General features: G+C 52.5%; 7 protein-coding genes, 1 long non-coding RNA gene and 1 other non-coding gene across 18 annotated transcripts; 4 read left to right on the forward strand and 5 right to left on the reverse strand.

Annotated features, from left to right (window-relative positions):
- Positions 1–8,250: 8,250 nt before the first annotated feature.
- CNGB1 (cyclic nucleotide gated channel subunit beta 1) lies at positions 8,251–78,052 on the reverse strand. The gene is made up of 33 exons (XM_066242773.1): positions 77,985–78,052; positions 75,370–75,551; positions 74,384–74,441; positions 74,014–74,086; positions 72,394–72,511; positions 72,237–72,279; positions 72,006–72,042; positions 69,444–69,519; positions 69,152–69,191; positions 67,756–67,912; positions 65,996–66,071; positions 64,376–64,412; positions 58,401–58,572; positions 56,884–56,973; positions 50,867–50,954; positions 50,280–50,307; positions 42,545–42,707; positions 39,225–39,332; positions 37,596–37,753; positions 35,972–36,127; positions 33,952–34,160; positions 32,881–32,931; positions 32,520–32,606; positions 31,368–31,432; positions 30,445–30,567; positions 26,881–27,022; positions 26,020–26,179; positions 24,244–24,341; positions 24,060–24,143; positions 22,187–22,305; positions 21,761–21,907; positions 13,935–14,151; positions 8,251–11,038 (listed from the first exon to the last, which is right to left on the reverse strand). The coding sequence occupies exons 2-33, from the start codon at positions 75,541–75,543 to the stop codon at positions 10,796–10,798; spliced, it is 3,597 nt and encodes a 1,198-aa protein (XP_066098870.1). The 5' UTR covers positions 75,544–75,551; positions 77,985–78,052; the 3' UTR covers positions 8,251–10,795.
- A 16-nt stretch (positions 78,053–78,068) lies between these two features.
- On the forward strand, positions 78,069–93,924 carry SPMIP8 (sperm microtubule inner protein 8). 2 transcript variants are annotated; one of them, XM_066242775.1, is made up of 8 exons: positions 78,069–78,099; positions 82,768–82,992; positions 86,884–86,945; positions 87,220–87,394; positions 87,818–87,879; positions 88,086–88,150; positions 88,434–88,466; positions 93,780–93,924. In XM_066242775.1, exons 2-8 carry the CDS (start codon positions 82,770–82,772, stop codon positions 93,880–93,882), a joined length of 723 nt encoding a protein of 240 aa, XP_066098872.1. In that variant the 5' UTR covers positions 78,069–78,099; positions 82,768–82,769; the 3' UTR covers positions 93,883–93,924. The 2 variants fall into 2 exon arrangements, with proteins under 2 accessions (XP_066098872.1, XP_066098871.1); XM_066242774.1 differs by lacking the exon at positions 78,069–78,099 and adding an exon at positions 78,381–78,533.
- A 4,517-nt stretch (positions 93,925–98,441) lies between these two features.
- Positions 98,442–104,902, reverse strand: ZNF319 (zinc finger protein 319). Of its 6 annotated transcripts, XM_066243734.1 has the most exons (3): positions 103,944–104,554; positions 102,036–102,181; positions 98,442–101,929 (listed from the first exon to the last, which is right to left on the reverse strand). In XM_066243734.1, exon 3 carries the CDS (start codon positions 101,926–101,928, stop codon positions 100,159–100,161), a length of 1,770 nt encoding a protein of 589 aa, XP_066099831.1. In that variant the 5' UTR covers position 101,929; positions 102,036–102,181; positions 103,944–104,554; the 3' UTR covers positions 98,442–100,158. The 6 variants fall into 6 exon arrangements, with proteins under 6 accessions (XP_066099831.1, XP_066099828.1, XP_066099830.1 ...); XM_066243731.1 differs by lacking the exon at positions 103,944–104,554 and adding an exon at positions 104,806–104,902 and having other exon boundaries at positions 98,442–102,181; XM_066243733.1 differs by lacking the exon at positions 103,944–104,554 and adding an exon at positions 104,568–104,787 and having other exon boundaries at positions 98,442–102,181.
- A 45-nt stretch (positions 104,903–104,947) lies between these two features.
- On the forward strand, positions 104,948–117,424 carry USB1 (U6 snRNA biogenesis phosphodiesterase 1). The gene is made up of 7 exons (XM_066243736.1): positions 104,948–105,134; positions 106,004–106,170; positions 106,756–106,939; positions 111,524–111,577; positions 113,543–113,648; positions 115,239–115,322; positions 116,370–117,424. Exons 1-7 carry the CDS (start codon positions 105,031–105,033, stop codon positions 116,472–116,474), a joined length of 804 nt encoding a protein of 267 aa, XP_066099833.1. The 5' UTR covers positions 104,948–105,030; the 3' UTR covers positions 116,475–117,424.
- Positions 117,425–127,227: 9,803 nt separating this feature from the next.
- Positions 127,228–147,212, forward strand: MMP15 (matrix metallopeptidase 15). Its single transcript, XM_066243728.1, has 10 exons — positions 127,228–127,529; positions 137,499–137,647; positions 138,222–138,350; positions 139,650–139,957; positions 140,313–140,474; positions 141,554–141,807; positions 142,783–142,921; positions 143,531–143,681; positions 143,820–143,935; positions 145,301–147,212. The coding sequence occupies exons 1-10, from the start codon at positions 127,368–127,370 to the stop codon at positions 145,756–145,758; spliced, it is 2,028 nt and encodes a 675-aa protein (XP_066099825.1). The 5' UTR covers positions 127,228–127,367; the 3' UTR covers positions 145,759–147,212.
- A 3,772-nt stretch (positions 147,213–150,984) lies between these two features.
- Positions 150,985–154,910, forward strand: LOC136313419 (uncharacterized). 2 transcript variants are annotated; one of them, XR_010727143.1, is made up of 5 exons: positions 150,985–151,160; positions 152,342–152,411; positions 153,411–153,586; positions 154,236–154,340; positions 154,754–154,910. It is a non-coding gene; the product is annotated as an uncharacterized lncRNA (long non-coding RNA). The 2 variants fall into 2 exon arrangements; XR_010727142.1 differs by having other exon boundaries at positions 154,236–154,910.
- Positions 154,911–184,981: 30,071 nt separating this feature from the next.
- CFAP20 (cilia and flagella associated protein 20) lies at positions 184,982–197,752 on the reverse strand. The gene is made up of 6 exons (XM_066243765.1): positions 197,401–197,752; positions 188,225–188,304; positions 187,061–187,172; positions 186,291–186,479; positions 185,830–185,940; positions 184,982–185,375 (listed from the first exon to the last, which is right to left on the reverse strand). Exons 1-6 carry the CDS (start codon positions 197,482–197,484, stop codon positions 185,370–185,372), a joined length of 582 nt encoding a protein of 193 aa, XP_066099862.1. The 5' UTR covers positions 197,485–197,752; the 3' UTR covers positions 184,982–185,369.
- A 7,768-nt stretch (positions 197,753–205,520) lies between these two features.
- On the reverse strand, positions 205,521–246,457 carry CSNK2A2 (casein kinase 2 alpha 2). Of its 3 annotated transcripts, XM_066244102.1 has the most exons (12): positions 246,013–246,455; positions 245,264–245,375; positions 235,612–235,713; positions 233,470–233,520; positions 222,874–222,933; positions 216,644–216,727; positions 215,769–215,879; positions 215,444–215,545; positions 214,869–214,969; positions 213,159–213,307; positions 211,518–211,611; positions 205,521–205,955 (listed from the first exon to the last, which is right to left on the reverse strand). In XM_066244102.1, exons 1-11 carry the CDS (start codon positions 246,114–246,116, stop codon positions 211,535–211,537), a joined length of 1,053 nt encoding a protein of 350 aa, XP_066100199.1. In that variant the 5' UTR covers positions 246,117–246,455; the 3' UTR covers positions 205,521–205,955; positions 211,518–211,534. The 3 variants fall into 3 exon arrangements, with proteins under 3 accessions (XP_066100199.1, XP_066100198.1, XP_066100200.1); XM_066244101.1 differs by lacking the exon at positions 205,521–205,955 and having other exon boundaries at positions 207,468–211,611; XM_066244103.1 differs by lacking the exons at positions 205,521–205,955; positions 216,644–216,727 and having other exon boundaries at positions 207,468–211,611; positions 246,013–246,457.
- Positions 218,276–218,420, reverse strand: LOC136313781 (small nucleolar RNA SNORA57). Its single transcript, XR_010727218.1, has one exon. It is a non-coding gene; the product is annotated as a small nucleolar RNA SNORA57 (small nucleolar RNA).
- Positions 246,458–250,439: the final 3,982 nt, after the last annotated feature.

Genomic DNA, 250,439 nt, shown 5'->3' on the forward strand with positions numbered 1-250,439 from the left:
AACTGTCTGAGAGACACTAAACTGGCCCCCTGTGTAAAAAGTTTGGGGACCCCTGCGGGAACGAACAAGGGTCCTGGAGAATAGCCCTTAAGCATGAAGCCCCCAGGACAACAAGGTTTGGACCCCCATCAAATACACCTAGGCTTCAGTTGTGTTTCAGCTCCGGGCCCAGAAAAGCAGCAAATCTCGACAAGCAAAGCCACAGCGGCCCTCAGGATCAGTTGCAGTGAGTAATGACCCCCGGTGCCGACCAATCAGAGGAGACCACAACCTGGAAAGCTGATGAATCTTCTGTTGAGATCCTCCGCTGGGACTTCCCCTGAAACCGCCACCACTGAAAGCCCTTAGTATGGAGGCCCCGGGGTGCTCTCCCTCCGGGGAGCAGGCCCATGCCTCCCCTCCCCATCTCCTTCCTCCCAGGAGGCCTCCTTTCCCCTTTTCTCTCTCTGAACTCCGAGGGCTCCTCCTCTCACCTCTGTAACTTGTTTCCTGAGCCCATGCCGCCTACCACTCACTTCTGCTACCTCTGTGACTTTCTGAATAAACTTTCTCATATTGTTTGAATCTTGGCTCTGAGTGGTTTCTGAGCCAGAACTCCAGGAGGTACCAGGGTGGCTGACCTGAGGTCCAGTCTGACTCCACTGGTTCAATGCCTGGTTCCATTCTCGCTGACGACAAGATCACTTTCTTGACAAAGCAAACTTTTCAAAGGGTGGATACTAAAAAGTCACTTAAGTAAATAGGGTCTTTGAGTGGGGAAAGGAGGCAAATCAGTCCTACGGTTACACCATCTCCGAAGGGAGATCCCGTTGTAGGGCTTAATTACATTAGCAAGTAATAACAACATCTATCCGCAGAGAGCATGACCATATAAACCTGTTCTTATACATCGTACCTCCTTGGAGTCTGATGGGATCTTGCTAACTATGTCTTGACTGCTGCCTTACCTATGCAGTCATTGTTACTGCATGACCCCAGGAATGCAGGTAGCATAACACCGAAACAGAACCGTTTCACCATGGTGACCGTGTTTTCCAAACCAAAAATAAGGCCACTTGTATAGACAAGAAGGCTCACAGAGAGACAAAGGGGAAATGGAGACTGCCAATACGTATCACCTCCAGGAGATCTCCTTCTGGGGAAATTTATAATCTAGACGTGTTTGAAAATGGCAGGAACTACAGAAGGCAAAACAAATCGGACTCTTTTTTTTCTTTTTTTTTTTTTTTTGCCCGGAATCAGAATCCAGTGGGCTGGCTTCGGAGATGGCTTTGCAGGAAGAGGATGAGGCTCTGGGCGTTCCAGGCATTATCAACACCAGAGAATGTAGCCAGTTCTGAGAGATGGACTGAGGAGGCGGGTCTGGGCCTGAGTTTTATATTCTACTTGCTATTAAATATATGCCTCAACTTGTAAGCTTACTAAATGTACTGGTTTTATGCCCGATACAGTTACGTAAAGGAGGATCCGTTCTATTTTACCTGACAAAAAATGCAGAAAGAGTTTCCAACACGCTGAGCTGAAAAACAAACTTCTTTTTCATTAAGTTCATTGGGATGACATTGGTGAATAAGATCCGATAGGTGTCAAGTGTACATCTCTACGATACGTGATCTGCATATCGCATTGTGTGCCCACCACCCAGAGGCAAATCATCTTCCATTACCCTATGTTTGGCTGCCTTTTATTTATTGAACAAACTTTAAATAAAAATTTCGAATTCTGATAATGCTTACATAGGTCACCAGAGCACTTGGGGAGAAGGCCCATTAGCCCAGTGCCAGTCATTAGCTTCATAATAAAAGCCAAACAAGGATACCTGCAATTAATTTCATGGTGATTTAAAATGTATTGGGTTATTGTGAAAAATTACCTATAGAATTGGCACCCATTGAAATGTAAATGTATTCTCTTCTTCAAACTCCCCCTCCCCATTTTTTTTTTTTTTTTTTTTTTTTTTTTTTTTTTTGGTCTTGAAATTCCATTTGGAAATTCTGTGTATCCACCAATGTCACAGTCATTACCTCTGTTTGGTTGATAAGTGGGCTCTGCTTAGCGGGTTTTCATAGTTATTTTTCCCGTAATGAATGCTCAGCCAAGGAAGCCTGTCTTTTCGGCCTGCTGGATGTGAGTGTCCCTTGATTAATGGACCTGTCAACTCGATGAGCTGATATCACACAACAAAGGCTCAGCTAAAATATGTCACTTCTTATTCTGGTTGTCCAAGCACTTCTGCTACACGAGCTTTGTGCGCCTACCCACCCGATGTACCTAGTATTTCATTTTGGGTTTGGTTTTAATAAGAAAAGCTACAAGAAAGCAGATAATTGAATTCTTTAATTTAATAGGAATGATTTCTTTTGTTTAAACACTGTGCTTCAGAGGTGGAATTTGTCTCCGGTTTTTTTGTGTTTTTTTTTACTCTGTCAGCTGAACTTCTCCCCTAACCACTGCAATCAATGTATAGATCAATATAAACGACATTAATTTTTTTTCTAAGTTCTTCCTGGAGATAAAAAGCCTGGCAAGAATAGGATTGTTTGAGAGGGAAAGAAAAAAAAAATTCGTAAGTGAAAATATTTTGCTTTAGTAAGTCAAAACACAGGATCCGTTAGATGTGAAGGCTGTACGCTTAGGTAGTCAATCTTGTGTATGTTTTTATGTTGTCAAATTCCATCTCAGTGGAAGAATCCAAATGCTCAGATTATAAATGCACAGTTATGAGCTACTCCCAAGCTTTTAGATAGACAATATTCTTGAAAAATGACATGAGCATTTGGGTAGAATACCTATCAAAGGGATTTGAACACTAGTGCCCCAAAGATCTATAAAACAGTGGACTATCTCAAAAAAGGACGTATTGCAGACTGCGAATAAAGGGACGTATCAAATATTATGCCAGCGCACAAATCAAAGAAGGAAAGCAAAAAATACGTCTTTCAATGCCTGGGGAGATATACATATATATATATATATATGATAGACACCTCAAAAGAAACAAGGGTTAGAGTATGGGTACATGCATACATGATTTCCATAACCATGAAAATGTAAAATGTTATAAAATAATAAGAAAAGGAATGTAAGCCCGCAGCCAAGAGAGCTAGACACAGCATGCAGTGGGAAGGAAACAGAGGACGGGTTTCCCGGGCTGGCGGAGGCCGACCCAGCCGGGAAATCTAGGTCACATACATACGCACCAAATCTGAGCAATAGCAAGACTATAAAGGTCAAACACCCAACAGAACCAACGACAACATGGGGACACTGCGGATGTCACTGGCAAACATTCTCGTGGCACTGAGAACAGCAGTCTCGTGCTAAGAACAGGTCATAAAAACACCCAGTTGCACGCGACCTAAGAAAGTTCACTGAAGATGCCACACGTATGCAGCGTCCTAGCCCACGGAACACGAGATCGAGAAGCAAGCTTTCAGTGGAAGCCAAAGTTTTACGATGAAACAAAACGCGAAAGGAAGGCGCAAAGGCTGTACAGCTGATCGCTTCCTTCTTATATTTTCTTGTTTTAAAAGAGTTTCTTGCCTGACCAGGCGGTGGCGCAGTGGATAGAGCGTCGGACTGGGATGCGGAGGACCCAGGTTCGAGACTCCGAGGTCACGCGCGGGCTCACCTGGTTTGAGCAAAGAGCTCGCCAGCTTGGACCCAAGGTCGCTGGCTCCAGCAAGGGGTTACTCGGTCTGCTGAAGGCCCACGGTCAAGGCACATGTGAGAAAGCAATCAATGAACAACTAAGAAGTCGCAACGCGCAACGAGAAACTGATGATTGATGCTTCTCATCTCTCTCCGTTCCTGTCTGTCTGTCCCTGTCTATCTCTGCCTCTGTTAAAAAAAAAAAAAAAAAAAGAGTTTCTTCTGAGAGAGAGAGTCTACAAACAACAAAAAGAAATTGCTCCGAGTAAGGACAGCTCCGAGTCCCCAAGCAGAGCTTTGCGTGCTGTTTGTTGGTTCTGCCGTTCAACGTCATATCACCTGCTGACAGATGAAGAGAAATCGTCTTATTTTCTTTCCTATTTAGCGCTCTCATGCAGGGTCCTGCTATTAAAGGTGGGTGAGTGCCCTCTGAATTTCTTCTAAGGACATCTGAGAAAATCTGTGATTCAACAACCATTATTCTTTGTTTCCGTCCATTACTCATATTGGGAAGAATCACCCTTGCTCACAACAGATAATTCAAATCTGCATCACGCGAAGTTTCTGATCTCCTTTTCTAGTCTTCGGAATGTCCTTCTCCATAGTCACCATGCAACGTTGCTCAGGGGTAATTCTAAAAAGGACCTACCTACATTCTCAATTCTATCCCTTCAAGTAAACTTAGATTCTGACAGAATGCAAAGTGTTATTCGGGGGACCAACTTTTGTGGCTCGTACTCCTTCCCGGAAGCTTCTTTCCTGGTGGGTGCTATTCACTACAAATTTGCCGAAAACCATCCAATATATTATCCTCCATGGGTCGATCTGATTTTAAAACTGTTTGCTTACATTGGGCTTACATATGGACGTTTTCAGTATTACCTGAGTTATTCTTTTGGTCCTGTCTGGAAACACTTCAAGTCTTTTTTTCCCCTTTCTTTAAGGAGCAGAGCACTTTTGGTTTCAGAAATCCGGGACATGTGGTTAAGCAGCAGTCTGTATGCACATTTTTACAGAGACTCATTACAGGGGGAACACCTGTCCCTGGGTTTCTCAGGGTTCCAGGGGAAAGCCCCGCCTCCTGAGACTCTGCAGGACTGTGATAATTAGATTCGCAGCCATTTGTCTAGTTAATTGCTCTCCTCTGAGAGGCTGATCGAGTTCCTCTGATCTCAGGGAGAGGGCCAAATGGCTGCAGGGGGCGTTGAGAGCAGGTCTCTAGGTGAAGCCCCAAGGTGCCAGAAGACCCCAGCACTATCTTCACTGGTATTTACATCAAAGGGAGACGATGAGACAGTGATAGCCCAGACAACCGGCTGTCTAGCTCCAGGACAGACTATTTACATACCAAAGGGTGGCAGGGAGGTTTCGGGCCCCTTAGGTTTCCAAGGAGAGCCCTTCAAGAGGGAAAGGACATAGCTACCTCTTCCCTCTTTACAAGCAAACTATTTCCCCTCATCACTCACCTGTGGAGCGTTTGGCTGCACGCACAGGACATTTGTCCCTTGGTCTGGGGTTAGACCTCGGGGATATGACAGTGGGGTGATGTACTTATTACTTACATTAAGGTAATTAATAAGAAACCTGTCTCTGATGCAGAACACCTCGTGTATGCATTCAGGATAAAGTTAATAATGAATTTTTTTTTCCATTTTTCCGAAGCTGGAAACGGAGAGGCAGTCAGACAGACTCCCGCATGCGCCAGACTGGGATCCACCCAGCATGCCCACCAGGGGGCGACGCTCTGCCCCTCTGGGGCGTCGCTCTGCCGCATCCAGAGCCATTCTAGTGCCCGAGGCAGAGGCCACAGAGCCATCCCCAGCGCCCGGGCCATCTCTGCTCCAATGGAGCCTCAGCTGTGGGAGGGGAAGAGAGAGACAGAGAGGAAGGAGAGGGGGAGGGGTGGAGAAGCAGATGGGCGCCTCTCCTGTGTGCCCTGGCCGGGAATCGAACCGGGACTCCTGCATGCCAGACCGACGCTCCACTGCCGAGCCAGCCGGCCAGGGCCAATAATGAATATTAAAAACCAAACAACAACCAATAGACTGGGAAGTGTCCTTTCCCTCCTCCTCCACCAATCATAACAAGCTCTGGAGACCGAGAGAGCCAGACCTCCAATCAAAAGCCTTCACAGGCTGGGACGCACCCCAGCCCTGCGGAGGTGCCCACGAGACGCAGAGTTTAGTGTGACTTTTGGATCAATAACAAGTAATTTTTAGCGTAAATATATCCCAAATTGTGAACAGGCCATACTTACGCTTAAAAAGAAAAGCCCTCCATTCACCTGTTTATCTGAAATCGAGGCACACTGCATTTTTGTTTGCTAAATCCAGCATTCCAGCGTGGTGACCAGTGAAGACCGCTTGGAGATGACACACCTCATGCCTATTGAAAAAATAATATAAAAAGGGCACCCAGACCTCCTTTCTCTTTATTTCTGAAAGATCTTGGAGGAGACTGTACTCAGGATACTGAATCCAGAAAACACTGACATCCACAATTGCTGTGGACCGAATGTGTCCTATCCACAAAGAAGTATTTAAATTTGATCTTGGTCAGAACAGCCCCCTCTCTCCTCAGTTCCCTTCTCCCAGGATCTCTTCCTGCTGTTTGAATTTAGAAACCACAAACAAACCTGCACTAGACCAAAACTCACACCCAGAATGACTGGCCTAGATCTTGAATTTTAAATAACCAGGAAACTCCCCAAAGTACCTTTGTTGGCATCGGTGAGGTTTCTATCGTTGTGGGCAACAGAAACCAACTCTGACCCACTTAAGTGGAAAGTGGAGTTTTCCAAAAAACATGAGGTAGCCCATGGAATTAAGGAAGAGCATAAGACCAGATCAAGACGGACAGGAACGTAGGGGGTGATGGGAGTGTGAGCAACGGGAACAGATGATCCTGTAAGGACGCTGATTTCGGGATCCATCTGCTCCTGCTCTCTCCTTCCCTCTCATCCCCTTGCTCCACTACTGCAGGGAACAGAGGCTGTGACTGAGAACAGCTCTTACAAGAAAGGTATTTCACCGTATGTGGAGACGAGTGGCTTTAGGGGTTGCTATGGGAACTCACGCGTGTCTGCATCTCTGATTCTTTGGCTGTTTGGTCACAAGATGGCTGTTGCAGCCCCAAATAAATACATTATCCCACCTGTATTGCAAGCAGGAAAAAAAAGACAGACAGCAGGAATAGGGGGCTTTCCTTTTTTTTAAGAAGGTCTCCCATCATCCTTCCCTTTATAATCATTGGCCAAAGGGCTACCCTTAGCCACAAGGAAGGCTGGGAAAGTGAGTATTGGGCAGAAGGGATCAGACGAGGCATGAATGGCTTTTACACCAGGGCCTCATTTCCGGGGCTGGGCATGTTGCTGCTCAGATTCAGGGTTCCGTTAGCAAGGAGGATGAGGCAGTAACTCTCAGCACTCGGTACCCAGCCCAGAGACCACCTGAAGGGAAGACTGACTGAAAGAGAACCAAGGATTTTAAAGGAAGCAGGATCCTGTGGCTGGAAGACAGGGGACGGAGGCTGAGGATAAGAGACTCAGTTCTACCTCCTTCTCCCACTGGCCTTGGCAGATAGCAGCTAGAGTTCACGGGGCCCAGTGCAGATGAAAACACAAGACCCTGGTGTTCAAAAATTACGAAGAATTTAAAGACAGTGACAGCAGAGCATTCAACAAGCAACAAGCACAGGCCCTTCAGAGCCCAGGACCAAGCGCACCTGCCCGGTGCACACGCCCCCGAAGCCTGCCCTGGCCTCGCTCAGAACAGAGTGACTGTCCCAGGACAGCAAGCCTTGGTGAAGGTGTTTTGGGGTCTGGTTTTGTATGAAACTGGGTTAAGGACATTCATGGATGGTGGGGAAAGCTGTGCTTTGTATTATGATAATTAACATGTGTCCAGGTCTTAGTTCAACACTCAGTTAAAGAGCAAAGAAAGAGGCGGTCACGCCCTTTCTATGCATATAACCCAGGGTGGAGGCAGAATTCAGAGAAGATAGAGGTCTGTAGGTGGGCGTCAGGGGGAGGTGTCAGTTTACTCCAAGAGTAACAGAGGAAGGGGACAGAAGTCGGCTTTTGTCCTCATGCCCACGCAGACTAATGATGTCAGGCTAGAATCTGGTCATCACAGCGGCCCTGTGTGGTGCAATGTATCATATTATCTCCATCTTATAGATGAGGGGCTCCGAGAGGTTCACGGTCATCGCAGGGCATAGTCAAGCTGGGGTTGGAAGCTAGGCAGTCTGAACCCAGAGCCCGTGTTCATCAGCACCCTGCACCGTTGAGTAAGTCCAAGCGGGTTGGGGAAATGAGAAACAATTGTTTTGGTGAGACCAGATGTAAAAGGGCTGGGTTTCTCTTGTGTATGTGTGTGTGTGTGTGGGGGGGGGGCGCCTTAGAATCCCAGGGCCCAGGGAGGATTGATAAGGTAAACCACAGGGATATCACTCAGCCACAGGAATGTGGGCGGGATGACAGCCCCAAAGATGTCAGTGGGAGGAGAGCCAGGGGGCCTGAGCCAGGAAACAAAGGTAGTTTTCTCACAAGAGTTTGTTACACAGGGTGAGTTTCTGAAATGAATCCACAAGCCAGGAACATTTGTCTAAATACTTTTAATTAAAATGCACTACAATAGGGTGGAAGCCAGCGTGTAAAATGAGGTGTGCACGTTTACTACAGTAAGAAAACGTGAAAATGTTCCAGGTAGCTGAAGACACTGTGATAATGAACTTTCAAACCGCTTCTTGGTTTTAATTGCATTTTAAAATGTTTATGGATTTAAAAAAAAATAGCTCGTTCTTCATTTTCTACCAAAATGCAAAAAATGCTGAAACATTTTAAACTAGTAGAGATGCAACACTAGTTGCATCCTGATTCGGCTATAGCATTACAGTATTTGTGGGCTGTACCATCCAGACCTGGGCGGTCAACCCATCCAATTTTATTTGGAGAATAATGCCAGCCTCAAATTCAGTTTATCTAATATCCAAGTTCTGAGAAATCGTCAAGTTTGATGAGATAGCTAAGTGAAATTAAGACACTGTTAATCTCATCTCAAAATCAATTTTCTTTCCAGGATGATTCTTAGGAACCTCAAAAATCTCTTGCTTTATGTAATAAGCAGTATACATTCAAGGGGTTGATCTCTAAAAGAATAAGTACAATCATTTTTTTTTTAAATCCTTATAAAATAGGATCTCACAGTGAGGGTGCCCTTGAAACATTTCGCTATCTACTAAATGGCAATGTGCTTTGTTGCTATATCTGAAAGAGTTGCTAAGGATGAAAGCATTCTCTATGCGTGGGCCTTAGACTAGGTAGTGAAAATAGAATGATCAATGAGGTGGGAAAGGAGAAAAATGAGCCTAAACCTCCAGGCTTCTATTTAAAAACAGTGTCTACCAGTGAAATCATGTCTGCGCGTGATTTTATATTGCAGCGTTCCGTCGGAAACAGCCTACGATTGGAAATCCTGCAAATGCAGGTTGATGGCAGAGCAGGTCAATGTTACGGTACTTTCGTAACGGACTACAGTGCAGTGATGAAAAAAGAAGCACGCCCTGTATGTACGGCAAGGGAAGACACTCCCAAATAAATCAAGTGAAAAATAAGAGTGGCGCTAGAATGTTACCATTTGTGTTAAAAAAAAAAGGGGAGGGGGGTGAGGACAAGAATGAATTTACACATTTCCTTGTGAAAGCTTTGAGTATCTCTGAAAGGATACACCAGAAACATAATAATTCTGGTTGCTTCCAGGAAGGGGACGGGGGAGGTTGGGCGCCAGGGGTATTAGGGAACATTTTTACTGTGTAGCCTTCAGTACCCATATAAATATGTTACTACCTATTAAAAAAAATTAACAAAAGCTTTTTAAAAGGATAATGTCACTCATCATTGCATGCAAAGTAATGACGACTCAGATGGTGGGATATGTCATCAACTAGATAAATCTGTTCATTACCCTGGGACTTAGAGATGCTTAGACCTGCCTATAAATGTTTAATTTTTCCCCCCCACAGGAGGAAGGAAGGCTCTGCTTTTAGTTTGCTGGACAAATACAGACATTTACAAGTCCTCAAAGGCCCCTTCAACCGTTCACAACGTTCCAGTAATTTTCTATAAAATGGACATTACCTACTGGAAATCAGGGGAATGAATTTGTGTTCATTGTCGCTGGTGGAGACAAATGGTCCAATACCAATTTTTTTTTTTTTAAATCACCACTCCCCCAAGAGCCATCAGTATGCAAATCAAATCCTCTCAATAAATATCTACAGATGGACTCATTCCCTCCCCCCTCCTTTTTTTTTTTTTTTTTTTTTTTGAATCATAAAAGCAACATGATGTGATCTGGAGGGACTTCAGGAATTTCAGGGGTATCAGCTGGGAGAGTTTTAGGATTCAATGAAGTTGCTACCATCACCTCTACAAGCAAAGGTGTCAAAAGCAAGTAGATTAATCGCTGCTAATGAGAGTTGGGTGACTGGCGGCAGCGGGGAGGGGGGTTTCTCAGAAACCCTCACAGCGTCTGGCCAGTAAGTCCATTTCTACTTTATCTGATCTGAGATAACGGCATGACAGGGGACTGAATACAGTCTGGGCAGATCAGATAAGTGCTCAGCGCACTAACAGGCACCGTGCTTCTAACGCGAGTGCCCAGCAATGAAGCCAGCGTCCCACCTGGGCTGTGGGTGTCTGCACAGACATGAGCAGCGCAAGCAGAGGGCCCCCTTCCCAGTGAACCAAAGGGACAGCACAACTGCCCGCCCTTCTGCTGGACGTTTTCTGTCCTTGAAGTGTGGGAGACAGGTTCCTGAAGAGAAACCCCAAACATTCAAAACCCCTGCGGTCTCCAACAAAACGTCCCAGCGTGTCAAAGCCCCTTTCTATCCTTTGCCTGTGAACTTCCAAAACAGAAAAAAAAAATGTTCTTAAAAATAATAGTCAAGGAAAGTAGGGTGCTCAAGTGAAGGTGAGAACTTAAGGACACTAGGAAATGTCTTGATTTCAAGACCAGCACGGGGAGAGGCTGATGTCAGAGCAGGAACGCTGGCCAGCAGTTAGCTGATCACGCGGACCAGCGTCTCGGCTGCTGGGCATGCGCAGTGCAGTGCACGCAGGGCGCGGGTTTGCGGGCGCACCTCACTCTGCCTCTTTCTTCTCCTCGGGGATCTCCACCGACAGTATCTGTTCTCCAGGGTCCGGGCCCGGGCTCATGCGGATCCGCACCGACTGCTCCTCGGGACCCGGTGCCCGCGTCTCCTCCTCCCCTGGGGAGGCAGGTGGCGGAGAGCCCGGTGCCGGCTGTTCCTGCTGTTCCGGGGGCGCAGGCTGGTCGGGGGCCGCAGAGCCCGCCTCTCCCGCGGCATCTTCCGAGCTCTTGGCCTGGAATCCCAAAAGGGGGACTGGTGAGGCAGAGAATGCCCAAGGGGTCTTTTGTCCCTCCCTGCTCCCCTTGTGGGACCTCCAGGGAAGAGCATGATGGAAGGAACACTCAGCGAAAGTGGCCTAGGGGACAGAGGCCTGGGCCGAGCGCCTCAGGGTTACTTGTAGAGACAATATATTATGGGGGACAGTTAAAAATGAAGAGTCCTGGTTGGATTGAGTGGAAGGTCCTGGGGAATATTCTAGGTCTCTGTGGAGTCCCAGGGCTGAGCCCCTCTCCCAAGCCATTGAAGGAGGAGAGAGAGGCCCCTGACCTTGAGGGACACCTCCGAGGCCTCTGCAAAGCTGAGCCCGCCTCCCTGCCCCCCAGCTCTCAGGCTGTGTGCTGCTGGGCAAGGGAGGTAAGCTCTAAGCAAACAAGGAGAAGGCTGATGCGAGCTGGAGCTGCTCTGGCCTGCCCATCTTTCTGGAAGGTCTCAGAAGTTGAGATCCCCAGGGAACACGGGCAGGCGCGAGGCTGGGCTGAGCCCCCATGTTTGGGGGACGTGGTGGGTTCCTCCAGCCTCCAGCCTGCAGGCTCCCCGTGGATGCTGGCCATGGTCTGTGTATCAGTGGGAAATGGGATGAAAACCCATGCTTTTATGGGTACCCATGGCCCCTCCATCGCTACCTGGATGGCCATGGGGGAGGGAGCAGCCCTCCGAGCAGGAGGACCCCGGGGTCCATAGATGTCCAAGACCCACTTGAAATGGTGGTGGTGGGTTAAAGTGAGAGCAGTAAGGGCCCTGGCCGGTTGGCTCAGTGGTAGAGCGTCGGCCTGGCGAGCAGGAGTCCTGGGTTCAATTCCCGGCCAGGGCACACAGAAGCTCCCATCTGCTTCTCCACCCCTCCCCCTCTCCTTCCTCTCTGTCTCTCTCTTCTCCTCCTGCAGCCAAGGCTCCATTGGAGCAAAGTTGGCCCAGGTGCTGAGGATGGCTCTATGGCCTGTGCCTCAGGCGCTAGAGTGGCCCTGGTTGCAACAGAGCAACGCCCCAGATGGGCAGAGCATCGCCCCCTGGTGGGCATGCCGGGTGGATCCTGGTTGGGCACATGTGGGAGTGTGTCTGACTGCCTCCCCGTTTCCAACTTCAGAAAAATACAAAAAAATGAGAGCAGTAAGCATGCTTGTGAGGGGCAGAGACCCCAGAAGTTTGCTGGAGTGGAGTCAAAAGGTGTTGAGGAAAGGGAGTGGGGGGTGGAGGACAAGATGCACCTAGAAGCCAAGGCGCCTTGAAGGACTTGCCACTCCCTCTGTCCCAGTGTTTCTGCGTGTTTGTCACACCTATTCTATCCTCCCCTGTCCACTTTAAACTCTGACAACACTCTTCCAAGGCGGGATACCCAGATGGTGCCCACTGTGGGGACTTCCTAAAGCATCCTGCTGTAAATGGAACCAGAAGAATCATGGAAAGGTTGGTCAAGGGTTTCACCATGTTCAAAATGCTTTTATAAAAGGTATCCAAGGTGTCCTGGCTCATCTCTGCCCCCCTGGGTGGTGATCATGAGGCATTAGGGCCTCAGAAGCTTGAGGAGCTGACCAAGTCACGGGTGGTGACAGACCTGGGATTTGGACCTGCGTCTTTGGACGGCTCTCTAAGAGTTCCTTGCCCTCCGCCATTCCGCCCCGGTTCTGAATTGCAGGGGAAACGGCTTTTATCGGAACAGTTGTACAGATTTTAATTCACATCTCCAAACTGCCTCGGTTAAGAGCTAAGATTAGGAGCCCATTTCAGATACAGCCTGTCACTGCGCTGAGAACACTCTTGGAGCTCACGTCTACTCAGCTGGCCCCAAAGACCCCAACTTGCCAGCTTGATGGTGCCCTTGAGAGTTTGTGAGCCAGACAGTCATGTCTGTCCTCAGTCTGGGGCCTTTGGTGACTATATCTGGAGAACTGGAACCCCAGGTGTCACTCCTCGGACTCCTGCTGTCACATGGCTTCTGATGGGTCCCCGGACTCAGCCCAGACTGAGCCTGAGTTCTCTGGGCTCCTCTGAATTGTCTCGCATAGGCTGCCTGCCCCCCCCCCCGCCCCTGAGCTCCTGCCTAAACCCATCCCCCCTTTCCCAGCAGCCTCCCTAAAGGACAGTAATGAGCAGCCATAATTAATGCAATCATTCTAATTGGCATTCTTGGCATTAGTCACAGAAAAATGTCCCAGAACTAATTTTAAAATTCCCCTTAGATTTGTGGGGGTGGAAGCAGTTGGCACTGTGCCTGTCGCCATTGCAAATCTTTTAAATGTTCACAGACACAACATTAACTGTGAGAACATCCCTTTTGTCGGGAGAGGGAGGGACATTCCCTGTCCACCCCAGGACTTCCCTTTGGGGAACCCACCCCAACCCCGGTATAGGGTGGGGTATGTGAGCCAGGCCTCAGCACAGCACCCCATTGAATGGGTCAGGAATTAGCATGTGATCCAGTTCTGTCCAATGACAGGGAGCCCTGGGACTTTGGCTGCAATCACTGGGAAAGAGGTGCTTTTTTTCTGTTGGCGTCAGTAAACCAGGAGGGTGTAATCCTAGAGCGCTTGGGCCCAGCCTGGGAATGGAGTCACCCTCGAAGACAGCAGAGATGAGAGACCAGCACAGCTCGTCCTGTTAGCATCATCTGAGCTTTGGGATCCAGCCTTGCCCAAACTTTTAAATTATTCGACCCAATTAATTCCTTTTCTCAAGTTAATACGAGCTTGCACTGTCCCTTGCGTTTTGGTCACTTGCAACCACACGAGCCCTGACAGATAGATAGAAGGGCAACAATTCCCTAAAATTAAAGGTGTGGTCCACCCTCCGAGGTCCCCTCTTCCCAGCACAGAGCAGAAAGGTGTGGGCAGTTGGACTCCCAGCCGCGGTACCTGTTCCAGCAGCTGCTGCTGCCTCGCAGCCGCCTCCAGCGCAGCCAGTTCTCTGAGCCGAGCCCTGAGGTGGGCCAGCTTGCTGCCCTTGGCCCCCTTGGCGCCCATCTTCCCTGCCGCGGCCAGGGTGGCGTTGAAGAGCTTGGGGGTGCCGGCCCGGGGAGGAAGGATGAGCACGCTCTTCTCCTTGGGCTTGTTGTTACTTTTCAGCATGCGCCTGAAAGAAAGCAGCGTCCACTACTGTCACCGGCACGCTCTGGGACAGAAGGAAGGCTCGTTTGTGTAGGACGGTGTGATGGCGGTTGTGGGGTGGACCATTTTCAAGTGCATTTTCTGAGCCAAGCACAACACTACATGCTTCGTGCATAGCATCTCACTGAACCATTAGAATGACTGTTGTGGGTCTCATTGTCTGTCCCTTATAGATGAGGAAACAAAGGCTCAGAGGGGTTGAGTCGCTTTTCTGAGGTCACACAGGAACTAATGGAGGGTACTTCAGTACATGGACTCAGAAATAAGATGCCCAGATACATAAGGACCCAAAGCTTTTCGCATCTCTTTTTTTAGCTTCATTGTAATTTCACTGTCAGCACCTACTGAGTGTCTATGTGTGTCAGGCCCTGTGCTCAGTACTCCTGGGTGGCCTCTGTGAGTCCCCCCTTCCTGGTGTTCATGCCTCTGTGTGATCCCCCACTCCTTGAGGGTGAGTGGAACATGCGACTTCCTTTCAACTAATAGAATACAGCAAAGGTGATCAAATGTTACATTTGGGACTGTGTCATATAGGATTGTGAGCTCTGTCTGGCCAGGACAAGAAAAGCATTGCTGGCTTTGATGAAGCCAGCGCCCACACTGGGGGAGGTGACGTGCCAGGAACCTGAGGGCAGCCACCAGCCAACAATTAGCCTGGAACGGAGGCCCTGGTCTACAGCCACAGGAACGGAATCGGGCCAACAACCATGTGACCTTGGAAACAAATCCTTCCCCACTTGAACTTGAGACAAAGCCCAGCTCTGGCCAACACCACCCACTAGAACAGCCTTATAGTGGGCCCGCCTCAGCCGTCCCCAGACTTCTGACCCATAGAAACTCTAAGATAATAAATATATGTGATTTTAAGCTACTAAATTTGCGGTAATATTGTTATGCTACAATAGATAACTGATAACACACTGTCAATCAAGTCTCACAGTAACCCTCAGGTAGGTCCTATTATTTTCCCTCATTTCAAATGAGGATATGGAAGACCAGAGACGGTGAGTAACTTTCCCAAGGCCACACAGCTGGGAAGTGGCAGGGCTGGAACTCAAATCCATGCGTCTGACCCCAGATCTCAATGATCACAAAGCAACATCACGGTCACGCTCTTCTTCTTGGATGCTGACAACATTCCTGGGACGTGAAAAGGGCTGGGATTATTGTACCTATGAGAATCGGGAAACAGGCTTAAAGAAGGGGGAGTGACTTGCTTGAGGTTGCTAGGAAGTGTCGGAGACAGAATAGCAACCCAGACTAAATGCAGTATTTCACCCGGCTTCCCCGAATGAGGATGGGATTTTCCATCTAACAGAGCCCCAGCCTCGTATCAAGGATTTTTCACGCATCAAAATTATGATGAGTGGTTTGGCTCAAGAACAAATGAATTTCGCCTGCAATCTAGCAGGGCCTGGACCACTAATTGGCAGATTCATTCATCAGGGTTCCAGCAAAACTTGTTTGTTTAAAAACGTGGCCATTACTGGCTGCTTATCTAATCAGAGGCAATGGATTTAAATTGTGCATATTGATATTAATTGCCCAAGACTTGCATTTTGTAGCTGGGACTCCCTCAGGAGAACGCAAACATGATAATTCATCAGAGGCCTCTGACATGCCTAGCACAGTCTCCTGTGTTATTTGAGTCCATAATTCATAGCACACCAGCCTGCAAGAAGGCTCAGTGTGTTACTTAAATGACACAAAAGAACTATCTATAGGACCTTTGCTGACTGCTGATGGCTGGTTTTGTTTTGGAACACTGAGCGGGCTTCTGGGACATTTCCAGAGTAAGGCAATTGAGCCTCATTTTCAGATGACACGCAGCATTTCACTATAATTAGGATCAAGCATTCACCCCTGAAGTATGGGGCATGCATGAGACATATGTGCCCCATTTCTCGGGAGGGCCAAGTCAAAGAGCTGAGCGCCTCCCTCCTCAGGGCCTCGGGTCTTGCACAGAATCCCACGTGTGGCTCTCACCGACTCAGACATCCCTAGGCCTGTGGTTCTCAGATCGTGTCTCTCTTCTTCATGAGCAGAGCTCCTGCGTGACCCCTGCCTCTCTCCGAGCTCCTGCGTGACCCCTGCCCCTCTCCGAGCTCCTGCGTGGCCCCTGCCCCTCTCCGAGCTCCTGCGTGGCCCCTGCCCCTCTCCGAGCTCCTGCGTGGCCCCTGCCCCTCTCCGAGCTCCTGCGTGGCCCCTGCCCCTCTCCGAGCTCCTGCGTGGCCCCTGCCCCTCTCCGAGCTCCTGCGTGGCCCCTGCCCCTCTCCGAGCTCCTGCGTGGCCCCTGCCCCTCTCCGAGCTCCTGCGTGGCCCCTGCCCCTCTCCGAGCTCCTGCGTGGCCCCTGCCCCTCTCCGAGCTCCTGCGTGGCCCCTGCCTCTCTCCGAGCTCCTGCGTGGCCCCTGCCCCTCTCCGAGCTCCTGCGTGACCCCTGCCCCTCTCCGAGCTCCAAACCTGCCTGCCCAGAAAACCAGGGTCAGCCTGTCCCCCCACCCTGGCCTCCCCATACCAGCACACTGCAGGCAGGTCCGGAGCGAGGCCGCTGTAGGATCTAATTGATTTGGCAAACCCTCACCCAGCCCAGCCAGAGGCATGGGGTGACAGCTTGAGCTTGGCTTTCGCTAGCAGCGAGCCTCTCAGCCCCTCGCAGGAGGGAGAGGGACCTGGAGTCGGTTCTCAGACATAAACAGCCAATTCCCTTATTTGGGTAAGTTCTATCAAGTCCCTGCAAACACTGAATTAGTGACTACCGAACCGTGGCTGCCAAGGGAAATCAGGATGCGGCGTCTGCGTGCCTCTCCACACAACATTTTCATCAGCTGATTAATACAGAACCTACCTGGGATGTGTTCCTCCGCAGAGACATCTCATTTAACATGCTGCTGATTCATTAACAATGAACCCGGGGCCAACAGCTCGAGGCACGCCCCCGCCTTCTTGCCCTTAGGGACACGGGACAGCCCTCCAGCACCACACGTGGGGCCCTTGTAAGTAGCGAAAATCACCAAAATATTTCACAAAAACATAAAAAGCGCAGCACATAACAGACCACAAGACAAGACACTCGTCTACAGCAGGAGCCAGAACACGAGCGCGGAGCACCCCCCCTCCTTGCTCTACCTCAGCTTGGAACGCGCATTCTGGGCGACTCAAATTTTTCACTGCTCTGCACGTGTCTGCGAATGACCGCGAGTCCCCTTGAGTATTGATTTGAGAGTTACAAATAAATTTTAGTGAGCAGGCAAATTGCAAATATAGGATCCATGAATACCGAGTGTTGACCACACTCCCCTGTGTTGTCTCAGGAGAGGAGGGGGGAGGGGGCGAGTTCCTGGGGAAAGTTCGAGTCGATCAGCCTGTGAAGGAGCCCAGGGGCTTCTCTGAGAACAGCCAGGGAAAATGAGTCACAGGGCAGCCTCCTTCCCCAGGGAACCCCAGTGCTTTGGGGGTGTTACGCTCTAATAGCAACACTATCTCCACTCACCTGGGAGCTGCCAAGGGGATCTTGTGAAAACCCAAGTCACAATAAGTCACCTCTCTGTGTAAAGCCCTGCATCCCTCCTCTTCCCCTCAGAGTAAAAGCCAGAGCCGTGATGAGGTTTCACATATCGGCCCTACCCAGTCTCAGCCCCTCGGCTTCTCCCATCTCATATCCATCTATGCTCATTTTCTTGCTGCTCTCCACACACACTGAGCCTGTGCATCCCTGGGGCCTTTGCACATGCTGTTCCCTCTGCCTGGCATGCCCTTCCCTGCAGGCAGTGGCACCAGCTCCCTCCCTTATTCTGTGCAGGTCTCAATTGAAAGGCCGCCTCCTCAGAAGGGCTTTTCTTTACTAACATCTCAAATAGCTCCCTCCATCAACTGGTCCTCTCTTGTGGCTTTATGTTTCCTCACAGTCTGTATCCCCAGCTGACACATCACATAACCATTCATTTCTCCACTGTCCCCCACCAGAGTGCCAGCTTTTGTTTGGTCTCGATGCCCCCAGGGCCTCACACTATATACTTAATAAATGACTGTGCTGTATGAATAGACGTTGGTGAGTCAGTTCCTTTGATCATGACCACTCTCTGTGCGGTTTATGTATGGTGTTCTTTCATAGAATGAAGTGGAAAATAAGAATATGCTAATTAAAAAAGTCTTTATCCAATGGAAAAATTATACAGGGATTTTAATGGATAAAGAGGAATGATTATTATTAACATTTTTATTGGGCTGTCCCATAGGCCAAGCACCCTATGGGAGACATTCACGGACAGCTTTTTATTTACGGTTACTCTTATTTTACAGGGAAGTAAACTGGGAGACCAGAAAAGTTAAGTAACTTTTCTAAGATCAAACAGCCAGTATCACACTCGGATGAAATTTGAGCTCTATCAGCTTCCCAAGCCTACTGTGGGTTTCCTACCAGATCATGTGGCCTCCATTAGGCGATTAAAAACTGGAGCTTAAGGGTCTGAAAGCAAAGATATGCTTTTCTGAGAAGTCACATACTCCCCAACAATTCAAAATACAGATATACAAGATTCTTTAATGCAGCCCTGCCTCTATTACAGAATATTGGAAGTAGCCTGAATGCCCACTCACAGGAATGATTTACAAATGAGCGTATTCTATGGAGAATGCTTTTCAGGATTTATGGCCTTGTGCAAAAAAATTAGCAAAGTGCAAAAGAGAATCTACAGCAAGCTACCTCTTGTGCACGACAGAAACAGAGATCAGAAAACGTTCTTGGGTCTGCCTGGGTTTTGCAAAAGAAAACACAGGCAGAAAAAAGCAGAAACGAATGAGCCTGGGTTCCTATATGGGGGTGTGGCAACAGGTGGAGGAAGCTGGGACCCTTCTCTGAGGATCCCGCTGGGTAGCGGGTTGACTTTCAGTACTGTGGTAATGTTCCATATATTCAAAACCACAATAAGAGGCCCTGGCCGGTTGGCTCAGCGGTAGAGCGTCGGCCTGGCATGCGGGGGACCCGGGTTCGATTCCCGGCCAGGGCACATAGGAGAGGCGCCCATTTGCTTCTCCACCCCCCCCCTCCTTCCTCTCTGTCTCTCTCTTCCCCTCTCAGCCAAGGCTCCATTGGAGCAAAGATGGCCCAGGCGCTGGGGATGGCTCCTTGGCCTCTGCCCCAGGCGCTAGAGTGGCTCTGGTCGCGGCAGAGCGACGCCCTGGAGGGGCAGAGCATCGCCCCCTGGTGGGCGTGCCGGGTGGATCCCGGTCGGGCGCATGCAAGAGTCTGTCTGACTGCCTCCCCGTTTCCAGCTTCAGGAAAATAAAAAAATAAAAAATGTTAAATACAAAAATGATTCGTTTAAGTCAGGCATCCCCAAACTACGGCCCGTGGGCTACATGCGGCCCCCTGAGGCCATCTATCCGCCCCCTCCCCTGCATTCCGGGAAGGGGCACCTCTTTCATTGGTGGTCAGTGAGAGGAGCACTGTATGTGGCGGCCCTCCAACGGTCTGAGGGACAGTGAACTGGCCCCCTGTGTAAAAAGTTTGGGGACCCCTGGTTTAAGTAAACAAGATTTTATTATGTAATTTGTTTATGAATAAATATAAGTACTTTAGTACAACCAATAACAAAAAAACTAATGTGACATGTTGAGGTGCTTTGCATCGCCTATTATTTTTTTTAATATCTGGCTCTATACTTGTAGTAGCTATTCTTAACCCAACCTCCAAATGTAAATCATTCAATCTTGATCTTGTTGTACTTTTATTTAGATTCATTAAAGAAAAAGTTTGTTCACAAATATAAGTTGAGCTGAAGATGACTGAAGATATCGTAGTTTATGTATAACGATTTACAAGTACCACTTATTTCATTTCCACAGTGTGTTGTGCAGAGAATATTAAAAATGTAATCATGGGCTGCATAAACTCATTATGTGGGCCAGAACTGGCCTGCGGGCCATATGTTGGTCATGCCTGGCCCAGGGTGTCTTATATTGTGTGCTTATAAGCAAGAAAGTGCTAAAATACGACAGGGATGTCACAAAGGGTCCCTAATGCCAGTCTGAAGAGGTGCCCATTGGCCAACTCCGGAACAATTGGTGCATCAATATAATGATCGTAACAGGATATTCACGGAATAAAATAAATCCACACTGATGTGAACAGATAGGTACATAAACAATTGAGAGGGAAGAGAAGGCACCTCCCTGTGGTAGAATGCTAGCTAATAAATGTAGAAGGCATGGTGGAGTCAGAAAGGGACTGTTCTGCCGTCATCGCGGTGATCACCGTGAGACACCCTCACTGAGAGCTAAAAGCAGGAGAACTATGGAGCTTCAAAGTGACTCCCCACTAATTAGTTCTTAATTACCAAGAGGAAAACCGTAATGTCAGAGCACAGAAACCTTAACCAAGTCATCAAAGTAGACATTGTCAGTATTGGGAGACACCCGTGCCACGTGCCTCTCCTCACGCGCCCCAAGAAGGACCCGACCTCACTGCCGAATGACGCCTGCCAAACACGTGCGCGAGGAAACGCAGATAAACCCACACTGGGGGGACATCAACAACGTAACTGCCCTGTCCTCTTCAGAGAGGGCAAAGTCATGAAAGATTGGAACTTGGACCCCAGGTCGAAGGAGACAAAAGATATTTGGCAACAGAGCAGTGGGTCCCTGACTTGGTCCAGGAGTAGAAAAGAAGGAAAGCGAAGAAGGGATAGCAGACCCTGTGGTGACAGTGAGCAGGACCCAGATATGGATCAGGGCTGAGATGACAGCATTGTTCCAACATGGATGCTCTTGATTTTGATAAAGGTAGTACAGTTACGTGAACATCTTAGTCTTTTAGAAAGGCACACAAAAGTATTAATGGATTTTTAAAGTAAGAATAAAGCCCTAGCTGGTTGACTCAGTGGTAGAGCATTGGCCTGGTGTGTGAAAAATCCCTGGTTCGATCCCCAGTCAGGGCACACAAGAGAGGCGACCATCTGCTTTTCCACACCTCCCCTTTCTCTTTCTCTCTTTTTCTCTCTCTACCCCTCCCCTCTCACACCCTTGGCTCGAATGGCTCAAGTAAGTTGCCAAGAAATGGAGCAACAGCCCCAGATGGGCAGAGCATCGCCCCCTAGTGGGTTTGCCGGGTGGATCCTGGTTGGGGTGCACACAGGAGTCTGTCTCTCTACCTCCTTGCCTCTTTCTAAAATTAAAAAAGGCCCTGGCCGGTTTGCTCAGTGGTAGAGCATCGGCCTGGCGTGCAGAAGTCCCGGGTTCGATTCCCGGCCAGGGCACACAGGAGAAGCGCCCATCTGCTTCTCCACCCCTCCTCCTCTCCTTCCTCTCTGTCTCTCTCTTCCCCTCCCGCAGCCGAGGCTCCATTGGAGCAAAGATGGCCCGGGCGCTGGGGATGGCTCCTTGGCCTCTGCCCCAGGCGCTAGAGTGGCTCTGGTCGTGGCAGAGCGACGCCCCCTGGTGGGCAGAGCGTCGCCCCTGGTGGGCGTGCCGGGTGGATCCCGGTCGTCTGACTGTCTCTCCCCATTTCTAGCTTCAGAAAAAAAAATAAAAAGAAAAATAAAAAAATAAAAATTAAATTAAATTTAAAAAAAAGTACCTGGCCTTCTTCCGGAGTAACTTCTGAGACTCGGGATAATGCACCAGAATTTCATTGAGGTCCTTCTTATCCAGAATGAAGAGGTTGGTAAACCCGTGGGCCACCACGTTGGCCGTGCGCCGGTTCCCACCGCCCACAGCCAGCAAGCTGGGATGAGAAAGGAGAGGGGTGAGACCCTTTCGGAGCCCGTGACTCTGATCACACGACAGTCTCTGGTTCCGCGCCTGCACGAGCACCATGGCAGCCCACACAGGTGAGAGCGTGTGTCCCCTGTGAATGTCAGTGGGCGCTGGGGCTGCATCCACAGCAGGGCTCTCACTCAGACCCTCCCAGGGCCCTTGGGGATGAGGTCCCGCCCGCTGACCATCCCCCTACCCTCCCCCAGCCTTGCCCAGGTCCCCTCCCTCCTGCCAGCTCCCCTCTGACCTTATTTCTCCAAAGACAGATCCAACTTTCAGCGTGACCAGCACCGACCTCCCGTCAGGGTCGCCCAGGACCTGCACCTGCCCCGCCTGGATGATGTACATCTCGCGGCCTATCTCACCCTGGAAAGAGGAGGGGCGCCGTCAGAAGCAACCACAGAAGCAGCCAGAGGCTGGTGGCACAGTGCGGCGGCGGAACCTGCCCCAGGGTCCAGCCCTGCCACCAACTCGGTGTGTGTTGTTGGACCTCGGTCTCGCCATCCGTGGGTTGGGGAGCATGACCCCCACTCATTTGACAAACACTTCCTGGGTATTTCATACGTGCATGGCCTTCTCAACAAAACAGGAAGAAAGTTTCCTTCCCCTGTTTCTGTGTCCAACTGGACACAGGGCTGAAATGCGAGGGGTTAAAAAAGCTCACCCTCGCCTCAGTAACCAGCCCAGGGTGTCTCAGTAAAATCATCGCAGAGCAAAACCGGACAGCAGAGGGCGCCATTCACACATGCCCACCAAGCGCTCATTTTGCCCTTCCCACTGCAAACTCTCCAACCTGATTTCACTTTTTCTCATCAGAAGCAAGCTGTGCATCACCCACAAGGATGACAGCAGCTACTCCGTGCCGGGCACAGGGCCAAACTCCGTGTGCTGATCGTATGCAATTCACACAACCACCCACGGAGGGGTACTCTCGATATCCCTACTTGACCCATGAGAAGAGAGAAACTCAGAGAGGGCAAGCCACTTCCCCAAGGGTACACAGCTAGGACATAGTGCCAATGTCAGACAATTGCACCCAAACCTTCTAGGTCTCTAAGGCTGCAGCTTTAAGTTCTCAGCCATATATAATGCACGTTCCCCTCCTTCCCCCAGCTCTCTGTTTCCAGAAACTTCACTGAAGCACACAACCTGAAAACAGGGCACTCGTTGGGCTGGGGGTTTCTGAGTCTTATAAGGGCTGCGTGGGCAATATTTTGCCCCCAGATTCGCACGGCAGTATGAACAAGAGGCCTGAAATCTGTTTCCTGTCCCCTCACTGCCGACCATTCACTCACCCAGTGACCTTGGTCTCACCTTGAACCCCAGAGAGTGGGAGCAGAAAGGGCCCTCGACACTGTCTAGCTCTGGGATTCAAACCCAGATGTTTTCCAGGACCAGGCGGGTGATGCAAAGGAGTGAAGTCAGCCTGGTGTGGGGCAGTGGGGAGCGGTGGGGACTGTGGCATCAGGAGAGAGGACGATGTCCCCCTTGTGGGGCAGCCCCTCCTCCACCCCGGCTGACTCGCACTGTTTGGGAATATGGGGTTCAATCAGTGCTAGCAGATAGTCCGTTTTCAGCCAGAAATCTGGGTTTTTATATAAAACTTTTTCATTTTTAAGATTGGGGACTCATTCAAACTTATTTTTTTAAGATTAGGGGAAACCCCCCACAAACATCTAGGCAAGGGCTATCAGTCTGCAGCTCTGGTCCTGTCCTCGCCCTCCCGCCTGCCCCATTTCCCGATAGCAGGACCAGGCCCTGGAAACAGTTCCATCTACACAGCCGAGGCCCTGCCCCTCCATAAGCCCCTCTCTTTCCTTTCCCATGCAGTGGGGCTCCTCACCCTGGCCTCCACGGTCCTGCGTCCAGGGAGCAGGCCTGAGACATGTTTGAGTCCCATGCCCGGAGCTGGACGAAGCCTCCTATGCCAGCCAGCCCAGAGCCGTGGGGCCGGCTGACCGGTGCACGGAGCTCTGGCCGCGCTTCTCCCTCCCTGACAATCTCACTCTCCCTGGGCCTCCGAACCCCGCTGGGCCTCCACAGGAACCCCCTCTGGCCCAGCTCTCGGCAGCTGGGGGGAGTCCAGCCCAGACCGCATCGTGGCCGCGTCAGGCCCTCACCTTCTTGCACACGTAGTCGTTGGGCAGGTAGACGACGGAGCGAAGCCGCTTCAGCATGTCAAAGATCATCTGTCGGTCACAGCCCTGTCCCGGAGAGGAGCAGAAATGAGCCCCCTGTTTAGAGAAGGGCGCGGGCTTGGGGTTTCCAAGAGCCCCGAGGTTGAGGGCATTGGGTGGGTCATACCTGGAAGAGCGCCACTTTGCTGACGATGTTGTAGTTCACGTCGATGGCGAGGTCCAGCCTCATCTTGTCTGGAAGCTGCACCATCAGCTCTGACTCATCTGCAAACGAGACCCTGGCAAGAGTCAGAGGCAGAGCCAGGATCCTCCCCAACACGTGGGCCGGCTCTACACAGCACCTGGCCCCGGCCACACCGCTCCTCTGCCACGCAGTATGGCTGTAGATTGGGACAGTACCCTCTCTTGCCTTTGCAGGTGCCACTCCCTTGCGTGCACTTTCCTGGTTAACTCCTACTCATTCTTCAGAAATCAGCACGAATGTCACCTCCTCCAGGAAGCCTTCCCTTGAGATCCCCCCCAACAGCTATAGGATGTTAACATTCCCGGTGTTGGGGCACTTATCACACCCTTTACCACAATTGTTCCAGGTCTCTCTTCCCTATTCACACTATTACAACACCATTAGCAAGAACGAAAGTACTTTGAGCACTGTCTTACAGAAATCTTTCCAAAGATGATTCTACTCATTCCCTCCAGCAGCCCAGAAGGTGGTGCCGCTACCATAATCCCCACGTTACAGACAAGGAAGGGGGTCTCAGGAAAGCAGTGACTTGCCCGTGGCCATGCGGCCCAGGGGGTGGCCTCAGGATCCCCCCCCAGGCTGTGGGGCTCCAGAGCCTGTCCCAGGACAGGACGGGCCGGGCTGTCTGCCCACCATGAGGCCTGTGGTGCCCAGCAGAGAGGCTGGCATCCGGTGAGTGTTGGCCACCGCAGACAAGAAAGGCACCACCTGTCCCCAACCCTGATGCCCCTCCCGCTGCACCACAATTATTTATGGGTTCAAGGTCTGGTCCTTAATGTGCACCCCTGGGGAAGGGGGTAACAATACAGATGTCCCAAAGCCGTCACTGGGATGGAATGAGGCGATGGAGCTGAACAGGCTTTGTGCACCGGAGAGTCCTATGCACTGGCAACAGATAGGGATGAAGATCCTAGCCCTCACTGTCCACAGACCGGCCAACACCTCCAGCTCAGGACACCTTGGGGATGAGGTGCGGCTTCCTGGAGACCAGAGGGAGCCCCACAGAGGCAAATAAAGCCCTTCTATTGGCTGAGGGAGTCGCGGGGAGGAGCTCTAGGTTCGGTGGGTGGCCTACGGGCTTTCCAGAGCCCTCCAAACTGGCTTCCAGGCTCTGAGAACGAAATGACTAGACCCCTAAGATAGAAAAGAAACCAAAAAGTTTTAAACAATTAACACATGATTAGCATATTCAGATGTCAGTAAGGGTTCAATTTGGAATCTGTGAAAACTTCACTGCAATAGGAAACGATTTTCGGGTGAGACTCCCCCACTCTGTAAGAACTCCCGAGCACACCTCTTCGCGGACAGGAGAGCAGGAACAGCCGTGAGTTCAACACATAACAGCCAGCTGATTCCAGAAGCCGTGCACGGCATCGGCACGTTTACAAAGAACTAGATACATACGACTATGTATGTGGAGAGAGAGAGAGCCTTCCTTTCCTCCTGACTCAGTTGTACTTGCATTTCTGACGGGATCATTTCAAGGTGGGTGAAGTGAGGTGGGGCAGGTGTGCAGAGAAAGCCCTCATGGCTCCAGGGTCTCCTGACGGCCCAGCTCAGGGCACCTCGCGGGCCTTCCTAGGCCCCTCTCACTTACATGCAGGGATCACAGCCAAGAGAGGCCCAGGGCTCCTGCCTCGGGGACACAGGACAAGGGCAGGGCCCGGGAGGGCCGGGCGCCAGCAACAGGAGACTTACCCAGCATGCCTTGGGAGTGCCAGGTGTACTCGTACCAGGTCTTGACGCGGTTCTGCACGGACCTGGGGATCTTGTAGAAGTTCATGTACTTCACGGTGCTGTCCATGCAGCTGCGGTAGTAGGTCTGCCCGGCGGTGGCGGCCCCCACCACGTCCCTCATCTGGGGCACGGAAGGGGTAAAGGAGCCGCTGGCTCAGAAGGGGGCCATCGCATGGGCTTTGGGGACGTGTGTCACGAGCACATTTACTCCGCTCAGACCAGAGGTGTGTGCTCGAGGTGGTGGGGTGATCAGAGAGAGGGAGACCCACGTCCACACACTGAGAAGTCTCTGAGGACAGGGGGAGGTCTACCCTGGGTGAGAAGGGGGTGGGGGAGTGGGGGGCTCTGCTGCTAGCCCCTCGCCTCACTGGGTTGGACTGACTCTGGTACAACACAGCCCCTCGGTGCTGGAGGCCCCTTTGACCTCACGCTGGAGGAAATATGTCCATGTGCTGCTCTGCAGGGTGGGGCCCCTCAAAGGTAATCTGAGGACCGGTCCTGTCACCTCCCGCAGTGACGAGAATAGGAGATACGCCCCCAGCCCATCAGAAAGCCCTGGGGGGTTCTCTCTAAGGGAACACCCCAAATCCTCAGCCTTGACAGAAAGCCATTCAGCCCAGCTCTCCAAGATATCCCCAAGGAAGTGACATTTCAAATGGACACCGCTTCACAGAGGGAATCGGCCCCAGCGCTCCACTGTCCTGACCCGAAGTCCGGGACTCTTGCCTGGGCTTAGTCCAAAAGGCCTGGGCACAGACGAGGACACTGCGGTCAGCAGGGGGAGGGAGAGAGGCCCTGCAGGCAGGAGAGGGACCCAGCTACCTGTCCAATCATCACGGAGAAAGCGAAGACCCCCGTGAAATAGTTCAGCAGCTGGAAGACAATTTCAAAGAGCGTCCTGGGGTCGGGCAGCCCGCCAATGGTGATGAGGGTCTTCACGGCCCAGTAGTAGCAGCGAATGTAACTGGGGAGAGAAGAGGAAGGGAGCTCGGTCACCATGGCCCTGGGTGGCCCGGCTCTGACGATGTGTATCGTGTAAGAATGACAACCCTTTACAGCTTTGAAGTGCGAGAAAGACAACCTCCATGACCACAGAGCTCTCTGCAATCTGCGGGGCCGTTCGCAGATGCTAGCGGTTTGTTGTGGCTCCGCCCCGACCCTACAGAGACATGTGGTCATCCATCCCCACGCACACGTGTGGACACTGAGGCTCCGAGTGATCGCTAGGAAGAGTTGTCAAGGGGACAGAGCAGGGCCCCCGACGCCTGCTGCCTGGCCCCCCCCCCATTTCTCTCTGTTTTCTGTCACGTTCCAGCCTTTCCTTTGCTACCTTCTCACGTTGGTTCATGGAAAGCAGGAGCCTTGTCAAAGTCAGAGTATCTCTTGAGGACCACCTTTCCTGACCCTCTCCCTTGCCCACCTACTTTCCAGATAGTAAAACTGAGGCCCCCAAAGAAAAAGGAACACACATGGTCATCAACTCTCAAGTTCCAGAGCTGGGATTAGAATGCAGGGTGTCATCTGCTTCTCCGAGCTGTCACCCCACCACCAGCAACTGCATGACACACACGTGTGCACCAGTGGGAAGGGGTATGGGTGATGGAGCCCGCTGTGTGATTAAAGGTACAGGCAAAGCCCCGAGCTTGTCTTATTATCACAAAGCAGCCAGAGTCTGAGAATGGCCCGAGCCAGCCCTCCCCACCCCCCCGGGCGCCAGCCACCAGCTTTTTCTGCAGCATCGTGGTCAGAATGTGGGCTCTGGAGCCGGAGGGCCTGGCTGTGAACCCAGCTCCACCACCTTCCAGCGGCACAAACTGGACGATGGCTCAGTCTCCCCAACCCGCAGCCTCCTCCTCCCAAAGTGGGCGCGGCAGTACCCAACATCCTTCACAGGCAGTCATGAGGACAGAATAAGGCGCGAGAACACGTGTCCCAAGCGAAGCACTCAGTAAATGTCAGCCCTCCGAGCCTTCACGGGTGGCTGGTCCCTGTCCCGTGCCTGCAGTGCGAACAATAGACTCCCCTGTGTCCTCAAGAGGCTCACAATCTAATGGGGACAGGCAAGCAAACGTGATAAAGGGAGAAGGGAAGCAGGAGAGGGGCCTCTGTCTCTTGACAAGCTTCATGGCCTGGGGCAGGGCTTTCGGCTGCCCTGCACTCATTACCCTCTGGAGCCCGGAAATCTCAGGACAACGGAGACGGGCCCTGCTAAGTCCTCTGTCATACCAGTCCTGGCCACCAGAGGGCGCACAAAACAGCCTTGAATGGGACTGAAGCTAGATGCTGCCTGGCAACTGCTGGGTCAACAGAAAGAAAACAGGAGTGATGTCCACAAACCTCGGACTTTCCCCCAAACCCTTCCTGACTGGTGGAATCTTCCACTGGCAGGGCACATCTTCGGGGCCTCCCTGAAATCCTTGTCTGCCATGTTGTTGGGTTTGTGGGGACCCCTGCATGCTCCAGGCTAAGCAGAAGCAGGATGAGGACCCAGATAGAGAGGAACTTGGGTCCTCACGCCCCAGCCGATAGCAGGCACTCCACAAATGGTCGCTGTTTTGAAAATTATTATTGCCCATGGTATTGGACTTCTAGAGGAATCCTCCTTCACTACTTGTGCTTTGGGCATATTTTGGGGTTTCCTGTAGGGTTTCATTTGGAAAAGAATAGTGTTGCCAAGAAAGGGTGCCCCTCCACCGCTGAGCGTGGCGAGCTCCCTGCAGAAGGAAGTCCCTGCAGAAGGAAGTCCCAGACAGGACAGCCGTGGCCTGTTCTCCCCTCCCTGCCGGACACTCTTTCCCCGGCCGGCCCATGATGGATGCGCCTGGCCCAGCCCCAGGATGGGGCTCTTAGCTTGTTGGGGCATAGACTCCTTTGAGAAGCTTGGGAGAGCCAGGAACTTCTTTAGAAAGCCAGTCTGTCCCACGCATCTCAGTGCACTTGAATTTCAAGTGCTCGGTAACCTGTGCGGCCAGTGGCTACAGCACTGGCCAGTGAAGGTCTAAGGTGAGGTTGGAACTGCTCAGGTAGGGAGGCTGCTGGGCAAGCTGGCCCCGCCTACCTTCCCGGGTAATACCACACAGGCACACACCCTCCAATACCTAGCTCCTTAACTCTGTTACCTTGCAAACCCCGCCCCTTTCTTCATGCTGCTCCCTCCCCCAGGGGCTTCCTGCCCCTTCTTTCCACCGACCAAGGCCAAGATGAAACTCTCAGAGTTGGCCCTGGCCGGTTGGCTCAGCGGTAGAGCGTCAGCCTGGTATGCAGGGGACCCGGGTTCGATTCCCGGGACCCGGGTTCGATTCCCGGCCAGGGCACATAGGAGAAGCGCCCATTTGCTTCTCCACCCCCCCTCCTTCCTCTCTGTCTCTCTCTTCCCCTCCCGCAACAAGGCTCCATTGGAGCAAAGATGGCCCGGGCGCTGGGGATGGCTCCTTGGCCTCTGCCCCAGGCGCTAGAGTGGCTCTGGTCTCGGCAGAGCGACGCCCCGGAGGGGCAGAGCATTGCCCCCTGGTGGGCAGAGCGTCGCCCCATGCCGGGTGGGGCACATGCGGGAGTCTGTCTGACTGTCTCTCCCGGTTTCCAGCTTCAGAAAAATACAAAAAAAAAAAAAAAAAGAATCAATGAAGTCATAAAAAAAAAAAAAAAAAACCTCTCAGAGTTGACCATCCCGTGCCACCTCTACAGCACCTGGCAGGTGATGCAACACTGAAGACTGTAGTCACGCCACCTGGGTTCAAACCCCAGCTTTCTAACTTAGGAACGGTGTGACCCTGGGAAGTCGCTGCATATGTGTTTACCCTCATCTGTAAAATGGGGGTGATGAAATAACTCTTGTGTCTTTGTTGGGAGGATGGAGTGAATGACTATGTTACGTGCTTAGAACAGGGCAGGTACATTAGAACTGTTCTCCAGTGTCTGCTGCCATCATCACCATCACCATCATCATCATCGTCATCATCATCATCATCACCATCATCATCTGAGCATGTCCCACAGTGTACGTCAGCTCTCTGGATTGGCAGGTAGGTTCCCACGAGCCCAGCGGTGCCCATGAGCTATGCTGAGGCTTTTCTGGCCCCATACCCTCCCAGCCATGCCCTAGGGTGGGTATGTATGCACACGTGCAGTACATCTGACAGCCCTCCTAGACTCTGGGATGCTGAAGGATCGTTCTAGAAGGTCTTGCTCACGTCTGTGCCTCCCTGGCATGCAGCAGGTACTCAGGAAATGTTAGCTTAGGGAGGATTTGGAGACTTGGCCCTTCAACCTAGTCGTGTCAGAGGTGCCGTGGGGTCGAGGAGGCCCCAGCAACATGCATCAACGGGGCTTCTTTATAGGAGTCTCTGTGTGATGAGTTACGGCCCCGGGAGGAAGGCTGCGGCTCACCTGTTTCCCACACCATCATAAACCCAGTGAGTGGAGCCGATGCCCTCATAGTCTGACGCCCAGTAATACAGACACGAGTTCAAGTGTAAACTGTAGAGCAAGTAGGCCGTGGTCCTGATGACCCTGCAGACGAAGGACAGGCGTGAACACAGCGGCAGAAAGAGCGACCGTGACCCCTCACCCAGGGTGGGGACGCAGGGAACAAGTCAGTCCTCGCCTCTCCTGATGCCCACCCCACAGATGCCCTGGTTGGAGCTGCAGGCTTCGCCCAGCTGCCTGGCGGGGTGGACGCTGGCCAATGAGAACAGCAGTGGCCAGACGGAGCCAACCAGATGTTCCTTCCAGACTGCACTGCTTAGGAATGGTGGGGCTTGAACAGTGTTGTCAAGAGCAGGGGTTGGGACTGGCGCAGGGCTGCACCTCACGTGTAGACAGTGCTGGGGCAGTGGATCCGTGGGGAGGGGCAGAAGAGGGACAGGTGTGGGCAGAAGTGCCAATCCAGGAGAGAGGTGGAGGGGAGCTTTGTCCCGCAGCATGGCCCAGCTGGTCCTGCGTTCCATCCTTGGACATCCATCAGATGGCCCGCTGAGTCTGTACAACTGGCTCCCCTGGGTCTGAGAAGCTGGAGCAGGGGTCCGGTCCCCTCAGCTGAGACCAGAACGAGGCTCAGCTACCTGGAAATGCGGCTGAGCCGTGCATGTCGACCTACGTGAGCCCTTACAATTGGGGGAAATGAGACATCCCTGGTTCTCTGAAAAAACAAACATCCCTCAGAGAAGGACCAGGAAGAGGCCTGGCTTCCGGTGAAGCAGGGTCAGGGAGAGCGATGTGGGTGGGGAGTGCTGTGTGTGTGTGTGTGCGTGTGCACGTGTGTGCGTGTGTGCGTGTGTGCACGTGTGTGCGTGTGCGCGCAGGGGCCTCACCTGTAAACGTAGGCTTTGCTGAGGACGGATTCCAGGCGGTTGTTGAACTCGAAGAAGGCCAAGTACTGGGAGGGAGAGCGTGGCATCACCCCCTGTCTGTGGGGTGACACCCCGCCCTCACCAGTGTCAGGCCTGGGCTTGCTCTAACCACCAGAGGGAGGGAGGGCGCTGGAGCGGGAACATTCACGATGAGAGGTCCTTAGCCCTTAGAGGGGGTCAGGGCCAGAAACTCCATTTTCCAGTCTGTTGGAAAGCCTGTGTCTCTCCCTTTGGAATGACATGTAATGATGTCCTTGCAGTTTGCAGACTATCTTGGGGGACTCCTAGACCTACTGAGCCTGATCAGGAAACTAAGGGGCGAACACGTGTCCCAGGTTAAGGACATTGTTTTCAACGTTACCTTAGAAAGAAAACAACTTTATCAGGGGGCAGCCCCCTCACACCTCTCACTTATACCCCTCGTGGCTTCCTTACAATCCTAAAAGCAGCAGAAGAAGAACACCTGCTCTCTACTGAGCGCCTCTGAAGACTCACCTCACAGTTAAATAGTGTGGGAGCTGGGGTCCCAAACCCTGTGCAGTTGAAAATCGACATATAAGTTTTCACTGGCTGAAAACTTAACTACTAATAACCTACTGCTGACCAGAAGCCTTACTGATAACATAGTCAACTACCACTTAATTTGCATGTTTTATGTACCATAGGCTATATTCCTACAATAAAGTAAGCTAGAGAGAAGAAAATGTAAGGAGAAAATACATTTACAGTAGTATTTGTATTGATTGGAAAAAATCTGCATATAAGTGGGCCCTCGCAGTTCAAACCCGTGTTGTTCAAAGCCGGCAGTATGTAAATATACATATCACCTACGTACATTTTTTACACGTGAGGTGAGTACTGTCATTCACCTCTTGCAGAGAGGAGATTGGCACTCAGGGAAGTCCAGTAGCTTCCCCGAAGCACACGGGAGGTCAGTGACAGAGCCAGGGCTCAAACCCGGATTGGACTCGCACTGTAAGCTGCCTCTCCACGGGGGACACCCTTCCCCGGGCCTCCTGGATGGCTCAGGGCAGACTCTAAGGTGCCGGTGCCGGTGCTGGTGCTGGCACTGGAGCAGACGAAGGTCTCGGATGGGGAAGCCGCTGGTCTTACCTTCAGACAGCGGGGCAAACGCAGGAGGGGCTTCACGCCGAGTTTCAAGTAGAGGAAGTCCAAGGGCAGCAAGCAGAGCACGTCCATCTGAAACCCGGGCGGGCGGGACAGCACAGTGTGCACACAGGAAGCCCCAGGGGGGGGGGGATGGGACCTGGGCCTTCCGCGGGCAGCTGAGCTCAGAATGCCCAGGACGGCTTAAGAGACGAGCAGAAGGCAGCCCACCCACAACCTCTGTTTCCCTGCACGGCCTGCGTCAGCCCTGGGGGAACCACGTCACGTCACGCCGTCCCCACAGCACCCAGGGTCCCCGAGATGCCACCCGCCGGGACCCCGCGGACACCTGCCACCTGGCACACACCTTGAATCGGGCGGACTTCAGGTAGTTATGGCGCATCTCCTTCTTGTCCGTCTGGAAGAAAAGGGAGTAACTGCTGTGATATAGCCTGAGAGCTTCACGCCTGACCCCAGGGGAGCAGCGAGGGAAATCCAACAAGACCCTCCGGCTTCCTACTGGACAGTGGCTCCCGGGACCACGAGGAGCTGGAATGGAGCAGCTGAGCTCAGGAGAAACCCTCCCGGTAAACAGGTGGGGAGGTCGAGCCCAGAACCCCCGCAGCCCCAGCCGGGATGGAGGGAGGGAGCTGTCCAAGGTCCCGCAGCAGATTCCGACTCCAGGATGGAAGACAAGGCTACCGAGTTCAGTTTCCCAGCACGTCAGTCTTACCGGGACCATTTGAACCTTATTTACTGAGGAGCTGCCAATGGCTCTGATCAGACGGGGAAAGGGGTGACCCAGGAAATGCTTTTCGTTTTAGAAGCACAGCCTCGACTTGTCAGCACACAGAGGAGCAGTTGCTGTGCAGGGACACAAGGACCCTGCCTCCTGCTTCTGCCCAGTCACTGTCAGGACTCCAGCCCCTCCCTGGGAAGGGGGGAACGCACCACCAGAGCACAGGTTCTCAAACTGGTCTGAGTAGCGTGCTCTTTGCAGGGCCCCCAGGGAAATGTCTGCATACACGACCTCAGTCCGTCCTCACAGCAATGCTATGAGGTGGGGACAATTACTCACCCACGTTACAGGTGAGGAAACTGAGGCTGAGAGAGGTGATACAGCTAGTTGTGGTGGAGCTGGGATTTGAACCGGGTTTACCTGCACTAAAGGCCATTCTCTGGACCACTTCTCCATCTCTAACTCTGTCAGGTGATCCAGAAACTATCTCATTCATGAGCAACATCTGATGTGTGTGATTTGAATATTATCAAAGGTGTGCAACGTAAGCGGCCGTATTGTTGGACAAGCAGGGCCAGACGCTCCCGAGATCCCCTTGTTTGTTTAGCTTGTGGCCTATGGAAGCATCAGGGGCCGGTCCCCCGAGGGCTCTGGCTGCAGTCTGCCCCCAGCCACCCACCCCACCTGCCTGTGACTCACAATGATGTCCCCTCCTTTGACAAACTGCAGGCGCATCTGGAACATGATGATGTCCAGGACGTAGATGAGGTCACACAGGTAGTCTACCAGCAGCCAGAGGTGGATGTTGCCTGGCGTCTGGTAGGGGAAGGCCCAGCGCACGGGGATCAGCCAGCAGTTCCAGTTCCAGGCCAGCACCACGAAGAAGAGCCACAGGATGTACATCAGGTCTGCGGGGCGGGCAGGGAGGAGCGTGCCGAACTTCAGGTGGGGAAGGGCTCCTTGTGGTGGGACCGGGGGTGGGCGGGACTTCTTTTATTCCGCTTGTCTGTCTGTACTTTCCTGTAAGCACTACGTGTGACACTTCTGTAACTTAGAGGGGGTAAAACTATCTTTGAATTAAAAATAAATCACTGCTAGGCCCTAATAAATCAAGCACTCTGAGGAGGGGATATAAGGGCATTGTTGGATAATAGACAGCTAACTAGAAAATATTTTTGCTTTCATCCTTGTTGAAATTTTTCCAAAACTCTATTTTCTGCCTTAGTAAAGACATAATAGTAAATAATGCATAGATGAATAATGGACAGAGGGTTACACAGACAACTGGATGGATGGATGGATGGATGGAAGAAAGGATGGGTGGATGGATGGATGGAAGAAAGGATGAGTGGATGGATGGATGGAAGAAAGGATGAGTGGATGGATGGATGGATGGATGGATGGATGGATGGATGGAAGAAAGGATGGGTGGGTGGATGGATGGAAGAAAGGATGAGTGGATGGATGGATGGATGGATGGAAGAAAGGATGGGTGGGTGGATGGATGGATGGATGGATGGATGGATGGATGGATAGAAGAAAGGATGGGTGGATGGATGGATGGTTGGATGGATGGATAGATGGATGGATGGATGGATGGATGGATGGATGGAAGAAAGGATGAGTGGATGGATGGATGGATGGAAGAAAGGATGGGTGGGTGGGTGGATGGATGGATGGATGGATGGATAGAAGAAAGGATGGGTGGATGGATGGATGGTTGGATGGATGGATAGATGGATGGATGGATGGATGGATGGATGGATGGATGGATGGAAGAAAGGATGAGTGGATGGATGGATGGATGGATGGATGGATGGATGGATGGATGGATGGAAGAAAGGATGGGTGGGTGGATGGATGGAAGAAAGGATGAGTGGATGGATGGATGGATGGAAGAAAGGATGGGTGGGTGGGTGGATGGATGGATGGATGGATGGATAGAAGAAAGGATGGGTGGATGGATGGATGGTTGGATGGATGGATAGATGGATGGATGGATGGATGGATGGATGGATGGATGGAAGAAAGGATGAGTGGATGGATGGATGGATGGATGGATGGATGGATGGATGGATGGATGGAAGAAAGGATGGGTGAATGGATGGATGGACACATAGGTCATCTAGTCATGCAGAGGCCCAGCAGATGCCATGGTTGGAGGTCTGACCCCAAATGACTGCTTGTGTGACCTGGAGAAAGTTTCTCTGTGGCACCTGAAGTCACAAGGGAGGTTAGATAAGAGCAGGGAGGTTCTTTGTGAACCGTGAAGTGCTGTGCCCATGTGAAGGGTGGTTATTCCTGAGGAGTGTGAAATGAGCTAAAAGGGAAATAAAAAGGAATTCACTGTAGATGTTGGAAGAACTTCTTCCCTTTCCCTCTCGGAGCGGCCCCTGGGAAGGAGCCTGGAAGAGCAGAGGAGGAAGATGTGGCCAGGAGTCACAGACCCTGTTTGCCACCAAACTAGTTGTGTGTTTGGTCTGGTTAAGTTCTCTGTGCCTTCGTTTCCTGGTCTGTCAGATGGATGTGATCTTGTGTTTTTGTTCCACGGGGTTGTTTGTTTGTTTGTTTGCTTGCTTGCTTGCTTGCTTTTGGGTCACAAACCTTGGATGTCCAGGGCCTCCCAGACCACTCCTTGTACAGCCTCTGTGTTCCCCGCCCGCTCTCCTCCCCTCTCATGCTACATGCTAGCCACGCCCATGGCCCAGCCGGGACTCACTGGTCAGCGGGTCGATGCTCTCGGGGAACCGGTACGCCTTCCAGGGCCGGCGTCTGAACTTGCAGCAGAGCATGTCGCAGTAGTGCTCCTCCTCCACCGGCCCCACCTCCGTGGGCTTTGTGTCCGGGGCCGGCTCTGGGGCTTTCTTAGCCGGAGCTATGGGATGACACTGGTGACCACCTGACCCGGCCCTGAGGCTCAGGTAGAGGACGCAGAGAGAAGACTCCCAACCGCAGACCCTGGAATGGGAGCTGAGGGCACCCTGGCACCATCCCACACGCTGCTACAAGCTCTGGGCAGAAAGCCAGTGCTGTCCCGGCACAAAGCCCCAGCTCCCGCAGCACAGTGACCTGGGCACCTAGCCAGGAACTCTTACAGCTACCAATAGGAAACTTCCCCAGAGAAGGTATCTCTGGGAAGTTGGATGTGTTTTCAGTTGAGTGTAGGCCTGTGTGTCTGTGTTTGGACTCCTCTGTGTTTGGACCCCTCTGGTTCCCTTTGCCGGACTGTGGGGGTGTCTCGTACCCAGGACTTCCATAACACAGGGTGAGAAATCAGCGCAACATTGCTCTAGGTTTCTCTAAAGCAAGACCCCGAACAGGCCCACAGCCTTCCTGTGCATCTATGGTGACGCTGTTGACCTAGAGACTGGCTCGTAGAGGTGCGATAAGGCTATGTTTCTAGCTTCGGGATGTGAGGTCAGACTCTGCTAGGTTTGTTGTTGGCACCAGGAGTTCGAAGGCACAATCCTCCTTTGGAAAGACCTTGAAACACCTTCCCCCTCCCCGACAACAGAGCCTGTTTCTTATTTCCTCTTGGCACCTTGAAAGCAGAAAGCTTTCAGGCAGCCCCATAGGAATATTACAACTGAGGCAGCTGAAAAATAAGACAGTCTAGTTCCCTAGTGGGTTATGGACACCATCTGAGTGTAAAATCATGAGATACATCCCAGGATGGAACACCTGCCTCCCAGTAAAAAAAATAAAAGGACAAGGGCCCTGGTCAGTTGGCTCAGCGGTAGAGCATCGGTCCAGCGTGTGGAAGTCCTGGGTTCAATTCCAGGCCAGAGTACACAGGGGAAGCGCCCATCTGCTTCTCCACCCTTCTCCCTCTCCTTTCTCTCTGTCTCTCTCTTCCTCTCCCACAGCCAAGGCTCCACTGGAGCAAAGTTGGCCTGGGCGCTGAGGATGGCTCCATAGTCTCCACCTCAGGCACTAGAATAGCTCCAGTTGCAACAGAGCAACTGCCCCAGATGGGCAGAGCATCGCCCCCTGGTGGGCATGCCAGGTGGATCCAGGTTGGGAGCATGCGGGAGTCTGTCTGACTGCCTCGCTGCTTCTAACTTCAGAAAAATACAAAAAGGAAGAAAACAAAAGCCACGAAGGTGAATGAAGATACTTGCCCTGTCAGACAGGGAGCCACGATCAGAACTTTATGTCTCTTTCCTCCCCTGGATATACAACTAAACCTGTAGGTATAGGACCCAAAAATCCAGACTGGAGATCTAGGCTTCTCTCAAACACTCCAATCATCTTAAAGGGCCACCCTCGCCATGAACTGACAGGGGGTTTCAGGGGGCCCCCCAAGCCCTGGCCGAGCCAACCATCCCCAGCTTTGGACTCACAGGGCTTGGGGCTCTCCTCATCGGACGTGACATCGGGGTCGATGAGCTTCTCCTTCACCTTCTCTGCTCGCTCCTTGAAGAGCTTCACCAGCTCCTGGAGCCGCTCGTTGATGATGGTGCTGTTCTGGCTGGCTGCGGAGGACGCACGGTCCTGGCCACTGGGAAACACCACCGGGAGCTGAGCGCAGGCACAGCGGGAGGGGGCCCTGGGCAAGCCCCTGAGTCCCACCTGGCCTGAAGGAGGTGAACCCTGCCCCCATTTCCCTTGGACACCAGAAGCATCAGACAAACTTTAACATCTCCCAGCGGGAAATTTCAGCCTGGGAATAACACTCAGGGACCCAGCTCTTAGAAAACAGACCACGCAAGCTCTGCTTCAGTTGAGCAGTCCTGAAAACACTTTGAGCCCACTTGTGATGTAGGGGGAAGCTCAGCTCAGGACTGTTAGTCCTGGTGTGGGGTTCGTATGGGGTACGTGTCCGGGACAGATCAGAGAGGAGACTGGGCCTAGTTATTTAGGCTTCATGGCTTATGGGGGGGGGAGTACAGATACAGATACATTATGTATCCTTTCAACATACAGGAATTTAAACTATGAACTTGCAGCAAGGGAAAGAGGAGGGAAGGCAAGGGAAGGGAAAGAGGAGGCAAGGGAAGGGAAGGGAAAGAGGAGGGAAGGGAAGGGAAGGGAAGAAAGAAGGGAGGAAAGAAGGAAGGAAGGAAGGAAGGAAGGAAGGAAGGAAGGAAGGAAGGAAGGAAGGAAGGAAGGAAGGGGGGAGGTAAGGAGGGGAGGTGGAAGGGAAGGAGGGGAAGGAAGGAAAGGAAGGAAGAAAGGGAAGGAAGGAAGGAAGGAAGGAAGGAAGGAAGGAAGGAAGGAAGGAAGGAAGGAAGGGGGAGGGAAGGAGGGGAAGGAAGGAAAGGAAGGAAGAAAGGGAAGGAAGGAAGGAAGGAAGGAAGGAAGGAAGGAAGGAAGGAAGGAAGGGAGGGAGGGAGGAAGGGAAGAAGGGAGAGAGGGAGGGAGAAAAGGAAAGGAAAGGGAAGGAGGGAGGGAAGGAAGGAAGGAAGGAAGGAAGGAAGGAAGGAAGGAAGGAAGGAAGGAAGGAAGGAAGGACTCCCTGCCTGACATCCCACCCAGCATGGGAGAGTGCCCTGGGTGAGTTGACAGAGGTCACGTACGTCAGCTCTCCTCTGGCGGCCTCACTGTGTGACCTCACTAAGTCAAGTGTGACACTGGTGTTTTCAGACACCCCCCCCCTTTTATGGAGGCACCAAACTCAAGCCAGCCACCCCTCCTGTGCTCAGTTGGTGCAGCCAGACTGGAGACAGAGCCCCTGCACAGACACACCTCCCTCTCTGCGCTCTGCTGGCCGCGGACCCAGCCGGACCCAGAGTCCAGGCCCAGAGTCCGGGCCCATTCTTCAGATTTTGCTGAACTCCCGGGCCAGCCAGAAGCGGCCTGGGCAGGAGACCCAGCCCACCTCACTTCCTGGAAGTCGCTGGCAGAGTCTGCCTGGTGGTGGGGGGTTCTAAATACATCCCTGGTTCCCCCCACTCCCCTCCTCCTGCCCACCCACCCCACCCAGCCCTTTGACTCTCCTAGACCTCAGATGTGCCCCCCCCCCCGCTCACTCGGTGCTCTGCGGGGTGGGGGTGTCCGACCAGGCGACTACAGGGGTCTCGGCTGGTGACTGCGCCTTGAACTCTTGTGCTTCGTCGTCTTGGGAGGGCAGCCTCTTCCTGCAAGGGCACAGACATGGACGGGGCCCTCAGCGAGGGCAGGGCCCCCGGGCGACGCGAGCCAACTGTGACCCTGGCCGATCACCCAGAGCCAGTGCTTGGTTGGGGTGGGCAGGGGCTGACGACGCCAGAGGAGACGGGAAGGGAGAGGAGAGGGCTGCCGCTCTGCGAAGGTCAGTCTCCACCTCTGTTCAGCGGCCAAGCATAGAAGTTAGAAGAGCCGGGACTGGGTCTCAGGCCAACCTGAGTTTGCTCCAGCCCTGCCTCTTCCCAGTCTGTGACCTTAGCAAGTAATTTAAACTCTCTGAGCCACCTCAGTTTCCCCTTCTGTAAAACGGAACTAAATCTACGCAACTCAGTGAGATACTTATCTGTCCGTCGGGCCTCAGCTTAAACGTCCTTCTCCCCTCCCTGTCTCCTTCTCTGTCATCCCCGCCTCTCAGCTGCCCTGGAGACCCGAGGCCTCCCATTCCGTCTGGTTAACTATCCGGGAAGCTCGCCCCCCTCCCTTTGCAGATGTGCCCCAGCTGGGAAAGCTAAAGCCATGGAGTCCCGTGTGTAGTTTACAGAATGACCTGGGGCAGGCCCCTCCCTGCCGGGAGCTCCAGCTTCCCTGTCTGAAGAATGAAGACTAAATTATCCGCCATCGTTCCGTTCCATTCAGTTCAGTCCAAGCCTGTGGCCTCAGTTTGACTCCACCTGGGACTCTTCTGTCCTCAACCCCAGCACTCTGGATTCCACCAGTGGGGCTTCTGGAAGGACTTTATTCCCAGAGGCTCTGAAACTGTCCTGTTCGCTTCTGCCTACTCGCCTAGGACGGCAAACCTCGGGACTGACCACGTTCACACTCGAATGAGAAGGACGGGCCACACACACAAGGAGACGGAAGTGCCACAGCTGGGACTTGAACTCAGTCCTCCCGCACCTGGAGAGCACGTGCTGCCCCAGAAAACCCCGAGCAGAGCTGAGTCGGGAGCGGGCTCCTCCGGCAACCCCCTCACCCTCGTGCTTGGCTGTGCTCAGCACCCGACACACAGTAGCTGGCTATTTCCACAACAATCCTGGTGGACGTGTGGGGTCTAGGAAGATTCCGTGACTTGTCTAACGCTTCATGTCAGGTAAGTGGGGAGGCGGCCTTCACTCCAAACCATGTCTTTAAGCTGTGAGAAAGGCCTTGCCCAAGTATCCCTCTATCTGAGCCTGTGGTTGGTGGCTTTTCTGCTCCCAGCAGTTGCCCCCAATGCCCTTCCATTCCTGGGCAGCCCCTCTGGCTGCCCCATTGGGCGTCAGAGGCCCAGCTCAGGCAGAGACCCCCACCAAGTTTCTTGCAGCCACACCCTACCTAGCCCTCCCTGGAACAGTCTGGCTTATTTGTTTGATTATGTGCTCATGGTCTAGCTCAGCCCCTCTAAACTGTCAACCCCATGAGGACAGGCCCCTGTGAGGCTTCTCCTTGATGCGTCCCCGGCACCTAGAATAGAGTCTGGTGCACAGAGATGTCCGATAAATGTTTGTGAATGAAAAAATGAATGAATGAATGAATGAATGAATGATGGGGTAAGAGGAGCCTCATGGGCTCAGCTCATAAGCAGAAGGCAGGAGGCTTGGATTCTAGTCTCAAGTGACTTTAGTCCCCACCCTGCCCCTAAATATCTGCCCCAACCCAGGTTATATAATTTCCTTACCCTTAAAGGGAGGTAGACCAGATGTCTAAAGCCATAGTGGCACCATTTCTTGTTACCTGTATTCACTTCATGATTCATTGACTTAAATATAAGGGTTGATGGAATGATGAGCTGTGTTTTTGAGGCGAGGTAAGACTATGGCTCCTCTCCACATTAAAATCTGAGAGCCCTCCATTTTCCATACCTGGCCATCTCTATTCTGACAGGCTCCTGACCTCAGCTGAGAAGTTACTCAAGGGCTTGTGGATAAGAGAAAGATTTATTCAAGAGAGAAGAACCGGCCCTGGCCAACTGGCTCAGTGGTAGAGCATCAGCCCAGTGTGTGGATGTCTCAGGTTCGATTCCTGGTCAGGGCACATAAGAAAAGCAACCATCTGCTTCTCCACCCCTCCCTCTCCCCCTTCTCTCTTTGTCTCTCTCTTCCCCTCCTGCAGCCATGGCTCCATTGGTTCGAGCATTGCCCAGGGCGCTGAGGATGGCTCCATGGAGCTTCTGCCTCAGGCGTTAAAAATAGCTCAGTTGCAAGCATAGCACCAGATGGGTAGAGCACTGGCCCAGATGGAGGTTGCTGGGTGGATCCCGGTCAGGGTGTATGCGGGAGTCTGTCTCTCTATCTCCCCTCCTCTCATTTGGAAAAGAAAAAAGAAAAAAAGAAAAGAAAACAAGAGAGAGAAAAACCATCTCTCATTCCAGCCAGTGCAAGAGAAGCCCTGGCAGCTCCCCTTGAGCTTAAGTATAGTTATTCACAAAGCACTGTACAGCACTTCATAGTTTGCCTGCTGCTGTAGGCAGGACTTCTCTCAGCGAGCGAGCTTTGTTTGTCCAAAACCAACTCTAACCACACAGCCACACATTTATCTCAAGAGGAATACCGTGACCAGGAATCCGCTCTTGAGAAAGGAGCCCAAGAACAGAGAGCAGAAGACTCGCGAGTTCTAAGTGCCACTATGGACAGTACCCAGCAAGAAGGGAGCGAAGTCCACTCTGGCTCACGGAGCTGGGGCAATGTCACGTGGCCATCACAAATGAGTGTCCAGGAGACAGCCTAGCAAAATGCACAGGAGATTCTTAAATGAAACACAATCCAAATAGCTCCTTCAGTGAAAACCGCGCAAAAGCGTGGGCCAACAAACAAGGTGTAGAAGAGAAAAACGGGAAAATAAAACACCATCTACTGTGCTGGGATTATGAATGAGTAGTTTTCTAGAGTTCTTTTGGTATTTTCATTGTATTATTTTATAATAAAATGGGAGGTGGTGGAATTCAGTCTTGTCACTTTTTTTTTTTTTACACCATTCTAACACACAGTTGAGGGTATTTGGGACAGAACTTCCCGGAGAGTTCTTTATAGAGCCCCCGCTGGGACTCGGGAAAACCAGGAAGGGATGGCACGGTCCCAGTTCCAACACCAGCTCGCTCAGTGACCTTGGGCCAGCTGCTTCTCCTCTCTGGCCTCAGTCTCCTCATCTGCCAAATGGACAGGTGGCACAGTGCTGTGAAAAGCCCAAGAGAAGTATAAAAGGTGACCTGTGGGTCCCTGCAGCCGATCCTGGGACTGTGAGGGTGTCGGATTTGGCAGGAGAAGGTGGCAGCTGCTCGGGCGAGGGTGGCCTGTCGTCCACGATGACGGGGTGGCTGTCAGCATCGGTATCCTCCACCTGCACTTCCGGGTACTCTTCTGTGGCAGGTACTTGAGGAGAAGAAGGAGGGGACAGTCAGAGAGAGAGAGAGAGAGAGAGAGAGAGAGAGAAGCCAGGACCCAGGGGCTTGCTATGTTTTCCAAGGATGCGACAGGAAGCAGGTCTGGAGCAGCCCCTCCTGCAGAGGCCCATGCAACCCATGCAGAGTCCAGAAGCCACCAAGGGCCACGCGACCCCAGCCACCAGTCCTGGACCCACAGAAAAAGGCATGATGCCACCAAAGCCACAGGAGCTCTTGGTCCAGCCTGGAGTCCAGGTCCCCAGAGCCACACCTGGTTTCCCTAGGCCTGGGGAAGCATTGGGGGACCTGGGGCCAGGGGTGGGGGGCGTCAGCACTCAGAGAAGCAGGGCGAACCTGGAGCCCAAGTCCTGGAGCCTGGCCTGGCATAGCCCAGTGCAGCTGCTTCCCTTCTCTGGGTCTCAGTTTCCCCATCCCGAAGTAGGGGTGATGATGCCTTCTCAGGCCTAGAGGTGGGGGACAGAAGGCACATGGCTTCACCCTCTTGAAAGGCCTCAAAATGGAGATGTGTGGAAATTTCCTCCTGTCCAGGGTAACAGCTGGTCTTTGTAGTGAGCGTTGCACTGTTTGGGTATCCATTTTGGTCTTTGTTTTTGTACATGCCAGGAACCCCCAAAACTCATCAGCCTAACCCCTCTCCTGATGCCTGAGAGGCCTGATGCCTAGTCCCACACGCTGAGGATCCAGCGCGCCCTGGGGAGCCTGTGCGGGGGGGGGGGGGGGGGGGGGGCTACCTCAGGCGCCCTGGGAAGCCTGGGCGGGGCCCTACCTCAGGCTCCGCCCCCACTCCGGGACTGCGGACCAGGTCTGTGCTGCCTAGTCCCACACCCTGAGGATCCAGCGCGCCCTGGGGAGCCTGTGCGGGACCCTACCTCAGGCGCCCTGGGGAGCGGACCAGGTCTGCGCCAAGGCAGAATCCGGAGGCTGGGCAGCACACCCGGCCAGGAGCTCTCCACAGCAGCCCAGCACAGGCCTGGGCACCAGCCGGGCAGGCAGACACACCCAGAATGGGAAAGGGGGGCATTCTGAAACATTTGGACATGCGGCTTCTTTTTTAATGGCCACCACGGGGAAAGCCAGCGCCTTGCGGAGTTCCGTGGAATAACCTAAGCAGGTCCCAAGACTTCGGGGCACTTGTCAACCCTACGCTCACAGGAGAAAGAGTGAGCAGGAGCTGAGGCTTTTTTAAAATGTAAAAAAGTTTTGCCAGACTGACGAGATAGCCCAGGCTGTGGAAAACAGGAGAGAGCAGAGCAGAGGGGACCTCACCCTCTCACCCCGCTTCCTGACAGGCCTTGAGAAGTGAGCTGGGGAAACGAGGGGGGGACGACATGGAAGCAGCCACAACAAAGGCAGCCTCTTAAAAGTGCTCCTGACCCCAACGTGTCCCCCCAGCATGGCCCAAGCAGCAGAAAGCACCCTGGCGTCCCCATCCAGGAGTCTGCCTCAGGGAGTCCAGGAGGCGCCGGTGCTCCCCACCCCCTGAGCAGGGCCCCCCACCTTGATCGCCCCCGGGAGGGAGGGGCACCCCCAAGCCTCGTGTGTCATTTCTCACCAGCGTGGCCCAGTGGGAATGCAAATAGAATTTATATGAGTTTATATAATATTGATATCTAGAATGAGAATGATGTGATTAAGAATGTAAGGAATAATAGTCATAATTAAATTGGTTTAGAGAGTAATAATATTTACGGTTAAGCACTTCCTATGTGCCTGGCAGGCATTTGTTTTACTGAACGCTAAGTGCTTTGTACATATTCATTCTTTCCCCTCCCCGCCACTCTGCACGGTAGCCGCTACTGTCCTTGTTCTGCGAGAAAGAAAATTGAAGCACAGAGAGGTCAGGGAACCCGCAGCAGAGCCAGGATTTGGGCCCCAGCAGCCTGGCCCCAGAGCGGTCAACTCCTTCCTCGTCCTGAGGCTGGAGACCAGCCCACACAGGAGCTCAGTTTAAACACGACCTCACTGAAGCAGCGTCACTGAAACAGAAATAATGTCCCCCCTCTGCACTCTCACTGACTGGTCTGCCACATCTAAAATCATCATGTGTTGCCTGACCGGGCAGTGGCGCAGTGGATAGAGCATCGAACTGGGATGCGGAAGACCCAGGTTTGAGACCCTGAGGTCGCCAGCTTAAGCACGGGCTCATCTGGTTTGAGCAAAAGCTCACCAGCTTGGACTCAAGGTCGCTGGCTCGAGCAAGGGGTTACTTGGTCTGCTGAAGGCCCACGGTCAAGGCACATATGAGAAAGCAATCAATGAACAACTAAGGTGTCGCGATGCGCAACGAAAAACTAATGATTGATGCTTCTCATCTCTCCGTTCCTGTCTGTCCCTGTCTCTGAGTCTCTCTCTCTCTGTCTCTGTAAAACACACACACACACACACACACGCAAAAAAAAAAAAAAAACTAAACTAAGATCATCATGTGTCACACCACAGCTGGCTCAGTCTACTGTCCCAACGTGTCACTGGGAATAGTTCTCAGAGTGTGGGGCTCCCAGGGACCAGGGAGGGTACAAGGTGGTTTTAGATGGCACAAAGCAGGCCAAGGACAGCAGGGAATGAGTGCACTCCTCTCATTTCAACTGTCCCGAGATCATGAATGCACAGAGAGGAAGTCTCGGGCTAGGGCAACGGTGGCTGTGACACCTCTGTGACCCACTCCGTCCCTTTCTGTGGCTGGGGAACAGGTCTCAACCGTGAGCCTTCAGCCGGTCACTCTATCGCACTAAAAACGATCAACATGACTTTGTCTTCGCTGTGGTTATTTCTGTTTACGGCAAGCCATGCTGGTTTTCATTGTAAAAGCAATGGCAAGTGCCACATGACTTCGTGTCTGTGTGGAATCTAATGAACAAAGTAAACTAACAAAATAGAAACAGACTCATAGATACGGAGAGCAGAGTGACCGCCGTCAAGGGGGGGGGACGAAAGAGGCAAAGGGATGAAGGAAAGGGGGAAAACCTCATAGACACAGACAGCAGTGTGGCGATGACCAGAGGGCAGGGGTGGGGGAGGGGGAAGAGGGGGAAGGGGGGTAAACGGTGATGGACGGAGACCTGACCTGGGGTGGTGAGCACACAGTGCAGTACACAGCTGATGTGTTATAGAATTGTACACCTGGAACCTGTATACTTTTATTAACCAGTGTCACCCCAGTAAATTCAATAATTTTTTTTAAAGGAAAATAATATCCCTGGTCGGTTTGCTCAGTGGTAGAGCGTCGGCCTGGCGTGCAGGAGTCCCGGGTTCGATTCCCGACCAGGGCACACAGGAGAGGCACCCATCTGCTTCTCCACCCCTCCCCCTCTCCTTCCTCTCTGTCTCTCTTCCCCTCCCGCAGCCAAGGCTCCATTGGAGCAAAGTTGGCCCGGGCGCTGGGGATGGCTCTATGGCCTCTGCCTCAGGCGCTAGAATGGCTCTGGTTGCAACAGAGCAACGGCCCAGATGGGCAGAGTATCGCCCCCTGGTGGGCATGCCGGGTGGATCCCAGTTGGGCACATGCGGGAGTCTGACTGCCTCCCTGTTTCCAACTTCAGAAAAATACAAAAAAATAAATAAAAAAATAAAAAAGGAAAATAATAGCCTGACTAGTGGTGGCTCAGTGGATAGAGTGTCAACCTGGGATGCTGAGGGCCCAGGTTCAAAATCCCGAGGTCGCTGACTTGAGCATGGGCTCATCCCACTTGAGCGTAGGACCATTGGCATGATCCCATGGTCTCTGGCTTAAAGCCCAAGGTCGCTGGCTTGAGCAAGGGGTCACTGGCTTGGCTTGAGACCCCCTCCCCTGGTCAAGGCACATATGAGAAGCAATCAATAAGCAACTAAAGTGCCACAGCTACGAGTTGGTGCTTCTCATCTCTTCCTTCCTCTCTCTCTCTCTCTCACTAAAAAAAAATTAAAGTAATAGCAAATTACCTGTTTAAATATACTTCATTAAATAAAAAGGTAAATCCATGGAAAGAAAAAGAGTAAGCAAATAAAAGTCGAGTTGGTAAAAATCCAGGAGTGACACATGGGTGGAGTGAGTGGATTTAGGGTTTGCCCAGAAGACTGAACCTGATGTCGTCCTTGTCATGAGGATGACTGCCACCTCAGCCCACTCCGTGCCCACCCTAAGTTAGAAAAAGGAGAAAAGAACAGCAGTGGGTCTTATCTCATTAAATGTTCCACTCCACCTGCTTACTGAGCTCCAAGGCAACCTCACCCAGTGTCATCCAAAAATAAACAAATCAAAAGGGCAAGTGGGCAGGCCTGGCTTGAGTTAAAGCAGAAAACAAGAGGGTTTAGGCCAGACGTGCCAATATCTCCCTGAGCACTTTGTCATCAGATGGCAAGTAGCAAGCCTGAAAGCCACTGAGGGGATCTTGTCACAATTCAACAGATCCAGCCAGGCCCTCCCTCTGCACTGGCCCCAACAAAGCCTCTCCTCATGCTCTGCCTGTCAGCACCTGGGGGCCTCGCCTTTCCTACAGTGGAATGTGTGGGCCAGATATCAACAGTCCTCAGAAATCCCAGCTCCCGGCAAACTCTCAAGGTCAGAAGATTCTGTCTGCAATGGACCCCACATCCCCCTTGGGCTCCCTTCCCCTCCACTTATTGTCTTCCCCCACCCAGTTCCCTGCCCCAAGCCTCTGGGCCTGGAGGGCTGTGTGACTTGTTTATACTAGAATGTGAATGACTACTTGTATAAAAAAAAATGATTAGCTGCAAAAAGCAATGCTTAACCCAAAGAAATGAATTGCTCATTGTGGAATGTTAGGCACAGAGAGAAGGGGACTAATATCCCTCAAAATCACCACAAAATACAATAAAGGCATTTGGTCAGCAGAGGAAAAGGGGAAGGTTTTCTATGAGCCCAACTAGTGGTCCCACACCCTGACCATGGCACCCATGCTGGGAAACAGCTCTAGCCATGCAGAAGCACACATCATGGCACGGGCATGCTGGGTGGGCTGGACCACGCTACCTAGGCGACGGATGGAGCTCCTGGTCTCCTTGGCGAAGCTGGAGTTGGACAGAGCCGTCTTCCGGGAGATGAGTACAGGGATGCGGGTGATTGGGGGGCGGTAGCTGGGCACATTGGGGAGGTGCTCCACCAGGTTTTGGGGGCCAAGCCCAGGCGCCACCTGGACTGGTGGCTGATCCTGGACCAGGCAATTCAGCTCCATGTCCTGGCCTGGTTTAGCCATGCTGCTGGGGTCAGGGGTTCTCAGGCAGAGGCGGGACCTTGGGGACTGAGATGAGGAGCACAGAGTTGGGGCAAGCAGGGCCGGTGGAGCTCCTCCCCACCAGGGCCAACACATGCCAGACTGGTGCTGGCCTGCGCCTGCGGTAGCTGCTCCCAAAGTCTGGAGCGCCACTCCCGTCCCTGGAGTTCAGTGTCAAGTGCATTCACCACGTCATGTGGCCGGTCCACCCAACAGCTCTGAGGACAGCCCGGAGCCCCACAACTCCTCGCGCTCTCTCTGCTAACCAACCACTGGTCGCATTTCCCACCTTAGACTCAAAAAAGTCAGAATCAAAGAACCTAGAACTCCCCAGACCCTTTGACTCCCAGACTCGAGACTCAAACATTCTTAGCCTGGTAAGAGTTTCCATCCCAAAGAAAGAAACCCTGGAGCTCAACGAATTCCACTTCTAACAGAAGCAGTCACTCTTCCTAGGGCCTCTGTTCTCAACTGGGCTGCACATCAGAACGCCTGGGGCTGCTTGGAAATGCCGAAGGCCCGGGTCCATCCCGGAGAGTCTGACGTAACAGTCTAGGCGCAGGCTGGACACCAGGATTTCTAATCTCCCCAAGTGATTCTGAGGTACAGTCGTGTTTGAGAACCAGGGCTCAAGGCCACTGCGGGTAAATCACCGGGGAGCTTGTTACAATGCAGATTCTGGTTCTGCGGGTCCGGGTTGGACTGGGATTCTGCGTTTTCAACCAGCTCCCGGGAGACACCGAAGCTGTTGGTTCTAGGCCCACACTTTGAGAAGCGGCAGACAAAGGGCTGGGCCTCAGCGTTTCTCAGAGTGCGGGCCCCAGACCGCCTGCCTCCAGATGAGCCGGGGAAGAGGCGGAGGAGGCAGCGCCGTGGAAACCCAAGTCTATACCGGGTGAGCCTGGCCGTATACACCCACGTGGGTGCAGACGTAGCTTTCCTGCGGCTCTGTGTTGAAGTGGATGGAGAACAATTTTTAAAGACCAGGTAGAGAAGCGAGTTCGGGAGACCAGGTTAGGACACTTGACTCTAGCTTCATCTCCAGCGTTGGGTGGCTGGGACACAAGCCTCCTGGTGCCTTGACAGCCTCCTCCCTCAGTGCTGGGCGCCTTAGATGTACTCTCACCCCCGACTGCCCAACCACCCTGTGAGGTTGGTACCATTATTGTCCTGACTGTCTTGATTTGGAAGCCACAGTTAAGTGACGTCATAGAACTGGCTCTGAGTCACACAGCAAGGAAGAAGAAGCCAAGAGTGACACATAGGTCTGTGCCCTTGATCAGTTGGCCAAATCCTGCCCACACGCAGAGCCTCAGTTTTCTCATCTGTAACATGATCTGTCTGCCTCACGGGACTCTGGGGCACCTGTGGCTTGAGCAACATGGAGGCTTGTAAGGCCATAGCTCGGTGCCTAGACATCCTCGGTTCCCCGAGACTCTGTCCCCACAGTCCCTCAAGTCTTAGGATGGGAGGGAGATGGGTTATGACAGCAAAGTGCACGTGCTGGGTCCAGGCTGGAGACCTCAGCGGTGAGCAAAAGTTCATCAAGAGATGTGGAGTTGGCCCTGGCCAGTTGGCTCAGTGGTAGAGCGTCGGCCTGGCGTGCAGGAGTCCCGGGTTCGATTCCCGGCCAGGGCACACAGGAGAGGCGCCCATCGGCTTCTCCACCCCTCCCCCTCTCCTTCCTCTCTGCCTCTCTCTTCCCCTCCCGCAGCCAAGGCTCCATTGGAGCAAAGATGGCCCAGGCGCTGAGGATGGCTCTGTGGCCTCTGCCTCAGGCGCTAGAATGGCTCTGGATGCAACAGATCGACGCCCCAGATGGGCAGAGCCCCCTGGTGGGCATGCCGGGTGGATCCCGGTTGAGCACATGCAGGAGTCTGTCTGACTGCCTTCCCGTTTCCAGCTTCGGAAAAATGCAAAAAAAAAAAAAAAAAGAGAGAGAGATGTGGAGTCTAGGATATGTCCTTAGCAAGCTCCGGTCCCAATTTTCACTGAGATATGTTATGTTTGAGCCCAGCCCGCACGGGGTGGTAGACCAGACAGCTGTGTTCCCATGAGGAGGGTGGCAGGGGTGGGGCTGGCTGGGAGCGGGCTTCCCAGGCCTGCTGCAGTCCTGGGGCCTCAGGGCCATGCCCCTGGGTCCTTTGAAATACATCCTCTGGCTCTGATAATGTGGCCCCAAGATGCAGAGGATGGTTTTGCCTGAGGATAGGGCAGGTGAGGGGTGGTGGCGATGCAGGGAGAGCAGGGGGGTCCCCCCAGTCTGAGAGTATGCTAGACATTCTCTGCAACCCCCCACATTACCCCACCACCACCACACACACACCTACCTTCTGAGCTGGTGGCTGTGGCCTTCTCCTGCAAAAAGTAAAGTGGAAACAGAAGCTGTGACTGCCGCGCTCCCCCCCCCCCGGCCCTGCCCAGCCCACCTTCTAGGGCAGCCAGGGAGGTGGCCTCTGCCTTGTGGAGGACAATGCATATGGAAGCCCCAGGCCCCAACCCTATGCCTGTGAGAACAAAGCCACCAGAGCAGCCACCTCCGCCCTTCCCACTGGGCACTGCACTTCACAGTGTGCAACTGTGGACAGCCCCCAGGGGCAGGGGGCTAGCTCCGTTTACAAAGCTGACCACTGAGGCCCAGAGTGGGCTGGTAACTTGGCCAGGGTCACACAGCCAGGGGAACTAAAATGCAGGTCCAGTAGCTCCCCACCACTGTCACCTAAGGCCCCTCCTAACACCACCTGACCCCTGCCACAGCAGGGCTTTGCAGTCCCTACCACCTGGCTCCCCTCTGTCCACTGGGCACCTACAAGTTGAAAACCCTCTGTCAATGAAGCAAACAAGGTCCCAGCCCTTCCCCCGAAGCCAGGCCGAGCCTCAGAGGGAGCGGGGTGCCAGGCCCGCTACTGCTCCATACCTGGCATGGGGTCCTCTGGGTGACTGTCTCGTCTACTCCACTCGGGTCCTCATAGGCCTCTGCCACCAGACAGCTATCCAGCAGGACACTGTGACCGGGCCGGGGGAGGAAAGGGCTGGGGTTAGGGGTGTTCAACACTTCCTGAACGCTGCTGAGTGCCAGCTCTGTGCCAGGGGCTGGGGCACAAAGATGCCCTAGAATAGGTCCTTGCCGCCATGAGGCTCCCAGCACGGGGAGGGCGACAGACCGCATGTCCTGCTAACAATCTCCCCGTCTGAGACATGTGCTGGAACAAGGGGCCGTGAAAGGCACAGCCACAATCCTGTCTAAAAAGGAAGGCTTCCCAGAGGAGGTGGCCTGTGAGCTGGACCTCAAGGATGATGAACTGACCGTGAGGAATAGGTGGGGAAGGGTGTCCAGGAAGGTGGAAGACATGTGCTAATGAAAGTGTGGAGGATGGTTTGGGGACCTGTCTGTCCTCTGGGGTGTGAGCAAGGGCACTGTATCGTGTTTGAAATACATGCCCAGCATTTCCCCTCCAACAGTCTCCAGGCAATCTTGGTGATGCAGGCAGGGCAGGGAGTACAAGAAAAGTAAGGCCCAGAGAGTTGGACTAACCTGGCCAAAATCACACAGCAAATTGTCACACACCGCACAAACCCTCAAACACAGGTCCTGTGTTTCTTTCCATGCATTAGATCAGGGTCACACTGCCACTGTGAAGCTCCCAGGGGGCCCTGGCCCAGGAAGCAGGCACACATGAGTGATGGGCCAGGGGTGAGGCTATAGGGAGCAGAGAGGACTACGGCAAATCCGAGAACTCACGCTCACCTGAGTCAGCAACCCCATGAACGGGGTCCCAGTGGCCAGATCTTCTGAGTTTCAAGAGGAGCCTACACTACACATGGAAAGGTAGAATGTCCTGATGCTGATAATCCAAATCAATACCCCTCTATTAATATGTAGCTATTCAAAAGAGCCTGTCTCCAGGCTAATTTGGGGCCTTAGATGCCCACATTCTGGGTTACAATGTGACTCGGCACAGGGCTCATGTGAATTTTGTAGTTAAATTAGATCCCGCTTCCTAACGGCCCATCAACCCACAGACCCCTGTCAGCCAGGGGCTCACGGAGGATGATCAGTGATGTCTGCCGCCCGGAGGACCTGGAGTCCCCATCCTCAGCCCTCTCAGGGTTGGGGGGGGTGGCAGGTTGCAGCCCCCTGTCGGTTAGGAGCCAGCCATCTGGCAACGGGATCCAGGGGCAGTCACATTGTCACAGTGACTCTCACAGGTGGTCTGCCTGAATCCTCACTCATACAAATAACCGGGACTATGACTGACCCCATCCCAGTCTAGAACTCAGAGGCTCAGAGAGGGCAGATGGCCTCTCCGTGGTCACACAGCATGGACCAGGCAGGCAGTGTGGAGAAAACACGTGGTCTCTGACCCCAGGGCCACGGACTTAACACCCCACTACCCGACTCTGAGCCTCTACACGACCCCACGTGACAGAGAGGAGTGGGGCAACTGTCCGGGGAACCCAAGGACCCAACCCTATTTCTCTTCGTGTGTGAGTATTTCCATCACGAGGGGCCTGACTTACTGGGGTCCTCCACCCCACTCCACCCAGGAGGGAACAGCTTTCTTTAAATAAGAGATTCAAGTCACAGTAGCAAGAGCCCATGATGCCACTCACGGGATCTGGGCACGTCAGCCTTCACGGGCCACTTCCTCCATAAAAAGACATTAAAAATTATCTTTCGTAGCTCTATTTATATGCACATTCATATGTTAACATATTTAAATCATTCTCTTCTATCTCAAAGTAGGGTGTTTTTTTTTTCGGTCTTTTTAGAAGAAATTAAACGTTCTTGCGAGGCCTCTATAGGTATTGTGGGCACCATGCCCTCCTTGGTCTTCAGAGCACAAAGGCTTGGGAAGTGAGCTCCACACAGTCCAGTCAGAGGCTGTGGAGGGTCTCGGTCATTCCAGATTCAGGCTGGGAAGTCACTGTGAGTCCATGGGCAAGTCACCGGGAAGCCCTCGGGCTGCCTCTGTTTGCGCACCTATCAAATGGGCAGGACTTGCCCAGCCGGTAGAGGCCAACTTATTTGGGTGAGGTCAGAGGGCCACTGAGAACCTCATGGAAAAGTCAAAAAAGACACCCCCACCCACCCATGTCAGGGGTCATCCTCGACCCTCCATCTAATGACTGGTCAGCAGCTCTCCTTGTCTGTGGTACCAAGTTGTCTGCTTGGCAATCGGCCTGACCCGGGGCCGGTGTCCAGCTCGCACTGGCCGGCAGACGCCCCTGTCTCTGAGCCTCAGACCTCTCATCTGTGAGATGGGATTAATAACAGATGCCATAACACAGTGTTGGGCGCAGAAAAGAAGTGCTAATCCAGTGACAGCTATTCCTATGATTGTCCCTGTCATCATTAGCACTCATCCCAGAGGAGGCAGCGTCCTTCAGGGTATGAATCACCCACGTGGATTGGGGAACGTTTTGCACAAACATCTTCAGCTATTGAGACACCTAACTGACCCTACTGTGGCCCAGTCAGCACTGTTTTGGGACCTATGCACCCAAAGTCATGCTGGCCTCTGGTAAGCAGTGTGCCCTGTGCCTGCCAGGAAGCCCTCTTGCCTGGCCCAGAAGCGGCAGGTGATAACTTCTACAAGGTTTCCAAACCCCAGGGAATTCCAAGGGGAGCAGCGCACAGACTGGCTGTGGTGGGCACCCTGGAAGAACCCCCTGCCCCACTCTTGGCTCTCCGAGTAAAGGGTAGAAGGTGCAGGGAGGGGCAGCAGAACCAGCTCGCCAGGACTGGGCAGCCACTCCCCCTCCCTCTAGTCACCCAGCAGGCTGTGCCCCCAAATTAAGGTCCTCACAGTCGCCTTCAGCTCTTCACATGACAGCCCAACCCCAAAAGAAGGAAGGAGGGGAGCCCTGAGGGAGAAGCAGCCACCTACTTGGGTCTTGCTGTCTTTGCCAACAAGGACGACCATGGTGCGGGAGCTCAGCTGGGGGCGATGGCGTTCATCCCAAACCCCGAGGCAGTGCAGCGCATGCCAGGGGGGAATGTGGAGAGTCCACCCAGCCCCGAGCCTGCGAGGCTGGCTCTCGAGCCAGTGTGACTCGGCTGGTGGCGGATGAGCCACCGATTCTTCCTGCTTCTAATCAGATTAAGGGGGTGCGCAGGGCACTCTGCAGAGATGCCCCCAGGGAGGCCAGGTGGGGACCAAAGGCTGTGGTTGCTAGGAAAAGCCGAGCAGTTGCCAGCAGAGACCTGGTCGCTAGGCGACCATCTGCCAGCGTCATCAGTAAACCCGGTGCCTCCACAAAGCTGGCCAAAAGCATCTTTCCCCAGCCAGTGACAGCCCAGCCCCTTGGCCACACTGGACCCTTGTGACCCTGGCTCTGGGGTCACTCACTCTCTCACCACAGAACCCCTATCTTTGCCCGGAACCCTGGGCCCAAACTTCCATGAGTTTGAAACTCTGGGCAAAGCTGTGTGTGTTCCTGTGTATGACTGCAGCATTTGTGGGTAATTATATGCACGTGCTTGTGTCCATAAACATGTGTGCAGGGTGCAGTGTGGATATCTGCAAGTGTGTTCATGTGTGAACATATGTGTGTTTGTTGTGTGTGCTTGTGTATGTTTGCAGACTATGTGTGAGTATAAGTGTGCATAGCCCGACCTACGTGTCTGTCTATGCGCTGGTGTGTGTGACAGTGCAGACACATGCTCTTTGCACTGGGAACGTGTGTAGTCAGTGCATGTGCAAGTGTGTGAGCACACTGATCACTGGGCTTCCAGGGCTGTTCCAGCCCAGGCCCATGCGTTGGGCACACAGGCTGAGTGGGGAACGACCCCCCACTCTACGCTCTGCACCAAGGCGGGTGGGCAGCAGAGGACAAACAAGCCACAGGGAGGCTGCGAGGCAGCAGTGAAGGCCCGCACCTCGGGCAAGAGCAGTCGCCTGCTAGCGAGAGCAGCTGGGCTCTGGGGGCCCAGAGGGCAGAATTAGGACGGAGTTATAGAAATCGTAAGGAAGCTGTTAGTTTTGGTGGAAGAGATAATTTCCTAAGTCAGAGGTGCCTACGGATGGAATGGATGGCCTCTGAGTGGTTGTGAGCCCCCATTGTTGGAGGGAAGCACACAGCTGTGTGGCCTCTTGCCAAGGAAGGAAAGATTTGATGTGACCTGGGCAAGGGTAGACTAAAGGCGGATGACACCGAGCAGGCTTCCAGCCCTGAAATCTTGTGTTGTTGGTCTCATGGTTTAACTCTTTCCTGGAATGGACTAAAAGCGACCTTCCGTGGGGATTCAAACATCAGTTACCTTCAGAGGGGTCTTCGACCGACGGGGCGCAAGTCCCGCCACACCCATTCTCACCGCGGGACCCATGCCCGCTCTGCAGGGGCTGTTGTTGTCCCCTGTCCCTTCACAGGCGTGGGGCAGAAGCTTCAGGCAGGCGTGCCGCTTGCCAGGTGTCTCTGCTAAGAGGAGCAGAGCCCGTGCTCCTACCACTCATGGGGTTACCCTGCCCCGGTTGTGCCCAGAGGGGCCCGTCAGGGAGGAAGGAAGAGAGCCGGGGGTACCACGCAGGGCACAGAGACCAGGGACAATGCAAGGGGGTGGAGCAAAGGGACAGAGCCCATCAGCCTGGGCTGATCCTGGCAACAGCCTCCTCCTGCTCTCCCTGCCTCAGTCTCTCCACAACGCAGCTGCCAGACCCTGCCGCTCCCATTCCTCCCAGAGAACCGAGTTCAAGGCCTTCACGACGTGGCCCCACCGCTGTTGTCCCCGTTCCGGGGATGGGAGGGCTGCTCTCGGGGCTGCAGATCGCTCCCTCCTTCCTGGCCACCCTCTCCCTCCTCCTGGCCCGGCATTCTGCTCTGCCCCTCGCCCCTCACTGAGCCTCCTCCTCCTCGCCTGCCCTCTCCGGTCCCTCCTCAGCTCTCCGGCTCTGATCTGGCCTCGGGGCCTCCCCTCCGCCCACGCCCACTCCCTGGGCGTCTCCTCCTGCCCCCTGGCTTTGGGCTTCCCGGTCCTTCTATCCCCAGACTCCCGACGTCCTGTCTCCAGCCCCACCTCTCACTCCCTTAACTCCACTCGGGCGTCCGTCCGACCGCCTGCTCTTCACAGCCCCCGTGTCTCCACCTCTACGTCCCCTCCTCCGTCCACCCCACCTGCCTGAAAATCTTCTCCCCTCCTCGTGCTTCTTTAAAAGTGAAGTCTGTTTGGCATACGACATTGCGTGCACGTCAGGTTGCCTTGTTAATGTGGCTATAAGCGTTAACGTGACATTTCTACATCGTGGCTGCCCCTGTAGCAGTAACGAGCCTCTCTCGCGTCACCTATTACTCCTTCTTAGTGGTTGGAATAGTTAAGATAACTATTTTGATGAGTCTCACTTTTAGCGGTTTCTGCTCTCCGTTTCGGAACCTTTAACTGACCTCTTCTGTCTGTGCTGAGGTCCGTGTGGCTGTGGGTGGAGCAGCGGCCACTGACGGGCAGTGGGGCAGAGTCCACGCAGCCTTGGTGGGCGGCAGAGGCGACCGCCGGCCCCCTGCTAGGGAGGCCGGGAGGGAGGGAGCCGCTCTGCGCCTCGGCTTTATTAATTCCAGGGGAGAAGTGGGGGCCCGCGGCTTGCGTCCATTCAGGCACTCACCCATGAACTCAGACAACTTTTATTTGGTGCCTACTGTACCAGGCCCTGTTCTAGGCTCTGAGGACATGGCCGTGGACACAACAGACAAGAGTCCCCACCCTCGTGGAGGCTGCATACTAGTGTTCGTTTGCATGTATATCTGTGCAGGTCATTACGAGCACAGTGGGAGACCCCCGGCTTCCCCAGCCTCTCTGGTCTGTGCCCAGCGGCACACAGCACAGAAGGAGGGAAGGCACTCTGGTGAGCAGCAGGGGACACCCCCCCCAGAAGCCTGGTGCCCCTCCCTGTAACCCCACCTCCCCGGGCCACGCCTCTGTCAAGGGCGGAAATGCCTTACTCAAGCTCTTCCTCTTCCTCTTCCTCCTCCTCCTCCTCCTCCTCCCCTTCCTCCTCCTCTTCTTTCTCCTCTTGAATCCAGGAGAGCTGCCTGAAACAAGGTCAGAGGCAAGAGATGAGCCCCCCTACAGGTGCACCCACATCAACCCCTGCCCCATTTTCAGTAAGATGTCCTGTGACCCCAAGACCAGACATGAACCCCTCAACCAAGGATCAACCCGAGGACCCCACCTGAGAAGCTCCAGGCACCCTCTATAAACAAGGATCAACCCGGGGACCCCACCTGAGTAGCTCCAGGCACTCTCTATAAACAAGGATCAACCCGGGGACCCCACCCGAGTAGCTCCAGGCACTCTCTATAAACAAGGATCAACCCGGGGACCCCACCCGAGAAGCTCCAGGCACCCTCTATAAACAAGGATCAACCCGAGGACCCCACCCGAGAAGCTCCAGGCACCCTCTATAAACAAGGATCAACCCGGGGACCCCACCTGAGTAGCTCCGGGCACTCTCTATAAACAAGGATCAACCCGGGGACCCCACCTGAGTAGCTCCGGGCACTCTCTATAAACAAGGATCAACCCGGGGACCCCACCTGAGTAGCTCCGGGCACTCTCTATAAACAAGGATCAACCCGGGGACCCCACCTGAGTAGCTCCGGGCACTCTCTATAAACAAGGATCAACCCGGGGACCCCACCTGAGTAGCTCCGGGCACTCTCTATAAACAAGGATCAACCCGGGGACCCCACCTGAGTAGCTCCGGGCACTCTCTATAAACAAGGATCAACCCGGGGACCCCACCTGAGTAGCTCCGGGCACTCTCTATAAACAAGGATCAACCCGGGGACCCCACCTGAGTAGCTCTGGGCACTCTCTATAAGGGCCTGTCTCAGTCCCCACATCCTGAGGTGACCTGAGGGCAGCCCCTGAGCCTCTCTGGGCCGGTGTCCCCACCTTTGCGACGTAGGTCCCGGGCCTGAGGACCTGAGACCTCCCGCAGATGCACCCCCAGGCATGTGCCGGAGAGTCTGCTGCAGAATTATTTATAATCACAAACTTGTTGAATCGTCCTGAATGCCCATCCATAGCAGACAGGTTAGGTAAATTCTGGCATCTCCATGCAACGGAACAGGATGCAGTTATGAAAGGAAAAGTGAGCAGATGATCTCTATATACGGAGAGTGGAGAAACCTCAAGATATGCTGCTAAGTGAATACAGCAAGGTGCGGACAGGGGGTACATGTGATATGTCATGTTTTGTGCAACAACAACAAAAAAGAAAGAAAACAAATGAAGGGAGTCCATGCTTGTAAGTGCTCCAATGGTCCCAGGAACAGGACAGAAGAACCCGGCAGCCACTGCGCCCGCCCGTGGGAAAAGGGTGGGGGTCTGGGGGAGGGGTGGGAGGGAGAGGCAGGCTTGGCTCACTCCCCACGCCCGTTCATGCCTTTGGGGTTCCGTGCTATGCGCCTGCCCTCTTCCCAGTCCGTGGTTCAGATCCCTCTCTGGCTCCCACCTGGGCATCTCTTCCACGGCCTCACGCTCCTCTTCACCAGCCGGAGTCGCCCCCTCTGAGTCCTGCGGGCTGGCGCTGCCATCCTGATGCTGGTCCCCCTCCCAGTGAGGGTCAACCTCTTCAAGGATGAGCTCGAGATCGGGCCCCTCTTGCCCTCCAGAAAGGATGCTGACTGCAGGGGACACAGGGTGTGGGGGAGCGTGGGCTTGGGGCCCCGAGTCCCAGGGACCACACAGGGAGCCTTGGCTGTCACCAGCCACGCACCAGCCCTCGGCCAAGCAATGGACACAGCCCCGTTATCAGCGGGACCATGAGCAACCGGATCAGCTCTGAGCCAATGGGCTGAAAAGCCCGCGATCGAGCGTTCACCTGTCTCCGTCAGTTCCCCCTTTTCCTCTTGAGACAGAGCTTCCATTACAGTTAGTCTCAGCTTCTCCCGGGGGGGGGTTCCTTCTTGGAGTTTGTGCCGAAGCAGAAACTGCTTCTAACCACAGTATTGCAGGTGATGCCCAAGGACCCAGGCTCGAGGGCCACCTGCCACATGCAGGGGCCGGGTGGCCTGAAAGGTCCCGAGGGGTGCAGAGAGAGCTCACTCGCGCTAGAGGCCACCCCCTGGTGACAGCGTACTACATGCTCATCCTCCCAGCACCTGCTTCTGGGGGTCTTTGTCTCCTTCCTGAACTTAGAAGCACCACCCTTCCTCCGAGAGGGTCAACTTTCCCATGGCGGTGGCCCCACTTTCCGAGGGGAGTCTGAAATTTTCCACCTCTCTCCAGGCACCCTGGCCCCTGCCAAGGAGAACACTGCGGGGCTGTGAGCTTGGCAGAAGTGGGTGCAGGGCAGACTCGTCAGGAGCCTCAGCCCACTCAGGGCAGGAAAAAGGATCAAAGGGGAAGAGTGCCTCGGAGCCAGGTTTCCGGAAGCTCCAGTAGTCTAGGTGGCCCTCACGCCAAGCAGGAATTACTGATGGGGACTTGGAAGCTGGCCTCGAGTCTCATCCTTTGGCTTTGGAAGTTTTTGTTTACAGTGTAGACCAGGGGTAGTCAACCTTTTGATACCTACCGCCCACTTTTGTATCTCTGTCAGTAGTAACATTTTCTAACCGCCCACCGGTTCCACGGTAATGGTGATTTATAAAGTAGGGAAGTAACTTTACATTATAAAATTTATAAAGCAGGGTTACAGCAAATTAAAGCATATAATAATAATTACATACCAAGTACTTTATGTCAGATTTTCGCTAAGTTTGGCAGAATAAATCTTTATAAAACAACTTACTATAGTTAAATCTATTTTTTAATTTATACTTTGGTTGCTCCGCTACCGCCCACCATGAAAGCTGGAACTCTCGCTAGTGGGCGGTAGGGACCAGGTTGACTACCACTGGTGTAGATAATAATAATGATGACAACAGCTACTAGTGCCAGGCCTTGTGCTAAGTGAATTATATGAAGTAATTCGTTTAGTCCTCTCATCAACCTTTGGAAGTAAGAACAATTATTATCCCCATTTTATTTTTCATCTACGACATGTTATTCCCCATTTTATAGATGAGCAAACTGAGGCACAGATTAATACCTTCTTGTATGGGGTGCTTCCCATGTGCCAGGCACAGGGCCAAATACTTTCTAAGAGTTGCATCACTCCTTCATCCCACCTCCTGGCTTCTAGGCGCCTCACAGAGGAGCGCCCGCTGCGCTCCAGGGAAGCCTCCTACGTGCATCCTGAATTAGCCTCTTCCATGGCTGGTCCAGGCCCCTCCAGCCCTACAAGCAGCCCTGAGGTTGGCCCAGGGAGGCTGTCCCCTGCGTGGCCCCGAATCTAGTAATGGGTCGTGTCATATATGTCATTCTATGTTTCTATCTGACAATGGTGTGGCATCTCCACCCCAAGCAGCCGCTGGGTGCAGGTTCCTGCCTGACACAGCAGGGGACCTCCAGGGCTCAGAACGTCCCCTGGCCTGTGAGCTCATTGGCTTCCATGGCAACCCTGCAGGGTGAGAACAGTATTCTCCCATTTTATAGACCCTAGAGAGCCGGCTCAGAGAGGCGGAGTGACGTGTCCAAGGCCACACAGGATGTTGGAGGCAGTGCCAGGTCCCCCGACTCCTGTTCCTCCTGGTGCTCGATCCCAAGTGATAAATGTGCCCCCAACATGGGCAGCCGTCTGTAACGGGCACTGGAGAAGTCTGGCGTCCGGCGTCCTGGAGCGCTGACGCCGAGCACCCTTGCTTTCCTTCCATTAACCCTCTCTTTCAAGGTACCAGTTAGTAAGTGAACGTTTCATAGGCACTTCCTCCTCCTTTCAGGTCTGTGCTGGGCCCACGAGGCATGCCCTAAACTGTCCTCGTTTTACAGCCAAAGATTCTATGGCGGGAAGAGGATGGTGCCCTGGGTACCAGCCTGGTAGGGCAGGCATCAGGTACTCTGCCCTACTGATCCTGGGGCAGTGCCCCGAGCAGGCCAGGAGAAAGACTCACTGTCCCGCCCCTGGAGCTCTGAGCTCCTCTCTGCAGGCAAACGAATCCCAGCTGTCCCGGCTTTTCCAGGGACCCCAGTGCCCGGGTCGCAGTGGGCCACTGTGGGTGCTCAAGCCCACACGGAAACTGCTGCTCCATCCAGGGCTTGCACGTCGCCCCTGCAGTCCCTCCTGGGCATGCCCCTCCTGGCCAGCGTCCTCTCTGCCAGTCTAGAGTGTCGCTCAGGGCCACTGAATGGAGTTCCGACTCCAGCAGTGAGGTTCATCAGCCTCCCCTGGGGAAGGAGCTCCCGGTTCCAGCACCGGCAGACAGGGAGCAGGGGGCACAAATCCTAGGCCAAGGCCCCCACCCAGGCCCTGGCTGCTGGCAAAGCCCAAACCCTGGCTCAAAGCCGCCGTCCTCTCTGGCCGGCTTGGGTCCCAGAGGCTTTGGGTGGGGCCCCAAGCTCAAGAACCCCTGCTTCAATCACTTTCCCTGCCTCCATTGCTTGCTCGGCCTCAGAGTTTTCTTTTCAAAGGCACTCCCCTGCTCAACCACCTTCAGTGGCTCCCCATTGCCACAGCCTAGACCTCCCCAAAAACAGTCCCGAGCTTTTCTAGCTTTGCCTTCTGCGTCAGGGACCCGGGCTGTCTCCTTCTTCCAGGCTCAGCTCACTTCACACCCTGTGCCAGCGCTGCCGTCCCCTCGCTGCCAGTCTGAGACCTCGGGGGTCTCATGCTCAAAGACCCACCCAGCCGGGCGTACGATGTGGATGGGTGAAGTGGGATATATGGTGTGGGCCTATTCTGGCTGGATCTGCTCAGTTTTCAAGAGAAGCCAGACTTCTTCCATATTAAAGCTGCTTGCTTTTTAAATGCTGGAAACTCATTCTGAATTTTGAAATCACTCCTTGCCCCAAACACAGACATCTGTGGGCCAGCTGTGACCCAGGGCACCCAGCTCAGGACTCCTGGCGAACTCCTCCTGCCTGCAACCCCAGACCACAGGCCGCACTCAATCCACCCACTTTTCAAACCCACGTGCCCATTCTAGCCTTGTCTGCAGTAATAATATTATGCAATCACAGGTTTGCTGCATCGGTTTATGCTCTTTAATGTCAACAGAAGTGTCTATTGCTGTCCCCTGGTGGTCTCGAGCCTCTGAGGGAGAGAATGTGGCCAAGCCTAAGAAGAACGTCTTCTGGGAAAAGCTATGTCCCATGGGGACACCGACGATGTGGCAGGCACCATGCTGAGGGCCGTGCAGGTGTCCTCTCAAAGACAGTCCTTCATGGGCTTTCCTAGCCTTCCGGCGGGAAGTCCCCCTGCTGTCTAGCCTCAGTGCCACAGGCTGCCCCTGGATGACCTTCCTCTTGCTCCGGGAGAAAGGGGCTGGCCTTGGTCCCAAGGGGCAGCCGGGACTGGTGGAAGGGACGCTGATTCCGTCACCCTGCCTGGGAGCATGGGCAAGGGGTCACTGTTCAAGGGGGTGGGAGGTTCAAGGGCCACCCCCCCTGCAGGTCTTCTCTTCAGGGCACCCTTCTTTCCTTCCATCCATCTGTCCGTTTGTCCATCTGTGCTCTCCCAGGCTCCCTTCTCCCTTGTTTCAGAGGCTCCCAGCTGCTGCCACCCCTGAAACAAAGGAGAAGACAGAGGGCGGTGGCTGGGTGGACAGGCGGAGGGACTGGACGAGTGAGTGCCTGCGCGAGTGACAGCCAGGGAGGCTCGGGGACAGGGCCCCCAGACAGAGCCCAAGGCCTAACTCCTGTCGCCTATGCATGTGACCTTGTTCGGAAACATGGTCTGTACAGATGTCATTAGTTAAGGATCTCAAGATGAGATCATCCTGGATTTAGGGTGGGCTCTTAATCCAATGACTAGTATCCCTATGAGAGAAAAAGAAGGGAGACTTGACAGACACCGGGGAAGGCAGCAAGGAGCCTGTGGGCACCGAGGATGGGCTGTGGGCACCGAGGATGGGCTGTGGGCACCGAGGATGGGCTGTGGGCACCAGAAGCCAGGAGAGAGGCACAAACAGTGTCTTTGTCGGAACCACAGGTAGAACCACCCTGCCAGCACTCTGATTTTGGACTTCCAGCCCTCTGAACCACAGGAGAATACATTTCTACTGTTTGGAGGCACCCAGTCCGTGGTCCTGTGAAACGGTCCTGTGTAACAGTCCTGTGGCAGTCCTGGGAAACTGACCCCTGGCTCCTGGCGGGGGTGTTGAGTCACCCCATTGCTGCCCCAGTGCCTACCCTGGCCCCTGACCCTTGACCCCCACACTCCTGCACCTCGGGGGGCCCTGTCTGTACCTGGCTGAGAATCCCACCTCCCTCCAGAGGAGGAGAGAGAAGGCTAAGAGGAGCCAGGGGCTCCAACCTCAAAGTTCTCAGGGTGGGGGTCTGTCCTAGGGAACTTCTTCTACTCTGTTAACCTCAGCCTGAGAAGCTGCTGCCTCCACACCATGAGAACTTGCTCTGTGACCTTGGGCATATCACTGCCTTCCCCAACAGCCATGGGGGTCCCTGCGGTGTCCTCCAGGGTGGCCATGAGCTCCACGGGACAGAGCAAGCCCTGCTCTGAGGCCTTCCGCTCACAATGGCATCACGATTACACAGACCCCATGGCCTCCACAGCCCACAGTGGCCATCACCAGCCTCAGAGTTCTCGTAAAGACCACCACCCACCAAGTGGGCTGGGGTTGGACACAGCCTTACAGACAAGTGAGAAGCAGCCCCGGAGCCCTGAGGCCCACAGTGTCCGGACCCACGTCCAGGGTAGAATAGCGTCACTGCCCCCCGCTTGGCCCACGTCGGGCACTCATTGAGGCCTGACCCGGAGCAGGCCCTCTGTGACATTTGTGAATGAATGGGTGACCGCCCTCTCCACCACAGGCCTTTCCAGAGGCCATGAAAGGAAAGAAGAGCAGAGTTTGGATCCTAGCCCACCCCACCCGACCTCAGTCTGTCTCCGGTCCTGAGGCAGGGCTGGGATAAAAGGTAACACACTCCCCGACCTGGCCACAGGTGAGGGGATGCCCTCCCAGCTCCAGGAAGCTGGAGTCTATGGGGTCCAGTTCCCAGTCCGTCTCCCCTCACCCCTCAACCAGGGGCTCGTCTCAGCCAAACCCACTGGCCCTGCTGTGGGGGCAGTGGGAGCTCTCTCTGGCTGCCCAGCAGGGAAGGGGGCCCAGCACCGTGGCCTGAGAGCTGTCTGCTCTGCATGAGAAGCAGGAGGCAGGCTGCCCCTCCCCTCCCCCCACCTCCCCAGGCTCCAGCAGGGGCCTCAGGCCACCATGTGCCTCTGGACAGGGCTCTGGTGACCTGGCCAGGCTGGCCTGGGTGGGGTCTGCAGAGCCCGGGCGCCCTCAGCTCCCAGTCAGGAGCCCTGCCTGTGCCCCACCCCTGCCCCGAGTGAGTCCAGGCCCGGCAGCAGACAGCCCCATTGTCCATGCGTGCTCAGACCAAGCCACCTTCCCAGAGATGCACACCAGGACCCACCAGCGTGTCACTTACTGGTCTGCACGTCACACGTCACAGGGCAGTCAGGCTCCTGCACGGGGAGACGGGGAAAGAACTGCTGTGGCCCCCTCACCGGCTCCCCTGCTTCTTTCGTCCCTCCCGGAACACGCATAAGCAGGAGGGTTTTCCTTCTTCCCTACTAGGACCCCGCAGAAGGTCCTCTCGCCTCGGGCTCTTTTCCCTGCTTCTCCTCTCCTGCCTCGGAGGTCGCCCTCTGCTCCGGTCACCCCCCTGCCTTCCTCTCCTTTGCCTCAGCTCCTTTGCCCAGGCTGGGCCCCCTGCCTACAACGCCCTCTCTTCGGTTCTCTGTGTTTGGAAAACCCTGGAGGGTTGTCTCAAAGCTCCATCTGCACGAAGGTCTCCCCCGCCCCCCGCCGGCCTCACACCTCCCCTGTCCCCTATGTCCATTCTCAGGGGTCCCTCCTCTCTGAAAGAGCAGCTTCATGGACTAATCCCCTGCCCCATCTCCCCAGGCCCCCTTTCCTTCTCTTGGGAAACCCCAAAGTTATGCTTCCTCTGCCGCCCTAGAGCCCACATGAACACGAAGCCTAAGGGCTCAGCCTGCAGGGTGGGGGGGGGCGTGCACCCCCTACTGCTGCAGGGTGGGGATCCACGCCTCACGCCTCCCACCTCCCAGTTCCAGGTGCTTCTAGGAAGATGCCCAATTGTCCCTAAGAAAGAAGGGCCAGGGGTCCGTTTCTTGGAGAGGAAGCTGTGACAGACACGCTGCTCCCTCACGTACCCACGCTGGAGTCCTGGGTTGTCAGGAATGCACATAGACCAGGGGTCGGGAACCTTTTTGGCTGAGAGAACCATGAACGCCACATATTTTAAAATGTAATTCCGTGAGAGCCATACAACGACCTGTGTACGTTACGCATTATCCAATAAAAATTTGGTGTTGTCCCGGAGGACTGTGTTTGGCTCCAGTCACCCGCAACCATGAACATGAGTGGTAGGAAATGAATGGATTGCAATATATAAGAATGTTTTATATTTTTAAAGTTATTATTATTATTATTAAAGATTTGTCTGTGAGCCAGATGCAGCCATCAAAAGAGCCGCATCTGGCTCATGAACCATAAGTTCCCGATCGCTGACATAGAGCCATTGGCTTCCTAGGAGTCCTACTTCTGCCCAGAACATTCCAGTCCTCTTATCTCTGGGTCTTTGCATGTACTAGTCCTCTGTCTGAACGGCCCAAACTACCTGCATTCACTTTCACCCTCCCACTTCCTACTCCTCCTTCAGGTCTCAGCTTGCAGGCCACCTCCCCTGGGAAGCCTTCCTTGATGCTCCCGGCAGTCTCCTCCTCTGCACCCCACATCCAGTCTGCTCCACCGTGGAAGCACCTCCCCCACCGACTGTGACCTCTCGAGGGGCAGGGCTGAGCCAGCATTCTCGGCCCTGTAGCCATGGCCCCACAGAGAACGTGCGGAGTGAGCGAGCGGTGCCGACAGGCGGGCTGGGTGGGCTGAACTCCCCCTGAAGGCTCCTTCTTCCTTCTGTGCGACTGTCCCGCAGAGACACAGGCCAACCACCCCACTCTTGCCTGGGCTCCCAATGCCCCTCCCACCCCACCCAGAGCCCTCCCTCCCTTGGCCCAGAGCCTACCTGCTCTTCAGCCTTCCCGTGGAGCACTGGCTGTGGCAGGGCCTTCTCCAGTCTGTGCAGGAGCCACGCCATCAACCTGCATGTGGGAGAGAGCGGCCATGTCCCAGTGAGAAAGTGACACCGAAGTCTGATCCTCACCCCCCCCCCAAGGCAGACAGTCTACCAGAAGGCAGAACAGAACCCAGGTATCCAAAGGCCACTGTCCCCCCTCCCTGGCCTCTTTAGGCAAGTCTCTGGCTACTGCTCAGACCCCAGCAGGTAGTTCAGTCTCCCCCCACACCCCCACTCCACCCCTAGAAGTGCGTTTCAGGCCCCTCGCCCACCCGTGGCCAGGGTGGGAACTTGTCAGTGCCCATCCCATTTTAAAAGCAACTTTGTTTTTATCCTACAGATTTGCCTGCATGTGGTGAAATGTGCCCATACAAGGCTATTGCTCACACAAAAGAGTGGAAACAGACCTGAATGCCCAGCGCATGATTAAATAAAGGCTGATACATCCACACAGTGGAGCACCCTGCAGCCATGGAAAGGCTGAAGCAGACCTAAGTGTATAAAACCACTTCAAAGAGACACCTTTGGGCCCTGGCCAGTGGCTCAGTGGTAGAGCGTTGGCCCAGCATGGGGAAGTCCCAGGTTTAACTCCTGGCCAGGGCACATAGGAGAAGTGCCCATTTGCCTCTCCCTCCTCCCCCCTCTCCTTCCTCTCTATCTCTCTCTTCCCCTCCTGCTGCCAAGGCTCCCTTTGGAGCAAAGTTGGCCCGGGTGCTGAGGATGGCTCCATGGCCTCTGCCTCAGGCGCTAGAATGGCTTCGGCTGCAACGGAGCAATGGCTCAGATGGGCAGAGCATCACCCCCTAGTGGGCTTGCCAAGTAGATTCCAGTTGGGCGCATGTAGGAGTCTGTCTTTCTGCCTCTCCACTTCCCACTTCTCACTTCAGGAAAATACCAAAAAAGAGAGAGAGAGAGAGAGAGAGAGACCGACCTTTGGATAAAAAAAAAAATAAAAAAAAGCCAGGTGCAGAACAGTTCACTATTGTCAGGTAAGTAGCCCTGGCCTGACAGTTTGGTTGGTTAGAGCATTGTCCCAAAGCCCAGAGGTTGCTGGTTCAATACCTGGTCAGGGCACATACAGGAGCAAGAGCATTCCTGTTTCTCTCTCTCTCTCCCTTCCTCTCTTGCTAAAATCAATTTAAAATTTTAAAAAATTATAAAATAAGCCTGACCAGGCGGTGGCGCAGTGGATAGAGCGTCGGACTGGGATGCGGAAGTACCCAGGTTCGAGACTCCGAGGTCGCGCGCGGGCTCATCTGGCTTGAGCAAAGAGCTCGCCAGCTTGGACCCAAGGTCGCTGGCTCCAGCAAGGGGTTACTCGGTCTGCTGAAGGCCCACGGTCAAGGCACATGTGAGAAAACAATCAATGAACAACTAAGAAGTCGCAACGTGCAACGAGAAACTGATGATTGATGCTTCTCATCTCTCTCTGTTCCTGTCTATCTCTGCCTCTGTAAAAAATAAAAAAAAATAAAAATAAAAAAAAAAATTATAAAATAAAAGTGAAATATACCCATAAGTTTGTGCCTAGAAAGTGTTGAAAGGGCCAAGAAGCCACCTGATGGGGTTGCCCTGGGAAGGGACCCTGGAGACTCCTTTGAATTTTCTCCCAGGGGCATGTGTTGCTTTTATAATTTAAAAAGAAAATGAATGGAATTTGAGTGCTGCACTGCTCCCCGTAAGAGGTGTGGCGTTTGGGGGGGGCTCACCTGACAGCATCCCCGGGGGGCATCAGGGAGGATGCTGGGAAGCCAGGCTGGGGCTCTGGGATCGGCTCCTCGGGCGCCGGGGGGCTGGGGCTGGGCAGGGGGTGACTCTCCGGGGCCTGCAGCATGGGCTCCGTCTCCAAGGGCTGTTCTGGGGGCTCTACGCAGCAGGGAGAGCAGGAGATTAAGATGACAAGGCAGGGCTCCATTGACCCCCTTAAGGCAGTGGTTCTCAACGTGTGCGCCCTAGAAGATTTCCAGGTGCACCCTATGGTATTCCAGAGAAATATGTGCCTGTTGGGGACCAAAAAACCAACAGGGTTTTTGGAGCTTAGATTTTTGGGGGACAGAGGTGTGGGGAATTGGCTGTAAACTGACAGTATGCCCAATCCCCCACCTCACTTGCCTGATTAGGTTTCAAAGGGCTGTTAAGCTGTGGTGCTGGATTGTTTACACTACCCTCCATGTTCTCTGGAAAGACTGGAGGCAAGTTTCTACTATCCTTTGTTTGGTGTCAAGTTAAGATGATATGTATGGTGGGGGTTCTGTGCACTCAACACAATTAAGATAAAAAGAGAGGAACTCTTTAATGTATTGATGAGGAAATGAGAGTTTGCCTTCCAAATATATGCCAAAACATTGAAGAAATCGCTAGGACACATCAGGCTCATGTTTCTCATAAACACAAGAATGAAAAAACTTAACACATTCATGCTGGGACCTGCCGAATTTACTAAATCTTACTAAGAATGTATCTATTTATATAAAAAGATAATTTTTTGTCTTTTTTTTATTTTTAACCCCCTTTTAAGAATTCTAAAAAGCATAACTCAAAAAATGTAACATAAAAATGTTTTTTAATGTCAGAATAAATTTAATTTTGTCATATATACTTCGTTTAATTACCATAAAAGCACATTTGGACTTTAAATTTTTTTCCTTTAATATTTGACTTAATTATTATAACATATTTCTCAGAAATTTGTATATAGGGCGCCTATAGTTATTTGTAGAATTTTAAATGCGCCCCGACTTCAAAAAGTTTGAGAACCACTGTTTGGCTTAAGGGCACAGGGGGCCAGATTTGAGGGGCAAACATGGCTGAGTGGGAGCCCCTCGGGCTCAGCCAGCTGTCCCTGTCATCAGACAGACGGAACTGAGGCCCAGGGAGCAGAAAGAACTTGCCTGGTACCTGACGAGGCTGCCCCTGGCCACTGGCTTTTTAGCCTGGATTGGGGGCAGGGTAGTGTCCACCACGACAGACCTGTCCCAGCAAGCTCTGAACTCCTCCCTAGCCTGGGCGAGGGTAGGGTCCTCTCTCAGACCCTCAGGCCCCGTTCTACCCCCAGCCCAGACTGTGACCATGTCAGACAGCCCTTCCCAGGTCCCCTCCCTGTACCTGGGCCCAAGGCAGCGTCCGCAGGCTCCTCTTGGCAGCCCTGGATCACCGGCAGGGAGAGAGGTCACGGTCATGGAGCAGCAAGCCCTGCGCGCTCCCTCCCTGCCCGCCGAGAGCCGGCCCCTCCTTCCCCTGAGTCCCTTGTCCCTCCTGCAGTCTCTCCTCCCATCAAGGACCCCCCCCAGGCACCCAGGAAAGAGAGTGGGGACAAATGGTCAGAGTAGGCAGGCTTCCTGAGACCCCAGAAACCCTCCAGGGGGTCGGCTTCCTGCTTCCCCTCTGCTCCGCTCACCTCAGAGGTCTTTGGAGGCTGAGGCAGCACTTTCTCCAGGTTCAGCTCAAACCACCTGAGCAGCCAGGGCCCGGCCCTGCAGAGGGGCCGGTGGTCAGCCCAGAGCCTGAGGAGAGGCCAGCTGCGTAGCCTGGACCTCCGGCTGGGGTCCCAGGCCTCGCCCAGCCCTTCCGAGCCCTTGGCCCCCATCCTGCACCGCGGGGCCCGGTACTGGATGGTCTCAGAGGACCTCAGATGGAGGGGGAGACCTGCCAACCTCAGATTCTGACCCCGGGCTGGAGCAGGCTCTGGAACAGCAGAGCCAGCCTGGGCCTCCGGGGCAGCAGTGTGGGGTGGGGGCCGCTCAGGGGCCTAAAGGCAGCAGCGTGGCTCCCTGTGACCCCTCTGCCTTCACGGGGGTGTGAGCAGTGCGGTCACACAGGGCCCCACATCTAGAAGGGCCGTTTCTTATGTAATGCCGTCATCACAGTCTTAAAACTCTTAAGTTTTATTTGTTGATTTTTTTTTTTAGAGAGAGAGGAGTGAGAGAGAGAGACAGAGAGACAGAGAGAGAGAGAGAGAGAGAGAAAGGGGAGGAGCAGGAAGCATCAACTCCCATATGTGCCTTGACAGGCAAGCCCAAGGTTTCGAACCGGCGACCTCAGTGTTCCAGGTCGACGCTTTATCCCACTACGCCACCACAGGTCAGGCCAAAACTCTTAAGTTTTAAAAGAAATCCTGCATTTCCACTTTGCGCTGGGCCCCACAAATTAGCCGTCCTGGGGCAAAGGTCATGGCCTCAGCCTGCCCCTGCAAGCAGCCCCTCTCTTCTTGGGAGGTTCCGGGTTCCCAGGGGAACCATCCCCCCAAGTATGGCCCAAAAGAAAGTTGGCAAGTCCTCTGGGTGCCTTCATTCTAAGTCACTTTACTGATTCCGTGAGTTAGCTGAGTGGCCCTGAGGACCCTGACCTGGGCAGCTTCCAGAGGACAAAGAAGCATATACGTATAGAGAGAGCTGGAGTACTGAATGAATAGATGGAGTGCGTGATTGTAGACATTCGTCAGTTCACCCATTCATTCAGCTTCTCTATGCTGAGTTCCTTCTGTACGGCAAGCACAGTGCTGGGCACCCCAGGGTTCAGCGATGACCAAGACAGAAAGCCCCTGCTCTCAGGGACCCAACAGTCTAAAGAATGAACAAGGGGCCTGACCAGGCAGTGGCGCAGTGGATAGAGCGTCGGACTGGGATGCGGAGGACCCAGGTTCGAGACCCCGGGGTCGCCAGCTTGAGCGCGGGCTCATCTGGTTTGAGCAAAAAGCTCACTAGCTTGGACCCAAGGTCACAGCTCAAGCAAGGGGTTACTTGGTCTGCTGAAGGCCCGCGGTCAAGGCACATATGAGAAAGCAATCAATGAAAAACTAAGGTGTCGCAACGAAAAACTGTTGAAGCTTCTCATCTTTCTCCATTCCTGTCTGTCTGTCCCTGTCTGTCCCTCTCTCTGACTCTCTCTCTATCCCTGTTAAAAGAAAAAAAAAAGAATGGACTGGAGAGATTGTAAACTGGAGGTTCCAGGCTTATTTGGGGAACCCACATTGTTCTGGCAACTTTCCAATTAGTCGGCACTATCTAAGAATTAAAGATTTGGCATAAAAACCTAAATTTCTAGCTTCTCTCTCTTTTTTTCAGTTGACATTCAGTATTACTTTGTAGTAGTGTCAGGTGTGCAGCACAGTGGTTAGACAGTCCTGTACTTTACAGAGTGTTCCCCAGATGTTCCCAGCACCCACCTGGCACTGAGCAGTTACTGTGGTATTATTGACTCTGTTCCCTCTGCTGCACTTCCATCTCCGTGGCTGGTCTGTAATTACCGGTCTGTAGCTCTCCATCATCCCTCCACCTCCGTCCCCCAGCCCCCAGCCTGCCTCTCCTCTGGCACCTTCAGTCTGTCCTCTGTGTCTGGGTCTGTTTCTGTTTGTCTGTTCATTTATAAATGTTATTTAGATTCCACATGTAAGTGAAATCATATATCTGTATTTTCTAGCTTCTCTTGAAAAACGGGAGGCTCTGGCCACCCTGGGTCCACTCCCCTACAGGGCAGAGGCAACTGGAACTGGGCAGGGCCCCTCCCTAGAGAAGGGCATAGGCTCCACCATCGGGCATGGTCCTCACCCAGCCTGCCACCCTTGATGCCGAGGCAGCCACCCACCTCGGTCAGCTCGGAGAACTTCAAAGTTGATGACCACTATGAGGCCAACCTAGGCACTCCAACACCCCCCACACGGCCCAGGCTCTGCCGAAGGGCTCCACACGGCATCCCCACCTTCTCCCATCCTCAGAAGGTGGCCCTACCTGAGAATTCTTAGTAATCAACACCATAAACCATGGGCAGCAAGGACCTATATCCTTGTTTTGTGGATGAGAAAAGAGAGGCCCGGAAGAGATGAAAGGCATGTGCAAAGTCATACGCACTGAGGGTCTCAAATACAAGACCCTGGGCTCTTGCACACACTGCTCCCCCCACCACATACACTACAGATGAGGCTCAGGGGCTCCCAAACCAGCGCTCAGGGACGGGAACTCACCCAGCGTCCTTTGCTCTGGAGTCCCCATTAGGTCCGCCTGCAGAAGAAAGTATGGCGGTCAGCAGCAAGAGGTCTGCCCAGAGCCCTGAGTCAGCTCAACTCAAAACCAGGTTTGAACCCAGGGCCAGTCCAGTGTGAAACTTGGCCCTATTGACCCTCCCCAGGGGCACGGCCCTTGCCAACCTCCCCTCCGCCCCACCTCTGTAAAGCCATCCTACCTCGCGGACTTACCTGAGCACAGAGTGCTGCAGTGCTCGGGGACCTGTGCTCCTGCCTGCCGGGACAGACAGACAGTCAGACAGACAGGTGTGGGCAGGGAGCCCAGGAGCGCTAGCCTCCTACAGCCCCTTCCGCACTGGACCCTCACAGTTCCCAGCCCTGGCCGTACCTGATCTGGGCCCTCCAAGCCAGCCGCAGTGCTCCGGGCCGGCCCGCCGCTGCGGCCAGGCTGTGGGACTACCTTCTCCACGCTCTTCCTGAGCCAGGTCAGCACCCAGGCACTGGGACTGCGGAGGGACAGAGATGCTGTCCACCCTCAACCTCCCCAGCCCCGGATTGGTTTTTTCAACCTAAAGAAATCGGTTGGGGCCTGACCAGGTGGTGGCACAGTGGATAGAGCATCGGACTGGGATGCAGAGGACCCAGGTTCGAGACCCCAAGGTCACCAGCTTGAGCGCGGGCTCATCTGGTTTGAGCAAAAGCTAACCAGCTTGGACCCAAAGTTGCTGGCTCAAGCAAGGGGTTACTTGGTCTGCTGAAGGCCCGCGGTCAAGGCACATATGAGAAAGCAATCAATGAACAATTAAGGTCTCGCAACGAAAAACTGATGATTGATGCCTCTCATCTCTCTTCATTCCTGTCTGTCTGTCCCTGTCTATCCCTCTCTCTGACTCTCTCTGTCTCTGTAAAAAAAAAAAAAAAAGAAATCGGTTGGGCCCTGGTCGGTTGGCTCAGTGGTAGAGTGTCGGCCTGGCGTGCAGGAGTCCCGGGTTCGATTCCCGACCAGGGCACACAGGAGAGGTGCCCATCTGCTTTTCCACCCCTCCCCCTCTCCTTCCTCTCTGTCTCTCTCTTCCCCTCCCGCAGCCAAGGCTCCATTGGAGCAAAGGATGGCCCGGGCGCTGGGGATGGCTCCTTGGCCTCTGCCCCAGGTGCTAGAGTGGCTCTGGTCGCGGCAGAGCGACGCCCCGGAGGGGCAGAGCATCGCCCCCTGGTGGGCATGCCGGGTGGATCGCAGTCAGGCACATGCGGGAGTCTGTCTGACTGCCTCCCCATTTCCAGCTTCAGAAAAAATACAAAAAAAAAAAAAAAATCGGTTGGAATTGCAAACCTTTACCTCTCCACTGTGAGAGTTCAGATATATCATCTCTCCCTGAAGCTTGTGTCCTTCTCTGGAAAGTGGGGGTGCCGACTCTGTGAGGCAGGTATGCCCAGTGGCATCCTGAGCCCATCCCTATGGTGTCTGAGAGCTGCCGGCTCTCCATCATGCTGTCCCCGCCTAGCCTGGCTCCAGGGGTCCTGACCTTAGCACCCGCCTGTGCCCCAGGAGGGCTGAGGGCTTCCTGGGGGTGTTTCCTTGTGGCTGAGGCCGATCACCCTGGATACGAGGGGCACAGGCTCACTGCCTGGGCCAGGCCCCAGCCACAGACGTGCTCGCTTGGATAAGCACCACTGGTCTACAATGTGTGAGCCAACCGGGAAGTTTCACATAAAAGTCTGGATTTCTGGCATCCTGGGAAATAAGAAGCTCTAGCCACTGGGGACCTGCTTTTCACCCAGGCACTGAGAACCTCTGGCCCCACCCTTCACTTCCCATGGTCACATTGCCCATTTGGGAGGCCCCACCCTCTGCCAGAGGCTCCCTTCAGCCAATTGCCAAAATGCCCTCGACTTTGCCTGGGAGTGACGTAGGCCTGAGAGCAATGCCAGTCCCCACCCCCCCCAGTGGCTGCCTAGCTGATGGGGTGGTGGGAGGCTGGCCCTAAGGAGAGGGGAGGTGGAACTGTACCTGTTTACTTGGGGAACCACAGCCACCGGGGCCTGGAGGGATGTGGGCGGAGCAGAGGCCTCCTGCTGGGTCTCTGGAAAAGAGTCCCTCCCCCCGTTAGCTCTGGAGCCTCTGAGAGCCCATTGCTACCCTGTTGGGGAGGTCAAGTCAGAGGCAGGGGAGAGAGGAGAACCCCAAGGTGTGAGAAGGCTGGAATTCCAACTCAGCTCAGCCAAAAATTCTCCAGGAGCCCACCCTTCCTTTCTCTGAGCCTCAGTTTTTTCATCTGTGAAATGGGCCTGCCAGCCTTGTGGTTTCTCCACAGGGCTCTGAGGGGGAACAGAGCCCTGTCCCACCACCGGTCCTGCTGTCCCCGGCCTCCAACACTCACCCTGAGGGATTGGGTCAGCCACTCCGAGTTCCTCCCCTTCTGATGGCTCCTCGGGTGGCTGGAGGGTTCAAACAGGACCACGTAAGCCAGGGGTCCCCAAACTTTTTACACAGGGGGCCAGTTCACTGTCCCTCAGACCATTGGAGGGCCGGACTATAAAAAAAACTATGAACAAATCCCTATGCACACTGCACGTATCTTATTTTAAAGTAAAAAAACAAAACAGGAACAAATATAACATTTAAAATAAAGAACAAGTAAATTTAAATCAACAAACTGACCAGTATTTCAATGGGAACTATGCTCCTCTCACTGACCACCAATGAAAGAGATGCCCCTTCCGGAAGTGCGGTGGGGGCCGGATAAATGGCCTCAGGGGGCCACATGTGGCCCGCGGGCCATAGTTTGGGGGACCCCTGACGTAAGCCCTCAGAAGGCAAGGGCAGCCCCTGACCCACATGTAAGGGACTCTTCCACTCCCCACAGGACCAAACAACACTATTCTCATAATTGTCTCTGTAAATCCTGCTGGCCTCACTTCCACCTCCCAGCCCCAGGGGTCCCTCCTCCAGGGCTGGGCCCCCCCGATGTCCCCCAAAGATGGTCCCCAGGCCTATCACAGCCCCCAGGATGCTGTCCCTTTTCAGTGGCCTGAAAAGTGGAGGGACCGTAATAGAGATTTATATTCTAGCAAGCTCCTCATCTCCTCACGGACGGGCAACAAAGAGTTTATGCTCTGGCTACTGGGAGCAGCTCTGTTCTAGACTCTAGGGATGGCAAACTACGGCCTATGGGCCAAATCCAGCCTGCCGCTCATTTTGTTAAATAAAGTTTTATTGGAACACAGCCATGCTCATTTGGTTATGTATTATATCTGGCTGTTTTCACAAGCCAATGACAGAGTTAGGTATTAACAGAGAGGGCATGACCCACAATGCCTAAAACAGTTCCTCTCCAGCATGCTTTCCTCATCCTCCGCTTCTTACCAGAGACCCGGCTTCCGGTGTGGCCTCCTGGGGGGCTGTTTCAGGCTCCGGCTCCAGCTCCATCACTAGGTCACGCTCCGGCTCTGGGTCTGCCCCCTCTTCCTCCTCCTCCAACTTGGTCTTCTGAGGGGTCCCCGGGGGCTGAGGCAGCACCTTCTGGACCCAGCCCCACATCCTGACACCTGCGGGGAACAGAGCCCTGAGCCTCCCCAGAGCGCTCACAGCTGCTCCCACCATTTAGGGGCCACTTTGGGGATTACACATTTCCCTTTCCTCTCATCTCTTAAAATATTTTTGCAATTATATCTCCAAGTAGAAATACTCGAGCCCACAAACATATGTGTATATAAAGAGGTTAATCACAACAGTGTCATAGCAAAAGAGGAAAAACTTCCAAACATCCATCAGTAGGAGGCTGGTTATTGGAAAGTACCTAAATGTTCACCTGTACGAGGGGTACATATTAAATAAATTATGCTATGCCCAATAATGGAATATTATGGATCTACCTGAACTAATGTGGAAAGATGTTCATGCTCTGGACTCCAGTTGTGAGCAAATCAGTTAAACGCTTAGTACCTCAGTTTGCTTGTCTGTATAATGGGATATTAATAGTACCTACTCTTAGGGGTGATTGTAAGGATGAAATAAACTGGTAAGAACAGTGACTTGCACACACCGAGAGCTTAATAAATGTTGGTTGGGACTATTATTTGGAGTCAAGTAAAAACAGTTGTCGTGGAATATCATGTTCAGCCCAACCCCCTTGCAAACTTTTATAACTACATTATAAGTCATATGTAAGTGGATATGGTTTAAAAATGGAAATAACTGTTTTCATAATTTAATTTTTTTTTTCCTGAAACTGGAAACGGGGAGTCAGACAGACTCCCGCATGTGCCCGACCGGGATCCACCCGGCATGCCCACCAGGGGGCGATGTTCTGCCCATCTGGGGCGTCGCTCTGCCGCAATCAGAGCCATTCTAGCACCTGAGGCAGAGGCCACAGAGCCATCCTCAGCTCCTGGGCAAACTTTGCTCCAATGGAGCCTTGGCTGTGGGAGGGGAAGAGAGAAACAGAGAGGAAGGAGAGGGGGAGGGGTGGAGAAGCAGATGGGCGCTTCTCCTGTGTGCCCTGGCCGGGAATCGAACCCAGGACTCCTACATGCCAGGTCGACGCTCTACCACTGAGCCAACCGGCCAGGGCCCATAATTTAAAATTTTTTAAGATAAAATGACCATTGAACCCCTTTTTCATGTTTACTGTGATATTTCAGCCCTACCTTCTATAGATTCAGTGTCTGGTGTCATCTATATTTGGGGAGCAGGAGCCCCTTTCCTCATAACTAGATCCCTACAGGGTGGCCTGGCCCAGCAGGTGGCACACAGGTCAGTTAGTGCAAACTCCCGGCCCTGAAGGGACCCTTCCATGGCAATACCCGACACGGTGTGCCTGCTCCCCCAGCCAGGGGCAGCCCAGGCGTTGGTAGAGTGTTGCCCTGTCCTCCCTCTGTCAGGGGCCCTGGCCCTGGGCTGGAAAGGGCAGGCTCAGGGCCCAGGATCCCGGCAGCCCCCGGCCATGCTGCCTTCCCTTCTGCCCACATCTCTGACTTCTGTTCCTGCCCTGGCTCAGCCGCCCAGCTTCCCCTGTGAGAGGCTGTGGTGGGGGGTATAGCCTCAGCTCAGTCACCAAACAGGTGAACTTGGGCCAGACGTGACCTCTCTAGTCATCCATTTCCCTGTTTGGGTGGGGGGTAGACACAGTGATGACCTGGGCTGGAAGAGCCCGAAGTCACATGCTAGGATGGTAGATTGCACCGACCCCAGCCAGCCTTAGGCAGCCTCACAAGCCAAAACTGAGCCAAGGGCTCCTGACCCATGGCCACACTCATCTTTGTTCTTACCACCTCCTGCTCAACCCCAGTAAAAATAAATGTCATCACTTTACAGCAAAGGAGGTAGAAGCACAGAGAGGTTAGCAGACTTTCCCAAAGTCACACAGCCAGTAAGTGGCCAAGTCAAGTTTAACTCAAGCCTGCCTGACTCCAGGTGTCCCACATTCACTTCAGGCGGTACCATATTTGCTGCTTCGCAGGCCAGCCTTGCACACCTTCCCAGCAGTCAGCAACTGTGACTTTGTTTCTAAACCTTCTGGTAATGACTAGGGCAGCCGGCCTCACTCCCAATCTTTCTTCTTTCCAAAGACTCAGCCACTTTCTCCTACATGGAAACTTCTGCAGGTCCCTTCTATCTTTTGGCCATGTCCCTGCCCACTCCACTTTGATGGCGGTGGCTCAGGTTGGAAGGGGGAACAGAGAGTGGCAGCCCAGGACAGTGGTGGTGCTTGGACCACCAGCCTGTCAGAATCTGCTGGACAGCTGGTAAAAATACAGAGTCGTGGGCCCTGCAAACCCTGCACGGGACCTAGAATCTGCATTTCACGAGCTGCCTTGGAGACTGTGATGCACACTAAGGTTCAAGCGCATGGGGCGGGAGGGGTGAGGGAAGCCCTAGGTTCTCAGCCTTGCCCTCTTCTCCACGTCTAAACGCCTTGCTAGTAGGAGATCCCATCAGCAGTCCCATGGCCACCAAGCCGCCACCTCAGCCTGCGTTACCTGCTCAGATGCCGACCACCAGCCAGGAAGTACCGTCTCCCTACCACTCACAGCTGGCCTCTCCAACGTGGGAGGATTAAGTGGCAGCACCAGGCCGTGCGCAAAGGATTAGCAGGTGCCAAACAGGGGTGGGGAGGTGGCGGTGGAAGAGAGGAGATCAATGTCCAGGGAGCCAACAACAAGCCCCTAGAGGCCAGCCGGTGTCTGAGGCCCAGGGAAACAACCACAGCTGGCCCAGTTTCAGGTACCATGAGTTGCTGGAGGACCAGTCCCCGGTACCAGGGTCTTGGCCTGCCGCACACCTTGGCCAAACTGCAGAGTAGCTTATGGGAGAATGACAGCTTGGAGTCCCCATGTGACTCTGGGAGACGACTCAAGGGGGCAGGGGCTTGTCAACTGTCAGCCAGCGGCAGCAACACACCCCAGTTCTCCAGCCCCAATGGCGGACCCAGGCAGATTCTCTCTGGTCCGGAGTCCTCAGCAGCAATGGCTGTGGTCCCGGGGATCCAAGGACTGACCGATGATTGACTGCGCGTGAGCAGGCGACTGGTAAATTGCCTGAGCTAGGCAACTAGCGCGGTGTAGTTTTAGAACATTTCCGTCACCCATCACCCAACACGACCGCTTGTGCTCCGTGACAGTCTCTCTTCCTGTCCCATCCTAGCCCCAAGCAACCACTAATCTGCCGTCTGTTCTCTAAGGCTTTGCCTTTTGGGGACATTTTACATAAATGAATCGCACACTATGGGGAGTGTTTTTGCATCTGATTTCTTTCACTTAGAACCCTGGTCAGCAAACCGTGGCTCGCTCTTTGGCCCCTTGAGTGTGTGGCTCTTCCACAAAATACCACGTGCGGGCGCTACCTCGATAAGGAATGTACCTACCTGTATAGTTTAAGTTTAAAAGACTTGGCTCTCAAAAGAAATTTCAATCGTTGTACTGTTGATATTTGGCTCTGTTGACGAATGAGTTTGCAAACCACTGACTTAGAATATTTTTGAGGATCATCCACACGGTCACACATGATCAGTTCTTCGTTTCTTTTTCAATCCCAAGAGTATTCCGTGGTAGAGACATGCCACACACAGTCGATCTGTTCACCAGTTAACGGACACTGGTTCTTTCCACTTTTTGGCCACTAGCTAGAATGCTGTTGTGAACGTTCGTGTGCAAGTCCTCATGTGGACATATATCTTCATTCCTCTTAGGAAGAGTCCTAGAGCTAGAATGCCTGGGTCCTATGGTAGACTTACATTTCACTTTTTTTTTTTTTTTGTATTTTTCTGAAGCTGGAAACGGGGAGAGATAGTCAGACAGACTCCCACATGCGCCCGACCGGGATCCACCCGGCACGCCCACCAGGGGCGACGCTCTGTCCACCAGGGGGCGATGCTCTGCCCCTCCGGGGCGTTGCTTTGCCGCGACCAGAGCCACTCTTAGCGCCTGGGGCAGAGGCCAAGGAGCCATCCCCAGCGCCCGGGCCATCTTTGCTCCAATGGAGCCTTGGCTGCGGGAGGGGAAGAGAGAGACAGAGAGGAAGGAGGGGGTGGGGGTGGAGAAGCAAATGGGCGCTTCTCCTATGTGCCCTGGCCGGGAATCAAACCCGGGTCCCCCGCATGCCAGGCTGACGCTCTACCGCTGAGCCAACCGGCCAGGGCCTTTTTTTTTTTTTTTTAATTTTTATTTATTTATTTTAGGGGGGGAAAGAGAGAGAAAGAGAGAGAGAGAGAAGGGGGAGGAGCAGGAAGCATCAACTCCCATATGTGCCTTGACCAGGCAAGCCAGGGTTTTGAACCGGCAACCTCAGTGTTTCCAGGTTGACCCTTTATCCACTGTGCCACCACAGGTCAGGCTACATTTCACTTTTTAAGAAACTGCTCAACTATTTCTGCCCAAGTCTTGATGTGAGTGGTAATTGCATGGGGGTCTCACTTTATAAATTATTGGTTATAAGGCTCCATTGGAGCAAAGATGGCCCGGGCGCTGGGGATGGCTCTGTGGCCTCTACCTCAGGCGCTAGAGTGGCTCTGGTCGCAACATGGCGACGCCCAGGATGGGCAGAGCATCGCCCCCTGCTGGGCAGAGCGTCGCCCCTGGTGGGCGTGCCGGGTGGATCCCGGTCGGGCGCATGCAGGAGTCTGTCTGACTGTCTCTCCCCGTTTCCAGCTTCAGAAAAATGAAAAAAAAAAAAAAAAAAAAATTTTTTGTTACATTTTTTATGTACCTTCTGGATTTTGTTCTATTTTACAGCTTTAAATGAGTTTTGTTTTGTTTTTTGTTTTTTTGTTGTTGTTGTTTTACAGAGACAGAGAGGAGAGAGTCAGAGAGAGGGATAGATAGGGACAGACAGACAGGAACGGAGAGAGATGAGAAGCATCAATCATTAGTTTTTTGTTGCGACACCTTAGTTGTTCATTGATTGCTTTCTCATATGTGCCTTGACCGTGGGGCTACAGCAGACCGAGTAACCCCTTGCTCGAGCCAGCGACCTTGGGTCCAAGCCGGTGAGCTTTGCTCAAACCAGATGAGCCCGCGCTCAAGCTGGCGACTTCGGGGTCTCGAACCTGGGTCCTCCACATCCCAGTCTGACGCTCTATCCACTGCGCCACTGCCTGGTCAGGCTTAAACGGGTTTTTAAAAAATAAATGGGAGGGGGTGAATGGAGTCCACTCTGGGAGAATTTTCCCAGCATGCCTCCCTGGGGCTGTATGGAGTACTGCAGGAGGAGCAACCAGGAGCCAAATCCCACATTGTGGGAGGCTGCAAGTGGCAAACCTTTGTAAGTTCCAGGCTTAGCAAAAGGCTAAGTTCTCCCCCACACACACACATACACCTCCACATTGGCTATAAAGCTGAGTATTTGCACCCATCCCAACCCCCCACCTCACTTGCTTGGTTATGTTGCTAGAAGCAATTTACATGCCCTTCCTCTCACCCTTTGTTTGTTCAGCTGTTGGTTGATTACAGTAATGCATGGTGGGGGGATTCCTGTTTAAGCCTTAAATGGATTCCTGTTTATTCCTCAGCTATGTGACTTTGTATCAGAGCCTTCCTTATTTGCATATGGCTATATAATAAAGCAAACCTAGGGCTGCTTTGCTCTGTCCTTGCCATCAGCTTGCAGAAGCCTCCTGATCCCATCCTATTTCTCTTTAAGTCTATTTTCTTCATTCCGCATCATTCTCACTCAGGACCTGGAATTATTAGCCGTGCTGATTCACGGCACCACGTGATCTCACAGGCTCCAGCATCTGGGCAGATACATGTAAAGCACGTGCAGATATATGCAAATAAGTTAGGCTCTCCCAGGTGTCCCTCACCTGGAGGGTCTGTCTCTAATGATTGTGACCATGGTGGTGGGCAGGCCCCAAGACTTCAGGCTGGTGGGCTTAGACACTCATGACCTTGCTTTCCTAGGAAGGAGGGAGAGAGGCTGCAGGAGGCTGGAGTTGACGTAGCACCTGCTAATCTCTGTCCTGCTGAGGCCACCACTCTCCCTGATCCCCTAATGCTGACCCTAGATACTGGCCCCCGCTAATCTCCACCACCCCTGGAGCCCCAAGCGCTGGCTGGCAGGGCAGTGCCACTTCCCTGAGGTTTGCAGGGAGGGGAGGGCCTGCCCAGATCATAGTCACCCCTCTTGGCAGGGGCTAAGGCCCTTGGTTAACACAGATGGGAGCCTTGATGCCCAGAGACAGACAGTGATTGGTCCAGGCTCACACAGCCTGCCCTGGGCAGCCCTGGACAGCCCTGCTCCCTGTCTGCCACTTCCCAACGTGCCTGGCTTGTCTGAGGCCTGGGGGACAGCAACCTTCAGGAAGACTGAAATGGGGCTGGGGGTGCACAGGACCCCTGGCAGCAGGCTCCTCTCCCCAGAGCCTGCAGTTTCCATGGTTGCCGAGAAGCGGATGCCCTCACAATCAGGCTGCAACGGGCATTGTCTCTGCAGAACATTCTTTATTCTCCTGCTGTCTCATAAGGCGCAGGGGCCTGGCCCGTCTCCCTGCCTCTTCTCCCCACTGAGCAACCAAAGAGCAGAAATCCTTGGAAGCCTGTGCCCCACAGATCAGGTAGCCCCTGCCCATGTGTCAGGGACAGGCAGGCCTCCTTCCCTCCTCTCCCTGCTCCACTCCCTGTCCCTCCCCCTGCTGGCCCATCCCCCGTGCCCTCCCCTTGCTCCTCCCTGGCCCTAGGGACTCACTTCCTGCCCACCCACCACCCACCCCTGCCTCTTCTCTGAAGGGACTCAGGAAGGAAGTAAATTGAGTCAACATATTCTCACTAAAGTCGAAATGGCTGAATGGCTCCTGGGAATACCTGCTTTCTAAAGGGAGGCGCTGCCTGGCCAGCAGGGTTTTTTCAGTTCGTATCTGTCATGTCTCTCGCCTTCTTCGAGACGTTTTCATCTCCCTGTAGAATTCTGAGTAAATGCCAGAGACCAAAAGTCATAGTTACCCAGAGGCATTCTAAGCTAAATCTGAACCAGCTCGCTGCCGCTACTTCCTGCTGCTTAATAAACATAAATGTCCCTTCTCTTACCATTCCCTGAGTGCTCCACAGACACTCAGCTGTACTGACCCCGGTCAGAGCCCTTAGCACATCCTGTGTGTGTCATATTAGTGTTCCTGCCACCACATAGGGAGCTCCTGAAAAAACAGGATTGGGCATACAGTACGTGCTCAATAAACATCAGACCAGTACTGGCCAAGGTTACACACCCACATAGAAGGGTGTCTGGCTGGCCGGAGACCAGGGTGAGCCCTTTCTACCCTTGGCTCTCCAGCCATGGCCCGCATTGTCGACCTGGTGCCCTGGGATGACGGCTCCACCCACGTGTACGCGTCCCCGGCCATCCTGCTCCCGATAGAGCGGAGGAGAAACCAGCTGGCCGGCGTGAAGCAGCAGCTCTACCACCCGGCCCTGCCCAGCCTGCGCCGCATGGACATGGACTCCGTCAGGGCCTGCCTGCCGGACGAGCACTGTCAGTCCACCACCTACTGCTGCAAAGGTCGGGCATCTCGGGCCTTTGGGGAAGGGGTGGAGGAGAGAGATCCGCAAGCGAGAGGCCATGTGAAAGCGTTCATGGAGCTCATCTCCGCTATGCTACTTCCTACCAGGGAAACCTCACGAGGGCTGAGCCTCTGTCTCCTTATCAGTAAAATGGGGATGATAATAGTGCCCCACAAGCCCAGTGAGAGATTAAAGCGAGATAAGGCAGAGCAAGCACTTAGAGTAGTGCCTGGCGCTAACAGGTGCTCAATGAATTGAGTACATTGTCGCTATTGTTATTAAGAAGAGAGAACTGTGCAGGGGTCTGTTGCAGCAGCAGGAGTAATAATAATTATAGCAATAATAACAACTTCTGCCCAATCATCTCTCCGTCTGGAAAAGGAAGAGGGAGACCCTCCTCACACCTCCCATGAATGCGAGGAGGATGTGGCCCAAGGAAGAACTCTCCATGGATTGGGAGCTTGGGTGTGGAGGTGGAGGTGTGAGGAGGGTCTCTCTCTCTCTCTCTCTCTCTCTCTCTCTCTCACACACACACACACACACACACACACACACACACACACGCTCATTCATCAAGCACCTCTTTCCTGCCTGAGCACAGGGAAACTAAGGGTATTGCAGCTAGAGGGAACAGCATGTGTAGAGGGCTGGAAGGGAAAAGCTACGTAAGGTATTGGGGTGTGGTGGCGCTGGAGGGACAAGTGGGGGCAGCAGAAGCAGGGGCTGGGGTCATGGGCACAGTTCAGGAAGGTCCTGGTGCTGAGCGCAGCGGCCTGGACTTTCTCAGAAGGAAACTAAGAACCACTGAAGACTTTAAGCACAGAAGAGGTCTGAACATTGTCAGGAAGGGGCTGGAGGTGGATAATGGGGAAGGGGTAGTTAGGACATTGGGGGGGACCATAGTCTTTAGAAGGAGGATCTCTTTAGAAGGACAGGGAGAGCTAAGATGGAAAATGGGCACGGTGAAGCCCCCACACCCACCCTTACACAGGGGAGGAGCTCCTGGGCTCCCCCACCCCCACTTCTGTGTGGAAAGGGTCCGCACAGCAGTCAGACTTTCTGATCTCCTGGCTTCTCTTGCAATTTAGGTGTTTAGGGAAAGCCCACTCTTGGTTTAGATATGGATTTTATTGCAAATATATGCTTCACTAAAAGTATAGAGTCACAGTTTTAAAATTCAAAATGCTTCAACACATACATTTGAACAAGTCTCACTTCTCCCCTACCTACTCCCACTTGCAGGTAACCACTTTTGGTTTCTAATGTATCCTTTCATTGTTTACTATTGCAACTACAAACCTGTATTATTTTCCTCTCCAACTTATTTTTTTAGCCAGACAGAGACAGACAAACAGGAACAGATAGAAAGGGAGAGAGATGAGAAGCATCAGTTCTTCATTGCAGCACCTTAGTTGTTCATTTATTGCTTTCTCATATGTGCCTTGACCAGAGGGCTACAGCTGACCCAGTGACTCCTTGCTCAAGCCAGCAACCTTGGGCGTCAAGCCAGTGACCTTTGGGCTTCAAGCCAGTGACCTTTGGGCTTCAAGCCAGCAACCATGAGGTCATGTGTATGATCCCACGCTCAAGCCAGTGACCCTGTGCTCAAGCCGACGACCTTGGGGTTTCAAACCTGGGTCCTCTGCATCCCAGGCTGATGCTCTATCCACTGCACCTCTGCCTGGTCAGGCGCACACCAACTTTTTAATATGAACATATTCAAATATAAAGAAAAGTTAAAAGAGTAATCCTATGAACAACCATTACTTCCCACCTGCTTCAATTGTTTTCCCATATTTGTTCTCTTTCTCTCTCTCTCTCTCTCTCACACACACACACACACACACTAACAAGCAGCTCCCAACAATAAGAATCACCTCCTACATGAAACAATGATCACATCTAGGAAAATTCACAATAATTCTATAACATCTAATATTCAGTCCATATTAAAATGTCTCTAATTACCCTCCCGAGATCTCTTTTATAACTTAAAAAAAAAATGTGGTTTTTAGTTGGAACCGGAATTCAATCTAGGATTGTGGACTGTACATTGCAATTGCTTGTTATGTCTCTTTAGTCTTCGCCTAAAAGTCTCCCCACTTTCCATTTCCTTTCATAATATTGACTTTTTAGAGTCTGAAACAGTTATGTTGTAGACAGTCCCACACTGTGAACTTAAGCAAGCGCCTTCTTACAGTATTGTTTACCTTGATAATCTATTTCCTAGAAACTAGAAACTAGGTGTGATTAGATTAGCCAGATAAAACATTGCTGCCAGACTCTGTCACAGGGGATGGAGACTATGCTTGCCATAATGCTTCAGCAGGAGGCACAGGATGTCATTGTCCCATGATTATTCATGATGCTAAGTTTGGTGACTTGGTTAGGTGGTAACCTCAATGTATTTTCTTTGCTGCCTTCAATTGTCTCAGTTTGGGGCTTTATAGTAAAACGTAGCATGTGATGTATATATACTCTTCTGTACCTTGGAGGTTGTATATTGAGAACTTTCTCTATTTTTGACAGACAGCTGCATAGTAAGGGTGCATCATGGTTTATTTAACCAGTCCTTTCATGGCAGATGTTTGAGTTGATTCCATTCATTTGCTATTGCAAACAACACTGGAGAAGGTAAACCTTCTCCCCATATCATTTCCTGGTCATGCAGCTATAAAGTGGGGAAACTTCCCAGAAGCAGGACTGTGGGGTCAAAAGGTATACATCATAATTCTGATAGATATTGCCCATTGTTTTCCATAGGTTCAAATCAATTTATACCGCCTCTGGCAACGTATAGCAATGCCCCTGTTTCTAATAACTGCACTGGCCCTGGCCGGTTGGCTCAGTGGAAGAGCGTCGGCCTGGCGTGCGGTAGTCCCGGGTTTGATTCCCAGCCATGGCACACAGGAGAAACGCCCATCTGCTTCTTCACCTCTCCCCCTCTCCTTCCTCTCTGTCTCTCTCTTCCCCTCCTGCAGCCAAGGCTCCATTGGAGCAAAGTTGGCCCGGGTACTGAGGATGGCTCCATGGCCTCTGCCTCAGGCGCTAGAATGGCTCTGTTTGCAACAGAGCAAGGCCCCAGATGGGCAGAGCATCGCCCCCTGGTGGGCGTGCCGGGTGGATCCTGGTCGGGCGCATGCAGGAGTCTGTCTGACTGCCTCCCTGTTTCCAACTTCAGAAAAATACAAAAATAAATAAATAAAATAATAATAACTGCACTAAACTTTTGGATTGTTTCCAATCTGATAGGCAAAAATTGGAGTCTCAATGTACTTTGAATATGCATTCATTTTATGATGAATAAAGTTGATTATCTCTTTCTATGTTTAGGGGCCATTTGTATATCTTATGTTTGTGTGTGAACGACCTGTGCACTTTGATTACCCATGTTTACCCATTTTTTTCTTTTGCTTTTTTGGTCTTGATTTCTAGGAGCACTTTCAATAATAGGGAAATTTAAACTCATCTGTACAGTAAGTGGAAATATTCTTCCCATTTGTCTTTTGACTCCTTATGTTGTTTTTGGCAATGCAGAAGTTTATTTTTATATAGCCAAAGTTATTAACGTTTTCTTCAAGCTCCTGGATTTTGAATTAGAGTTGGTGCAGCCTTCCCCACCCCAAAGTTAGAAAGTTTACCTGTATTCTCTTCTAGTACTTCTATGGTTTTAACTTTTTTATATTGAAATGTTTGGTCCATTTGAAGTTTATTCTGTTTTAAGCCATGTTAAGTAAAAGTCTACTTTATCCTAGATTTTTTTCTAAGTTGTCACATTAAAAAAAAAACAAAAAAAACATTTAAAGCAGTGTGGGTCAAAGCTCTCCTGTGTGGACCTTTGACTGCTGGTGCATGAGACATCTCTTCTCCCTTTCTCTTCCTCCTTCAGATGACTTTGACAATGCCTACTTCACACTCCTTGGTGTCCCCAACAAACCCCTGCAGTGCTTGGTGAGTGTCCTTTGCCGCTGCCCTTGGTTTGCTCAGGGGAAAGGGGCGAAGGCCTCGCCTGCACCCAGCCCCAAGCACCTCTGGTCTTGAGGTCTACTCCCTGTACTTCCTCCGCTGCTGCTTTGGGTACCGGTCCCTTCCCATCTCCATCAGGGGCTCCCTGCGCCCTTTGGTCAGATAAGACAAGTATCAGCTCCATCCTCTGGGGTGGTTTGGGTCCGCCTCCCAGCTTCTGCATCTACCTCCGGGGCCCTGACTCCCACGGCTCCGGTAGGACATCACCGCGACCGGCCAGAGGCTCCGCAGCCGGTGCCGCGAGGGAAAACTGGCACCCATCGCGCCGGGCATCAACCGGTTCAACTGGCCCAGCTTCACGCGCGCCATGGACGACTGGTCCCGTTTTGTGTCCTCTGCCGGCGAGATCAAGCTGCCCTGCCTGAGCAAGGGGGGTCAGTCTACTGAGTGCGGAGGATGCCCTGGGGCGGGAGAGGTAGCCCAGCTGCCGGGATGCTGGAGTCGCCCGGGACTGCGAACGGGACACATCAGGGGTGGGCTCCAGCAAGGACGGGGCGGAGAAGCTGAGCAGCAGGGGGGGCACTTAGAGAGGGCAGGGCTTCAAAGGATTGAGGGACATGGAGGCTGGGCTCATCTTGGGGACAGGGTGCAAGCCAAGTCTGTACCAGCAGTCACTGGGGCTAAGGCTGAGCCCAGGGTGGGTTCTCCTGCTGTTCTGTCGCTGGCAGGACAGCTGAGGTGGGACAGATTCCAGGAGCGGGCGTGGGCGGGGCTGGAATGGGGCGGGGCTCAGGTGTAGGAGGGGCGGGGCTTATTCCGGGCGTGCTCGGGGTTGAAGATAGGCGCTCTCTATGCAGTGGAGGGTTTTAGCGGCTATGCAGTGCGATCCTTGAAGCCGGAGGTGACCCAGAACTGGCGGGTAGGAAGAGATGTGCACTGACCCGTCCCTGGGGACCAGCAGGGTGGAAGGGAGCGGCTCACCTGGAATGGGGTGTGGGGAGAGGGAGGGGAGACCGAAAGCAGGATCTCCCACAGAGAGGGCTGTTTGTGATCAGGGTAGTGGGGGGTCCGTGTACCCCCCACCCCCAGCTCACGGACCACCCCCATCCCTCTGCCCTGCCCCAGTACTGTCTCAACCAGAACCCCAGCCTGGACCGCTATGGACAGAAGCCCCTGCCTTTCGATTCCCTGTAAGTGAGCCCACAGACCCCCCTGTGAGACCTGGGGAAAATTGGTCGGCTCCAATATATCACAAGAAAATCACAATTTCAAAATGAATAAATGCTTAACTCCTACCAAACGGAGCACCCTGTGATCCAGTCCCTGAGAACTTCACCCTTTGGGGGTGAAGGCGGTTGTGTGGGACGAAGGTGCAGTGTAACCCTCCCGAGACGGGAGTGAGGTCCCGGAGAGGGAGGTTCAAGATGGGAGTGCACCCCTCACTTCGGGTTCACCCTCCTCCCTCTTTTGCAGGAATACTTTCCGACACTTTGGCTCCCACTACAGGTAGGGGACTGACCACGCCCCTGCCCCACTCCACACCTGATCGCATTCGCCTCAGCCTCGGGCTCCAGGATTCTCAAACTCCTGCTGGGCTTTCCGGGGCCTGGCGAGGGAGGTTCCAAGGGATTGATGCCCCCACCATGTCAAAATGAGAGATGCTTCCCTCCTGAGAAATGGGCCAGGCAAAACAGCAGCCCACCTTGCATGGTAGAAGTGGAGGAAGCCAAGCCACCTCATTTGTCCCTGAGGCGGGAAGGGGGGGAGGGTTGACCCAGGAGGAGAACAAGGGCGAGAAGAGCGAACAGTCATGAGGAACCTTGTGGAAAGCGCCAGGACTGCCTTCCAGGATGCAGAGGGGTGTTGAAGAGCTGGGGCTAGTGTTCTCAGCTGGACTGTGCAAGATATTCAAGCACCTTCCTGATCTGGCCATCTCTCACCTCACCAGCCCCATTCTCTGCACTTGAGCAGTCTCCTGGGAGTGACTCAAACCACAAGCACCATCAAACACTCCATACCTTCGTTTGTGCTATTTCAGTGCCTAGATGACCCTCCTGAGCCTGAAAACTCCTCTTCAGTCTGTAAAGCCCATCCCTGATGTCCTCTCCAACCCTCTGCCTCTCCCCTCCAGCTCAAACCTCCTCCACTTGGTCACCACGGGTGTGTCTCCCTGTCTGGTGGCACACAAATGACTGTGTAGGATTATGGATGGAGAGCTTGCCTTCATGCAGTACCTGGCTAGGGATCAGAGGGAGTAGAGAAGAGGCAGACTGGAAGGGAGGGGGCTTGGAAGTCAAGCAGAGCAGCCGAAAACATACAAAAGGAAATAGGGAATCACTGAAGGTTCTTGAGCCATAGAGAGGGTGGAAACTGTGTTTTCAGAGCTTTGAAGGCAGGAAGGTGGGCTTTGGGGGTTACCTAGAGAAAGACAGCCTGATTTTCCCCCAGGATACCCTGGAGGCCTCTACCTCACCTGATTCTCTCCACAGTCGTGCCAACTACCTAACTCCCTGGCGTTAGTCTGTGAAAAGGCCGATACCCAGGCTGTTGGACCATGCCACCTCAGGTTCAGAACGGTGTGTGGTGGCATCCCCAATCTTTCTAAGAGTTCATTCAGTCTTACTGGAAATAAACCTAATGCTTCCACAGGAAGGTACCAGGCCCATGTTGGGTATGTGTGTGTGTATGTGTGTGTGTGTGTGGGGGGGGGGTGTTGCAGGATCTGGGAGAGTTAGGACCTGACGATGATAATGTCTTTTCCTGCCCCCTACCAACTGCCGGAGGACTGCCCAGAATAACCCCCAGAGGCTAAGGAAGAATGTCTGTCTTCTGCATGGTTAGGGGTTAGAGCATCAACACTTAGCTCCTAGACCTAGATCTTCCAGATAACACACCATCACCCGCCTGGGAGCCGTCTGCAAGGACAGCCCCAGAGCAGGGAAACAGCCACCAAACTAAAGAACTCTTCAAACAGGACTTCTGGTGCCAGGATCTGGGCTTCAGGGATCCATGAACCTTCTGAAATCATGTGGAAAGCCGAGTGACCATCCACATGTGCATTTTCTTTTTTTTTTTCTTCTTCTTTTTTTTTTGTATTTTTCTGAAGCTGGAAACGGGGATAGACAGACAGACTCCGGCATGCGCCCGACCGAGATCCACCCAGCACCCCCACCAGGGGGCGATGCTCTGCCCCTCCAGGGCGTCGCTCTGTCATGACCAGAGCCACTCTAGCGCCTGGGGTAGAGGCCAAGGAGCCATCCCCAGTGCCTGGGCCATCTTTGCTCCAATGGAGCCTTGGCTGCGGGAGGGGAAGAGAGAGACAGAGAGGAAGGAGGGAGGGGGGTGGAGAAGCAGATGGGCGCTTCTCCTGTGTGCTCTGGCCGGGAATCAAACCCGGGACTTCTGCACGCCAGGCCGACACTCTACCACTGAGCCAACCAGCCAGGGTCCACATGTGCATTTTTTATGGGGAGGCTCCTTGTTTTCACCTGATTCTCAGGAGAGTCAATTCCCTCAAAGGTTAGAAAGCCCTGACTTAATACCCTCTTCCTCTCCACCAGTATTTACTGAGGACTTAGTGTATGCAACCCCGGTCACAGGTGGAAGGAATTTAAAGATGAATACCATTAATACTCTCTGGACCCTGTGTTCTACTGTTCAGAACACATTACCATGTGATTCATGATCTCCTCCAAGCATCCCTGTTTTAAAGATGGGAAAACTGAGGCCCACATCAGACCCAGAACTCAAATTGCAGCACTTGACATAGTGTTCACATATAGTTGATGCTCAATGTTTGTAGAGTAGCCCTGGCCGGTTGGCTCAGCGGTAGAGCGTCAGCCTGGCGTGCGGGGGACCCGGGTTCAATTCCTGGCCAGGGCACATAGGAGGAGCGCCCATTTGCTTCTCCACCCCCCCCCTCCTTCCTCTCTGTCTCTCTCTTCCCCTCCCGCAGCCAAGGCTCCATTGGAGCAAAGATGGCCCGGGCGCTGGGGATGGCTCCTTGGCCTGTGCCCCAGGCGTTAGAGTGGCTCTGGTCGCGGCAGAGCGACGCCCCGGAGGGGCAGAGCATCGCCCCCTGGTGGGCGTGCCGGGTGGATCCTGGTCGGGCGCATGCGGGAGCTGTCTGACTGTCTCTCCCTGTTTCCAGCTTCAGAAAAAAAAAAATGTTTGTAGAGTAAATTATTTCCCATAATGGGGGTCTTCCCTTGAACACTGAGTAGTAAACAAGGAGATGAGTCACATTGTTTGATATGCAGACGGAGCCTGCCTTAAAGATTCAAGGCTGATTTTAATTTAGGGGTAGAGCAGATGATCATTACCCCTATACCAAGGTGAGAGACCACAGTGCCCATCTCTTTGTCCTAGAGTATGGGGCTCTGATGACAATAGGGCAGGAGACAGGGGAGCAGGGAGGAGCAGACAGGAAATTGTAAGCAGGTCACAGAGCCCATTCCTCCCCACGTCCTGTCAAGAAGGTAGCCATTTCATGCAGGAAGAAGCCCTTTCCTCCAAGTCCAGCAGACAGTCAATCTGGCTTGACCCTTGGGGTGTCATTGGCAGAGCCCCCTGGCATGTCAAGGGCACATTCTGCAGCCTCCCAACATGCCAGCCCAGAGAAGAGATTTGCCTGACTGCGGCTCACAGCAGGCGTGCTGATGGCCTGGCCTGCAGGAAACGGGACACCCAGGGAGCATGCTGAAGCATGCCAGAGGGAGTCAGGTGCCTGGAAGCGTTTCCTGGCCCTGCTTCCTTAACACTGAGTGACTGGGCAAGTCCTTCCAGGAATCTGACCCAGCAGACGTTTGAGGCCTTGCCAGGTCCTGCGCTGGCTGTTGGAGGGACACAGACCAGATACCATCTCTGCCTTTGAGGCGCTTCCAGTCCAGTGGAAGAGAGGCAGACCCAGCTGGTTCAACCCTGAAAGCAGAACATGGGCATACCTAGGCCATGCTCCTCAAGCCCGAGAGCTGTAAACGGTAAACCACACCAGCAGTTTGAATAGTTCATTGCCCACCAGTTGCACGTGAATCCCGATGCCATAGATATGAAAATGCATGCCCAGGAATAATGGCGATGCAGAGCAGATGAGCATTAACAAGCCTGACTTGGCATGCACTTTCCAGTTTTTAAGTGTGAAGCAATGTAGTAAGCACTTTGCAGACCCCATGAGGTGGGTAATTGTATACCCACTTTACAGATGATGAAGGAGACTTGAGGGTTAGGTGACTGGCCCAAGGTCACACAGCTGGTGATTGGCAGAGCTGGGAACTGAAGCCAGCCTGCCTGACCCCTGAACCTGTGGCCACTACGCTCTACCACTCTTCTGCCTTTCTGTTCTAAGCGACATGCAAGCCAAGCCTGACTTGTTGTAGCGCAGTAGATAAAGTGTTGACCCGGAATGCTGAGGCTCAAAGCCCTGGGCTTGCCCAGTCAAGGCACACACAGAAAGCGTCTACTATGCATTGATGCTTCTCACTTCTTCCCCCTTCTTTCTCTCTCTCTCTAAAAATCAATAAATTTTTTTTTAAAAGAGAGACATGCAAGTCATGAGTGGAGAGGAAACCTGAGGGGACTTCCTGGAGGTGGGGACATTTGACCAGGCCTTAGAATGAGAAGGTGGCCCACCAGAAAGTTCTCTTGCAGTTGCTGGCAGTGGTGGAGTTTACAGGTTAAAAATCCCACCCCGAGGGCAAGAAATGGAAAGCCCTACCCACTGTTTCCTGGCCTGGAAGTCTCCTCAGCCTCAGGGGCTCTTTGCTCATCCTAAATAGGTTACATTAAAGATCTTCCCTGCAGCAACCGCCGTGGAAACAGCCCCGACTCCATGGCCTTCCTGGCCTGACAGCATTCCGCTACCATGGCCCTGGGCCTGGACGTACCACCCCACACCAGCTCCACCTCCGGCCTCCTGGCTGCTCCAAACACCCAGGGTCCTGTCCGCTTCCTAGCCTCTGCTCAGCCTTTCTTCTCCCTGAAATGCTTTCCCCATTTCTTTCTACCCAAGCCCCACCCTTTCTTCCAGGCAGGCCTCTCTCAAGTCCTCTCTTCTCCTCCCAAGTATCCAAGTGTAAAGCCAGTATCCACTGCTACCATCACAGCCGCCCAGCCCATGCAGGTTCGCATTGGATTCGGACAGTTGGTAAAGAAACAACGGAGCCAAGAACTGATGGGCTGTCATCTTTAATTCTAGCTTGCACCCGGCGGGCAAGGAAAAACACACACTGGGCTCCAAAACCCACTCACATTCAGTGCTCACAAAGCTACTGACCTATCCGAGTTTCCTAGAATCAAAGGTTTCTAGCTCACCAGACTTATTCACCTCTGTTCCCCATCTCCTTCCTTCTCCAGCGTCAAACTGCACAAACTGGCCTCTCACTCAATACTCCGCCATCTTGGCTGCTTCTCCTGGCCACATGGCCTCTTTCTGCTCTCCTCTCTGCTCTCTCCTCTAATCATAATCTCAGGAACCAAGAGCGTGCAAGCTCCCGTTCTGCCCCTATTTTATAGTGTAGAAATCCAAACCTTTAATCCAATATACAAAATAGGGAAGTCTCTAATACAAAGTCACTTCTCTGAGGCATGATGGGATTGTACCGTAACCCCACATCAAAAAGGGTGGGAAAGGCTTAATCCCAACACCAAGCCCCAGGCTACAACGATCCTGCCTGCCCCCAACACACATTAATATCACCTGGGCAACGGCCTCCATGTGGGCAGCGTCATCTTTAACAAAGTGAGCATAATACATTTTATCTGCCCAACACCAAGGAAGGGAGCAGAGCTGATAGAGACTAACTCCCAGCCTCTGGCTCTCAGGAAATACTGGATTTGCAGCTTCTCTTATCTCTCCAAGTGGACCTGGGCTCGGGAATGCAGCCTGGGGCCTCCCAGAACCAAGACACAGACCTGGACTAAATGAAACACTACTACGAAGGTACTTGTGTTTATTATAAGGGTAACACACTTATCTCACATCCCCACTGGTCTGGGCTCCCAGTTGGGAGGATCAGGGTCCCAACCAAGGGAGGGCTGGGGTGAGGGCCAAGGAGGACTCTCCCAAATAATATTTTATACTAAATATCAGCCGCTTTGACATTTTTTACTCTACCCTTTGATACATGAAAACCTCTGTTGGGCAGATAAAATATGTTATGCTCACTTTGTTAAAGATGGTGCTGCCCACGTGAGGCCGTTGCCCAGGTGATACTAATGTGTGTCTCTGTGGGCTGTGGTCAGGCAGAATCCTTGTAGCCTGGGGCTTGGTTTTGGGATTAAGCCTTTCCCACCCTTTTTGATGTGGGGCGGTACAATCCCATCATGCCTCACAGAAGTGACTGTATTAGAGACTTCCCTATTTTGTATATTGGATTAAAGGTTTTGAATCTACACTATAAAATAGGGGCAGAACGGGAGCTTGCACGCTCTTGGTTCCTGAGATTATGATTAGAGGAGAGAGCAGAGAGGAGAGCAGAAAGAGGCCATGTGGCCAGGAGAAGCAGCCAAGATGGCGGAGTATTGAGTGAGAGGCCAGTTTGTGCAGTTTGACGCTGGAGAAGGAAGGAGATGGGGAACAGTGGTGAATAAATCTGGTGAGCTAGAAACCTTTGATTCTAGGAAACTCGGATAGGTCAGTAGCTTTGTGAGCACTGAATGTGAGTGGGGTTTGGAGCCCAGTGTGTGTTTTTCCTTGCCCGCCGGGTGCAAGCTAGAATTAAAGATGACAGCCCATCAGTTCTTGGCTCCGTTGTTTCTTTACTGACTGTCCAAATCCAATGCGAACCTGCATGGGCCAGGCAGCTGTGATGGTGGCCCTGGCCGTGCCTCCTGGCTTTACATTTGGCGTAGTCTGTGGCAGGATTCGATACAGATCAGCAAGGAGCCTTTGAGTGGTGGAGTAGAGGACTGGCTAGTGTTAGGGTTCCCCATGGCTGTCCTTTTGGGGATTGTAGGCTGGCTGACTTTTACAGCCATGAGTGAGGAAACTGAGAGCTCTGTGAAGAGGCCGCCCGGGACCTGCAAACCGAGCAGTGGAAGGAGCTGGAGCAAATGCGGGAGAAACAGATGCCGACCCTGGAGCTGGAGGAAGTGCTGGAGGAGGAGGCCGACCAGGTTCACGAGATTCGCCTGGAAATGGAGCAGCTGCTGGAGGAGGATTCACAAATTCGTGAGTTGCAGATTGCCTTGGACATTGTGGAGAGCCAGCAGCGGCGGGAGGCCGGGGCTGAAGCTGAGGCCAAGGCTGGAGCTGCAAGGTCTGCGGAGCAGAAGGCGACAGCAGCCTGGGACTCAAGCCCGGCAGCGGCCCAGGACTCGAGCCTGGCAGTGGGAGCTGGTGTTTTCAGTTCCTCTTTGGAGGATGAGGAGAATCGAGCTGGAGTTGTAATCCGCAGTCTCCAGAAGGTGAAAGCGCAGCTGGAAGGAGCACCTACTATGGCCCTGGTAGGTCTGCGATTTGGGGACATAGGGCTGGACAAGCTTGCCAGAGCAGAGATGGAAATGCTGACTGCCATTGCCATGTGCTCCTCTTTGGGACAGTGTAAGACCTGCCAGGACGGCAGGAATGAGGGGGGTAGCTGACGCCCTGTGTGCATGGACTGATTTCCTGGACTACAACCGGAGTGGGCATTGGCTCCTTTGTTGGATGGACTTAAGGATTACGGATTTTGGACAATGTGAAATACCCTGATGGGGGTGGGGGGTGGCTTTGCTGGAAGCACTCCCCTACCCCGGGAAACTTTTCCCATAGGCCGAGGACATTTTGCGCTTTGGGCAAAGTGCTCAGAGACTGGTGAAGTGTACCTTTGTGATTGTTGAAACTGTATGATTTGTGCTGTTGTAATTTGTGTAATGTGCCTAATTTCCTTGCACAGGGATGCCGGTGATGTAAATTGTGGGTAGTTAAGTGAGCATAGGGGTGGATTGTTGGGCAGATAAAATATGTTATGCTCACTTTGTTAAAGATGGCGCTGCCCACGTGAGGCCATCGCCCAGGTGATATTAATGTGTGTTGGGGGCAGGCGGTGGGCAGGCAGGATCGTTGTAGCCTGGGGCTTGGTTTTGGGATTAAGCCTTTCCCACCCTTTTTGATGTGGGGCGGTACAATCCAATCATGCCTCAGAGAAGTGACTTTGTATTAGAGACTTCCCTATTTTGTATATTGGATTAAAGATTTGGATTTCTACACTATAAAATAGGGGCAGAACGGGAGCTTGCACGCTCTTGGTTCCTGAGATTATGATTAGAGGAGAGAGCAGAGAGGAGAGCAGAAAGAGGCCATGTGGCCAGGAGAAGCAGCCAAGATGGCGGAGTATTGAGTGAGAGGCCAGTTTGTGCAGTTTGACGCTGGAGAAGGAAGGAGATGGGGAACAGTGGTGAATAAGTCTGGTGAGCTAGAAACTTTTGATTCTAGGAAACTCGGATAGGTCAGTAGCTTTGTGAGCACTGAATGTGAGTGGGTTTTGGAGCCCAGTGTGTGTTTTTCCTTGCCCGCCGGGTGCAAGCTAGAATTAAAGATGACAGCCCATCAGTTCTTGGCTCCGTTGTTTCTTTACCGACTGTCCGAATCCAATGTGAACCTGCATGGGCCAGGCAGCTGTGATGGTGGCCCTGGCCGTGCCTCCTGGCTTTACAACCTCAAAACTCTCATCTGAAGCCCTTGCTTCACGGCTGCAGCAGCAGCTCAGGGCCTGGCCAACAGCAGTGCCTGTGGGTGAGCAAAGGCAGGACTGCTTACGGGATGGGGATGGACGCACACAGTGACGGGCGCCACAGGCCCCTTCCCACCTGGGCCCTCCCTCTGACCTTCTCTGTCCCTGAAGACCAGGCGCTCCAGACGGAGTCTGCAAATCTGTGAATTTGCGGAAGGTCAGAGCAGCCCAGGCTTTTCCTGGGGACATGACCTTCAAGGAACAAAGACACCCGCCAGCCTGAGGACGGGAGGCAGAGCTTATCAGAGGGAGCCTGGCCCGGGCCAGGAGGCCCTGGGCAAAGTTCCAAGGCCTGAGCAGTCCCTGGTCCTGGCCGAGGCCGACTCTGGAGGCGGGTTTGGGGAGGAGGTGATGCTGAGAGGTCAGGAGGAAGGGCTGGAGATGAAAGAAAGCCCTCCACAAGGCCGCTGCGGAGGCCTAGGCTCTTTATAAAGCTGCCCCTGCACAGATGGGAAGGTGAGACACAGCGGCTTCGACCCTCAAGGAAGCAGGCCGGGGGGCTGGCCACCCTCTGCCTGCTGGGCAGGAGCTTTCCTGCTCCCCTGGCCAGACCCGGGGCCAGCACCCGCCCGGCCATTGTCCCGGCTTCCCAGTCAGCAAAGAGCGGGTTGGAGCTCGAGCCCCCGGCCTCAGTGACTAGAGCTGGAGGCCCCAGCGGTTCCCAGCCCCACTGCCTGTCCCCCACCGGGCCCACCTGGCCAGCCCCGACAGGCCACTTTCATCACTAACAGCTGGCTTCAGGCAGCCCCTGGCTATCGCATGGGTCGGCACAAGGGAAGGCTCAGCTCTACCTGCCCGTCTCTCAGAGCTGCTGGATGGGAAAGGTCCTGGGAACAGGTGTCAGAGCGGGGTGGGGACAGCCCTGGTATTCAGATGGTAGAGCTAGGCCGGGGTGGGAGGCTGCCGGGGTGGGGACAGCCCTGGTATTCAGATGGTAGAGCTAGGCCGGGGTGGGAGGCTGCCGGGGTGGGGACAGCCCTGGTATTCAGATGGTAGAGCTAGGCCGGGGTGGGAGGCTGCCGGGGTGGGGACAGCCCTGGTATTCAGATGGTAGAGCTAGGCCGGGGTGGGAGGCTGCCGGGGTGGGGGCAGCCCTGGTATTCAGATGGCAGAGCTAGGCCGAGGTGGGAGGCTGCCAGGGTGGGAACAGCCCCGATATTCAGATGGTAGAGCTAGGCCGGGGTGGGAGGCTGCTGGGGTGGGGGCAGCCCTGATATTCAGATGGTAGAGCTAGGCCGGGGTGGGAGGCTGCTGGGGATGGACCGCTGTGCGGCAGGGCAAGCAGAAGTGGGCGAGAGCAGGCCGTGCTCTGTGGCAGGGCCTGGTTTGCCGCTGGCGCTGAGCAAGTTTTCGTGCTTCCCAGCCCGGGTTCCAGCTCCTGACCACCCATGAGCTGCTGGTCCCCACAGCTCAGCTCTCTGCAGGGGCTGCAGTTAAACCCACAGGAGGTCAAGAGGCTGCAGGGCCATTTCCGAGTTGGGACTGTCAGCATCTTCAACAGCTTCCCCACCAGGGCCTCCACACACAATTCCATTTAATTCTCACAATGGCCAAGCAGGGGAAGGGCTAACCTCCCCATGTTACAGATGAGGCAACTGAGTCCCAACAAGGGAGGTCCTACAGTGCCCAAAGTCACACACCAGAACATGCAAAACTCATGATTCAAACACAGCCTCTGTCACAGTCTCAAGCATGCCACCACGGTGTGCACACCCCTCTCCCTCTCCACGTCCCATCACGCCTGTGGAAGAATGACCAGAACACGCAGGGCTTTGGTCTGTGATGGTCAATGTCTTTATTTCTAAAGCATACTTTGGACTCACTATATATTAACATCAAAAGGGGCTATCTAAAATGGAGTTGTCGTTTTCAAAAACCCAAATGCTCACATTTTTATATAAGATCCAAAATGACATGAAATTAAACTATACAATGTTATGAATAGTATAACAACTGCTTTTAGAAAGCAAAATGAAAAGACCGAGTTGGGACTGTTGTCAGCCTGGGTTCAATGTCTTTGAGGCGTTGTGACTGAGAGCCAGCCTGAGGGGAAGGCCCAGCCCTTCCCTGGCACAGGAGGAGAACCCAGGCAGATGGAGGAGGTGGATATGCGCTTTGCAGACTTGTTCAGGGGAGAGTGGGACAAAGTGGGGCTCCCTGCTCCTCGGGGTCTGTGGTGCACGGACTAAAGTTTTTTAAGACCTATGACCAGGGAAGGGGGAGGAAGAGGGCAGGGGCAGAGCTAGGATTCAAATAATCATTTTGATAATAAAGGTCCTCTGGGTTTCCCAAGGGCCCCAGACGTCCAGAGACATCAGTGGACTCCATCTACCTACTGATTCCCTTAACAACCCTCTCCCCCTGCCTGTTCCCTGTGCCCTGACACCCTTGGCCAGAAGGGCCCTGTGGGCAAGCAGAGACAGGGAGGGTGCTAGGAGGACCCAAGGGAGAACTCTCTGACCTTGGAAGTAGCTGGCTGCTGTCCAAGGTGTCTGGGCAATGGCAAGAGTCCAGGCCAGCAGTGAGCCTGATGGGGGAAGGCTCCCAAGGGCTGGGAGGGCTCTGTGCCATGAGTAGCCATTCACAGTCCTTTTCCCTGCCTCACCCTGGGTGCACAGCCTGGGCTTAGCCCTCAAGCACAGCGGGAAGCTGATTGAGGCCACACCCTTGACACTTCAATTTGCACAATTCAAGGGGGAGGACACTTGTTAACAACCACTGGGAAGATCAGGGGCTTGGCCCTGCCCCTCCCTGCACCAGGTCTAATGACCCCCTTCCACCCCAGCGTTCTGTCTGGATGGGCACATTCTCCGCCAGAGAGTGGAACCATGCAGCACAGGTGGGAGGGGCGCTTCCAAAATCTCGGGATTAGACCTCCGTGCAAAGGCTGCCTCTCCTCCTTTCCCCATGGACAGCGCTACCGGGCACTGCTCCCACAGCTGCTGTTCTCCTGGGAGAACTTCTCTACCGCCTGCCTCTGGCTAGGCCTCCGGCTCTCCAGGCAGGCCCTGCCCACAGATATGCAGCCCTCTTATCAGAAACCTGGAGGGTGTGTAGATCCTGGCTGGAGCAGGGTGTGCCCCTCTCCCTTAAACAGCAACTTGCAGGGGGATGCCCTGCGCACCGCCCACCTGGAGTCCAGCCCTTCTCCCAGCCCATTCTCTTTCCTAACCATCGGGTTTCTAATTAGGCTAAAAGGTTCGGGAAGGTTGGGCTGGCAGCAACCCCCCCTTGGGGGGGAGAGAGGCCACTTGGCTTCTAGTCTGCTTTCAGGCCCAAGACCAGGGAGGCTGATAGCACTCAGGAAACAGATCCTGTAAAAGGAAAGAGGTTTGTGGATTCAGGACCAGCCAGAAACCTGGCTCCCTCACCGGCAGGCAGGTCCCAGGGGTGCCAGGCCCCTCTACCTGCCCAGTGCTCTTCTGTCTGCATGCCCACGGCCTCTGAGCACGGAGCTGGGCCTGGCCTGGCGGGGGCACAGGAGGGGCTCAGGGCAGGCAGGCGGCTACCTGGTAGGCCCCCTCAGCAGCGGCGGCAGCGGCACTATGCTGTGCACTGTGCTCCTGCAGAAGGGCCACGTCCAGAAAGCGCTCGCCACACCACACACACTTGAACTGCTGCTCGCGGGCGTGCACACCCTGGTGCTTGTTGAGATGCTCACGCTGCTTGAAGGCTTTATCGCAACTGGGGCACTTATAGGGCTTCTCGCCGGTGTGCACGCGCCGGTGCCGCTGCAGGTCCGATGCGTACTTGAAGCGCTTCTCGCAGTCTGGACACTTGAGCGGCTTCTCACGCGCGGGGTCGCAGCGGTGCTGCACGAACTCGGAGGAGGAGAAGAAGCGGCGCTCACACAGGGTACAGCGCAGGGGCTTCTCGGACGGGGAGCAATGGGCCAGCTGGTGTTTCTGCAGGGCCGACGCCCGCTTGTAGGCCTTGTTGCACACCGGGCACTTGAAGGGCCGCTCAGTGGCACTGGGCAGGCACTTGTGCCGCAGCAGCTCGGCCGACTGGTCGAAGCCCTTCTGGCACACGGGGCACTTGAAGAGGGTCTCGAGGGTGTGCACGTGCTGGTGGTAGAGCAGGTGGCTGGGCTGGCCGAAGCCCTTCTCGCACAGGCCGCACTTGAAGGGCTCCTCGGTTTTGTGCGTGCGCCGGTGCCGCATCAGCGCGTATTGCTGCTTGAAGCCCATGGGACAAAGGTCGCACTTGAAGGGCCGCTCGGCGCTGTGTGTGCGCTCGTGCTGCCGCAGGTCCGACGGCCGCTTGAAGGCCTTCTGGCACTCGCCACAGCGGAACGGCCGCTCGCCGCTAGGCGTGCACGGGTGCTGCAGCAGCTCCGAGGACTCTTTGAAGTGCAGCTCGCACACGTTGCAGCGGAACAGGTGGTGCTCGCCCGAGTGCGCGTACATGTGGCGTACCAGGTGCGAGCGGTGCTTGAAGGTCTTCTCGCAGACTGCGCACTTGTAGGGCCGCTCGGAGCTGTGCGTGCGCTTGTGGTGCACGAGGTGCGACGACTGGCTGAAGCTCTTGTCGCACAGCGTGCACTTGTACGGCTTCTCGCCTGTGTGGATCCGCTCATGCCGGGACAGCTCCGAGAGGTGCTTGAAGGGCTTCTGGCAGATGGGGCAACTGTAGGGCTTGTCAACCTGTTCGGCAGTGGTGACAGCAGGCGCTGAGGGCGCTGGGGGCAGCGAGGGGGCAGCAGTGGCCGCTGGCTCGGCCGCCTCGGCCGGCTTGTAGGTCTTCTCACAGATGGAGCATTTCACGAGGCCTGTGGCGCCCGTGTGCGCGCTGTGGTGCTGGGCCAGCGAGGTGAGCAGTGAGAAGCCCATCTTGCAGACGCCGCAAACAAAAGGCTTCTGCTCGGCCTGCACACACTGGTGCTCCAGCAGGTCAGTGGCCTGGTGGAAGATCTTGAGACACTGTGTGCACTGGAATGAGCGGTCGTGGCCCGCCAGGCACTGGTGCTCGTGCGGGCTGGACAGGTGTGCCAGGTCATGCCCGCACACACCACACTTGGGGCCCGGCTCACCTGCTGCCTGCAGGGGCTCGTGCTGTGGGGGCTGCAGGCCCGGGTCGGGCTGCAGGAGGATGCCATAGACAGCACAGCCCAGGGGGTTCTCAGCCGTGCCCGGGGGCAGCGCGTGCTCGGCCAGGGCTGGTGGTGGTTCTGCGTGGTGCTGAGGCTGCGGCGGCTGAGGCTGCTGCGGCTGCGCCTGTGGCTGCGTCTGTGGCGGCTGCTGCCAGCTTTCCGACATGCTTGGGAAGATGAAACAGGGTTTGGAGAGTAATGGCTTCAGTTTCCCCGATTAAGATGACCCAACCCAGAGAGAGAAGCTGCCCAGGGTCAGGGATGGACAAGGACCTTAGAAAAGGCACAGCAGAGGGACTGGTCAGACGGCCCAAGTCATTAACCAAGACAGACTACAAGGCTCAGCCTACAGGACGGGGGGCTCTTCGAGGCAGGGTGCCACAGTGCCAGGGAGGCTCTGCCTTCCCCGATGACGGGTTCTGTGGAGAAGAGAGAAAGCGTGAGATTGAGGCCGGGACGTGCGGCTGGGCCCTCTCCCTGTTCTGCCTGCACTGGCCACATTGACATCAACCACACCAGGGAAAGGAGAGAGGCTCAGGCCTGGGAGACCTTCTCCCTTCACACGCTACCAACAAAGTCTGCCACCACTCAGCTGCTCCAGCAAAGGGGATGGTGGCTGTCTCCACCCCACCTGGGCCAGGGCATCCCAGCATCCCAGCATGGCCAGCCCTCTTTAATCAGCTGCCTCACAGGTAAGACTCTGGGCTGATCTGTCCACAATGCAAGGAAGTCACAAATTCCGCTCATGCTTCAAGAAAAGACTGACCAGTTCGGGCCACAGTGTATGAAACAATAATTTTGGCAGCATAACTTTTTTCTGCAAGTAAATATTTAAAACAACTACATGGAACAAAGGACCATCTCAAAATCCTTCTCTTGTGAGGGGCTGGCCCACATCCCTCTTAACTATCCCCCAGGCCCTGCACCACGACTATATGCCTGCTCTCTCCACACACAGGTTGGATGGCCTTGCAGGGGCCTGAACCAATGCATGATGGCGGTTAAACAATAGGTTCACAGACCCAACCAACTTCAATGTCTACAGCAAAACTTCCAAACTCTAGTACTCTCCAAGAATACAAAGAAAAACCCCCCCCACAAACCGCTAAATCCTCTGATCTGACTCTGTCAAGGCCTGCAGGAAGTATAAGCAATTGTAACCTCGCCTCTGCAGCATGGGAAGTAACATGCTAACAACCACAGAGCATTTCTGCTCCTCTCCTTTCTGGAAACAATCCGGTTCCCTTCCTCCAAGGCTACAACTTTCTGGGTAATCAGTGGAAGGTAAAGCCCACCCAACCCAAGCAAATCTCTTAACTCACCACTTTGTGGCAGCATAAGGTAATGACAGCGAAAGGGAGGAACTTTTAGAATCAGATGTAATCCACTTACAGGTTCCCAGCTCCTCTGCCTCTAACACTGAAAAGTTTCTAAGTTTTCTTCTGAGGAAAAGAGGAGAAAGAAGGGGATGCCTTCACGGGCCAGCCTGGCCTCTAACTGTTTGCCAAAAAAACGTAAGAGTCAGGCTTACAAGCTGTCATCCTCATCTTCTGGGAAGGAAAGAAGGAGCGGTGGCTTTGGGTGAGGGCAGCAGGTTGCAGGAACAAGCAGGTGCCAAAGCTCCCAGAAAAGAGGGAAGCCAGGCTACTCCAAGGGCGGCGTAGGTTAGGCTGCACCAGCACAACTGTTTTTTCCTGCATAAATGGCTGCCAAACAGAAGGTCCCTGGCCCGGGGCGCCCAGCTCCACTGCCCACCCCCAGGAAGATGCAGCCATGAGGCCTCTCTGAGCACCCTGCAAAGCGAGACTAGGATACGGGAAGCAGGCAGAGGCCCACACCTGCGCCCCACCCCGTTCTTCCTCCTCCCTGGGAAACGGAATGAAAAGCCCATCACCTCGCCGGCACTGCCCGCCCGCCCAGCTCGGCTGCCTCCTGTCAGCCCTCGCCGGGTATGGCCAGGCCGCTGCAGCCCGAGCTGGCCCCGCAGGCGAGTGGGCTCGAGCAAGGCCCCGGGGCCGCAGGCCGGGCCCAAGAAGCAGCTGCGCCTCGATGCCGGCCTGGGCCGCCCAGGAGCTCAGAGGCCGCCAGACCAGGCCGGAGGGTGGGGGCGGCCCGTTGGGGAAGAGGTGCGGCAGACGCGGGAGTGGCCCCGGGATCGGCCCCAGGCGCCCCGCCGCTCACCTGCTCCGGGCCGCCCGCGGCGTCAGGCGCGAGGCGAGTGAAGACCCGCTGCTCTCTCGGCCGCCCCTTTATTCCGGCTCGATCGGCCGCGGCGCGGCCTACGCGCGCTGCCAATCCCCGGCCTCGCGTAGCAGCGGCGGCGGCCGGCCCGGGGGCGCGGGATGGGCTAGCGGCAGCCGGAACCGAGGAAGCGACGGGCGCAGCCGGGATAGCGGTTCGGGGCGGAGGAGCGCCGGGAGGGCGGGCGGACCGACCGATGGCCTTGCAGAGACGGGAGGACAGGCGGGAGCGCGGGGGGGGGGGGGGGGGGGGGGGCGGGGAGGCGGGGCGGGAGGAGGAGCTGTAGCCGGGGCGGCGGCGGCTGCGGGAGGAGCGGACCGCGCGGAGCGAGGCCGCCCCCTGTCGGGGACCGGAGGCCCCGCCGCGCCGGGTCGGACCGCCAGGCGCGCGGGGCGGCTGTCCAGTTCCCCAGCCAGCACGCCTCGGATGACTCCGGGAAGGCATTCAGCCTCCGACCACCCTTGCTCAGCCTAAGGGGAGGGGACTCGCGGGACCAGGCGTCCAGCCCGACCCCTGCACCTGAGAGGAGGGGCCTCCTAGACCCTCTGGTCTTCGGAAACTGACCTGTGTCTGCTCAGCTTGCTCTTAGGGGAGGGACCTGGAGCTCGGACTTCGGGCCAGCTTGAGAAGGGGGCTCCGGGACCACTGGTCCTGCCAGGGCCCCGAGGGCAGGGATCTTCGCTGTGCCTAGTGCATTGCCCGCTGACTTAGGGACCGTCGTAACTAGGGGGTCGGGTCCCGGGTGGCTGCAGACAGAGCCCCAGAGTGACCTGTGAAATGGGCATACAGAGGCTGCGGATACCTGGGAGCTCCGGGTTGCCCTCAACTAGCAGCAAGTGACAGGCACTGTGGGTGGTCCCGGTGGGTAGAGTCTCTGCTGTGTCCTACCCGGCCCCGCCTCCAGACCCCGCCCCGGGGCCGTGCTAACCTAGGTCCCGCCCCCAGGAAGGCACTTCCGGCGCAGCGGAATTCCGGGTGCTGAGGGCGGCTGCTAGTGGGCCTGCGCTGTTGTTGTAGAAGAGGACTTATGAGTGCGGCTCCCCTGGTGGGCTACAGCAGCAGCGGCTCTGAGGATGAGGATGAGGCCGAGGCCGGCGCTCAGGCCGGGCCGGGGGCTGGATGCCGCCCTCGGTGAGGAGCGACGTCTTTCTGGGCAGGGTGCGGGTTCACGCGAAACCCTGCTGAGAGCGGAGTGCAGGGGTGGAGATAGGGAGAGTGCGGGGAGGCTCGGCAGGGAAGGAGAGAGGGCACGGGGGGGGGGGGGTAAGGAGGTTCCAGGGGACACCCGTGCACAAAGCCCCAGAGCGCTCCCCTCCCCCGGCTAGATCAAGGTTAGGAGGCAAGAAACCTGGGTTCGGGTCAGCCTCGGCCACTGGCTGACGCTATCGCCGGTAGCGATGGACCACGCTAGGTCTGTTTCCTCATTTAACACAGTTGCAGTAGTAGAAGCGAAAGCGTTGGAGAGTTTTTTCATTCACTCAAAAATACTCCTTGAGCACCCACTCTACACCTGGCTGGGACTGGGGACTCAGCAATGAACAAAACCCTCCAAGTCTCTTACTTCGGAGCCTCGGCTGTTAAGGGCCAGGCCTGGTGATTGACTGCCCAGCGGTATCTCAGCTGATCTCACAATAGCGCTATCAGGTAGAAGTATGCTTTACAGATAATAAAACAGGTCCACAGAGGGCACATGACTGGCCCAAGACCACTGAGCTAGGAGCTGCTGCTCCATGTCTGCCCCTTTAAGGATGGTGACCTCTGAACCATACATTGCTACCTGTTCAGTTCTTGGCCACGAGGACCATGCTCGCTGCTATCCTCTGCCTCTCAGAGACACAATACTGGGGAAGCTTTGTAGTTGTCTAGAGGTTGCTTGCAGCACCTGGTGGGAAATTGATACAGAGTCACACTGTACAAGGGCTTACAACTTTTGTTGGATATATAAAGGTAAAGAATATTCGGTGGATGAATGTCCTCATTTTCTTTTTTTTCTCTTGCAGTGGCCAGAGCTGCCTTCCCAGCCGGAGGTTGCCAGTACCAGACAGTGTGCTAAGCATGTTCCCAGGCACCGAAGAGGGGCCTGAAGATGACAGTGCAAAACATGGGGGGCGGGTGCGTACCTTTCCCCATGAACGGGGCAACTGGGCCACCCATGTCTATGTACCATGTGAGTAACGTGAAAGGCAAGTGGCAGAGACTGGTAGGTGCCTCTTGATGAGAGAAAGCTGACTCCAACCGGCAGCAAGAAGCCAGAAGCCTCTGAGATAGGGGGTGGGAAAGATCGACTCAGCACAGAGAGAACAAGGTTCAAGAATTAGGGATTTTTTTCTATCAATTTACTGTCAGTTTTCAAATCATTGCCTGGAATACTTTTTTATTAACCCTAAGTATAACATTCTCTCTGCCCCTGACAAGGGAGGGTTAGGGCAGAGTATCAAGGCCATCCCAGGGTGCAGCTGCCTCTGGCACTGGAAAATAAATGGTGCCTGACTCATGGTGGCACAGTAGATAAAGCATTGACCTGGAATGCTGAGGTCGCCGGTTCGAAACCCCAGGCTTGCCCGGTCAAGGCACATACAAGAGGCAACTACTACGAGCTGATGCTTCCCGCTCCTTTCCCCGCCTCCCTCTGTGTCCTTTCTCTAAAGTCAATAAAAATAAATTTTTTTTAAAAAGTGGAAAAAGCCTTTGCCTCCTGGGCTTTGTTACTCAGTCATGCCACCCTGGCCCCCTCTTCTCTGTCCCCCTCCAGATGAAGCCAGAGAGGAGTTCCTGGACCTGCTGGATGACTTGCTGCCCCTCGCCCAGACATACGTCCCCCGGCTGGTAAGGATGGAGGCCTTCCACCTCAGCCTGTCCCAGAGCGTGGTTCTGCGGCATCACTGGATCCTTCCTTTTGTGCAGGCTCTGAAAGACCGCATGGCCTCCCGCCACAGGTGAGTGCCGGTGCCCCCTCTGCCCCTCCTCTCCCTCCCCTGACGCCCCTCTCCCTGTCCCGAGCCACTGCGGGCATGCAGGTGTGGGTTGTAAACGCCCCCCCCCCCCACAAGCACTGAAAGGTTAGGACACCGAACATCTCCTGGAGCTGCCTGCTCTGCACCTCACTCATCCTGTGTGACCTAGGCCCGCTGCAGAAGCTCTGGAAGCTTCGAGTCCTCTAGATGCAGGTCATGGAATGGAGTGGCTGCCACAGAGGGGACTCAGGAGAGTGAAATGACATCCTGACCTCAGCATGGCACTTGGCAAAGGATCTGAACTCGACCCCACTTCTGGTTTTGTCTGCCAACCTAGGGCATCTTTTTTTCCTTAACTATTCAATAGATCTTCTTCCTACCAGAAATGCCTTTCCTCCTGGACTTGGCCAGATCAAAGCCCTGCCCCCTCACTGCTCTCCCAGTGGGCATCGCCCCCAGAACCCCTCATTCCCAGGGATCGTCCATCCCATGGCCGTTCACATCCTAGAGCGACTTCTCTCCGAATACCCTACACCTTTTTTCCAGGTGCTCTGCTCTCTGTAGGCATCAATTGGACGTACATTAAATGACTGAACAGGCCATAGAGAGCCCAGAAAGCACCCTCTGGATCCTCTGATGTTAGTTGTAGAAGAGGCCTAAGAAGCCACCCAGGCGGTGGTTTTATCTGCAGAACCCAGTCTTCAAGGGCGGTGTTACACAAAAGCCCAGATGTGTAGATATGTGTGAAACAGAGAACAGGTGTCTAGTCAGAGGGTCACCCCACAGTTCATGGGGCCGGAGGCCCAGGATGTCCACCGAGCTACTCTGCCCACCTGGAGAGCTGCCGTTTAGTTTCGTCCCCTCCTCTGAGGGCCAGAGGGGGGAAGGCTTTGCTCCTGGTCAGTCAGCCAGGGAATCAGAACTAAAACTCATCTCTCTGCCTAATCCAGTCCCTGTGACTTTTTTGGGTTTTGGGGGGCCTTTTTTTTTGTATTTTTCTGAAGTTAGAAGTGGGGAGGCAGTCAGAGATTCCCGCATGCACCCGACTGGGATCCACCTGGCATGCCCACCAGGGGGCAATGCTCTGCCCATCTGGAGCATTGCTCCATTGCAGCCAGAGCCATTCTAGCACCTGAGGCGGAGGCCATGGAGCCATCCTCAGTGCCCGAGCCAACTTTGCTCCAGTGGAGCCTTGGCTGTGGGAGGGGAAGAGAGAGACAGAGAGGAAAGAGAGGGGGAGGGGTAGATAAGCAGATGGGCACTTCTGTGTGCCCTGACCGGGAACCAAACCTAGGACTTCCACACGCCGGGCCGATGCTCTACCACTGAGCCAACTGGCCAGGACCCCTTTCGGGGTTTTTTTATTGTCACTACCAAATTTATTGATCCATATGTATATTAGTCAAGACTCCCTCGATCTCAAGTGCCAGAAACCCACCCCAATGTGGCCTAATGGCTGGGGTAACTAAAGGTTCAGAGGTAGCCCTGGCTGCGTGCATGAGTGGGCAGCATGGTCAGATGGTGCCAGGTGGCACCTGACTCTCACCATCTCTCAGCTGTGCCCCTAGCTGTGTTGGCTTCATCTTCACAATGGAAAAGGAGGCCACCAGTAGCTCCTGGCTGCCCATCTACCAACCTGGAAGGACAGCTCTCTTTTTGAATAGCTTCCACACATGTCACATGGGAATGGCTTTGATTGGTCTGACTTGACTGACAGGCTCTCCAGAATTCCAGAAAGCCCAGAACCAAGTCAGAAAACTCACCTTTAAAATGCTGCTCCTCTAAAACATTTTCATACCAAAATTAGAGTTCTCTAGAGAAACAGAACCACAGGCTGTAGATATAGAGACAGAAACACGAGGAGATTTTATAGGCATCGGCCCACACGGTTCCGAAGGTCAGGCGGTCCCACAATCTGCCGTCCACAAGCTGGAGAACCAAGGGGGTGCGATGCAGGAGAGGACGGGTGTCTCAGCCCTCCGTGCGGGAGAGGACGGGCGTCTCGGCCCTCCGTGCAGGGGAGGACGGATGTCTCGGCCCTCCGTGCAGGAGAGGACGGGTGTCTCGGCCCTCCGTGCAGGGGAGGACGGGCGTCTCGGCCCTCCGTGCGGGGGAGGACGGGCGTCTCGGCCCTCCGTGCAGGGGAGGACGGGCGTCTCGGCCCTCCGTGCGGGGGAGGACGGGCGTCTCGGCCCTCCGTGCGGGGGAGGACGGGTGTCTCGGCCCTCCGCCTGTTCGCTCTGTCTCAGCCCTCCGTGCAGGGGAGGACGGGCGTCTCGGCCCTCCGTGCGGGGGAGGACGGGCGTCTCGGCCCTCCGTGCAGGGGAGGACGGGCGTGCGTGCAGGGGAGGACGGGCGTCTCGGCCCTCCACCTGTTCGCTCTGTCTCAGCCCTCCGTGCAGGGGAGGACGGGCGTCTCGGCCCTCCGTGCGGGAGAGGACGGGCGTCTCGGCCCCCCGTGCGGGAGAGGACGGGCGTCTCGGCCCTCCGTGCGGGGGAGGACGGGCGTCTCGGCCCTCCGTGCGGGGGAGGACGGGCGTCTCGGCCCTCCGTGCAGGGGAGGACGGGTGTCTCGGCCCTCCGCCTGTTCGCTCTGTCTCAGCCCTCCGTGCAGGGGAGGACGGGCGTCTCGGCCCTCCGTGCGGGGGAGGACGGGCGTCTCGGCCCTCCGTGCGGGGGAGGACGGGCGTCTCGGCCCCGCGTGCGGGGGAGGACGGGCGTCTCGGCCCTCCGCCTGTTCGCTCTGTCTCAGCCCTCCGTGCGGGGGAGGACGTGCGTCTCGGCCCTCCGTGCGGGGGAGGACGGGTGTCTTGGCCCTCCGCCTGTTCGCTCTGTCTCAGCCCTCCGTGCAGGGGAGGACGGGTGTCTCAGCCCCGCGTGCGGGGGAGGACGGGTGTCTCAGCCCCGCGTGCGGGGGAGGACGGGCGTCTCAGCCCCCCGTGCAGGGGAGGACGGGCGTCTCAGCCCCGCGTGCGGGGGAGGACGGGCGTGTCAGCTCCCCGTGCGGGGGAGGACGGGCGTCTCAGCCCCGCGTGCGGGGGAGGACGGGCGTCTCAGCCCCGCGTGCGGGGGAGGACGGGCGTCTCAGCCCTCCGTGCGGGGGAGGACGGGTGTCTCAGCCCTCCCTCCGCCTGTTCGCTCTGTCTCAGCCCTCCGTGCTGGAGGGGCAATCTGCTTGGCTCAGTCGAGTAATCCACATGCTATCCTCTTCCACGAACACCCTTGGACATAACGAGAGAGAATGTTTTACCAGCTGTCTGGGCATCCCCAGCCAGGACAAGTTGACACACAAAGTTAACCATCATAGTTGAGTGCACACCAAACATTCAGTATCCACTCCGGAGTGTCTGTCAGGCACCTTGCACAACACTTCCTAGACTCTATGTGTAACCAAGCTCCTGCTGGTTCTTTTATCCATGACACTCACCCCAGAAGCGATGCTTTGGGAGGCTGAAGGCTGATGGGGAAGTCAAAAGTTGACTGATTTGACACGGATGCTAGGGTGTTGTGTTCCCTCAGATGGGATGCGACCTTGGCCTGGAGGCTATAAAGTGATCATTTCCTGTCATGGGATTTGCCAAGTTGGTCCACAAAGGGCAGCAAGCCAGTCCAGCCGGTGTCAAACCCTTGCCTGGCAGAAGCTGATGGTCCCTGTGTAATGGATTGACAGCAAGGACTTTGGAATCAGGCAGACAGGTTCAAACTGCGGCTCACCCAATTCAACCTCACCAAGTTTCAGTTTTCTTGTCTGGAAAATGGGCCTAATTATAATGCCTGGCACACAGGGAATGTTCTTGTCATTGCTTAGACTAGATCAGAATTGTCTTTTTTAAAACTGCAAGGAACAAATTGGCCCTTAAGTGATCTATTATCACCTACTCGATGAGTAAGACTTTCTCAGTTCCCATCAGTAAATTGAGATAGTCTCCAATTATTTAATGAAGTGAATAGCTATTAATAAAGTAAAATTATTGCTAGCGTCTGGATGAAACTATGTGCTACTTGAACTGGTGATTATTTAACGTCTCATTCAACTCGACTATTGTAGAGTTCATTTTACTTCTATGCAATAAGTTGACATTACTAAGTGTGACATAAGCTAACTATATTTTCCAAGTGGTGTTTTTTTTTCTTCTTTTTCAAGTTGAGAGGAAGGGAGACAGAGAGACAGACTCCCACATGTGGCCTAACAAGGATCCACCTGGCAACCCCTATCTGGGGCCAGTGCTCTGCCCATCTGGGGCCATACTGCAACCGAGCAATTTTTAGCACCTGAGGTGGAAGCGGAGGCTCCACAAAGCCATCCTCAGCACCTGGGGCCAATGCGCTTGAACCAATCCAGCCATGGCTACGGGAGGGGAAGAGAGAGAGAGAAGAAGGGGATGGGTGGAGAAGCAGATGTTCGTCTCCTGTGTGCCCTGACCAGGAATCGAACCTAGGACATCCATATACCAGGACAATGAGCCAACCGGCCAGGGCCAGTATTTTTTAATATAAACTATTTTTTCTGATTTTTTTTTTTCTTATACATCTTCTTGAAATGTGGTCTTTTCTTCTAAATTTCAGATTCTGCTTTACTGCCGACCGGGTAAAGATTTATACCAATCAAGAGAAAACCAGGTGGGTCTCCCCCTTGGCCCTGTCATTTCCAGAAAATTCTTTGAAGATTGAGGGGATGCTTTGCTCCTGGCCTTGTCTGTCGCCATTTTTCATTTTGGGTTTTAACCAAATCTACGAGTCCACAGACAGTTGTTCCCAAACCTGAATCTTTCATTGAAAGAAAAAAACCAGGGAACATGGAGGGAGGGGCAGAGATAGAGGAAACACCTTGGTGTCGTGGGAAAAGCCTGCCTGAAAGAAACCATGGGTTCCTGCCCAGCTCTGGTCCCAGCCTAACATTTAGCTCATATCTTGGCCCCTGTGACCTCCTGTTCCCGTGCCATCACATGCCTGTCCTAGATACATTCATCCTGGGGCCCTTGTGAGGCTCAAATGAGCCAGACAAGTTTCTGATGAACAGAGGAAGAAATCAGTATCACGGCTTCCAAGCGAGCCTCCCTGTGGTCCCTTCCCCGGGCTGCCTCCTCAGCGCCTCTGCAAGGGGGCCTCCTCCATGCACTCACTCGCTCAGGGCTGCCCACCCTCACTGAGCACCTCCTGAGTCAGCAGGGAGGTCGCACAGCCCCTGCCCTTGGGGGCTCCCCTTCTGCAGGGGAGGCAGATAACACACAAGATCGTTCATAACTATTACGTGACAGGATAGATAGTCTGGAGCACACGGCCCGGGAGGGCCCAGGAAGTGGCCAGGCAGGTGGCATTTGCTGGGGACCTAAGGAAGAGCTGCTGCAAGACTCTTTCAGCAGAGGACAGAGCGAGCGAAGTGACACTGAGGCAGGAGAGCTTGGCATGTCTGAGGAGGCCATGACGTGGGACCCGGGGTGGCTGGGAGGGGATGGGGGATGAGGTGGATGGGGTTAGCTCACATGGGGCCTTCAAGGTCAAGGGAAGGGGTTTGGAAGCCACTGGAAGGACGGGAACAGAGGAGAGACACGCTCTGCTTCGTGCTGTAATGTCAGTCTGACTAGATCGTGTCCGTGTCTCGGGCCACAGAGTGGAGAGGCGGTGTAGGGAGCAGGGCAGACGCAGGGACAACAGGGCGGAGGCTGGCGTCGCTGTCCAGGTGAGGGGCCAGTGGCAGCCTGGATGAGGGTGATGGCAGCGGAAGAGCCAAGAAGTGGCCACGTTCCCAAAATACTGGAGATAGAATCCGCCGGAATTACCAGTGGGTGGGATCTGTGCGAAGTAAGGCAGAGACTCAAAGTAGATTCCTGGGTTCAGGGTGGGAACAGCTGGGTAAACAATAGTCCCGTTTTCTGTGGTGGGAGACCCTGGTGGGAAGAGAAGCAGAAGTTCTGCTTTGTGCCTGTTGGGTTTTGCTGCCTGTTACCCCCCCCCCCAGGCGGAGGTGTTGCATACACAAGTGTATGTATTGCACAGAGAGGGCCCAGCTGCAGACAGAACTTGGGGAGCCGCGCACCTGGGAGAGTTCAGGCAGGGCTGGGTGCGACCTGACGGCTGGGAGGGCACAAATGGAGCAGACAAGAGGGCTGAGGTCGGAGCTCTGCCGGCCGGCCAGCCGAGGAGAGGGGGGAAAGGAGAGGGCCGCAGAGGGGACAGCAGGGAGGCCAGAAGAGGGATCAGACCAGGACTGGGGGGCGGGAGCCAGGAGAGGATTTCAGGGAGGGAGGCATCAGCTGTGTCAGATACCCCCCCCTCCAGCAGCCAAGACAGGACAGAAGCGTGCACCGGGTTCCATAGCGCGGGGCTCGCGGGCAGCGTGAATGACCACGGTTTCCGGCCAAGTGGGCTGAAGATGTGGGATGAGGAGTTAGAGACAGTGAAGGTAGGCAACGCATCTAAAAGAAGTTTACTAGTGACCTGCCCAGGGGCCGTGTGAGAAAGTGCACACGGTCCAGTCTGCTCGGCTCTGTGTCACCCTCCCTCCCTCCCTGCTCCATCGCAGACGGCTGACATTCTCAGAGGCTCCATCTCACTCCCCTGGGTCCCCTCTTCTGTCTCCCGCAGGACCTTTGTTGGGCTTGAGGTCACCTCCGGGCATGCCCAGTTCCTGGACCTGGTTTCCGAGGTCGACAGAGTCATGGAGGAGTTTGACCTCACCACTTTCTACCAGGTAACAACAGGGCCCTCTCTTCTGCAGTGGCCCGCCTATAACTTGTGCACAACCAGCAAACTAAACAGCCCTCCAGAACTTCCCCAAGTGTAGTGTCCCAAATGCCGGCCTTCAGGGGACATATGCCGCCTCTGGGGGCTCGGCGATCTGAGATGTGGTCAGATGCAGCCCACCCAAAGGCCAGCATTCCTTACACTTTCTTAGAATTCTTTTTTAGCCTGACCAGGTGGTGGCGCAGTGGATGGAGCGTCAGACTGGGATGCAGAGGACCCAGGTTCGAGACCCCGAGGTCGCCAGCTTGAGCGCGGGCTCATCTGGTTTGAGCAAAGCTCACCAGCTTGGACCCAAGGTCGCTGGCTCGAGCAAGGGGTTACTCCGTCTGCTGAAGGCCCGTGGTCAAGGCAAATATGAGAAAGCAATCAATGAACAACTGAGGTGTCGCAAGGCGCATCAAAAAACTAATGATTGATGCTTCTCATCTCTCTGTTCCTGTCTGTCTGTCCCTGTCTATCCCTCTCCCTTGACTTTCTCTCTGTCTCTGTAAAAAAAAGAAAAGAAAAAAGAAGCTTTTTTATGTATCTTAAATACGCACAAGATTTATACTGTCCAATCCATATTGTTTTCGTGGTTATCTTTACTTTTAAGAAGCTGTTTCCCCCAGTATTTCTTAGTAAAATTGATGCCCCAAAGGGTGTAGCTTCGTGCACCTTCCCGCGCCCGCCCCATGCCCTCCAGGGTGACCGTACTCCAGGCTTCCAGGCTGACTATCAAGGCTTTAAAAGGCCATTGGTTTTCCTTGATACATTGTTTTTAAACCATGCTGAGATATATAAGTATGAATTTGAATGGAGACAGTTATTCATACTTTTAGATATTTTGGGTTTTTGTTCATCTTAAAAAGTGTATCACCTGTTGAAATGTTTTAGATCAGACGACAGACTCAGACAGAGCCTGGGTTGTCGTCACCGTCCCAGGGCTAATGACTCGCTACAGTATGTGAAGGACAGCCTCTGAGGACAGGACTGTCTCAGCGGGGCTGCCGTAACCAAGTACTGTGGACCGAGGGGCTTAAACACGACATGTTCTCACAATTCTGGAACCTTGAAGTCCAAGAGCAAGGTGTCGGCACAGTCAGTTTTGAGTGAGGACTCTCTTGCTTGTAGACAGGTGTCTTCTCACTGTGCCCTCCCAGGTGGAGAGAGAGGAAGCAGGCTCCCTGCTGTTTCTTCTTACACAGGCACAAGTCCCATCATGAGGGCCCCACCCTCGTGACCGTGACCGACCTCATCTAAACCTAACCATCTCCCAAAGGCCCCACCTCCACGTGCCACCACCGGGGGTTACGGCTTCAGCGTATGAATCTGGAGGGGGGGGGCACAGTTCATTCCAGAGCAGAGACCAATCCAAGGGTATCTCATCTATCTGTAGCGGTGCTTGGGATCAATACTGATCAACACTGAGGGTCTCACCTCCCGTGGAGCAGGCTAGGGAGCCAGCAGGGGTGCCATGACAACTCGGTCACACATCTGCTGTGAGTCTGGGCCTGCCCCGGCACCTGGTGACCACCTCCCCCCTGCTGCCCCTCCGCAGGACCCTTCGTTCCACATCAGCCTGGCCTGGTGTGTGGGTGATGCTGGTCCCCAGCTGGAAGGGCGGTGCCTGAGGGAGCTGCAGGTGAGTCCCCAGCGCAGGCGCCAGACTGGTGGGGTGTTGGGAAGTGGGTGAGGAGCCGACTGGCCCCGGGGGTCGGGTGTGCACACCTGAGTCCCTGGGGAACCCCTGACAGGGCAGGGGAGCCCGGCACCTGCCCTTGCTCCTGAAAGTGCCGCCCTGGGCTGGCAGCGGCCCCTGAGAGCTTATTCGCTCTACAGACGCGGAGGCCCAGCCCAGACCTAAGAAACCAGAACTGCGCTTTAACAAGATCCCCAAGGATTTGTGCACACGCTAGAATGTGAACAGCGCTGCCCTAGAGCGCTGATCCGAGAGGAGGCTGCGGGCCTTCCCTGGAGGCCTTGCCCCGTGCCAGCGGTCAAAGGCCGGGGCGCCCACAGGGGCCGGGCGGGTGCTAGAAATGAATGGAACATGCCAGATGTAAGGAACGTCCGCCCTTATAGTCTTCCCACTTTCTCGCCAGCCCGCAGAGATGCCGATGCTCCTCCTCGGGTCAGGGAGACGGGTGGGTGTTGCCGTGCGGGAAAGCGGGTCTAGTGTTGCTGCCACTCCTGGTTTTTCCAGAGAAGCCAGACATCCAGATTTTTATGAATAATCTCCCTGTTTTCTAATGTTGGCAACCAATTTGTATTTTAAAAAAACAAAAACAAACCACTTTGCAAGCCAAACAAAACATGCACGCTAGGTACAGCCAGCCCGTGGGCCACCATCACACAGCGCCTGTGCTCCTGGCCCGATCCTGCTGGACGCGGCAGAGGGCCCTGGTTTGGGGCTCCCGCACACCCAGTCCCGGTCCTCTCTTTACTGGATTCTGTAACCCAGGGCTCTGAGCATGCATGTCCTCTGCAAAGGTGGGGTGACAGGCTCGACCTCACGAGACTGCAGAGCTGATGAGGTAACTAAGTGCAGGGCCTGCAGCCTCTGTGGCCCCGGGTCTCCCTTCAGCAGGGCCCAACCTCTGAAGGATTTCAGTAGGCGGGGCTTGTTTGCAGCACCGTCCGGTCCCTGCGTCCCTGGGAGTGACTTCTCTCTCCCGGCTCCTGGTTTAAGGACATCGTGGACCAGTTTGAAGACTCCGAGATGCTGCTGCGTGTGCACGCCGAGCAGGTCCGCTGCAAGTCTGGGAACAAGTTCTTCTCGATGCCTCTGAAGTGATGCCGGAGGCCCTCCTTGTCCCAGGAGTCGCTGCAGGCCGGGCAGAGGTGGAAGAGTCACTGGGAGGCCTGGTGGTCGCTGGGGTTGCTGGGGGCTGGTTCTCTCCTGGCCCTTTTGGGTTGCAGGTCCGGTGCTGCTGTGTTGTGGTCATTCCCAAAAATCACCAGTAGAGGGCAGACTGGACTCCCTAGTTCTAGACCTGTGGTTCTTACTGCCCGCCCCATGGGGTCACCCAGTGAGCCCATCAGACTCAGCCAGAATCCCCACTGTGGTCCCTCCAACACATGGCCCCTCCCCACACTCCCCTCTCGACCCATCCAGCTGTTTGCATTGCGATGCGTTGGCCTCAGACCAGCATTTGTGAAACCATTGTACCCTGGCTCATCCCTGCTCAAGCCAGGACAGGAGGTGCTTTAAGCGGCCTGTCACCCTCCCTCTCTGAAGCTTGTCACTTTTACTTATTTCCAGTCTGACCCCTTCCTGTGCCCGCGGAGGCTGATTCAAGGCCAAGGTACAGGGTGCTAATTCGAGGTTCAGCATCAGTTTTCTCCATCTCTTCCTCCCACTCAGCCCAGCCAGGTGCCTGGGGAGACGGGAGCAGATGTTCCGTTCTGGCCTCGCCGGTGGCGTTTAGCCAGGCCTCCAACGCTCTGTGACCTCTGGTCTCCCATCAACTTTCCCAAAGAGGCAGAGAGGTGCCTCCCCCTCCCCCCCAGCCTGGGGCTCGCTTTCTGAGGCCTCCAGCTGCCTGCTGTGACCTGCAGGCCTCCTGAGGGGACATGGGTGCGGGGCGGAGACCCGGGGTTGCACAGGATTTTTATTCTTCAAGCCCTCACGAGAGCAAAGGACCAGTCCTTCCAGCTGCTGTCCAGATTTCTGGTGGTGGATGAAGAGAGATTTTTATGCTATACTTTTAAATTATGTTCAGCAAATAAAAATTCCAGTTTTTATTTTGGGTTTTGTTTTGGACTGCTATCCGACCAGGTAAAAAGATGGTTCTTCTCTACCCCACCTTCGACAATGTGCTTCAGTCTGGGGGGGACCCTGGGTGTCTCTGTTATGACTTCTAACGTGGCCATGAGAGACATTCCTGTTGGGGGGCGGTCACCCAGCCTGCCAGGCTGCTCACCAGCGAGGTCGCACATACCACATCGAGCCCAGGGTTTGGCACGTGACAGGTCGCCACCCTACCCCTCAGCAGTGTGAGCAGACATTTAGACCTGCTACTAGGACAACTTCAGAGCCCTTTCTAGGACCTTCTCACCTGCTCCTCCCAATCACCCCCCTGAAAGGTAAGCTGGGGAGAAATGATTATTCCGTGTGAATAGAACAGGTCCAGTGACTAGCCTGAGCCCGGGGGAGAAGTCAGGTAAGGCCCCACCTCTGCCCTAACCTCAGTCCTGCCCTGGTGAGGCCGAAAGGAAAGGTGGGGAATGGGGCCAGTCACCCTGGCCCCTGCACCTCTGCTTTCTGGGGCCAGCTCCCAATCGCTGCACTCATCGTCCCGGGAAGTCACATTCTGTGCCTTGTTCCCAACCCCACCGCACTGATCTGCTGATTCAACTCCAATTGCTCAGCTGGTTCTGGCTTTTGAGGTCACGCTGGAGATGGAGAAGCAGCAGCCAAGCATGCTTCCTGGCACGCAAGGGACACGGCAGTCCGGCTGTGCAGGCAGTGCTTACACGGACACCTGCTCTGTGCCAGGCCCTGAATGGGGCAGCTGGGTGAACCAGGCTCATCCGGGCCTCTCGGTGCGGGTTCTGTGGGCACAGACCACCCGACCTTCCTCAGCAGAGACATCAGCCTCCATCTTGGATGCGCGCTTTTCCCAGGAGTGGGCTGGGTGTGATGTAGCACCATCATCAACAAACCAGGACTGACCCATGGTGCCCCAGCGGAGGGGGGGATGTGGAGTGGATAGAATTACAGAGCGGCAACTTTGAGAAACGGGCCAAGATCAATAACCGGCTCCTCAATGGAGAATGGAAGGTGGTGATGGAGGAAGGAAGCAGGAGGTTCACCGGGGGGAGGGGCGCGGGCCGGGCCGGGCCGGGCGGCGGGGCCTTGGCGGGCGCCCAGACGCTGAGTGTGCCGCTGACGGTGCAGAAGCAGCCGGGGCTCTTCCTTAAGAGGCGATGTGCTCCGATGAGCCCCGGGGACAGGCAGGACCGGAGCAGAGAGCAGAGCAGCTGGCCCCCCAGGCCGGCTGGCGCAGAGTGAAGACACGCTCTTGATGGGGATGTTATCACACCAGGGAGGGTGCAAAATCAACACATCTGGCCTCTCCGTGTCCTCAGATGTTCCCGGCAGGGCAGGGAGACGCTCATCCTCGGCCTGTTTGGCCCACATCCACCTGGCGCCCTCTGCTCTCCTCACGGCTCCCCAGACCACCCGAGCTTTGTTTCCAAGGAAGAGGGAAATTACCTCGGCTTGTTTGTTTACTCCTGTCTTGGTACCGGGAGCCTGAGCGGCCTGTGGGGGGCAGCCGGGGTGGGGGTTGGGGGCCCTGGGCCTGGTTCCAATCCACAGTGCCTTTCCTTGACTAAACCAGGGGCCTCAGCCCACTACCTGAGCCAGAACCTTCCTTTTACACATGAGGAAAACCCATAGGAGAAGTAACTTGCTCAAGATTGCGCAGTAAATTAGCGCCGGGCAGGACCCCGCGGCGGCTTCTAATTCAGGGCTTCTAATGCAGTCGTTTGGAGGACCCCTCCCGCCACATCAGGGTCTCAGCAGGAAAGTGTGCTATGAAAAGATTCCAAGGGGAAAAGGGTGAGGTAGGGGAGGGTCTAGCTGAAATGAGGTCGGTAACATGTGGGTCACGTTCAAAGCTGGCTGGCTGAAGGGCTGGGATTTGTATATCTCAGTCCCTCTGGTCCCTCTGGGCCTTGGGTACTGGCCAGACCCGGCAGAAACACAGATCCCGGTGATGGGTGAAGGTACAAACCCACCTTGGCCCCCGAGCGACCTGTAGGAGCCGGACCAATCACTGGGGCCTGCAGGGTCTGGCCACAGGGACGCCATCTCCTTAGGACGCATAGGATTTACCCCAGGAGAGGAAGCTCCTACCACAAGGAAAACAGCGACCAAAGTAGCCTTCCCCTAAGCCTCTACGCACATGGCTCACGGTTCCTGGGCACCTCTCCTCACCAGGTAGCACCCTAAACGCAAACTTTTACAGAAACTGGCTGATTGGCAATAAACAGTGTGAAAGGTAGCAAGGTGCTCAGTTACACCGAGACAACCCCGCTGTCCTTTTTTTTTTTTTTTTTTTTTTTTTTTTACAGAGACCAAGTGAGAGTCAGAGAGAGGGATAGACAGGGACAGACAGACAGGAACACAGAGAGATGAGAAGCATCAATCATCAGTTTTTTGTTGTGACACCTTAGTTTTCATTGATTGCTTTCTCATATGTGCCTTCACTGTGGGGCTATAGCAGACTGAGTGACCCCTTGCTCGAGCCACCTTGGGTCCAGGCTGGTGAGTGGGTCCAAGCTGGTGAGCTTTGCTCAAACCAAATGAGCCCACGCTCAAGCTGGCGACCTCGGGGTCTCAAACCTGAGTCCTCCGCATCCCACTCTGACGCTCTATCCACTGCGCCCCCGCCTGGTCAGGCCCACTGTCCTTTTCTGATGTCTACTATACATTTCCCAAAAGGAAATTTCAAAGCACAACATTTAGAAATCCATTTCCCAAAGGAGGGACCCCCGGAGAGAAAGTTTGCCAGTAGAAATGGAGGAAATTACGCCAACCTTCTCTCCCAACCCCGACTTCCTTTCCCTGAGGAGCCCTTGTCAGACACCAGGGAATGTCCCCCCGTGGCTGGTGCTGACCAAGGTTCTTTGTTTGACCAAACTTTCGTCAGGCTCCCCTGAACCCTCCCCGCAACAGGGCCCATCCATGAACTTCCTTCTAGAACAGTGGTTCTCAACCTTTCTAATGCCGTGACCCCGCAATACAGTTCCTCATGTTGTGGTGACCCCAAACCAAAAAATAGTTTTGGTGGCTACTTCATAACTGTAATTTTGCTACAATTATGATTCGGAATGTAAATACCTGATATGCATTATGTATTTTCCGATGGCTTTAGGCGACCCTGCCGGGGTCGCGACCCACAGGTTGAGAACCGCTGTTAGAATCCAGTTTCACTTAGAATCCTGCTAAATCAAGCTAGTGAGAATTCCCCACCCTTGATGATCTTATCAAACTCCCTACCCCCACACACACTGCCTCCCACGGGATACCTGATCACCTGGCCTGCCTTCAGCCCAGCCCTCTCCAGACGCGAGGGCTCCTCTGAGTGCCTTTCCATTCCCCAAAGCTCCCCATTTGCCCCTCAGCTATAAATCCCTGCTTGTTCTGGTTGCATTTGGAATTGAACCCCATTCTATACCAGAATCTCTCCCCATTGCAATCGTTTTATGAGTAAAATCCATCGTTACCACTTAAACTTCTGTCCAGCTCTGGTTGTCCCTAACAATGTTTCAGTGCTGTGACTCGGATCTGGACCCTAACCACCATCGGACCCTCAGATGAGACAACCGGTGAAACCCAGACCTGTGTCTCGGTCAGCTTACCCTCTTTACGATTCCCTAGTATCATTCACAATCAGAAGGACTTGTGGGACTCCGCCCAATAATCCAAAATTTGTTAGACAAACACTTCTGGTCCTCACTTCTAGTCCTCACAATAAACCCCTTTTGGCTGTCAAAAAAACAAAACAAAAAACAAAAAAACACCAAATAGGCAGGGATATGGGTTAGTCCAAAATCTGAGATCTAGCAAAAAAATCATCAAATCCAGATTTGCCTTGGTACCTAATCCTGACACTATCCAGTCTGCTGTTCCTTCCAACACCCAACATTTCAGTCCTTGATTTGTGTTCCGCCTGGTATAAGACTCCCCTTCCGAGGAAATCCCAACACTCCTTTGCCTTCCCCTGGGATAACTGACAATATGCCTGCGCTGGTATGCCCCGAGGGTGTACGGAGGCTCCTCCTACTTACTTCTTGCCCACCCTAAGTGCCAACTGGAGGGACTTAAAATTCCCAGGAGGCTTCGCTTTAATCCAGTATATGAATGACCTCTTTCTACAGTATGTTCTGACAGTTAAAACAACTCCTGTGGACACCGAATACCTTCATAAGCCACTACTAAGAAAGGGCCCTCGGGTGGCCAGAGACAAAATTCAACTGTTCTCTCTACGTGTCTGATATCTGGGTCATGATACTTCAGCTGCAGGTAAGCCTGTCTCCGCAGACAAAGCCTCTACAATTCGACATTTTCCTCTCCCCGGCAGTACGACAAAAGGTTTTGAGGTCTTGTGGAGTTGGACGGGAATACCTAATTTCTCTAGGATTGCCTTCGTCCTCAAGGCCATGACTCAGGAAGCACCCCCAGGCGCAGGAGTCTGGGACGCCCTATCCAACCACGCTTGCAAGGACATTAGGGGCTCTCTGTTTTCACCTCCTACCCCTGGACCTCCCAATTGCTCCCTGTCTTTTTTCTTGTTTGCGCATGAACGCGAGGGTCATGCCCTCGGGATGTTATCCCAGCAGCCTAATGGACACCAAAGGCTTCTGGGATATGACCGTCTGGCCTTCGACCCCAGTAGCCATGGCGGCAACCACCAGGCTTGGTGGAGCTACCTCTGATTTAGTGTCAGGTCATCCGTTTGACACACGCGTTACTCAGGCCACCCAGACCCCGTCGCTTTAATGAACGTGTGCGGCACTTTCCTGCGTCTCGCCTTACCTCCTGTGAAACCTTACTCCTCTCTCCTTCTCCCATCACCGGACATCACTGTCATATCCTTAACCCTGCCTTCCTTTACCCACTGATGGGACGCCCCACGATTGTGTCATTAACACCAGATTGTTATCCGGTCCCAGGCTAGCTTTATCAGAACCCCACCACCACACACACACACCAAGTTGACCTCACTCTTCAAGGCTCCTACCTACTGAAGAAGGACAGGGCCCTCCTGGCTGGACAAGCCATTACAGACCAACACAAGCTCCTAGAATTCGGAGCCCTGCCAAAGGTCAAACCAGCCCGTGTAACCAAGCTCGCTGCTCTCTCTCTCGGGCTTGCGTAAGCGCAGAGGAAAGGTTAACATTTCCACTGAAACCCGCTGTGCCTTTGAGGCAGCACATGATTTGGGGATATCATAGATCATAGAAACACAGAGGATGCCTGACAGCGGCTGGTACCCCAGTCAAAAATGGGTCCCAAACAGCAGAACTTCTAAAGGCATTGTTGTTACCCTGGCAGGTTACTGCAGTTAAAACTGAGGGACAGGCCCTGGCCGGTTGGCTCAGCGGTAGAGCGTCGGCCTGGCGTGCGGGGGACCCGGGTTCGATTCCCGGCCAGGGCACATAGGAGAAGCGCCCATTTGCTTCTCCTCACCCCCCCCTTCCTCTCTGTCTCTCTCTTCCCCTCCCGCAGCCGAGGCCCCATTGGAGCAAAGATGGCCCGGCCACTGGGGATGGCTCCTTGGCCTCTGCCCCAGGCGCTAGAGTGGCTCTGGTCACGGCAGAGCGACACCCGGAGGGGCAGATCATCGCCCCCTGGTGGGCAGAGCATCGCCCCTGGTGGGCGTGCCGGGTGGATCCCGGTCGGGCGCATGCGAGAGTCTGTCTGACTGTCTCTCCCCGTTTCCAGCTTCAGAAAAATACAAAAAAAAAAAAAAAAAAAGAGGAACAGAGCACAAAAAATTCAGATGAGGCTAGAAAAAAACAGGCTGATAACTATGCTAAATTAGCAGCCTCTTCCCCCACTACCCAAGAAATCCAAGTGGTTCCCGAGCCTTTGGACCGACCGTGCCTTCTGCTTCGAGGCCTTAGACCCAGGTGGGGTTAGTCACTTTCCCTCGAGGGAGAAAAAGCACTAATTTAGAATGACTCCTAAGGAAATCAGAACAGAGACCCACATGGCCCAACAAGAGCTTCAGACTCAGAAAGAACTGGGTAGGGAAAGTTGAATGTCCAAGCCATTTACAGACGGACTTTGGAAACACCAAGATGGCCGCCTGGTAGCTACCACATTTCTTTCTCGAGTCTGGGTACAGCTTATGCAACATGTGGGAAGGACAACATATGGGATTAGACAAACAGGAGTTAAGGTCCTTCGGCTTTTTTTTTTTTTTAATTTTTCCATTGATCTGAGAGAAAGAAAGAAACATCAACTCGATGTTCCCCTTAGTTGTGCACGCATTGGTTGTTTCTCGTAGGTGCCCTGAAAATGATCATGGGAAGGCCTATGGGGACGGCTTATTTGTCCTGGCTAGTGGGAGATTCTCCTAGTGACTAGCTGTTTGGGTAGCACGTACATCGTGATGATGCTACACAAAGGGATGGTTCACGTCCTGAGCAAGACGGAGCGGGACGGCACAAGATTTCATCAAGCTACTCCGAACGACAGCAATTTAAAACATATGCATTGTTTTTCCATTTAATATTTTCAGACCACGATTGACCGCAGGTAACTGAAACCATGGAAAGCGGAATCACGGATAAGGGAGGACTACCGGGCTCATTGGTGATGCCATTCACCTTGTCCCTGGTTAACACCCCCACGCGCCTTGAACTGGCAACTCGCCAACTAGGAGAAACCCAGCACGCTGTTCTCCATAACGGCCTGGCCCTCCTTGTGACCCTGGCTGCAGAAGGGGGCCCTTGCACAGTGATCAGAAGCAACTGCTGCACCTTGTCCCTGCAGCCTACCTGATGTCTTTGCCTCAGTTACGATGCCTCAAGAGGTAAATGGAAAATGTGCACGTCACCGCCACCGCGCTCACACCACCGAGGAGGACAACAGGTCACGGACTTCTTCTGCTCCATCCCTGAAGGTCTACAAAGCTGGGCACACAAGTCAATTCTGCCCCTAATCTTCGTCTTTCCATTTATCTTCAAAGTATCCTTCTCATTCAATGTCTGTGGGTCACATAGTACAGCAATTATCCTCTGTCACCAAGTCCCTACAGGTGGTTCCGCTGGTTCTAAAGGAATAAAGGCAATCAAGTGAGAAATGGACTTATATTGTTCAGAGCAAAAAAGAATGCCTGTCCTCAGGCGCTAGAATGGCTCTGATTGCGGTACAGTGACACCCCAAGATGGGCAGAGCGACGCCCCAAGATGGGCAGAGCATTGCCCCCTGGTGGGCAGGCCAGGTGGATCCTGGTCGGGCACATGCGGGAGTCTGTCTGGCTGCCTCCCTGTTTCCAGCTTCGGAAAAATACAAAAAATAATAATAATAATAAAAAGAATTAAAAAAGAATGCCTGTTTTCCCCTTGAACAAGGGGAGGGGGACAAAGATTCTTTACTTGATCACACCTTAGCCTGGCTCCCCTGAACTCTCTCCTCAACAAGGCCATGCCTGTATGTCCTGTAGGATCTCGTTTTAGCAAGAAACCTGCCCGGTGTAGTGAGAATTCCCCACCCTTGATATCTGGGCGACCTCCAGAACCCCACTGCCCCAGCCCCCACCCCGGTGACACCTGGTCACCCTGCCTGTCGTCAGCCCGAATCCTCCAGCCTTGATGTCCCCTTTCAGTCCTCTTCCAGGTACACTCAACCACTGGTGAGTGCCCACCACCTGGCTCTCAGCTGTAAACCTTCACTTATTATTGGTTGTATTGGGAATCGGGCCCAGTTTTGTACTGAGTCTCTCTTCCACTATTCCGACAGTTTTTATTTTTAATTGTTTTAGTTATTATTTTTTATTGATTATAGAAACAGAGGAAGGGAGAGAGAGAAACAGAAACTTGAATCCATTCCTGCAAGTGCCCTGACAGGGGATCAAACCCTCAACCTTTGCTGATGGGAACGACTCTCCAACTAACCGAGCCAACTGGTCAGGCACAAGAGCTCTTTTTCTTTCTTTCTTTCTTTCTTTCTTTCTTTCTTTCTTTCTTTCTTTCTTTCTTTCCTTCTTTCTTTCTTTCTTTCTTTCTTTCTTTCCTTTCTTTCTTTCTTTCTTTCTTTCTTTCTTTCTTTCTTCTTCTTCTTCTTCTTCTTCTTCTTCTTCTTCTTTCTTCTTTCTTCTTTCTTCTTTCTTCTTCTTCTTTCTTCTTCTTCTTCTTCTTTTCTTCTTCTTCTTCTTCTTCTTCTTCTTCTTCTTCTTCTTCAATGAAATCTGTCTTTGCTGCTTTAACTTCTGTCTGTTCTCTTTAACAGGGCTCTTTTTCTTTTTCACCTGGCAGGTGGGTGACCAGGTAAATTTCTAAAGCTCTGCCAGATGTCTGCCCATTTTAGGGAGGTGAGGCCAGTGGGAGAAGTTTCAGGAGAAATCTCCCTCTGATAAGGACAGCTCCCGTTTCAGGGGCTGGGAGGTGGCAGAGGAGAGGGAAGGTCTCTGCCCTGCTGTCATGCTGGGCACGTCACGTTCAGCCCCTGCCACCCATCTGCCTTTGGTTTGGGCACCCAGCCTCCTCACACTTTAGACCTAGGCCCCCTACCTCCAGCCTTCTGCATCTACACCGATAGGAGCTCAAGCTGATCCTGGAATAGATTTGAATCCAGCACTTGAGCCTCCCACGGTGGGAAGTTCTGCCTACCCGCCCAGCACCTTGGCAGGCCCAACGGTCACATTTCACTTGCACAAAATAGTGTTCTGGGCTCGGATGCCTAACGTGTGCTAGGCCAGGAACCGGAAGCACACGCAACCCACACCTGAGCCTCATGTTCCAGGTGACAACACGGAGGCTCAGGAAAGTTAAGTAACTCGAGCACGGCCATGCCGCAGTTAAGTGGTGACGCAGGGCTTCGATCGTGTCCCTCCTGTGCCCGTGCTTGGTCACACTGCAGGCATGCACAACATACCCAACACCTCACTTTGCAACCGGGGAAAGTCACTTGAAGGACCAAAGACTTGAAGGGCTTTTGAGAAAACAATGAATCTCTATATTTTGTTTACCTTTTGCTTATTTGTTTAACCCTAAAGTGGCACACTTGGGTCCTTCCTCCCCAGTCCCCCTTCCTGCCCACCGCTGCCTCAGCCACCTACCAAGTGGGAGAAAGAAGAGTCTTCATTCCTACTTACTGTCTGTGAGGGAGTCGCTTTGGGGATCAACTCCACTCTCCAAATTCGAGGATAGGCGTGAAGGAGGTGGGCTGGGGAGGATTCCCGCCGTCTGAAAGGAGTGAAAGGGCCGCCTGCCCGACTCCACCGCCTGCACCTGCTACCAAGAAGCCTCCGCCTAAGGTACCGCCCCCCGCCCCCGCCCGGGGCTGTGCGCCGAGAGAGCACTGGCCCTTTAAGAGCGGGGGCAACCGCGGCGCAAGGAGGAGGGTTGGGAGCGCCCGGAGCTGCGCGGAACTCGCCGGGGACGTCGGGCGCCGGCTCCCTGGCTGGCTCGCTCGCTCGCTCGCTCCGACCGGCTCCCGGCGCCTCCTCCCGGGACTGCGCGAGGAGCCGGGCCCGATTGGGCGCGGGGCGAGCCGAGTCCCCGGGCGGGCGGCGCGCGCTCAGGGCAGCGTCCGGCCCTGGGCATGGGCAGAGGGAGCTGGGCGCGCAGGGGGCGCCGCGGGACCGGGCGGCCGGAGCGCTGAGCCAGACAAAGGCTCAGGAGTTGCCTTGCTCTCGGGAGCCGGGCCCCGGGATCCCGGGCGGCGGGACCCGGCGGCAGGAGGCTCCAGCCGGCCCTCTCTTTCGTGGGCTGGCTCCGCGTGCCCGGATCTGCCCTGGCCGCTTCTCCTCGGGCGTGGGAATTTGCCGAAGAGACCTCAGCGGCTCCGGCGGGGACAGGGACCGGGACTGGGAGGTCTGCCGCGCGCCCGCCGGGCGGGGAGCCAGGGAGCGTCGCAAGTTTCCGAGTCGAGTGCGGGGACGCGGCGCCGGCGAGCGGGTGAGCCCCGCGTGCAACGCTCCCGGCCGGGCTGGGCGCGGAGAGCATGGGCATCGAGCGGAGCGCGCCCGGACGGCCGTCATGGGCAGGCAGCCTCCTCGGCGGCCGGGAGGCGGCGGCGCGGCCCCGACTGCTGCCGCTGCTCCTGGTGCTTCTGGGCTGCCTGGGCCGCGGCGCAGCTGCGGAGGACGCAGAAGTCAATGCCGAGGTAAGGACCCTCGCCTGTCTCTTTGCCGTGGGCTGGGGGACTTGGGGCTAGGGAAGGAGCCACGCCCGCAGCCTGAGTCCGGGAGGTAGAGAGCGCGGAGACAAGCCCCCTGTCCCAGGGGAAGGGGGCAGAAGAAAGGGGTCAGGCGAGCTGGCCCTCCCCAGCTCTGCCTCTGCTGCGCACCTCTCCCCAAACCCGGAGGGCTAGGGTTCGCGCCCACTCTACCTCTCCAGCCCTGCGGTGGGCACTGGTCCGCCCCAGCCTCAGTCTGGGAGTCGCTCTGACGCCCCCAGCCCTTGCCCCCCTCCGTCCCTCCCTCCTGGCGGCCGATTCCTCGAGAGCCCTGCAGGCGCGGTGACGTTCTTGGCGAGTGGGGGGGGGGGCCCCTGGGGGAGGAACGCTGGCTGGGCAGACAGCGCTCCCGCCTAGGTAGCATCTGGTCTGGGTGACACCGAGCCACGCGCAGCAGGCTGGGATGGGGGGAAAGGATGCGAACCTCCGATACAGCAGACTCGGGTTGCAGGGGCGCTTTGGAGACTTTTTTGGGCTCTTGCACGGAAGCCGCCCCACAGCCCGGTGGGGTCCAAGAGAAACCCAGTCTGCCCGGCGCTTCTTCCCACCGGGGCTTCTGCACCGACGCCGGGTGTGCAGAGCACGGATTCCACACATCTTTTCCCCGGAACCCGCCTGACATGCCCACAGGGACCCCTCTCCGGGTCGGTCTCATGGGTGATCAGACGCGGCCTCCTGGGGCAGAGCTGGGTCTAGCCGGTACCCTCCGCTCCGTGGAGTCCAAGCAGGGACAGTGAGGGCACCAGCTCTGCTGGCCCAAAGCACAAGCGAGGTCCACTCTTTTCCGACTTCTAAGACCCTGCTGGGATTAGGAAAGGGGAGTAGTTGGGGGAAGACCGCTCTCGCCGGGGTAGGCTGGGGCCTGGGTGCCCTTGGGGCGGCCTGGAGCCACCCGCTGCTGGGCCGAGGGCCTGAGCACCGCTTCTATTTGCAGTTGGGCCAGGGCTCCTTCCCAGCCCCCAGCGGCTTCCCCACCTCTCTCCGCTGCCTGGGAGATTTTTCCGATGGAAGCCTGCCCTTCCCCGCCCTACTTTAATAAAAGCTTGGAGGAAGGGCAGGGAATTCCTCCCGGCTCAAGTTACACGTCTCAGTCAGTTCCCCACCTGCTCTTTCCCCCCTCCTGGGCCAGGCCGGGGAAAGCTGCAGGGAGCCAGGTCCCAGCAGGAGGTGGAGTAGGAGCCCTCGGTGCCCAGTCCAGCTGTCTCCCCCTCATTCACACAGACAGGCAGGCAGGGGCTGTTGCTGGTGGGGACTGCCCCTCAGCCTGTGATCCAGGTACCAGGTGAGGAGTGTTTGGACAATCCTGCCACTCTCTGGGGGGAAGTACCAAAGAATTGCAAGTCACAGACCCACCCTCGAGTAGTTTTGAATCAACTTAGAATGGCATCTCTGCAGTTATGGACCAAGCTGGAATCTGGTGGCCATGCATTATGAATTGTCATCTTAGTTGGCTAGGAGCTGGGGCACTAGGGCCTGTGGTCTGCAGGGCTTCATTCTCTTACCTTTGCTTCTGCTCTTCATTACCCACCTCTTCTCCCAGGGACTGACTGCGTTGGGGTCACAGACCATAGCTCTAAGCCATTGGTGGCACTAGCTAGAGATTCTGCAGCCTCTCTTCTGGGGGAAAATTTGGGTTGGGCTGCTGCTGTTAGAGACTGTGGAAGATTTAAGAGACCCTTGAGTGCTGGAAACCAAGGTAGATGGAGGGCTAGAGACAGGTGGGTTGTCCCTGCTCCTAGAATTGGCTTTGGGATACAGGCTCTGCCTTGGAGTTTCATCAAGTTTGACCAGATCTAGGCCCAAAGAGTTGAATGGCTTCAGAAGCTAGCACATTTGCCAGGAAGCTGTGGGACAATTGTCCCCAGGTCCATGCTCTCCAAGGACCAGCCTCAGAGACTCCTAGGCCTGGCCTGCACCCTGTGTCCAAAGCCCACCTCCCCTGGGGAAGGGCTCTGGTCCTGGCCCCGTAATCCCCGGAGCTCCAGACTTCAAGTCAGGTCACGGCCGGGACCTTCCCGGAGCATCCTGGTACCTAAGCCAAGACAGGCCCCCTCTCCCTCCGAGGGCAGAAACCACAGGAATTTCGCTAGACTAAAGAATCGGGGAGTCTGGCATGTGCTAGGAGCTGGCAGACACCTGCAACCTGCCCAGCCCCTGGCTGGAGAAGGCTTCTTTCTTGAAGAAGCCACTGCTGAGTTATTCTGCCCTGTCCCCCTGCCCCGGGTAGCTGCAGGCCTCACCTGACTGAGGGCTGGCTGTGGCTCCTGGCCCCTGCCTGAGAGTCCAGCCCCCCCCTCCCCATCTGGTCTGCTCTTGCTGGCTACAGCACCTAGTCTGCTTAAGTGCCTTTGCTTTTCACCAAGAAGCAATGGTCTCTTCTCCTCCCCCTCCCCCTCTCCAGGCATAATCTAAGGCCCTCAACCAGCCCCATACAGGTGACTCAGGTGGCCAGGTTCACAGCTATGATGCACTGACACCAAGGCGTGGGCGTGGACACACTCCTATTCTGCTACCTGGTGGCTGAGCAGGGTGAGCAACAGGAGAGGTGGGGATCAGCTTGGATTCTGATTTTGACTGTCAGTCAGTGGGACTGGTGATCCATAGCCCCAGGCTTCCTGTGCTCGATCTCGTTGGCACTTCTGTGCTGGGCCCTCCCTCCCTGCCCCCGTCCCCCGCACCTGCACTCTTATTACTGCCCTTCCTTAAATATGGAGCAGAAAAGCCAGAGGCCCCGTGCCGACCCTTGAGGAAAACGTGAGCGCCTCGTCTTTGGCAACTATGGAAGCTGAATCTCTTCTCCTACCCATCCCTGCTTTTCAGTCTGTTCTCTTTCTAACACATCATTCCTCCATGGTCTGTATGAAAACCCCGAGAGAACTGGGCTGATGGATGCAGCCAGGGACCCAGGATGTGATTGGGCCGTGTCCCTCGTGCCCAGCCCTTGGCTGGGTCCCTGTGTGTGGGCTGCCCTGGGACCCCATAGTTCAGCCGCCTCCTTGCAGTGTGCGCTCCTTGTTTGAACAGTGCACCAGTCCAACCTGCCCATTTCGACCTTTGGACAAAAATACCTCACTTTGCCCCACCCGAGGAGGGTGGAGAAGAAACAACATAGAAACACATCCAGAAACAACCCCCCCCCAAGAGAAGCCTTTCTCCAAACCCCAGTTCCCACTGCCCACATTCTCTGATGCCACTCAGAGGGCAGTGCTGCCAGGAACAGAGCAGCCCCTCCCTGCTAAGTACTGGGTTCTGGCTACCTCTTCCATCCCCATTTCATTGCTGATCCAGATGTTCCCTGCCATGGGCACCTCTGTCCAGCTGAGAACTTGACTTCTGCATGAGGCCAACTGTGGTGGTCACTGTGGGGAGCCTCCCCACTGGAGATTAAAATTGGTTCTCTAGATAGAATGTTTGTACCTCCTTCCCCCCCCCCAAAAAAATTCATATGTTGAAGCCTAACTCCCAAGTTGACGATATTAGGACCTTTGGGAGGTGATTAGGTGAAGAGTACAGAGCTGTCATGCATGAGATCAGTGCTCTTATGAAAGCTGCACAGGAAAGCTCTTTGTCCCTTTCGCCACGTGAGGACACAAGAAGTCGGCAGTTTGCAACGAGGAAGCAGGCCTTCACCAGAACCTGACCATGCAGGCGCCCTGATCTTAGACTTCTAGCCTCCAGAACTGTGAGAAATAAATGTCCGTTGTCATAAGCTACCCAGCTTATGGTATTTTTGTTAACAGCAGCCTGAATGGACTAAGATAGTTGGCATCTTCAGTCTGGTCCCACACTGCCAACCAGCCCCCCACAGGCAGGGGCTGAGCCTCATGGCTGGCTCTGCCTTGGGCGAGGAGGTGCGTTCTCTCAGTCAGCAGAAGCAGAGGGCATCAGGGGGCTCTCTGCTTGGCTACTTCTCCATCCCAGTAAGCGTCCTGGGAGATCTCCACAGATTAATGTGAGACCTAGGACCCTAACGGTGGCCGGACACTCCAGGCCTGCAGCACACACAATAGATGCCTTCTGGCCAGACAAGCCCCCTGAGTTAGGGCTCATATGAGGCCACTCCCCAGAAAGGCACTGGTTCTTAGGGTGCCTGGACCCTTTGGGGGAGGGAGCACAGAACGTATAGCCCAAGGCAAGAAGAGCTAGCTGGGCATGGATTGGAGAGACAAGGAGGGATGCCTCCCTCCAGATCCCATTCCCCGTGTGGGGACAGCAGGAAACAAACAAGACCCAGCTCACCCTCAGAGTCTCGGCAGACAGATGAGGACCTGGGTCCCAGCCATAAGCCAGCCTGGGGCGATGCCCCCCAGCCCGCTGCCATCAGAGGGTTGAGCTGCTGGAGCCATGGCACCTGGGAACCAGGGTCTGGATCGGCTCTCCAAGCTGGCCCTTAGCCCTGGGCACCACCTTGCCCTCCTACCAGGAGCGACTGCAACCCTAGAGTGGCACGAGCCCAGCTTCATGCCAGTACTTGTGGGCATGGCACCTGGGATATGGGAAGGGCTTGCAAAATGGTGACAAAACACAGTGACAGTGGGAGCAAATGGCATTGGGCTATTGGGCAGCTCATTGAACCCACCCAGGCCTCAGTTTCCCTATCTACAAAATGAGAATGGTAATAGCATCTACTGGATGGAGTTATTGGGGAGACTCAGTAGGCCTGTGTGTGAGATGCTGACCGCCATGCGCAGTGGCCCTCACCTGGGCTCAACGGGATCCGGTGCTGTTTTTGGCACCTTTAATGTGTTTGATTCCATCCTGAGCACAGCCTCAGGGAATTTGTAAGCAGGTTCCGTTTTAATGTTGGTATTGACTCTCTAAGTGTAGGTGCTATCATTATCCCATTGTACAGAAGTGGAAACTGAGACTGTGAGGGGAGAGAAATCCCCCAGGCAGGGGGTGGCACAGCTGCAATTTGAACCTAGTCTGGCCTGGAGCCTGAGCTCCCAGCCGCCCTGTGGGTTAAAGGCTGCAGGTCAGAGCCCAGGGTGTCATCCTGTGGAAGTGGGAGGGGGGCTGGTTGAGCCTGGAACCCACCCCCTCACCTATGCAGCCAGCCACCCAGGCTCTGCCCTGCGGACATCCCCATCTAGGAGACAAGACCAGTGGGGGTTTCCAGGTGAGGCCAGGCTGCCAGCCAACCCGAAACCTCAGCAAACAGGGCTTTCACCCTGCCCTGCCCGCCCACTGGCCTGAGGACCCACTGTTTCTTCCTCCAGGTTAAGGAAGGCCAGGCAGGCTGGGAGGCCACCAGGGAGGAGGAGCAGGAACACGTGATGTGCAGTCCTTCCCGCCTTCCTGGCTGCACAGCCCCGCCCACTCCCCCGCCCACCCTCCACCCCCCGCCGCCCTTTCCCCCACCTGCAGCTTTCCCAGGGGGAAGGGCAGTTCTAGAACTGCTTCAATATGGATCCTGCTGCCTTTAAAGGGAGTAGATGACCCACCAGGAATGGGGCGGCCTGCCCTGGTGGCCCCTTTTTCACTGGCCTTGGGGCTGGTTATGTCATGTGCTGGCACCCCTGTGCGGCAGTTGGGGAGTGAAAATTTTGACCCCAATTTGCAAAGGAGGGGTCAAGGGACTTGTCTTAGCGTCTTCCAATACTCGAAGGCTTGTTCTTTAGACAAGCAATCAGGACCAAGGGGCAGGTGTCACTGAGGCAGATTCCTGTTCAGCCTGAGGAAGAGCTAATAGTCACGCTGCCCAAAGATGGAATGAGCTACCTAAGTGGCAGTGCGGCAGGGGGCAGGCCTGAGGGGTCCCCGGCCCAGCCGTGGCCCAAGGCAGTAGCTGGACTTGATGGCTAGCCTTTGAGGTTCCTTCCAGCCGGAGACTGGGGGAGGCTAGGCCTGCTCAGGGTCACCTAGCTGTTCCCTGGGCTCCTGACCCAGACCCTCTGGACGAGGTGGGCCCAGGTGGGCTCCTGACCCAGACCTTCTGGACGAGGTGGGCCCAGGTGGAGTGCGTGCCGTGCCTCTGCTGGGTCTGTGGGTCCCCCGGCTCATTGTCCCATTTAGCACCCGCTCCGTGCCCGGCATGGCCTTGGGCTGCTCCCAGGAGCCCTCAGACTGTGACACCGGGTGGGGAGATGGACACAGTGAGGACCTCGCAGTGCCCCGAAAGTTCTGTTCCTCACCAGCAGGCCTGACAAGACACCCTTTGTGCCTGTCTGGGCAGCGCTGCCAGAGCCTGCTTGGACTGCACAGAGAGCTGTGGGTGACAGAAGCAAAGCAGAGCCCAGCAGAGATTGTCCTTATCGCACAGGGTCTGATAAGGCCTGGGGGCGGGAGGGGCCCAGGGATCTGAGCCTGGGGAGCTGCCCGGAGGAGCGGGTTGTGCAGACAGCAGCAGCCCCCTGCCCCCGCGGTGTGCTTAATGCACACTATTGATCCATCTGGAAGCGCCTTCTCAGACACACCCTCTGCGGGCCTGCCTTGGCATTGTCGCGGCAGTCCTGGGGGGCAGCCCTGCTGGCATGGCCCAGCGCCCAGGCCCAGCCAGAGACGCGGAGCGTGGGGAGAATTAGACGCCTTCCCCCAGTGCTGAGCCGGGCACCGTTCCTGGGAAGGGCCAGAGCCCAGTGTCCCCAGACTCAGGCCGAGAGGAGCTGGTGTTTCTTCACAGATAGCCCGGTCCAGTGGTACTGCTTGTGGGCTCTAGCCAGAGCAGCTGTGAGACCCTGGGTGGGCCAGTCACCCTCTCTGAACCTCACTGTTTGATGGAAATGGGTTCTTGTAAGCACTAAATGGAAGGACGAGCGGATGGCCAGCCCCACGGCAGATCTCAGCCCTCCGCTGCTGCACTGGTGGCCTCTCCTCAGGGCAGGGGGTCAGGGATGCCCCCTCAGACTCCTCATGGCCCCACGGATCTCCTTGCCTGGGGCCAGCCACTCACCTGAAGCATTTATACATCTTTATGGTTCAGGAAAGATGGCTGAAAGAACAAAGACTGGAGGGGTCTTCAGGGTGGGCTGCAGGCAGGAGGGCCCTCATGGCCCCGAGCTCTCTTTGGAACTTTCTCTGCCGCCCACTGGACAGTGTCCCTCGTGTAGGAAGTTACCCTGTTCTGCTGCTTACTGACCTCCCGAGCCTCAGTTTCCCCACCTGAGAAATAGCTTCCTGTGCTTGGCACTCCACCTGTGAGACTAGGTGAGAGGGAGGGAAAGGAGGCACCTTGTAGAAGGGACAGTCTTTATAGTCACCCACCAGCAGAAGTAGCAAGAGGCTGGACACAGCACCTGCCCTCCTTGGACTCTAAGAGGTCAATCATGACCTTAGAAATCGCTCCCCACGTTTGTCCCAGGAATCTGGGGCTGAGGATGCAAGAAGCCCACTCTGCACCCTCTCCCATGCTCTTTTCCCTCCACGTCCTCACCTCCTGGGGTGTCACACTCAGCACAGCAGTGGGGTGCAAGAAACTCCCTCCTGGACCCTGGGGAAGGGAAAAGCCCACAGCCCTACATGGGTGGTATAGACGGACTGTCACCTGGTGGCCAGCCCCAAGCGCCTGTTGGTCCATGAGGCATGCTCCGTCAGTTTCTTCACCTTGGCATCTGGAGGTTTGGGTGATTAGGGCCAAAATTGTTTCTGCTCACCTGCCCCTGCCACCTGCCTCAGCTTCTGCTTCTCACCCTGGGGCACCAGGGGGCATTTGTCACCAGGAGCGGAGGGTCCAAGGCTTGGCTGACCCTGAGATGGAAGCTCTTGGCTTTCCTGAGACTAAAGGGTGCTCATCTGTGTGAAGGAGGGTCCACAGGCACCCCTGGGACCTTCCCATCAGGCCCTGAACTGCCCCCAGAATTAAAGGGCTGCTGCCCAGGCCCGCTGCCGGGCTCCGGAGCCCTTCCCCGCAGGCAGGCCCAGCCCCCTGCCCGTACCCGCTGCCGGGCTCCGGAGCCCTTCCCCGCAGGCAGGCCCAGCCCTGTGCCCGCTGCCGGGCTCCGGAGCCCTTCCCCGCAGGCAGGCCCAGCCCCCTGCCCGTGCCCGCTGCCGGGCTCCGGAGCCCTTCCCCGCAGGCAGGCCCAGCCCCCTGCCCGTGCCCGCTGCCGGGCTCCGGAGCCCTTCCCCGCAGGCAGGCTCAGCCCCCTGCCCTTCCCTCCCCTGGGCCCCAGCCCGGGCCCCCCCTCCTTGCCCTCGCCCTGTCACTCTGCAGACACTGCTAATCAGCCCCTCGGTGGCCTGTGATTGAGCTCCCTGAGATATTTTTACTTTATGCAAATAAGTGATGTCAGGTGCCCTCATCTGCCAGCAGCAGGCACCCCCCTCCGGCTGGAGCCACGGCCTGACCTTCTAGATCTCTCTCCAAACTGCTCCAGGAAAACCTTGTGCATTAAGGGTGGGGAGCAGCGCCCACACACACACAGGAACTTCAGGAAAGGTTTCTCGTGCTTGGGAAGAACAGGAGCTGAGGGGAGGTGCCCGTGACAGTGCCCGTGTCTGATGGTGAGGAGGGAAGGTCCCCCAGGCCAGACGGCGGAGCTGGGCTGGCAGAGGAGGCCACGTGCTTCCCCCAGCTGCCCTGCCCTCAGGTCCTGTTGGAGCCTGGAACCCTCAATACTATCGGTAGAAGCAAGCAAAATCCTGCCACTCCGGCGACAGCCACACGGTCCCCCGGCCTGGCATTGATGACACGTTCACTGAGCACGTTCCTCTGCCCAGCACAGTGCAAGCAGGAGTGTGGACGTCCCCATTCCGTCCTCACAGAAACCCCTGATGTGAGGTCGGCCCTCGTATAACAGAGCCACCCCTCAGAAGTGGCTTCGCGGGATATGTCCCCAGCCCTGTCTGTCCCCAGAGCCAGGTAGCTCCTCTGCCTGCCGGTTCTGTAGCCGGCTGCCAGGCCCTGAGAGACCTCGCTGCTCTGGCCGTGTCTGCACTGCCCTCTTGGGCTCAGCAGCCGCTCCCTCCGGCGGCAGTCTGGGCGCTGCTGTGCCCAGGGATGTGGCAGTCCCTCCACACACACCGGAGGCCTGGCCGAGTGCCAGGGCTGTGCTGACAGGTGGCACTGAGGGAGCAAGTACCTGAGAAGTTGGCTATGACACCGGTGGCAGACAGCTGTGGGCGTGGCCCTGGCCAGCTGACACATGGCCATGAGCCCAGAGGCACCACCATGTCCGGTCACCATCCTGCCTTGGGGGCCCTCACATGCCGGGGCCTTTCAGAGAGTAGGCCTTCAGGGGCACCCAGACACCCAGGGTGGGCCAAGAAAGGTACAAAGGACACACTTCCAAGTGGCCAAGGCTCACAGAAGTCCCTGGCCTCTGTGCCAACTGCCTCCCACAGTAGTCATCATGGCCTTGGGGACATAAAGTGAGCAGGTCAGAGACCCCTTTCTTAGCACAAGTCAGCATGGCTCATTAGGGACCCTCTCCTGTCATCCTAGTGGGGGAGACAACTGATAAACCCCTTAGTGAAATATGGTGTCAGATGGTGACAGGTGCAAGGAGGGAGGAGAGGGGGTGCAGGGTGTTTAGTGTTGTCAGAGAACACCCTCCAGCAAGGTGAGGTTGAAGCAGAGACCCGAAGAAAACAGGGGTATGGGCCATGCAGATATCTGGGAGAGAGCAGCAGCAAGTGCAAAGGGCCTGAGGCAGGAGAGTGCCTGGCTGGGTGGGTGGGTGGATGGGAGGAGTGGTCTGAGAGCTGAAGTGAGGTCAAGTAGTGAGGGCCTTGTGGCTTCTGTAAAAACTGGCTTTTCCTCTGAGATGAGAAACCCTTGAGACCAGCCCTGACTTGTAAGGCTTTTTGCTCTGGCTCTTGGAAAACCAACCGCAGGAGGCGAAAGCAGGGAGATGGTGTGGCTCTGGGGCGATGGTGGTGGGCAGCGGTCTGATGCGGGCTGTATGTGACGGGAGCCAGCTGTGCCAGGCCCTGCTGACCGCCGGGGTCTCTCCTTTGCAGAACTGGCTGCGGCTCTACGGCTACCTGCCCCAGCCCAGCCGCCACATGTCCACCATGCGCTCGGCCCAGATCCTGGCCTCAGCCCTCGCCGAAATGCAGCGCTTCTACGGGATCCCTGTTACTGGCGTGCTCGACGAAGAGACCAAGGCGTGAGTCCCTCAGTCGGGCCCTTCCCACGGGCACTGTCCTCCTTCTGGCCTGCTCTAGTGAGGCCTCCGCATGTTAGATAAGAGATAACAAATGGTTTGACCCTCCCTGCTAGCTCTGATTGGTTGGGAGTGGCCGTGGGCTGAGAAAGCTCCTGAGGCTGAATTCCAGGTTGGCCACAAGGAGCACAGGATTGATTAGTGATGTCTGCCGCGGGAATAGGAGTGGGGGGACACAGCCCGCATCCCCTGGATGGGACAGCCTAAGTAGACCTTGCTCTGAATCTGACAGAGGGGATGTGACCCAAAACCACATCCTTGATGAGCATGCACAGAAGTAACTGTCCCATTTCTGGGTGACTCAGGTGACAAGGGGCTCACCTTTGCAGAGCCACCGATGGGCATCTAGTCTTCCAGTATAAGATCATTGTACAAGATCATTCCTGGTGAGGAAGCTGAAGCTTTGCTAGTCTCCCACCACGCCTAAGAGGCCACTAAAGGCCAGAGGCAGGAGGGTGGAGGGAGGTGGACTGCCCGGAGGAGGCCCTATGTTCACGCCTCCATGCCTGTGACCCAGGTGGATGAAGCGGCCCCGCTGTGGGGTGCCAGATCAGTTTGGGGTGCGTGTGAAGGCCAATCTGCGGCGGCGGCGGAAGCGCTATGCCCTCACCGGCAGGAAGTGGAACAACCCCCACCTGACCTTCAGGTGGGCACCCCAGCTTCCCAGGGTGGCGTCCCTCCCCGGGCATCGTCCCCACCACCTGCTCTGAGGCTTCCGGCTTCCCAGTGGACTCGTCTGGAAGGTTTCCTTTCCCAGCAGACCCCCCAGGGTGTCCAGTATAGATAGTCCAGACTCACTGTACCCCCCCCCCCTCCACGATGCTGCACACCCTAGCCTGTCTCCCTCAGAGAGGTCAGGACCCCTGGCGCTGCTTCCGCTCTCTCCTCCTTCCTTCCCCTCTCCCCCCTCTCCTCTCCTCTCCCCCCACCCCCACCAGCTGCCTGGGCTGTCCTCACTGGGTTCCTGCACGTGTACCGGTACCCATGTGGAGCCTCCACGGTGCAGAACGGGATTTCAGGCACCAAGTGTGGGGGAGGGCAGCAGGGCCAGAGAATCCAGGTATCTGTCAGTGGGCGGGCAGCAGGTCACCGGCGCAAACCCTCAGGCACCCTCCTCCTTTGTGCTGAGTCCTTGGGCAAGACACGCCCCTGCGCCCCGAGCATGTGGTGGTCCCCAAAGGCTCCGCTTCCTGTGTCTGTCCAGCCGCGCTGCCCCCCCCCGCCAGCTCCGTCTCCCGAGGAGGAGTGGCTCCCACGGCCTCCTAGACCCCAGGCACCCGGAGTGAGCACACAGCCCGACCAGCTGTCCCGGAGCTCTCTGTCCAGCACACAGACGCTCACGTTGACTTCCATGGGCGATAGCAGGCCTCCTCACGCCCCGTCACATGCAGGCTCAGGGACATGTGTTCTACATGAGTTAATTCATTTCTTTGTCCCAGGGACGCCATGATGAAAGCACTACCCTCCTTTGCCTGCTTTACAGATGAAAAGTCTCAAATTCAGAGAGACTAACTTACTTGCCCAGGGTCACACAGACAGTATTAAAGCCCAGCCTTGACCTCAGCCTGACCCTAGCACCCGACACTCAGATCTGCTGCTGGCCCTGTGTTCCCCAAAGCTCAGCCATGAGCACCACTCTTTCTAGGTCTTTCAGCAACGTATTCCCCGTATTTTTATTTATTTACTTTTTTTTTTCTTACTGAAAATAGGCCTATTTGTCACGATGCCACTTTATTTGGTGATATCCTAGTGAACTCCAGAATTTGACCTGTTAATTCTCTTTTTCAAATGCACCTCCAAGTAAACTCATGGATGATATTGTCAGTGACCCAGCCAAGATCTTCTGTGCGTTCCTTGGGACCACGTGTCTCAGCCTCCAACCCAGTGAGCAGTGAGCAGTGGCCCCCGGCCCTGGGTTCACTGGGTGTCTCCCCACCCCCTGCAGCATCCAGAACTACACGGAGAAGCTGGGCTGGTACCACTCGCTGGAGGCGGTGCGCAGGGCCTTCCGCGTGTGGGAGCAGGCCACCCCGCTGGTCTTCCAGGAGGTGCCCTACCAGGACATCCGGCTGCGGAGGCAGAAGGAGGCTGACATCATGGTCCTCTTTGCCTCTGGCTTCCATGGTGACAGCTCACCCTTTGATGGCACGGGTGGCTTTCTGGCCCACGCCTACTTCCCCGGCCCCGGTCTGGGTGGGGACACCCATTTCGATGCCGATGAGCCTTGGACCTTCTCCAGCACGGACATGCACGGTGAGAGCAGCAGCCAGGGCGGGCGAGGGCGGGGGGGGGGGGGGGGGGGGGGGGGGGGCGAGCTGGGACAGCCGGGTTGGGAGGGGAGAGCTTCCCCTGCGCGGCTCTCTGGAGCACTGACACTTGGTCTCAAGCTGTTGTTCCCCATCTTCAAGGGGTGTTAGGGAAGAGAAGGGAGCATGGTACCCATTTCTCAGATGGGAAAGTTTGAGGCGCAGAAATCAGGGCAGCTCAGCCGCTTAGAAAAGTTAAGCCAGGGAGGGAGGGCTCCCTAGAAGCCTCATCCCACAGTGTGGAGTGGCCACACCGGTCCTGGGCCGGCCCGGAGCTGACGGTGCCGCTGGCCCCGCCGCAGGGAACAGCCTCTTCCTGGTGGCGGTGCACGAGCTGGGCCACGCGCTGGGGCTGGAGCACTCCAGCAACCCCAGCGCCATCATGGCGCCCTTCTACCAGTGGATGGACATTGACCACTTCCAGCTGCCCGAGGACGACCTCCGGGGCATCCAGCAGCTCTACGGTGAGTGGGCGGCCCTGGCGCGGGCGGTGGGTGGGCCCTGCGGGGCGGACCGGGGGCGGGCGGTGGGTGGGCTCTGGGCCACCCTCCACCCCCAGCCCTGCGAGGCATCTGCGCTACTGCCGTCCCGTCTGTAGATGAGAAACTGAGGCCCAGAGAAGATCACTGACTCCTCCACATCACTCAGGTGGTGCTAGAACCAAGCTCGGGGCTGGCCGAGTGACCCGGGGCCTACACCTGGAGCTCTCAGCGTGACTCCAGGCTGGAGTCTGCACGGGGACACAGGTGGCCCCAGGTCCCGTCTCTGACCCCCTCTCCTCCTCAGCCTCAGTGACATTATTAGACTAAAGGTGCCTCTGGGGTTCCAGGACCCCATTCCGCCTAAGTCGCTCCCAGCCCAAGCCTGCCCCAGACTCTGTGCTGCCTGTTGTTGGCTTTTCACTTCCCCGTGGTTCTCAGGCAGGTGGCACCCCCCCCCCCCACGCACACCCAGCCCCCAACCAAGAAAGCCTCCAGGAGTGAGGTCTCTTGAGGGCAGTTTGGAAGGTCAGGGCCTGCGCTCAGTGTCCACACCAAGCCCCTCGCTGTGCTGGCAGTCGCACCTGACTGGCACATGACGGGCACTGCCTCGCTGTGTCCCTAGCAACCCAGTAATAAGAGGGGAACTTGGCAGAGTTCGCAGAACCATGTTCTTCTCTCTGTGTGTGTCCCCTGTGTGTTCCCGGATCCCCCAGGGGAACAGCTTAGTATCCTGAGGGGATGTCCCCAAGGGGAAATGGAGAAGGGCCACCTCGGGGGCACAGGGACCTAAGCCCAGTGTGGGAAGGTCGATGAGGAGGCTCTGTGGAGAAGGATGGAAGTCCTACTGAGAGGGATGGGGGGCCGGGTTAAGGGCGGGTTCACTGTGGACCGTGGGCCGACAGGGCCTTTCCCGGGGGGGGGGCCTTCCCTTGGGGCACATGTTCCTCCAGGCCAGGGCCCTGGGGTCCTGGGGTCCAGGGGTCCGGGGAGGACAGGCTGGAGTCCCAGCCAGTTTCCGGGGCTTCCTCTTCACTTCTTGTTCCCCCTCCCCGGCTCTACAGGCACCCCGAACGGTCAGCCACAGCCCACCCGGCCCCTCCCCACTGTGACACCCCGGCGACCAGGCCGTCCAGACCACCGGCCCCCCAGACCCCCCCATCCTCCACCCCCAGGCGGGAAGCCAGAGCGGCCCCCGAAACCAGGTCCCCCAGTGCAGCCCCGAGCCACGGAGCGGCCTGACCAATATGGCCCCAACATCTGCGACGGAGACTTTGACACAGTGGCCATGCTGCGTGGGGAGATGTTCGTGTTCAAGGTCTGACCCCTGCCCATGCCCCCCTCGGCCCAGGCTCAGAGCAGGAGAGTACCCCCACCCCACCCCAGAGCCTGGCCCTGCCTGGCTCCCCTGCACCCCCTCCCTGCAGTGAGCAGTCCCTGGGAAGCCATCAGACTCTAGACTGAGGAGCAAGCACCCTGAGGACTGAGGGGTTTCCCTGGAGTCAAACAGCCAGCCCAGGGGTCTGCCCCACCCACCCGCCCCTTCTGCCCAGGGCTCTCTCCCTGCTGCTGCCCCCAGGATCTCAGTGGCCTTCTGTGGACCTTCCCTGCTCCAGGAGGGATGGTCCCAAGCGGCCCCTCTCCCAGGCCGAGGCGGTGTGCACGCTCCGCCCACTCACACCCACACCCTCCCCAGGGCCGAGGCGGTGTGCACGCTCTGCCCACTCACACCCACACCCTCCCCAGGGCCGAGGCGGTGTGCACGCTCCGCCCACTCACACCCACACCCTCCCCAGGGCCGAGGCGGTGTGCACGCTCCGCCCACTCACACCCACACCCTCCCCAGGCCGAGGCGGTGTGCACGCTCCGCCCACTCACACCCACACCCTCCCCAGGGCCGAGGTGGTGTGCACGCTCCGCCCACTCACACCCACACCCTCCCCAGGCCGAGGCGGTGTGCACGCTCCGCCCACTCACACCCACACCCTCCCCAGGGCCGAGGCGGTGTGCTCGCTCTGCCCACTCACACCCACACCCTCCCCAGGGCCGAGGTGGTGTGCACGCTCCGCCCACTCACACCCACACCCTCCCCAGGCCGAGGCGGTGTGCACGCTCCGCCCACTCACACCCACACCCTCCCCAGGGCCGAGGCGGTGTGCACGCTCTGCCCACTCACACCCACACCCTCCCCAGGGCCGAGGCGGTGTGCACGCTCTGCCCACTCACACCCACACCCTCCCCAGGGCCGAGGCGGTGTGCACGCTCTGCCCACTCACACCCACACCCTCCCCAGGGCCGCTGGTTCTGGCGGGTCCGGCACAACCGCGTCCTGGACAACTATCCTATGCCCATCGGGCACTTCTGGCGCGGTCTGCCCAGTGACATCAGTGCTGCCTATGAGCGCCAAGATGGGCGTTTTGTCTTCTTCAAAGGTGAGCTGGGGGAGGGGGGTGGGGTTGGGCAGCCTCCCTACCCTGACCTCTAACCCAGCTGGGCAGAACCCCTGATCAGCTCTGTCCCCCCCTTCCCCCTGGCCTGAGTTTCAATGAGTCAGGAGCTCTCCAAGGACAGGGCTGGACCCACACTAAAAGTGGGGATTCCTGGGCCATGCACCAGTTGTCTTGGGGAACAGCCCCCAGACCCAGAGGCTGGGCAGAACTTCCCACTTTTCCTTTCTACAAGACCTGTTGGGGGGTGAACGTTCACACGGGAATGTAGACCCACGTGTAGTGTGACTGTGTGTGGTGTGCGTACAGGTGTGAGCGGGTGACATGTATCTGTGTAAATGAGTGTGTAAACACAGCTGTCCATGAGTACAGAGTAGGTGTGACACAAAGGGGAGTTCATTGTGTACCGTCATGGACATGTCAGTGCCTGCCCTGTGTACAAGGGTGTGTGATGGTGTGTGTGTGTGTTTAATAAGGATGACAGTGAATGTGAACAGATCTGTAGGCCCAGAATAGCATTCCTCTGCCCCCTCCCTGCCCAGCCCCCCACCCCAGCCTCAATGCCATCCTCACCCAGCCCGCCTCCTCCCACAGGTGACCGCTACTGGCTCTTCCGGGAAGCAAACCTGGAGCCCGGCTACCCACAGCCACTGACCAGCTACGGCCTGGGCATCCCCTACGACCGCATCGACACGGCCATCTGGTGGGAGCCCACAGGGCACACCTTCTTCTTCCAAGAGGACAGGTGAATGCCCCACCCCCTGAAGGGAAAAGGCTGCCCCCAGACCCTCCTACTCCCAAGCCTATGCCGAGAGAACCCACTACCAGTGGGGGACGGACTCCAGGCCTGAGCAGGCCCACAGCCTGCTGTTTCTGGTCACAGGTACTGGCGCTTCAATGAGGAGACACAACGAGGAGACCCCGGCTACCCCAAGCCCATCAGTGTCTGGCAGGGGATCCCCGTGTCCCCCAAAGGGGCCTTCCTGAGCAACGATGCAGGTACCCCCCAGGCCAGCACCCTCCAGTCTGCCCACACCCACCATTCCCTCCTCCACACACAGGGGTCGGGCTCACCTGAGCCCATCAGACATTATGATGGCATGGATGGGGGGGCCCTCCTCCACGCACAGGGGTTGGGGCACACCTGAGCCCATCAGACATTATGATGGCATGGATGGGGGGGCCCTCCTCCACGCACAGGGGTTGGGGCACACCTGAGCCCATCAGACATTACGATGGCATGGATGGGGGGCCCTCCTCCACGCACAGGGGTTGGGGCACACCTGAGCCCATCAGACATTACGATGGCATGGATGGGGAACACAGCTGTGTCAGGCCTGGGCTGCTGGGAGCTTCTAGAGCACTCCCCTGGTCTCCCCGCATTGTCACATCACCACTCTTGTTTTCTAGGTGGCCAATCTAAACCACAGAGCTTAAGTAAACGGCCCCAAGTCCCATAGCAAGGAAGTTGTGTAGTCAGGAGTCCCCCGCAGGGCCACCTGTGCCCAGAGCTGGCCCTCAGCACTGTCCTGCTCCCCGCAGAGTCCAGCTGTCCCCAGACAGCCTACAGGGGGCCTCGGGCCTGAGTTGGCTCAGAGTGGTGGGACGAGAGTCCTCCCAGGTGCTCACTGACCTGCCTGAAAGGGAAATCTGACCTCTGTCCTTATAGCTGAGCGACAGGAAGCTGCGGCTTTTATTTCTCCAGCGTACTCTCTCATGAGTTTACGAAAAGTCCTGATTCTTAGCTTCCAGGCCCTAGGCTCAGGGGAGACCCCGTGGGCTTTGCCAGTGCTCGGCCAGGTCACACTACTTCTGTGTGTGATGGCTTCGCTCTGCAGCCGCTGCGATCTCACTGTGCTCAGCGGAGCGTGGACTCGCCCCATGATTCAAACCTGGCCCTTCCTGGGGTTGATGAGACATGGCAAGATGCCCGCAGCCAGAGAGCTGGGCCAAGGCAATGTTGGGCTCTGCTCCAGGTCCGCGGCAGGCTGGCTGTGCGGCCTTGAAGGAGACGCTGGCCTGTCTAGTGTGGGCTGATCCAATCCTGGGACAGGGTAGCAGGGTCCCCTGACCGCAGCCTCCAACCCAGCAGGCTGTAGGACCCTTCCCCCGGGCACTGCCCTCGTCCATGTCAGTCCAGCCAGGAAGCACAGTATCCTGGGGAGGTGACCTTGACCTAAACCCTGCCCCTCTCCGAGCCCGGTCTGGAGACTTTCCTATAAGTCGAGAAGGGGCAGATTTGAAAATGCTCAGGGAAGCAAGTCAAAAGGGGGGTGTTTTAGAGCGAGGGCTCCCTCAGCATGTTCTGATCTTCTGTGGGGGGGGCCCAGGCCTGACACCACTCTGTCCTGCTTGCCCCCTCAGCCTACACCTACTTCTACAAAGGCACCAAGTACTGGAAGTTCGACAATGAGCGCCTGCGCATGGAGCCCGGCTACCCCAAGTCCATCCTGCGGGACTTCATGGGCTGCGAAGAACCGGGCCCCCGGTGGCCCGACGTGGCCCGTCCGCCCTTCAACCCCGATGGGGATGCAGAGCCCGGGGCAGGCGGTGACAGCCAGGAGGGCGATGAGGGCCGTGAGGCTGGCCCGGGCGCCGGGGAAGGGGACTCCGGGGCAGGGACGGACGAGGACGGGGGCAGCCGCGTGGTGGTGCAGATGGAGGAGGTGACTCGGACGGTGAACATGGTGATGGTGCTGGTGCCGCCGCTGCTGCTGCTCCTGTGCATCCTGGGCCTGACCTACGCCCTGGTGCAGATGCAGCGCAAGGGCGCGCCCCGCATGCTCCTGTACTGCAAGCGCTCTCTGCAGGAGTGGGTCTGACCTCGGCTCCTGCCTCACGGTGCTAGGGGCCCGGCTGGCCTGCCCGCGGTTCTGCCAGGGGCCCCCAGCGCGAGCCTTTGCTGGCTTCCTCTGCCCCAGGCCCTCCGACATCCCTGCCAGCCCTGCCCCCATTGTTTATTTATGCCCAGGTTTTTTTTGTTTTTTGGGTTTATTTTTTATTTTTTATTTTTGCACACTAACTGAGCATTGGTTTCTACTTTCCTGGCCAGAGGCAGTCCTCGGGCGGTGGGTTAGAGCTTTCTAAACGGAGTTTTGCTCCAGACAGGGAATTAGGCCCCTACCCACCTCTGCTGTGGCCTCAGCCAGCAAGTTAGAGAGTCAGAGGCCCAGGTGGGAGAGTGGCTGACAAGGTGTGGGGGTTCTTCCTGTCCTGGGCCCTCTGCAGCCTGAGCCCTGAGGCCAGAACCATGAGCTCTGTTGCCTTTGGAGACCAGTAGGTCCTAATTGGTCTCCACCCACCTGTCTTTTTCTCCCTGCTTTAGTACAGGGGTGCCCCAGGTCAGGAGACAGAGGGGGAAGTGGCCCCCAGCTGTGAGTCCACTTCGAGTTTTGGTTCCTTCTCAACCAACCTCTAGGAACCCCAGCAGCCCGGGCTCCTTGTGCCTACAAGCCCTACCCCGCCCCCGGCCAGCAGAAGGGCCAGCAGCCCCCAGCTCCCCCTGTGCCCCTGGAGCCCATGCCTCCTGTTCTCTCTGGAGAAGGGGTTTTGGGCCCGCCTTACCAAGGACCAAAGGGGGTCTGCCATGTCCCCTCCCCCCAGGAGCCTCGCCTCTCGGCTGGGCCCCCAACCCCCTGTCTGTGTTTCCTCTGAGCTATGTGACCCACCTGGGCTCCTCCCCTGGGCCTGATCCTCCCCTCGCTCACCCACGTCACTGTCCTCAGGGGTCTCAACCCCACCGCCTCGGGCTCCAGCTGCCCATGTTGCGGCTCTCCCAAGGAGATGGGGGCTGATGGGTGCCCTGGCTGGGGTGCTGGGTGTCACAGGGTATGCCCACCTGTGTGGGTGCCCACCGCCCACCATGTACCAGGCTTAGGGAGGGCTCCTCCCCTCTGGCTCCCAGTCCCCCAGGGCACTAGTGGGAGAGGCCAGCAGGACCCCATTGCGGTGGCCGGGAGACTAGACTCCTCTGCTCCTGGGCTCAGCCCTGAGGGTGGAGACGCTTCCTCCTGTGTTCCCAACGCAAGCAGAGGCGAGTGCTGTGGGAAATGGTACTGTACGGCGGCTGTCCCCTCCGCCGCCCCACAGCCACAGCCCCGTGGCCCCTGGAGGAGGGGCGTCGCATGGGCTGGCCCCGAATGCAGGTTCAGCAGCTACTGTCCCCTCCGTCCTCAGAACCAGAGAGCCAGCCAAGGAGGGAGGGGGGTCCGTGTCCACACCCCCCTATGTTTCTTTCTGTAAATAACCTGCACTGATTAAATTGTACGGCCGGTGAGTGTGGCCTCCTTTGTGCAAGGCCTTGGGCTGGAGCTTACAGCTGGAGGGGCAGCAGGTGACTGGGCAGAGTCCCAGCTGGGATTGGGGGACTTGCTCTCACACCTACGAGACTTCCTTCCCAGTTCTGTGGGGGCCCCTTCCCAGCGGCCCTGGAAGGGGAGGAGCTGGGAGGAGAGTGACAGGCAGCTGCCCTCACTAGACTAGAAGAGGGTATGGCAGGGGGCTGGGGGTGGTCCCATCCGGGTGGGACAGGGATGGAGTGGGGCAGATGCTCGTCATTCACTCATGGTGAGAAAGGGCAATCCAGCCTCTCACATGCCCTGCACACCCAAGAGGGGTGAGAGAACCAGGCCACCTGTCCCTCCAGCCATCCAGACTGGGTCCTGAGCAGCCCGAAGACACAGCTTGGTCAGGAAGGAAAGGGAAACGGTGCCACCACGGACTCTAAAAGTTTCCCTCACCACATGCTCTGCTGGGGCAAGATCTGTCTCTCATCTTCAAAGCCGCAGAGAGGCTTGGCCTGGGCGGGGTGCAGATGATGCCCAGGAGACAAGCACTGCTGTCCCTCCGGTCTGGGTGAGAACTGGACCCCTCATCTGTCCTTCGGGCCGCCCTGTTGGGCACTGGCCTGCACCCCCAGGAATGCAATGATCGGCTGAAGCGGAGTCCCACCCAACCATGGAGCCAGGCCTCCGCGACTCCTCAGCCAGGGTCCTCCAACCTGTTCTGGGCCCCATCCGCCCCCACAGCTGCATACCCCCTCCCCAACCCCTCCCGATCCCACCCTTTCCTCTCTTTGTATTGAAAACTGGCTGATGAAAGTAGGAAATGCTGGCCCTGGGAAGCCCCACTGGCCTCTCAGGCTGAGCTAGGAAACGGCCTGTGAGCTTCCCCCACGCAGGGACCTTGCCAGGGGTCTGGGGTCTGGGGCGGACACCACCTTGTCAGCGTTTCTGCAGCAGAAACCACAGGGCCCCCACCCAGGTCTGCCTTCTGCTGAAACCTTAGGGTGACCCCGAAGCCCAGACGTCACCAGGCAGGTGGAGGGCAGCGTGGGGGCACAGGGAAGAGAAAGGAGAGGCTGAAAGGCCTGTCTCACCGGGACTTGGCAGAGGCGTCAGCCCCGCAGAAAACTGCCTGAGGGGCCTCCCAACCCCAAGCTCTCCGGTGAAGTCTCAAAGAAAACCAGCGGCTGAAGGAACAGCCCATCTGGTCCCTCTGGGGCCCAGATGTGTGAAGGAGGTCCCTGGGGAGGGCGAGGGGAGCGCCTCAGCCCTGTCCCCTTAGCCCCCCAAAGAGACGTGCAGCCTCGGCTGGACGCCCCCGCTGCCCCAGCATTGAACAGGAGCCCGCATCTCTAAATTAGTTTCTTGATTAACACAGATATAACCTAATTCACATCCCCCATTCCCTCGGCTTCTTTGGTGCCTTTATATTTTGCTAATTCCCAAGTAAGACGATTAAGACATCACAGCTAAAGAAAAGAAGTCTAGAAACACCCGAATTTCCCCCGCCAGTGCTGCCGACTTGGCGGGTTTCCTTCCAGCCTCTTTCCTCTGCATTTGCACGGTGCGGCGTTTTTGAGTCTAAAACATCCTGGGCTTCGGCCCTGATGCTGCCAGAACTGAAACCTCGATGGTGGGGACAACACGACTGACCTCAGGCTGCTGCTGGGAAAATGGATGGAGGATGGTGACTATAAAGTGCCGGTGACACTGCCTGGCATTTGGCGACCTCAGTCAATGTGCATGTTCCTCCACTGACATTTTACTTATTGTGGGAAAAGGACTCAGAGGAGTGAAGTGACTTGGCCAAGATCACACAGCTAGGAAGAAGCCATGCTGGCATTAGAACCTAGAGGGATCGACTTCACAGAGCCCAGCCCCACCCCACCCTGGTGCTACTACTGGACAGAGAGGAGGAGGCCCCTGCCCACCCTGGCCTTCCCTCCCCACTCCAGGCATCGAAGACCCCAGGGCCACCAACAGAGCCTCCTTTCAGGCTGGGGCAGGGGCTGAGCTGGCCACTTCCTCCCCCTCCGACTTGGCAGAAAAGCCTTTTTGTTGTGGCTCACACAGAGGCCATTCTCCTCCAGCTCACGGAAGGAATGGCCGGCTTCCTGTCCATCCATAGCCTCCAGACTGTGTAGGCTCCTACGTGTAAGGCAGAGAGAAGCTCCTGCCCCTCCACGTCCTCCAGTCCTGCCTCTGGGGCCTAACACTGCCAGGCTTTGCCTCCTAACCCATGAGATCAAACAAAGGGTGGGGGTCAGCCGCCCCTGGCTATTCTGGCAAATGCTGGGATTCCGGGCCTCAGGGTACTTCCAAGGCGCACCCTCAGCCCACTGCTCAAGTGACCGCATGACCCACAAAGCACTGGCAGAGGCTGGCCCTGCCCCAAATGTCTTTGCTTATGCTGCTCCATCCTGCTTGAACACCCTTCCTTGCACATTTCATTCTGTCCGAATTGCACAGATCCTTCAAAGCCCATCTTAAAGCTTGCCTGCTCAGGTGCCCACCCTCCCTCCCAAGGTGATTGAGTTTCTTCCCATCTCTAGCTTACCAGCACTTGTGTCCTGACCCTTCCTTGCCTCTAAGCCCAGCCTGCCCACCCTTACAAGCACCCGGATGCTGGCTGTGACTCCACTGCTCACAGGCTGTGTGTCCTTGGGCAAATCACTTCACCTCTCTGAGGTTCCCACAGATTCTCCATCGGTAGAAGGAGGCTAATAGCCACGCCTATTTCATACAGTTGTGAGGCTCGATTGAGCTGATCCTTGTAAACACTTAAAACAGCACCTAATCCATGGCAGGCTCTAAATGGTTTGTTACTAAGATCTCTAACTTAGGTGCCAGTACCTGGTGGACACTGAGGAGGCTTCCCTCCTTGCCTTTCTCCCCGGGACTTTTTGTGGGATGGGGTCAGTGGTCACAAGCCTGGGGACAGGTGCGGGGAGAAGGGACATTCCTGTCCCACCAGCTACTCTGCCAGCTGCTGAGGCCCAACCCCTCCTCGCCCGTAGCACCAGCCCTTCTTCCCAGTCCCTGGGCATGAGGTCCGGCTCAGGTTTCCTTCCCAAGTGTCCCTGACACCTCCCACCCCCACATGTTCATCCACCTCAGTCGTTGCCAGAAATAGCCTCCAAACTCCACTGACAGCCAAGCTAACCGGCCCCTCCTGGAAAAACAATATCATCCCCCTGCCAGCATGGATCACAGCAAAAAACTGGAGTCCATGAAGACATCATTCCAAGCCAGCAGGAAGGGAAGGGCAGCTGTACCCCAATAATTTCATCCAAAAAGTACACAGCACCATCTCAAAACCTGTTGGCTTCAACCAGCTCAACCTTCCTTGACTGATGGAGATACTGAGGCCTGGATACCAATGCTGAACAATGTCTTTGGATCTCCAGGCAGGACTCCTCCACTCCCCACCCCCACCCCCATGTGGGGCCCTCTTCTGCTGTTCAATAGAGCTGAAGACAGGGTGTTCTGACTGGTTCAGCTTTCCCGATAAAGGGCATTTTTATGCTTCATGGAACACAGCCTTCAACACGCTGTTGGTGAGGAGCTCTGCCCTCTGGGACTAGCCCCTCATTCCCTCTTAGTCCATGGACTCTAGTAGAGATGACCCCATCCCATTGGTGGCCAGATAATCTTGTGAACCAGGACCAGCCAATCAGCTTCCAGTACATGGTTCAGAGCAGGAAACCCAATTCTAGCCAATCAGGTCCTCCTTGTGACTTTTTCTGGAGCTTCCGGAGAGAAAGCCCTGAGTCTGGTGGAATTGCTGAGCTACTGGAGCATGAGCCGAGAGCTGCTGGTGGGTCATCTTGCCACAACATCTGGAAAGCCTTCCCCCGTGCAGAACAAGTACAGAGGAAAACAGAGCCTTGACAATTCTGGAAGGCACACATTTGGGCACCTGGATCCAGCCATTCCTGAAGGTATAGAGCCCTAGGTTTTCAGGTCCATGAACCACTGAACTCCCCTTATTTTTGAAGCCAATATGAGTTGGTTTTGGTATTGGTTATGCTTATTTTAAAGCTCTTCTCTTGATTGATACCCAGGGTACCCTGAGTTCCAAGTGTGTGTTTAGCTTAACACATTCTTCTTGCCGAGCTAGGACTCTGCTTAGGATAGAGCCAAATCCCAGGACCACAGGCACCAACCCCTTCGATCCTTGAATGTTTACTGAGAACCAGAGCTCACTCTGGGGTCCTGACACAACCATCCCCCCCTCCAGCTGCCTAAGACTACATAGGACACCTGATCTTCTCAAAAGGCCACGGGAAACAAGTAGCCAGATGGTGGCAGGCGGGGGTATGGCAGGTTCCATTAACTGTCACATGTGCTTTTTCTGATTGTAAATGGTAATGCATACATCAGGGATCCCCAAACTACGGCCCGCAGGCCGCATGCGGCCCCTTGAGGCCATTTATCCGGCCCCCGCTGCACTTCCGGAAGGGGCACCTCTTTCATTGGTGGTCAGTGAGAGGAGCACATGGACCATCTCATTAGCCAAAAGCAGGCCCATAGTTCCCATTGAAATACTGGTCAGTTTGTTGATTTAAATTTACTTGTTCTTTATTTTAAATATTGTATTTGTTCCCATTTTGTTTTTTTACTTTAAAATAAGATATGTGCAGTGTGCATAGGGATTTGTTCATAGTTTTTTTTATAGTCCAGCCCTCCAACAGTCTGAGGGACAGTGAACTGGCCCCCTGTGTAAAAAGTTTGGGGACCCCTGGCGTACATATATAGTTGGCCATCAGGACAATGAGGAAACTACAGACCAGCCAAAGATGACTCTGAAAAATACCAGCCATTTCTATTCTCTTTTCTACTCAACCTTCACATTCTATTGTAAATCCTACAGGCTTTCCCCTTACGAGTACATACTAATATATTTCATTTGTTAAAAGTGAGTTAAAAAAAATAAAAAAGTGAGTTCATTGCTGTTATGCTTTTCTCATTCAATATAGCATGAGATTTGGATGAGAAATGTTAGCTATAGGAGACCTTTTCTTTATTTGTTGCCTAGGTTTTTATGAGCATGCATTACACGCCCAGAGTGATGAAATGAGTGATTAAGCAGTGTCTCTTTAACCGCCTTTCACACCCACAGGTTGTTTTCTACATCATCCTATTGGTGGATACATCCTACGGATGCTACAGAGGGGTTTCCTCAACTCACGGTGGGACGATCACAGATAATATCTTGGAAACACCCATAATTATCACAAATAGTTCTCAGGGGCTCACTCTGCACCAGATTTTATATGGTTTACTGTAGTTAATGCTGATAAGAGCGCCAGGAGGCAGTTCTTCTGTTTGTACTTCCCACCAGAGGAGCCCAAGGCTCAGAGAAGTGGAGGAACTTGCTTAAGGTCACACAGCTAATCAGTGGTGGAACCTGAACTCAAGCCCACACCTTCTTTTAGCCTCAAAGCTCATGCTCTTAGCTGTTCATTAATTCAGTGAACATCTATTGATGTCAAGAGTCAGGCTGAAGAGCTTGACCAGGCGGTGGCGCAGTGGATAGAGCATAGGACTGGGATGCGGAGGACCCAGGTTTGAGACCCCGAGGTTGCCAGCTTGAGTGCAGGCTCATCTGGTTTGAGCAAAGCTCACCAACTTGGACCCAAGGTCACTGGCTCGAGCAAGGGGTTACTCGGTCTGCTGTAGCCCCACGGTCAAGGACATATGAGAAAGCAATCAATGAACAACTAAAGTACCACAACAAAAAATTGTTGATTCTCATCTCTCTCCCTTCCTGTCTGTCTGTCCCTATCAATCCTTCTCTCTGATTCTCTGTCTCTGTCAAAAAAAAAAAAAAAAAAAAAAAAAAAAAGAGAGGCTGAGGATCCAGCAGTGAGGAATACAGGGACCCTCCCTCATTGGGTTTCCATTCAAGGGATATGGGTATCCAGGCAGAGGGAATAGCCAGTGCAAAGGTCCTGAGGCTGAACCAGGCCTGGCATGTTTAAGGAACAGAAAGGAGCCAATAGGGTGCTAAAGGGGGTGAGAGGGAGAGAGAACAGGGCCAGGCTACAGGGTCAGAGCTAGATTTATTCTAAACCTGAAAAGAAAGAAACCTTAGGAGCATGTTGAGGCGTGGGGAAGAAGGTGGCATAATCTATCATTTTAAGACTATTTCTCTGGCTACTGTATGCCTTGATAAACTATCTTTGCAGAGCTCTGTGATTCTTGCCTTCTGGAGAGTCCTAGAAGCGGAACTGAAGTGGACTCACCCGCCCACAATGTCCTGAGGCTTTCATTACATATGACAAGTTACCCTCTAGAAAGAAAGTAGGGCCTGTTCCTTCTCTTCCCCCTGTGGCTGAGTGCCCGCCCCACCCCCATACACTAGGTATGAGATCATCTTTATCACTGAAAGCAATATTGCTGTTGGTTTTCCTTGCAGCCCTTCGATGGCTGCTGTGTTGAAACATTTTCTTCCTTGTAAATTGTTAACTATCGGGGAATGTTTTCACGGGGGGAGGAAGGATTGCCTGCTCATGCCCATTGCCTAGTTTTCTTTGGGGGAATCTCTTCTTATTGATTTGTAGAAACTCTTTACAGTGTAAGGCAATTGGCCCTTTGCTATCCAGTGAGTTACAGAGCTCAAAAGTTCTTAGCCCCAGCCCCTGTGTACCAAAGGGTAAACCGAGGCCCAGACAACAGGGGTATTGGCTTTAACCGATATTCCCAGTTCTCTGGAGTCATTCTTTGGATCCAGGAGGATGACTGTGTTCAAAGCCTAGAAAGATCCCCCTCCCCCACTGCAGCCCTGCTGATGTCTGTGGGACTCTTGCCCTGCCCCCAGCCCCAGTTCCCCACCGAGCCTCCTGCTTGGCTCCTAACGGGGAGGAAGACATTCTGCACACAGCAGGCTCTGTGTGCAGATGATGTCACCCACAGAGGAATAGGTCCCAGGGAACAAAGCTGTTTCTTGGGTGGGGTGGAGGGTGGGAGGGAGGGGTGAAGGGGTGATGCCCCTGTCCTTTCCTTGTCCCCAGAGACCAGGAGGAGCCACATAATTTGACTGGAAGGCTCGCCACACACACGCCCGGCCCCAGCGTCCATTCTGGGCGGTGTGGGACAGCAGGAGCAGGCCTTCGAACGTGAGCGGGGCATCAGAGAAGGGGCAGCGGGCTGAGTCAGAAAAAGTCCTCTTCAGGGCTCAGAAATCCCGGGCCGGAGCCCGGCTCTGTCTGGAAACTCACTGGAACTCTCAGCTTTTGCTGTGAGGTCGGGATTCAGTTCCCAGAGTTGGTGCTAAGAATCAGCAAAATGATGGACTTATTTAAATGTGTACAAACGTGGGGCTCTGCTTACTCTGGTGGCATCAGTGTTCCTGCCTCCCCAGCACCCATCCCCCCACCTCTTGGCTGCACACCTTAATTTTCCCCCAGGGCACCAGTCCTGAACCTACTCTGAGCTCATGAGTTGTAGAAAGGCTGCCCTTCCCCTGAGCTCCAGAGAGAAGTGAGACTCAGGTAGAATCAGTCCCCTGTCCCCTACTCATCCCTTCCAGGAATGGGCAATGGTCCAGTCACTTCTGGTCCTTCCCCCACGTGGAAACAGCCTGAACAAAAATGAGCAGCACGCAGAAATGAAGACAGAAAGATGACGTTTGAGCCTCTGGATATAGCCAGACCTGATGCTGCTATTCTTTACTCTTTTGTGATAGTCAATAAATACCCTCTTTGGTCAACCCAGTTTGACTTGGAATTCTTGTGATTTGTAACTAAAAAATAATAATAATAATAATAATAATAATAATAATAATAATATATGTAACTTATCAATTAACACAGTCCTTTACTGTCAAAGCCTGGGGCTTAAGGAGGAAAAGAGACTGGTCCCAGGTCACATACAACAAAACAGTGGAGTGAGGGCTCTTTGGAAACTCAGACACACCACCGCCAGCCACAGTGTCCTGCTTGCTGGGGACCAGCAGCCCCAGTCACTGTCCCTCACACACCCACGTGAACAGCCTGCCAGTCAAAAGAAAGCTTTGCGCACACATGTTCTTACTTGGATTCATAAACAAATTGAGTCATTTGGGAATCAATACTAAGGAAACATATTTTTCAAAGTATGGGAAACCCTTTGTGCAAAAAAATGTTCATTTTTCTTTATTTGCAATGGGAATAACTGGAAACAAACAAAAGGCCCCATAACAGGATGATGCATAAATAAGTTGTGTCATAGTCTTTGATGGAATCTCATGCAACAAGTTTTCGGTGACGATTCGGGAAATTATCCGTTGAGCAACATGGAATACAGCAACCAGGGCAGGGGTGGGGGAGGGGGCTCCGCTGGGACTCACAGAGGAGGGAGGGGGAGGAGAGGCTCAGTAGAGAAGGGCTTTCAAGAGCATCTGGTTCATTTTCTATTGGGGAAACTGAGGTCCAGAAAAAAATGCCCAGGGCATGCCCAAAGAAAGTTGGTGGCATTGTTAGACTCAGGTGGTCCTCTGGCCCCCGGGGGAAGGTACAGGCCCTGGCGTCACTCTTAATTGCTCAAGTGCAGCGTGTACGCATGCACCTTCTCTGTGTGTAGTGTGAAACACGGCCAGTGACGCTGGGCTCCAGACCCCCTCTCACTCCCCGGCGGTGACGGCCCTCCCACGGTGATTTACACCATCCCAGCCCACTTCTGGGCAGTCATATACTCTACATCGATATCAGCAGTGAGATTCAGCCGGTTCGCACCAGTTCAGCAGAACCAATACCTAATTTTTTTGTTGAGTTCAGTGAACCAGTTGATAAAATGGTACTTGTAAATCAGCATTCTCTCTAAGGTGGGCACCTGGGCAGCCGGCAATATGGAAATCACACATTTACATTCCTTACTCTTTTTTAACATTCATCTGTGCAACAGCATATTCTAAGTGCCCGTAGTAATGTTCATTCCGTCCACAGGTGAAAAAAATTGCAAGTGAGGATGCCAATCAAGAAGCAATATGGGCCTGACCAGGCGGTGGGCAGTGGATAGAACGTCGAACTGGGATGCAGAGGACCCAGTTTCGAGACCCTGAGGTCGCCAGCTTGAGTGTGGCCTCATCTGGTTTGAGCAAGGGTCATCAGCTTGAGCCCAAGGTCACTGGCTTGAGCAAGGGATCACTCGGTCTGCGGTAGCCCCTCCGTCAAGGCACATATGAGAAAGCAATCAATGAACAACTAAGGTGCCCCAACAAAGAATTGATGCTTCTCATCTCTCTCCCTTCCTGTCTGTCTGTCCCTATTTGTCCCTCTCTCTGACTCTCTCTGTCTCTGTCCCACACACACAAAAAAAGAACCAATATGGAAATGCAGGGGTCCTCGGGTTACGACACAGTTCCATTCTTACAACAGTGACAAAACCTGAATTTTGGTATAAGTTGAAACACACCCTAGCCTAAGTCACTTGCCTATCTTAACACAGTTGTAAAATCATAATCTAATAAAAACACAACTAAGCCACAGAGAAAGGAAAAGGACATAAATGTACTGTACTGTAGTGACAGAAAAAAATGACATAAAATGAATGTAAAAAAAATTCCTTACCTTTATTCCCATGGTTGGCTCGCACACTGGAAGGGGCATTGCAAGGTGGGAGAGAGTGACCTCTTGGGAGGAGGAAGCTGGAGAGGCAGGAGACCTGCAGAAGGTGCTGGAGATACTGGGTCAGGATTGTGTAAAGACCGTGCAGGAGATGATTCTACAATGTCTAATTTCACTTCCATCATGATGGCTTTCCTCTTCTTCAAAGCATTACCATCTGCAGACTCTTTCTTTCCTTTAGGAGCCACGATAAGAGTCAAAAAGCCACCAAACAGAGCAAAACAAACAGAACACTTGCACTTTAAACAGTTCAAAATGGCGTGGGTAAGCACACCGCATTACTGCGTATTCTTCCGCTAGGCCACCAAACTAGTTCACCCACGTAGTCCATAAGTAGGACGCTGACAGCGTAAGCCAAAACACTCACGTCTCATTTTTTTAAAGTTTTTATGGAAGTGAGCATCATAAACTTGAAACGTCATATGTCAAGACTGTCATAACCTGGGGACCACCACCCCATATCTTAAATAATAGTTTTATTGTTTTTTGTCAGGTATTATTTAATTTTTTTTCATTAATTTTTTTTTTTAAATTTTTCTGAAGTTGGAAATGGGGAGGCAGTCAGACAGACTCCCGCATGCACCCAACCAGAATCCACCTGGTATACCCACCAGGGGGCGATGCTCTGCCCATCTGGGGCCATTCTAGCACCTGAGGCAGAGGCCACAGAGCCATCCTCAGCCCCCGGGCCAGCTTTGCTCCAATGGAGCCTCAGCTGCGGGAGGGTAAGAGAGAGACAGAGAGGAAGGAGAGGGGGAGGGGTGGAGAAGCAGATGGGCACTTCTCCTGTGTGCCCTGGCCGGGAATTGAACCCAGGATTCCTGCAAGCCGGGCCGACGCTCTATCACTGAGCCAACCGGCCAGGGCCTTTTTCATTAATATTTTAAAACTCTTTCTTATAACATAATCTAGTTTTGTGTACCTTTTTTTTTTTTTTTTGCTCTTATTTAAGTACTAAATGCATGAAATAATAAACTACCTCTCGGTATATCGTTCTTGTATACCTAACACGGTCATTAGGACGGAGAACCGGTTGTTACGGTACTTGAATCCCACCACTGATCTATGTATTCATGATAGAGACAGTAGTTGTTTTGTGACTGATTTGTGTGCCTAACATAAATGTTACCACATTGTATGCGGTGTTCTGCAGCTTGTGTTTTCACCCGATATGCCCTGGACACCTTTCCGTGTCACCACCTAAAGATGGCCCTCAGTCTTTTTAACCGCTCATCTTTTGTTTAGTAAAGATTAATAGGGATGAGGCAGCGAGCGTCCCTCTCCTCCCTGAGTGCCCAGGAAAGCAGCGCTACCTCCTGGGTCCTTGGGTTGTGGGTGGGGGGTGAGGTAATGGACTATGAATAAAAATGACAAGTGTTGCTTCTAGTGAGAGGCAGTCAAAAGAAGGGCTTCGCCCCTCTTTCTCTCCCCCTGGAGGGCTGATCCCTGATACCTCTTGTGAAGAAGGTGGGGCCTATAAGATGGAAAAGGCTGCTTCCACCCGAGTTCCTGAGTGACTGTATGGAGCCAAGGATGCACCTTCCCTGCAACCTCAACATGCATTAGACACGTAGACCAAGCAAAAAAAACTATGTGTTAAGTTGTTTCAGCGGTTTGATGTTGTTCGGTCTGACAGACACAGTCGAGGCCAGGAGTCCCCAAACTATGGCCCGCGGGCTGCATGCGGCCCCCTGAGGCCATTTATCCGGCCCGCACTTCGCACTTCCGGAAGGGGCACCTCTTTCATTGGTGATCAGTGAGAGGAGCATAGTTCCCATTGAAATACTGGTCAGTTTGTTGATTTAAATTTACTTGTTCTTTATTTTAAATATTGTATTTGTTCCCATTTTGTTTTTTTTTTTTTTACTTTAAAATAAGATATGTGCAGTGTGCATAGGGATTTGTTCATAGTTTTTTTTTATAGTCCAGCCCTCCAACGGTCTGAGGGACAGTGAACTGGCCCCTTGTGTAAAAAGTTTGGGGACCCCTGGTCTAGGCGTAATCGCTTTCAAAACAGTTCCCCCCAGTGACAGGCTGCTCCTAACGTGTTTCCGTTACAGACCAAGGTGCACGTGCTGTTCCCGTACCCTCCTCCTTGTGCATTCTCAAGAGCGTTTCTCTGGACTAGGCTGGGACCTCACCTTCCCTTGTAGAGTCAAGTGACCCTGACCACACCTCTGGAAGTCAGTAAAACTCTCCACTCTGTCTGGCCTGAATTCTGTCCTGCCAGGGCTCTGACCGACCCAGCTGGAGGGACGACGAGATTCTCAGATCCCTGGAAATGTCTGCTTTAGTACGTGCTTCCAGCTGCCCTTCCAGGTCACACGAGAGCTCGCCTGACTGCACATTTGGTCCTGCAGAGATGGGGCATGGGGCAGCCTCTGTGGGGCTGGGTGAGTGACTCCTGAGGTGCAACATTAGGTTCTGAAGCCAGTGTCCTGGTGATCAGTAAGGGCACACTGGGTCACCTGGGGCCACCTCTGGCTGGATGCATGCCCAGGAGTACGTGAGGGGCCCAGGCACTGCCAGCCACTAACAGCCACTGCCAACTGAGACCAGCCCGGGACACCTTCCCTTGTCCTGCTCAGAGGGAGGGCGAAAACCTGACAAGCGTGTTTCCACCACGCTGAGAGTTTCGGTCCCTCTTTGGGGACTGTTTGTGTTTCGGGTCACGCTGCCGGCTGCCCCCACCCCCTTCTTTCCTCTGTCAGAGTGATGTTGCCTGGGCTGCCAGGCTTCAGGAAAGCCGGCCGTTCCTGCCCTGGCCTGCCCAGTGGGAATCTCCTTTTCCTACTCCGGGCACTTCCGATCCTCTACTGCGTTTCATTCCCCCAACAAGGTCCGCAAAGGGAGGTATCTGCCTTCATCTCACAGATGAGGGCTGAGGCCCAGCAAGGGCTGGCAGCTTGCCCAAGGTCACACAGCAAGTCAGAGGCTGGGGTAATGTGAAAACTGACCTTCAGCCCCATGTCCACCCCACCCACCCAGACTGAACCACCAGACAGAGACAGGGGAGGACTGGCCACAATGTCCCCTCTGGTCCATTCATTCAGTCTGCAAATACTGAAACTTACCGGCACCAACAGCCGAAAGCTGGCCGCTGACCAAACCCTGCCCACTTGTCTGTTTTTGTAAATAGAGTGTGGAGTAGAGCCACTCCCGGGCAGCGAGGATTGCTCTCTGCACTGTACGGGGCAGAGTTCAATCACAACAGAGACCGCCTGGCCCCCAAGCCTAATACTTTTACTACGTGGTTTTTTACATAAAAAGTTTGTCCAGGGACATATTTTGACTTTCTAAGGCACTTTTGTGCTTTCATGAACCCCTTCCTTGTAAGCAAAAAAATTATATATATATATATACACACACACAGTATATGATATGTCTTTTCTTTAATGTTATACAAGTATAATTATATAATATAAAACATGTATTTAATATAAAATAAATATAAAATATAGCCCTGGCCTGGTAGCGCAGTTGGTTGGAGCATCGTCCCGAGGCGCTAGGGTTGCATGTTCGATCCCGGTCAGGGCACGTTAACAAGAGACAACCAGTGAACGCATAGATGAGCGGGACGGCAGATAGATGTTTATCTCTCTTCTTTCTTCTCTCTCTAAAATCAGTCAATAAGTTTTAAAAAAATAAATATAAACTATCAGTATAGATACTACTTAAGATAATATATATGATACATGTAATTCTATTTTATAACTGTATTGGTATAAAGAGAAGTATAATCTCGGCTGGGTTGTATTCCGTTTCTTTCTACTGTTTTTAAATAAATTCAAACATTTCCATGAGCCCCTTGCACTAGCGTGGATCCTAGGCTCAGCCTCCACGGTGCCCTGTGGAGAAGGTGGCCCCGAGACCCACACAGCTGAGAGAAGAGCCCCCAAAGGAGATGCCCCGTGTTTAACACTCACCTTCATCCTCACCCAGAGAGTGGGGGCAGGGAGGAGTTCTGGAGGCTTTGTAGGAAATCGCTCAGGGCTCAGACAAAATGACCACAGATGTTTATTTTTTTCCTCTTTCTTTCTTTCTTTTTTTACTTCTTAGAATGAAAATTTTTATTCTCTTTCTAATTCCTTTATTTTGTATTTTTCAGATTTTTAATTAGTTTTTTTGGGGGGGAGTACATGATAGGTGCACTTGGGTTAAAAAACATTTTGAATGCCCCCAACGATTTGCAAAAGACTATAACCATCCCTCCCACTTCTACCCCCCAACCTCCCCACTCAAACGCCCCCCACCCACCCCTGCCCCCTTGCTACCCCTGGTTTGATTCCGTGCCAGCAGACCTGTGCGGACATTAGCAGAGATGTGTGCGTGTAGCTTACCACACATGGCGGTCCACTGCCTGCTTGTTGTCCCTTATAACAAATATGTCCATAATCTTACGCATAAATGCATCTCCTGTTTGTTGAATGGGTCTTTAGTATTCCATTGAATAGATATAACACAATTATGGCATGTGGTATTTCCAATGTTTTTCTATTACAGCAGTGGAACAGAGACTACTTCTGTGCAGACCAGCTATGCCAGAATATTAGGTGCCTACTTTTTCCCCCTCTCAGATAAGACAGAGTCCCCTTATATACAGTTTCTGCTAAAGGTTCTCTCATTACCTGGTGCTTTCTGATTCCTTTATTTAAACAAGGATATACTATTTATGGAAGACACAATAGCCTGAAATGACCTCAGTGAATTCTAATTTGGGATGTTTATGGCAGACACCCAACAGAATTGGTTGGGGCGGGGGGAGGGCGCAGGAAGGAGGCCGATATGTAACAGAGATTTAGTAATTTTTCCCTGGGATGTGACTTCACAATTGCAAGTGTTAAATAACACTGTAAACAAACCTTTTAAAGGTTACTTTTTAAAAGCCATGCTTTAAAATTAAGAACATCCATTCACCAGACACCACACCATTAAGAGAATGAGAAAGAGGCTGCTGGAGCCGGAGGAGACACTTGCAATCTGTATGCCCAACAAAAGACTTGTCTCCAAAACCCATACAGAAATCCAATGAAACAATAAGAGAAAAAAACGAAAAGCAGATGGCCAAAAGAAAAATGGATAAAAGGCTTGGTCAGCACTTCATTAAAAAAAAAAAAAGATATGAAAACATGGTCAACTTCTTTAGCCATCCGGAAGACCATATCAAGTGTGCCAATCTAGCAACTTAAACCCAAAGAGGGGGTCAATAGAAACTTCCACTTATTGCTGGTTGGTCAGAAGCACAGAAACAACATGGAGTTTTGATTGGTGTCTGAAGGGGAAGAGGTAAGCTTGCAGGACTGAGCCCTTAACCTGTGGGAATCCAATACCATCTCCAGGTAAACAGTGTCAGAATTGAGTGAACTGCTTAGTGGTGTGGAAAAACGAAACAAAACCCACACACCAGAATCAGTGTCAGAATCGCTAAGTACTATTTGCAATAGCCAAAGACTGTAAACAAACGAGTGTCCAATGTATCTGTTTGAGACCCTGCTTTCGATTCTTTTTACATGCCCTGGACCTGCAGAATTGCTGGGTCCTGCCCTAGCTCCGTTTCTAACTTTGTAAGGAACCACCACGCTTTTCACAGCGGCAGCTCCGTTTTACATCCCCACCCACAGAGCACAGGGTTCCAATTTCTCCACATCCTCGCCAACACTTGTTTCCGGGGTTTTGGCAGCAGTCAACCTGATGGTGGGATGCTGGTTTTGCTTCTTCTTTTCTTTTTTTTTTAATCTCTGTGAGAAATAGAAGATTGTCACATATTCGGGCAATATGTTACTCCCTAACCTCCATGTGCAAGTGGGCATGTCTTTGGGATAAATTTGTAGAAGTGAAATTTCTAGCTCAAAGGATGTGGGCATTTTTGAAGTCACCAGATTGTTCTTGTAGAGGTTGCCCCAATTCATACTGCTACCAACAAGGTCCCCACAGCTGTCATCAAATGCACTCTTCCAGTTTCCGTGGCCCTCTGTGTGGAAAGTGAGGTCCCTCTGCCCTTTCTCTAGGGCCACAGCGGCCACCTGCACACGGAGCCCTGTTCCAGGGTCCTTATGAGACTCCCCTGGCAAGTCATCTCTGCTTTATAACACTCCACAGGGGCGGCCAAAAAGATTTCTCTCAAACAGACACTCCCCAGGCTTGGAACTCTTTTGGGCTCCATGGCACACATAATTGCGTTGTGTCTCAACAGGAGTTTGCCATTAATTGGCTTTAAAAACTGATCAAACCCTCTGCAAGGGCACTCCTGTGTCTTCGCTTGGGTTCTCCCGGAAGCCACCCGAGACAAGGATTGCAGGGAAAGCACTGTAATTCATAGCTTGTGGTCCAGGGACACAGCTGAGGGTCAGGCAAGTGCTAAGGGATGGGAAGACAGAAAATAAAAAGCATGCTATTGCCTGACCTGGGGTTGTGTGCAGTCGACCTGGAATGTAGAGGTCGCTGGTTTGAAACCCTCGGCTTGCCTGGTTAAGGTACATATGAGCATTGATGCTTCCTGTTCCTTCCCCCATTCCCCTTCTCTTTCTTTCTCTCTCTCTTTCCTCTCCTCTCTAAAACGAATAAGTATTGAATAAAAGCTAAAAAAAATTAAAAATTTTTAGAAAACTATGTTATGAAGCTAGTTACTGCTTTGGGTGAGTGAAACTCGGAGTCATCCTGAGTGGGGGAAGGGGTGGGGTACTAAACACCAACCCCCATCAACAATTGGTCGAGGGCTGCTGGAGCAGGTGGGGACCATGTTGACTCTCCAGCGCGCTGTGTGCAAGGGCAGCACCTACTCCTGCAGCTGCGGGAAGTCCTCAGGTGAAGAAATACTGGACCAGCAGCTGGAAGTTGGGCCAGTGTGCCCAGACCAGCCAAGGCCAGACACACAATGTGTCTCCCCATTGTGCATTCTGGAGCAAACGAGAAAGTGCAAGGTTGCAACTGGTTCAGGGAGATCTGTGTCCCAGTAGCTCATCCCACTTGAGCAGCAGGGCTGGCTTGTGCCTTTCCAGAACCCATTCTGTCTTCTTCTCATACGGGCCACCTGCCTAGGGATTTTCCTTGGGGGATATCACAGCCAGTATCCCCCATTCTCAGATCCCCCCACACACCCAAGGTTGGAATGGAGTGGGCCCCGCCTCTCGGCTGCTCACACAATTCGGGCTTGGCCAATCAGCAGATTCCATTCTGCTGGCCACTGTGATTGGCTCAGAGATGATCACAGGACCCAAGTAAGCCCATCAGAGGTACCCTCTGGACTTGGCTGCTGCTCCTGGAAAGGTCCAGCTCTTTCCCGGATGGATCTGGGGTCTGGAACTGTTGCTGGCTGCTATTAAGGGGTGTGTATGTGCGTGTGCGCATGGTAGTGAGCAGGGCGCTGCCTGAGAGCCACTGCAGGGGAAAGCCAGCCTCTAGAGACTGATTCCTGGTGACACTATGAGTCCTGGATGAATTTAAGCCTAAAATTGAAATTACGTGGGATTGTTCAGATACCTGTCCAATTAGTGCCCTTTCTAGCTTAAGCCAGTTTGAGACGGGCTTCTGCTGCTCACAGCCAGTGGAGTGCTGACCAGTGGAGCAAGGCACCAGGACAGATGCGGTCACTGAGAAAAACTGTGGGCTTCCCTTGCCCACGCATTTTCCAGAGGATCATCAACCTGGGTCTCTCAGTGAGAGAGGCCCAGACAGAGGACAGTGTCCCCATCATAGGGGTCAGGCAGGGCAGCACGGGTGGGCTTCTGCCTCATGTGGAGCCCACCACACTGTCCCTCTTCTCTCCTTCCTAATCCACACTCGGCCACACCAGGCTCCTCACCCTTCCCAGTCACGCTCTGGGTCTCGGTCCGGCCCTTCCTGCCTCCGGGGATCCCCACACCACCCCATTCCCGCCCGACGCAACTCCAATACACCGTCTCTGTCAAGCCTGCCTGGACAAGACTCCAAACAGAATGACTTCTTTTCCTCCTCCTATGCTCCTATGTTGTGTATACCCTTCTATTCAAAGCAGAGCGTGGGGCTCAGTAGTATCATTCGTTCATCCACTCTTTCAACAGTTACTTACTGTGTGTCCTCTGCGCTCCCAGCAGGGTTCTGTGCATTAGGGATACAGCAGAGAACAGCACAGGCAAAAATCCATCTTCCTGGAACTTACATTCTAATGAGGGAACAGACGATAAAAATAATTAAACCAGTAAACTACACACAATATGCCTGAAAGTAAGTATGAGAGAGAAAAATCAAGCAGAGAAGGAGGCTAAGGAGAGCTGGAATGGCTGTGCATGTGTGTGCACACATTTTTAGATAACCAGGGGACATCTTTCTGAGAAGGGAACACTTGAGCAAAGGCCTGAAGGAGATCAAGAAATGTAGTAGAGCCCTGGCCGGATCCCGAAGCATAGAGATTGCCTGTTCGATACCCGGTCAAGGCGCATAAACAGATTGAAGTTCCTCTCTCTCTCTCTCTCTAAAATCAATCAATCAATCAATCAATAATTTTAAGGAAGTATAGTAGATTGAATGGTGGGCCCCAAAAGGTATGTCCATGTTCTAGTCCCCAGAGCCTGTGAATGTAACCTTATTTGGGAAAAGGGTTCACACAGAACATTTGAGAATGGATTTCTGTTGTTTGGCTACCGAATTGGTGGTGATGTGTTATGGCATCCCTAGGAAACCATTACAGGAAGTAAATTGCATGGAAATCTGGGGAAGAATGTTCCAGGAAGAGAGAATCTCAGGGACAAAGGCTCTGAAGCAGAGATCACGTGTGGTTTACGGAGCAGCAAGGAGCCAGAGCAGCTGGAGCGGATTGAAGGAGGGGGAGGGAGTGATAGGAGGTGAGGTCAGAGGTCTAGGGAACGAGGTCACGCGAGATTGGATGGCTTTTACCTTGTTGGCTTTTACCTTGAGTGAGGTGGAGCCATGCGTGGATTTTGAGCAGAGAAAGTGATACAACGTGACTTAATAATTTAAATAAACTGCCAACTTTAAAAATAAAATAGCCAGTTATTTTGCCAGCAAAATGGGTTTCTTCAGGAATGGCAATGTAGGACAATCAAGCTATAGCAAAAACCATAGGCTAACCCAACAAGCAAGGAGATGAATGTTACTTTATAGAGAAAAAGGAGGAAGTCGGGAGGGGTTGTTTTGAACAAAAACCCATTGGAGGAAAGTGAGAGTTCAGGGTGGCGACGGTTTCTCATTGGCTGAGTTGCTGGGCGAGGAAGGAAATCTTCCTTCCTCTTGCTGGAGTAGTCAAGTAATATTACTTGCAAGGATGGTTTTTCCTGTTGGAGTCTGTAATTGACACCTTCCTGTTGGGGTCTGTAATTGAAGGCCAGAGGTAGTGCAGGAGGGCTCCCCCTTCTGGCCTCCCAACTCCGTTTTAATTGTTTCCCTTTATTGATTTTCACAAAACAAAGGACTAAGTGAATGCATAGTAGTCACCATAATGCATCTCAATTATGTCTGTCTGTCTATGCTGCTAAACCAGGAGCATCTTAGGGCAGGGACTACGTCTTACATTTTTCTGTATTCTTACAGTCCAACACTAATGAAAGAGTTCCTACAAATCAATAAGAAAAAAGACTGAAAAAGTAGGCAAAAGAAAATTTTAAGTGTTCAACAAACACAAAGAAACTGAATCATTGCATCCCTAAGTATTTATCCAAGAGAAATGAAAGCATGTGTTCACAAAAAGACTTGCGTCTGATTGTTCACAGCAACTTTATTCATAATAAGTAAAACCTTCAGTATCTCCAGTATCCATCAATAAGAGAATGTGTATTTGAGGACCATACAATGTATACCCAAACAATGGAACACTAGTCCACAAGAGAAAGGATTTAACTATTGCAATGAATAGATACATCTTGCAGATATAATGTTGAATGAAAGAAGCCAGATACAAGTATAAACTGTATGATCACATTTCTAGGAACTTTCGAAATAGAACTGATCTATGATGAACACATAAGAATCGTGATGGCCTCTGCTGCGTGGGGGCAGAGATAGACTAGGTAGCAACAAGAGGGAGTTTTCTGGGGTCAAGTTCTACATTATGATAGCGGTCTGGGTTACACAAGCGTGATGCCTTTGCCATGACTAATCAAATGATACTTAAGGTTTTCACATTACCATATGTAAATTTTACATGAAGAATCACAAACAAACATTGGACTCTAGTTAATGATATGCATGCTCCAGTGTTTAAGGAGAAAGTAGACTGATGCCTGTGATTTACTTTAAAATGTATCAAAAAAATTAACATTGATGAATGGATGGGTCACTACTTGCTCAAGAAAATCTAGTAAAAATGCACATCACAGACCATGGAGTGCAAATGGGTGTTCATTATACAGTTATTTCTACTTTCCTGTGTATTGAAAATTTTCATAATAAAATAGGTATTTTGGAGATAGAGGGGAGAGGCTCGTTGATCAGAAATGTACAAATTAACAGCCTGTCTCCCACCCATTGTGTCAAATAACAGTGAGATTCTTTTTTTTTTTTTTTTTTAATTTTTTTTTTTTATTTATTCATTTTAGAGAGGAGAGGGAGAGACAGAGAGAGAGAGAGGAGAGACAGAGAGAGAGAAGGGGGAGGAGCTGGAAGCATCAACTCCCATATGTGCCTTGACCAGGCAAGCCCAGGGTTTCGAACCGGCGACCTCAGCATTTCCAGGTCGACGCTTTATCCACTGCGCCACCACAGGTCAGGCAACAGTGAGATTCTAACACACACACCCAACGCCCTCCACGCACTGGATTGACAAAAATATTCAGGACCTGTGATACCCAGAGTAGGCAAGGCTGTGGGTATTCTCATATAGGGGACCGGGGCGGTGGCTCTGACAAAGCCATCAGCCCCAACACCCGCTGCTTCCTTCCTGTCCCATTCCTGCCCTGAGCACGTTGTCCACTATATACAATGTATACAATGTTGTATCCTGTTTTCCCCTCAGCTTTAGAGGATCCACATTTCCCCACTTTAAAAACTCTTTGTACACATTGTACTTAAAAGAAAACAGGCACGGCAGGATTTGGGTGGGTTTTGTTAAGATTACAAAGTTCACTATAGAAAACTTAGACCATACAGAAAAGAACAAAGAAGGAAGTGAAAGTCCCCTGAAACTACCACTTTGACATTTCATTGGCCCTCCTTCCGGTCCCTTCCATGCATACGTGTGGGGGCGCCCACACAGCCACAGGTATGTGTGCGTGCATTTAAACAAAACTGTGATCCTACAGGACATTGTGTTTTGTCACTTGCTTTTCTTTTTTTTTTTTTTTTTTTTAAATTTTTATTTATTTATTTTTTCATTTTGGAGAGGAGAGGGAGAGAGAGGAGAGACAGAGAGAGAGAAGGGGGGGAGGAGCTGGAAGCATCAACTTCCATATGTGCCTTGACTAGGCAAGCCCAGGGTTTCGAACCGGCGACCTCAGCATTTCCAGGTCAACGCTTTATCCACTGTGCCACCACAGGTCAGGCTCACTTGCTTTTCTTAATAAAAATTTCACCTGGGACACGGTTTTACGGCCGCCTGGTTCCCTAATGAGGAACCACGTTATTCCTTCCTTCTTAAAGTCCAGATAGGATCAGCCTGGTGCTTGCTCCTCCCTTGGGGAGCCCAGGGCAGGGACAGGCCCGCTAATGCAGACATTAGAGGTCTGCAGGCTCTTAGGGTCAAAGGACCTGGCAAAAAAAATACCCCTAATCCTAGGAGGAAGGGGGGCCTAGCCTGGTCTGGCTGACCCAGCAACCCACACCAGCACCTCATGCCAGGCTCTGCTGGGCACCGAGCCCATCATTGCTCTTCCCGCGGGGTTCTGCTGCCTGACCTGAGCTGCCCTGACCAGCCTGGGTGAGTAAGGCTAGGCCCTGGGCCCCTGAGGACTGCGGGAAGAGCCGGCTGCCTGGGGCCAGCAGTCAGGAGTCTTGCTTCAGTAGACTTTTGGCCCAAGAAGCATCCTTGGTCCAGCCCTCAGCCTGGAGGAAATCCCTGCACCCCAGTCCTCATTGTGTTTTCAGGATTTCCTGTTTCCTGACCGCCTAACCTATTTATGGGCCACAATGGCTGTTTTCCCGGGGAGGCCTCTACTGTACTCGGGCCCACTCTCTGCAGGCCTCTGCGCTTGGCCCAGCCTGGGCTTGCCCCGGGCAGGGACAGTCATTCATAGATAATGGAGTGCTAGGCACAGGGTGCGGATTCAGAGGCTCTCTCTGGGCTCAGCAAGAAAGAGTATGACAATCCATTAACCGTGGCCACTGAGGGACGGGGAGGGACATGAACGTACTGCAGGTGTCCGTTCTGGCCCCAACTTTCTCATCTCACCTCCTCCCCCCATTGCCTGCCCTTCCTCTGAGCACAGGTCCATCTCCATCTGGAAGAGGCCTTGCTGCTCGCTGCCTCAGGACCTTTGCTCAGGTTGCTCTTCAAGTCTTTTATGTCCACCCCTCATCCTCAGCAGTTAAATCAGGCAAGATTTAGCAAATGGAGCAGACACTGTTCAGCTCAACAATGCTTACTCAACCTTCTAGGCCCCACTTCAAATGTCACTTCTGGGAGGCTTTCCTGTGCCCTCGATACTGGGCCAACCCCCCCCCCCATCCAGCCCTGATGACATTCCACGGGAAAGGCCACCTGGTTAAGTTTGAAGGTCAAGCTCCTTAGATGCAGAGCCAGAGACCCCATTTCTGTGCAGATGGTTGAGAGAGAGCCTCAATCCATACAAAAGGGAGGAAGCAGAACAGGGCGGAGGCAGGAGCGGAACATGGCTTCAGTGGAAACCTGGCCTCTGCCTGGTCCCCAGGGAGCATGGAATGGCACCAAAGAAGTTGTGGGCTCCAGAGGCAAGGGGACAGGGCTGCCATACACCCCCATCCCACGTCATTCAGTCACTGCCAGAACCTCCCAGGCGTCTCCAGGTAATTCAGCACCCATCAGCCAAGGGTAGCCTCTGGAAGGGTGAGAGCTGAGAGCAGCCGGCACCACAGCAGCTGAGGGACGGGGACACCAGCCTGGGGATCGGGGGAACATGAACCGGCTGCAGGGAGTGTCCAGTGCCCAGCTAGTGTGAGCTGCCCAGGGCAGGAGCAGTGTCCAAGGCACGCAGAGCTCAGAACTGGACACCCCAGAGCTTTAGCATCTGACAGACCGAGCTGTGCCCAGGTTTGTACAAGTCACCCCTGCCTAGTGCCTTCCAAGCAGGCCTGGTGTCTGTGCCCCTGCGTGGCATCTCCTTGTGGCTACGTCCCACCCTCCAGCTCCCTGACCATGTTGGTCAGCTGGCTGTGTCTAGCAGCTCTGGGAGGGCCGCAGGCCCCAGGTGGCCAGCTCAAGCTTGCTACTGTCCCCTGCCTCTCCTACCCCATGGCGACAGGCACTGATGGCCAGGCAGCATGATGAGCACGCGCGCACTCATACAGACAGACAGACACACATCCTGTCCCCTCTGCGGGGCCACCCTGGGCTCAGCAGTGCTGAGGGTGGGAGTTGGGAGCAGAGCATGGTTTTTCCAGCTGCTGGGCTCCTCTTGCCAGAAAGTGAGGGAGGAAGGAGTGGAGGCGGCGGCCGGAGGGACGGATGGGAGTGGAGGGCGAGGCGCGGTGGGCGGCCCCAGCTGCCCGCATGTGTTCCAGGGCAGGACTGGTCTTTTCCCTGGAAACAGCGGACCGCTCCCCTCCACCCCTCTCCCCCAGCTGTCTTTCCCTGGAACAGAGGCTGGGTGTGGAGAGGAGGTCCCGGCCCACCTGCACGGACCCGCTGTGACTTTTCCAGCTTCAACTCCAGAACCCCTGTCCCTACCCCTTCATGAACCCCAGCCCCTACCCACAGCTCTGCCTCGCGGGGGGAAACCGAGGCATATGGCCAGACAGTCAGGACCTTCCTCCACACGGGGTCCTGACAAACCAGAGGAACACAGGGCAGCCCGTGCCCTCTGAAGGGTCCCGGTGGCCAGTTCCCGGCCTTCAGAAAGGCCAGCGTCCAGTGACGGGGCCACTTCCCTATGAGCCTGCTCTGCCCTTTCATCCAGAAGCTGCTGCTCATGTGCAACCAGATCACCGCCCTTCCTCGCTGTGAGCTGGAGAACAGACCGGCTCGCCTCCCCCTCCCCTCCCGGGAGCTGAACTGAACGGCCTGGCCAGGGAGGCGGGGCCGAGGGCAGCAGGAGGTCAGGGCCAGGAGGAGTCCTCTGGCTTCTCCCTCCGCTTTCTCTGCAGCTCTGGTCTAGATCTCTCTGGTCTTCTCCGCCCCCCTCCTTCTCTCCCTCCCTCCTGTCTCCGCTCCCCTCCCCACTGGGCTCCTTCCCCTTCCTCTCTCTTCCTCCAAATCATGTCTCTCCTTCTCTTTCCGGCTCCTCTCCTTGCGGAGCTGTCTCCGTTTTCCTGGGCTCCCCCGCACGCCCGCACGCCCCACCTAGCTGTCCTGTGGGCAAGTCCCCAAGCTGTTTCACCATCCCCAGTCCCAAGGCTCCCAACCCCATTGGTGGCACGCCAGAACCCGGGGCACTGTCCTGAGTTGGCCCAATTACTCAACCAATGCTTGGGCCTTGTCAGTGGCCAGGGCACCCGCCTCCTCGCCATGCCAGATGCCCGCTGGCCCTGCCTTTGTCTCCCTCCTCCTTGGCCCACCCCCCGGCTTCTATCTTCCCCGACAGGCCCCTGGTGAGAGCCCACTGCTTTCCCAGGATGCTCCCTTCGCTGATGCAGGACTCGTCACCTCCCCACGGCCCCAACCACCTGCCCCTCTCCGGCCACATCTGCCCTGCGGGCCCACTCCTGCTCTCAGCCTTTGTCGCAGAGCTGAGTGGGGGGTGGTATCTCTGCAATGACCAGCGCCAGCCTTCACCTCACAGGTGGGCCAGGCCCCCACCGTGGGCTCCTAGGCAGTCCCCCCCCCAGACCCAGTGGTCAGGGCTCTTTGCTCGTGGGGCTCCCTGTGCCAAGATGCTCCAGGCTGGTCAGTGCCACCCCAGCAGGCGGCCAGGCATCCCCGCAGACTGTAAATCACCACATTGTCTGGCTGGGCCCCAGTCTCGCCTATACTTTAAAAAGAAGGACAAGAATCTCCCTACATCCAGCCCCTTCCCCCACCAGTCAAGAGGGCTGGCACAGCAGAAGAGAAAAGGGGTCTTTATGCCCACAGGAGGGCACACGTCCCCTCCCAGTCCCCCTACAATGCCCTCTGATGAAAGGAGCCTTTGTGATGGGCCCAGACCAGCCGAGCAGACACGGAGGCCGCCCCAAGCAGGGGCCGGTGGCAGGAGGCACAGTGGAGTAGGGGGCTGGGGGGTTGTCACAGGCCACAGTGGGGGAGGCCTCTGACCCAAAGACCTGAGGAAGAGACCATGTCATTGGCAGGAAGGGAGAAAGGACACACTCAAACCACAGACCCAGGAAGTGCAGTCGGAGTTGCCGCGTCCTGTGTCCGCACAGGCCTGACCTTCCACAGCTGCCGAGGGCCGCTTCCTCTGGACTGGCTCACAGAGGAGGGGCGGCCCCCGCCTGCTGACCACACTCTCACCTGCCACCCTCACCCATCTGCTTTCACCGCTTCTCTTCTCGGATCACTTGGCACAGTGCCCCGGGACTTTGCAAGGCTGTTCGTCCCCCGGAATGCTCTTCCCTAAGAGTCTGTGCTGCTCCCCCTCCTCAGAGGGGCCCGTGCCAACCGCTCGGCGGTCCCCACAGATTCCATGCAAGGTCGGCAACTCACATCCAGTTCTGTCATTATCCATGTCCCAGGGCACAATGAATCCTTCTGTGAATGACCGTATGGACCATTTCTTTCTTTTTTTTTCTTTTTGACAGAGTCAGAGAGAGGGACAGATAGGAATAGACAGACAGGAAGTGAGAGAAATGAGAAGCATCAATTCTTCAATGCAGCTCCTTAGTCTCCTTAGTTGTTCATTGATTGCTTTCTCATGTGTGCCTTGAGCGGGGAGCTACAGCAGAGCAAGTGACCCCTTGCTCAAGCCAGTGAGCTTGGTTGGGCTCAAACCAGCAACCTTGGGCTCAAGCCAGCAACCATGGGGTCGTGTCCATGTTCCCACACTCAAGCCAGTGACCCCATGCTCAAGCCGGATGATCCCTCACTCAAGCCAGCGACCTTGGGGTTTTGAACCTGGGTCCCCTGCATCCCAGCCCGACGCCCCATCCACTGCACCACCACCTGGTCAAGCGAATGGATCATTTCATTTCATTTCCCGTTTCTCCTACCCTGAGAGGGACGCACACTGGTTCTCCACATGGGAACTGAGGGATCTTTCTCGAGCCAGGCATTGAGAAAGAGTTGCACTGTGTTTCAGGTTCAAGGATGTCTGACATCCAAAGCCATGCCTTTAACCAAGGTGTTTCCTCCGTCTCTGCGACAGCCACCCGCACACCAGGCCCACTGCCTGCTAGGATTCCCTACCAGGCTCAGCCCTTAGGGAATGCTCCCAAGGGTCCCCTTGGGAAGCAGTTTGATCCCTGTCTTGTGGGTGGGACAGGGGCCCAGTGCCAGGTCCCCAGGCAGAGTCCCTCCCTATGAGACGGAGGAGCAGCTCCCATGCTCCACCCCTCCCCCCTGCAGGCCTGGCCCCCTCACTGTGCACATCAGGCAGGGTCCCTCCCTATGAGACGGAGGAGCAGCTCCCATGCTCCTCCACCCCTCCCCCCTGCAGGCCTGGCCCCCTCGGCTGTGCACATCAGGCAGGGTCCCTCCCTATGAGACGGAGGAGCAGCTCCCATGCTCTTCCACCCCTCCCCCCTGCAGGCCTGGCCCCCTCGGCTGTGCACATCAGGCAGGGTCCCTCCCTATGAGACGGAGGAGCAGCTCTCATGCCCCTCCACCCCTCACCCCTGCAGGCCTGGCCCCCTCGGCTGTGCACATCAGGCAGGGCTCCTACTCCCTCTGGAACCTGAGTGTCCTCCCCCAACTCCCCAGAGAGTGGGACAGTAACACCTGCCCAGCAGGTGCGTCCGCGAGGAGCACAGGTGAGACAGTTCGGGAAAGAGCTCCCGGTCCTCACGTGCCCCAGCCTCTCGGCCAGGGCCCGGAGCTGGCGGGAAGCAGGGCAGGAGGGTGCCAGAGAAGGGCTTGGTCCCCTCGGCCCCCAGCTGGAGGAAGAGGCCGAGCGAGGGGCTGCCAAAGCTGTGAGTCAGCTGTCCCTGAAAAGCCAGGCAGCCCAAGGCCTGGCAGAGGGTGGAGAGCTGGGCTGGGTCCCCTCAATGGGTGGGGAAGGTGGAGAGGGTCTCCCCAGGGAAGAGCAAAGCTACCCAAGCCAGGAGCCATGTGGAATCCGCCTCTCCCGAGCCTGATCCAAGGACCTGGCATGATGTTGGCCGCCCCTGCTGGACCGGCCTTGGGAAAGGGGTTTCCTTGCAAAGCACAAACTTGGGACTGTCTGTGCCCCCCCCCGGACTCCCTTTATCTCCCACCCCCACCCCCGCCAGCCCACCGTGCAGCCTGGGCCCTCTGAGCCATGGACCACGCCTCAGGAAACAGCAAGCTGCCCCTTCATGTGCAGACGGGCACACGGTCCCAGGGAGGAGCAGTGGGTCCCGGTACACAGAGCGAGCCGGGGTCAGAGCTGGGATGTGCCCAGCTCCACCGGGCCCCAAGCGGGGCGCTTGGCTCTGCTCCGAGGACAAGTCACTCAAGCGCAGCTGCCCGCAGTAGTGCTGGGCTGGACCCTCCGGAGGGGCAGGTTCTGACCCGGGTGGAGGCCCCATCCAGGGCCCCTCTTGCCCCGTCCCCCACCCCACCCACCCCACCCTACCCCACGCTCCAGCCACCAGGAACCTCTTGGCAGTTTCCCCAGCTGGTGAGGCTCTCTCCAGCCTCCGGGCCTGTGCCTAGGCTGTTCCCTCTGCCTGGAAGGTCATTTTCCCTCTCTGTTCCCTGGTCAGCTGGTATCCATCCCTCAGCTCTTAGCACAGAGTGGCTCCTCCGAGAAGGGCTCCCTGTCCTCCTGCCCCATGCGGCCAGGGTTACGGGGCCCTCTGGACCCCCACCCACCGTAGAAGCCGCTCTGCAGGGCCATGGCTGGCGCACAGCACGGGGCCCGCGCAGTCAGGGCAGGGGGTCTGGGAGTGAAGGGGAATGAGCCCCTCGGGGCAGAGCGTCTCTAGGGTGGGCCACAGGGAGTGCTCCCCTCCTCCTGGGCCACTCGGGGCAGCTGCGGAGACAGAGGGAGCCTGGGCCTGGGAGGAGGGGCCCCTCTCTCCCCCAACTTTGCCTCCCTCTTAGAAGGGCTGACTCCACCCCAGATATGGGGGGCCCACTTCTCACTTCTGCTGCCCCCTTCTCTCTGTATTTCCCTCTTCAAATTCCAGACAGAGATACAGTGGCATGCCCTGGGTCATGACCCAGTCCAAGAATTCATTATTCAATCCTCTTCCACCAGGAGCCCAGAAGAGCGGGTCCACACTCCGAGCAGCTAGTGAGGCACTCGGAAATTCATTCATTTGTTCTTGTCTTCATTGATTCATCCTAAACATTTGTTCTGAGCATCAAGCCTGCGCCAGGCACTGTGCTAGGTGCTGGGGACACCGCAGAGAAGAAAATGAGTGGGCCCCTCCTCTCGGGGTCTACAGTTTAGTGGGCTCCTCTCTCCTTCCCAAATTTTTGGGAGCCTCCAACTTTCTCCCTGGTGAAGATGCTTTTGTTTCTCCTGCATTCCCTGCCAAATCCCTCCTGGTGCCCTGTTAGCAGGCCCGAGAGGGAGACCAACCATCATGGTGCCTGTGAAGATGCTGAGACAGGGAGAAGCACGGTCACCATGACCACCCTCCCTGGGTGCTGGGTCCCGCCCTCAGCACGTGTCATTCATTCTCCCAGGGGATCCCACCACAGCCCTACGAGGTGCGTGCCACTACTGTACTTCTCATTTCTGCAAACTGGGAGGGCAGCGAGGTTATCTCTGCATCCTGAGGCCATGGGCTGGGCCGCAGAGCCAGGATCTAAGCTGGCATGCCCGAAAGGGAAGGCCTCAGCTGCTGGCCGCTGGCCTTTTCCAGGCTCAGAGTGGTCACACGCAGTCATTCCATTGCCCTACAGTGACCCCGGCAGCTGGAAGGGCAGAAGCCACCAGAGGGCAAGATCTCCACTAAACTTGCTTTGTGCTGGGAGGGAGGTGCTGGGGAGGCCTGCCTGGAAGCAGGGGGCTGTGACCACAGGCTGCCTGGCCGCCCCGTCCCTTACCGGCAGCTCATTCAATGACAGACACCCCCGTCTCTTCCAAAGCCCCAGCCATGGTCGCAGGGACCCCCTTTGTCTCCCCACTGCTGCCAGCGGCCAATCTAGGGAGGCTGTGCCTGCCTCCCCCTGCCCGCCAGCCAATGCAGACTGCACTCGGGACGCCGGCTCTGTTTCCTGCGTCCTGTTCTCCAGCCTGTGTCCTCCCTGGCCCATCATTCTCGTCCACAGTCCCCGTCTCGGTGAGGACCACGCCCCACCCCCAGCACTGCCCTTAATTAATCGTGCCCACTGCCCGCCGGTCGGGCCCACCCCGTCGCAGGCTCCCACACAGTCGTCCATGGCTCCTGGTCCGAAGCCAGTGGCCAACTCAAAATAACCATTGCCCTTCCGTCCAACACAACTGTCCCTCCTGGGGAGAGACAACAGCTGCAGGGGATTAAAGGTGGGGGGGTAACGGAACCAGAGCCCACACCCAGGCCCAAACCCACAGAACGGGAAGCCAGGGCAGCGGCCATGGGGGTGAGGAGCCTGCCGCTCCCAGCACCCAGGGCCCTCCTCCCAAACCCCCACAACCAAGTTCTCTTCCCCTGGAGTGGGAGGGCAGAGGGGCCCCGAGGGGTGGCAGCCTGCCCCAGCCCAGCAGCCCGGCCCAGCCCGCCTGTGGCCAGAACTAGGCTTGCCTCCGAACCTGGGATGCCGCTTGGAAGTCCCTGTGAAGGAGCTACACGCTATGCTCTTGATGTAACTGGGCGTCGGAGTCCCCACCTCTGGGCCTTTGCTCCTGCTGTTCCCTAGGCCTGGGCTGCCCTTCCCCTTGTAGCCTGGTATCCGCACCACCCAGCTCCTCACAGAGAGCCTCCCTCCAGCCCTCACCCCTCTAACCAAACCCAACGACGGGAAATCACACCTTTTACCTGACCATGCACCATCCCGAATCTGATGGCATTCTCACAGGACAGTCATACGGTGAGAATGACACAGGGAGATGGCCCAGCCACACTCAGCTGGAGGGGACACGGCGCTCTCTGGGACCCTGAAGTTCAACTGAACTTACCAGGACTCGTTCTGAGCAGTGACCCCCTCCCCCTGAGCCTAAGTTCAAGCCTAAGGACCGAGGGAGGTGTGACTGGGCTGGGAAGGGTCCCAGAAGAGCTCTGAGGTGAGTCCCCAAGCCTGGGCTCTGTCACAGACGCTCCAGCTTTGAGGCACCGTTTTTCAGGAACAGGGAGCTGACACCTTCCGGGCTGCTGCTTGCTCTCTGGCCGCGCGGGAAGCTGGAGTCTGCCCATCTCGCCACCACCCCCACCTGCAGACCCCTCCTCTGCCTCTGCAGACCACCCCTCGCCCCGGGGGGCCCTTCCCAGGGGCAACGTGACCCATCTTTGCTTTCTCCCTCCAGGGCATGGTCACAAAGCCAATCCCTTCCCTAAAGAAATATCTTCATCTGTCAGGCCAGGCGCAGTTTCTCTCCCACCCTCGGCCATTTTTCTTTCACTTCATCCTTTTAACGCTAAGAAAAATCTTCCACTAGCCCTGGCCGGATAGTTCACTAGAGCATCATCCCAAAGTATAGAGAGGTTGCTGGTTCAATCCCTGGTCAGGGCACATACAGGAGCAGATGTTCCTGTCTCTTTCCTGTTCTCTCTCTTCCTCTCTCTAAGATCAATAAAATAAACATTTAAAATTTAAGGGAGGGAGGAAGGAAGGAAGGAAGGAAGGAAGGAAGGAAGGAAGGAAGGAAGGAAGGAAGGAAGGAAGAAAAAGAAAGAAAATCTTACATTATATGCATTTCTGATACACCACCATGTATACTGTTTGGAACTGAGATGTGCTATATATATGTTAGTAAATAAAGAAATACAACCTGCTTGCTCCTAAGCATTTGTTCCCTTCTCCTGTCCTCGCTCTGCCTAGGGGCACTTGGGTCTGAGGATGGGGGCAATGCAGGGAAGGGGAGGGGCTAACAGCCAGGGGCTGGGGATCACCTGTGTCCTGGGTCACTTAGGTGATGGTGATCTGTTACTACCTAGGGAGCCATCCCCAAGCTTCCTGGCTTAAAACAAGCACCACTTTGTTTGCTCCTGACTCTTCCATCTGGGCTGGGCTCTCTGGGACGTTCTCCGGCCGTGCTGGCTGGTGGCGACCTGTGCGGCTGCCTTCCGCTGGGAGCTGAGGCCCTGCTCCTCTTGCTCCATATAGTTTGGGCGTCACCATCCTTCCCCACATGTCTTTCCATGTGGTCACCCGACACGATCGCTCCAGCATAGTAGCCCAGAGCCAAGAGCTTCCCGCAGTTAAAAATGAGAAACTGCTAAGCTTCCTTAAGACTTAGACTCAAAACTGGCATAGCGTCACCTCTGCCACATTCTGTCATTAAGGCAAGTGGCAGGGCCAGCCCAAGTATAAGGGGAAGAAATTGTGCAAGGCATGGATGCTAGGAGGAAAGACTCCCTGGGGGCCACCAAATTAACAGGCTGTCACGACACGCATGGAGACGTTGGAAGCATACACAGAAAACAGTTACAATAATAATCTGGGGTGGTAGGAATATGAGTACTTTGTACTTTTCTATTGTGACATTTGAACAAAAACAATAAATAAAGGGGAGGACCATGGAACCCCAATGTGAGGGGAGGGTGTGGCCACTGTGGGGTCTCTCACACCATAGGAGTTCAGCCCCCTGGGGATTGGGTGATGCCCTGAAACACCCTCCAGCCAGTGCACACAGTAGGGGATCTAGAGCCCACAGCAAGTGCACACATCAGGGGATCTAGAGCCCACAGCAAGTACATGCAGCAGGGGATCTAAAGCCCACAGCAGCCCTGGCTGGTTGGCTCAGCGGTAGAGCGTCAGCCTGGCGTGCAGGGGACCGGGGTTCGATTCCCAGCCAGGGCACATAGGAGAAGCACCCATTTGCTTCTCCGCCCCCACCCCCTCCTTCCTCTCTGTCTCTCTCTTCCCCTCCCGCAGCCAAGGCTCCATTGGAGCAAAGATGGCCCGGGCGCTGGGGATGGCTCCTTGGCCTCTGCCCCAGGCGCTAGAGTGGCTCTGGTCGCGACAGAGCGACGCCCTGAGCGACGCCCCGGAGGGGCAGAGCATCACCCCCTGGTGGGCAGAGCTTCGCCCCTGGTGGGCGTGCTGGGTGGATCCCGGTCGGGCGCATGCGGGAGTCTGTCTGACTGTCTCTCCCCGTTTCCAGCTTCAAGAAAAAATAAATAAATAAATAAATAAAAAATAAAGCCCACAGCAGGTGCACGCAGCAGGGGATCTAGAGCCCACAGCAGGTGCACGCAGCAGGGGATCTAGAGCCCAGCCCACAGCAGGTGCACGCAGCAGGGGATCTAGAGCCCACAGCAGGTGCACGCAGCAGGGGATCTAGAGCCCACAGCAGGTGCACGCAGCAGGGGATCTAGAGCCCACAGCAGGTGCACGCAGCAGGGGATCTAGAGCCCACGTTCCATGGGGAAGACCAATAGTGCCTCTCTGCTCAGCTGCCCCAGGAATGCCTGGCTTCTTCATTTCCCTAACTTGATGCTGCTGTGATTTCCTGGGGGCAGGGGGGGGGCGGAAAGAAACTCTGGGTGCAGAGTATGGCCCCTACCACACCCTCCTGTCAGCTCACTGACCCCAGTGAGCACCACCCCTGGGAATGCAGCTCTCCTCACTAAAATTAGTCCCTCAATATCAGAAATACCTTTCGCTGGTGAAATGTCAAATCCAAAATACGTGGCTGGCCAGACGCATTATGTTAGTCCCTCCGTCCCCATGGAAACCGGGCGTCAGGATCTGCCAATCCCAGCCGTCTAAGACCTCCAGGACATTTCCAGTCCGGAGCCCCTACAGGACCTGCCACTCATCCCACCCCCTGGGTGCCTAGCAGAGAATTCCATGGGATCCAGCTTTCACCAGGTCCACACCTCCTCACAGTCCCTGCGGAGAGCGAACAGACACCTGGGCGAACAGACACCTGGCCGAACAGACACCTGGCCGCGCTCTGGAAACAGGTGGCAGGAACCTCTTCTGCAGGCTCGCTAGTCAGTGTTGTCCTGTGGCTGAGGTTTGCTTTCACTGCCCACCACCGGGTAGCCAGCGTGGAGGGGAGGCAACGACAGCTTTCCCAGCTCTCTGTGATGACTGGGGGTGCCTGAGAGTCACCAGGAACCTGACATCTGGGCTTAGGTCATCCTTCAATACAAGGAGAGAGATCCTAGGCTTGGCAGGATGCTTTAGGGTTCAAGTGAACATGAGGGCAGTGTCGTGGGGGGGGTGACTTTAGAGGGTGACTTGGAACTCACAGGCTAGAACGTGTAGATCAGTTCTACTGTATTTACTGATTTTACTGTATTTCCCCCACCCCCAAACACCAGGATTCACAACTTAAGACTTAATGGAAGAAAGAGTTGGGAGAAGCCCAGCGGATGACAGAGGCCCTTATACTTATTACCCGCACGCAATAAAACAGCCAGGGCTCTCGGTGACGTTTTCCGCCCCTGTAATAAGGGGCTCTGTCCGACACGTTTCCATATCCCACCCTTTGCACAGTCTTTTGCTTTGCTTCAGACACCATGGATACCAAGAGGCACAATTTTTCCAAGGCTCATGCTCCATCCAGATGTTCGATGCCTTGTGGATTTACAATTTGGAGCGCCTCTACCACAGCCCGGGGCACTCATGGTTTGCATTACAGAACTCCCACTTTTCAGGCTACGGGAGAAAGGTATAGAGATGGAAGTTGCCTACTAAGACTTTGTATAAAGAGAACTTGAGGTGTTTGGGGGCAGGGGGAGGCTACTTTCCACAGATGTGCCTGGGGAGGGGCTTGATTTGCGCCGTCTTCCCTCCCAGCATCTGGCCTCTCTGCACTCGGAGGTATCATATCAATTCTGCTTCCCTTCGACTTGCAGCAGCTCCTCAAGTGCCAGCCATGTCAAAACTCACCAAGGGAAGCTGTTAAACATGCAGATTTCTGGGCCAGATTTAGATCTTCAGAAAGAGAATCTGCATTTTAATGAGCTGGGCCCCAAGAGCCTGCATTTTAATAGGCCAGGGCTAAGTAATCTAAATTCAACATTTTCCACCTTGAGAGATATAATCAGAAAAATAGCTTTGTGTATGTAATTCAAACAGTAATGAAGCAAACATCCATGTGTGGATACGGCCCAGGTTAGGAAATAAAGCACTGATGGTCCCTGGGAGGTCCCCTGAAGGGCCTCTCGGGTCACTCGGTCCCCTACCTCCATCTCTAAGTAAGATACTCTCGCCCTGGCTGGTTGGCTCAGTGGTAGAGCGTCGGCCTGGCGTGCGGGGGACCCGGGTTCGATTCCCGGCCAGAGCACATAGGAGAAGCGCCCATTTGCTTCTCCACCCCCCCCCTCCTTCCTCTCTGTTTCTCTCTTCCCCTCCCGCAGCCAAGGCTCCATTGGAGCAAAGATGGCCCGGGCGCTGGGGATGGCTCCTTGGCCTCTGCCCCAGGCGCTAGAGGGGCTCTGGTCGCCACAGAGCAACGCCCCGGAGGGGCAGAGCATCGCCCCCTGGTGGGCGGGTTGGGTGCATGCGGGAGTCTGTCTGTCCCCGTTTCCAGCTTCAGAAAAAACAGAAAAAAAAAAAAAAGATACTCTCCTGAACTTTGAGATATTCAGTCCCCTGTCACTATAGATTGTCGTTCATAAATGCATCCTAGAACAATCTATTCTTTTGCCTATTTAAAAGTTATGTGGAAATGGAACCACCCTTACTATGTTATTGTGCCTTCTGTTCTCACTATGTATTGTGGTTGTGCAGCCCCCTGTGTTTTTGCACCAAGCTGTAGTTTGCCCCTTTTCCTTGCTGCCTAGTATTCCGTTGCGTGAAGATAACACAATTGATCTATTGTTCATGAACACTGCTGCTAGGCCAGCGCTGAGGTTAAGTTTCACGTGTTTTATCATTAGGCTAATTTCGTTGACAAGGAGCGTGGGTCAAAGAAGTCAAGAGTTCTCAGCACTTGGGTTAAACAGCCTGAATTTAAAACTGGCTTCTATCACCAGGGGTATCACTGTGTGAGCTCAGGCACAGAGCTCTGTGCCTTGGTTCTCTCATTTATAAAATGATGATACTAGTTCCTGTGTCGTTGTGATAATTCAGTAGAGCAAATACATGTTAAGTACAGTGGTACCTTGAGATACGAATTTAATTCGTTCTGTAACCAAGCTCATCAGTCAGTCAACTTGTATATCAAACTGCCGATACTGGACCCGTGCGCCAATGCACCAACTAGCGGCAGCTTCCCGAATCATGACTCGTATCTTGGAATTTCGCTCGGATCTGGAACAAAAATTTGGACCGAGTCACAGCTTGTATCTTAAAAAAAATTGTATGTTTATATCTCAAGGTACCACTGTAGTTAAGACTTTGGCCCATTCAAATGCTTTCAGTTCAGGAATGGAAAATGAGACTTCCGTCTTTCTTCAGATTCTTTGTACAGTTTGAATTTCCCCTGAGCATGTGTTACTTTAATGGTCCATTAGTTAAACACAAACTTTTGCCCCAGCCTCGGGCCCAGGAGTTCAGCTCACGTGTGACTGAGAAGTGACAAACCCGGCAAGCCCTCCTGGCAAAGGCTGAGCTGAGTCTAGTCCTGGACGTCTCCTGAGCCACCAAGTCTGGCCTGGCCCAGCCACCCAGGGGGACATTATCGAACCTGCCAATTCTCTATAAATAGGGCACAGCCAGCCCCACAGGAGGCAGGGGAGGATGTGGTTGGCAGATGACTCCCAACCTGTGACCCGGGTTCCCATTCTGCCCCTGCAGCTCTTAGGGGGGCAGCCGGTGTTCCTCTGGGCTCCAGTGTCCTCAGCAGTACGACAGGAGGGAGCCAGGAGGCTGCTGGCGAAGCTGTGAGGTACTGGGGAAACCGGCGTGGGGCCGGCTCTGGCATGCATGCCCCAGAAAGGGGCTGGACTGGAGGTCCGTCTTGGCCTGCCTGCAGAGGACGCCGCCAAAGGGCCAGTGGCAACTACGGCCCCCGGCCCCGGTGGGTCTTCTCCCGCCCCACCCCCCAAGACGAGCCCTGGTGGGAATAGTTGCACACTCGCCCTTCAAGTTCACGCCAATGAACTCTCGCTGGGAAGGCAGTCCCTCCTAAAGCACACCAGGACTTCCGAGGAGCTGGCCCACGCGACTGCCTGCCCCGCCTCCGGTTCCCGCAGCCTGAGGTCCCCGCGGCCCCAGCTCCGCGGCAGAGCCCTCCAGCCCCTCCAGCCCGGCCCCTCCTCCCTCCTTCCCCTGCCTCGTCAGCCACCCTCATCTTCCTGGTGAGCTGGGAAGCTGAGGGCCAGGGGCCGGGCCGTTGATGGTGCCACAGGTCCCGCTGGCCCCGGGCCAGCTCCGATAATCCACCCCATCATCCTTGACGCCCCTCACTTCCTCTCGGTGGCTATGAGAAGCATCTGGAAGGGCAGCAGCTGCTGCCTCCGCCCCAGAGGGCGGTGAGGTAATGGCCATACATAGCCGGGCCAGGGCCTCCGGGTGCAGGGGGCCCTGTGCGGAGCAGGGCGCTGCTGCCTTTCCCGGACTCGCAGGAGCACTCCACTGACGTCCGGGCACCGAAGGGAGAGGACAAGTTAACGGGGTCTTCCTGCCTCCACAAAAGCATCTTTCATCCCACAACAGACTGCAGATTGGAGGGGAAATTTCACTCCAGTGGTGAGAGACAGGCAGCTCTGTTGAAGGCCCCGGCCACCTGCCCCAGGCGTTCCTGGAGATTCCTAGTCTAAGAGCAGGAATATGTAAGGACGGAGCAGGACAGCACCCACGCGTGACTGGGGGTGGCCCCGGGCTAACAGGCGCTCTGTGATGCTGAGGATCAGTGACTCGCAGCCGAGAGGGGGCGGCCCCCGTGGTAACGGAGCTCCAGTGTGGTTAGCAGGAAGACAAAGGGCGAAGTCACCTTGGCTGAGCCCACCTAAGTGCCAGGCACCCGAGAGTGAGAAATGAAACTGAGTCACAGGAGTTAGCAGAGGGGCGCCTTCCCGTCCTCCCACCCACCTCCTGTGGCTCCTGCCGCCTCCAAAGACTCGGTCGTGCCTGCCCACGGCGGACTCCAGAGCATGAGGACCTGGAGAAGGGCGCTCCTTGCTGCTCAGCTTCTCAGAGGGCGGCAGTGGTAACGGCGAACTCAGCACTCCAGTGTAACCTCTAATCCAAGTCAGAGCAGCTCTGCCCACGATGCCGGCCTCGCCCCTGGGGAATGGCTCCGAGCCGACAGTGCCTGGAGTGCCCGTATCTCAGATGGCCCTTCGTGCCTTTTGCCTTTGACACTTTTATTACATATTCCCTTTCCAGAAATACTCGTTTTAGTGTGCAGGAAAGTATACGTGTGCTGGAATAGCCATTCTCCGGATGTAATCAGTGTCCTAGTTCTCGTGTAGCCTTTGAGATCATCTAGATACACCTGCATGTGCCCTTCTCTGCCCCGGACGTGCCACATAGGGTAGAGCTGCAGCACGTGTTTACCTTTCGGAAATCTATCTGACGAAGCGAGCACGTGCCCCAGAGTGTGAGTGGGGTGAGCGGTGTGAGGTTTCAGCTCTCGCATGTGATCCTAATGTTTAAAGAAATAGTTTTCCCTGAAACTCCAAAATTCAGGGCAGGTGCTTCATCTGGAGCTCAAATAGGGAACGGGTGACCTGCCCCCACGCCAAGCACTCGGCCGTGCTAACTGGCGCAGAGGGCCAGCAGGGCGATGTGACATCCTGTCGTCAGCCTGCCTCAGGGCCCAACCCCGGGTAAGATGCCTCCATTAGTCATGCGCTATTCCTGTGGTTTTCCATTCAGCTTCTCTTGGACGCTGTTCCAAATCAGTATCTATGGATCTGTCCTGTTCCTTAAGTGCTGACTGTCAGCTAACTCCCAGCAGGAGTGTATGTCTTTGCAAAGGGTTCTATTTTCATCCCGCAAAGGAAAGAGAAATGTCACCATTAAGAAAGATGCAAACTAAGAACAAATGTACAAACCAAGACTATAAAATTTTATTTATTTCCAGATTGAATATTACACAACATATACATATATTTAGATAATATATAAAACAAAGAACAAACGGTAGAAAGAAACATTGGTCTGAAACTGCCATCTTTAATTCTGTAAGTTTGTGGTGATGGGTCTCCCACACACAGGGCAGGCAGCAGGACAAAGTCCAGTCACCCCCCACTGTCCCTACTGTATTTACAACGCGATGGTCATGGGGGCCCGCAAGAAGGGACATCGAGGACTCGATAAAAGAACCACAGACAGTGAGCTAACATAAATACTTGTTTTTCTGCATTGTCCTCCACATAGTTTCCTTTATAAACTAAAAGTCAGGTCCAGGATCTACCCCTTGACTTGCATTCCGGTTATTGCTGGAGAGAAAAAACAACAGGGAAGGCGTCAATTCAAGCTATTAGAAAAGAGATGGTCTGTGTCAGCGACCCCTACCTCTGTGACCTGTGGGGATGCTGAGCAAAGGGCCAGGCACACCTGTCAGCAGCAGGCAGGCACATCAGCCCACCATCAGGTCAGGGGCAACAGCACCAGGCTATAAAGAGGCCCCACACAGGCCTGTGAGCGGCAGCAGGGTGCCCGCCCCCGCCCCGGGAGGGCCGCATCGCCCTGTGGGGTGCAGGGAGCCCCACAAAGCACTTCACAGGACCATTCCTGATTCAGTGCCACTGGGGGAGAAGACTCAGGCTCTTAGGATGGCACGATAGAAGGGTTCTCCCCATCGGCGTGCAGAAGCTGTGCAGTGAGCTCAGGCCAGAACACTCTCCTGGATCCTCGGCTCCCAGCCTCCCTTCCCCAGAGCAAGCGGCTCACCTTGGCCTTGTTCTGGACTGGGAGGTAGAGTTTGAACTCCGCTGGCAGCTCGTCCTCCGAGTACAGTCTGTCTGAGAAGTAAACCCGTCGGATGCGACAGTTCGCGTGGATCTGCGGACGCAAAACTAGTTTTGAGAAACCAAAGGTGACTGTCCTTCCTCTTCCTCTTCCCTGGCTCTCAAGAGCTGCCTGGGCCCATGAACCTGCCAAGGCTTCATCCCCCTGGCATCTCCTCGGCTTGGCTGGGGTGGGTTCCGACAGGAGGGACATACTGTTTGCCATGTTCTCCCACTGTATCTGAACAGAATCCCGAGTATGTCCTGGGACTGAGGTTAAAGCCCCCTGGACAGTAACTTGGAAGCCTGAGCCAGAAACCCACTCTTCTGCCACAGGGGACACCAGCCAGCCACAGAGCAGCCCCCTCTCCCACTTGGGGTCCCATCTGGAAAAGGCCCCAGGACCTGCACTCGCAGGGTCTCGATGTAATTGGTGCCGTACGCCCGCCGGGTGAAGTCGGACAGGTTGAACTGGATCTGGTTCCAGCCGTCGTCCAGCCGCATGGGCATGGTGCAGATGAAGGGCTTGACCCGCGTGGTGCTCTGGTAGTTACTTGCCCGGAAGCGCCGGCGCACATTCTTGTCATCTAGCACCTGTGAGCGCAGACGGGGTCTCGTTCAATTCAATCTTGGAAGAAGCTAACAGTCTTGGTAAGGTCAGGACCTGAACTCCAACAGTCCGGTTTCCCCAGGCTCAGACCCAAGGGAGGATAAACAGGCTGACACATGTCACACTTGGTGCAGGTGGTCTGGAAGCAGCAAGTTTATCTTGTTGCCAAGACAACACCAGCTGCTTATGACATATGACACACCCATCAGGCTCTCCGGCCATAGAATGCTTTCATAAGCATTCTTCCCTTTGAAAAATAAAAAACACTAGACTAGAGACCATCAGCAACCCAGTATTAAATGGGCACTCCCCAAATGGATACTACTCTAACCCTTGAGCTTTGAAATCTTGTCACTATGATGATTTACTGTGTTTCTTTAAACCTCGGCATAAAATTATGATTACTAACACAAATAGATGTCATAATAGGGCTGAATCCATGTAAAGCACAGGCAGAAAAGAAGACACAGCAGAGGATACTTTCTAGGGTCCCTTGTCCCTGTAGGCTGACAGGACACCTCTCTGGTATAGCCAAGGCTACCTACACTCCCATGCATACACTGACCTGTACTTCAAAAGTAAAATATTTCTTCAGGTTTTTGATAATCATGACGAGGAATGGAAGTTTAATCCCCAGTGTTTTCTTTGGGTCTGCAGGACACGTGATGTATGTGGTGCTGTAGAAAGAGGAGATGCCAATAAATACACTACTGCTCGTGTCCTCTGCGCTGTGCACGGCGACAATGCACGGTCTGGGGGGTAAACTGGAAGCAGATATGTCGACCAATGAATGACTCCTTCAACCCTTGAGTCTGCTAATGCTTTAAAAAATGCTGGACTCTAGGCCCTGGCAGGTTTGCTCAGTGGTAGAACGTCGGCCTGGCATGCAGGAGTCCCAGGTTCGATTCCCAGCCAGGGCACATAGGAGAAGTACCCATCTGCTTCTCCACCCTTCCCCCTCTCCTTCCTCTCTCTCTCTCTTCCCCTCCCGCAGCCAAGGCTCCATTGGAGCAAAGTTGCCCCAGGCGCTGAGGATGGCTCTGTGGCCTCTGCCTCAGGTGGTAGAATGGCTCTGGTTGCAACAGAGCAACGCCCCAGATGGGCAGAGCATCGCCCCCTGGTGGGCATGCCGGGTGGATCCCGGTTGGGCGCATGCGGGAGTCTGTCTGACTGCCTCCCCGTTTCCAACTTCAGAAAAATACAAAAAAAAAAAAAAAGAAATACTGGACTCGAAAACAAAAGATCCACACAGGACTAGACATCAACAACAAAGTACCCGAAAAGCAAAGCCAGACCAGTGGATCTGAGGAAGTTCTCCAAGTAGAGACACACATTTCTGGTCCAAGAGAACCAGCAAATGACAGAAAACCAAAACAAGACCAATGTGGAACCAAAAACCATAGTGGCCACCCCCAACACACACACCTTGGTTAAATATTAATAACAACTAATAGTTGCATGGCACCTAATACATGCTAAGCAGATTCTGTTTTAGACACACTCACTAATATAATCTTCACCATAACCCAATAGGGAAGATGTACTGTTCTTATCCCCACTTTACAGACAAGGAGACTAAGGCCAAGGGCACTGAGTAACTCGGCCAAGGCCAGCTCTCCGTGGCAGGGTTGGATGCCCACCAGGCAGTCTGACTGTGCAGTCGGCATTCACCTCCATGAGGAAGCACCTCCCTGGAGCACGGCTCCGGGACAACAGAGGGGCGACCGACCTGACATTTGTTCCTTCAATCTCCAGCACCAGAGACTGGATGTCATTATCAGTGATTCTTTTGATGTGGCCATTCCGCACCTATAAGGAAGAAAATTAAACTGGTTAGTACTGAAATTTTGGCAATAACTTTGCAGAGATTTTGAAGGCTGAATGGGACCATTCAGAGAAAACCAGAGCGACCCAAAGGGGCATGACATGGACATTTGTGACATTTTATGTGGGAGCCTATATGTAAGTAAGCCATGCTGTCACTGCTGCATAGGGCCCCAGCAGCCACCATAGGAATCACAGGCAACTTGGCCATCTATAAATCAGGATCAATTTCTTCCCAAAGAAATAGTGTCAGATTCCGCTAACATTCAATGCATTCCTATATGCATAGACCATTCACATACATTCTCTCACTTAATCCTACCAAGAGCAACAACAGAAATCACAAGGTAGGTGCTACTGTTTCCACCTGACACCAGGGAGTGCAAAGGACAGCTCTGAAGTCAGAGTGAGGATGAACACAGGCCTTCCACGCTCACACTACCCCATACACTTCTTCAGCCAGAGAGGCCAACGCCGAGTACCACGGGGGCGGGGGGCAATGAAAGCGTAACCCCCGGTTTACTCCTACTTCATGCCACTTGCTTCTCGGGCTCAAGCAGCCCAGACTGCACAACATAGCACTTCATCCCACGTTGTTTTGCACTGTTTGCTGCAGACGTAGGAAGTACATGATATGATGGGAAGGAAACAATATTCAATACAGATTCCTCCTCTCAAAATACTTAGGAAAGAAGAATTAGTCAATCAACTCTTAAGCACCCAATATGGGCAGAGCAGGGATGTGCAAAGATCCTTCTGAGACAGGGCTGGACTGCAAGGGCTGAGTGTGTGAACATGAAGCTCGGCCAGGGTTAGCGTGGGCTGCGTCAGAGACCAGCGTGGCCTTTCTCTCGGTGCAGGGAAAACGGCTGTCTCGGACCGTCGCATTCAGTGACTCAGTCATTTGGCTTTCCATAGGGTTTGTGAAACGGAGGGAACACAGTGTGAACTCTGATAGTTGTACTTTTCGGCACAGGTTATTAATAATATGTCTAAAAATAGATGTCAGTCCCTGAGCTCTATTACTGTGAATTCGATCCACTCGTGGTGTGCTTGGCGTTCCCCAGGTGACATCTGATAGCACTGCCCATTCTTCCTCTATAAGATGCAACTGAGTCTTGTCTCCCCAAATGTATTAGCTCTGGGGTAGGGGTCAAGTATTAAGCATCGTTTGTATTTTGTACAATGCTTAGTACTGAGAGAGGCATAAAGTAAGCTCTCAAATATTTGCTGACTTCTGGAATTTGTCACTCTAAGAGTTGGCACATATGAATAGTTTCAAGGAGGGTGTTTCTTTTTAATTCCTGGATAACATATCCACCATGGACTATTGTAGGAAGCCAGAGATCCTGGGGTACATCACAAAACCCGTGAGGCTGCCAGCAGGGAGAATGGTTCCCACAAATCACCCTTTGGTGTACGTTGTCAGAGACAGATGCTGGGTGGATGGGTCCCAGATCTCTGCCAATGTGGCATTTCTTAGGTTCTCAAGACACAAATGTCACATTGAAGTGCTTCTCAAACAAAGCTGCCGACATCCAGTGCCCTCCTGCTTTGGATTCTCGGCCTCTTTCCAAGGGAGATTAAGAGCACAAAGGCTTGGCTCAGTGTAGCACATGCCAACACTGCCCACCTCACTCCCCATACAAACGCTCCCTTCCTAGGTGGCGTTCTCCTTCCCTACAGTGTGTCCGTAAAGTCACGGTGCACTTTTGACCAGTCACAGGAAAGCAACAAAAGACAATAGAAATGTGAAATCTGCACCAAATAAAAGGAAAACTCTCCCAGTTTCATACCTATTCAGTGCAGTTCAATGTGGGCTCATGCACAGATTTTTTAGGGCTCCTTAGGTAGCTATTGCGTATAGCCTCTACAGACTCGTCACTGACTGATGGCCTACCAGAACGGGGTTTCTCCACCAAACTGCCGGTTTCCTTCAACTGCTTATCCCACCGAGTAATGTTATTCCTATGTGGTGGTGCTTCATTATAAACGTGCTGATATTCACGTTGCACTTTGGTCACAGATTCAAATTTAGCGAGCCACAGAACGCACTGAACTTTCCTCTGTACCGTCCACATCTCGACTGGCATGGCCGTGGGCTGTTCCACTGTATACACGGAGTTACGTCATCATCTGCGCATGCGCACATGCTGCCACATCATCCTACAGAAACTGGGAGGGTTTTCCTTTTATTTGGTGCAGATTTCACATTTCTATCGTCTTTTGTTTTCTGTGACCGGTCAAAAGTGCACCATGACTTTATGGACACACTGTATTCGCTGGCCCACAGCTGCTGTAGAAAGGCAGTGAAGGCACTGAAGGTGAATCAGTCATGAAATTATTTCCAAATAATGTGATGTAGGCACACTGATTAAGAACTGGCAGTATTCTAATAAGATACAGACACCAATTTGATAACATACCACTAATTAGTCTCTGAAACATAACTTCCTTCTTTCTTTAAAAGGTACATAAGGCAACACTCAAACAGATGGTTACATTGAAAGGATTAATTAGCGCCCAAGGGCTACTACTGCTAAAATACATGTTGCAATTTATCCAACTCTGTTAGAAAGCATGCCTCAATCTCCCAGCCCTAGGGTTTCCTCAGGCCAGAGTCAACAAGAAGCCCCCCCAGCTCCTGAAAGCCTAGCCAGGTTTCACAGGGAGGAAATGTTAGGAAACTTGCCTTCTGTCCATCTCAAAGTTTACACCAGATGACTTCACTCTAGCAAATATAACTATTCAGGTTTTTTTGAAGGCTTTTTTTTGTTGTTTATTTTTTTAGAGAGAGAGAGAGAAAGAGTGAAACAGGGAGAACTCAGTTGTAGCACCTTCATTGTTCACTGATTGCTTCTCATACGTGCTTTGACCGGGGGCTCCAGCCGAACCAGTGACTACTTGGTTCAAGCCAGCGACCTTGGGCTCAAGACAGCAACCTTGGGCTTCAAGCCAGCAACCTTTGGGCTCAAGCCAGCAGCTATGATCCCATGCTCAAGCTGATGACCCTGTGCTCTTGAGCCCAAGCTCAAGCTGGTGACCTCGTGTTTCAAAATTGGAACCTCGGCGTCCACTGCACACCACCAGTCAGGCTGACTGTTCGGGTCTTTACGGAAGAAAACAACGCCTTACACTGCATGCAGAAGCCAACATGGCTGGAAGCCAAGGCGGACTATGTGCTTCCCTATGCTTCTGCCTATACACACACTTCTAAAAGGACTTTCAGTGACTTCCTAAGAGAATTTCCTTCCAGCCACACAGCAACAACCACATTTGCAAACTTAATTCTTACAAAAGTAATTAACGCAGTCCTCAAACCAGAGAACGCAGAGGAACCAAGACAGCCTTTTCAAAGGAATATGCATCAGTCTCTAGAGTTTTAACCTAGCTGGTGATGAGATGAGCAGAGCTCTGCCTAAGAAGTTCAGTCCTCAAGGAAGACACACGCATGTATTCTCATATCACAAGCTGCCAGTGCTTTGAAATCAGATTAAGTTGATTTGGTAGTGAATTATGATTTTTCTCCTTTAAGTTCAAAGGGCTGCAAATATAACCTCATGGGGGGAAAAAGAGTGGAGTGGGGGTGCGGTGTCCTAAACCTCTTCTCCAGGCTCTGCATCTAGGATGAAAGGGGAAAGGGTTATGGACAATTTGGGGCAAGGCTTCCTAAGCACCCTGGCAATCTGGCTCATGTAGACTGCAAAGTCTTCCAGGAAGCAAGCCCCCCCTCAGCCGAGCTTCCGACAAACGTGTAACAAGACACATGGCCTCAGAGAGCATCGACTTCCTTTCCTTAGCTCCTTCCAGTTCAGAGGTCACCACGCAGGCCTGGCTTTGAAATGAGAAAATGAACCGGTCAGCATTTATTGCTCACGGTGGAAGCAGTTTTATTTTACTTCCCTCTCTAAATTAGAAAGTGCCGATTACTTACTTAACACTTTTGATTTCATAACACATTCCCACTATCAAAGTGTGGCCCACAAGTGTTTTGTTCCTCCAAAATAAACAAATAAGCAATGCCCATCTTACTTTTCTTTTCAAATTTCATGGGCACCCCGCCCCCCAGCCAGGAGCTGGAGGTACGTGAGGAGCTTCAGAACCCACACCATGGACATTCACAAATCATGACAAGTTGGGACGGTTCTCAGCCTCTGCAGACACCAAGAGAACCATCAAGCCCTTCCTGCAATCTCTCCCAGGCTTTCCATGGTTGCCCGGGCAACTAATAAAGAACATTGATTTAAGCCCCAGGGAAGAGGGTCAAGCTAAGGGGAAAAAATACTAGGAGGGAGGAAGCTAGCCAGTGCGCTCTATTGCTACAGGTGCTTTAAAAATAACAGGAGTTGTATCCATTCCCTGGCCCCACCTTTCGCTTTTTTCCCTGGCTCCACCCACTTACCCTGGCAGACAGCTGAGCCCCTAGCCATCTGGTATCCTAGTCTTAATGACACATGTTCCCATTTACATTAAACCATTAGAGCTGTCCGTTTCAGAAAAAACGGTTCTGCTACGGGCTGGCTGTTAGGAAACAGGCAGAGGGGGACCTCTGTGGGGAGGACTGGGCATAGCGTGGACTATGGCCTTGGTCTAGCGGGCTCCAATAGACCAGGGCTCCTCTCCCTTTGTCATACTCACCAGGGACTAGGCGGCGGACAGGCGGCTCTGGGCTGACCCACAAGCCCTGGTTAAAGCGCATTGCTAGCCAGTCTCTTCCTAACAGCACCTTGGAAGGGCAGCATAACTAAAACCCTGGCTTTGCCCAATTACTATAAAAGCTGTTACTTAGAAAAATGAAGAATATCATTAGACCAACTCAGGGAAAATCTGAAAAAATAATTTCACTACCTTTGTATCCAAATACTCTCAATTCTACAACTGGAACTTGTATCAGTTTAACAAGGACCAACAAGGTTTACTAATTAGAAGTTAGGGCGTGGGAGCTTTTTCCTGGAGTCTTTGTTCATTTTTTAAATTAGGAACAGGAAATGGGAATCTAATCCCATCCAGCAACCACCACAAAAACTCTGGTTCTAATATTTAGCTTGGGACTAGGGGAGGATCAGCTGCGGCTGTGAGCAAGACAAGGTGAGAGGAAAGAAAGAGAAGCTGGTATGAATTAACGTTCAGCTAATAAACTTGGGATATTACCAGTAAAGACTGAAAATGATCCTTGACGCAGGCAGGCAGTGAGAACAGACTCTCCTGGTATTTTCTTTACACACCAGAAGTAATGTTTACATTACACAGAAGAGTCTTTTAATAAATGTAATACTTGCTGGGTCCAAGAGAAATTAAGAGAACATTAAAAAAAAAACACCCTTATTTGTCCTAAGCTCTTGGTTTGAAAAGACAAAGGTCTCTATCAGAAAGCTTAGTCTGGCCAGTTGGCTCAGCAGTAGAGCGTCAGCCCAGCGAGTGGAAGACCCGGGTTTGATTCCCAGTCAGGGCACACAGAAGTGCCCATCTGCTTCTCCACCTTTCCCCTCTCCTTTCTCTCTCTTCCCCTCCCGCAGCCAGGGCTCCATTGGAGCAAAGTCGGCCCGGGCGCTGAGGTCGGCTCCATGGCCTCCACCTCAGGTGCTAGAATGGCTCCTGCCGCAACGGAGCAAAGCCCCAGATGGGCTGAGCATCGCCCCCAGGTGGGCATGCCAGGTGGATCCCAGTCCAGAGCATGCAGGAGTCTGCCTCCCCGCTTCTAACTTCGGAAAAATACAAAACAAATAAAAAAGAAAGAAAGCTTAGTCTAGCTAGGAATAAAGATCTTAAGAGGCTAATTTCAAGTGGGACTATGATGAAAAGTAAGTAGACCTTGCAACTGGATAGACATTAACCCAAGGAAGTGCCTGTAAGCTGTGACCTAGAGACTAATGTAGAGGTGGAGGTGGTGAGGGTCCCAGCAGAGGCGCTGGCAAGTTCTACAGCCCGAAGGTGAGAGAGGATAGGACGCCTTTCAGTGCAGTAGACAGGCCCTAGGAGAGGCCAGCCTGGAGAATTGGTAAGCAGGCACTATACCACGTTACGGCTTGGGACTGGAAAAGTCATGATAAAATGACTAAATTATTCTCATTTCAGAAGTCTAGTTTTATTGTACTTCCTATTCCTCAGCATCTGAATACTGGGCTCAAATACAGTGAGTGGTACCTTGAGATATGAATTTAATTCGTTCTGTAACTGAGCTCATAAGTCAGTCAACTTGTATATCAAACTGCCAATACTGGACCCGTGCGCCAACGCACCAATTAGCAGCAGCTTCCCGAACCACAACTCGTATCTTGGAATTTCGCTTGGATCTCAAACAAAACACGGACCCAGCCACAGCTCGTATCTTAAAAATTCATGTTGGTCTGTTCATATCTCAAGGTACCACTATATACTTTTTTTTTTTTTTACTCTTGAGCAAATTGCTTAGTTTTCTGTCCTATTTAACACTGTATGCCATACTGCTGTTGCTAAGCACTTTATATACATATCCATAACCATGAGGAGGTGGCATTCCTACAAGATGAGAAAACTGTTCCATAGCAGAGGCCCTGAGACAGAGCCAGGACACAAATCCAAGGTGCAAGTGGGGGGCTTCAAGCAGAGGCTCTTCTTCCCTTTAAGGAACTGTGGTCCTAAGTGGAAGGTACTTAAGCGCTCAATGAAATCATGTTTGAGATTTGGGTTTTCATTACCAAAATTTATTCCACGTAACTCGCAGGCAGATGGAACAATGTTTTCACACGTGTTTATGTTAAGGGACGCAGCGCACCATGGTTACTTTGCTTTTATATTTCATGTGTAAACATGTTGACAGTCAAAAAGCTGCATTTGAAAAAGAACTACAGAAGATCAAGCCCAGAAGGGTTAAAATGGGCAAGTCTTTTTTTAAACTATTTTATTTCTTTTAAAAATTTTTTTGGGATTACATTGGTTAATAAAATTATACAGGCCCTGGCCGGTTGGCTTAGTGGTAGACCGTTGGCCTAGCGTGTGGAGGACCCGGGTTCGATTCCCGGCCAGGGCACACAGGAGAAGCGCCTATTTGCTTCTCCACCCCTCCGCCGCGCCTTCCTCTCTGTCTCTCTCTTCCCCTCCCGCAGCCAATGCTCCATTCGAGCAAAGATGGCCCGGGCGCTGGGGATGGCTCTGTGGCCTCTGCCTCAGGTGCTAGAGTGGCTCTGGTCACAACATGGCGACGCCCAGGATGGGCAGAGCATCGCCCCCTGGTGGGCAGAGCGTTGCCCCTGGTGGCCATGCTAGGTGGATCCTGGTCGGGCGCATGCGGGAGTCTGTCTGACTGTCTCTCCCTGTTTCCAGCTTCAGAAAAATGGAAAAAATAAATAAATAAAATAAAATAAAATAATACAGGTTCCAGGTGTACAACTCTATATAAAATGGGCAACTCTGATAAAAGTTTCACCTAATCAAAATGCGGAGGTTTCCTGAGCCCTGAATTCTCAGTGTAAGTCCTCTGACTTGCTCTGAAAACCCCTCCTCCCGGATCAAGTCTCCTCTCTATTTTAGTTGCCTTATATTGACAGTTACAATTCCAAGTTCAACTGGCACACAAGGCCACTCTCTCCATGCCTCTGACAGCCCAGCACTAAGTCAAGCCACAGCTGAGAAGCCTTACAGAGTTCACACAGTTTCCTGCTACACTCACTACAGACTGTCTTTGTAGAGGTGCAATTTCAGAATCTACAATGTTTTATTCCAATACAGTAAATAGGGAAAAAACTAAGGAACCACTTTCCTATGTAATACTCTGGGCATTAGCTCTAGACTGTGGACAGAATCCTTGCAAAAGAGCAGAGGTGGTCAGACTTTTTACTTATGCATATGTTCCAAACTCGTCATATTCAAAGCCTTCAACTATCTTATAGAAATGACATTATGAACACCCCCCCCCCCTTGAAGCTGCTTCCGGAATGGAGAAGTCCCTAGTGGTAACGGGCAGAAGGCTGTCCATGTTCGCCCCAAGCTCTGTGAGGCCTTCTCGTCTGTGGGTAAGGGAAGGCAGAAAGTTGTTCTGAGATGAAATCCAAAGTTTTGGCATCATTACCAACAACAAAGTGCTTATTGAGCTGTCCACATTCATCTCTCTGAGAACACCATTCGACAGACAACCTCCCTTCAGTCTCCCTGGAGAAGAACAGCACTGTTACACCTTCAATTACCAGCCTTCCACAGTAGAGCCAACCTTAACTTACATTCAAAAAAGGGTACAGCTCACCGTCAGGGGAGCTGCATGAGAAATGAACTATCAGTATGAAATAGGATGTGGACCAATCACAGGCTGCTAGGCACACATCCCCTTATTCAACATCTCCAAACGTGGACCGGGTCATCGTCTCCCGGGGTCAGTATCATCCTGTGGACGCCTGAATCAAGACAATGAGGTTTATATTCGGCTGTGAGCTTAATAATCCAGACAAAACTTTATCACCATTTTGCAATTTTCCTGATGAAGAAATCAGACAGTAGAGGAAGGCACCGTGCAGACCCCCAGTCACAGGGCGAGTGGAACAGGTGCCCAAGGCCACCAAAGTCCGACCTGTTCGGAATCAGTAAAAGGAAGAGAGCGAACGAATGAAAACTCCAACATGAGCGGTGCAGCCTGGCCTGGACCAGGGTTCCCGGAACAAAGGAGGCTCTGTGTCCGGTGTCGGGCACTGCAAATGTTTGTGACATCGGCGAACAGCAGCTGCTTTCCAAAACAACCCCAAAACAAAGTCTCCAAATATGTCTCCAAAACAACCCCGAACGAGTCTATGCGTTTCATGCTGTGAGTGAAGCACTGGCAACTCCACCACGTGGATGGGGAAACCAAAGCGCTGAGCAATCGACTGACCCAGGGGCCCCTGGCCTGACCACACCGCGGCCCCTGGACACTTCAACCGGCCACACCCACCCCACGTGCACTCCCGCCGCTCCCGCGACGCCCCACCTCGCGCCTCCGTCACACCAGGCTGGGGACAGGGCGCAGCAGCAACCGCCCGGCATCCCCTAGGTCCCAACCGGACACCACTGCGCACCACCCCGTCCGCAGCCCGGGAGCGAGGAGAGGCCGCGGCCCGCGCCCTCCGAGCCTCTTGCCTTTTTGTCCCAGATCTGCAGGGGTTTGCTGCCGATGCTGTAGAGGATGGACAGGAAGCCGCTCTGGAACGTGTTCTTGAACATCTCGGAAGCGGCCTTCTCCTCGGCCGCGCCGGGGCGACCTAGATAAATATGGACACCGAGCGGCGAAAGGAAAAGAATGGGGCCGGCCCTGGGCCAACTAGGGACGCTGTGCTGCTGGCCTTTAGATGGGCCGCCACCAACACCTGGGCTGGGACGAGGGACAGTATGTCCGTGAGTTTCCGCTCGCAGAAAAACTAACTCAGCCCAAGCTGGAAACCACAGCAACTGCCTCCCGCGCCACAATCCCCGCCTTAAATGGAGGCGGCGAGCCACCCGCAGCTCAAGATGGATTCCTCCGCCCACTTGAGCCCGCCCCCTGAGAGCGCGGGGTCCAATCTCATCACGGGAATCACGGGCTTCCTGTTCCTTCCGCCCTTAAGCCCCGCCCTGGCCCCGCCTCCTCGTGAAAAGAACCGCTTTGCCAAAGGACTATTTTTCTCCATCATCGTCTCAGAGCGGCTTTTAGTAGAAGCGGAAGGAGACTGGATTATAGATTGTGTTGTTGGCCCTTGCCTGATGTCATGGGAACCTGGCGCCAGGACGGGGCGGGACGTCAGGAGGCCTGAGACCAGGCCCCGCCCCCCTGAGAGGTGAGGCGGAATTATAAACGCAAAAGAAAAGTGGAGAGGTGAGGTGGCTTCATATTCATTTTGAAATATTCCCTAATTTTTGTGAGCAGTATATTATACTTCGTGCCCAAACCTGTGCTGGACATTGAGGCTGACATAAAGGGAGTTTGCAGCTAAGTTCATCCTCATAACAGCTAATAATAGCTAACATTAATCGAGAATTTATTATGTATCAGACACTATGCAAGTGCCTTAGTCTTTATTAAACTATTTATTCCTCTCAGAAACCCCATCAACAATTGAACCAGAATTTCCAGACATGAGGGAGGTGGGGGGGGATATGGATTGTATGACAGTAGAAAGATCTTTTCTTATGAAACTTAATTTTTAATGATTTCTAGGGACTCTGTTTTAGGCCAGTGAACAATTTATCCTTTGGTGGTTAAATTTTTCAGACTATCTTAGGAGAAAACACAATTATTATACATTAGGTTTTTTTGTGTACTGAGTCTGTTGCAGAATTTTTTATTCAGTTCCATGTTTCTTTCAGACACAGACTGTCTTCTGTGAATGAGTCACACCACCCAGCACAGTACCATTATGACGGGCACACAATGAATGAATGAATGAAGTATGGCCAAATGATCACCTCTGACATTTACTCTCATTTCAAAGGTAGTGTAGACCGAATTAACCTAAAACTACAAATGCCACTCACAGGAACACATTAAACATTGTACTTTTTCAAGATCATTTTCTCTTCATCAATGAGAAGGTGTATAAGGACAAAACACAAGAAAAATTTTACTAATAAGTTGTTTCTTTTAGTGATTATAGAATGGGGTAGATGAGTTAGTTTTAAAAAGTAATAAATGAAAAGAGAATGGAATGAGGCAGTAAAACTACAATTTGGGCAGTAAGTATAGAAGCTCAACTGATACACATCAGGCCATTAAAAGTTGCAGAAAAGTTAATTAACTGCTTGAAGTTCAAGATAAGGGTTGTCTGGAGAATTCCATGACTACAAGGGGCTTTGTTGGTTAACCTGAAGTTTGGGTGGAACCATCACAGAAGTAGAACCAGTCCTGTGTCCAGGCCAGAATCTCTGACCATGAACAAATCACAGTCCTGCATTTAGATGGAATATGTCAACTTGGTGAGGTGTCAGAACACACAGAGGGATTACAGCAAGGAAATCAAACCCGTATCAGTAATCCATGTCAAGATGAGGGATGAGTTCCTGATTATTGTGACATTTTGGCATTTAAGATATTTGAAATACTTGCCTGGTCAAGGCACATATGGGAGTTGATGCTTCCAGCTCCTCCCCCCTTCTCTCTCTCTCTGTCTCTCTCTCTCCCTCTCTCTGTCCTCTCTAAAAATGAATAAAAAAAAATTAAAAAAAAAAAAAGATATTTGAAATACTTAAGATAACAATGTGTTGGAAGAGCTGATGCTCTAAATTTGAAATGTTTCGAGGAATTTAAAATTAGTTCTGTGATTTTTAATGTTAAAATGTCTAAGAAGGTTTAAGTTTGTAAACAATGACTATTTCAAATTTTTGATCTATTACATCTATGAGTTGAAAATTTAGACCCGTTAGTATCTGAATGCTTAGGAAGATTTCAACAGATTTTTGGTCTTTCCTGTTAGCTCTTAGAAGTGTTTGTACAAACCAAACAGATGAAATATGTAACTTCGAAATGTGGAAGGAAACTAGACTGTGTGTGAGCAGTGTTTTATGGTTAACAAATTAAAATTTTAATTCAGCACTGATCAAATATTAAGCCAATGTGTTCATATTTATATACAAAACCAACCAGTTTGTCGTTATATAACAAAACTCATAAATTGATCTTAAAGACACAAGACAAATTAGATTTTTTTAATGTACAGCTTTAATAAACCAAGATATTATTTAAAATACCAGGAACTAGAAGAATCCTTTTCAGTGCACAAAAGTCCTGGGAAGATGCTAAAATCCAGTGGACAGCATCTGTTCATGTCCATCCAAGCCCCAAAACTCAGAGAGTTTCCGGCCTCCATGAGATACAGGACTTGATACACACTGTAAGGCAGAGTTTATTCTTCACTCCTCCTTGCTGATGGGGGTGGAGGAACAGCAATGGTTGGGGCGTTCAGCTGGCAGAGGGAGGACCACCAAATCCAGTGGTTATGTCCCAAGCCCATCAGCCCTGATAGCACCAAGTAGAAGAGCTAGTGGTGGGCAGATGAGGATCCTTCTACTCTGGGAGTGAAGTTCAAATGGGACTCTGTTGGGCGCTTGCACACTATTGTTATTTTAAAATTGATTTTAAAATTTAACACACAGTAAAATGCACTCTTTTTGGTGTACAGTTTTGACAAAGGCACCGAGTCGTATAACTGGTGCCACGTTTAGGATACAGAACAGTTCCATCACCCCCCAAGTCCCCTCATGCTCTCCCTTTGTAGTCAGATCTATCCCCACCCCACCCCCATGCCTCCTTCACCCCCAGTAACCACAGATCTGGTCTCGACCCCTACCATTTTGCCTTTACCAGAATGTAATACAGATGGAATCATTCAGTAGGTAAGGTTTTGAGTCTGGCTTCTTAGCACTATGTGTTTGAGATGTACATTATTTCCAGAGTTTGTGGAATATTCCACGACGCCCCCACCTCAACGCCTCAGTCACACCAGGTTCATCCATCCTGCCGCTCTGCCCACCCTGCCTGGGATGTTGTAAAACATTTGCCAGCCCTTTGCATGCTTGCTTTTGAAGGCTTCTCCGCAGCATTTCAAACATATTAAAAAGCAGCCATTTTTTCATATTTGAGATTGTTGTAAAGTACCCGCACCTTAATTCCATAGGTTTATATAGAGACACCAAATCCAGATGAATTTTGAAGTTTTATTAAAGGAGATTTCTTAAATATGCCGGCCGCATATAGCTTACATGGGGCAATCTGGAAGGCCCAAATCATAGATCTTCGTAAAGTATTTTACAAAGGGGCTGTTTATACACCCTTGATTACACACATGGGCGGGGGAGAGCATGACATCATGGCATAAGCCAGGGGTCGGGAACCTATGGCTCGCGAGTCAGATGTGGCTCTTTTGATGGCTGCATCTGGCTCGCAGACAAACCTTTAATAAAAAAAATGTTAAAAATATAAAACATTTTCATGTATTACAATCCATTCATTTCCTACCACTCATGTTCCTGGTTGCGGGTGGCTGGAGCCAATCACAGCTGTCCTCCGGGACAACACCAAATTTTTATTGGATAATGCGTAAGGTACACCGGTCGTTGTATGGCTCTCACGGAATTACATTTTAAAATATGTGGCATTCATGGCTCTCTCAGCCAAAAAGGTTCCCGACCCCTGGCATAAGCTTACAACCTTTCTTTTTACCTATACAGGTTTGGGGAAAAGGATGAAGGGGGATGGGACAAAATTCATTAGCAATTTTACATTTGTCTATAGGATTCATAAAAAACGTTTTTACACATTAAAACTTATAAGGTAACACAATAGTAAAAATGTCATTCTACGTATTAAAAGATAATTCTATATTTTCTAGTGTTCAGTTGCCACTCCCTTGTTTAGAGATAATTACACGCTTTCAGGAGGGAAGGGGGAGTTTCCATGGCGCCTGGTGACAAATGCCTGTAAATGGTCCATCAATATAAGAAAAGGTTTATTTTAATCTTTCTCTTCCTGCACCTGGCTAGCTATTTATCTGCTTCTTTACAGGTGTGTGTGTGGGGGGGGGGACAGGAATTTAAATCTCCTTCCCCTCTTCATTTACAATACAATGCTATCGGCCATCCTGAGTTGGTGCTAATCTCATAACTACAGAAATCACATTACAGAATCTCTCTGCACGCCTAGCCCAAATTAATAAAATGTTCTTTAAGCTTCCTAAAATAGTAATATTAATTCTGTAGCTTTTTGGTATCTTACTACAAGATAACTTTTTTCTTGTCATTTTGAAGATCTTTAGACTTTGCTTTTGAAATTGATTTCGTGCTTGTCCCTTGGCTCCACTAAATTATCAAGAGAAAAAAAGAATTTAAAAAGCAAATATTGGATTTATCAATGAAGTTCACAGGATTGGAAACACACCGAATCACATTTATTTTTATTTTGCAACTTGCCACTTTTGGTATTTGCCAACACCATTTTTTCAGGTCTCAAATGTTTCTGTAGGCCCCTGGAAAGTCAAAGGCCCCGGGCACCATGCCCCAAGTGCCGGACAGAGCCTCACAACAATCCCATGACTGAAGGCATCATGGTTCCAACCTACACCGGTGAGAGGAGGAGATGGAAGACTGCTTTCTCTGAATCATAACAATGCCCCTTCTTAAAAAATCAAATGGCACAGTAGTTCAAATTAGTAAAGAGTTTATCTCACAAACAGACATACTGTGTGAAAAAGTGTGCAGATTTGTTCACTGCAGCAATACTGGTAACAGTACTGATAAGAGTCTATAAATAAGGGATTGCTTCTGCTGTGGTACATCCCACAATGGAATACTCTGCAGACATGAAGAGGGGTGAGGTAGATCTGTACATGCAAACACAGTTAAGATTTTCACAATTAAGTGAAAACACAAGTTGCAGAAAAGGAATGTAGAGTCTGATTACCTTCCTATAAAAGTGTAAGTTATTATGGTTTAGAAATGTTAGTAAATAGGCCCTGGCTGGTTGGCTCAGTGGTAGAGCGTCGGCCTGGTGTGCAGGAGTCCCGGGTTCAATTCCTGGCCAAGGCACACAGGAGAAGCGCCCATCTGCTTCTCCACCCCTCCCCCTCTCCTTCCTCTCTCTCTTTTCCCCTTCTGCAGCCAAGGCTCCATTGGAGCAAAGTTGGCCCAGGCGCTGAGGACGGCTCCATGGCCTCTGCCTCAGGCGCTAGAATGGCTCTGATTGCGGCAGAGCGACGCCCCAGATGGGCATTGCCCCCTGGTGGGCATGCCGGGTGGATCCCGGTCGGGTGCATGCGGGAGTCTGTCTGACTGCCTCCCCGTTTCCAACTTCAGAAAAATACAAAATAATAATAATAATTAAAAAAATAAAAATGTTAGTAAATGCATGGGAAATAAATTGAAGGTATATACCAAATTTAACCATGGTTACCCCCAAGGGAGGAGAGAGTTTCTGTGTGTGTGTACATGTGATTGGGGGAGGCTTTCATCAGTTACTTTATGTAACATGACATTCTTGCCATGAGCATTTATTACTTTGATAATCAAGAAAATTCAGCATTACTTTAGACGACCCAAACACAAGCAGGGCTATTGAAAGATGTGACTTGGATGTTCTGAATTCCCAAGTGCCCTGTGGATAAGTGTCAGACTGCCTTGGGTTAGCAGGTTCCTCGTCCCTTTCTCCCAAGGTCAAACCACCTAAAAACAACTCCTCTTTTCTTGAGGAGGAGAAAGAGGAGTCCTACAACCGATCTCCCATAGAGCAATAATCATCCACAAAAACCACAGTTGTCTTAGTTGAGAGTTTCTGGAAAACAAGACTTTCACACTGAGAAGATAAAGAGGGACTTGGTTGAGAAGGGAAATTGGAGGACGAGGCTAGAGTTCAAGTTCTGCATGGCTTCTGAAGACCTCCCAAGCCAATGACCACGTACCCGCTCCGGAGAGAGCCTTCCTGTCTGAAGGCCCTCGTACACCGGCAGATCAACACGGCGTCACCATGCCAGGTAGATCAACATGCACACACAAAGCACCATGTCCACAGGCATCTCGGAGACGTGCTCCTTACACTGAGGTATTGAGCTGCTATCTCAGAGGTCCGGGAGACCAACAGGAATTTGCAGGGCCTCATGAGAGAGCCTGCTTGAAGATACTAGGCCAGTGATGGAGCTAAGAGTACCAAGTCCGTCCATTCGGTGCCCCGTTGGCCTTACACAGTCTGCTGGTGGTAGGCCGGCAGGCCCTCACTTGCTGATGTCCAGGGGCGTGCACGGTCCCGAGCTCTCACTCCTGAGAAGTTGCTTGGATACGACAGAAGCTGGTCCAAGAGACAATGTGACACCCTGGTGGCTGAGGAGCCTTTTTGCTTTCTCCCCATAGTTACTTCAAAAACTGTGAGTGTCCACCCCTGGATTGCCATGGCCCCCTGTTCCAGACAAGCAGCAGAGAAGACAGAATGTTGTGTGGACCACGTGGCTTTTGTGGTGAATGAGCAGGGGCTCCATCCAGCCACCTGGGCACTTGGGTCTGCCTGTGGTTTCTGCTCTCTACAGGCAGTGGGAGGACGCAGGCCACCGCCAGACACTAGGCTGTACGGTGACCAGGCTGTTTCTGCTTTCGCTTCCCTGCGGCACAGCTGTCCCAGTTGGGAGGACGCAGGCCACCGCCAGACACTAGGCTGCACGGTGACCAGGCTGTCTCTGCTTTCGCTCCCCTGCGGCACAGCTGTCCCAGGTGGGAGGACGCAGGCCACTGCCAGACACTAGGCTGCACGGTGACCGGGCTGTCTCTGCCTTCGCTTCCCTGCGGCACAGCTGTCCCAGGTGGGAGAAATGGGAGCCAGGAAAGGCTCCCTTGGGAAACAGGTTGAGTTTGTTCACTTGACAAATTCAGCCGGTGCCTCCCCTCCACTCTTTCAGCGTGATCTGAAGCAGCCCGCAGATTGGAACCCGAGATCCCGGGCCCCAGCCCTGCCTCGGGACCACATGTTCAACCATCCTCTAAGGAAGATGCACTTTTAGAAGGGGCTTGGGAGCGGGGCAGGATTGAGGCGTGGAGTGGATATGGAGACAGGCACAAAGGAAAAGCAAAGGGGCTAAGGCATCTTCCTGAGTTCCCTGTTAAGTGACACTTACCTACCACCTACATCATGGTGACTCACCTGCTTTAGGATGGGTCAAGAGAGGACAAAGACGTGTTCAAGGCAAAGCCGGGCTTTCCTGGCTCACTGTCTCCTTGAATCACCTGCTGTTTTCCCAGAATGAGCTCACCATTCCTCCACAACGTCTCGTCTCTAGAGTGTCCTGATGCCTGACCAGGAGGTGGCGCAGTGGATAGAGCGTCAGACTGGGATGCAGAGGACTCAGGTTCAAGACCTCGAGGTCACCAGCTTGAGCGCGGGCTCATCTGGTTTGAGCAAAAAGCTCACCAGCTTCAACCCAATGTTGCTAGCTCGAGCAAGGGGTTACTCGGTCTGCTGAAGGCCCGCAGTCAAGGCACATATGAGAAAGCAATCAATGAACAACTAAGGTGTTGCAACGAAAAACTAATGATTGATGCTTCTCATCTCTCCGTTCCTGTCTGTCTGTCCCTCTCTCTGACTCTCTGTCTCTGTAAAAAAAAAAAAAAAAAAAAGTGTCCTTAAAACCACCCTCTGGAGCGTCCCCTCTGTCCTCCTGCTAGAACCTGCCACCAATGCTCTTCTGGTTCACTCAGTTGTCTGTGGCCACCGGTCTTGGTTAATGGCCCCTTCCATACTGAAAACTCTCCATACATTTCTTTTAAAATGTTTTATTCAGCAGTAATATATACTTTTAAAATTATAATATGTAACTGCTCATCATGCCATATATGCCCCCGTGCCCCCTGCGGTGGGGTCTGTGGTCTGCTGGAGAACCAGCGGCCACGGAACCCGGCACGGGGCACGGGGAGCAACAGAAACCAACAGCCATTCTGCATACCCTTCACATTTCCCATGCTTTCTGGGTCAGGAGGAAGTCAACAGGAAGCCAAAGGCGTGTGAACCCTTTACATTCGGAAGTGAGGTTTGATAAACGGTGAAGGGCTGCCCTTCGGTTGGTCTAGTTCGTGCTCGCCAAACCTGCCACCGTTTTGTGTCTGCTCACGGAACGTGATCTCTCTACACACGTTAAGACGTTTGATTTGGTTCTTGTCCTGCTTATGGAAAAGTGAGAGGAACCGCAACAGACCTGGGGAGAGATGGGAGGAGGGGAAAGACGCAATTAATCGATCTGACCGGGAGTAAGGACAGGCCTCCATTTGTGGTGGCTTCCTCCTGAAGAGGGCTGGGAACAGTATGTAAGCTGGACTTTCCCATGCCATTATGTGGAAAACCTAGTAAGAACCACGACTTTGGGTTCATCCAGTGACCTTTTCCAAGTTTCTCTCCATTAACAGAGGCAGTCTTTGCATGGCCTTCCGTGAGAGCAGGAGGAAAGTTCTGGACACCACGTGGGTGACCAAGTCTCTCCCCCTTCTCTGGTCCCGGACGCTGACCATTCTATGTACCCTTGCTACAAGCTCAGCAGTCCACCTCTAGATCCCCATCAGACCTGACCCAGTGTACTGAGGACAGCTCGGGATGAAGATGACAGGGGAAGGGCCACGTCCACTGATAAAGCAGCTCATACACAGGGCTGGAGAGAAGTCGGCGGACAGTGGTTTGCATGGAAAGACTCAGGTTATGTTACAATAGCTTTATGAACGCAAAACACCGCAGTGGCAGTGGAGCCACAACTGTAAACCTACTTTTGCCCTCTCCTGGATTTTTAACTCTTCCCTGGAAGCAGCTGTCTGGCATGGCCTGAGAGCCGCTTCTCCTGCCACGTCACGCCATGGAGTAGCAGGCAGAAAGACCAGCAGCAGGACTCCAGAAGTCTCAGGTGATGCTGTAGCATCGCGGGCAGGGCTGTGCACCTGGGCGGCTGCCCCACAAAACCTTGTCCCATGAACCTTCCTGGGGTAAAGGAAAGGCTCTGCTGCTTAGTGTATGAGACAGGTGTAAGGTTAAGAAATGGCTGTTCGCCTTCAAGCATTTCAGAAACTAACTTCCGAAGCGTCCAACTCCACAGTGGGATCAGTTGGAGAGAACATTAATTAAAGACACCACCATCTGCCAAACAATAGCATGTGCTGCCAGTGCTGCCAGAAACAGCACGGAGGGACTTTGATAAATGCAGAACACTGCCACTAAGGTCATGCAATAAAACAGGTTGGTCCCAAGACAGTGTCCAAGGGGGGCAATTCAGAAGCCAGTACCGAGAAGCAGCAATCCCTGTGGCACTCGTCCCACCTCTCCAGCCAAGTCTTCGCACCAAGGCAACTAACTGTAACCACCATACACAGCTCTGCAGCTCAAGGGTTAGCCCTCCTCTCCCCCGAGACAGGAAACACAAGCTTCAGGTCCTCAGAGCAACGGCTTGTCACCTCTTGGGAAGGCTGGTGATGACCGACAATTTTATTTATGCAAGCAGGATTTAACATGGCACTTTTCTTTCCTCTAAGGGCAGCAGCACAGAAATCATACACCAGTCGCCCAGTGATATACAGGGGTGGCCCCGTGTCTGGAGTAGTCACTTGTAAAGGATCACCAACCAGGCAGTGTTGCTTTTCTGCAAATAGATGGAAAGCCGGCTCCACGGTGCTTGAAGATTTGGATTTTGCCCCAACCTCTTAGTCACCATTTACAGCAAGAAAAGCCAGCAAGTGAAAAACTGTTAATTTATTGATTCAGTGAAAGTTTTTTTTAAAACAATCCTCAATACATGTAGTTCAGGAGTATCACATTTGTAGCACATTGTTGAGAGTCTCTACACAAAAGTACGCCCCGTCTGTACAACCCATCGCATCACTTCCCCAGCTTCGATGATACCTGCGTGGGGTCGTTTTCATCAACACATCCATGGAGCTCAAAAGCGCGTGTTATCCCCGGTTTCCTTGGCTGATGTTTCCCGTCACCCCCCTCCCCAAGTCCCACCCTGGGGTCAGTTTATGAAGGCAGCATTCAGTCTGAGATTTAAGCTCACTGACAAACTTTGGCTTCTTGTGTGCTGATGTCGACCCTGCTTTCAAAAGGGTTCATATTAAATGACCTTGACTTTGAGCAGTTATTATTACCCACTCCTATTCATTCGTAGGAGGGAAGTTTGCTTTGTCTTGTGGGTGCTCTGAACAAATTATTTCATCTGAACTGGCATTAAAGGAAACTATTAACTGGGCTCTTAGATCCATTTCAATGCATATATAAAAAATTCTTCCAACTGTTGCTTGTGTCACAAAAGTCTTGCTTCTACCTCAGCAATGCAGCACCTGGGAGAACCTGTCATTTCCCTGAGTGGACCCAGACGGAGCCCCACGGCCGGCTGCCAGCTCTCTGGGACTCTGTCTGCCTCGAGAGGGGAACCAGTCCCGGGGGCAGTGTCCATCTCAGGGCTCATGACCTCTGTGCCCTCCAGGTTCTCTCCTCAGGAAGGCACGCTCCCTCTTCAAGATCTACCTTTTGACCGTTCGTCTGATTGATTCCCTTTCTCCTCTTAACAGCCCAATGCCCTGGCCTCTCTCCTCGGCCCGAGGATCACGAGCTCCTGGCCCCTCCCATCAGTCTGACAGTACCTTCCTTCTCTGCAAGGGAAGACATCTGCTTTGCGCCTTGAGTACTGATGTGCTGGAGGATGTCTGTTAGGAGACCCAGCGGAGTGACTGATGTTAAGTGCCCCACAGAACTTAACTGTCACTCCTCGAACTGGTAAGAAGGCCCAGGAATGCTTGGTTTGCGTTATACATTTGATGGCTCCTCCCGCCCAGTCACCTACCACAGGCAGGACAGGAGCAGGCCAGCGGATATGATCCAGGGGAGAGTGAACTGCAAGTAAACCACAGGTGAAAAGATCAACAGTTCTGCTCTCCCCACAGGCCCCCGGGCTGGAGCAGATCCCTGCAGTTCTGGGCGCTGTGGTCAGTAGACTACGACACACCATCTGCATTTGGCATAGGAACCTTCTGGTCTCACCACACCGGGTCTATGTACTTAAACACAGGCAGTACCTGAGATGATAATGTAACACTACCCTGTCCCCATTTTTTTTTTTTTTTGCTTTTCTTTAGGAAATGGTAAGTCCTTATCATAGGCACTTTTAACCTGTTATAAGGTAATGGAGCAAACAAAATATCTAATGAGAACTACTGAGATGAATTTAAGAAATATGCTAACTGAAATGGATACTGGGTGGGTAAATCTACTATAGCTTAGTCTAATTATTTCACACATACTCTCTTTTTCTCTCTCTCTTGGAACTCTCGAAGACCATCTCCTAACCCAGGTGAATGCTCTAAAATCTCAGGGAAGCTAGGTCCATCTGGACACAAAATGGTTTTGGGGACAGGTGAAAGAGAAAAGGTCTGGACTGGACTCGCTTCAGTTTGGGGAAAGAACCTATAGTCACAGTCAGCCAGCAAACTGGGTGCCAAGACCAGACAGAAAGGAGTGAGCATTTTAAGCTCAGTTCTCTGTCTCTAAGGCATGAAGAGAGGTAAAAGTATAGGTGGTAGAAAAGTAAACTATGCATAAAAGCAGGCATTACTCCTGTGTCAAAGCTGCAGTTACAGAACCTGCAGACAGGCACGTGAACTGTCCGGCACCTGCTACATCGTGACCGAAGGAGAGGCAGGCACACCCAAACCACCCGACTCTTCTCCGGATGCTTGTATTGCCTCTGGGGACCCACGGGAAAGAAATGGGGTTACTACTTCACCGAGACCCTCTTGCGGGCTGCCCTGCCTGACCCAGACACGCAACTTCAAGGTATCAGAGGGGGCGTGGGGGACAAAGCAGGAGAGGAGAGGCTGGGGCAGGAAAGACACAGTGGCACATCTCCCTGATAATGACCAACAGTTCGGTGTTGCCTAAAAGGGCACAAGAAGGCTTCAGATAATCCAAAACACCGAGTTTTTGACACAGCGATACAGGTTCAGCCAACAGCTCATGTCCTGTCTTTGATTTTCAGGTAGAATAAATGTACACATTAATATACAGAAGGTGCAATGCAGGCAGGTAGTATTGGTGTGAGAACCTTAGCTGAATGCATTTCCTGGTTTGGGCATCTTTTTATTTTTTAAACTGTAAGTTCAACTCTATAATAAGAGTTATTTGTACTTTCAGTTCCCACCAACCAAATGACAAAAATAGAATCTACATTTACAGATAGGACCTGCTACCAATACCAATATGATTTTATTGGAATATGGAATGTAAACAGATGCTTTCAAACAAACAATCTAACCTTATAAAAACGTATGGCATTATTAAATAGTTAATAAATCCTAAACGTGCCGGGCGGCACACACCTCTAGCTCTAGCCTAGGTGTGGAAGTCTCCACAGCTGAGGTGTGGCTCTGCGGCTGGGGAGAGGGGACTGCTTGCAAACCACGTTGGTGACACGTCCCCCAAATGAAATCAGCTCTATTTTTGACCTTTTCAAACAAAACCTGGCTTCCCTTGCTCACGTGGAGGCTAGCCCGAGGGGCCCCAGGCACCGACACTTGCTGCGGGAGGCCCACTCCTGCCCCCAGCCCCTCGTGGCGCTCTCCTCCGTCGCGGGGGTTACGGGGCGCAGACACCGCCAGTCCCTGCACGCAAGAGGGACTCGGCCTCGCCATCACCTTCATGTGTCACCCATCAGAGCTTAACAATGCAATCACCCTGATTACAGCAGGAAATTCTTTCTCATGGGGAAAAAAAAGAGGCAAAAAATGGGCGGGGATGGGGAAGTGTATTTTCTTCACCCGGTAAGTCATTCCTGAATAAATTCTCATAGAACCTTTTCCTCCCTCTCCCTCCCTGACCTGCCTAAAGACTGCCCTTCCAGCTTTAGTCACGGTTGTGAACAAAAAGTCTTTGTTTCAAAGAGATGCATTAAAATAGGTGCACACACAGGGATATGCTGGGAAAGGTGAGGTTTCCTTACAAGGCTGCAAAAAACCAAAAAGCTACACAAAAAAATAGCAACAAGATTTTATGTTAGGCAAATCAACATAGGTTACAGTGAGCTCCAAGTTATGCACTTAGCATCTAACTTTTGATGAGACAGGTGCACCTGTGTTCATGGCATCACAAGGTTTAAAGTGACGTCTGCTGACATCAAAGGGGACTCATGAAAGGGACTGCAGTTTGTTTCCAAATGAATACACTTAGAAGGAAACTGCAGGGATGAGGTACATTTCCTAGAGAGCTCAGGTCATAAAAAAATACATAAAACATGGATTTGTAAAACAGTTGAAAGAAAAAATACTGTCGCTGTTTAAATGTCTCCGTCTGGTGAGGCTGGTGTCAGAGCAGACTGCTGACGTGGTGCTAAAACAGGAGCCTGCGTGTTGGCCGAGGAAACCCAGACCACGGTGGAATAGACAGGACGTCAGACCTCCCGAGCGTGCTGAGCGCCCGGGCTAACTGGACAGTGGTCTCCTGTTAAATACAGGCCGCTGTGCGACAGCTCCGAGTCTCGTGGCCCCCATGCATTCCACAGGGAGAGGCCCCTCGGACCCTGAACTAGGTGCACCATCTGGCTCGCTGCCGCGGCGGCAGCTCCCTGCAGACTAGGACTGGGGAGTTTCTTTCTTTTTGACAGACTTTTAGGTCTTTACTCTTCTTTGCGTTTAGAAGGAATGACTAGAATTTCTTTTTATCACACTGCAGTTTTCCTTCAAGATTTGTGTTTGGTTGGTTGGTTTATTGGCAAGCATCAATGCCGCATTACCCGTCGCCTTCCAGTCTTCATCGGGCTGCCGTGAGGCCACTGGAAAGTACAGCATTATCCGCACAGGGCTGCGACTGCTCCTTCACCACGGGGTCTGCAAGACAACGGGGCGGGGTCAGCGCCGCGGGCTGGCCAGCGGGGCGAGAGCGGCTACAGCAGCGAGAGGTGAGGGGACAGAAACACCAGACACCGCACGACGGTCCCGGGCGGGGCGCGTGCTCTTACCCTCCCCCGGAGCACAAGCTCATCGCCTGAGACTCCCGGGAAAGAGCAGCAGGTACCCATTTCCCGCTGCTCAAAACTTCTCCTCATTTTCTTTCTTTTATCTATTGGTTTTACAGAGAGAGAAGAGAGGTGGGGGGAATGAGAAGTATCAACTCATAGTTGCTTCACCCCACTTGTTCACAGAATGCTCGTCGCGTGTGCCTTAGCCGGGCAAGCTCAGGATTTCGAACCAGTGACCTCAGTGTCCCAGGTCAACGTTCTATCCACTGCACCACCACAGGTCAGGCTCTACTAATTTTCTTACGTGTTATTTCCCTCAAATACTAACATTATACTCAAACTCCAATTTCTTCAAAGCACGTGCAATAATAAGCCCTTCAGAGGAAAGGGTGAATAGAAAGAGCCATTAAAAGGCCTAGCCATTTTAAGCAATAGCAGTTAATTTCTTTTGAAATAGAAGTATGATGTATATTCAGAAAAGTAAACATATCAAGAATTACCTATTGTAAACACCAGTGATCTTAATTTATCATAACTCAAAGGGCGGGAACAGCTTTCTGTGCCAGCAATTGGAAGGAGGACAGACAAGCTCAGACCTTTTCAATTTGCTGTCTACTAATGCTTGTGGGCCAGCATGTTCAAGACCACACTGCGATGTCATCCTCAGGCAAGCTTCAGTTCATCTCCAGAGAAGGAAAGAGGAGGAAAGAGGGCACTTTTGTCCAGCAACAGGGAGGGTGCAAGTTTTTATCTCGCTTCAGCTAGTGAACTGAGGTGAGTCTCGTTAACTGCTTTATTCTCAGTCTTCCCTGGCTGGACTTAATTATCTCACCCAGTGAGTAATAGAAGTGTGAGACGTGCGTTATCAGTGGGGAGAACTCCACGCAGGAAGAAGCAACCACGTAAATGGAATTTATAAACATCCTCTAAAGTGAGGCTTAAGAAGTCAGTAATTCAGACAGAATTTTAGTGAGGTCTTTCCATACCTGCTTTCCTTTCCTCAAATTCCTCTTACTTATTTAACTTATTTCTTCTTTAAAAATATACTATTAGGCTACATTATTTTCAACTAATCACTTATTTTTTATGGGGCGAGGGCAGGGATCTTTGATTAGGTTTCCACATAAATGCACATACTTGAAAATAAACTTTAGGTATTTGTGATCTATGGACTCGGGGCCATGGGAAATGGTCTATGAGCCCAGACTCAAGGGAGCTACAGCAGCGAACAAGCAAATACCCTTGGAGATCAAGAAACAGATCTGCCAACTTGTCTCAATAGTCTAGAACTAATGAGGCCAAATTCCAACGGCATTCAATCCGAATACCTAGAATTCTCTGGACTGGCCTCAAAGACAAAGGGGAGAAGTTTTCCTTTAATAAACAGGTCCCCCAAAAAGCGCCCCAGAGACTCACAGAAGTATGGGTGCTCCATGGCCTCTTTGGCAGTCAGTCTCTGTTGATGGTCGTATCGCAGAAGTTTGTCCAGAAGATCTAGGGCCTCCGGGCTAACGAGGTGTCTGTTTTCACTATGGATAAAGTTTTCCCAACGTTTCCGTGAATGTCTGAGAAGAAAAGGGAAGAGTTCATATTTTGAGATTAAATTCAGCAAGAATCCTTACATAGTAGGGCTAAAACCAACAAAATCTTGGAATGCTGCACTGATTTCCTGCCCATAAAATCTCATTCTTGCTGCTCCGGCCCACACCCATAGTTAAAGTCACAGCATCCTCAAACCGTGCTCGGTGTCTGATAAACAAAGCATCTGATTTGGCTCTGGCCAGCTGGCTCAGCAGTAGAGCATCGGCCTGGCGTGTGGAAGTCCTGGGTTCAATTCCCAGCCAGGGCACACAAAAGAAGCGCCCATCTGCTTCTCCACCCTTTCCCTCTCTCCTTCTTCTCTATTTCTCTCTTCTCCTCCCGCAGCCAAGGCTCCATTGGAGCAAAGTTGGCCTGGGCGCTGAGGATGGCTCCATGGCCTCTGCCTCAGGCGCTAGAATGGCTCCGGCTGAAACGGAGCAACACTCCAGAGCATCACCCCCTGGTGGGCATGCTGGGTGGATCCCAGTCAGGCACATGTGAGAATCTGTCTGCCTCCCCACTTCTATCTTCAGGGGAAAAAAATCTGATTTGGATGTAAACGTTTTAGATGGCTTTTTATCAATTCTGAGTGAGGCCCGGAGTGACTGAGTAACTTTTATTACTCAGCAGCTATATTTAGAAAGCCACTGCCTTAGAAACATGCAAGTTTCATAAAATACTGTAAAATACTCTTTGAAAATTTTCAACACATTAACTTTCAACACTGCCTGAAAATATGCTTTAAAATGAGCTACTTTAGCTTGACCAAGTGGTGGCACAGTGGATAGAGCATCGGACTAGGACACAAAAGACCCAGGTTCAAACCCCCATGGTCACCGGCCTGAGCGTGGGCTCATGTGGCTTGAGCACAGCTCACCAGCTTGAGCAAAGGGTCGCTGGCTTGAGCGTGGGATCATAGATATGACCCCATGGTCGCTTGCTTGAGCCCAAAGGTCACTGGCTTGAAGCCCAACATTGCTGATTTGAGCCCAAGGTCACTGGCTTGAGTAAGGGGTCACTCACTCTGCTGTAGCCCCCCCCCTCTGGTCAAGGCACATATGAGAAAGCAATCGATGAACAACTAGGGTGACACAATGAAGAATGGATGCTTCTCATCTCTCCTTTCCTCTGTGTCTGTCCCTATCTGTCCCTCTGACTCTCTCTCTGTCAAAATAATAATAAAAAATCAGCTACTTTATAGAAAATACATTATACAGAACAGAAACTGTCTCTTATTCAAAGAATCACAACTAAGATTTTCCATTAAGATAAGTATACGCTATACCAGAGAACTTTTTCCTATAACATTAAATTTTTGTCTTACATTTTCTATTGATAGATAGGCTATCTCTTAGAGAAGTCAAGTTATTAGAAGACATATGTAAACAATGCCCAAATGTCTCAAAATAAGAACTGTACAGAGGGAAGAAGATGGCTATTTCAGGTCTGATACTGAGAGAGGAAAGAGCTCTAGAAAGTGACTCTGGCTAACTAGTCCCCTTGTGCAGCGGGGGAGTCCCTGTCCCGCCCCACTCTCTTACTTACTGTCCCAGAATATCGTTGAAGTGCGGGTCTAGGTCTATGTGGTACTTCTTCAGGTACCCGTACAGCTCGTCTGTACCCAGAACCTTGGCAATGCGAACAAGCTGAAACACAGAGCAAACTGACCAAATCACTGAGCACAGAGCTCACTGCACGCCCGTGAGGACGCTGCGACGAGGAATCGGGGCTTCCCCACGACTACACCTCTAGGGCCACGGCCACGGAGTTTACATGAATGCTGCTTTCCCAACTGTCTTTAAAACCATGCAACTTATAACAATCATCTTCTAATGATTACGGGGACAGCACAATCTAATGACGAGAACCTAGTTTATTAGACAGGGAGAGGCCTGATTTCACAGGCTCACTCTGAAGATGGGCTTAAGAAAGATGGCAATAGCTCTCTTTGGGGACCTGGTAACAGCAGGCAGAGTACTGTGATGTTCTTCACCCTGAAGAAAAGTTTGTATGCAGACACGGGGTGACAGTTAATGGCTCAAGGATAGCACCCTCTCCAGGGATGCCCCTTTCCTGGCATCTGCCCTGCAGTGAGTACGAGCCAGGCGGTGTCTGCTCACCTGGTCATAGTTGTCCTGTCCGTGGAAGAAGGGTTCCTTTCTGAAGATCATGCTTGCTAACATACAGCCCAAACTCCACATGTCCAAGCTATAATCATACATCTGAGGAAAGAAGGACAGTCAGTCAAGGGTATTAATTTTCCTGAGTCAAAATAAAAGACAGCAAGCGAGAGGGGTAGCTGAGAAAAACCTGAAATTATTATTTTGGGGTGGAATAAAGACTAAGTTTTCAGAGTATCCAAATTGGCTAGATGAAACCAGGAAACCCCCTGAGAAGCCATAAGGAAACGTGACAAGAGCACAGAGGCACTTTACAAACACTTACTTGGTAGTCCACAAGGAGCTCTGGTCCCTTGAAGTACCTGGACGCCACACGGACATTGTACTCCTGAGCAGGATGGTAGAACTCTGCGAGACCCCAGTCTATCAGTCGCAGCTACAAATATGACAGAAATAAAACATGTGGAAGTAATGTTTCTAGATGCCTGTGCCTTAGAACAAGGTTGCACCACATTAGATAATTATTTGGTCACATGAAAAACGTTAACAAATGCACTGGCTAAAAAAATTATACTTTCAGCAGCTGGGTAAGAAGTCATTTCTAGAGCAGGCAGTCAGAATCTTATCTGCTTTTTCTTGTTTTAAGTTTAAATTAGCCTGGCTTACTCTCTTGAGATCAATAGAGCTTAAAGCTTTTTTCCTGGCTTCATACCACTTGGATGTGTAACACATTCTCCCATCATTATAAGCTGTGGTCATAACAGCAAGAATGGGGACATATGCCCAACTCCAGAATTGAGGCACTGCTCTAACTTCCCATTAACCTACTACTAGTTGATTCATTTACTCACCAATCAGAGACAACCAGAATTGGACATGGAAAATGGGAGGGACCCACGCAAACTTTAAGGCCAGGCAGACTGGTCTGAGGGGTCAGTAAAAACCATCAGCTGTAGTTTCTTTCTTGAGGCCCCCCAGAAAACCATGACCACAATTAACCAGTGACCATAGGCTCAGCTGTCCACTTCCCTTGTGTACTGTGCTTATGCACAGTGGACACCAACAGCGGAGACTGGAGAACAACTGTATGTCCAGCCTGCCAGAGAATGCAGCACGGGTCACCAGCCACCGCCTAGGCACTGGCCAGCGTGGTCTAAGCCTCGCAATGAAAGGCTTGCTGCTGCCTGGCTGTAATGGTACCTTTTTCTGTTGGTGATCTATCATGACATTGTGAGGTTTCACATCCCTGTGCATGATTCCCTTGCTGTGGCAGTAATCCAGAGCCTATTAGGTAAGAAAGCACAGAGAAAAGTAAGCAAACCCTCTACCGCCCCCCAATGCAAATCATATTCTTGTTTGTGATAACTTGACTGGTAGTCTCCCAGGGGCAGCTTATTGTCTGTAACAAGAGGAGAAAGATGCTTCAGAAGGCACCCCTTGCTCTCTGTGCACCGTGCTGGCAGCCGGTAGAGGGGGCTGTGGAGGGGATGGCAAGGCTGTGATGGAGGTGTCTAAGGGGAAATGATACACTTCTCTCCTACTTGCAGCTGGTAGCAACTGACCAGCCACCTGGATTTAGAATTCATACATTTAATCTGTTGTTCTAGTTTGACAACTTAAAACCAGATCTGGGAACCTCACTGGAACCACCTCCCATAGTGGTTCAAATGACATGCGCGAGTCCATGTGGACATGAAGAATGACATCTAAATATATCTTTCAACAGGGCTTGTTTTTTAAAAAAGCGTCCCATGTGGATTTTTTCTAGATTAACACACATTCTAATATTAGTATTTTCTTTACCACCACCACAATCCAGTTTCAGGATTTTCCCATCATCCCAAGCACTCCCCATAAACTGGCCTGCACTCACTCCCCAGCCCCTCTGCCCTCTGCCCCTCCTCCCCCCCCTCCCCTCTCCCCCAACCACTGACCTGCACAGAAGGAAATACAAAACCCAGTGCTGTCTCCCTCCTCCGGCACCTGCCTACCCTACCCCTCGCTGAGTGGGACTGCACTGCACAAGCGAGCATACTGGTTGGGGGATATTTGGGCTTCCCTTTCTGGCTATTACAAATCTGCTGCTAATGTGCAGGTCCAAGTCTCTGAGATGACATGTGCTTTCATTTCTCTTGCGTAGATTCTAAAGTGGAAGTGCTGGATTGCACGTATGTTTACTTTAAACTTTTAAAAAAAGTCTACCTAGTTGTTTTCCAAAGTAGCCACACATGGTTCATTCCCACCAGCAACATCTAAGGCTCCCATTTCTCTACATCAGGGGTCCCCAAACTTTTTACAAGGGGGCCAGGTCACTGTCCCTCAGACCAGTGGAGGGCTGGACTATAAAAAAAACTATGAACAAAACCCTATGCACACTGCACATATCTTATTTTAAAGTAAAAAAACAAAACGGGAACAAATACAATATTTAAAATCAAGAACAAGTAAATTTAAATCAACAAACTGACCAGTATTTCAATGGGAACTATGCTCCTCTCTCTGACCACCAATGAAAGAGGTGCCCCTTCCGGAAGTGCGCAGGGCCGGATAAATGGCCTCAGGGGACCGCATGCAGCCCACAGGCCGTAGTTTGGGGACCCCTGCTCTACATCCTCACTAACACTTGCCATTGTTCGCCCTTCTGATGACAGCTGTTCCACGGGTTTGAAGTGGTATCTCACTGCGGTTTTGATTTGTACTTCCCTAATGAGTGATCAAGTTGAACATCTTGTGCTTATTCATCATCCTGTATCTTCTTTGGACAAATGTTAATTCAAGTCTTTCACCCATTTTGTATTTGGTTTTTGTTTTTATTGACTTAAGTTATTTCCCCTGTGTCCCGGCGCCTGAGGATAGAGCCGGCAGATGGAAACCACAGGCACCGAAGACATGACACGGAGGGGCCGGAGCCCACCGCTCTGCCTCCGTACATTACGGGGACTGGGACCGCACGCCCAACCCCGCCAAGAAGAGGAGGCTTGTTTTGTTTGAAATAGTAAACAAATAAAAGTTTGCTCCTAAAGCTCCCTTTTCTTATACAAATAACTGTTTTCATAAGTTTCAACGTAAAGCCCCTGACTGGTCTTGAAAAGCACCGGAAGCCACCCGAGTCCCATAGTGTACTCCGTGTTAATAATGATAGCAACCCATACTCTCATGTGCTCGGCACTGAGTGATCTTGGTGGTTTGCCATTAGACAAGATTAGGGTTTCTCAGCCCTGGTGCTGCTGCACCTTGGATCAAGAACTCTTCACTGCGGGAGCTGTCCCGCACACTGTAGGTGTTCAGCAGCACCCCCGCCACTACGGGCCAGATTACAGTAACACCCTGCCAACTGTGACAACCAAAAATAGCTCCAGACTGCCAAATGTCCTCTGGGGGACAAGCTAACCTGATTGGGAACCACTGGACTAGACTAGCAAGGGCAGTCTAGGTATCTTCATGTGGGCAGGAAGACATAAACTAGAGAACTGTCCCCAGCATCAGATTCCAGAATAAGCAAATTTTGCTTTCCCTATACATGAGAGTATACAGTGTCTGGTGCTTTTTATATGATGGCCAAGAACAGGCAAAACTAAACTAGTGGTAGAGGTGAGAACATAATCTTCAGAGGACGGGATACCAAATAGATGGGGTACAAGAAAGTCTTTTGGGGTATTCATAACATTCTCCAACGGGACTTCCTGCAATACCAGGAATATTCTCTATCTGCACTGTCCAATATGGGAGCCACTAGCCACAGGAGGCCAATGGGTACTTGAATGTGAATAGCACAGCGAAAGAACTGAATTTTTAAGTTTACTTAATTTAAATACCTACCTGCAGACAGCATAGTTCTGTGTAGATTTAGGGGAAAGTTTTCCATAGGTAAAACCCAAAAATCTGTACACTTAAGATTCATTCACTTCACTTATGTAGGTTCTATTTCAATTTACTTTCCTCTTTGTTTTGCATTACAACGAAGTTGCAGCGAGACCCCACAGTGGCTTTGTGGCAGTGCGTCTGACACCAGGGCTCCTGGGACGCCCCGGCGGAGCCCGAGCCACATCAGACTGCACAGCTCACTGAGTCATTGGGCAGTTACGCTGCAGCCCGCAACCTCAGTTTCTACATTTCCAGTGAAGTTAAATGTTTGCTCTTCTCCATCCCTGTTTATATCCCCCCCCCAAGAGAAAGTCTAGCAAGTGTTGATTATTTTGCCTAGTCTCTGCCCATATGAATCAGGACCACAAGACCTGGGATGTGAAAAACACCTAATAAAAGGAAGTTCAGTAAAAGAATTCTGGTCAGTTTACTGGTCAGACTCCCTGTTGAGCTACTGGCATGCTTTTACATTCCTTGGGGAATTCTTTCAGTTTTAAAACCTGGTCATTTCTGACCACTAAGCACGAAAGATGGTGTGCCTCATTAGCAGGAAAGGAAGTATGCACAGGGCCTAGCTGCTACCTCTAGAAAACAGGACAGACTCGCTCTCCCCCACCACGCCCACACCCTTTTCCCCTCTCAGCCCTGCATCTCCTAAATTCTAAGGGCCCCCAAGAGACCTGCAATCGAGGATCTCGAGGATCGGGGGCAGCAGCAGCTCATCCTGGGCTCACCCTCTGAACGTGTCTCCAAGGCCCCTTTACTCTGACTTTTCAGAGTGCCAACAGCAGCCCTGCCTTGGGTCACTTCTGTCACTGTGACTTGTATTTTTCAGTGAGTCAGAGCACCCTCACCTAGGCTCTCTCCTGTTGCTTCTTCTATCCTAATCCCTTCCTTGTTTCACTGTCCCAGATTTAATAAACGTACTCTCAAAATTTAAAATAAATAAATGAAACACAGGACATCAGACGCAGAGTGCCACCGGAATGACCAGCCTGTGAACATCGGTATCACTGGGATGTCTTGACCTGATCTAAGGACACCTGTGCTAAACTTTTAACCCTTACTTTCAGAGTGCTAGCCTGCCACAAAATCTTAGTATATTACTTTTCAAAAAAAAAAAACCATCTGTGGGACCTGGATTGCAGATCCCCAGGGCGAACGCACAGATGGCTCTGAAGATACCCGCAGGGCCTGGGCTGCCCGACCGTCCGCAGGACCTGGCACTGCATTCGTCCCCCACTCCCATTTGGGAAGACACGAGGACGGACACATCGAGCTCTACCTTTGCCATCTTTCTGCTCTTACTGGCAAAAGAAAAGACCCATTAGACCTAAGATTAAAACCTTAACGTCACCACCTTGGCTCTAATGACAAATGGTTTGTGCAAGTGCTTGTAAGAAAACACATGCACACCTGGACTGTGGTGGCGCAGTGGATAAAGTGTCAACTTCAAATGCCGAGGTTGCCAGTTCGAAACCCTGGGCTTGCCTGGTCAAGACACATATGGGAGTTGATGCTTCCTGCTCCCCCCCCCCCTTCTCTCTCTGTCTCTTTCTCTGTCTCTCCTCTCTAAAAAAATGAATAAAAATAATTAAAAAAACAAACAAACACATTCACATCAGAGCTAGATCTTCAAAATCCCATTCCCTAAAGCTCAGCCTTAATTTAACTTGGTATTTTGTTCAAGCAACTATTCACAATCCCATCAAAACTCCACCCTGGCAAATTTCTTCAATAATTCCAACACTTGAGTCACTTTCACATTCTTTTAGCAGCTCTTAATTTGAAATTCACACTTTCTCCAGAACTTTAAATAATAGTGTATATTTACACATTCACTTTGGGAGTTAGTTCATTGATTTCTTTAGATTCTTAGTGATCTGCAACACTAAAAAACTTAGGAATACTGGTCTATTCCATTTTACAAACCTTTTTTAGAATTCTTTACCCAAGTGTTTACTTAGACAAATTAAGAGATCATTTCACCACCAATGGGTAACATTTGAAAATTTAAATTAAGTTTTGGGATTAGTAACTCACCTAGAAAGTCCACCCATCAACTCTCCCTGCATGTCCAGGTTAACTAGCCAGGGCTAGAGGGGCAGGCTTGAGGTCGGGCTGTCTCATATAAGACAGGGATCACAGACCTGACTGGAAGGCTCAGCTGCTTAGAGCATTGTCCCAATGCATAGAGGTTGCCAGTTCAATCCCCAGTCAGGGCACATACGAAACAAATTGATGTTTCAGTCTCTCCCCTGCCTCTTTCTCTCTAAAAATCAATTAAAAAAATTATAACGAAGGGGATTACACGAAATGGCAAGAAAAATATGGCCAGGAACGCCTGCCATCCCGGTATGCATGTCCTGCCACAATATGACTTCAATGCTCTGCCCATCAAGAGGCGGGATCTACTTTTCACCCTCAGTCTAGGCTTGGCCACATGATTTGCTCTGGCCAACGATTAGCAAACATAGCAGAGGCTTGCAAAGCACTTATACATCAAGATTTGCCCTCTCTTGCTGCTAGGAGGACGAGACCTCAGTTCTTCCCGCGGGCACCCCAGACACGTGAAGAACTTCCTGGACCATCTTGACCAACCAGCCCCTGTTAAGTTTTCCCAGACCAAAAGTCACCCAGCTAACTGACGGAATGATGAGAATTATTTTTCAAAAGTCTTTAAGTGTGGCCTGACAGGGCGGTGGCACAGTGGATTGAGCGTCGGGCTGGGATGTGGGGGACCCAGGTTCGGGACCCCGGGGTCGCTGGCTTGGGTGCAGGCTCATCTGGTTTAAGCGGGGCTCACCAGCTTTAGACGGGGGTCGCTCAGTCTGCTGTGGCCCCCCGGTCCGGGCACGTGTGAGAAATCAATCAATGAACAGCTAGGGGGCCGCAGTAGGGAGTTGGTGTTTCTCATCTCTCTCCTTTCCTGTCTTTCTGTCCCTATCTGTCCCTCTCTCTGACTCTGTCTCTGCCACACACACATAAAAGAAAAAAGTCTTTAAGTGTGGGTGATTTGTTACGCATGAAAACGAACAGTAAATACTCATTAAGCAGCAGAAGGAAAACCCAAGGGGCACAAGAGCTCTGAAGGAGGTTCTAGCCTCTGGTGTAACATCTTTGGTACCCCTTGACTTTGCCATCTTTCTCAGTTCCACTGCAAGTTTCTATGTAAAGAACTCATAATGGGCCTGACCTGTGGTGGCACAGTGGACAGAGCGTCAACCTGGAACGCTGAGGTCACCAGTTCGAAACCCCGGGCTTGCCCGGTCAGGGCACACACAATCTGGTAAAGTTGCTGAAACAAGCCATCAATCAGAGAACAACAGGAGTGTGGCAACTGTGAGTTGATACTTCTCACTCCTTGTCCCTCTGTAAAATCAATAAGCAAACTTAAAAAAAAAAAAAGAGAGCCCATAATGGAGGCCTCAAGATAAGAAAAAACAAACAAAAACCTCACTAAATACTCAGGATATCAAGAACTATCCTGCTCAAGTTCTTTCTTCTCTTATAAACTTCTTTAATGAATAAGCTGAAAAAAATCACTGTTGATGAATGCCACTTACTTTAAGTAGTTCATACATATAAAACCGGATATCAAAGTCTGTCAGGATCTGGTAAAGTTGCTGAAACAGAGTTCAGAAAACAAAGTTAATTTAGTGTCGTTGCATCTTGTCATCCCAAAGGTTGGTCATCATTCTCTGTAAAGCTCATGCCTGAGTAACTCTAGAGTCCCAGACCCTCTTACTACCTGGACTGCAAAGACTAAAGATGAACAGACTGGCTAATACTTCAGTCTTCAAAAGAACCAAGAGAAAGAAATTCCAGGGAAGAAGAACATTTATTCCAACTTGCATCTTTTAAAAACTTGTTGAATGCTCCGTAATTTCACCGCCCACAACTGCACTGTTCTGGAGACCAAGTCCCAGCTGGCCGACCGCACGCTGCAGCAGCACCGCACTGTCGAGAACGGCGTTCTGTGTGCGGCGAGAACCCGGAGAACCTCACTGGCCCACGTGGTGAACCAGTGGCCACAGCGCCAGTCTGTTCATGAAAGAACCACGAGGGAAACAAACTGCTACAGCACTTGGAAATGGCAAGAAACTTTAAAAACTCTCTATATCCTCCCCTCTCCCCAAACCAACCCCTGGCTGGGAAAAAAGACACTTCACAGACAGACTGATGGGAACTAGAGAAATCAAAAGTTTTAAGGAGAAGAAAAAGGAGAGGTGGAATGCAATGTGAAAGAACTGACCCACAAGTAAGTTTCCCTTATTGAAATTCCAAACACTCACCTGCTGGGAGATTTAAAACTTTTTCAGATTTCCAAGAGGCAGAGTAGCATTTATGAATCCAAGTTCATTAAAGCCACTAACCCTTGTCAGAAAATATACTACTACTTTTGATAATCAACTCCAAGTAAATCTCTTTCCCCAGCAGTGCCAGCAGCACTTTCTCTAAAATGAACCAGCACACCTTCATGAAATATATTTTGTTTCTCTCTGGTGGAAAACTCCAAGCAATATATATAGACACTCGCCAAGCAGAAAACAGTGTCCGGGTAAAACCGGGGAAGTAAAACTATACATTCCTATTTTGTATCTGCAAGGACATGAGATTAATAAAGAGTGGTTTCATATGGGGGGGACGACAGCTGGGCACAGGGGAATAAAGACTTTTACTGCATATCATTTCATATCTGAGATCTGTGTAAACATATCTCCTGTTCACACAAGTCTTTTTAACTTGCTAGAAATCTATTTTAACGTGTTTTTTTTTGTTTTTGTTTTTTCTGAAGCTGGAAACTAGGAGAGACAGACGACTCCCGCATGCGCCCAACCAGGATCCACCCGGCACGCCCACCAGGGGCGATGCTCTGCCCACCAGGGGGCGATGCTCTGCCCCTCCGGGGAGTCACTCTGCCGCGACCAGAGCCACTCTAGCACCTGGGGCAGAGGCCAAGGAGCCATCCCCAGCGCCCGGGCCATCTTTGCTCCAATGGAGCCTTGGCTGCGGGAGGGGAAGAGAGAGACAGAGAGGAAGAAGGGGGGGGGTGGAGAAGCAAATGGGCGCTTCTCCTATGTGCCCTGGCCGGGAATCGAACCCGGGTCCCCTGCACGCCAGGCCGATGCTCTACCGCTGAGCCAACCGGCCGGGCCTTAATTTAACGTTTTTTAAGAACACCAGGACTTCTTTCTGAAATGTCCCTTTTAAATTCGAGTGATTTTCCCTCCAGCTTAGGAAGGCTATCTGATTTCATCAACCAGAGGCAGCAGCCAGCTCCACGCACACGGAGTAAAAGAAGGCGTTCCAGGATCCGGTACCAGTACCGGTGGGGCCTTAGAGCTGCCCCCTCCTCGGAGAGCTGAGGCGGTCATTCCCAGACACTGCCAACTTGAACTTCAAGTCAATAAAATAGACCATCAAAGTGAAAAAAGAATTTTCTAACCCTCAGAGGGCTGGGACATTTATTTCCAGAAAACGAATATGGACTCTTTTACTATCTGGACTTTCATCTGTGGAAGGCTCTGCTCTCATATCCTGTGTTATCTATACCAAGCATCTGTGTAAATGGCCTAAGACATAAAAATAAATTGTCCTTGGACTGCCAACACAGGACTTCCAGCTACTCCAACCGGTACCAATTTTATGTAGTACAAGAAGCACTTGTCGAATATTAGTGTTTAGGCCTACAACATTCCCAAGTCCTGAACGTCAGGCTGACCTTCACTGGCCTTCTCAGGAGCTCTGTCTCGGCAGGAGACCACACTACAGCTATACCCTTCACCACCCAGACTGGCCAGGGGCCACAGTCCAGCTTCCTCCAACTGTGGAGGCCATCTCCACGGCAGCCCCAGGGTCCTCCACGCTGACCAAACAAACCTGGGTGTGCCCTCTCCAGTGTCCCTGCCTCAACCCCAAATCTGGAATACCCTCTCCCCCTTCCCTTGCCCATTAATTGACAACCACTCCCCTGGGGACCCCAGAGAGCCGACAGAGGTCTCTTCCCTCCCCAGCCCCTGCTGACGTCCTCTGCTGTGTTCGTGTTCGCTTTCGCAGGCACTGACAGTGCAGAGCGTGAGCTCACTCCTCACTCAGGCACTGGCAGCGACCGAAGTTCGCAAGGACAAGGTGACTGCTCTGTGTGAACAAGATGCTGCCCCACCCTCTCTTAGCCCAGGAGCCCTGCGCCGCAGGCGTCCCCGCATGCTGTAGCACACACAGGGCTCAGGACGGTAGAAGCAGCCGGCAATTTAGTCGCTAAAGAATCTTTCAACTTTCCCTCCCCCAACTATGTCAAGGGTCCACCATACAGCCGGGTCCTCACACAGAGAATAGCACGTGCTTTATAGCCCTGTATACCTCATGCCAAGTACCCGCCTGCACACCGAGGACAGTTGTCTTTGATGATGTTCTAGTCTAGTCAATAGAATAAAATTAAAACCTTCCAAAAACCCAAAGTACTAAGTTTAAGCGTCCCTGACAAATAAGAAAGGTAAACTACACAAGAACCACACTTTTTCTCCACTGTTTTTAGCCAGCTATATAGAGAACATCACTAACCAAACAACTGCAAACTGCTGGCAGGAAGTTAACTTTGCTTACATTTTCCTAAAGTGAGTGATTAGCAAAATAAAACAAGCTGGTGCTTCCCAAGATCTCGAAGGTGTTAAGAAAGAAACCACTCATCGGCCCTAGTTTGGTTCCAAAGGTGCAAGCACACTGGCTTCTCCCTAGAAATGAGTTCTACTCCAGGCCTCACCCCAGGGCCTGAGCTGGAAATATCCTGGGGCTTTTAATTAATCTCAGAAAGTCTGAGGGGAGAATGGGGAAAAATGCCATTTCATCAACAGATCAGAGCCTCCTTCATCTAAAACCAAACCCCAGAAAGGAATGGACACAAGTGGGCCTCACTCCTGCCGTTCCCCACAGACAGGCCTCCAGACTCCAGTTCCAGTCCAGCTGCATCACGTTCTGCTGGATTCCAAAGCTGCCTCCCCACTGGTGGTCACTCAGGGCTTCCCACTGTCGGAAGGGCCCCAGCCAGGTGTGGAGTGACCAGCACAGCACACTCACCCTGCGCGCGGGCCTGCACACTCCCTGACACACTCAGCTCAGTCTCTATCTAGGAATTCCAGTGGCGCCCACATAGGGTCAAGGAAAAGGGGGGGGGGCGGGAAAGCGGGAAACGTTCAATGCAGTAGTCCCCAGTTTGGGGCACTGTTAATACCTAACACCAAGATCCAGAATAAAACCAAGGTCAACATTTTTAGAAATTAAAGAAGCAGAACAAATCATTAGTCAAGCAATCAAAGTTACTGTAAACCTCCCTGAAAACGTCTTATGAAGAAATGACAAAATAATGTCAACGACCTATAAAAAGTCACCATTAAGGAAACTCAATCGATTTAGTCTGTGAACCATCCTTCCCACATCAAAGTCTAAGAGCATTAACAAGGCCTAAGATATCCACTAGTCAGGGCGCACCTCTATTCAGTGATTTAGAAATTCTCTGAGATAAATGCCATCTTCTCACGACGGAGACCATTTAGAATGTCTTAGTAGTCTTCAAAATGTCCAAATGACGTACTTAAAATGTATATTCATTTTTATTTATACTCTTCCAAAGGCATAGAAAATTGAGAAACAAGTCTCAACAGAAATTATTTCTACACCAAAAAGGTACCTTGGCCCTGGCCGGTTGGCTCAGTGGTAGAGCATCAGCCTGGCAAGTGGAAGTCTCGGGTTCAATTCCCGGCCAGGGCACACAGGAGAAGCATCCATTTGCTTCTCCACCCTTCACCCTCTCCTCTGTCTTTCTCTTCCCCTCCCGCAACCAAGGCTCCATTGGAGCAAAGTTGGCCCGGGCGCAGAGGACAGCTCCATGGCCTCGGCCTCAGGCACTAGAATGGCTCCGGTTGCATCGTATCCCAGTGGGTGTGCCGGGTGGATTCCAGTCAAGCACATGCGGGAGTCTGTCTCTCTGCCTCCCCGCATCTCACTTCAGAAAAATACAAAAACAAGGTACCTTACTTTCTTTAAGATAATTTTCAGTTTGGGAGTTTTCTATAAATATTCACTCCAACTTTTAGAACAACTTTCTTCTTTTTTTTTTTTACAGGGACAGAGAGTCAGAGAGAGGGACAGACAGACAGGAACAGAGAGAGATGAGAAGCATCAATCATTAGTTTTTTGTTGCGACACCTTAGTTGTTCCTTGATTGCTTTCTCATATGTGCCTTGACCACGGGCCTTCAGCAGACCAAGTAACCCCTTGCTTTTGCTCAAACCAGATGAGTTCACCCTCAAGCTGGCGACCTCAGGGTCTCGAACCTGGGTCCTTCCGCATCCCAGTCCGATGCTCTATCCACTGCACCACCGCCTGGTCAGGCCACTCCAACTTTTAGAGACTGGCTTTTCTTATTCATTCATTCCGAAGTTTTGCCTTTTGCCCTAAGTATTACCACGCATCTTTTATTATTGCTTTGACATCTATAAAGTATTACAACTGATGATTTAAAGCAGAAATTGACTAAAACAGCACTTCTACCATAAGATGAAATATCAAGGAAAAAAAATAAGGCCATAAAAGATCTGAACTAAATTAACAAGCTTGATATAAAAATTTACCATGTACTAAAGTCACAAGCTTCAATCATCAACAAATTCCAGACAATAAACATTATATTGATCATGTTCTCTGAACACAGTGCAGTCAAATTAGGAATCAATACTTATTATTTTTTTTAAAAATGAAGTGGATCCTGGATCATATATTCACAATCATACAGCTATGAAGGACATTCCCAGGACAACGATTACTGGGAAACTTTTTAATGTGGACCCAATACTGTCTACTAGATGATTATTGTATAAATATTAAATTTCTTAAGTGTACTAATATTGTGATTATGTAGGAAAATATCCTACCTACTTACAGTGCTAGCATAGTTAGAAGAGCAGCATCATGGTGCCTGCAACTTACTTTAAGATGGCTTCAGCAAAAAGACAGCTAGAGATAAAGAGGGGATCATGTGGGTATGGGGAGGAATAACTGCAAATGTGGCAAAATATTAACTGGTAAATCTAGATGAATAACATAAGGGTAATTAAGGACTGTGCTGCTCTTTCCAATTTTTAGGTCTACAAATTTTCAAAGTAAAATGTTTTGGGGGAAAAACAAATCTACAAGTTTGAAATTTGTATTTCTACTTTGAACATAACAAAAGTGAGTCCATAACTATGGACTACAGCTAAACTGGTGCTTGGGGTTTATGGACTTACTGCCAGTCAAGAAAGAGACAGTGGACTTCAACTCAAGAAGTTAGAGAGAAAAACAATGAAAACACAAGAAAGAAACAAATTAAGGAAGAAAGGAAATCACAAATAATAAAAGAGTCTGACTGGGTGGTGGCACAGTGGATAGAGCGGTGGCACAGTGGATAGAGCATCGGACTGGGATGCGGAGGACCCAGGTTCGAGACCTCAAGGTCACTAGCTTGAGTGTGGACTCATTTGGCTTGAGCAAAAGCTCACCAGCTTGGACCCAAGGTCACTGGCTCGAGCAAGGGGTCACTTGGTCTGCTGAAGGCCTGCGGTCAAGGCACATATGAGAAAGCAATCAATGAACAACTAAGGTGTTATAATACGCAATGAAAAACTAATGATTGATGCTTCTCATCTCTCCATTCCTGTCTGTATCCTGTCTGTCTGTCCCTGTTTATTCCTCTCTCTGTCTCTGTAAAAAAAAAGAAAAAAAAAAAGTGGCATTCATGGCTTTCTCAGCCAGAAAAGGTTCCCAACCCCTGGTCTAACCGGTAATGGTACAGTGGATCAAGTGTTGACCTGGAATGCTGAGGTTGCTGGCTTGAGTAGGGGAATCGTCTCCATGATGCCAAAGCTCTCTAGCTTGAGCCCAAAAGGTGCTGATATGAAAAGCCCAAGGTTGGTGGCATGAGCCAAGGGGACACTGGAACAGCACAGCCCAGGTCAAGTACGAGAAGCTCAATGCACAACTAAAGGGAAAGCAATAAGCTGATGCTTCTCTCCCTCTCTCCCCCTTCCCTATCTCTCTCTTACAAAAAAAAAGAGACAAAGGGTGTAATGTTCAAAGTAAAGAAAAGCATAATTACAAACACAGTAAAGTTTTTTTTAAGTCCTAAGAGAATCCTATCAATAACTATCAATAATTTTGATAGGATTAAAATAAATTATATTAAAATAGAAAACTTTAAAAATAGGTATTAACCAAATAGACTCAAGAAAAGATAGAAAACTGAAGTTACCCTTTAACCTACCGTATGTTAGAAAGGAAAGTCTAACGGGGGTTAAAAAGGAAAGTCTAAGGCAGAAAAGGTGAAGGGATTAAGCAAAAACAAACAGAAAACCTCCTGAGGGATAAATGGTGATGCAAGGATACTTGACTTTGGATAGGGAGCACATAATACAATACACAGATGAGGTACCACAGAACTGGACACCTGATCCTGTATCATTTTATTAACCAGTGTCACCCAATCAATTCAATAAAAAAGCACAGTGCAATCCAAAGTCTCCCCTCTCCTCAAAAACACACCCACCTAGAAAATCCCTATTTTATATAAAAATTTTCAGAAAATAGAAAGAGCTACCTGACTTATTTTGTGAAGTTAGTATAACCCTGATACGAAAGTCAGGACTTGACATTAAAAGGAAATTATATACTAAAATTTAGTATCAATAAAAAATACTGGAAAGAATGGACTGCAGGATTTATCACTGTTGACTCACTCCTGATACTAAATCAGAAACAAACCTTTCCTGGGCAACACCTAAACACCAGCTATCGCCTGGCCTGTGGTGGCAGCGGATAGTGTTGACCTGGAACGCTGAGATCACCGGTTCGAAACCCTGGGCTTGTCTGGTCAAGGCACATACAATAAGCAAACAATGAACAAAAAGTGAAGCAACTAACTATGAGTTGATACTTCTCACTCTGCCCTCCCCTCTCATCTCTTTGTAAAATCAACAAATAAAATCTTTAAAAAACCACTAACAGTTATTAATATACTTAACAATAAAATGAAGATTAAGACAAGCTTTCCTAATAAGATGGACCCAGGACCAAATCAAAAGCCTGAAGGACACTGAGACTTGAAACCAATGGGTTTGTCACCTGTTGTGCTGCCTGGAAAAGCAAGTGACTTTCCTGCCATGGTTTGCTCTTCCAAAATACACATCTGCTGCCTGACATTTAATGATCTGTTAAGATGACCTGAACACGCAGAGGGGACACCTCCAGGTCCCCTGGCAGATGAGACACATCCCACCCCGCTATCCCCCAGATGCCTCTCAAGTGACAGTAAAAGGAGCAGGGGGATTAACTCACAATAGCTGAGAGAAGGAGAGAGGACGTTTTGAAGCTGGAACAGATGTCCAGCTGACCGAGCAGAAGCAAACACCTTCAAACCACAGAACTACAGCAAGGCTCAGGAATCCGAGACGCCCACTACCGCTAAAGAGGACCGACTGAACTGAAAACAGAAAAGCGAGTTTAAAACAGCACCATGAAAAGGGGGCTCAAGGAAAGCACACAGGACAGTCCCCACAGGCCTCCTCCCCAACCCGGGGCTGCTAACACGCGGCAGCCAGGCCTGCGTGCTGGAGACGGGAGCTGACGATCAGGAACCAGCAACTCTGCTCCTCTAAAATCTGGACATTCAAAAACCATGACATTTTAGTAAAGGTAACAGAGATCAAAACCAGAAACACTCCAAAAAAGGAATTTGGAAAAAAAAACAGAAAAGGCATGAAGAAGAAAGAAAACATAATGAGAAAAAAAACCTCTCAGTGAGGAAACAGAAGATATTACATAAAACATAAAAGAACTGGATACTATTTTAAAAGGTTCAGAGAACAAAATAGAGCCCTAAAATAGGAAGTCTAACACATCTGAGTTTGAGAAAGTGAGAACAAAGAAGAAAGGGAAGAAAATCAAAGAACATTAAAAATATTTTTCCAAAACAGAAGGACATGAGTCTCTAGACGGAAAAAGCCCGTAAGTATTCAGAACGAGAGATGAAAGCTACCCGCAGGAAAGTATGTCCCTGGGAAATTTCCGAGCCCAAGCAGGAAAAGATCCTACAAGCTCTCAGAAGAAAAACGACAGACCACACAAGGCAAAACCAGAATGGCTTCAGTGGTAAGAGCAGAACAATCTCTTAAAAATCCTGAGCAAATTATTAATTACAAATTAGAATTCTATACTACAGCAAATATATTATTAATTATGAAGATTAAGTAAAGATGTTTTCAGTTACACAAGCCTATAAACACATTAAATTCCTATGATCCTTTTAAAGAACTCTCATATAGAATATATGCCATCAAAACATTCTCTTTATAATAAGTCAGATTTCTTCAGGGAATTACAAACTGATCTGCATGTTGTTAAATCAAACTGCCAATTTAAGAAACACAAAATGCAGGGCCCTGGCCAGTTGGCTCATCAGTTGAGTATCGAGCAGAGGTGTGAAGTCCTGGGTTAGATTCCTGGCCAGGGCACACAGGAGAGACGCCCTCTGCTTCTCCATTCCTCCCCCTCTCCTTTCTCTGTCTCTCTCTTCCCCTCCCGCAGCCAAGGCTCCATTGGAGCAAAGTTGGCCTGGGCACTGAGGACAGCTCCATGGCCTCCACCTCAGGTGCTAGAATGGCTCCAGCTGCAACAGAGCAACGCCCCAGATGGGCAGAGCATTGCCCCCTGGTGGGCATGCCGGGTGGATCCCGTCGGGCGCATGCGGGAGTCTGTCTCTCTGCCTCCCTGCTTTTCACTTCAGAAAAACACCAACACCCCACCACAAACACAAAATGCAGAAGTGAAATTTTACATGTGTGGCTGGACAACGGTAAAGACTCGATAGGAAGCAAAGGCATTTAAAACTGAAGGTTTTCACTAAGAAATTCCATGAAGACTGGCTTTGAAATTTTTGCATTAGTTAAAAGTTTTGGTTTCATGAAAACCTATTTCTTAAGAAACACACACACATATACATATACATATACACCTTGATAAACCTGGGCCATTCGTAGCAAAAGTGAGGTCAGCGCATATATCAGCACAGAACAGTACCAGTGAAGTGTGCTATGCTCCTTAATGAAAAAATTTATACACTTTTTAGAGTTTACTATATTAACAAGGAAGATTGTTACATTATGGGAATGCTACACTACACACAACACTTGCTGATTGTTTTAGGTCGTAATGCCCTCTTTGGCTTTTTTTTTTTTTTTTTTACTAATTAGCCTTAGAGACATTTTATAATGATTACCGAAGAAAAATTAACTGTGAGGATGAGGTTCTTTCATTTTCACCCAAAAACATCTCTCCTGACACCATACTTCCACTGCTGATCTGGTTTGTCCCCAACTTCTATCGCAACATAATCACAAGCCTTTTAGTCAACAACACAGTTGTAATCACCTAAAGGTTCTCTAAATGCCCCTAAAAATCAAAACCACTTTTGATTAAAAAAAAAGTTTTCTCCTTTATTGGTTTTCACTTTGTGGTCCACTGTGTCCAGTATACCTGGCCCCAAAATCTTCTCAAGTAAAGGTTGCAGTGTTTGAAAAACAATACAAACAAATTCATGAAAAACCAACATGTTTTTAGAAGAACATGTCAGTCTAAATTAGCATGCATTATAAACAAAAGAAATATAAACAACCCAGGATGGGGCTTTTCTATGTCATTTGCTCTGTGGAGTGATGAACACACACCATGTGAGAGTCTGAATCCCATGTACTGCTTCCTTTCAGGCGAGCCCTGTATCTGTTTATCACTTCCTATCAGCAATGTAAGATACCTAAGAAAATCAAAGTTAACATCTACAACAGACTTATGTTGTCTCAAACAGGAGTACTAGAGATGAGCCATCAGCTTAGACTCAGCCCTGCAGCTACTCCGAGAGTAAGCAGGGCAAAGGGTGATGAGTAATTACTTAAGGCAAGAACCCTGACCACTTTCTGTATCCTGTACTCATGGCTAGAAGGAATCCAGTCTGTTACTTCCTACTGTCGTCAATGACCTTTCCGCCCCTCCCTGGTGTTCCAGAGTATCAACAGTTCTTGTGGCCACCATCCCATCCCCTATGAACCCCCTCCCAGAAAGAGAAAGTACATACGCACCTTAAAGTCTGTATTATTGATATATTCAAATACCAAAGCTGGCGTCTTTGACTGCAAAAGAAAACAGGAATGCTTATTAAGTATTCAGACAACAGACATAACTTGCTTCTCTGCACTAGCCCATCCTTAAATCCCACTTAGATGAAAAAGATTCACCCACCAGGGCGAGACTAGTAAGAAAGTATCCTTGAAAGTTTATGTCTAGAATTTGCTTCAAAATAAGGGGATGGTGAGCAACAGGGGCGGGGAAGTGGGTGGGATACAGATGAAACAAAGTTGGCCATGGGCTAACTGCTAAAATTAAGTACTGAATGCAGGGAGGTTCATATTATTCACTTTACTTTTGTAAATGGCTAACATTTTTCATAATGAAGTTTTACTGTTGTTTTTTAAAGATGTGTCCTCTGCCCGTCCTGCCCGGTGGGCCTGGCCCAGTGTGAGAAGAGGCACACTCTGCAGTGTGCCAACTACGGAAGGGGCGACAAGTCTTTGTCCTGGTGCAGCCAGCCAGACGCGTTTCATAGAATTAACATAGGGCTTAGGAATCCAGCATGAGTCTTTTCAGGATCCAGAAGGAAAATGCCCGTGATTACCAGTAAGCCATAATGCTAAATTACTTCTTTGGCTAGAGACCCTTAAATAATGTCTCACCTTACAAAGTAGATGTGTTCCCCAAAAATCATACAATCAAGTACTTTTAAAGCACTATAATCTTTAATGCAATGCGTATAAAGTCATTACTTCCTTTGAAAATACAGATTTTCAAATGTCAAGTTTACACAAGTGAGGTAAAATAATGCTAATCGGCAGTAATAAGCTTTCAAAACTGGGAACAAAGCAGGGGCTTAAAAGCATTAGCATTATAGAAAGAAAACAAAAATCATCTTGGAAATCTTCCTGGCTGGGAAGACTTGCTGAAGGAGCAGGCTGAAATGACCTAGGAGACCGGCCACAGGGCACCACACAGCTCTGCCAGGAGCAGCAGCAGTCCTGGGCAAAGGGTTCCTCCCAGCGCAAAGGGGAAGCGCTTCGTGGAGACTGCCAGATCTCCCAGCAGGCTGGGAGGAAAATCCCCTAGAAGTTAGGGCATGTTTAGAGGCAATCAGATAGAATGTAGAATATAACCATCCTTCTCAGTCTTTTCAGAGACCAAAATAAAAAACTTTGCTTATTCTTCAGCTCAACAACCCTGTGTAATGCTGGGCAAATCACTTAACCCTCGTCGACTTCAGTTTTCCTACCTGTACAATGTGCCAGTGCAGACAATGCCTGTGCTGAGGATTAAATGATGCGATCCAGTTAAACACTCAGACTAGTGCCGGGCACACAGTAAGTGCCCAATGCATTTTAGTCACCATATTATGAGGATGTCTTTGGCAGACAGAAACATAGACCTTCTTCTTAAATTAAAAAAAGCTACTCCGGAGAACAGGGAAACATCTGAGGTATAGCAGGTGAAGGACAGAAATGGGATGGGACGTGGTAAAAACATGGTACCAAAAAAGCCTTAGTAATCATAAACACTTAGGGTCAAGTTACTACTGGGAAGAGGAAAAAAATTATACAGCACTACTACAACGGCTAAAAATTAAGCATTTTAGCAAAAATAGCTCCGACAGTTCGGCATACACAATGTGAACTCTAATGCTGGATGCTAAATGAAAGACCAGTCTGAGAAATAGCAAGCTCAGTCCCTCCAAGGTCCCTGGGCCTGTGACCTGCTCAGCTCTGTGTCAGGTGTCCACACGGCAATATTCGGTACTTCCTTCTGAAACCCAGATTTTCAATGTGAGGCAAGAAAACGCTAATTGGTAGCAATGAACTTTCAAACTGGGAGAAAAGCAGGGCCTTAAAGGAGATACACAGCAAACATTTGTGGCTGAATCAAACTAATGAGGTAATAAACCTGGGACAGGGGTTTGACACATAACATACGTTTCTAGGTTCTACAGAAGTGGTGGTGGCTATTTTCTCATTGAGCCTCCATGATTTTCTCTGGTTTTCAAAACCATTCAGTAGTAAAGACAAACACAATCACCCTCACGACCTAACAGTTCTCATTATTTTAGGTTCTGTGTGTGTGTGTGTCTCTCTCTCACATACATACATACACACACCAACCCTCCACCATCAGGCACCTACCACAGGGTCCTTCACAGTGTCAATCAGCTTAATGATATTTGTCCCACCACGAAGGTTCTCCAGAATCTTAACCTCTCGTTTTATCTTCTTTTTCTTCACTGGCTTAAATACACAAGAGTAATAAGAAGTAAGACTCCCTTTGAAATTAATAAATAAAACTTGAAAACAATGTTAGTGAATCAAATGGATACCGCACTATCTTGTATACTGTGTTACGTTGACGAGCATGTCTAAATTAGAAGAGAAAAAACCCCCAGATAAAATGGGCCTGCCCATAAGAACTTAAATAAGATTAAGTTAAATAATTTAGACTTATAGCTTACGTATCAGATCTTTAAGTAGGGCACTTAAACATTTTGAACATCCATGTCACACTTTAAAAATAAAATGCTTACTGGGTAACTGCCAAGTGGAAAATGTTATAGCTCTGAACAGCTGTACATCATGCACCCAACAAATGGAAAAACATCAACAAAATGGTGAGATGCCTGCTGTCCCAATGAGTTACATGTAATTTTGTCTTCCAGGAGTGAAGAACAGTTCACTGACATCAAGTTACAAACTAGTTTCCCAGCTGCTGACTCCCATTTCCTGTCGCCACTCCCATTTCCTCAACATCTAGAATCTGAAATCAGCACAGAACCAGTCAAATTTCCCAACAGATCCCATTCCCAAAGAAAGGGGTGATGGATACCTGCTACCTGCTAACCTTTCAATCTGCTCAATAGCAACATTAAAGGCCTTAATCAGAAATGCCAGCATTATACATGCTATTTCTTAGCGGGCTAATGAGCTTGAAGATGACAAATTAGCATATCACAATGTTTTATAAAGCACTTAGCACAGTACTGGCATATAGTAAGTAACCAACAAATGTTAGCTTTACTATTTTTCAAATTTGTAGTTAGTAATAAATCATATTTCATCTCCACAAAACTCCTAGGTAATCAATTCAGCCATGTTGAGCTATCTGTCCAAGAGTCACACAGCTAATGGTAATGAGAGGGAGCAGGAATCAAATCTAGACAGTCTGACTCTGCAGGTCATTGGGAGCCCGTGCGCTTTCATTTCCCACGGGTGGCTGTGTCACTAACACAGCCAAGGGAAAAAGTTGTCCACCACAGACACCGCTGTAGCACAGGGGACAGAGGCCAGTGGCTCTGCCATGAAACAAGATTCAATAAACCTGTGTGTGTTGATATAACACATACACGTGCCAAAGACCCCTCCTGCTGCTGGTCACTAAGCTACAGCTCTGAACACACAACAAAACAGGGGACGAAGATTCTGAGACACAGAGCATCTGCATCACTTACAAATGGAGTGCTCAGTCGAGACTGGAATCTGTCTGCACTCCTCTCTGCCCACTGCCAAGGATCGTGCCCATTCCTCTCTGCCAGGGTTCCCCGCAGAGCAGACCTGGCTGGTGTGTCCCTTCCATCTCCCCTTAGCGGTCTCATTCCGTATTCCCTTCTTCTTCACTAAGGAGGCTCAATACTTTGGGAAAATGAAGCTTTCAGACATGACGCCAGAGAAGGGTACTACAAAATAAGTAGCCCAATAAGCTCCAAAAATGTCAACGTCATAAAATACACAGACTGAGCAACTGTTTCAGATTTAAAAAGTAAGACAACTGAATGTAACACATGGTCTGGGACTTCCTTATATAAAGAACATTATGAGGACAATTGGTAAGTGTGAATGGGGACTACAGATTAGCTCAGAGCACCATATCAATGTTAATTTCTAATTTTGATCCTGGCACTGTAGGTTATGTAAGAAATTGTCCTTGCTTTTAGGAAATACACACTAAAGTTAGGATGACTGCAATTTACTCTCAAGCACTTCAAAACGTTGTAAAATAAGTATGTATATGTTTATATATATATACATACACATACGTAGATAAATGAAAAAGAACAAGAGAGACAAATAAATGTTAAGAGTTGAAAAATCTGAGGAAAAGCTATTTAGAAATTCTTACAACTCTTCTGTAAGTCTAAAATTATGTCAAAAAGTTGAAAGAAAAATAAAAGCTATCATACCTATAAATTCAGTCAATGCTACTGGTATAGTCAATGTAAGAAAATTCTAGACTTGTCCTCCATTACAGGAAAGCAGTTACAGATCTGTGGGAGTGGTAACAGAAAAAAACAAGCACACACACACACACAAAACTCCACAACCAGAAGCCTAAAGACCTCCTCTCCTCCTAACAGTGAATTAGTATAGGGGTAACCCATTAAATAAGTGGCTTTTATGACGATGCCACATATAAAGCTTTGCTCTCCTCTCCTGTTACTCAGCAACAGGTCAGACAGGCACCCTGTTTCTGGAAAACCCAGTTAAGATGAAGATATCTTTCATTATGTCTAAAGGTAACTTATAGAACAAGTGACCATATTTTGCTACTCAACTGTCACCTGTCCAACAACTTCCTTTGCAAACAGAGACTGGAGACAGCAGGGCAACTGAAGTAGCACAATGGAGTCACACAGCAGCTGGAGTCCTAGCACAAATGTCCTAGACAAAAGACCTAGAGACTGTAAAAAAGGAAAGTGACCTCCAGCCCAGGACATGCCCCCAGGTGACTCGTTAGCCTCAGCTTATTCCTCTAACCCTTGGCAACGCCCCAGGGCACAAAACCAATGAGCTCCCAGGCAGCGAAAGTGACCACTTCAACTCGACAAATGCAACTGGAGAGAAAAAGTCAGGATTTACAAGGGAGGACCCCCGCACCCTAAGGAAAGCAGACCATGAATTTTACAGAATCAAGGATGCTGACTCCCTAGCCCTGTGCTGGCACTCATTCCAGTAATAGACAGCACATAAACTACACTTCCATCACATCATTTCACCTTGCATGCCAGAGAAAGTCTCTCTCAACTAGGGTTCATTGATTTCAATTCAGATCTTATCTGTGTAAAAGATTCTAACTGAATCAGTTTAGCTGTTTTCCAAACCCCCCCCATTTCCCCCCCCTCAAAGTCCAGTAGAGAAAATGTCAAATAGCTTTAAAAAAAGAAAGTATTCAGCGGTAGAGCGTCGGCCTAGCGTGCGGAGGACCCGGGTTCGATTCCCGGCCAGGGCACACAGGAGAAGCGCCCATTTGCTTCTCCACCCCTCTGCCGCGCTTTCCTCTCTGTCTCTCTCTTCCCCTCCCGCAGCCAAGGCTCCACTGGAGCAAACGTGGCCCGGACGCTGGGGATGGCTCTGTGGCCTCTGCCTCAGGCGCTAGAGTGGCTCTGGTCGCAACATGGCGACGCCCAGGATGGGCAGAGCATCGCCCCCGGGTGGGCAGAGCATCGCCCCATGGTGGGCGTGCCGGGTGGATCCCGGTCGGGCGCATGCGGGAGTCTGTCTGACTGTCTCTCCCTGTTTCCAGCTTCAGAAAAATGAAAAAGAAAAAAAAAAAAAAAAAAAGAAAGTATTAAAGAGAATATTTAAAGGAAAAAACATTTAAAATTTTCTGTGTATAAGCTTGGAGAAGGCAGGAAGGCAGTCAGGATGGAAGGAAGGCAGGAAGGAAGGAAGGCAGTCAGGATGGAAGGAAGGCAGGAAGGAAGGCAGGAAGGAAGGCAGGAAGGAAGGAAGGGCCTTTTCAGAAGGTTTCTGAAGGTTTCAGCTATTTAGAAGAACCTTCTTCAATGTAATTCAAGACTAAAATACTTTTTTTCTTTCCCTATTTACCAACGTTCCCAATTTTTTTTAAAAAAGTCAAATTTAGTTATGGCATGCTTGGAAACACAAAAGTTGATCTCAATAGTCTCTCCAATTTATTTCCTCAGAGCTGCTTCTTAAAAAGCTAGATCTGAGAATTTCAACTACTAGCACTTAATTATGATTGAATATGTAAATTAACATCTACCAAAGGTATAAGAATAAATCCGCAAAGGTATAAGAATAAATCCGGGCAAATATTAACAGGCAAGGTTCTATTTTAACTTCTCTGCATTTCAAATTAATTGATAAAGACAGACAGGACTATAGCTCAGAACTTTCAAATCTGGATTTACTTTCTTCCACTTACCAAAGTAATGATTGCCCACTAAGATATAAATATCATCACCTGCAATAAACTAGTACAAAGACCACTGGTTGCCAGGAGTGTGGGATACAGTGAGGAAGAAAATTTGGACTGGATGAGGGCGTTTACTTTATCCTGGTAGCATCTCCCAAACCCCCCGGAACTGACCTAAGTATAAACATGATCTGAGCAGCGGGATTTCTTCATAGCCACTTTCCCTAATAGTTCAAGTCTCTTCTCCCCCATTTCATCATCAACTCCTGAGAGTAACTGTTTACTCTGGGATTTAAACACTTTTTAATTTAAAAAGGCAAGACACACAACAGGCCTTCTGAATCTCATCAAGAGAATGGCAGTCCTTTCTCCTATTGGTTCTGTCCCCTAAAACCGTTTACTTGGCCCAAATGATACGTCATTTATTATTTTTATTGGTTTATAAGTGTCAGATGGTGTTTTAAGTACATTTTAATCAACATTTATTTTTAAAATATTTTAAATTCATTTTAGGGGGGGGGACAGAAGAGGAGGAGTGAAAGAGAGGGAAAGTGAGGAGAAGCAGGAAGCATCAACTCCCATGTGGGCCTCGATCAGGCAAGCCCGGGGTTTCCAACTAGTGACCTCAGCATTCCAGGTCAACGCTTTATCCACTGCGCCACCATAGGTCAGGCCTTAATCAACACTTAAGAGTGCTGAGATGAGTATTTTTAACAGTGTTACAGGACACTGAGGCAGAGTTTAAATAACTGCTCAAAATCATAGAGCTTCTAAGTTTCAGAATTAATGTCTGAATCCAGGCAGTCCATTTCCCAGGCCTCTCTCTCTCTCTCAGGAAATAAAACTACCTTGTAAATTCCCATACCTACCTACCCATCTGTATCTCGTTTCTCTCAACAACCTTGTGAGTTAAACAAGGCACACCCATTTTATAGATTAAGACAGTCAAGTGGGCATAAACTAGGCTGTTTCTAGAACGCAAGTCTCTGCCCTCCATTTATAGCACTGCTCACACTACACACTGCCCTGACTTTGAGGTGGCAGATCCTAAAATGAGGCTCTAGAAATTATCTGCAGCTATGCTATTCATAAAAATGGGTACTCCATATCAAGACAGTCTTTTCACACTCTCCAAAAAAACTCTCCTAAAGGGATAAAACCATTAACTGAAACATCTGGCAAGTGTTCATGATGAGACCTGGAGGAACTGTATGGGTTAAAAAAATGTAAAAATACTAGTTACCGAGGCTTCACACCAAGACAGTAAAGTAACATTTCATTTATGGATCAACCATGCTGCTGTGGATACAAATCGGAAACCGGGCCTGCATCCGTGGAGCTCTCGGAGGACCATCTATTCCACATCACCCAGCCACCCACAAAAGTCAAGCTGCTCCTTACAAGAGTAACTGAAAATCACTAGCAACAATTTGACTTCTATCTAGTGAGTGCTTGGCAATCCTTCCAGTACATCAAGAAGTCAAATATCGGCCCTGGCTGGTTGCTCAGTGGTAGAGCGTCGGCCCGGTGTGTGGATGTCCTGGGTTCTATTCCCAGCCAGGGCACACAGGCCAAACGACCATGTTTCTTCACACCCCTCCCTTCCTTTCTTCCCCTCCTACAGCATGGCTCCTTCTTGGAGCAAGCTGGCCCTGGCGCTGAGGATGGCTCCATGGCCTCACCTCAGGTGCTAAAATAACTCAGTTGCCAAGCAACAGAGCAAGGGCCCCTGATGGGCAGAGAATCACCACATAGGGAGCTTACTGGGTGGATACCCGGCAGGGGTGCATGCGAGAGTCTGTCTCTCTGCCTCCCCACTTCTCACTTAAAAAAAAAAAGGGTCAAATATCCTGCAAAGTCCTAACTGCGCTCCTCATATCTCCGAAAGAAATACTCCTTAACCTAATGCATCCTAACCATGCAACCCTGAGCAAGCCATGTTCTCTCGGGGTCTTGCTTTTTGAAATATGGTATTGCCTTTTTTTTTTAAGAGGGAGGAGGGGAGACAGACTCCCCCCATGCACCCTGACTGTGATCCACCTGGCAACCCCCATCTGGGGCCGATGCTCAAACCAACTGAGCCACTGATTGCGAAAGGGGAAGAGAGAGAGAAGGGGGAAAAGGAGGGGAAGAGAAGCAGATGGTCGCTTCTCCCGTGTGCCGACTGGGAATCGAACCCTGGACGCTCACATGCTGGGCCAACACTCTATCTACTAAGCCAACCAGGCTTAGTAGCCTGGGCTGGATTTGCTTTAGAGTAAGCAGTTCATTCTTCTTAACTTCTCTTTTGGAAATAGTTTAAAGGATCCCAAGAAGGGCTAAAATGACAAGTGGTGCTTGCAAAATGTTAAAAGTTGGCCAAAATAGCCAAATACTTTTATCTTTGTGAACACCCTCCTAAGAGATACTACAATGGAACTGAAAAATTGATTTTTCAGAATCAAAAATTGCAACTTTAGGCATTAAATTGGCTTTCTGCTCTATATCGACCCTTACCATCCCCTTTCCTCATATCTCTCTTTTCTCCTCAAAACAATTTCTGTCAAAAATATATATAACCATCCTATCGACTGGAAAGTTTTAAGATTTTGGCCTCATAATTTCACTTCAGGATAGACAGTAAAATTGTGCTCATTAACATCTAAACTCCTAAAGCCTCTTAATAACCAGTATGTTTTGATCAATAAAATACTTAGAAATCTACTACTGGTGCAAATGAAAGGATATGAAATTCCTCTGTGGTCATTCATCATCCAGCCATTCTCATACACTGGACTGGAAATATTACTGACCAGAGAAGAAGACACTCCTTGTCCTCAAGGACTGTACCTTCTATCTGGGTTGCTGTGCATACATTAATACTGTCAACTTCTTCCTGCAGTGAAACACTGTAGGCCTCCATAAAGAGGAAACTTTTTCTAGATTCCCTCAGATTATGAGCAGCTGGTAGTCGGGTAAGGACCCCATAACTAAACACAATAGCAGTTATTAGTCACAACTTCGATTTCTATGAATAGAGAAGCACAACTTTGGATAAAGATCCTATCCTTTTAAAAAAAATTTTTAAACCTACTTTAATCCAAACTGTCAGAACAGTGAGAAAACCACAATAATACCATTAGTCGTTTTTTACCCCATCCTTCAGATAGAACAAAAGCTAGATAGAAACGCTACAGGGCTTTGAAAAACAAAGAAGTGAATGTAGTTTGCACCAGTGGAAGCAAGTTGGTTCAGGCTGCACCCTGAAAAAACTTGCATTGAAAAAAAAACAAGAGCCTGACTAGGCAGTGGCGCAGTGGAGAGAGCATCAGACGGGGATGCAGAGGACCCAGGTTCGAGACTCCGAGGTCGCCAGCTTGAGCTCATTGGTTTGAGCAAGGCTCACCAGCTTGAACCCAAGGTTGCTGGCTTGAGCAAGGGGTTACTCGGTCTGCTGAAGGCCCGCAGTCAAGGCACATATGAGAAAGCAATCAATGAACAATTAAGGTGTCGCAATGAAAAACTGATGATTGATGCTTCTTATCTCTCTCCGTTCCTGTCTGTCTATCCCTCTCTCTGACTTTGTAAAAAAAAACACAAGAAAAAAAAAAACAAGAAACAACACTTCGTTAACTAAAGCATCAAAGGGGTCCCCCAAGTCTTAATCCAGAACACTGAAACTGACTGTGCAGTCAACATTATGATGCTAAAATGAGCAGTAAGAGACAAGAAGAAATAAGAAAAGGGAGTTCTGGCTAAGAAGCATTTCAACATAGTGAGGTTAAATTATTTGTGTGTCTTTGTTTGTTTCTTGTCAGTAAAATAACTTTCGGCTTCCATATTGGGTTCCCTAAACAATGTATCCTGCAAATCTATACAATATGGGATAGATTATAAAGTTCTCTAGAAGGATGACCAAAGAGCAGTGCGATGCTTCCCTAAGTATCGATACTTATGTGTCTACCTGAACACCTTCCTTTCAAAGTCACCACTGGAAGTTGCACTTATTTGAAAAGTGCTGACATTATTCAAAAGTTCAGACAGTTTTCTAGATTTTTTTTTTAAGTTTATTGTATTGATTCTAGACAGAGAGTAAGGGAGAAAGGAAGAGAGACAGGAACACTCATCTGCTCCTATATGTGCCCTAACCGGAGATCAAACCAATCACCTCTGCACTTCAGGATGAGGAGGGCTAGATTTGCTTTAGAGTAAGCGTTCATTCTTCTGAATGTACTGCAGCGAAATATGAGCATCCCTAACTCCAATGTATGCTTTGTTTACTTCCTAAAAATTGTATGCAGCTTACACTAAAAACATTTGTGCTCATGTATACAGAAGAAAATTGTACGGCTTCCCCAGGTGACTTCTCTGAAAGGGAACTTTCTTTAAATGTTTATGCTTGTGAAGAAAAAGAAAAAAAGGACCACATGTCTTTGTAGGTGCAATTCCTACTTAGGGAAGAGGGGAGTCGAATTCCACATCTTCAACATCACTTTCTCCCTTCTCGTCCCAGTGTTTCTGACAACACAAATACCTCTAATGCTGCCTCCTCATCACTAGGCTAGGGTGATGCTAAGAGCTGACCACTCTCCTGAAAGGTGATTTTCAGACAGTGTAAGCCTGACCCCTCACAATTAAACAAGGACACACATACCCTAACTCTGTTGTTCAGGTATAGAAATGGTTTTGCAACTCCACATTCTTATTCACAGAGCCTCTGCAAAATGGCCACACTGGACATCTTGCATCTGTAAAAGTGCCTTGAATAATCACTCTTTGGTCTTCTCAGTAGCTCACTAAATTACATGCACACACATTAAGTGACCTGGCACTGATGAGGACTTCACCAACTCTACGCATTACTTTTTGGTACATTAAAACAATTCACTGTTAAAGCTATACAACCAGTTACCTAAAGGAGAATTTAGCCAACTCTTCATGCTCAGGGAGATCATGTCTTCATCCAAGAGATGACAAACGATCAAACTTAGGTGGCTCAACCAAATAAGACTGTTTTGTCCCAATTATTATTTTAGTGGTTATGAGTATACTCATCTATTGTTCCCAACTTCACTTACTGGCTGATAAGCAACCATGAACCTTCGGCTCAACTGGCTCACCACACCCACCCCACCAGAAACCTTTATCACCAAAGAAGAAACAAGTGACCACTCACTGAGAGGTTTCCCTCCATTTTGGCAGCAAACTCATTTCTGAAGCTGCTTCCAGGTTTCCCAACTCTCTCCCTGGAATAACTTAGAGCACCAAGAGGCACAAACTCAAGGAGCCCTTGGCACGATGGGATCTTCATGCACTGGTTTTTCCTCCTTCTGAGTACCTATTTATCTTGTAACAAATGGAGCCTCTTTGGAATTTTCAAATTTGGGAATGCATAGTCACATTTCAAAATCAGGAATCTCCAACTTTGGGAGTCTGTAATTCCATTTCAAAACAAGAATGTTCCTGAGCTATCATGCTTACAATTGATACAGGCTGCATGGCTTTTTTGTGAAAGTTCACAGGAAAATGGGGTGGGGTGGGGGCGCCAGGCAGACAGGATGCACTGGACCACTTGTTCTAGAATGTGGCTGGGGCAGTTTGTCTCCTGAGCTGGGGGGGAGCGCGGGGTGATGCCACCCTTAGGACACTCACCTTGAGAATTTTTACAACCACTCTCTCATTGTTGGTGATGTTAATGGCCTCAAATACTTCACTATACTTTCCCCGACCAAGTTTTCGGACCAGTTGGTAATCATCTTGATTACTGTGAAAAAGCAAGAGGGAAGTATAAATGCCAGGGCTCGGGGGCAACCAAGCCTAGGCCACTATATACACCGCCCCCCACGCCCCCAGCCTCGGCCATTACTGGAGCACTTTGGAAGTTTTCGACCCATCAGGCCACACCTCATCCCCTACATGAAGGACACAACACAGACCTGGCTCCCCTGGTCTAACCGGTGCCCCCTAACTGGGGAGAGCAGGGAGGAAGGCTGAGCAGAGACCCCGGCGCGGAGGCTCCGAGGGGGCCCCTCTGCCGGGCACCCCAGCACCTGCCTCGTACTCCACACCCTGGAGCACACCGCGCCCGCTTTGAGAATCGGGGCGTCTCTTTCAAATTTCCTCCCACCCAGCCTCACTTCAAAAACCAAAAAGGCGAAGAATGTTAACTCCCGAGGACAGAGGCTGACTTCCCATCCCAACAGAAACCCAGAAGTGTGCGGAGAGGGCCGCTCCCTCCCGTCCGCCGGGCCGGGCCCCGCTCCTCCCCGCAGACAGGAAGCATCCTCGGGGCTCGGGAGAGACAGGGGGCGCGCGGCGGGGCGAGGGCGCCGAGGACGGGACCCGGGGCGCCGCGGGGCGGCCCGGCGGCCGGCGAGGCCGGCGGGGGGCGGCGGCTTTACCCCCAGCTCGGGACGTGCGCCTCGTAGTCCCAGTAGTCGCGGCTCCTCAGGCTGTTCACCTCGGCGTAGACCCGGGCCCTGCTGCCCGCGGCCGGGCCGGGCATGGCGGGCGCGGCCGGGGGGCGCCGCGGGGCGCCGGCGGCGGCGGCGCGGCGGGGGGCGCGGGCCGGCGGGCGGAGGAGCCGGCGGGCCGCGGGGCGCCGGAGGAGGAGGAGGAGCGCGGCGGCGGGCGGCCACGCCAGGCCGGGCCCGCGGGGGCGGGCTGGGGGCGCGGGGGGCGCCGGCCGAACCGGCCGGGCCCTGGAGCGGCCGGCGGGGCGGTGGGGCGGCCGGCGCTCGCGCTCCGCGGCGGCCTGCGCTCGGCTCGCGGCCCCGAGGCGGCGGCGGCGGCACCGGCAGCGGCGGCCGCCGGCCGGGAAAGGGGCAGCGGCGGCGGCGGCGGCGGCGAAGAAGGAGGAGGAGGAGGAGAAGGAGGAGGAAACCCGGAAAAAGGGCCGCTCTCGCTAGGAGCGGCCGCCGCCGGCCCGGGCCCGCCCCGGCTCACAGCGCCCCCTGCAGCGCGGGGGGACCGCGGGCGGCGCCGGCCCCGCCCCCTGCTCCTGCCGCCGGGACCCCCGCTGCCCGAGCTCTCAGCCTCCGCTGGGCCCGACGCGCTCACCCGGCCTCCCCTACGGCAGAGCCCTGCCGGTCGTGTACCCTTCCTTCGGGACTGTCCTGGAGATCCCTACCCCAAATCATCCAGAATTTCCCCACCAGACCTCCTATAAGGACCCTATTCTGACCTCCTGTCACCCAAACTGTTCCCATCAAGTCTCTCTCCAGTGACTCAATCTTTTTTTAGATTTTAGTTACTCATTTTTATATAGAGAGAAAAGTAAGAAAGAGAGAGAGAGAGTGGAGGGGGAGGAGCAGGAAGAATCAACTTCCATATGTGCCTTGACCGGGCAAGCCCAGGGTTTTGAACAGGCGACCTCAGCGTTCCAGGTCAAAACTATCCACTGCGCCACATTAGTGACTCAGTCTTGTCACTCAGGATCTCCCCCACCTGAAGGTTTCTCCATCCCTCGTAGAGACGCCCCTCTTCCGCGATGGACAGATGGACATCACGAGGCTCCTTCTTCTTTCTCCTTCCAGAGCCTTCCTCATAAAACCCTCTCTTCCAGGCTGGAAAACTTCCTTCCAGACCTATTCTTGCCTAAGAACCCTCTTACTCTTCATTTCCGTCGCTTAGTTAGCTGGAGTCGGCCAGGTTGCTCACGGAAATTCCTATTTTTCTCTTTGCAATTAAAAACCCAACTTGTGGGAGACACTTATTGACTAGATAAATAAATACCCCGGTTTTGTTTGGGAGAATAGAAAGCAAGAGAATTGTGAAAGTCCTATCTGAAGGGACAGGCCAGGGGTTAGGTGTTGTTGGAGTACAAGGTGATCAACCAAACTTCGGCCTGTATTGTTAGTATGTTGTCTTTTAGCCCTTAACGCTGTTCTCTCTGTGATTTTCTGCGCCTTTCTTTTGTCTTTATCCTGCATTCTTTTTTTCTTTTTCTTTTTTTGTATTTTTCTGAAGCTGGAAACGGGGAGAGACAGTCAGACAGACTCCCGCATGCGCCGGACCGGGATCCACCCGGCAGGCCCACCAGGGGGCGATGCTCTGCCCCTCCGGGGCATCGCTCTGTTGCGACCAGAACCACTCTAGTGCCTGGGGCAGAGGCCAAGGAGCCATCCCCAGCGCCCAGGCCATCTTTGCTCCAATGGAGCCTTGGCTGCGGGAGGGGAAGAGAGAGACAGAGAGGAAGGAGAGGGGGAGGGGTGGAGAAGCAGATGGGCGCTTCTCCTGTGTGCCCTGGCCAGGAATCGAACCCGGGACCTCTGCACGCCAGGCCGACGCTCTACCACTGAGCCAACCGGCCAGGGCCTATCCTGCATTCTTTATTAAGAGAACTTCCTTCCTCAGCCCAGGATGCTCTGACCCCCATCCTTTTCCACATTCTGTTTTCTAGGTGAAACCCTGCTTTCTCTTTCTTGATACAGTTAAGAGCACAGACTGTGGCGCCAGATCCATACAGGTTTAAATCCCAGCTCTACTACTTACAAGCTGTGTGACCTTGGGCCAATAACTTAGCCTCTCTGTGCTGCAGATTTTATAGCATAAAAACAGTAATGGCACCTATTTCGGTGCCTGTGGGGAGAATTAGATAAGGTAAACCATGTAAAACACTTAGAACACTGTCTAGCAGATATTAAGTGCTCAATATTATTATTACCAGACCCAGGGCTTTTTTTTTTTTTTTTTTTTTTTCTTTCATTTTTCTGAAGCTGGAAACAGGGAGAGACAGTCAGACAGACTCCCGCATGCGCCCGACCGGGATCCACCCGGCATGCCCACTAGGGGCGACGCTCTGCCCACCAGGGGGCGATGCTCTGCCCATCCTGGGCGTCGCCATGTTGCGACCAGAGCCACTCTAGCGCCTGGGGCAGAGGCCACAGAGCCATCCCCAGCGCCCGGGCCATCTTTGCTCCAATGGAGCCTTGGCTGCGGGAGGGGACGAGAGAGACAGAGAGGAAAGCGCGGCAGAGGGATGGAGAAGCAAATGGGTGCTTCTCCTGTGTGCCCTGGCCGGGAATCGAACCCGGGTCCTCCGCACGCTAGGCCGACGCTCTACCGCTGAGCCAACCGGCCAGGGCCTCAGGGCTTTTCTCCTATCACTTTCCCTCCGTGAAACCACCATATGCCCGCCCATCTTTCAGCTCCTTGCAACCTGCAAGCTTGGCCAACTCCACCTCTTCCACCTCCACCTTCCTATACCTGACTCTTTATTCCTTTTCAAGTCTCACCTTTCTGTTCACTTCCAATGTTAGAGTTGATACTTCTCTACCTCGGCACCCTATCCACATCCTTCAGAGAACGTCATATTTTGTAATTATTTGTCTCCTAGGTTATGGTATGTCTCCTCCACTACAAAAACAGCATGAGAGCAAGGACTGAGTCTGCATGCTCATCCCTGGCTCACCCAGCATTCACCACAGTTGGAGGCTTTCAATGAACACAGGGTAACACTCAACTCACATTCCTTCCAAAGAGAAACCCAGAGGTCATCACTTTAACCATAAGTCAAACTTGTCTTCAGTAAGAGACCAACTGGCCCTCTGACATGATGCACCAAGAAAGGACATGATATCTGCCAAAAATGCTGAACTTGAATCTAGTAACAAGGACAGAATCAGACAAATACAAACTGGGGAACATGATACAAAACAGCTAGTCTGAACTCTTCAAAAATGTCAATGTCACACCTGATTGGTGGTGGTGCAGAGGATAGAGCATCGACCTGGGACGCTGAGGTCCCAGGTTTGAAACCCAAGATTGCTGGCTTGATTGCAGGCTCACCAGCTTGAGCACAGGGTTCCCGGCTTAAGTGTAGGATCATAGACATGATCCCATGGTCACTGGCTTGAGCAAGGGGTCACTGGCTTGGCTTGAGCCCCCTGGTCAAGGCATATATGAGAAGCAATCAATGAAAGTGATGCTATCATAACTTGATGCATCTCATCTCTCTCCGTTCCTGTCTCTGTCTCTGTATCTCTCTCTCAAAAAAAGTCAATGTCACAAGAGGAAACAATTCAAAAGTAGAGTCCTTGATTAAAGGAGCCTGCAAAATTAAACTAAATGAAGTGTATAACTGGATTTGATCATGGATGACAAAGGCAGGAAGGAAAGGAGGGAGGGAGGAAAGAAGGGAAGGAAAAAGAATACAGCTAAAAGAACACTATTGGGCCCTGGTCAGATAGCTCTGTTGATTGGAGCATGGCCTGAAGAGCAGAGGTTGCCGGTTCGATTCCTGATCAGGGCGAATACAGGAATGGATTGATATTTCTGTCTCTCTCCCTCTTTCTCCCTTCCTCTCTGCCTAAAATTAATAAATAATTTTTTTTAAAGACTACATTTAAAAAACCCACTATTGGGACTGCTGGAGAGATTTGAATAAGGGATATACATTGCGTAACAGTACTGGTCAGTGTTGTAAGTGTGAGGATTACACTGTGGTTGTGCAGGGGAATCTCTTGAGTCCATGCCAAGTGTTTAGGGAAGAAGTCTCTTAGTATCTACAGTTTTTCCTCCAATGGTTCTCCAGAAAAAACGTGGGCGCCTGCATACACAAGTATACCCAGGCACAGGGGAGCAGCCTGGAGAAACGTTGACAATTAGAAAGTGAGCTGGCAACATTTTGACAGATTGGAAAATGTTTCCAAAAAACAAAGCATTTGTGAAATAAGTGGACTTTGGAATTTCATTCCCAAACCTGCAAACCTTTGTAAGTCTCTGTCACAAACAGTAACACAAACATTCTCAATCTCTTAATGCAGCCTTAGGATTTCTTCCTGAGAAGTCCCTGCAAACTGGTCAAGACCAGAGGTTCTTAACCCTG

The sequence above is a fragment of the Saccopteryx bilineata genome, chromosome 9 (genome assembly GCF_036850765.1).
Source record: "Saccopteryx bilineata isolate mSacBil1 chromosome 9, mSacBil1_pri_phased_curated, whole genome shotgun sequence".
Taxonomy (NCBI): Eukaryota; Metazoa; Chordata; class Mammalia; order Chiroptera; family Emballonuridae; genus Saccopteryx; species Saccopteryx bilineata.

Coding starts and splice junctions, on each gene's coding strand:
- CSNK2A2 (XM_066244102.1), bottom strand. CDS start 246,116: ATGCCCGGCCCGGCCGCGGGCAGCAGGGCCCGGGTCTACGCCGAGGTG. Junction 214,970..215,443: donor GACAGGACAACTATGACCAG/GTGAGCAGACAC, acceptor TCTGTGTTTCAG/CTTGTTCGCATTGCCAAGGT. Junction 213,308..214,868: donor TTCAACGATATTCTGGGACA/GTAAGTAAGAGA, acceptor TTTTCTTCTCAG/ACATTCACGGAAACGTTGGG.
- SPMIP8 (XM_066242775.1), top strand. CDS start 82,770: ATGGCCCGCATTGTCGACCTGGTGCCCTGGGATGACGGCTCCACCCAC. Junction 82,993..86,883: donor CACCACCTACTGCTGCAAAG/GTCGGGCATCTC, acceptor TTCCTCCTTCAG/ATGACTTTGACAATGCCTAC. Junction 86,946..87,219: donor ACAAACCCCTGCAGTGCTTG/GTGAGTGTCCTT, acceptor CGGCTCCGGTAG/GACATCACCGCGACCGGCCA.
- CFAP20 (XM_066243765.1), bottom strand. CDS start 197,484: ATGTTCAAGAACACGTTCCAGAGCGGCTTCCTGTCCATCCTCTACAGC. Junction 188,305..197,400: donor TGCAGATCTGGGACAAAAAG/GCAAGAGGCTCG, acceptor TCTTCCTTATAG/GTGCGGAATGGCCACATCAA. Junction 186,480..187,060: donor ATTTTACTTTTGAAGTACAG/GTCAGTGTATGC, acceptor CTGCGCTCACAG/GTGCTAGATGACAAGAATGT.
- MMP15 (XM_066243728.1), top strand. CDS start 127,368: ATGGGCATCGAGCGGAGCGCGCCCGGACGGCCGTCATGGGCAGGCAGC. Junction 137,648..138,221: donor CTCGACGAAGAGACCAAGGC/GTGAGTCCCTCA, acceptor CCTGTGACCCAG/GTGGATGAAGCGGCCCCGCT. Junction 143,682..143,819: donor TTCTTCTTCCAAGAGGACAG/GTGAATGCCCCA, acceptor TTCTGGTCACAG/GTACTGGCGCTTCAATGAGG.
- ZNF319 (XM_066243731.1), bottom strand. CDS start 101,928: ATGTCGGAAAGCTGGCAGCAGCCGCCACAGACGCAGCCACAGGCGCAG.
- CNGB1 (XM_066242773.1), bottom strand. CDS start 75,543: ATGTGGGGCTGGGTCCAGAAGGTGCTGCCTCAGCCCCCGGGGACCCCT. Junction 67,913..69,151: donor GGACGCTGCCTTGGGCCCAG/GTACAGGGAGGG, acceptor CCTGCTGCGTAG/AGCCCCCAGAACAGCCCTTG. Junction 11,039..13,934: donor AGCAGCAGCTGCTGGAACAG/GTACCGCGGCTG, acceptor TTGGGATTCCAG/GCCAAGAGCTCGGAAGATGC.
- USB1 (XM_066243736.1), top strand. CDS start 105,031: ATGAGTGCGGCTCCCCTGGTGGGCTACAGCAGCAGCGGCTCTGAGGAT. Junction 106,940..111,523: donor CGCATGGCCTCCCGCCACAG/GTGAGTGCCGGT, acceptor TCTAAATTTCAG/ATTCTGCTTTACTGCCGACC. Junction 115,323..116,369: donor GGTGCCTGAGGGAGCTGCAG/GTGAGTCCCCAG, acceptor TCCTGGTTTAAG/GACATCGTGGACCAGTTTGA.